The 243793-nt window shown below is 38.4% G+C and overlaps 9 protein-coding genes and 1 non-coding gene across 13 annotated transcripts in view; 4 read left to right on the top strand and 6 right to left on the bottom strand.

The window, feature by feature from the left end:
* The first annotated feature begins 3686 nt into the window (after positions 1 to 3686).
* LOC101169925 lies at positions 3687 to 27441 on the top strand. Its single transcript, XR_002873181.1, has 3 exons — positions 3687 to 4276; positions 26890 to 26980; positions 27420 to 27441. It is a non-coding gene; the product is annotated as an uncharacterized LOC101169925 (transcript).
* Positions 27442 to 28104: 663 nt separating this feature from the next.
* fam163a (family with sequence similarity 163 member A) lies at positions 28105 to 29622 on the top strand. The gene is made up of 2 exons (XM_023953858.1): positions 28105 to 28197; positions 29224 to 29622. Exons 1-2 carry the CDS (start codon positions 28105 to 28107, stop codon positions 29620 to 29622), a joined length of 492 nt encoding a protein of 163 aa, XP_023809626.1.
* Positions 29623 to 32623: 3001 nt separating this feature from the next.
* On the top strand, positions 32624 to 126635 carry rabgap1l (RAB GTPase activating protein 1 like). 2 transcript variants are annotated; one of them, XM_011474036.3, is made up of 26 exons: positions 32624 to 32755; positions 38767 to 38992; positions 39715 to 39862; positions 42557 to 42761; positions 43035 to 43209; positions 44000 to 44157; positions 44601 to 44711; positions 45978 to 46044; positions 46316 to 46418; positions 46755 to 46921; positions 51035 to 51161; positions 56381 to 56474; positions 56868 to 57018; positions 87714 to 87827; positions 94437 to 94511; positions 95942 to 96067; positions 96648 to 96791; positions 106591 to 106632; positions 111291 to 111419; positions 118453 to 118545; positions 120841 to 120951; positions 121929 to 122033; positions 122683 to 122766; positions 123395 to 123466; positions 124052 to 124252; positions 124529 to 126635. In XM_011474036.3, exons 2-26 carry the CDS (start codon positions 38855 to 38857, stop codon positions 124682 to 124684), a joined length of 3096 nt encoding a protein of 1031 aa, XP_011472338.1. In that variant the 5' UTR covers positions 32624 to 32755; positions 38767 to 38854; the 3' UTR covers positions 124685 to 126635. The 2 variants fall into 2 exon arrangements, with proteins under 2 accessions (XP_011472338.1, XP_011472337.1); XM_011474035.3 differs by having other exon boundaries at positions 51032 to 51161.
* On the top strand, positions 63362 to 72094 carry gpr52 (G protein-coupled receptor 52). The gene has a single exon (XM_011474034.3). It carries the CDS (start codon positions 67536 to 67538, stop codon positions 68652 to 68654), a length of 1119 nt encoding a protein of 372 aa, XP_011472336.1. The 5' UTR covers positions 63362 to 67535; the 3' UTR covers positions 68655 to 72094.
* An 813-nt stretch (positions 126636 to 127448) lies between the features above and the next one.
* Positions 127449 to 131546, bottom strand: LOC101165968 (interferon-induced protein 44-like). Its single transcript, XM_023954259.1, has 8 exons — positions 131099 to 131546; positions 129884 to 130404; positions 129035 to 129083; positions 128733 to 128928; positions 128494 to 128646; positions 128232 to 128403; positions 128061 to 128161; positions 127449 to 127977 (listed from the first exon to the last, which is right to left on the bottom strand). The coding sequence occupies exons 2-8, from the start codon at positions 130353 to 130355 to the stop codon at positions 127783 to 127785; spliced, it is 1338 nt and encodes a 445-aa protein (XP_023810027.1). The 5' UTR covers positions 130356 to 130404; positions 131099 to 131546; the 3' UTR covers positions 127449 to 127782.
* Positions 131547 to 158061: 26515 nt separating this feature from the next.
* Positions 158062 to 163159, bottom strand: LOC105358629 (interferon-induced protein 44-like). The gene is made up of 8 exons (XM_023954260.1): positions 163036 to 163159; positions 161547 to 162067; positions 159489 to 159537; positions 159191 to 159386; positions 158952 to 159104; positions 158690 to 158861; positions 158519 to 158619; positions 158062 to 158435 (listed from the first exon to the last, which is right to left on the bottom strand). The coding sequence occupies exons 2-8, from the start codon at positions 162016 to 162018 to the stop codon at positions 158241 to 158243; spliced, it is 1338 nt and encodes a 445-aa protein (XP_023810028.1). The 5' UTR covers positions 162019 to 162067; positions 163036 to 163159; the 3' UTR covers positions 158062 to 158240.
* Positions 163160 to 171089: 7930 nt separating this feature from the next.
* On the bottom strand, positions 171090 to 179062 carry LOC101165222 (interferon-induced protein 44-like). Its single transcript, XM_023954262.1, has 8 exons — positions 178899 to 179062; positions 177738 to 178281; positions 177396 to 177444; positions 176783 to 176978; positions 173110 to 173262; positions 172852 to 173023; positions 172633 to 172733; positions 171090 to 172542 (listed from the first exon to the last, which is right to left on the bottom strand). Exons 2-8 carry the CDS (start codon positions 178231 to 178233, stop codon positions 172375 to 172377), a joined length of 1335 nt encoding a protein of 444 aa, XP_023810030.1. The 5' UTR covers positions 178234 to 178281; positions 178899 to 179062; the 3' UTR covers positions 171090 to 172374.
* A 17922-nt stretch (positions 179063 to 196984) lies between these two features.
* On the bottom strand, positions 196985 to 206482 carry LOC101174318 (interferon-induced protein 44-like). The gene is made up of 8 exons (XM_023954261.1): positions 206371 to 206482; positions 205148 to 205668; positions 199885 to 199933; positions 199613 to 199808; positions 197991 to 198143; positions 197729 to 197900; positions 197557 to 197657; positions 196985 to 197473 (listed from the first exon to the last, which is right to left on the bottom strand). Exons 2-8 carry the CDS (start codon positions 205617 to 205619, stop codon positions 197279 to 197281), a joined length of 1338 nt encoding a protein of 445 aa, XP_023810029.1. The 5' UTR covers positions 205620 to 205668; positions 206371 to 206482; the 3' UTR covers positions 196985 to 197278.
* A 17259-nt stretch (positions 206483 to 223741) lies between these two features.
* Positions 223742 to 231119, bottom strand: LOC110014944 (interferon-induced protein 44-like). 3 transcript variants are annotated; one of them, XM_023954257.1, is made up of 9 exons: positions 230953 to 231119; positions 229828 to 229980; positions 229177 to 229720; positions 227157 to 227205; positions 226755 to 226950; positions 224561 to 224713; positions 224303 to 224474; positions 224085 to 224185; positions 223742 to 223994 (listed from the first exon to the last, which is right to left on the bottom strand). In XM_023954257.1, exons 3-9 carry the CDS (start codon positions 229670 to 229672, stop codon positions 223827 to 223829), a joined length of 1335 nt encoding a protein of 444 aa, XP_023810025.1. In that variant the 5' UTR covers positions 229673 to 229720; positions 229828 to 229980; positions 230953 to 231119; the 3' UTR covers positions 223742 to 223826. The 3 variants fall into 3 exon arrangements, with proteins under 3 accessions (XP_023810025.1, XP_020558054.1, XP_023810026.1); XM_020702395.2 differs by having other exon boundaries at positions 229861 to 229980; positions 230953 to 231118; XM_023954258.1 differs by lacking the exon at positions 229828 to 229980.
* Positions 231120 to 235721: 4602 nt separating this feature from the next.
* Positions 235722 to 243793, bottom strand: part of LOC101164715 (interferon-induced protein 44-like) — a 17961-nt gene continuing 9889 nt past the window's right edge. The window contains exons 3-10 of the mRNA XM_020702396.2: positions 239577 to 239708; positions 238748 to 238887; positions 238527 to 238587; positions 238202 to 238397; positions 237936 to 238085; positions 236502 to 236673; positions 236287 to 236387; positions 235722 to 236203 (exon numbers count right to left, since the gene is read on the bottom strand). Coding sequence (XP_020558055.2) covers positions 236015 to 236203; positions 236287 to 236387; positions 236502 to 236673; positions 237936 to 238085; positions 238202 to 238397; positions 238527 to 238587; positions 238748 to 238887; positions 239577 to 239708 — 1141 coding nt within the window. The 3' untranslated portion in view covers positions 235722 to 236014. The remainder of the gene's footprint in view (positions 236204 to 236286; positions 236388 to 236501; positions 236674 to 237935; positions 238086 to 238201; positions 238398 to 238526; positions 238588 to 238747; positions 238888 to 239576; positions 239709 to 243793) is intronic.

Genomic DNA, 243793 nt, shown 5'->3' with positions numbered 1-243793 from the left:
GTGAGACAAAGCTGGGTTCCTTATGACCAAGGAAGAACATAAGGAGGGCCCTTAAGAATAAGGTAGATGTTACTCCTTAACTCTGTACTGAATGAAAACTCATTCATCAGAATTGTGGTTCTACAAAAACTAATAGATCAATTTTGGGAGTAAACCAGAAAAAACAATTCTGCGTCAAGAACAAGAACGGATTTGCTTCCCTTTGTTCCCTTATTTTTAAAGGATTGCAGGAAACATGATGGAAAATAATAAATTACAGAGAGACAATAGATAGAAATTGTGAGCACTAAAATCTTTAATCAAGCTGCAGTAAAAGTTAAGAGACATTTAGAGAACTAAAATACCTCAAAGTCCCAACTGGGGGACCTAAAACAAAACATCAGTGGGGGACCTTCCTGTGTGGAGTTTGCATGTTCTCCTCATGCCTGCGTGGGTTTTTTCCTGGGACTCCGGCTTCCACCTACCATCCAAAAACGTGCTTTATAGGTTAATTGGTTACTCTAAATTGTTGGTGTGAATGTAAATGTGTGTGATTGTAGCCCTGCGACAGACTGGCGACCTGTCCAGGATGTCCCCTTCCTTTCACCTACAATTGTCCGGGATAGGCTCCGGCTGCCCCGTGACCCTAAAATGGACAAAAACGGGTTTAGAAAATGAATGAATGAAAATTTCTCAAACCAAAATTATAACTCATCTGATTTCTTCTCTAACAAAACCACCAGACCTTTTTTCTTACTTTTCTCCATCAGTGTTCCTGGGCATGGCCAAAGATTGGTCCTGGCTTCTTTATCATCCATAAACCTGCATAAACTGTCAGTCTCAATAAAGTTAACAAGTTAAGAAGGAGTTGGTCCTAAAGATTATTTGACTCCAATTTTTTTTCTTTTTTTTTTTAGCTTTAAGCTGCAGATTTAAACCACATGACCGAACCTGAAAATTCCAACACAACAAAAATGAAAACAGCTGCAGGCCATGCAAACATACAGGTTTTCACCTCTAAGTGCTTGTGTGTTATTTTGCACATTCATTTCCTAAACACAGTCATTTAAGTGCCCCGTGTGATTTGTAAATAAATCCCTGGAGTGCAAAAGGTCCGGAATAACTGTCAGACTCTTATAACACGCGACTGAAAACCTTTTACTTAGGAACTCAGTTCTGCTGCTTGAATGTCTTGGGGCTGAGAGGCTGCAGCGTCACACAAAAGCATCAAGAAGCAATGGCTAATAAGCAACCACCTCTGAGCACATATATGCAAACAGTGTCATTACACTTTCAGGTTGTGTGTATTGTGTTATATGGTCACTGCTGCCCTACTGTTTCCTTTTTAAACTTTCTTTCCCCAAAAAAACAGTGAACGCAAACCCAAGATGGAACTGACTGTTCCCCTTTCCTTCATTATGATAAATTGGTTCTGACAGGAGGAAAAAAAAGCATCTCTGTGCCCCTCCCCTGTTTAAAAACCATCCTCTAACCTCTGGCTTCAGCTAATTAATTAAATGGATTTCTTGTCTGGCTGACTAATCAAACAGCAGGTAATTTTGTTGTCATCTGTTAGTTATTTCATTGTGATAAATGATCCTACATAAGCATGGGTTATCCTGCGTTCTGGATTCATGTAAATTATGAGGAAAAGCCACAGAGTTTTAAAGTGGCACGCTTCTGAGGGTTTCAGTTTGTTCTACTGTAATAGTGAGAACGCTTCAGGATGTAGAGAGGGAAGGTCACTGCTGACTGTTCCAGCAATCTGAGGCTCAGGTCCAATGTCAGCATCGCCGCCAGAGTCAGGTGAGTCAAACGCATTCTCAAATGAATGCTCTGTTGCTCTTCATCTGGGTAAAAATGTTTGCCTGCCAGGCTCATGACTTCATCAAACAATATGTTTCCATTACATACATAGACTGGATGGGGAAACTTGGATTATTTTTTCTTGAAATTGGGGGTTGAAGGTTCAAAACGGAGAGTTCCCTGCCGTATGTTTTAGTGGAGATTAAATACGGTAACTTCCAGGGAATTCAATTTGATGCTTAACCCCATTACATTGGACATCCCATTTTTGGTTACATTACCACACCCTGTATGTAGAGAGTTAGCTCAAATATTAGCTCAATTCTTGAGAGGAGTACGGTAAAGGAGGTTAACCCTCTCTATTATGTACTACTGCAGTTTGCTGCTAAAGTTGCATGACTCTGGCTGCCTGGCAATTTTTTTAATCCTAGCAAACTGAATTTTACCAGCATTTTAGAACATTTTTAATGGACATAACTCTTTTTGCTCTTTGACTGGCTGCTAAATGGTTTGTTAAAACCTGTGAGATTAGTTTGCTTTTTACAGGGATCTTTCTTGGTTTTCAGTCATGTTCTACTTTGATTTGGCACTCCCCTTACAAAAGTACATTGCTCTACTTATGCTCAAGTACAACTTAATAAAATAAACTTCAATTATGCAACTTTTTATTAAGAAATCTGTCAGTCACAGCAGGTTCCTAATCATCCACAGCTGTCTAAGTGTCAGTTTTTCATCTATTTCTTAGTCAGGTTGTCTGTTTTGTCACTTTTTGTTGCTTCCTTTGTTCATGGGTTTTGTCATGTCAAGTTTAGTTATTAAGTGTTAACGTTTGTCCAGCCAAACTTAGTCTTCTGCATTTTGAGTCCTTCATCTACCTAATTTTCAACATTACATAATACAAAAATAATCAGATTCATCCCTGCTGGAAAAGACTAAGTAATAAAAACCTTATACTGAAAGCAACTTTTGCAAAGCAAACTATTAGATCATTCAGTTGAAGCTTAATAATGCAAAGCTGTTGCTCATTTGTTTTTATTCCCCCAGAAAGGATTTCATGATTTAATGTTTGCAACAGTTTCATTTCATCCAGCCAATCTCAGTCTGTTTGGGCAGCTATGGGTGACATTGCTCTGTGGAAGTGATAGCGGCTCTCTGAGATACAGATTGAGTGCAGGATTATGCAGCCTTAACCTCACGCTTATCTTCTGTTTTTGTTTTTCATTGTATCCTGGCTCAGTAACTGCTGACGAACATGACTAATGTTTCACAGAACATTTCAGCGGTTGCAACAATAATCTTGCTGCCAGAGATGGCATTACGGGCCCCTTTGCCAGCATCAGTCTTGGGGCTTTTTGAGTGCTTTTGTTGAAGGTAGGGAGTGTTTGAAGGTTAAACCCAGATGAGACAGAACATAGATGCTAAACAGAATCTTCTGCCCCAAGTCCTCCTATGTCCTCAGCTAGTTCTGAGTTTCATTAATTCACGAGCATCCGGCATAATAAGGCAGCAGAGCCCTGTTTAGTGTGCCAGGCCTTCCCTCTCTATTGATATTTACTAGACTTGCTTGCCACAGTGAGTAGATTAAGGGAGCAGTGATTGAGGGCAAATCAATTACTAGCTTCCAGCTCTGTGAGTGGTAGCTTTATGTTGCATTATTTTACTTTGTGTCAGGCAGGCAACAACATTGGCCAGCCTGCTTGAACATGCTGAACCAACCCTCTGAATAATGTTTTCCCAAAATTCAGCATTGGAGTCGGATCCTATTAATTTGACATTTTCTGTGTATTAATCCCATTTATTACTTCAGTTTTAAATATTTTGAGTTTAAAGATTAAAAAAAAAGATAAATTCCATGTAATCCAGTATAGGTTAAACAATTTGGGACTTTTCCTTCCCTTGTTTGCGCTGTTGTCCTCTGTTCCGTGTCCATTCTCCTCCTGCGGGGACGTTGATGCTGATGCGGGGCGGCTCTTCTCCTCCTCCCACCGCCTCCTCCCATCAGTGACTCTGTCATTTCGCCTCACCCTCACTTGTTGGATGTGTCCTCTTGAAGTGATTTCAAATCCACCTGCTCGTCGTTTTGTCCTGTTGGATTCCTGGGGAGATTAGCGCTGTGCGTGAAGGTGAAACATGTTTCTTTGTGCGTAAAAAGACGCTCGCCGCTCGTGCAGCGCAGCGTTCTCCTGGTCCCGCAGCTCGTTTGCGTGCTGCACAGTGACCGTGTTTCCTTCTGGCCCCGCTTCTTTTCGCTGCTGCTTGTCTGACCTCGTGTACGGGGATCCTACAAGCTTCGGGGCGTTTTTTTTTTTATTTTGGTTGTTTTTCTTAAGTCGCTCCGTGCGCACCAGCTCCGGATCATCCTTGAGAGAGCTCAGTCGCAGTCCCATGTGCAGCGTTTCTCTGCTGTCCTCTCTCTGCTATAAAGATGCTGGTGGCTTTGCATGGTCTACAAGAAAACAGGCTGAACTACCCGACTATGTAAGGAAATCAGGTACGTGTGGTGTTATAACATTTTAAAAATGAATGTTTTATAATCTTATTCAACAACAGTATACAAGATTAGTCTGCTGTTGTATTTTTGACATCTTTAAACGTTACCATCGATGTTTACAAATAATAAGATGTTAAGTTAATTTGAAAGATTTTTTTAGTTTATTTTTGCCGCGACTCCCCCCCCCCCCCCAATAGATTTGTTGCATGTACGGTTTAAAAGACAGCAACAGACCTAAGAAGACAGCATCAGAGTTATTTAATGTCTGACGCAACAACAGTCTGCTTTAGAAGTGATCCATTCTGCATTTTATGTGGGATTTTATTTGTTTTTGGTATAAAGATCTGACTGATGCAAAGGCAGTTTTATTATTTTAGGGTATATGTAAATAAATGTAATTTTTAAAAAGGGATTTTAGCCCAACTTAAAAAGTAGAAGAGGCCAGGAAGTAGTAGATTATTGGAGGTTTTTTTTGAATAGGACATTGTTTTCCTTTGGGAGCTGCCTACAACTGTATTGTTTATGGTGTGACTGACTAAACATCTGATTCTGAGCAGAAAACAATGACTTTAGTGCCTGTTTTAGGAGAAACAGCAACACAGATTTAGTTTTGACCATTTTTTAACCCACTCAAATGGAAATTGTGGTTTTGATGTTTTTAACAAGTTCTTGTAGCAGTTTTCTCATGATGGATGACATATATAAGCAAATTAACCCATGAGAACCCAGACCAATTTTTTTCTGAAAAATTAAATAATAAAGAATACACCACAAACCAAGTGGACCACTAAACACATTTCTGATATTTTCTGTCACACTAAGGCCACCATGGGTTCTTACGGGTTAAGATTAAAATTGTGTTTTTAAGTGTTTTTTATTCAAATTGTTGTGAATCAGGAGCAGACGGAAAAAATAGTAGCTTTTGCTGACCTCCACTTCTGCTGTAACAAGAACCAATGTTTTGTTTTTTTCTGTCCCCGTGGACAAAGATGTTAAGCAACTTACTTGTGTGATTGTCCTTTTTTGTGTATGTTGTTTCTAGCGGGACACAGAAATGCGATCGCCCACATTAACACGCAGCAGCAGGTGCTGTGATGATGTGACCCATTTCATACACAGAGACAGAATACAAAGCCATACTAAATAACCATGGATGGAGCAGCCTCTGTCTGATTTCCTGTCCATTCTCTCTCTGACCCACTCCCCTCCCTTCTTGACCAAGATACAACAGGAAGTGAGTTGATTTCCCAAAGGAGTCTGCAGTCAGGGCCACCACAGCTAACACAGCAGCAACAGATATGATCTATCTCACTGGCAGCTTCATTGGGTTAGTATGTCCTTCAGTGATTCTCTGACTGATCCTCCAGACAGAAGAGAATATAGTTTCAGTCTCAGTTAACTGACAAAAAAGATTTTTGCTCCGCCTTTTGACTTTTAACACATCTCCACAGCCTGGAGCCTGATAAAAACTTTGTTTTTGGTGTTTTTTAACATGTTCTTTAGAGATTTTTCTCATGAGGGGAGACATATATAGAGAGAACCCAAATTTCCATTTCTATGTATTTTTTTATTCAAATTGCTGTGAATCAGGAGTAGATGAAAAATGCAGAGGTCTTTTAATTGTAATTAAAAGATCTGTGGGGACACCATTAAAAATAGATCAAAAGATGATCGGATTGGGACTTTAAGCAACTTTGATAACTGCCAATGTCTAACATTTTTTTTGTTCTCATCAGAAACATTTTCTTTGACATTTTTAGGAATTCATGTCAAACGTGGAATACTTTATTAAATGAAATGGAAAAATAGAGCTGTTTCTATGAAAAAGTCCAAGAATCACCATCTTCCATCATCTCCACACAAAACGAACCTCTGAGTGTTCGGCTGTGAGTGCAGTTTTTGAAGAGTTGGACTGAGTCGTAGATTTGAGCTCTAATGCTTGCAGGAGGCAGAGTGCTGTGCCTAACCTGCCTTTGCATGCAGCCTTACCTCTGCTGGAACTCGTCTCAATGTAACCTCTGGAACAACATGTAGAGAAGAGTGTTTTTTCAGCCGAGCACTGGCGTGTGTGCTTCTGGTTCATGTGCATGTGTGTGTGGGTGTGTGTGTGTGTGTGGTGTCTCAAACTAACCAGGAGGAGAAAGTGTTTCAGTGTTTCAGGGTTGATGGGTAAATTATTCATGACGTTTTTTGTGTGGCAGTGGGATTGGTAATTCTTGCCATAGAGTTGCGAGTTAAGTGCACTGTAGTGACACACTGGCAGTGAGCTGTATTCAGAGGGCAGTGAAGCAGCAGCAGGTCAGGATATTAGCTTCACCCTGTCTTTGGAGGACTAAAAACTCAAAGAAAGACTTGAATCTCCTCTGATAGCAGCTTTCTGGCATTAGCATCCAGTAGTGAAAGCTTCTTTTGACTGCTGGACCAATAAGAGGAAACCCCTTTCTTCTCTAAGTCATCTTCATAATGTTTAGACTCCCAGCTTACAGGCAAATAATAATGTACTGCAGTGTTTCTCTGCCTGAGGATCCAGGATTATTATCTTGGAAAAGATTTACAGTAATTGTAATGTCCTTTTCATGCTTCTTGGTTAGACTTGAGAGAGGGAAATTTTTTTTGTGGCTGTTTCATCTCTTGGAATGGGATTGATTCTAATTAGGCATATTATTTCATTTTTAATTAAAGTCAACATAGGGCTGATTGTCACTGTGAAACCGCTACATTCACATTCATGAGCTCACAAGTTGAATCAACTCTCGATTCAACCTAACAAATAATGGAAAATATGTTTATCTAACATTTTTATTGTAAACGTTAATATATTTATTGTGGAAAAGGGTTTTTTTTCCACAATTTTTTTATTTTAACTGGAAAAAGGTGGGCATTTGGTCAAAATGATTTGGTAAAATGATTTGTTACATTAAAATAAAATAAAAATAAAAAGTTTTGTTTGGCCTGATTTGACTTTAGTAAATGAATTGTTTAAACCCATTTGAAGAAATTATATATTTCTACAAAAAACAGAGTTATCATTAAAAAAAACACTTTAAAGCAGGCGAGAAAGCTGGATTTTATTAAAATTTTCCAAAGTTTTTTGTTTTATATTTTTATTTGATACATGTCAGTGGTGATTTGTTAAAGTCCCTAGTGAGGGTGGGTAGATGGAAAAACCCAAGTTGTTTATAAAATATTATCGGTTTGAGGCACAGTGGGCTTATTTATGCCAATATATAAACGTTAAACCAGGAGTGTCAAAATCCAGACCTCGAGGACTGGTGTCTTACAAGTTTTCCTACTTATGCCAATGAAGCTCCTTATTGGCCAAACACACCTGATCCATGTATTCAGCAGCAGCAGCAGATCAGGTGGAATTTCTGGGAAAGCAGCAGGAGGCCGGCCCTCGAGGCCTGGAGTTTGACACCCCCTGTGGTAAATGAAACTTGATGTCCTCTGCCTAAATGTGATGACAGGGCCAAGCACCAGCACAATAGACAACCCACATGTGATGGTGGATGGTCGAAAAGAAAATGCTGAGCTAAAATTATTCAGCCGTCATTACAGTCCAACGTGTGGTAATACTTCAGTTTTTGGAAAATCAGAGAAGTTTGAAATAAATCACTTGTTTAAATCCTTCAGTAAAATATGGCAGGAGCAGGACTTGTCTTTCAAATCTCTTAAATTGTCTTTCCTGCTAAAGACTCAGACCACGCTGACATGTTTAGAATTTTTAGCTAAAGACGTCCTGGATAAGTTTTAAGTCAGTGACAGTGAATATCGACGATGAATTGTATCGTCAACTACAAATTATGGTATGAATTGAATTGTTGTTCAAACGAATTGTCAGACCCCCAGTATTTGTGCATTAGCGTCTGCCACTTCACCACCAATGGGTTCCTAAAGACTGCATATAAATGTGAAGGTGTTTTGCTACCTTAATATTAATGGCTGAAGATAGAAAAACTGGCAGACATGTCGGGACGCTAACACCATTTGTGGGATGCTAAAGAATACCCTAAAAGAAAAGAATTAAACCTAAATATGACAGACGTAAAAGGGAGAAAATGACTCATTATTCATGGAATTATGTGACAGAACTGCAAAAACTAACCTGCCCCGTAGTGGGCCTGTCAGTTCATCCATCTATGCAAAAAATGACAAGAAGATCTGGCAAGAGAGACTGAAACCATGGCCTTCTGTCAATACTGATAACCAGCTAATGGGAAACAGCTGTGTTGATTGCAAACAGAAACCAGATGTGAGAAGAAAAACACATTGATCAGTGGGACAACATTATGTACTCAAAGAAATAAATATAAAAATAGCAAAACAACAAAAAGAACTAAAACCATGGTTCATTGCCTCCTATATCTCCATTTCTCTGTACCTGTTTAACAATAAATGGAGTCATTTCTAACCTTTATCACTGTGAATCTGTTTTAATTTACATGCACAAGTTCTGGGTACAATAATGTACGTTTTCTATGTTTTTATAACTGATAGTCAAGCAAATGTGCCAGAGCATTTGGTATACTTTGCTTGCCTGCTAGTTAAATATTAAAGTGTTGCTGGAATTTTAAAATCACGTTTTCATCTTTTCTAAAATTTGATCAAATACAAATAATAGATGGGCAAACATATTTGAACTATTTACCTCATTTTGAGAAAACAAATCAATAATTAAATACAAATATTGCAAAATTCTGTAGGAAAATGTTTAGGGCAAATGTTTCATAATAATGTTTTGAAAATACTTTCAGCCAAATGTCTGGCATTACAGGGGACTCTGTGTTCAGATACAACATCGCTTAAAGACCCACTATTTAAGCTGTGTGTTTTTGTGGCATTTTGCTTATAGAGCAGATATTTAAAGAAAATTAAGCTTAAAATTGTATTTCTGAGTATTTCTTTATTCAACTCTTGGTAAATCAGGAGCAGATGAATAAATCGAGTTGGAAAAAACTTGTAGAAGTGACGTACGAGCTGCAATCCCCCTGCTCTCTTCCATTCTAATGCATCCACTTGTACACAAATGGATCCATGTAGGTCTTTGTTTTCATCATCTGAACTGGGAACCGCCTCAAAGCTGTACAGCTAAATAGCTCTGATGTTGGTCGCCTTTTTTTTTGCACTGCCAATGTTAGGCTGGGGTTCTGAGGGGCTGCAAGCTAATTCTCTCCATTTCCCATCATCCATCATGTAAACAGATAGATGGATGGGAAGTAAGGGTAGGCATACTTCACCCCAAAAGTCCTTTCCCCATCTCAAGGGTGAGTTTTGAATAAATTTTTGTTGCTTTGCAGAAACTCTATCCTAATTTAGTGTTTTTTTAACCTTTTTTGAGCCGAGGTGCACTTTTTCCTTGACAAAAATCACACCAACAATCAAAAATGGAAAAAAAGGAGAAACTCTGTAGTCTGTTTTGATAAACAGTCTCTGTAATCTCACATGCATTTGATTTTACACTGAGGCACAAAATGCTTGAAGTTCCAGCTTGTTTTCCTAAAAGTTGTGATAGTTGTCAATAACATTTTTCAACTAAATTAGTTAAATGTTTACCCAGGTTTGTGTTTTCTCCAGTTTATTATAATGCCATTTCATGCAACCTCATACTAAAAAAGCAAAAACAAAACAAATAAAAACAATAATATATTTTTTCTAAATAGCGATTTATTTTTTTGAAATGTTTTTTTTGTTAATGCCAATTTGAACAATTATATAATGAGAACATACTTGATAAATTTTACACAAAAACGACCAACATTATATTCCTGTTCATTCATTCAAGTTTTTCTTTGGTCTAAATAAAAAGTTTAACTTTAAAAAATAAGGTTTTTTGACTGAATACATTCTTTTCAATTTTGAGAAACCTTGAGCCATGTCTGCACCAGGGAGTAAGGGCTTTAACCTTGTCTGATTGGTCAGACTGATAATTTAATGCTCTAAGAATGAGTGGTAGAGAGAGTTTAAGGGGTGGGACGGTTCCAAAACATCTATCGGCTATATCGCGGTTCCATCATCAAAAATCAACTAAATATGTGTTGTTGAGTATTTTATGATTTTTCACATCCTAACTACTCTGTTTTATCAAGTTTTTTTGGGGGGGGAGGGCTAAAAACAGAATAATGATAATTGCAAGACCGGTGGGAACGCTTTAACCGTTGTGCTATCCTAGGCACTTTGACATTGGGAGTTGGGTCATCTAGACCCCACAAGACAGTGCGCTGAACCTTTTTTCTTCAATGATTTGTGATCTTCACTGGTGTCCATGGATTACATGAAATCTTTCCACCTTTATCCACCTTTGTCATGGTAGGGAGAACACATCAATGCAAGGGTGGGGTCATCTAAGATAGCACAAGGGTTAAAAAATCGATCAAAAGATGATTGGAGTGGGAGTCTAAGTTAAAAACATCTCCATCAGCCTCAATTAGGCAGGTTGTAATTGATGTTTCTTCTAAAATGTAAAATTTAGGTCCATTATTTATGTTCAAACTACTCCACTGAGGCAATAAGTGAATTTTTACTAACATATTTAATCTCAGTATTTCAATGATGATCCCACTAACCCAAACTTGTGTTTCCATGTTACAGACAGGTTAGCTATCTGTTGTTTTAGTACAAGTTTCTATTGGTGCTTGAGAAGCTGTCATTTCTTATTATTCTTCACTGAACAACCTCTTGAAATCTAAACTGACAGCTATAGCTATTGAGAAGATCAGGTACCATGTACTTTTAGAGGCCTGGGAGTACGTTTCGTGAGGATCACTCATGCGTGCCCTGCGGCATGTGGATGTGAATGCAGCTCTGAAGTTCAGTCACGCTGAGTGAAGATGAGGCCACAGTGAGGAAGTTCTGTTGGCACAGCCAGAGGCCTCTGGAAGAGAAAAGCTGTTATCTGCCAACGTGGCTCTGCCGCTCGCTGCTCGATCTGCGGTGACTCGACAAAAACACACAAGCGCCTGCGGACAGAATCAGAACGACAAACTCATGCCTTCAAAAACACAGGCTGGAGAAGACATGGTATTCTGTGACTTACATGTACTTCCATGTGTGTGTCCAAACTTTTGGTCTGTACTGTACATTTGTGGGGAAATACTGTGAAGATCAAAAAGTACAAACATCTATCAAATACATTTTTTTCTGTGACTGACATTTCCTTTAAATAGATTGTGGCATCAAGAGTGAAATAAGAATTCTTTCAAATTTTATGACAATGGCTCTGAATCCCCCCCTAATCCCTAACTACTAAAAAAACAATATATTGTGGGACTATCCAGTGCCTATAAGCAAATCGAACACCATTCCATACTGTTTTTTTATAACGGCGAATATGACATCATCGATTTGACTGAAAATATACTTGATAAAAGTATTTTGCGACGACTATTTATGAATCTACTGAATTCTGAACAGGAAAACTTTGATGGTTTATTAAAAAAATACATTTAAATGCATTTTGTTTTTGCATTAATTGTTTAAAATGCAATGCATTGTGGTCTGTATTTACCAATCTAGTGAGCTTCGATACACACTGGTTTTTCTCAGAGACATCCGGGAAATTTCAAGGATACTCAATTTGGAATTGTAGATTCACTACAAAATAGACACTTACAAAACGTGTAAAAAGGAATTCTCCTCCACCCACAAAAGGGACGTGGATAACCCTACCGGCGGAGGGAAAGTCAGCCCTACATCGCCACTGCTTGTACCTAAAAAAACACTTTCAGACATCACTACAGCTTCAAATACCCTTATAGGTGGAGCAGTAAGGAGGAGCCAGAGGGGTGCGGAAACAATTAGGATTCGGCCTCTGTATGGTGACTTTCTGCATTTACAGTAAATTTAAAATAAATAGTATTTGTTATCCACGACAAAAAATAGATGACAAAATGTTATATTTAAGGCATCATTGATGTTCTAAAACTTAAAATAGGCTCTCAAAATCAAAAGAAACATAGAAATGTCATGAAAATAGAAGTGGAAAATGAGATTAATAAAAAACAGATTATTAAATTGTTACTATTTTTAATCCTCACGATGTCTTTTTGATTTTTGGGTATCCATACAAAAAAATAAAATAAATAAACAACTGTCACACACAAATAGTCTACTTCCAAACCAACTTTCTATTGCAATTTGTTTCTTAAAAGTTTTATAATTAAAAAGTGAGCAACATTGTTAAATGTGTTTTCACCTTTTTATGGCTTTGCAAATCTTTGTTTTTTTTTTCTTCCTTGTGCCATCTTAGATGACCCCACCCTTACATTGATCCCTACCATGACAAAGGTGGATAAAGGTGGAAAGATTTCATGTAATCCATGGACACCAGTGAAGATCACAAATCATTGAAGAAAAAAGGTTCAGCGCACTGTCTTGTAGGGTCTAGATGACCCAACTCCCAATGTTAAAGTGCCTAGGATAGCACAAGGGTTAAATCAACCACCCCAATGTCCTCTTTCATTACATCCGTGAAACTTCTTTAGCATCTTTTTACCAACACAATCCCTATCCCTCCTCTCAATGTGTCCAAACCATCTCGATCTGCTTCTATATTCATCTGTTCCTTCTCCCCCCCCCCCCCCCCCCCCCCCTTTGGCTGTTGACGCTAATGTAGAAACCCTCCTCTTAAAGTCCACTTAAAGTCCTCCACCTTCATTAATCTCAATTCAAACACCCCTGCCTCGTCTAGCCTCATCTGTCAGTCATCACCACAGCAAACAGGAAGCTGTAAGCTGATCCTTGGTGTGCGGCCCCTCTTCCACCTTAAACTTCTCTGTCGCACCTACAGCACATCTCATCACTGTCTTATAGCTCTCGTGCATGTCATGATCAATTCCAACATACACCTCTGTCACTCCAAACTTCCTCATACAAACCACAGCTCCTCTCTACCCTGTCATAGACTTTCTCTAAATCTACATTGACATGATGCAGTTCCTTCTGAGCTTCTCTGTTCTTCTCCAGATGCATCCTCAAAGGAAATATAGCATCAGGGGTTCTCTTTTCTTTTTCATTGAAACCATGCTGTTGCTCACAAGTGCTCACTTCTGACCTCAGCCTGGCTTCCACTGCTCTTTCCCATAACTTCATTGTGTGACTCATGAGCTTTATTCCTCTGTGGTTTCCACAGCCCTGCACATCTGCCTTCTCCTTAAAAATCGGCAACAAAACACTTCTCCATTTCTCAGGCATCCTCCTACTCCAAGATTTTGTTCAACAGTCTATTCAAAAACGTTCACTTCTATACCTCCATTGGATTGTTTAAATACTTTACAAATGAAACTCAAGCTCTATGAATTTCAATACCGTTTTAAAAACCAGAATGACTCACTTTTTAATGAAGCACTTTATTCTATATATATCTATATTATCTATATATCTATATTTCCTATAATGAAAAGTTAACTTTACTGCATCAACCACTTTATTTTATATGTTTACAGAAGAGAATGGAACTGAAATGCATCCACATGAGTTAAATGAGAAATTACTATAAAAATAATAATTTCTTCTTACACATTTGTATGTATGCATACAAATATGCATACATTTGTATGTGTAGATTGACAAACTATGTAGAGCTTCATATACCAGGTCCCTCTTTTATTTGTTTTTCATGCCGCAAATCCATGCAGACGTTTTTAATTCAATCTGAAAAATTAAATGTTTTAAATATGTTAAATCAATAGAACTATATTTTGCATGAACATACATGCAAAGATAATTTAACTTATTTAAAGTGTTCTCAGAGGCGTTTCACTCTGGATGTTGAGTTCTGCTGGTTTTTCAGAATCCCTGCATTACCTGCTGTTTCATACCTGCATGCGATGTGTTGTGCTTACAAGAAGCTAGAAAGGCAGGTTGGTTGGAAAACGGCCTGGAGTTTGACACCTGTGTGCTAGCTTGACCATCTCATGTCCTTTAATGAAATCAGCTTGCTGACCAGCAAAATGGGAGTACAGTAATTATGGCATTTCTGCTGTGCTGCCCTGTGCTGTGTGTGTGCTCAGCGACGATACGCTGCTGCCAAATGTGAAGACGAGTTGGCATTTCAAAGGATAGCAGGGGAGGAGCAAAGCAGGGATGATAAAATCTCTGCAAATCTGCTACAGCATTGTGGTGCTCAGCTTGTGGAGAGGTTAAAGTGTGACAGTGAAAGGTTGTGGACCGGTGCCATTAATACAGGTAACAAATGAATGGCAGAAAGGCTTAAAGAACAAGTCTTGCTTGTTTTTAGGAGCTTTTTACTTATTTTCTGCACAGTTGGACATGTAAATTTTTAAAAAATTATATGATATGATTTACTAAATTCTTTCTTCATATTCTGTCTCTCACAGTTGAAGTATGTGCAACATTATGGACCTCTCTCATCTCTTTAAGTAGATTAACTTGCAGAATCAGTGACTTCCAATTATTTATTTATTTTTGCACCACTGTATGCACAAAGCAGCAACTCTTCCACCGAGTGTGACCTGAACCATTTCAAAATGGCTTTTTTGTCAACTTTTATTCAAAATAAAAATAAGACTTTTGGAAATAGACTTTATAACAGGGCAGCTATACTGAACTGCATTAAAGTGATGAAGTAGCCGATCAGTGTAAGTGTTGTTACTTCTAATTAAATTACTACAACAGAGAAAAAGGAGAAGATTAGTGTCAGGATGGTCAATAAACTGATTTTGTAAAGTGAGTCTTTAATTAGATAATTAGGAAAAGAAATGCAGAGATTTTACACAGACTTTATATTCCTGTCACTACAAAATCTCATCATACATCTTGAAAAATATATAAATAAAAGCATTAGCTGTTATGAAAAGTCTATTAATCACAAAGATGGCTGTTTTCACCAGAACAGTTTTGCTGTACAGCAAAGAGTGTGTGTAGAGGATGATAGACAGAAGCAGTGAAGCACTAATACAGACTTTGATAATGAGGATTTTATGAGAGTGTAAAAATGCATAGTTATGTTGTTGAAACTTTATTATGAAACAGGTGAACTGAAATGTTCCACTACTTTTCACATTTCCTCTCTGCTCCACAGTGTAGAAAGGCTGAATCAGGAGCTGGCACAGTGGGCTGGTTCATAGTACAGCTGCCTTGAGAGGAGCAGCATATAATGTACACCGGTTATAAATCTGTTGTAGAAGCTACAGCTTCAGAACATGGTTCACTGTGTGGTGGAGGGAGTTGGAGGGGGGGTCTAGAGCTTTGTTCCAACTTTTGCTGTCCCTCCATCTTCCCAGTAACCATACTAACTCACTGACTTTATTGATCTTGTGCTTAATTCGATTAATCAGGTACTCTGACAAAAGGTCTTGTCAGCATAAAAAGTTTTTTTTTGGTTTAGATTTAAAAGTTGCCTTGTCTTTTACTGGAAAATAATGCATAGAGAATGTGTTAAAAATATGTATATATAAATATGTATTTATTTGTTTAATCTTTTGATAAGAAAAGACAGGATTAGCCCCTTGAGATGCCACATCTCATTTTCAATGGGTTCTTTCTGTTAGATGTATGACAAAAGAAAAGCTGACAAAGTAGAGTTGGGTAGCAAATACACTTAGAGAAACAGACAAAGGGAAATACAAAAAATAGAGTTACCAACACAAGACATACACACAAAAAAAGTCTTGATCTTTTACCCCTCATGCCAATGCTTTTTAACAAAGTATATTCAATCATAACACAACTTAATTGATGTTTAAATATACTAAATATGAAACAAAAACAAACATTTTCAGATGATCTTAGTTATCAAGAGTTGAGGACATGTTTATGAATCGCCGTTGCTGTATATGGAAATCCTAAAGAGAAAATATTAATAAGGATTGTTTTCAGATTTCCTAAGCTTGATTTATGCATGGGGCTCTTTGATCTTCTAAAAGTCTCTTTGTAAAAGACCTATCAGGATGTGGGGCTGAGATTGGAGTATTCAAGTAGTTTATCCCAAAGCTAGACTGTTCAAACTCTATATACTTGTTAGGGTGAATGAGGCTGGACCCAGAAGCAGGACAGAAACAGATGGTCAATGAGTTAAAGTCTTTATTTTGTCCCACTGGTGGTGGAGAGTTCTGGCTTGGAAGCCTTGTGGCTTGGATGTCTGATGGAATGAAGAGCTGCTGGTCTGGTGGGGGTTGCAACGAATGTGAAATCTTGTGGAGCCTTGCTTGGAGTCTTGATCATGGCTGGCAGTCGTAAACAATGGTGAAGATGAAGCTGGTGTCAATTCACACACTGCCTTCATCAGCCAAGGACCAGGCTAACCACTATGGGAGACAGAGCCTTTCAGGAAGCTGCCCCTCGACTCTGGAACAATCTTCCACAATCCCTCAGAGCCCCACAAAGCCTTGGCACATTCAAAAAAGGCTTAAAAACTTTTCTTTTTAATAATGCTTTTTAGTACTTTCATTGTTGTTTTATTTTTGTCTAACCTTGTTCTTATTGTAAATCATTTTTATTTCTGCCTCCATTGTAGCGCTTTGGGATTTTATCTAAAATGTAAAGCGCATTCTAAATAAAATTTATTATTATTATTATTATTATTAATTCCTGAAGAGGCAGAAAAACAGTGGATTAGTTTGCAGAAGGGATGGCATAGGCAGAGAGCTTGGCTTAGCCGTGGCCTAGAGCTTTGCATTAGTCAATACTCTGAGAGCAGTTTGACTGATGTGGGCTGGAGGGTGAGGAGTCCATTATAAGCTGAAGACTGATGAGGAGATGGGTAACAGGTGAGGAGTGGGAGGAGACCATAATCCCAACAATACTGTGGTGACATTGGGTGAACATTTGTCTTAAGTTTTTTTTTTTTTTAATCTGTACACTGGTGTATGTGTTTTAGGGGAGAGCCTTTCAATTTTTTAAGAGTTTTTGCACGGATTTTCATTTTATGACTTTTGTTTTTTAATGTTCTTGGGATGAATTGTTGTTTTTATCAGCCCAACTGTTTTTTTTAAAAACCATGTCGATTAAAAGACCATAAAGTTTAGTAGTTGTATTTATTCTTTTATCAATCATCCCTGCCTTGTTACATATGAATACATGTTTTCACATGTAATTAGGGCATTTTTCTTAAAATCATCTGAACCCTTCCCCCCATTGACTTAGAGAACCAGTCTGAGCGAGTGTACCCTCACCCCTAGATGACCCAGGTAAACTCACCCAAAGTTTACTTCCGGCTCCAACAAAATGAAGTCAATTCAGTTGGCATTTTTTTGCAATAGAAGTCTATGGGATTTCGGCTTTTTGGAGCCACTGGGTACTTCCCGTTTGGAAGGTGAGGGCAGAGAGATGATTTATCATTTAGAGCAGCAGGGATGACTTAAATAGAAAGTAGAAAATGTTTTATTCTAACATTTTACCAATGATTCTGCTTCAACGGAAAATTATCAGCATAACAAAAGACAGTCTGCAATTTACACAGCCCTGTCAGTAGCAGATCCACACAACCAAACAGCCATGCAGCGGTCTTAAGTTCTCACACAGACACGCTGTATTCATGCACACACAGACACCTACGCTGGGCTGCAACATGACAGAAAGAAGAAGCAGCAGAGCTTTTGGAATTCCAGATAACAGGATTAAACTAATTACATTTCGACTGTGACCATGAATCCTGTTTGCATGTGTGACTTGCTTTCCACAGCAGCCATAGAACTAAAAGACGATGTGGAGAATTTCCTAGAGATCGACCCTAAATGCAAGAACATATTCAGGTTGGAGATTCTGTTCAATTTTGTGTTTATTCAAGCAAACTTTGTAGTATTGGACTGCAAATAAATGTTTTTAAGATTTAGTACTTCCTTGTTTAAAAATTGTGTTTTTTAAAAAAGAAAATGTGTTTTTTTTCCCCTCCCATTTTTAATAGGAAAAGCATCAACAGAAATGAGGTTGCTAATGTCTTTGACACCACAATGAACCCAGTCCTTTTTTTCCCTTAACATTAAGTCTTTGCTTTCTTTTTATATATTAGGCTTCATGAAAAAAATATAATTTGTATTTTTGGTGTCATTTCGTGAAAAGCATTGAAAAAAACAAACGTTAAAGAAGTTTAATATTTTTCCACACAATAAAGAAAATCCAGCAACACTGTTGATCAGATTAAAGACCCCTTCAGATATTAATGGTCTTTTTGGTGCTTTATATATAAAAAAATATATACTTTATATATATAAAGACAATTTATATATGTCCAAAAAGGGCTGATGGGAAATGAACCCAGCCAGGCTTACTCCTCGTAAACAGTCCCGCCCACAATTCAGACAAATTTCTGATGAACCCTGCTGCAGAAACTATGTTTTAGAATTTGACCGTTTAAAAAAAAAATAATTAGATTTAAAATATTTAGCCTAAAAACAGAATAATCATAATTAAAAGACCACTGGGAACAGTTTACAGTAGATCAAAAGATGATTGGAGTGGGACTCAAACACAAAATACGGTAATTTCTTTTTTTCTGCTTACACTTCAATGAAAAGTTCTATGAAATTTGTATTTTTGGTGCAATTCATAAAATTCATAAAACCCTGAAAAAAAAATCCAAAACAAAATTCTGCAAAATTTATAATCACATTAAATAAATAGGAAGGAGCAATGATTTAATGGTGAAAACTTGTTATAAAGCTACATTTTTAAGGCTCAAACTACAGAGGTTTTACACTTTAGCAATCATTGTTTAAGCTGTTTTTACACATTTGTTTTTACAAAATTAAAGTTTCTTTAATGTCAGTGTAAAAGAAAAGAAAGATCATCAGGGCGTTAGTGCTGATCAGAGTTTCCGCTTCCATTTCCAGAAGTCTTTGTGATGCTTTTTCAGCACTGAGAGGCATGTGGTTTTGACTTAAATGTAAAAACATAATCAAAAAACAGTCTTCCCAAACAAACCACGCAGGACACACAGATTTCCACAGCCCTCTTGTTGCGTCATGCCCTTGTTGCTTACCCCACACCCAGCCTCTCATTTCGAGCTGCAAGAGTGCATGCTGTGAAGTGCATCTGTTAAGAGCTACTGTGGAAAAAAGTCGTCTTCACACTGTTTGCACATTGTCGTGAAACTTTTATGAAAAAGACCACAGATCCAGCTCCAACAGGGGATGTATTAAATCTGGGACAAATTTTTGTCTGCTTCTAATGTTTGCTGTTGCTTTTTGATTTTAGTATTGAATGGTGAAGAAACATTAGAAATGTTTAAAATGTGTGAAAAAATTGGGGTTTTCATTTGAGCGTTTTTTATAAATTAGCATTTCATGCCGACAATCTAGCCACAGGGGTTGCAAGCCAGTTACTTCTGTGCCGGTCCCAAGCCCGGATAAATAGAGAGGGTTGCGTCAGGAAGGGCATCCGGCGTAAAAATTGCCAAAATAACCATGCGAATCATCCACAACACTTTAGACATACCGGATCGGTCGAGGCCCGGGTTAACAACGACCGCCACCGATACTGTTAACCTACAGGGTGTCGGTGGAAATTTGACTACTGTTGGTCGAAGAAAGAGGGGAGGCAGAAGGGTCCGTGGCCAGAGAGAGAAGGGAAAAGGCAGGAACATAGGTTTGAGAATAGGGACTCTTAACGTTGGCACAATGACAGGGAAAGGCAGAGAGCTGGCAGACATGATGGAGAGAAGGAAGGTAGATGTACTGTGTGTGCAGGAGACAAGGTGGAAGGGCAGCAAGGCACGTAGTATTGGAGGAGGATACAAACTGTTCTATCATGGTGTTGATAGGAAGAGAAATGGGGTAGGAGTGATTCTGAAGGGGGAGTTTGTAAACAGTGTTCTAGAGGTGAAAAGAGTCTCAGACAGGATGATGAGCCTAAAGTTAGAAATTGAAGGGGTGATGGTGAATGTAGTCAGTGGGTATGCGCCACAGGTTGGCTGTGAGTTAGAAGTGAAGGAGAGATTCTGGAGTGAGTTGGATGAGGTCATCGAGAGTATCCCCAGAGGAGAGAGAGTTGTTATTGGAGCCGACTTTAATGGGCATGTTGGTGAGGGCAACAGAGGTGATGAGGAGGTGATGGGCAGGTTTGGTGTGAAGGAAAGGAATCTGGAGGACAGATGGTGGTGGACTTTGCAAAGAGGATGGAAATGGCTGTAGTCAACACTTTCTTCCAGAAGAGAGAGGAACATAGAGTGACATACAGAAGTGGAGGTAGGAGTACTCAGGTGGACTACATCCTATGTAGACGAGGTCATTTGAGAGAGGTTAATGACTGCAAAGTGGTGGTAGGAGAGAGTGTAGCCAGACAGCACCGCATGGTGGTGTGTAAGATGACTCTGGAGGTCAGGAAGAAGAAGAGAGGGAAAACAGAAAAGAAGACCAAGTGGTGGAAGCTACAGAATGAAGAAACTTGTGAGGAATTTAGGCAGAAGTTGAGACAGGTCCTGGGTGGTCAGGATGAGCTTCCAGAGGACTGGGAAACTACAGCAGAGATTATCAGGGAAACAGGTAGGAAGGTGCTAGGTGTGTCATCTGGAAAGAGGAAAGACGGTAAAGAGACTTGGTGGTGGAATGAGGAAGTACAGGAATGCGTCCAGAGGAAGAGGTTAGCTAAAAGGAAGTGGGATGTAGAAAGGACTGAGGAAGGTAGACAGGAGTACAAGGAAGCGCAGCGTAGAGTGAAGAGAGAGGTGGCAAAGGCCAAACAGAAAGCTTACGATGAGCTATATGACAGGCTAGACACAAAGGAAGGAGAGAAGGACTTGTTCAGGCTAGCCAAACAGAGATACAGAGATGGGAAGGACGTGCAACAGATAAGGGTGATTAAGGACAGAGATGGAAAGGTGCTAACAACCCAGGAGAGTGTACAGAAAAGATGGAAGGAGTATTTTGAGGAGCTGATGAACGAGGAAAATGACAGGGAAAGAAGGGAGGAAGATGTGGTTGTTGTGGAGCAGGAAGTAGCAGAGATTGGAAAGGATGAGGTTAGGAAGGCTCTGAAAAGGATGAAGAGCGGAAAGGCCGTTGGTCCTGATGACGTACCTGTGGAGGTATGGAAGTGCTTAGGAGAGACAGCAGTGGAATTTCTAACGAGCTTGTTCAATAGGATTCTAGAGAGTGAGAAGATGCCTGAGGAATGGAGGAGAAGCGTTCTGGTCCCGATCTTTAAGAACAAGGGTGACACGCAGAACTGCAGCAACTATAGAGGAATAAAGTTGATGAGCCACACAATGAAGCTGTGGGAAAGAGTAATGGAAGCCAGGCTTAGGAAGAAGGTGGAGATTTGTGAGCAGCAGTATGGTTTCATGCCCCGTAAGAGCACCACTGATGCCATTTTTGCTTTGAGAATGTTGATGGAAAAGTACAGAGATGGTCAGAAGGAGCTGCATTGTGTGTTCGTAGATTTAGAGAAGGCGTATGACAGGGTGCCGAGGGAGGAGCTGTGGTACTGTATGAGGTCGTCTGGAGTGGCAGAGAAGTATGTCAGAGTAGTTCAGGACATGTATGAGAGAAGTATGACGGTGGTGAGATGTGCTGTAGGTCAGACAGAGGAGTTCAAGGTGGAGGTGGGACTACACCAAGGATCAGCTTTGAGTCCTTTTTTGTTTGCTATGCTGATGGACAGGCTGACAGACGAGGTAAGACAGGAATCTCCCTGGACAATGATGTTTGCGGATGACATCGTAATTTGCAGTAAGTGTAGAGAGCAGGTGGAGGAACAGCTAGAGAGGTGGAGGTTTGCTCTGGAAAGAAGAGGCATGAAGGTCAGTCGTAGTAAGACAGAATACATGTGTCTGAATGAGAGGGATCAAGGTAGAAGCGTTAGGTTACAGGGGGCTGAGGTGAAGAAGGTGCAGGAGTTTAAGTACTTGGGGTCAACAGTTCAGTGTGATGGGGATTGTGGAAAAGAGGTGAAGAGGCGAGTGCAGGCAGGTTGGAGCGGTTGGAGGAAAGTGTCAGGAGTGTTGTGTGACAGAACAGTGTCAGCAAGACTCAAAGGAAAGGTGTACAAGACAGTGGTGAGACCAGCTCTGCTCTATGGGTTAGAGACGGTAGCAGTGAGACAGAGACAAGAGGCTGAGATGGAGGTAGCAGAGATGAAGATGTTGAGGTTCTCCTTAGGAGTGACCAGGTTAGACAGGATAAGGAACGAGTACATCAGAGGCACAGCTCATGTTGCCTGTGTTAGCGACAAAGTCAGAGAAGCCAGACTGAGATGGTTTGGACATGTTCAGAGGAGGGATAGTGGATATATTGGTAGAAGGATGTTGGAGATGGAGCTGCCTGGCAGGAGGACAAGAGGACGGCCAAAGAGAAGATGTATGGATGTCTTAACAGAGGACATGAAGTTGGCTAATGTTAGGGTAGAAGATGTCCATGACAGAGTGAGGTGGAAAACGAGGATTCGCTGTGGCGACCCCTGATGGGAAAAGCCGAAAGAGAAAGAAGAAGAGCATTTCATGCCGACATGCCAATTCCTGTGTTGTTGTATTGTTTGTCCAAAAGCTTTGAAGGGCCACATTCAACATCAGATAGTTGTGCAAAACAGCATTTTAATCTATTTAAAGAATTTTAAAATGTTTTAAAGAAAGACTCAAAATGAGTTGAAACTGCTGCAAAAGACTGGAAGAAGTGATAAATATGAAGGGAAGTGATCAATAATACAGCATAATTTTAAAAAAATAATACAAGTTAATAATAATTCAACTTTACAGTTGTTGTATTTATGCAACCAGCTTTAAGCAGATGAGATGTTTGCAGTCAGTTGGAGTAAATCAAGTCATTTCTGTTGATCGAAAACTGTTCCGTCAGTTCTATTGGATGTGTGTGTTCTGTGATGTAGTGTTTGTGCCTGAATTGTTTTAGTGTGCTAACTGGCAAATATCGGTGCACACAGCTCTTCAGTGAGGGTTTGTAGGGTTTGAGGGTCACTCTTATCTGGACTCGGTAGTAACTGAAGCAGCTTTTTTCTGCCTGGCTGACTTGTGTACATTTGTAGTGTGTGCTGACGACAACAGTTTGTCAATTGCAGCAAATGTAGATTAATCTAACCAACTAGTTTGTCTCAAAGTGCCTGCACAGCAGTATGTAAACAGGAGACTGTTTGTTAAGCCATGCTTTGTGCGTAAATAATGATGGTGTGACTCCAGTTCCTTCAATATGTGTTGGCATGCTGGTGTTGATGAGAAAAAAAAATAGATCACTTCCATGAGATTTTACAGTGGCAGCAGTTTTTTGTGAGATCTCTCAGCTGCCATGCAGTGAGGCATTTCCAAGGAAGCAAAGTTGTGTACGTTGTAATGAAGACATGGTTCATCATTTTCCTGCCAATACCGGTAGTTTGCTTTTGACCCTGAAAAGCCAAACAGCACCAATTTTGTCAGAATGCTTTTTTAGTTAGAACAAGTACATTTTAAGTGAAGACTTTAACCCTCTGTAGGCCTTGAACTTATTAAAAACTGAATGTGAAGGTTTTAAAACGTTTTTAGCTTTGAATTTTTTGGTTTAAAACAAACATAACAATATGACACATAATTGTGGTACCCTTCAGAATAAATTCTTGGAACAGTTCAATGGAGCTTTGCCTATTTTTTAGACATTTTTCTAAATGTTTTGACATTGTATTTGCTTTGTTTATGGATTAATACATTTTTTTGGCTCTACATGTTTGATCTTTTGTAAATCATAAAAACTGATCTTAATTTTTGTGGATTTTGCAGTAAAAAATGACAAAACTCCAACTGAATTTTTTGGACAGTTTCAGATTCACAGTGAAATTATGTTATATTTTAAGAATAATATAAAAATATATCTGTAAAATGAAGAAACTGGGAATAGGGATTGTGGTAAAAATATATATATGTATCCCAGTTTATAAAGTCAAAAATGGAAAACACCTCTAAAGGTGATAGAGAATGAGAGAGCAAAGATCCTGTGGGACTTCCAGATCCAGACTGATAGGATGGTGATGGCGAACCAACCAGACATTGTAGTGGTGGATAAAGAACAGAAGAAAGCCGTTGTGGTGGATGTGGCAGTACTAAGTGGCGGAAACAATAGGAAGAAGAAACATGAAAAACTGGAGAAATGCCAGTGTCATGTTTCAGCTACGAGACAGATCCAGACGCTGGGACCCAGAAGGAAACACACAGGTAAGTGAATTGGTAAGTAGTGTTTATTTCTCAGTTGAGGGCTTCTGGTGAAGGATGAGTTTTTGGGCGTGACAAGGCTGGAGCTCTTGATGTGGCGTGGCTTGAGGTCTTGACGTGGCGTGGCTTGAGATCTTGACGAGGCGTGGCAACCTCAGGGAGCTTCAGGAAGGCTGGAGCTGCTTGTGGTGAGAGGATCCTGAGACAGGGAAACAAGGTTAGCGGGGTTCGAGACACAAGAGAGCAACGCATGAGCTGAGACTAGACCAGGTTTAGTCACCATGGGGCAACGAACTGGCGTTGAATGCTGGAGCTGGGTCTCCTTAAGTAGAGCATAGCTTGATTGAAGTGAGTGATCACAGCTGGTGGAGTCAGGAGCAGAGCAGAGGGGGAGGGGGAGGAGAACTGACAGAGGCACCATGACAACCAGGGACTCAGAGAAGAACTGGAGAAAGCATGGAAAGTGAAGGCAACAGTGGTGCCTGTGGTAATTGGAGCACTCGGGGCAGTAACCCCCAAGCTGGAGGAGTGGCTACAACAGATCCCTGAAAAGATCTCAGTATACTGTGTATACTTCAGGATCAATCTGTTTTTAAAAAAAAAAAAAAAACTTTATTGTTGTTCTTGATAAAATTATGCAGGTTCTAACCACTTACTGTACTTAGAGAGCTGGACTGAGCTAGTGAAACCTAACTTACTTCCAGTTCCAACCAAACGAAGTCGCCATTTTTCGGGGATATGTCCATCGCCATGTTGGAACCAGAAATCCTCATTAAGCCGTCATTGGTCCATGTCGAGCTCAGGAGAATCTGTCAATCAAGCGATTTTGAACTTTCGATGCAAGCTCACCTACTTTTATTGATGCATCTAATTTTTCAGTTTGTAACCTAAATAACTTGCGCTATAGCAGAAATATCATGAAGAAAAATTAGAATAGCAAGAAGGTGTAATAAAAAATGTACCAGAGCAAGAATGGTTATTCTGACAAATAGAATGACTAAGTAATACCTGTTTATTCCTCAATAAAAGTCGATGGGATTTCGGCTCTTTGGTGACAGCGTGTGCTTCCTGTTTGGAACACGAGGAGTCCTTCAGTCCGGGTCTCATATATGGTCAATTGTTCTAAATCATTATCAACAATTAGAAAATTTTTATATAATTTTATATAATTTATATAATTCAAAAATGAACATGAATGGTACCATAACTTTGAAAAAATTAATTAATTAATTTATTTATTTCTATGACTGATTTTATTTGAAGTCTTGATTTTGCCAAAGTAAAACAGTCTTTTAAAAAACAAAACAATACAGACTGAAATCGGGATGTTTTGCAAAACTTCACCATGCAGTCCTGGACTGCAAGGACTACATTGTTTTCACAATTCTTCTTTCTTCCTGCACCTTTAAACCATAATGAGACCCTCACCACATGCTCAAAAAATCATTATAATTTGCCCACACAGTGACCGGTGAAGATGAATTTTGGACATTGCAATCTCCCAACATTCCCTCTACCTCCGCACCACACCGCCTTGCCCCGCCCCGCGGTGAGGACGAATTGTGTCTACAGGCATAAAACAACAACACTGTGTTACGTATTTTTAAATGTGTCTACATAACATCTAATGAACTGATCAAGAGCCTTTAAGTGAGTCAGTCAAAATTGATCTCTGGTTGCGATTTTCCCAGTGTTGGCTCACTGAGCCAGCCAACAGTTGATCTGAGAGACACTTCTAGTCATGTGTTTATGTGTACATTTAGCGTTTTTTGCAGCAATCACTCACATTCACTGTTTGTCAGCAGGCGACTCTCCTATGTCTGCGGTTAGTTGTTCCGCTCTTGCCATCATAGGGTTGTGACAGATGCCATCTATCACAATACATTACTGCTCACATGAAAACACAACCCTCACACACATCTGTCTTTGCAGACTTTACCCGAGAGAAATCACACGTGACAGTCTGAGAAATAAGCTGCACTGGCTGACACAGAAACTTGCCAATTCATGCCATCGTCTGCAGATTTTTGCACCCAAGGCTCTACGTAATTTATTCCCCTTTCCATTCATTCTTCCTGCAGTCTTCTTTACATCATGAAGCTTCTGGCCTCCTGTGCAGTTCCTGGCTGCACATGTTTTTTTCTCAGAAGTAATAGACTTAACCTGCACAAGCACCAGACTACTGTGAACCTCCAATTGCTCTTAAATCACTTTTACTGCTGCTGTCCTGTGATGCTGCAAGTGTGACTTTGTGTATTTCAGGATGAAAAGGGGAAGTTGTCAACAGAAGAGGATTTTTTGTCATTTTGAGACTTTTATGCATTCAGTCAATTTAAATGTTATGATGTAATAATAAAAATCAATTTTGTTTTTTCAACACTTGGCTTTGTTTATCATCATTCTTCAAAAATCTTAAGCATTAAACATAATCAGTGACTTTCTTCTGTTGTTAGGATGCCACCTTGTGGAGGTTGAGAGGTATTTCTGCTGAGCTTCAGTCTTCTAAAGTGCATCTAAAGTTTCTTTTCCTCCTCAGAGATGTTCATCTGCATCGGTTATCAGGCAACATGACCTTTCTCCATTGGAGCTTGAATTGATTACTGTTCATACAACAACACTCCTCTGATGTAAGTCCATCATTTTGAATTCAAACTGCATTTTTATCTTTTGCCTACTCAACTGTTCTGCTTTAAGGAAAAGAAAATCAGAGAAACAAATAAAAAGGATTTTTCTGAACTGCTACACATGCCACCTTTGAGTTGCTGGTCATTTTTTCAGTAATTGAAATAATTGTTTTTGAAATGTGACTGCAATTTTTTAAAGACACTCAAACTACAGTTCTATTTTTTTTTTAAATTAGATCAAAATAAAAAATAAAAAAAATGAGAAAAATAAACATTTGTGTCTTTATTTATAAAATTCACAAGTGTTAGCTGTTAAAGGAAATCCTAAACTAAAATTTCAAAAATAATAGATTTCTAATTTTACATTTTTTATGAAGTTGTAATGACTTTTAGATTACATTTGTCATTCATTATAGCTAATTCCCTTCTTTTTTGCTTTTAGGTGTTAAGCAACTTTACTGAACGTAAGTATTTTAGCATCTATACACATAATCACAAACAGGTTTGTTCTATGAGTCAAAACAACCTTTCTTCAGTTTAATAGTTTTAATTTAAAGGTTTTAAGCTTTTAAATTAAAACCTTATTATTTAGTTATTTTATTTATTTGTTCCAAAAAGACTGACTTTAAATTGATAGTTTTTTTTAAACATTTGCATTCATTAGCACAAATTTCCTTTAATTTTCAGGAAACTAAAGTATTCCTAATAATTCATCTTCCACTGTTAGAGTTTTGCATGTGGTTGTAAATAAGAAAAGGTGCATTTTGTAAATTTTAGAAAGTACGTCAAGCAGTTTTGTTTAGTAATCAACTAAATTGCAGACTTTTTCTGAATGAGCACACAATATACATAAAAAGAGACATCAAAATCTTAATGTGCTGAAATTACACATTTCTTCAATGACCAGGAACTGCATTCTATGTAGCAAAGGGGGGGTTTATCTCTAATTTTTCACACCTGCATTACAAAGTTGACTGCATCTGTGTTTGCATCACTCTAAATTTTTGGGCGCTTCCACAAACTTCTTACTGCATGATTACTTTTGGATGTTTTCCATTTTCAAGAGGCTCTTTACTGATGATGTCACTTCCTGTGCCCATGACAGAGGTTGATGGAGAGCTGGTCGGATGACAGCTGGAACTGTTGTCATAACCGGAGGAATACTGGCCACAGTGATACTTCTCTGTATCATAGCTGTGCTCTGTTACTGTAGACTCCAGGTATGTCTTCCCCGTGAGTTCTTGATAAGGCAGATCATTCCAGTCACCATTTACGTGTCAAGTGTCTGTTAGTATGTCGGTTTAACTCTACAAGAGGAAGTTTTCTTATAAATACACTCAAAAGGAAAAAAGTAGAAAAAAAATGTACCGATTTCAAATGGGTGATCAGCATTTTATCATTATTGTGGACCTGAAAACTATTTGTACTTTGCTGCACTTACATTTTCTGCAAAGTGTTTCAATGCACAATCAACTCCAAAGGCTACAGCATTAAGCATTAATGCATATACCGGTACACACAAATGCACTGGCTTCTGACAGTACAGATTTTTTATCTGGACACATGGGAGTTTAGCATAGTTATTGACTTTGGAAAGAGGCTGTTTTGTTCTGTTTGTTTGAATCTGTTTGTTTTCTAACCTAACCGTGGTTAAACAGGAAGATTAAAAATTTAAAAAACATGGATCATGAGATAGGATGAAGCTATACTGGTTCCGAAAACCAGCAAAGGAAAAAAGACAAAATGTGTGAAACTGTCAATAAAGCTTAAAAAGACATTGCAAAAAGTGTTTACTCTGACTTTTAAAAAGCGATACTTGCAAAGAGCAAAACTAATTGGGGCCTGTGTTTAAAAAAAAAAAAGAAAAAGCACATAAATTCATAAATCCATTCAGAAAAATGGAAAGGAAGCTTTTTTGTTTGTTTGATTTTCAGCCAAATAAAAATGATTGATCATTTTACTGTTTTCAGAGTAACTTAAGTACACTATGATTTTTTCCCCGTTTTCTGCAGTTAATTAATGAAAAGTACTAAAAGTGAGCACTTTGGAAGCAATGTACACTTTTTCTTACAAACTCCAAGATCCAAGTGTTTCTCCACTTCACTCCTCCACCCTGAACTATTTCAGGAAGAAAGTTAAGAACATGTGTGCTTGAACAACAGGCTTCAATGCAGAGAAAGGTTTTAAAGACAGGACATTTGTTCTTAATTCACCAGGTCTGCTGTTTTTACTCTTTTGCCCTCTAGTACTACTGCTGCAAGAAGAATGGGTCCGAAAACGACTCCATCTCACAGCAACATTTTGCCTGCAACTCCTGCAGTGTCACCGGCTTGGACGGGCCGGCCATCACCCCACTGTCTCCGTCCCCGCCTGAGCCGCCCAAATCCTCCAATTCCACTAAACCCAAAGATGGCCGCCGCAGCTACTGTCCCACCTGCTCCCCTCATGACTCCCCCTTCTACATACACACCACGGATGAGATGCGCAACGGTGGCGAACGCATCGCCTACATGCCCACGCACTATGACAACCGGGCGCTGGCGATGCCGCTGCCCGTTGTCCGAGGCTCCCTGCTGAGGGACACTCGGAGAGGTCGGCCACCCGACTTCTACACTAACACACAAGCCATCAGCACAGAAGTGTGACCCCAACCTCCCACAAACCTTTTGTTTCCTCCCACATAGACTAAACTCTCTTTTTCACTTACACCAGCACTGGCACTAAGATGACCACAGACGTCTTTCTGATTCTCAGTTGTGCTGCCAGAGACTTTTTGGAGGTAACGGGTGGTTCAACTGTCCTAACTGGCTGGTACTGATCAATGTGATAAAGAAATAATTCTCTTTTTAAACGGGTTCCCCACATAACCCGTAGTTTTTAAACTAAAATGCTCAAAAAGGGATCGTAATCCAAAGAAGGAAGTGTAGATAATCTGTACAAAAATGTAAGACTCTTAAAACAAACACGCCAACTGTTAAGGTCCTTACCAGCTGAGACATTTTTGTGAGTTTTCTGTGCCACATAAATAACAGCTTTCTGCTCTTTGGAAGAAGCAAAAAAAGAAACAAGAAGTGTTTTTTATGGAGTTACGGAACAACAGGCTTCAATGAAAGTAATCACCTGGAGAGTTTTCTATGACTGCAGCTCAAACAACTTATGTGAGGACTTCTGAGGGAACACAGAGCACCTAAAGACACACAATGATTCAGAAAGTCAATGTTCTTCCTTTCTATGGAGACATATTAACAAGCAGCATTGCCTGAGCCAATGAATGCAGAGATGGCCACTTAGTATGAACACACTGATATTCTCTTTGCTGACACAGATGCAAAAACGTGTAAATAATGAAATGAAAGCAATCTATCAAACGCAAATTGATGTGTTCTGTCTTTAGACTCATTCTATTGTTTTACACTACTCTCTTTTTGTAACTTTCAAAGAAAACAATTGTTTTGTTTTATTGACTATACCTGTAGACATTTTTAAAAATTAAAAAGAAAAACAGTTCACTTAGTTTCTTGCTACATTGGTCGCTGTGTTTCTGTGTTTTAAGGCTGAATACAACTATGTTTTGAGGCTGACATAATAATATAACATCAAAGAAGTATCATTATTATTCAAGCTTCATAAATTAGAAAATTCAACTTTTCATTTATTCTTTTCAGACCTTTTTTACCCTCATTTGTTGTCATTTTTTAAGTTAAAGGAGAGTTAATATGACCAGTCTTTAAAATGACAGAAGCAGATATTTTATTCCCAGGTGGAAAAAAACCCCCATTAATTTTAACTAAAAATATTATAATTATCTGTACAAAATGAGCTGATTTCAAGTGTGAGGATTTCTAGAGGTTTTAGAATAGTTGGGATGGAGGCATTTTTGTTTAGCAAGATTTTCATTGTATTTCAAAGATAGTCATCAATTGAAAATGAGTAAAATCCTACTTTTTTAGAAGTAAGAGTTTCTTCAAAAACAAGCAAGCTACTCTTATTTTTGTGCTAAAGCCCCCCAAATGACCAGAGATGGCAAACACATCCTCCACCTCTTTTTGGTTTGATCAAGGTTTAGTATTGACAAAAATGCTAAATTTGGACTTGTTTAACCACAGAATACTTTGAAACAGTGTATTTTAACTGGGATTTGGCCTTCAAGATATGACTACTCAAGATCAAATATTTGTTTTTCTTCTGTATGACAGAGCTGCAGGTATTTTCTGCAGATAAATATTGTGTTTAGTGAAAAATTATGGAAGTCATTCCAGGCCCAACTCCTAATGTCATTGACACAATCATGTGGATTAGTGATGCGTTGTTCAGCGAACAACAGCGATTCTGTAGAGGTCTTCTGCTTTCCCCCTTTGCACACACAGAGATTACTCTAGTTTGGCTAAATCTTCAAATGATATGCATTGTAAATACAGAAAATTGCAAGACTTTTGCCACTTGACCTTGAGTATCATTGTTTTTAAAGTGTCAGGACATTCTTATCACAGATTGTCAAATATCTGGAAAGATTGTGAAGTTGCTTACAATCTTTAACTTTAATGCACTATGCCTCATTGTCATTTTCTCCCCAATAGCTAACTATGTTGCATACCTAATGTGAAAAAAAATGGTTGATGATAGATTTTTTCCCCCTTATTTCCCCAATTCAACCATGTATTTTCAGTCTTTTTTTTATTTTCATTGTACATATGTGTTCCATTTTTGGTATTTAGCATTTTTATTATTATTTATATTTTGTCTGTGTTTTGTTGTTGATCAATTTTTGGCTCTAATTGTTTGCTTTGATTCAAAAAGAAAAATTGTCCCAACCGTAACAAATTGCATGTTGTATCATGGCCCTCTTCATTCATAATTTTTTATCATTTATGTACATAAGTGTAAGAGTCCATGCTAGTCTCTTTTGGTCTGTGTGTGACCCTGTAAAGGCTGAATACATATCCGTTTGATGAACTACTTGATTATAAAAAAGCATATACAGTACAGACACACCTTCCCATTCATTTGATTGAGAAGGTGTGTCCAAACATTTGATCTGTGCTGTACATGACACTGATCAATGAAAATTTTCAGAAAAGCTGTCAAAAAAGTAGTCTTTCTGAAATATTTCTGCTGTCACAATTTTTGTTTCTAAGTAAAACTGGTATTTTCCAACAAGCTTTACCATTTGTTTATTTAAACATTGTACTAACTATTTTAATATTTATCAAACAAAATATCTTAGAAATTGTTAAACATTTATAAAATATGTGTTTAAGACAGATCTGTAAGATTTGATGGGGGTTACTTTTGAAAATTAAAGATTTGTAACTGCTTGAACGTAAAGTTTTGTGGTTGCTATCTAACACACGCGCACACGCACACCCCCCCCCCCCCCCCCCCCCCACACACACACACATACACACACCCACACGTACACACACACATATACGTACACACACACACGCGCGCGCGCGCACACACGCACACACACAGTGGGCACGTCCTGTGGGGTTTCCCGGATAACAAGACTTAAACAAAATGCGCAATTTCTTCACTTCACTTCACTTTAAAAACATTCAAACACTTACAGACATTATTTTAGAAAAAATATCTACAACAAACAACAAACTCCAGTGCGAGAACTCGGCTTCAGTAATACCACGCATGCGTGAGACATTTCACGCATTCCATACCGGAAGGGGCATAATTAAGCTGCAGAGTGATTCATCTTTCAAACCGAGGCGATCTTTGTTGCAACTCTTCAGACACAGTGAAGCCCCACAGCGCTCAAAACAAGTAAGTTGACAGCTCTGGTATTTACATCTTTGTTCATTTCAAAGTCACGTCTTGAAGCAGGAAGATGGAGTATCTTGTTCTGTTTTTTCGCTCCGGGCCGTTTTTTCCTCCAGAGCCGTCAGGGTGTTGTTCAAACAGCCCATTCCGCAAGAAAGTGGTCCAACTGTTTGGACTTCGGGCTGGTTAGCGTTAGCCAAGCTTAGCTTTAGCTCGCAAGTCCAGCCTGGCAGACGCAGGTACTTCCTGTTAGCCGCATTCACCTGGTCTGACAGCTATGCCCAGGTCTGCGGGTTGTTATGACAAGGCTATGTGTATATTAAGGTGGAGAGAAACCGGACGAAAAAACAGAACAATCGCTCTTAGAAGTTAGCTTGCTGTTAGCTAGCCTACAGTCATTTCAGTTGGGAGATAACTGTCAGTGTGTGCCGCTATGTGACCACTAACTACTGCGGGGAGACATTCCCTGCAGAATATGGTTGGTGTCAGTGAGCTAAAGTCCAATAAAAAGCGTTTAGAAAAAGCTGTTTGGTGAAGTTTGGAGCCTGATGATGTTGGACTTTCCTTTGATGATCCAGGCCTGCAGACATCAGTTAGGCTAAAACAGAAGCTTATTTATGGTATTTGTGGGAATTATAACTATACTCCACAACAAACAACAGTAGAATGAGTTCAGATCAAAAGATAAATGGTTTGATGGCTTCAAGTGACAGTTTTCGGGGCTAAACACAATTATATTGTGCTGAAGGTTTACTTAAAACAGGCTTTGGAAATACTTGATTTGACTTCACTACTACCAAATTGGACTACTGGAAATATGAAGATAAACAGGCTTATTTTTTTCAAAATACAGAATAGGTTAGACAGTGGTTCACATGACTTCCTTTCAAAATACACTCTTCTCTAAGTGTTCCCCTCTCCATCCTGGGGACACACCCCTAAGGTCTCTTCTTTTTTTTTCCAGAATCCTTTTTTTTCTCTTTTGGAGTTTTTCCTCACTGTGAATGAGGGTCTAAGGGCAGGGATGCCCAGCTTAGTTCAGTTAGTTCAGTTTAGAAGTTTCCTATTGAATTCTGTATTCATGATCCTTTTGATTTTATGTTTACTTCACAGTTACTGGTACGAAGCCCATTGAGACGACTGTTGTTGTGATTTTGGGCTATACAAATGAAATTGAATTGAACAAAAGACACTTTGTCACATCTCAATGCAGCAAATGTAGCAGTAGATATAATTATGTCAGCAGTAATGATGCAAAAAGTTTATTTTACAATTTTTGGTGCATCTCCGCCAGAAATTCTTAAATCTAACAAATTAAATTAAATCAGATCTATTTAAGCGACCCCTACTGTTGTTTTTTTTTCAATCCATAAGGCACACTTAATATCTGTGATTTTGATCAAAAAATGTAAAAACAAATTGCCTCACTATCTGGTGTGCTTAATGACTTCAAATTAATTTCACAGCTCTCAAAAAAGTGCAGAAGTGTTTTGGTACGACATTGGTACGCTCCAAAATATTGATAGATTGTTCAAAAATTCTAGCTATTGTAGTCAGGAACCTCATATATTCCTTCAGCTGTTTGTGAACATGCTGAATAAGGTTTAAGTTAATTTACCTGACTTTATTGTTTACTTTTTACATTAGTTACATTTTTAAATTAAAAATGTGTTCTTTTTCTTTGACCAAAGAGCCACATCAGAAAGGTCAAAGAGCCACATGTGGCCCCAGAGCCTCTGGTTGCAAATGATCTTTCTGTTACATATCCAGTGATTTTAAGGAATAAATAGTGGTTCACAAGCCACAACTAAAAATTCAAAATGTAATTTTAATGGCTCTCTGATTATAATGCATAATAAAACTAGTAATAAAGATGTTTTCTTTCATACAAGGATATTGGTGTTGAATTGTTAGGCATGAGTGTGTTGTCATATTTGGGCCGTGCCTAGGAATTTGCAGAAAAGACAGTTGCACAAAGGCCTCGTTGCTATCGAGTGTTGGTTTACCTGGGCAGGTCACCTTAATTGGTAAACTTTGTTGGCTGAAATAGTAAATACATTTGTCATATGCGTTACCCGTTCTGCAGGTAACTTGATGTGAAACAAAGTTGTGTCAAGGTGTAGGTCTGTAAGCAGATCTGTGCAAGTGTATCACTGTTTTCCATGAACAAGCTCTTTAGTCTCGTATGATTCATTTTCCTTTTTTAAACAGGTTTGCAGTGAAAACTTTTTATGTTTTAAAGTTAGTTGTAAAATCAATTATTGAATGACATTGTTAGTCGACAAGACTTAGAAACAGTTCTAATTTAAAGCTGGAATAAGGAGAACTAGACAAAAAGTGTCTAACCAAATATTTAGATTTAGTTGAACACAATTAAATGTATAAAGTATTAACTTTTAAATAATAATTCTGAATTGTGTGTTTCATATTTTACCCATCTATTTAGGGATCACTAGACATGGATTGTGAACGTTTTTTGAAATAACTGAAGTAATAAACATGAATTTAATACTCTGAAAGCTATATATTCATTTATAATATAATATAACCATTCCTTGTACTGATGGAGTTGTCTGCTTGACAAAAAATAGACTTTTATTTTCCTATTTTCTTAAGATTTTGCATTTAAGAAAAGTACAAGTTCTATTTGACTTTAACAAGAACTTATTTGTGACTGCAGACTTTTGAGGATGTGCCTCAGTAGCAGGTGTTCAGTTTCTGTAAACCGTAGATTCATGAAAATATTCAAAGCTGTTTTTAGTTCAGAGTTTTCCTGTTTCTCTGTGTAGCATCACTTCTTTTAGCCTCATGCAGGAAGAGCTGTTCACCCTTGGATGTTTTATCGTTTTGAATGCATCATAGAGTTTTAAGAAATATTAACTGCACGAGTACAGAGACAAATAAACTCATTGTCTCCTTTGTGCTCATGTCACACCCTAATATTTGAAAGAAGCTGCCCATTCACACGCGTGGCTCAGCCAGAGGTTTAAGGAAAAGCCTGTAGCTTTGCGTGTAAATACAGACGTGAAGCAGAAATGAATAATGAAAACAGCAAAGCAGAATGCCTCTTAATGTACTGATGAATCTTTTAAAAGATACAAATTTACCGTAAAGGTCTTTATTAAATTCAGAAATGGACTCACCCTACATGTTTGATGTTTTGAGTGACTGAACAGGTTTGCTTTACCGCCATGACTGGTTTGTTTAGTGAGGCATCTATTCCATCCACTAAATGAGAAATGGAGGGTTTTACCTGCTGCACATTTCAGGCTGGTCAGCAAGCATCAAGCAGAAATGAACCCTGTCATCAGTATAAGAGAGCAGCTGTCAGAATAATACAAATATGTGGGAAACGGCATGCCACACACCTTTTCCCAAATGTAAAGAAAAAAAAATACATTTAAGGCATTGTTTTATACGTCAAAGTTCATATGAGAAGAAAAAAGTTTACAAAGTAGGTTTGACTTTTGCCACATCTGTATTTGTAAAAGCAAAGTTCAGCAAACCAACGTGGAGATGATGACGGATTGTTCTTCAGGTCTGTGTCCCACACATCGACTTATCATCTTTCCTGAATAAGTTGAGCTTAGATAGGATTCAAACATGTGAAAACAGCCAGGGAAAAAGGATTATAAATACATTTATTGTTATTATTTTTAAAATAACATCAGATAATTGTATTTTTCTTATTCTTTTACATTTTTTCCCTACTAGAAAATGTTGGGATCCTTTACTTTTCACATTCTTTGTTTTTGGATTTGACTAAAACAAAACACGTTTTTGTTGTGTGCACACTAGGGAAGTAGTGAGACACTTTCTTCCCATTTTGGTGCAAGCCTGGATTTTCAGGTCAATTTAATTTATTATTTGTGTTTCTAAACATTAAAAAGATTTGGCACCAATACACTTTCCCTGCGATTCAGTTCAATGGTGTAAGATGCGGTTTGGTTTTACACCAAGAATTGTGACATTCCTAGTCCTCACTTATTGTCAAATTGTACTGTACTATAATACTTTTAATTTAGGTAGGTACATGCAAAGTGCGTCTGCTCCACTTTTATTATATAGTCTGAAAAGATCAAAACAGAACCACAGTATTCATACCCATTCATACCTGAGGAGACTGACGTTTTTTTTGGTTATATTTCATTATGTCTTTGCTGGAGTGTTTGCTTGTTGAACAAATTGCAAACACCAGCTCACAAAAAGTGTTTTCTTTATAATTATTTTTTTTCACAAAACAGCATTTAGAAAGGTTTGTTGAATGGTATAAGCTATGGTTACATGGATCTAGGCTTGCAAGTTGTTTCCTGTTTTGTCAACGTACTAATCACAGAAAGGACTTTTATGCTTATTTCCCATCAAACAACTCTGCTGAACAATCTGCAAAATGGAGCAATTTCCCACCGCTAACAGCTAATATGAGTTGGAGTTGGATTTAAAAGCTACACCAGAGGAGCCAAAAGCCTGACACAAAGTCTGTGACATCAGACGATGTAATGTGCGCCTTGACTGCTTTGAGTCCAAGCTGCACCTTTGAAAACTGGAATGACTGGAGCTCTGATGCAAACCCACTTTTCTGCCAGAGCTTGAAACTGCTAATGGTTAGTCAATATTAAGGAGAATGCAACAAAAAAGCAAGAGTTTTTTTCCAAGCTTCACAATTTGTCAGTGGTGTTTTCTCTTTGTCCAGGTTGCTTGAAAGCTGCCGTTTATTTCAAATGAGTAGCGTTTCCTTGTGTCTTGGTAGATATGATTCAGCAACTGAAAGAAGCTGTGACTTTTTAACCACAAAAAAGAAAACTGCACAGCATTCAAATGAGTTGGAAAAATAAATCAAAAAGAAAAATAGCACAAGAACTGACACAAAGTATACAAGACAAATAAAATTCCATGTCATAAAGGAAATACCTCTGCTGTCAACCACAAAGGATTCAAACAGTTTAGTCACAATTTGCCACTTTTAAAAAAGTAAATTCTACCTATTGTGGTCAGCTGTAAAGAGGAGGAAATCTACCGGTAAGTTAAAGTACCGGTATACGTTCAGGAAACTGTTGGAAATCTTTTCTGTTTAAGTTAGCAAAACTCCATTCTGTTGCAATATGAGTAATAATTCAGCTGTAGTTGCTTTTATTAAAGTGCCAGTTCGATCATCCCTTGATTTTTTTTTTTTAAAGACGTTCCCAGATTTAATTATGATTATTTTTTTTAGGCAAAGTCAAAAAATCTGTGTTGTTTTCTGGGACTTATTTTCTGCAGAATGGCAGAAATTTATCCAAAATTTGCCTCTGCGTTGTGGGCGGGACCGTTGCCAAGGAGTAAGCCTGCCCTGACTTCCCCTCATCACCATGTTTACACGTTCTCCTGCAAGCAGAGCAGGGATCTTGTGGCCTACCGACTGTAGCACGGACGTCACAGCTACAGGCATTTTTGTCGTCTGCTCCTCATTCACAGCAATTTGAATAAAGAAATACACGTTTAATCTTATTTTTTTTTAAATATATATCTTCCATCATGAGAAGAATGCTACAAGAACATGTTAAAAACACGATTCTCAGTGGAGTGGGTCTTTAAAGAAGTTTAGGACAGCCGTATGAGTTTAGTAGCATCTATCTGTGTTAAAAGGCTTCACACCAGCTTTGTGGTTTTGTTCCACCAGGTTTATTTAAATTGAACCAAGACTACAAAGATATCCTGACCAGATATCAGTCATAGACACTGCTAAACATCTGGAGGATATTGAAAGCTCTGCACCAGAACAATCTTAAAATTAGAGGCATCTAAATGTGATCACTGGACCACTGACTTCATTCATCTACATTATGGGCTGTCAGTCACAGTGAAAGAAATGAACGATGTGACAACCTAAGAAAAGAATTTTAGGATTTGAGACGCTTTACTTTTTGTAACTTAAAAGTAGTTTTTGTGGACCTCTGTTTGTACACATTTACTGATTTTATTCTTCAGTGTTTACAAAGTTTTCTTTATTGACCCAATGCTTTGTTGTCATGCAGAAAGGCAGTTCAGCGCTGGTCTGACTGGAGGGAAGGGGAGAATCTCCACCCTGGTCTCCACTCCCGACCTTCAGCAAACCTGTGAGCCATGGATGAGGGTTCCTCACTGGGTAAAGTCAGCAGTTCGACAGAGTCTGTGGCCACCGTCACCAGTGAGGAGTTTGTTCTGGTGCAGCCCAGCTTAGCTGGGTCTCCGCAGGCTTCTGAGGGCAAACCGAGACTCAAGGTCAGAACTGAGCAACACCGCTGTTTTGGGTTTTATTCAGTGGGTTTATGAAAGCCATGTTCCTCACATCAACGGTCAATAATCTAGCGTTGCTAAGTTGTGTTGGTCAACTGTTGATTCAGGAAGGTTTCTCCTAATATATTAAGCTGCACAAAATGCTTTTTAAGCCAATGAAACGCAAAACCAGATATAGCTACAGACAGAATCTTTTTCTTTGTGACTAAAAGGATGTGTTTTAAGGCTCATGTTCAGCGATTTTTGGTGACAGAAAGCAGCATTTTAATTGTGTGGATTTTAACTGAAACTGCATGTTATGATGAAAAATGTACATGTTAAAAATATCATAAGGTTTAGGTTAAAGCTTTTTAGTAATGCATGCATTTTTAACCCATTGCCCTACTAAAAGTCCGCCTATTTGTCGTCCAAATGTTTTATGAAAACATATTGTTGTTTTTACTGTAACAGGGATGTTTAAATGAAGAACCAGCAGAATTTCCAGAAGTAAATACTAGTCTTTTATACGAAATGTTTAATGGAGACCTTAGCATTAAGTAATTCTGATATTTTATGTGATTTTACAAAATGACTATCTATCTCACTTCATAATAATAGTGGGAGAAAGTTGTTCACACTTTCCTTTTTTGTCTGTCTTTCTTCCTCATTCTAACTTCTCTTTTTGTCTTCTTCCCCTTCTATTATCTTTGTCTTTCAAAAACCCTCAGATGTCTTGGAATGGCAGTGATCAACTGGAAAAAGCTATGGAGGAAATTTTGGATGATGATGACGAGGTGAAAATAGAGAAAAGCTGTGTGGAGAAGATGGAGAAGAACAAGGAACCAGAAAACCTAGTCTTTGAGGACCATCCTGCAGGTTTTACTCGTTCTCTTGTTTTTACACCGTTTATATTGAGTGAATCCATAAAACTATTTGGCAGTCACAAATTCTAAAAGTTGTTCCTCTTAAAGATAAGATAAAGATAAAGATACTTTATTGATCCCAGCTTGGGAAATTCAGTTGTTGCAGCGTCGGCGTTAGGCTCAAGATACAAAGTTACACACAATAGATGACAGAGAACCAGAACAATCAATCGGAAAGAAACATCAGTGAATTAGAACAGTCAGATTGCATGCCACATCAGGAGAGAGAAAATAGACGGACCATAAATGACTTTATCTATTGCACATGGATGACAAAAAGATAAGAGAGGTCTGTAATATTCATCATAGACACACTTCAACTGTGAGAAACAGTTTTAAAAGTAGAATCCATGAAGTCACATTGTATGATTTTTTTTTTTTAAATAATCTATTTGTATAACAATGCAGAATATATGTTTTTGTCAAAAAGAAAAGGTTTCCTTTAGGTCTTCACTGTGATTACACACTGTAGCTGCTATTCTGGTCCATTCTTCCATACAGATCTTCTCAAGAGCAGTGATAATTTGGGTCTGTCTCTAGGCAACAAGGGCTTTCAACTCCCTCACAGATTCTCTGTTGGAATCGGGGCCAAGATTTTGAAATGCTTTTTACGTAGGCTCTTCTTTGTTGCTTGGGCGATGTGTTTGGATCATTGTCATCCTAGAAGATCCAGCCACGTTTCATCTTCTGAGTCCTCACTGATGGCAGAAGGTTTTTGCCCAAAATCTCATCATGCATGGAACTATTTCTCCTTTCCCTAATATGGATAAGTCGTCCTGTCCCCTTTGCAGAAAAGCAACCCCGAAGCATGATGTTTCCACCGCCATGCTTCACAGTTTGTATGTTTTTCTTGGGACGCAACTCAGCATTTTTTCTCCTCCAAACATGCCGGATGAGGTTTGTATTTCAGAGTTCCATTTTTGGCTCATCTGACCACATGACGTTCTCAAAATTGGAAGTGTGGACAGACGTCGTTTATGCAGATAACTGCTTCAAACAGGTGCCATTTATACAGGCAATGAGTGGAGGATGACACGCGTAATGTGATTTCCTGGATTCTTTTTCCTCAAGTGTCTTTTTGATTATCCTTACAGACCTCTCATCTTTTTTAAGTGAGCCAGCTTTCAGAATTGATGACTGGTGCAGGCTCCCCCGCCACTGTGTGTGTGCGTGTTTGTACATTCGTGTGTGCATGTTGATAATAGGCATGTCAGAGGGTTCATCACACCTAAAAGTTGCAGCAGTGTCACTTCAATCACTTATATTAAAATATTTGTTTTTGCCACCAAATGAATACATTACTACATGCATTTTTCATACATATTTTTTTTAGTACAGAATAAAATGTATATAAAAAAGACTTTTTCAAATTTTTGATCCATCATGAATTCATAAATGTACACACAGATATTTTTGGCTTCATAAATTTTGCTTGAGGCAAAAACATGTCAACGATTTGATAACTATTACCTTGAAAATCACATTTTTCTGATATAAAGTAATTTGTTTTTGCCTTATCAGGTCACCAAGCCACTTATTTCAGCTTTATGACATTTTTTTTTGTATTTTTGCAAGGAGAGGTCACTAAAAGATGATATTGCCGACAACGCTTGAAGAAACAGTTCTTCAGCACAAATTCTTGTTAGATCATGTCAGGTCTTTCTTCAAAGAAGAGACATTAGTACTTCTATGCTGTAGATTCCAGAAGCATCTATGTTAAACCGCATTTCAATTTGTTGCTCAATCAATAAAAATATGACATATAATTTATTTATTTATTTGTTTTTTAATTAATTATGGTGTTTTTTCTAATGTAAAATATTCAGCTTTCAGGTTTATCATCTATAAAGTAGTTGTTGGCCCGTATAGCGACAACATGCAAACCAGCATGATGAAACCTGTTTTCCTATCAGACCATCATTTTGTTCAGAAATTACACTGAAACTGGAAGGCTCCAAATCTTGCAATTCCACCAAAGACCACTGGAGACAGCTTGCAGAAGGGAGAAGTTTACCATTTCTTTTCTAAATTTCCTACATTTTCTGTTTTGCTTGTCTCAAATGAGGTAAAACAGTTTTATGAACTACCAATATATGTATTTTCTGAATGATTTCTTTAAAGTCCAATTCACTGGAAAGGTACATTAAATCCTTTTCTTATTTTAGAAAACTAGCTGAATTATCAGTTCTGTTCATACTGAAAGGTTACTCTAAAATGTTTATATGTTAGAAAATGCATATAGTAACAATTGGATTTACCTTTTTGTCAAGCTTTTTGAGAATGTCATAAGTGGCTTAATAAAAACCTATTTTGCTTTCGTGGTTTGCTGCTGCACCGATGTAGAATGCACTAAAAAGGAAATGGTTTGCATGTAGTCAAATAAGAGTCAGCAGTGGAAGTCCTGCTGCTGCTTTCTCATTGTTCTGCTTCCTGTTTAGATTGTGAAAGTCTGAGGTCAATGAGAAGAAGATCCTCTGTACCTTTTTGTTTTAAAGTTTTCTAATCTTTTTGTCTGTGCAGTTCTGTTATTTTTTTCTTGGATGTACTTTTACTTGCAGTTAACATTATTTTAAAATGTAAACCTGATATGTGTAAAGGTTTTTTTTCTTTTTTGGATCTTCAAAAACCTCTTCCTGGTTATCCACAGAAGCACCTCCAGTTCCATGCAGTCCATCCATCCTGGAGGAGGACAGCGTCCAGTTTAACAAACTGTCATACCTTGGTTGTACGTGGGTCAAAGCTCCTCGGAATGAGGCAGAGGCACAGAGAGCCATGGCAACCCTACGAGCAGAGAGTGCCATCCCCATTCCCATCACCTTGCATGTTCCGTGTGGCCCAAATGGCTCTGTCAGGTCAGTCAAAATACTGACCCATGTAGACTTTGTTTTCTTTTGCTCTTTAGGGTTTATTCAGTCACCCCAGTCACAAGGTTTTCAAACCTGAAAGGGCCTAAAGACACTGATCCCATCACAAAGCTTCAGCATAAATCTGCTCTTATGCTGCTTTTGATGCTGTTTAAAAGAGAGGAAATAAGATGCATGCACATGACAAAATGTAACAAAAGTATTAACCCAAGCCATTCAGCCATGATATCAAAAATACATTTAATTTTCCGTCCTCCGCAGAATTATGGACCAGGCCTCCGGCACAGAGATTGCCTCCTTCCCCATCTACAAAGTGTTGTTCTGCGCTCGTGGAAGAGAGGACTCTGTGGAAAGTGATTGTTTCTCCTTCACCGAGAGTTATCGAAGTTCTGAGGACTTCCAGATCCATGTTTTCTCCTGCCACATCAAAGAAGCTGTGAGTTTTACCAACAACACAGAAAAATGCAACTTCTTTATGGAGTTAAAGAAGATGTCTGGCTTCAGAAGTCTCCATTAAAAACAGTCAGTAGGATCTGCACTGGCAGATAAGTCTCAAAACAGCAATATATAAAAAAAAAAGATGCAGCTCACCTCTCCTCTTCAGTTCCCAGATAAACATAAAAACATCTCATTTGACTTGCCATTTAAATGTAAACTGTTCATATACTGAACAGCTCCAGTAAACTTTAGTTTAAATGGCCTATATAATGTTTTTCTTAGACCTTTCAGAGTAAACTAATATATGATAATATATTATCTTTGGCACACTGAAGAACAAATTATCTATGAAATATGAGTTCATTTTGCTACCCGGAAGTAAGACGACTCTCTTTGACATCTTATACAAAGATAGTTGTGCATATTGTGGATATAAAAGGAAACTGTTTTTGCCAAACACAGCTAGCTTCAGGGAGAAAGTTGGTTCGTGTATATAAGCATACATCAACTTAAATAATATAAGCAGCACCTTACATGTGCTCATCTGATTGATGAAAACAGGAGTTTCTTCCTACTCTTACACAGATTAAATAAAACCAGTAGGGGGAGCTGTTGTATATAAATAACCTTCTTTCCTCTTGCTTATTTGCAGTTGGTAGCATTTAAATTTGCTGTATTATGAAACGGTTGCAAACCATTTTAAAAATAATTTATAATCTCTCTCATCAGTGGGGGGACAGTTGGTCCCATTTTCCAACAACTTTTTTTTCTTTTCCTTTTTGCTCCAGGTCAGTCGTATCCTGTACAGCTTCTCTACAGCTTTTCGCCGTTCCTCGCGGCCAGCAGATGTCAGAGATTCACCAGCGTCCAGTCCACCTGACAGCGATCTGTACACTTTCACTGTCTCATTGGAGATCAAAGAAGACGATGGCAAAGGCAACTACAAGTACAGTTGCACATTTAGTCTTATCCCTGATTATTTTATTCAATTTATACAGTTTTATTTATTAAGCCCAATTAAACGGGCTTTAGAAGTATAAAGTCAGAGAACAGGTCAGATTCTTGGCCATCTTTAAATGAGGACATCGTCAAATATTGCCTTTCAAACCTTGCTTATGCGTTGGTAGCGGGAAAAGGTTCAAAAGCTCCTGTAATTCTTATCTTATCTGGCTGTAGTTATCAACCTGTAAACAGCATAACGTCTTGAAGTTTATATAAAGTTTATTTAAGATCCTTCAAGAATATCCTTCAGTATAAATAACTATTGATTTTCCTGGATGATCTGCTCTCCTGCTACAGCCCAACCAGAATTTGCTATTAGAGGAAAACTTGAGAATATTAAGAACATGAAGTCCATGGGATTCTGTTTGTTTTTCTTTCTGACTCTAGCCCAGTGCCGAAAGACAGAGACAAGTTTTACTTCAAACTGCGGCAGAGCGTCCAGAAAAAAGTGGTGGTTTCAGTTCAACAAATGTGCAACAAGGAGCTGGGAATAGAGAGGTGAGCATCCCTTGGATTGCTAAGTAAATCTGTTTTAATGAGAAATACATGACTAAATTGTGTTATACAACACTACAGCTTTATACTGTAGCTTTGAGAAGTGCATTTTTTAATAAAGCTTGTCAATATGTTTTTTTTTCTTATTTAATGACCATGATCATTTGTTTTTAACATCAAAATATGATCATTTTTCTGAAGGGCCTCAGATTCCCCATAGTTTCATTGTACAGAGAACTAATTGTGTACACAAAATAATATTTTCTTTGTTGTGACATAAATCAGTTTCTTTTCTTTCCTTGGAAAAAAAGGCTACCTCTTTTCCACAGTTTGTTATTGTCATTTAATAGTCATTTATTGTAACAACAGCAATAAAAGCAAAAACCTTTGGTTAAAAAATAAAAGTGAGCAATAAAATTTGAATTATGTTTCTTTTTACATTTATTGTATCTTTTTGCTGCTCACGCTGTTTATATAGTCAAGCTGTACTGGAAAACTAGGTCATTCTCCTTTTTCATTCTGACACCTCTATTGCTATCAGTGGTAGACAGACACCTGCCCTCCCCTTTATTTCCAGTCAGTAGAAACTCCTTCCTGTGCTCTGAAAAGATCCTTTTTAATTGTAGAACCACTGTTTCATAGCAGTTAATCTGTTTTTTATTGCTTGGGTGTTATTTGTTTTAATTATCTTAATGTGCCTTTCATCAAGTATCAAGAGGAGGAATGTTCGTCCTCATATTTGCTTTAAAATAAAATGCTGGGTTGACTGTAGTATTTGGAAGTTATAGCAGTTGCTGTCTGCATTGTTTTTCTTTTTTCACTATAGTTAGCTGTCACTAAACAAATTATTGAAACATCATGATTCATTGTGCGATTGAGTGTAAGTACAGTCCTTTTGTAGTGTAGTGTAAATCCAAAGCTGGGAATGCTTCATCCTGAAAATCAAAGGAGCTTTTATAGTGGCTTCATTTAGGACTTGAATGAAACTTGTTCAATTTTTATCTGACAGATGGAGCGTATCAACAACCTACAGACATGTCTTTTTATTTATTTATTTTATTTTATTGGTTGAACAGGTTAACGAGACACAAAATTCTAATTATATTTGTAGCAAATTCAAAATAAAGTAAGTTTAGCCACAAATACCAGAGGAGTTTATACATTACAACTCCTTGTATGTCCAAAGACTCATAACCTGCTATTCTAACGGTAACATCTGAGCTGCGATGGAATTTAACTGTTACTGATTGGTGCATTTTTCTCTTCAAGGTGTTTTGGCATGCTTCTAAGTCCAGGACAGAAAGTCTGCAACAGTGACATGCATCTACTTGACATGGTGGGAAAAATTCAATTCTACTTTTCTTTGTACAAATAATGATTTATTTGTGGCTGGTGTGAAACGTCCAAGAAGATCACTGATAAATTAGAATAACATTTTTTTTCTTCTCACGTGGATTTGAAAAGGATGTCAAGTGTAAAAAAAGGAGATAATGAATCTTCTAATGTATTTATATTGCATTTCTCTTTGAGTAATACCAGTCAGTGCCTTTGTGAATTCAAATCTGAATTTAACAAAAGGGAATAAAAGTTGTTGATGGGATTCCCAGGAGTCGATGGGGAAGAGCTCTGATGGAAAGGCCTATGTGATCACAGGGACATGGAACCCTAATTTGACCGCTTTCCAGGCGCTGAACGAAGACGCAGCCAAAGGTGACAAGCTCTCAATAAAAATGTCATGAGTGATACAAAATAAGAAAACATAGTAGCAGGATTTGAATAAGCGTTACTGAGGGCTGAAGTAAATTTGTTGGTTTTATATATAACAGTTTGAAGTCATTTTTTCATCTGTATAACTGGGAAAATGTTCACAGTTTGGTTGCCTTGTAATGCACCATTTACCAATCACGTGTTAGACACTTGTAACTGATTTAAAATTTAATTTTGACAGATATTGACTCTGTTAGAAATTTTTATATAGAGCTATCAAATCAAGCTGACAGAAAAATCTTTTGCCTCGTTTTGTATTTCTCTGTGGGTTTGTTGCAGATAAGCAGGTCTACATGACGGTGGCTGTAGACCTGGTTGTGACTGAGGTTTTGGAGCCGGTGCGTTTTCTGTTGGAAACTCTTGTCAGGGTCTACCCATCGAATGAACGCTTCTGGTACTTCAGCCGCAAAACCTTCAGCGAAACTTTCTTCCTCAGACTCAAACAGGTATTTGTATTGAATAATTAAGGCCACCCTCAGCCCACACAAATTCAATGTACTTTATGTTTTTGATTCAGATTTAAAATACTTTGAATTTTGTTTCTGTTTTAGCAGGAACAAACAGTATTTCAACTTAATTATTTCAAAAATAAAGTGCATTCTTTTTTCCTTTTTATTTCAAGCAATTTTTAGCGATTAAAAACAAATGAAAGAGACAAGAAGGATGAAAAATACATAGCAATATTGAATGTATTAAAGTTATAAAATCATAAATGTACATTTAACCTTTTAAATACATGCTCAACCAAACGGTGTAGGGCACATTTAGAACAATATTAGAAAAACTGTGTATTACTACACCAAGATGAAAAGCAACAGGAAAACTTTTTTTGATTTTGTCTTGGTTTGGTAGTTAAATAGTTAACACTTAACAGAATGTTAACATGAGTTATAGAGTTCTAATAAAACATGATTTGTGTTGCTTGCATTTGTTTATCAATCATTTTAAGAATGACTCCCCTTTGCATCAATAAATTGATTTACTATATGACTTCACATTAAAGATTTAATCAGCATGCACTTCTATTTGTCTTTTTAGGGGCCAAATTCACATATTGAGCTCTGCTGCTCATCCCACAAATACATGTTCCTTTTTTCTTTCTTTCTTTTTTTTTTTTACAAAAGTGGCATCAATCAAAAGGGAAATAGAAAGGTTTTCAAATGTTTCAATAGTCATTGTCAATAAGTGTTCTTAGAATAATTAAATGATCAAAAGCTGTACATTTTTTTGTCCTGGGTTTATTTTGCCGTCTTGATTGACTTTGTGAGTTATAAAAGCTTTTTTTCTGCGTCTTGCTTTCAGTTGTATATAGTTGCAAACACCAAGCACTTTCAGTTCTTACCTTATTGAGTTAAGTCACAACTTGTTTGATTAAAAAGCGCTGTGAGAGTGCGAGTCAAAAATCCCCTGGCCTGAGCAATAGCTGCATGTGCTTAAAAAATGCAGCTAAGCCGTAAGCTTAATCTCCACTGTTTAAAAAGAGGAGATCTTTTCGTCGGCCAGAGGGACCTAAAGACGCAGTGAAGTGTGGGGAAGCTTTGGATTGTAGAAACTAATAAGAGCCACTGTCTCATTATTTGCATGTGGGTAATTAACAGCAGTGCTTTGACTGGTCTGCATGATTGCCTCTCTAGTTATCTCCTCAGTAAATGGGAGAGAGTTGGACTGGTGCTGTGGTTTTGAGCTAATTAAAAGATAATATTGTGTGAAGGTTTATGCAGAAGATGGCAATCATAGGTTATACACCCTTCCTCACACACAATGCAGCCCTCTTTTCTTGTTTTGACCAAAACAGTCACTAGCTGAAGAACCAAGCACTTATCATCTGGGATTTATTTATTTTTTTGCTCATCTAAAATGTACTGTGACACCTTTTTTTTAATTTATTCTAAATAATTGACACCAGGTGAGACATTCTTCTGACCTGCTACTTTTTGTTTTTTCCAGAAGTTTTAACTTGAGAAGAAAAGAATAGCTTTGATGTTAGTAATATCAGATGCTCTTAGCTATAAATGTTAACTTAATAGTGTAAAGAAAACTTATTTCAGATTTTAAGTCCTGTAGGCAAATTTTTCATTCAGTGAAATGCTTATTGCTGTTTAAGGAAAGAGGCAGGTATTAAGTCAGTTACAAGTGTAACAACAAAGCACTTCCCACTTTCCAAGCACTTCTAATACAAAAAATGCAGCTACACATTTTTTTGCAAATTAACATTAATCTTGTGCAGTAACATTTACATGAAGTCTTTTTAGTGCTTTCTATATAAAATATTTGCCATTTTATTAATTGATGATGCAATATTTGTCTACCAGCTGTCTCTGATTCATTTTATTTTGTCTCTCTTACTAATTAACAGTGCAGGAAAGCTGTTATCTGGCAGAACTCTTACCGAAGCGCATCAGATTTTCTGATGAACTAAGGCTTTTCTTCATAGTCTTTGCCAAGCTCCATTCAGCGCTTGCTGGAGTTGGACGGACATCGTAAAAGTGGGCAGATCAATTTGGCTTATTGTTCCATTTCTTTCAGGAAAGAAAGAGTGATGATGGTGATGAAGTAAATAAAGAGACCAGAAATAAACAGTTACTGCTTCACAAAGCACTCTTTTTGTGGCGCAGCAACTGAAATGGTTGGGCCAGCGTCTTCCTGCTCCACTCCATTCTGATGCATCCCCTTGCAGACAAATAGATCCATGTCCATCTTTGTTTTCCTCGTCTCAGCTGCCATCCTGGTCAAAACTGTACGACTGAACACCTCCGATATTGCTCACCATTTTTGTTGCACTGCTAATGTTATTTTGGGGTTGTTCGTGGCTGTAAGCTGGTGAGAGAGAGTGTAAACAAAGGGATTATGGGACATCAGCAGAGCCTTTCTTCCACCTCAACTGTCCTGCTCACATCTCGGAGATGAATTTCTGAAGAACTCCTGTCGCTCTGCAGAAACCATGTCCTAGAAAACGACAGTTTCTTTGATTCCAGGGGCCTCATTTATAAAACTTTGCGTAGGATTTGCGTCAGAAGTGGCGTACGGAAGAAGCATAGGACGTGCGTATGCACAGAAATATTCGGATTTATAAAACCGTGCGCACGCACATCCTACGCATCTTTCCCTTAATAAATCACAACCAATTCTAAATGTAGCGCAGCTTTTGCGGCTTCATGACACGCCCATAGTTGCCCATAAATAGTCCGTGAAACGCCCACAAATTAATATTCATGGCTTGCGAAATCATGGCAAACACAGAGAGGAAATCAAAAAAACGGAACTTCACTTAATTTGAAGTATAAGTTATCGTTAGCGAGGTGGAAAAGAGGAGAAAAATGTTGTTTGGAGGGCACAGTGTGGGCATTACTAATGCCAAAAAGGCACGTGAGTGGCAGACGCCGTAAATGCTGTAGCCTCACAACCTCGGACCGTGGCCGAAATGAAAAAGAAATTGTCGGACATCAAAGACAAGGCAAAAAAACGTCTAGCACTCCATCGGGGGGGCACTTTCACGTGTTTCTTCCATCTGCCGACAGTGTCGCCGTTTCTCATTTCACCCGTTTTTGTGCGTACGCCTGAGTCAGAGCTTGCGTGAAGGACCGCACATTTTCCCGTCAAGTTTGCTTTTTATAAATATCAACTATTGCGTAGAGAGTGGCGTACGCCTTCTTTTGTGCGTACGCAACATTTATAAATGAGGCCCCAGGTCTCAGAGTTGGCAGCCACAGTGTTGGTAGACATTGGCTTTATCAAAATACCTGCAGTACTCTTAAGTTTTTGCTCGCACACCTGACTTGGTGAACCCAAACTACAGAAGACTGCCTTGTTTTCTGAATCAGGTCCTCTTGAGCCATTTCATTACTGATCGTATGGTTCCCCAGTGATCATCGCCCTGCTCATAAATCAACAGTCCTGCACCCTTTAATTGATGTGGTAATCTATACACCTCAAGTCAGGATAGATTATTTTAAAAATTAAGGTCAAGTATGGAATATGAAATATTTCTCTAACATAGATGTTGATTTTATTACAAATTGTTAACACTCAAGGGTTCAAGTATTCTTTTCTTAAGCATTTAAATGACCTTCCCACTTCTCATCATGGCTGACATTTTTATGGTTCGGTCAGTTTTCCTCATTTATGAACTCTCTTAACATCAAATCATTTCATTGCACTCATGGCTCTGTTCACTCTGACCCCTCCACCCACCCATTGTAACTCTTTGAAGACTCTTAGCCTTGTCTGAATGTTAAATGGTGAAATAAAAGAAGTTGTGATACATGCCTTTCACCACCTAAACCTGCTTCCTTCACAAATCTCAACTTTGATGATTGTTAGTTCAACATTCCAGTTGATTTATTGTCAATTAAGTTTTTTTGTGACCATTTATTTCCTTTAAAACCAACTTTACTCATCATAAATTCTAAAATTGTTCCTACAAATTTATATTCTATGTGGAGTTTATTTTCAAGAGGTAAAATTTATGCAGTAAACATTTACAAAACCTTTTTTTTTTTAATCTATTTTGTCTTGGTTGGAAAACTTTATAATTGTGTGCATGCATTTGTATTCAGCAGGCCCCAGACAGAGGCAGTCAAAGTGATGCTGTGTATGAGGTGATAAGCCTTCAGAGGGAAGCAGACAGAAAAAATGAAGGAAAGGAACTGCCCGCTTCGCCCAATGAAGAAGATGAGGCTGAAGAAGGTACCCTATTGTCACTCACAATTTTTTTTTTTGCGACTTCATCCACCTCTCTGTTTCTTTCCCTGTCACTTCAAATTTTACATTATTTCAAAATAATGTACCTTTTTTGCATTTTAAACACTAGAAATATTCATTCTGAAATAAAAATGGGAACAGTTGAGAAATGCAATTTAAGGATGAGCCTTCATAGTGATTAGATGATTAAACCATAAAGGGGAGTCCTGGAGGAATTTCAAATCTCAGATCTGAAAGATTTGCACTACATGAACAACTATTGACAGCTAATCAGGTGCAATAGTTTGGATGACTATTTGAAACAGTAGAACAGCTCTTTAATGATCAGTAATACATTTGTAAATTAAATACAAAGATTCAAAAATATATTTTTTAAATTCAACTGTAATATTCAAATATATATAAACACATTACAAAGTGGTTTGTAATTCCATATTGTAAATCGGACTTTTAAAGCAAAAAAGTGTTATTCTTCATTAATTTCTTAATAATTATTGTGATTTGAAATTTCTTTTTGGAAAAAACAGATTTACAAACCGGATCTGCAAAATAAATTTTATTAAAGAACTACATCATAAATTTCTAAATTTGATTAGAAAACCTTTTTTCTTTCTTAGATTAAAAATGACCTTTTCTTTTTCATCCTATTTTCCTCACTGCAGTTTTAAATCCGCTTTGGAATTCATTTTGATAAATTGTTGAGCCTCTTAATTTAGCTTTTGTCTGACACTCTGGAACCTTAAAGCAGAGGGAAAAAGCAAACCTGTACTAGAATGTATCCAGCTCTGTGATTGGTTCTCTGACAAACGTGACCCTTTTACCCCAAATTTATGCAAGAGTGCATGATTGTTCAGTAAATGTATACATTTTTTATAAAGATTTTCTTATGCTAGTTGTGTATAAAAAAATAACAAAATAAAGACTGTTCCATTTAATAGGAGACAGATCATGAACAAAAAAGGGATGTAAGATATCTTTCTGAGACTTTGATTATAGATGTTGGATATTTCTGACAGCACGGCGATCCCTCAAATCATTCTCAAAGACAGCAATGTCAGTGCACTTGTGTGGGCTGTTGGTTATGAGAAGATCAATTGGTATTAATCTTGAATGGCCTTTAGTGTTTGGCCTAGTGGGACTGTCAGTTAGATAGTTGGGTGAGAATGAACAAATCCCAGACAGACTTTAGGGCATGTTAAGATGCAGACAACCAGTCAATGTTTAAAATCCCCCATCAGTTTAGTTTATTTCAACAACCTGATTAAACAGTGATATGAGGGCATCCCTACAAGCTCTGAGGGGGAGGTCTGTAAAAACTCATAATTGTGTTGGGCTGACCCTTGGAGAATTCAAGGTTTTGAGCTAGAAATTCAAATTGTTTTGGAATTAATAATGAGGCTAACATGCCATTCGTTTTCTATTTCAATTGACACTTTCTCCTTTTTCATACAGTCACAGTGAAAGACATTGCTTCCAGAAATTAAGATATATTTGTCTTAAATTGAGTTACTTCACCATCAGATCACTTAATCCAGTTTAGGAAATCCAACTTGGGTAAAATTCTGTGAACATTTATATAAATGATACCAAGACAAGAGGACCAGAGTTGTTCAATAAAAATACCTGATATTAAAAGTAAAAGAAAGATTGGGATTTTTTGCCCAACAATAAGCTTTAATGCACACATGTCATCTTTAGAATGTGTGTATCTGGTCATAGAGGAATCTCTGAAACTAAAAATGTTTAACCTCTCGAGACTTCAGCTAATATTTGAATAATATGTAGTCACAGGACCACAGTTGAGCAGAATTAACAATGTAACCCACAATGTGATGTCCACACAAAGTGTTAAACAGAGAAGCTCCAAAACATTTAGCAAGATACACATGTACTGTTTTCAGTGAAGCACATTTGTCTAATGAAACATGTTCCTGTTGGGTACACAAGCAGTGGCAGAGAGGTTGTGTGTACAGTACCCTTCAATCAGCGATGACTTGCAGGCACACTCCCAAGGGTTTTTGTTATTTGTTTGGGGTTTTATGGCTGCTTGTGTGTGAGCTAATGTCAAGCAGAGCGTGGCTCATTCCTGTAAATTCTTGCTGGCTTAAAGCAGTGCAGCACTGCAGTGTCAGACCTCATTAAACATCTCTCCCACACTCTTTAGTCTATTTTTTTTTTTTTTAGATGAAGTTAACAGCTCTGCTCTGTCAAGGACACCAGACCATCAGTGTTAAAAGTTGTTCTTGCTTCAAAAAATGTATTCCCAAAAGAAAAAAATGAAATCCTATGTTTCTTTTCTTTTGTCATTTGTTACTTCAGCTTACTTCAGTGGGACAAAAATATTTCAGAAGTTGTGTTCTCTTTTGCCCCTGATGGTGCTCCAAGCTTGACTCTTTGACAAGAGCCAAAGCATTAGAGATCACTTTAAGAAGAAGCATATTTCCAACAAATAAAAAGAAAGAAATGTAGGCAAACAGAAGTAATATTAAGAGCCTCTGCTAGACTGTTGCGATTCCCAAACATTACCCAGATTCAGGGCTTTTCACTTTACTGCTGGCTAAGTTCTGTATTGCAGCTGCATCCCGGTCAAAGTTCATACTGCTCGTTTCTCCACTGAACTGTTTTTGATGAAAGTTTTTTTATTTATTTTTTTAAACATGGGTGTTTACATGTAGTTTGTCGAAAGATGTTTTCCATCAAACTTTCACACAGTTTAGAATTCTAAAACTAAATTCATCAAACTGGAGCTGATCTCATTCATTTAAAGACCCACTCCAATGAAAATGATGTTTTTAATGTTTTTTACATGTTTTTGTGACATTTTTTTTCTGATGATGTGGGGCATATTTAAAGAAAATTAAACTTAAATATGTATTCAAATGGATTCATCCACTTGCAGACAAATAGATCTACGAACATCAAAACTGAATGGTTGCATACCTTCCACCTTGTTTGCCATTTTTATTGCACCTCTATTGTTAGCTTCTGGTTGTGAGGGGCTGAAAGCTAGTGGGACAGAGTATAAACAAAGGGACAAGGGGAAGTGAGGGTCTTTACTCTGCACCAACATTCTTGCCCACAACTCAGGCACATTTTTAATGAACTACAGTACTACTGCTCTGCAGAAACTATGTCCTAGAAAACAGCATGTTTTTTGGCTAAAAACGATCACAATTAAAAGACAAAATAATCCACTCAAATTGTTTGTGTATCTTATGGTTTTGACTCTTCTTCCTCCTTTTCCATAACTAATTGTTTTTTTTTTGTTTTTTTTTTACCTTTAAGCTGAGAGAATGAAATACACAAACTGCATCTGTGAGACTCTTCTTACAGGCGGTGGCTGTCAGCTGGCACTGCGGCAGCCCTCCAAAGCTCCTTTTTATGTAACAACCCTCTCCTCCTCCAGAGCTGAAAATGAAAGGCTCTAGGTCAGCCTCATTGTCTACAGAAAGGAAGATGCTCCAAGAGGAGAGGCCACCGCTGGCCTTACAGTCAATTCATGTTTGTTTGTTTTTTTTTTCCCCAGCAGAAGCAGCAATAAGGGAATAGGCCTGAAGCTGACATTTCTTTCACATCACACAAATGGGATTTGTTGTTCTGCCCAGCTCATGCATATATGTTTTCAATATATTTGCATAATACAATAATTAAAAATGCAAAATAATGAGCACTTTTGAAATTGCACCCTGTGTCTTCTGTTAAACTTACAATAACAGAAATGTATGGATTAATTTATAATGATTCTATTCACATTGTATCTAAAACTCAAGCTTTGTACCATTCTTATTCAACGTGTTTTTTTCCTTCCCACTTGCTGTAACCCCACCTATTCTAAACGGCATAAAATACTAACATCAGGGGACGGATGGAGCCTGATTAAAAAAAACAAAGTCAAAAATTGAGATAAAGGCGAAATAAAAGGGAAATGTCCCTTTGAGAGCAAGAGGAAATTACTTCCCTCTCTAACACAACCCATTGACCAGAAAGGTCTACATCAGAGGTCCATTTTGAAAGTAATCCTTCTGTGAATGTGAAGTCTCTCTTCAGATTAAGGTAATAGAAATGGCCTTCATCTTTCCAGTTTCTTTTTATCACCTGGTAAGTTGGCAGTGGCTTTGGACTTGTACTACTTTGCCAAACAGCCTTAACAAATCGGAAAGTGGAGGCTGCAGCTTTTTGCTCAGTTTGAAAGATTTGAAAGGCCTCATCAAGTATTTATAAAATACTGAAAAGCTCATGCGGATGCTGCGAGGATGTGCAGGAGTCGGAGCATTGTGCACGGATCCATGTCTTAATTCATTCCAAAATGTCAAAGCCCTTAGGAAACTCTTTAGTTGGATAATCATTGCTTTTAACTCCAATACAAGCCTGAGCTGTTGTGGCTTCTTAATATTTCATCAAAGGAAAGCTGTGCTGTCCTTTTTTTTCCTTCAAAGTTCTTATCTACTAGTTAAAATGGACAGACATTAAACTGGAATCAATGACAGTCAACTTTATCTACCGGTAGTTTCTTTAAAGACAGACAACTCAAAAATGTTTTTCAGAATTTGTTTTTTTTCGATTATTATTTTGAGATTAAAGTGATGATGTCTTAACACCAGTAGAAGTGTATGATTTATTCCTGTTATATAGTTTGATGTAATTTTTTCAGTACTTGGTGATGTTGATAGTATGTTTTCAAACCAAAGCTTTATTTAAAAAATTGTGTAGTGGTTTTTTTTTTCTGGCGTTAGGGTACTCATGTCCCTGTTTGTCTACCACTTTTTATCTGGGCGGCAACATATTTTTAACACCATTTCCTGTGTAGCACGTTGAAACGAGTCTGCAGCAGAGCAGAACAGACGGGCAGTCCTTGTGCTTCTTAATGCAAGTGGTTCGCTGTGCTGATTGCCTCTTGTCTGCCTCATGAACCTGTAAAGAGAAGAACAGCAATAATGGAAGGCGTGGGCCGCGCTCAGGCACTCCTGCCTCCGTTAACTGTGTGGGTCCAACACTGACAGGTGTTTAAATGCACAGTATGATTCAGAATGCCTTCAGATTGGTTGATTTAGTCAAGGATTATATATGATTTGGTTCATCAAAATAGCTTTCATTGCAGGTAACTAATGGATCTTGTGCAGCTGCCACTGTGGCCCTACTTCTTTACACGTACTTTGTAGCCTCTGTGTATTTATTAATATTTGGCCTTGTATTGTGTCTTTCAGATAGTGACAATGAAATCTCCAGCGGGACAGGGGACGTGTCAAAAGACTGTCCTGAAAAAATACTTGAGTCTTGGGGAGGAATACTCACCAGATGGTAGGCCTGTTTGAGATAAGTCTGAACACTCAGAATAGGAAATAAGGAAAAAAAGCTAATAGATTGAACAATATGAAGACCGATTGCTGAGATCTGGGCAGGTGGACAACAGATAATGCAAGTTGGCTTTGAAGTTTTCCCACTTGACATATTCAAAAAGCATTTGAATAGTTTTGGCACAAAGAGGTAAAGTTTATGAGAAAAAATCTTTAGTGAGAATCTTTTTTTAGTTTAATTATCAAGACTAATGACTATGTTTTCAGAAAAAAAGTATCAAAATGAAAGCTATTCAAATAAAAAAAAAAAAAAAAAACCTTTCAGTAAATTCTGTCTTTTGTCAGTGACGACACTGACAATTGTTACATAAGTTGCTTATGTGTTTGTGTTTTTCAGGCATGGGAACCTGTCAACTCGTCCAAAAGGTTTGCACTCATTGGTCCGCAGTGGTATCCCAGAGCCACTCAGAGCTGAAGTCTGGCAGCTGCTGGCTGGTTGCCACGACAACCACGACCTGCTAGAGCAATATCGGATCCTCATCAACAAGGTAAATTCACACGGACAAACTAAGAGAGAGAGCTACTTATCAGAAGTTGAAGGTATTGTTCAAATGCTACACAAAGCTGGCCTTGGACAGGTAATGACAGCTGTGATGCAGCGTTAAGTCTAGAAAACCAGCAATCAGTGCCTCCAGGAAAGAAATCTTTTTTTAATTTTCACCTCGAAAATGTGGGCATGTTCATTTGTCATCAAACTTTGAGCACAGCTTTGATGTACAGTACTTCTGTAAATTGTGTTGCACCAAAAGCAGTATTGCTGTGAAGCAAAAACAACTATACTGTTGACTTGATATGGTCTGAAAGTGAGTGAAATGGGAAGACTACAAACATAAGTCATGGAAGCCGCTATATTGTATTTATTGCTTTTCCAAAGGACAAAACTGATTAAAAGACTTGTTTATAAATACAGTAAAAAAAATCATAAATTTGAAATTTATGGAAAATTTTCTGACACATTCATTACAAAAAGGTTGCCTTAGTGCTTTCGAGAGCATTTGCCTGTGACTGTTGGAAAGATCAATAACTGTCTTGCGGATGCAGGCTTTTCTATACAAAGGATTCATTTTTAACTCCAGTACTACCGTTTTTTACGGTAAAAATCTCATTTTACCGTTCTAAATATTATTTGTGCAACTGCATTAATAACCTCACTGTCGTTGCCGTTCATTATAGCTGCTCCTCTGAGCTATGTTTTATGTCAGGGATCAGTTTAACTTAACATTGACATTTAGTTGCATTGCACTGCTGTCTCTGGAGTGTTGCACTCTGTGCTGGCCTTCTGCCCCCCTGAGGGCTAGCAATATTTCAAAGTAAGCTGTAGATCTTTTAGTATTTAACTGTTTGTTGTCCTTGAGGGTGTGTTCACAAACTCTACCTATTTTGTTAGGTAAATAAATGTAGCATTAAAGATGATATTTATGTGAAATAGGAAAATATTGCAGTATGTTGTCATTTGAATCTTTGAAACAACAGCATTGATCTTTATTTTAGACAAGAAAACCAAGTTGGTATAACATATGTTTCTGCTCCTCCATCACTACACAATGAAAATTGTGTTTTTGGTGTTTTTGACATGTTCTTGTGGCATTTTTCTCATGATGGAGGACACACACACACACACACACACACACACACCCACGCACACACATATATATAAAAAAAATTAGGCATAGAATTGCATTTTTGAGTATGTCTTTATTCAAATTGTGGGGAATCCGGAAAAGACTAAAGAATGCAGTTGGAATAAGCTTGAAGCTGTGACTTGGGTGCTGCAATTGGTCACAAGCTGATGGATCCATGAGCAGACAAATAGATACATGAATGTCTTTGTTTTTCTGGTCCAAACTGGTATCTGGCTTAAAACTGTGCGGCTGGATAGCTCCAATATTGCTTACCAGTTTTGTTGCACTGTTATATTGGGGTTTAAGGGGCTGTAAGCTAGACTGTAAACAGATAGATGATGGAAAATGGGGGTGCCAACAGTTCTGCCTACAACTCTGAGGCAAATTTTGGATGACCTACCTCCCACTAATTTCAGTTTTTTTTAAATTTTGGCTAAAAATGGTTTAAGTAAGGGTTAATGACAGATGAAGTGTGCATTATCACTTTTTAACGCACGCCCTGGAAGCCCGAAGTGTGTTAAAAAGTAATAATGCATACTTCGAAGGCAATTAACTGGCTTATACCTTGGTCACTTACAAAGGAGAAATAAATACAAACCAGTTTTTAGGCCTTAATTCTTGTTTTTCCCCCCCGATGTGGATAGCTTTTTTTTCACAAAAAGCGGACTATTTGTTATGTGGTGCGGGGCCTTGTCATGTTATATAAATATATATATATATTAGGGCTGCACGATATGAGAAAAACTTGCGATATGCGATATTGGTGATTAATATTGCGATAACGATATAATTTGCGGTATATAAAAAATTGCAAAACAACCAAAAACATAATTTCCATTTCACTGCAACAGTTTAAAAATTATACTCCAACTGACCCTCGTCGACGTAGGAGGCAAACATCAAACATAAAAGGGCTCCTCTGATTGATCAACAACGTAAACGGGTCCTTCCGATTGGTTAAATGCATAAAAGGGATTTATTTCATTTGTTCAATATTTCAAGCTGCCATGAGATTGTTTTAGCACATTTAAGGTAAACATTTATTGCGATTTTCGCCGTCTTTTGCAGTATGCATATCGCACAGCTTAATGTCGCGATAACGATAAATTTGCGGTATATTGTGCAGGCCTAATATATATATATGCATGCTGATTGTCCTAATGGGTTATATAAAGCATGAGTTCAGAGAGAAAGTTCACCTCTTACCGCTTGTTTTTGTCCAGATGATGTAGCTAAAGGTTGTTTTAAAGAAACCAACGCAGTGATACACAAGATTTAAGATGGGTGACCGGAACCTCTTTTTGGGGCGTGTGGTTACCACTTTTTAATGCACACCCAGAAGCCAATCAGAATCAAGTATTCACCTGGACCTTGGTATAATAATAATTAAAAGATCTCTGGGAATGCTTTTAAAATAGATCAAATGATGATTTGAGTGAGACACACATATGAAAAACAACGGAAACGGAAGTTCGCGTCTTGTCCCCCCCCTTCCTATTTCGATCGGAAAACGCTTCGTCCCCCCTCCCCATTGATCGCGTTAAGGGTTGAAAAGTTACGGTTGTGAAGGAATGTAAACACTGTAGCTAAAGCTCTAATGTAATAGTTTTACATATCTGAACACTTTTGTTAATATCCCTTTTTGTTTTTGCCCCGTTTGACGCTCATGTTGCACACTGAACCTTTTTTCACTTTACAAAGTTTTGACAAAAGGTGCTATAATTCTGAAATCTTGTTGAATTTTGATGATGTCTAGGCGCCATCTTTTTTTGCAACCAGGTTCCCCTCGAGGTGAGGGAACCAGCAGGACGCCACTTTTTGGTTGGGTTGCAAGTTCAACATTTTGGATGCAGTTTTCTCCAATCTACTGTTGAATGATATATTCTGATTTTGAGCTAGAACCCAATTTTACTGGGTTTTGATATTAAAACATCTTAAATTCTAAGCAATTATGACAGTAAAGATTACAACTATGTTTGTAAATATATATAATGTACACACACAAACACAAGCTTTCCCTTGACTGTGGTGGATGCAGCTTTGAATTCCCTTTAATGTATCATTTCTTCTTAGGTTATCGTGTTTGTCATGCTTGACTGATTCTGTGATATTACATTCACCATTACCCTCTGCCATAATGTTTATTGCTTGGCTGCTGTTACTCTCTTGGGATTAATAAAGTAGATTCTATTCTGTTCAATTCTATTTTTATTCTATTCAATTCCAACAATTAAATTTCAATTTAATTCAATCCAATTTATTTTATATAGCCCAATATATCACAGTTGTCTCAACAGGCTACACACAGGTACAAAACAAAAAATCTGTTATAAAATACAATAGCCGATTGCTTAACCAAGCTAAATAAAACTAAATGGACTAAACTAAACTGGGCAACCCTGCCCTTAAACCCCCCTTCTCCATAAGGAAAAACTAAAACAAAATAAATAAATAAACGGCAAGGAGGGGTTTATATGAACACAAGAACAGTCAGAAATCTTTGCATTGAAACAATTACAATAACAGTGGGTTCAACTATTTATTTTACTCAGTGAAAAAACAGGCATAGAAAGAGATGCAGAGTGAACAAAGAAGAAAAAGAAAATGGAAAAATTATAAAAAACATTTGTCTTTTATCCTCTAGACGTTTCACTATTATTCTTATATTGTCAGCCTCGGTTTTATCATTTTTGCCTGTGATAAAAAATTTTTTTTTCCTGTTGCAGAGCTCATTCTCTGAGCCCACTTTGAGGCCCCTTCTCTGCTTCTCATGTGTGACAAAATAGTGAATATGTGGGTGTGTCTTCACCACACCTACATCTTTTGTCTTCCTGGAGTAGTAATGGTATTGATTGGCTGCTAGGCTGAGATATTTATAGCTACATCAAATGAATAGAGCTGAGAGAAAATGGAGTGAGGAGCGTAAATGGGAAATGGCAAATGTAAGGCACTGTACAGCTGAATAATGTCTATTGTCTGTTTGTGGCAGCATCAATTCAATTCTGAGTATCGAGATTGCCATTGTTATGGTATGGGTATCTGTACTTTATTTCAGTGTCATGTATCACTAGAAATTCAGTACTAGGGTAGAGTGATCTTTGTCTTCCTCAGAAGAATAGCAGGAATGGAAAATACCTGAATTATTCCTACAGTTTCAGTTATACTACTCTCATCTTTAATTGCTCTATGTAGAATAACAAATATGCACTCTTTCCCACACTATGTAGCCTTAGGACAGCTGAGACATTTAATCTTCAAGCACTTTCTAAGCTTTTTTACAGATGTTTTTGAGTTACGTAGTTTCTACTGACATTTGAACAACCTTTACATATCCCTCAAGCTGAACAAGCTCAAGGTGTGCTGCCACGCTCCATTCAGGGACTTAAATGAAAAACTTTAACAGCTTTTTCCAGTCTTTCCTTTCCAAAACTCAACCTTTCTTAGAAACCAAGGCAGAATGGGCACAGAGGTAAGGATCTGTCTCTATGCATTATTTGTTGACATGATTTTCAAATGATAATGGGGTCACTGCAAGAATCTAAAAAGTAATGCTAACTGAACCTACATGCATTAGTGTGTTTTGTTGACTACACTGACATTAATTACCAGAAAGGACTCACCCTAAATGACTGCCTGATAGACATGATCTTTTATCAGCTCAGCCAGAATAAGGGCATATTTATTATAGGATATGATTACTCTATTTCAGATTTTCTAGTGCTTAAACTTTATTTGCATCAAACATGCAAATTGGAAGTTGTGGGGAAATTTGGTATTCCGATGATTTTTATAATTGTGAACATTGTCTTCTAAATCTGCACTGCTGAACTCTTCTCTAAACTCTCCTTGGCAATGTGGGCTTAACTGGCATGCTAACAAGCCTCATAGTAACACTTGCTATTTCTAGTGATTAAAGCTTGCCAATTAAAACAAAAATAACTACCGTGGAGTGTGGTTTACTCGGTTAAAAACCAGGTAGCTTGGTACTCTTTCCTCCACAATGTGAGATGACCCCACTTCATGATGGAAGTTATTACGCTTACAGTCTAAATCCAAAACCTTGTTTTTGCCTCTGAGATTACATTTAATATTCAAGACAGTTGCAATGAGGGGGCTGTCTTTGAGGGATTTTTATGTTCAGTTAGTCAGTAAAGTTGCCAGATTTCACTTTTTATGAAACATGCTACTTCCACTGATCGTTAACAGTCAAATTATTGAATCTAGATAGTAGATGTTTTCCTGCAACACATAGGCACGTTTCTCATATTTTACCCAATTTCTGGAAGGAATCATGTTTAACGATGTCATATCCACCCCAGTCATCAAAAACAGAGCTGTGAAACAGACTTTAAATGGGCCCAGTACCAACCAGTGTATTATGTGACCCACAGAATTCTACATTGTTTTTTTTTTTTTTTTTCTAATAAACGCTCCTACTATGTATGTGACACAACATGAAAAAGACATTGGTTTGGAAAGACTAATGCTACTAAAAAGATTGCTACTCATAATGTCATCTGCTACCTTAAGTGTGTTATTCAAACATAAAAATGTGCCTTGCCACACAACGGCTACCATTCTTTTCTCCTAACAAAATGGCTCTATTCACTGCACACCTGTCACTCATACTTCTGTGAGTATCCTTTATAATGCTAAAACCATTTCCAGTTTCCATTTACCAACAGCATCTACGTCAGAAATGTGTAGGCTCCATAAAAACTCAAAACTACACAAAATTTGTATCGCTTGTGGTATCCAGAGAAAATGGTTAGAGGGGCCACTGTGAGTCAATAGAAGTAGGATGGAGGGGCTTTCTGGGGCAGTCTATACACCGGGTGCTCAGGTTTCTTGGTATCAAGGAGTTTCTATAAAGAAGGGACCAACAAAATCATTTGTGAAGGTGTCTGTGAATCAAGAAAGAAGAGCCATGGTCTAGCACAAAGTTTAGACGCCAACCACCTCTGGTTTGGTTGCACAAATAACCCAAAAGACCCTATAACCCTTGGTGTTTCTTGGAAGTTGTGTCCTTTTAGCACTCTTAAGATTTTTTTGAAAATGGAAAACCTCTGAACTCCAATGTAGCAGTTTTTTAATTTGTACTAGAGATTAGTTTGGGTTATGAGTTCTTTTGGTCTTCCACACCAGCATGTACACAATTGTTTTCATATATTTGCCTTTTAATTGTAAAATTTAAATCTTGGTTTAGGAGGATATTTTCCTTCTTAGCAAATATCCCACTTAAAGATACAGTGTTACTATTGTAACTAACATGCAAATGTAGTGCTTTGTTTTAAAAGATGGTAACATGGGTGGAAAGCTGTGTTAGCCATTTTCAGGATTTTTCAGTTCAGAGCTAAATATAAAAGATGGACATAACAAACAGGATTTGTCAATGGGATTGAACTGAATTGTTTTTTTGTGGAAATAAAATATGAGGAACTTTAAAATGGTCCTGTGGACATTTTACTTTGGCAGTGCAGTAAGTGGATTCTACTTTGATCAGTCACTCTACCAGCTTCAGTCTCACAGCTAAAGCACTGGCACCCGATCCTCTCAACATGTCTTCCATTGAGGAGACAGAACCTATGGCCTTGGTGCTGGGATGTTATTGTTGGTTGGTTGGCGCTGCAGGGATGGAGATGACCTATGGTACCCAGAGTTTTTTAAGATATACTCCTGCAACACTGAAAAAACATAGGTGGTGGTAGCGATATGACTAATGTCATACAACTACAGTATAACCTTACCGCTCATCCTCTGCAATTACATCTGCACTTGATTAGTGAGAGAGTCTTGTCAGTTACATTTCCTATTCATATGGAGAAATGTGATTTTTTTTTTTTTTTTTTTTTTTTTTTTTTTTGCTTGCCATTTGATCAGTTTGTTTACTCCCTTTTAGAGCTTTGGTGTGACAATTGGCGTTTGGACAACTTTGGATCATTGGCCTACTGTTAGTTTCTAGACAAATGGTGCAAAAGTTGGTTTGCATTGAGGATGGATTGATAACCTTTTTTAGCCATAAGGTGAACTTTTAAGTAGCTTTTTCTTACTTCATAAAATTTCTTCGAGTCCAATGTTTATTGTTTTTTTTTTCCTACTGATTAACTGAGCACTTTCTTCCTTTAAAGAGATAGTATTGACCAATCAATCACCTTTTTATCTTAAAGTTACTTTACCAAGAGGGATAATACTCTGACCATTTGTTGTACTTTCAGTCCGCTTTAAACCCACCATTTAATACAAAAGTAAACAGTGTTTAAGCTGACACATTACTTGCGAACCTGAAATCAACAGGAGCCCAGGGGCAGAAGGGGGTGGGACACTGTGAAGCTGTGAAAGGTGAATCAGCCTCCACCTTTGTTTCCAAGAGGCCCCGCTGGCTTTGTTTTGAACCAGAATGAATTATTAACGGTGGCCTTCTGGTCATGTTTTTCATCAGTGGGCCTAACACTAAAGGTGAAAAACTCTGCTGAGTGATCTCCATTGACTAGCTCTTTGATGACGACAGCTGAACTGTCCACTTAAAGTGTACTTTCTTTTGTCACTTGGTATTTTTAATTTTCTTATATCATTAAAAAAAAGTTCTCGAAGGTTCATAGTAACAACATGTAAAACCTAAGCAAAGAGGAAAATGTAAATGGGAGGACACCCATCTGTTTAATTTCAACAGTCTTTTTGGCTAATGCATTTCTAAATGGTTTCTGTACAAAAAAAACCCAGGAAAAATGGATCTAAAAGAAGATCCAACTATTATGACATCTGTCCAATATTATAAACCTTTTGAATAACATTATGATCTCAATTATTTCAAACTCAAGCTACATTACTGTAACTTTTTCCTTTCATTTTTGGTGAGAATTTTTATGCATTAGCATATACTGTGGTAATAAGTTGTAATATTAGACAAATATGCAGGTAAAATGGTTTAGTGAAATGTAGTTTTGTAATATTTTTTGGAATTTAATAAGATCCTCAGACCTTAACATTGGTTAAATGTTTTCCACCCATCTTTGTTGCCAATTATCTGTCACAATATCCCTTTTATCATTTGCTGGTCAGAGGGTGCTCCCAACTGGCTAAAAAGCCTGGCAACTGTAACCAAGGTGACATAACTGTGCCAAGCTGTTGAATAAAGAATACATTAAGTAAAGCTACTTGATGGTAGATTTATAGAAGGATAATTCTTTCTCTCCTTTGCCAAAAGAGTGACTAATTTTGTATTCACTAAATTAATTATTTTTTGCTGATATGGTTGTGCGTTTGTGCAATAGATGGAAATATATGGAGATGAGAGTAAAGCAAAGAAAGAAAAAGCTGGGAGGAATCTGTTTTTAAAGTAACAAAATTTACAAAATGATGTGATATTGAGAGAGACAAGTGATATATGAGAAGTATGGTACGTTTCCAAATTTGCTTCTGGTGGGAAAAAAAAGGTTTAAGAGACAGGATAAAGTGCCAGGGTGCCTCAGGTGCAGCTGGGAGGAGAAGAGGCAGGACAATCAATGAAAAAAAGAAGGAGGGTTTATGTGTCGGTGTGTGTATGTGCAAAAAAAGAGAGAGAAAGACTTGAGTGTGCAAGCTAAAGAGACAGTGTGGCGAGGAAGGGAGGGTGGGAGGGAAGTGCAAGCCAGGCACAGCATCGCTTCTCTCTGCACCAGGGCTGAGGGACTCTTCGTCCCGTCCTTCCCTCGCTGCAGATTTTTCTCACTTCCATCAGTGAAGTCATTACTATATGTTTATATATTTTTACCCTCACACGCTGCTTCGGACATATTGCATTGTCCTGCATGAGCCACCCATGCCAGGATCTAAGGATTTATTTACTGAGAACATGGACTGCCATTTTTGTCTATGGTAAAATGGGCTCTGTTCAAAGGATGCTGCTTGTAAGTGGGACCTGATCTCTTCTTTATGATGCTCCAGTGGATTCCAGTGTTTTTAAGTTGCTAGTGTTATGTCGGAGTAAGACATTGAAGTGGGGAAGAATGTATGATTCCACCTGCTTAAAACTTGAAAAACATGAAAAGAACAAGTTATAAAATGTAAGACGGCATCAAAACACCTGAGAAAAAAATATTGAACCACACAAACCTTTGCTAGATCTTCAGAATGTCACAAGAGACAACAAAACTAAAAATGATTGGATTGATTGCTTTTTTGTTGTTATTTTCAAGCTCCTAAATTGTTTGCCGGAATTGCCAGGATTGCCGGAAAGTTGGAGTGAGTGGAGCACTGAGTTTATCAGCTGGCCTCACATTTCTCCTGGAGATTCTTTTCACCTGCTTGGATGCAACCCTGATTTTTCATCCTTTCATCTACAGCTGATTATTAAAACTTCCTTTTCTTTTTTGCAAAATCTTCTCCCTAAGGCTGAGACCAATTTAGAGATCTTCGCCGGAATACAAGACCACTTCATCCAAAGGATTTACCAAGACATTTTTTAATTGTCAAACTAAAGGATCCTACATTTTTATTTTCTCTCGTTGCCATGAGTGTTGAGAGGACTGTGACATTATCTCTTGTGGAGATCTTCTTGTTGTTCTAGTCAGTGTCTGTGTTTTGATTCAGACAATAGCTGGGAATACATGGGATCCCGACACTGACCAGAGGACTACAAAAATCATAAACCCCGACTACACAAAAAACAAATTGGCAACCCAAAAAGGTGAATTGATGGATTTAATAAAAAAAATGTAAACTGTATTTAATAGCATATCTACAGACACTTTTTGGGTGGTCTAAAATGCTTTTCGAGCATTAGCTCTCTCTCAAAATGCATCTCTTCATGTCTACAACTTCAGAAATATACTGCTTCATCCATCGTGTTTATTTGTCAAGAAAGAAGAGCACTGGTTTTTGCTTAAAGCTTTAACCTTTTGTGGCCTCCTTTCTCACATCTTCTAAGCTTATATCCTCTACCTCCTGGTGGCAACTCTCATTAAAATCATGCGATGAGGCCTCACACAGGGAGGCAAAGCAGCAGGGATACTCACCTTTGGGATAGATACTGGCAACAGCACTAAAGCTTTACCACTTTTGGTTCACTGAAGGAATAACACTTTTTTCCCCACAACCCCAGACGCTATCCATCCACTTTTTCCTCTAAGCATGTTTGATTGGAAAATAGAGCTGAAATGGTTGTCCTACCCTCCCTGAGGTTTTATCAATTTCCTCCAGTCAATGATCATTTGATTGGGAGCCAGCGATGTAAGAGTAAAGCAAGAACAGGCTTGAGTGTGTTTGGGAGAATGCTCAGCTTTGAGAACTGAGGCTGGCTGCAAACCTTGGGGGAAAAAAAACCAAGAGGAGACTTGCAGTTGTTCAGTTTCTCTACTGCTTCTTTAAGGATTATACACAACAACACTATCAGGTTTGCAGCCACAATGAACCAGTCTGAACTGACATCCGAGCAGATTCTGACAGCAAACAGCAGCCGCGGAGACCTCTTTTCCGGCAGGACATCCAACCACTCATGCCCCTTAGGCTGGGGGCTGAGGGAAGGCCTGGACGCTTGCATTCTGGAGACTGTTGTCATTGTACTCCTGACTGTTCTCATCATTGCAGGAAATCTGACAGTGATTTTTGTTTTTCACTGTGCCCCTCTCCTGCACCACTATACCACTAGCTATTTCATCCAGACCATGGCCTATGCTGACCTGCTGGTGGGACTCAGTTGCCTTGTTCCCACCTTGTCTTTACTTCACTACCCAGCAGGTGTACAAGAACCAATTACATGCCAGGTTTTTAGCTATGTTATCTCTGTCCTAAAGAGTGTATCAATGGCATGTCTAGCCTGCATTAGTGTGGACCGTTATTTGGCCATAACCAAACCACTATCCTACAACCAGCTGGTGACACCATGCAGGTTAAGAGGCTGCATTGCCCTTATCTGGGTCTACTCAAGCATGGTTTTCCTGCCCTCCTTCTTTGGTTGGGGTAAGCCAGGATATCATGGGGACATTTTTGAGTGGTGTGCTCACTTTTGGCCAACCTCTGCCCTATTTACAGGGTTTGTGGTGTGCTTGCTTTATGCACCTGCTGCACTTGTAGTCTGTTTCACTTATTATCACATCTTTCGTATTTGCCAACAACACAACAGAGAGATTAGTGAACGACGAGCACGCTTCCCAAGCCAAGAAATGGAGGCTGAAGAAGGAAATGGAGGTGGGCATCAAGGAGGGCATGGACCCGATCGGCGCTATGCCATGGTGCTTTTTCGAATCACTAGTGTTTTCTACATCCTTTGGCTACCATACATAATCTACTTTCTTTTGGAAAGCTCACATGTCTTAAATATACCTGCGCTTTCCTTTATTACCACCTGGCTGGCTATTAGCAACAGTTTTTGCAATTGCGTCATCTACAGCCTGTCAAATAGCGTTTTTCGACTGGGAATGCGCAGGCTGTCACAGACTATGTGCTCTTTCAGCCATTGTGCTGCTGATGACAGAGACTTTGGGGAGCATAAACCTAGGAAGAGGGCAAAGTCATGCTCCATTTAAAGGAATTACTCATGAGGATTGAACTGGAATTCTAAAAATTAAAAAGATGTCCTGCTTAAGTAGCAGCTAAACTGGGATTGCCGAAAATGTTTTTTCTTACAAAAGGAAAGCTGGACACATCTGTGTTTTTCCCTGTATTCCAAATATTATAGACTAATGTTCAAGTTTTTTTTCATTTTATGCTGAAATCCAGGTCAAGAAAAGTGGTGAAAGTAAAAATAACAGATCTTAAAAGATTTACAAAGCACTTGTTTAACTTCAACCGTTTTAACAAAAATGTGACAATGCTGCTTCACTCTTCTTATTTTTTACTGTGATTTTGATCAACCTTTAACTGGATGTCTTCCTTGCTTCTTAAGTGTGTTTTATAATCCAAGGTTATGTGGTCTTAATTGTACACTCTCTTTTAAAGTTTAACATGAGTATTAAACTTCAAAACTTCAAAATGATCATGCCTACTAATGTTGCTAATAGATGGTAGGCCGTGTACAGCCAAAGTTGCTTTGAAGGGAAATTGAGAAAGTTTTTTCTTCTCTAAATGTATTGCATAGAAATTACATCAGGGGCCATACTACTTAATTTCTACAGATCGTGAAGTTGCCAATGTTAATAGTTGAAATCGGAAAGAAACCTATAACATCTATAAGAAAACTCTATAAAAGGCAGTATTGATGGTTATGAATACTGTCTTGACAAAACATTTGACAAAGGATAATAGTTTATTCTTCATGAGGGATAGTTTATTCTTTAGGGAGTGTTAACTTTTCAAGAAAATATAGTATAAAAGAATTGTAAATTTAAACTGTAATGGACAAAATTTTACGTATTTTAAAGTGTAAGATATTTGGCCACCAAACTGATGTTGTTCCTTTAAATTTATTTTAAGGATTCTGATTTGAAGTTTGAACTTCTCACTTTTGAATCTTGTAAACCGACATCTTTGAGACACAAACATTAGGCATAATATTATCTACAGCATTACTGGAAAAAATAGAAAGATTTATTGATGTTTATTTAATTTTTATTTAATATTTATTTATTGAGGGTGCTGTTTTTTGTGAAATTTTTTTTTTTTTTTTAGTGCTGCTTTTGTACCCACTTACCAATTTAGCCACTGAAAATAGTAACCCCAATTTATTAAGTTCTGCTAGCTTGGGGTGGGTTTTACTTCTCAGAGGATCAGAAAAGTCTTAGAAACTTAATCTGTAGTTTTTTTTATTTTTATTTATCTCTGTACGGTTGATATGAACAACAATAAAAACAAAAATGCATTTATGAAAACTGCTTTGGGAAAAATATAGGGTAAAATTAGAATTTGCTAGTAGGAATAGACGGAACAAACTCTATGGTAAAAAGAAAAAATGTATAGTTGATTGTAAAGATCATACATGAGATGTGCTGCTAAAGATGTATTGTTTTTCTTTTATTTACGTAAATAATTTTCAGAAAAGTCATGGTTTTGTGACGATATTGAGATTTTCCTTTATACCATATTTTCTGGAGTATAAGTCGCAGGAGCCAAAAAACGCAAAATAAAGAAAAAAAACACATATGTAAGTCACTACGCAGTTAAGTTGCACTTTTATAAGAGAAAAGTCCAACATTTATAAACAAATTGGCCAAGCCCAGCATAACGCTGCGATTTGTTTGGTGTGAACACGTCTGCTGCCTCTTGACACGAATCATTTTTAATGTTCAATGCTCGTCCAAAAATGTGTTCATAAACTAGACGCTACCATTGAGAAGCTACTGTCTAACGTTTTTAGCTTAATCACTACAAGGAGGCTTTGACTGCATATCTCGTTTATAATGCACGGAACGGAAGATCAGGATGAGGTTGAGAGATGAAGTTTATTTATTCTGAAGAACTCTACAAAAGGCACGGATAATCAGTTCTCTATCTGTAGGTCTTTTCTTTTTTTTTCTTAAGACGATCATTACGTTCTATATTGCAGGAGCTACCTCTGAATAATGGTGTATTTAGCTGTTCTTCTGTCTGTGACCCGCTTTGATGACTTGCTGTCCCACGTTAGTCGAAAGAGAGAAAAAATAAAAGCAATAATAATAATATTTAGATGTAAAATAGAAAATCATAACATTCAGGAGGAGAATGATCAAATTCTCCTCCATGTTTGTTTTGGACAGCACTTCTTCTGCTTTGCTGTCAGCAGCAAGTACAGATACATGCTCCTACAGTGCCATCAAGCGGTTTTTTGTAGGGAAACAACTGCTAAGGAGGTTGTTAGTGGAAAAATAACATATATATAATTTGTGATTATTATTTTTATAATGTTTTAAAAAATTACAAATATGTCGCTACTGAGTACAAGTCACACTCCTGGTGAATCTATGAAAACAAAATGTGACTTATACTCCAGAAAATATGGTACATTCAGAAGATTAACATTTTTACAGCCACTTACAGAACACTTTTGATTTGTTTTTCCCCCTTTATTTGATTAGAATAAAACAATATAACAATTATTTTTGGCTAATAAATGTCCCAGGTTGATTTATAATCGATTGAACCAAATATTTTCGCACGTCCCAATAAAGTTTTTATCATGCAGCTCTCATTACGTTACTCTGTATTTGTGCCTAAGGACAGATCAGATTTCTCAAAGTCGTGTGTGTTCCCGCTGTTTCTATACAGGTACCTGCCATATATTGTATGAGAAGTGATAGAGGGCATGCACAGCAAACCTTGTTTTATGCCCTCTTTTTGCCTTTTGGAATGTAGTATTGTGTAACTGTTGGTGGAATTCATATAATCTGTTCTTTAAAGTCACCTCAACAGGGGAACAAAATATGCCAAGTAAAACTAATATAAAATGTGAAATTGTTACAACTTCTGTTCTGTTATTTCAGATGGCCTTTATTGGTTTGAAGGTGCACAAATATAAAAGGAAAAAAATCGAATGCAATTTATTTGTTTCAAGGTTTCCATACAGCATATATCTATATAGCTCAGAAAATCTAATATACATTCTATAAATATTTTAGAAATTAAATTGTTGATTAGTCTGTATTGCGTTGAACCAAGCTGAAGTGGTAGTAAAATGGAAAATGTATATTTATTTAAAAAAAGTAAAATTGCTTAAAGTGCAGTGATAGGAACTTTTACGTACAGATAAAATTAGAGAACAGGGAATATTTGCCAATGAAGTTGTGTATAAACATTTACACAGTGTACTGTATATGGTAAAGCTGTATGTAAAGTATATGTAGCTGTTCTACATAAAACAATTTTTCCCCTTTGAAAAAGAGAAAAAATACTGCACTGAATGTGCACTCAATGACTCCACCCCTGTTGAATGGTAACGTATTAGCTAGATACAAAGTGTATTAAATTAGACTATCTATTTTTTTATTTCAAAGTTTTGTTAAATACTGGTTTTGCTGTTGATGCTGACCTAATAAAGGTGAAACTTGTTAATTTATTTTGTTACTATTGTGGATTTTGTATTAAAAGTAAACAGTGAACACTAAAACTATGCATGTTCCGTATACACCGCCATGGTCAAAAAATCTTTAAGGAAAATTAGAAGGGAGAAAGTGCTTATTGTATATAGTAAAAAGAATTGAATAATTATATTGGGGACTTGAGGTCTAAATAACAAGACTATAAAAACAGAAATTGATACATAAAAGGTGTGCAGTAACTATACATATAAAATGCTAAAACAAATAACATAAAATACAAATAAAAATACAGGTTAGAATCTTAAAAAATAGCATTACATTAAGCTTTTTAAGCTTAGGTTATAAGGGGTTATTCATGTGTTAATAGTCTAGTTTTGATTACCAAACAGTCTAAAATGTTTTCTCAGGACTATTTATCCGCAATGGTGGTCACGAGATTTTTTTAAATGTTTTTTTGTTGTTTAAAAGTTATTCTTAGAACCTTTTTTCTAGCAAAAGTGTAACCCCCTGTAGGATGGTGAGTCAAACGTTTCTTCCATTCGGTCCAAACTTTAAAAATGATAAGGTTTCATTAATTTTTGATCTGAAGTTTAGTACTTTTCTGGCATTTTCCCATTTTTATTTGCAATCTGTTATTAAGTGAATATGAAATGACCTCTGTCATTACGTTACGTTTGGGCATTTGGAGATAAAAGCTGGTTTGGTGTATTACAGTCCAGATGGTTGTTTTTCTTTGGGGACCTCTCCGTGCACTAACTTTTGATCTCATTCGTAATGACCTATGGGTCATTGGTTACCAGTCTTGCACTGGTCCATGGCCCCTTACCACTCAGTTTGGGTAGGCAGCATGATTTAAGACCCCTATCACACACTCCAGACGCCTTCAATGAATGAAAAATGGAAGCTGCTGGTCTTCTGGACTGTTGAATTTTATTCAATATCTGCTCTTTGAAGCTGTGCTGATTGCAGATCTTCTGTTCTTCTGCTTTAATAGGTACTTAGACTTTCGAGAGTGTGCTGTGCCTTATTACATATGTTTAGGTATATTGGATGTAAAGCCTATACTTGTGACTAAAAAAAGATGCACAACAGCTCTGAATTAATTACAAAGTCACATCAAAGCCTACATGTGCTCATAAAGAGTAAATGGGAACATATAAAATGCTTTAAAAGTGACAATTTATAATGTTTTTTGTTCCATTGTTTTTAGTATTTAAATGACCATTTATAACAAAGTTTTGCAGAGAGAGCTGAGCCAACAAGCAAAGCTCTCATTTTACCAGTTGATCTTGAGCTCTGGGTGATAACCGAAAGAACGAGGTCCTGAATACAAGTGTCTGAACTGAGCTTCCTCCGTAGGGTGGCTGGCGCTCCCTTAGAGAGAGGGTGAAGCTTGGTCACCCACGGAGAGCTCGTAGTAGATCCACTCTCTTCCACATCGAAAGGAGCCAGTTGAGGTGGCTCGGGCATCTAGTCTAGATGCCTCCTGGATGCCTCCCTGGAGAGGTGTTCTGGGCATGTCCCAGTGGATGGAGGCCCCGGGTAAGACTCAGGACACACTGAAGAGACTACGTCTCTATTCTGGCCTGGGAACGCCTCAGGGTCCTCCCAGAGGAGCTGGAGGAAGTGGCGGGGGAGAGGGAAGTCTGGGCATCTTTGCTTAGACTGCTTAGTTTAGCTCAGGCGGTAGAGCAGGTCGTCCAACAACCGAAGGGCGCTTTCCCCAGCCAGCTGTTGCCCCCCCGAGCGCGGCTAGTCTGCAGCTCACCGCTCTCCCCAAGGAATGGGTCAAAATGTGGAGAAGAATTTCCCCATTGTGGGATAAATAACGTATTAATTAATTCCCCCACGGCCCGGTCCTGGATATGCGGAGGAAGATGGATGGATGGATTTTAGACAGTTTTGCTAAAAAATTTTCATTGGAACAAAAAGCTAAGATAAAATGTGATTCTAAAAATGGTGTATACCATTTCCTCAATATAATGCGGTTCACCTTCTGAGGCCTTTCTGTTTTGCTGATTGATTTTGGTAAAATTTTGCATGCCTTTTAAATTTACCTATCTTTTTTTTTTTGGGGGGGGGGGGGGGGGGGGTCATTGTATTTTGCATTCTAAAGGACTGTAGACCATTGTCAGTCAATCTCCTTTGTGTCATGTCACCTATACGGAATGTACTAAACTTGCCAAATTTACAAATTTACACCAAAAGTTTGGACACACCTTCTCATTCAAAGAATTTTCTTTATTTTCATGACCATGGGAATTGTAGAGTCACACTGAAGGCATCAAATATATGAATTAAGACATGTGGAATTATATACTTGACAAAAAAGTGTGAAGCAACTGAGAATATGTCACATTGTAGGTTCTTCATAGTAGCCACCTTTTGATTTGATTACTGCTTTACACACTCTTGGCATTCTCTTGATGAGCTTCACTTCACTGTGAAGTGAAATGTTTTTAACTTCACAGGTGTGCCCTGTCAGGTTTAATAAGTGTGATTTCTTGCATTTTAAATGGGGTTGGGACCATCACTTGTGTTGTGCAGAAATCAGGTGGATACACAGCTGATAGTCCTACTGAATAGACTCAGAATTTGTATGATGGCAACAAAAAAGCAGCTAAGTACAGTAAAACGAGTGGCCATCATTACTTTAAGAAATGAAGGTCAGTCAGTCTGATAAATTGGGAAAACTTTGAAAGTGTCCCCAAGTGCAGTCACAAAAACCATCAAGCGCTACAAAGAAACTGGCTTACAGGCGGACCGCCCCAAGAAAGGAAGACCAAGTCACCTCTGCTGCGGAGGATAAGTTCATCCGAGCCACCAGCCTCAGAAATGGCAGGTTAACAGCAGCTCAGATTGGAGACCTGTCAATGGCACATGGAGTTCTAGCAGCAGACACATCTCTACAACAAGTGTTAAAATGAGACTGTGTGAATCAGGCCTTCATGGTAGAATATCTGCTAGGAAACCACTGCTAAAGAAATGCAACAAGCAGAAGAGACTTGTTTGGGCTAAAGAACACAAGGAATGGACATTAGACCAGTGGAAATCTGTGCTTTGGTCTGATGAGTCCAAATTGGAGATTTTTGGTTCCAACCACCGTGTCTTTTTGCGACGCAGAAAAGGTGAACGGATGGACTCTACATGCCTGGTTCCCACTGTGAAGCATGGAGGAGGAGGTGTGATGGTGTGGGGGGGCTTTGCTGGTGATATTTTTGGGCAGGTGTGTCCAAACTTTAGGTCTGTACTGTATATAGTAGTTTTCTACCTTTATTAGGTAGAAACTTTTTCATTCTAATAAATAGCATTGTTTCCTTCAGATAGATGTGGTTTTAAAAATAAATGCATTTTTGAGTCAACAAAAGGAACCACTATCTGTCTGCACCTTTTTTTCTTGTTCTTGACCAAGCCTTCATTAGAAATTTCTTTACTTCTCTTTCCTTGCTTACCTTCTTGCAATCTTGATTGAGAAAGAACCAGCAGACCCTCTTTCAGCCAGGGAAATATTAATTGGAGTGGAAGCCCGTCTGTGAGTGCTGATGTTGCAGCCTTGCGGCAGTCACCAAAATCTTTTGATGGCATAACGAGGACAGACTCGTGCATCCACTCACCAACTCTCTCATACATCTTGCATGACTCTCTGAAAGTGGGCTGCAGACTGTGGTCTGATAGCTGGTAGGTAAGCCTGTTTGAAAAACCTGGTTTTGAATAATTTTGTGTAGTTTTTCTTATTTTCGTAGTTCTGGTTCTTCAAATCTACCTATTAAATATCCAAAAATCATGTAGATGAGAGACTGTTGTCTAACAAAATTAACAACTGCAAGATTACTTCGTTGCTTTACCTACTATGATACAAGATGTGTACTCTAACCTTATATAAATTTTATACATTTAGAGGGTTTTTTCTTAGTGACAAACATAAGGTGATAGGACCACAATATTTCATATTTTTTTAGACACTGAGAAAGTAAAGGCTTTGGTGAAAACATTTGAAAATAAGATATCCCTTAAAGATGTAGTGCTAAATGGAAAAAAAAATGTTGTGTGCCTCACACATCTTACCTTTAGCTAAATAAATAAATAAATAAAACAGTATTAACAATGAGATAAGTTTGGTCCTTTAGAAACGGAGTTTATAAAAACACTTGACATGTCAGTTGACATGTTTGCTTTGAATCTCTCAGAACTTAAAATACAAAAAAATGCAACATCGCAGGTTCAGAGAGGAACCAGTTACATGACATTTTTAACCTCTACATTGAAACTTCTGTTTCTCTTTATTCACCTCTTTAATAGCTTTTCATCTTTGGCAGCAACATTGAAATGAACTGCCCAACAGCTGCTTTGTCTACAATAACTGTTTATTTTGAATCTTGTGCACCTGAAAATGCTTTGTGTGTGATCAGAAAACTAAAATGTTAAGATATCTTAAAACCAGCCAAAAGTGCACCCACTTCTGTCAGTGATTTGCCATATGTAATGCTCTGAAAGCCTCAACTTAGGCTTTCATGAATTAGTTGCTATTGTTGCCATGATGAAATGATTAGCAGCTGTTGCTTTTCTATGCGACAGCTACGCTTTTCCTGCTGTAGTCAAGTGGGCAGTCACAATACTTTAGCACTGGTTCTCCAATCGCACATCCTCCCTTTAGAGATAACATGTCAGCTCTCTGGATACAGGTATTTTATCTCAAGGGGACTTCTCGGTAAAATAAAAATGAATAAATAGTATGTAATCTTTTTTTCAACAGGTTGTCAGATTTTTATCTAAATTTGTCTTAATTTTAAACATTTTTTTATTTGTCAAAATGTAATATAGCCTAATTCATATTATTTCTTTTGTTTGTCTTCTTAAAAACTGTAAGGTTTCCAGGTCACTTAGTAGAAAAATATTTTAATTTACCATCTCATTAAAATATTGAAGCTCTGCCCAATAGATTCTCAGAGATCTCATCTGTTTCTCTCTTAGGGAATTTTGGTTGAATTAAATATCAAAGGGGTCCGATTCCCCCCATGGGTCCTCAGTATATCAAATTTTTCCCTTCTTTCTGCTCTGCGTCCATCCCTCCAGCCAGATAGTGTTACCCAAGTAAATACTCCAGGCCTGGCTGTGTTAGGCTGTAATTTTGATAGCAGCTCACCTCAAGCATTGCCTCTTGGTCAATGGTCTGTTTATCCTCCCAGGCGCTTTAGCCTTGTCACTAAAAAATAATTAATTACTTGTAAACAAAACAAGTTGTAGAAAAAAACAGGAATTTACTGTTTGTAAAGATCTAGCTTCAGGTAAAAATCCTCCAGCCCTCCTCTAGGGTTTTATCACCTCAGCATTTATCATTAAGCGCAACTCGCCAATAGAAACTGTTTATTTATTAATATCTTAATTTGACCTGAAAGACCCTCTTGAGATTTCACACTGGACTTAACAAGTGTCATGCATGAAAAGACAACGAAATTTAACAAAATAATCAACTCCACAGGTCAAGGGCCATTATAAATTAAAATATTAAAACATATTTACAAATATCACAAAAATGACATGAATACATGTAACAACCATGTTTGCTGCACTGATGAGATTGAAAAATAAACAACCTGCAGTAAAAACTAAAATCTGCCTAAAGTGGATGAAGTTTCAACCACTTTAAAACACTTTGTCTGTGCTAAAGGACCGATGCACAGACAGAAAATATGAACTATATTAATTATTCGGGAGCCGGAGAGACAATATCCACTGATATGTGGGTGATTGTTTTGAAGCCTCAAGTCCTTACTGTAACGCTAATTAACTCTGACATTTTTATATCCTGAGAGTCAATTTTCTCTGCTGTTAGCAACAGGAGGCAATGAAGCCGCTGTGGGCTTGTATTATATACATTTCTTTAAGGGCAAATATTATGGGGAAAGAAATCAAGAGAAGCACATATTTTTCAACTCAAGTGAATACAGAAATGTTACTCTGTCACCTTTCTTCTTTGTATATTGACCAACAATGATAGGTTGCAGATGTGTGTGACCAACCATCTGGCTACTTTCAACAGTTCAAATACTGTCCAGCACAGGCACACTCCTCTACAGAAATTACGTGGATCAGTTCTGGCATGTTACTTTTACAGCATGTTAGCATCCCATTCACTTGCTGTTCTGCAAACTTAAATCGCCTGCAGTTTAAACAAAGTTGTTGGTCGTTGAATAGATTTTATTTGATCCAGGGATAAAAAATAAACAGGTTTTATTTACTCAGGTTATATTTATTTCTAGTTTCCATCACTTTATATTTACACTCTCTGCATGTAAAATGCATTTGTGTCTGTAGATTTTCTGATGTCTCCCACCAGCCAATCAAAACAGAAGAACATGTAACTTGAAGAAGCGGGCATTTTCTCAGAGTTTGCACTGAACTGGAAGTTCATTATTAGTTAATGACTAAACCAGATGTTGGAATTAATAAAATCAAACAAACTTTTTCCCAAGAATCTTAAGATTTAGTCTTTTTTTGCACTTTGATTTTGAAAATGCAAAGGACACCAGCAGCCATGTTTATATATGCTTCCATTTTCCCAATCTGAAATGCAGAAAAACTCCTGCCGCACATGCATTTGACATGGATTTGTGTTTTTTTCAAGTCTCAGACTCTTTGTTTCTTCTGCCTTTGGTGTTCTTTGCTCCCCTTTAACAGATTCAGCTCATATCCTCGAGTACCAACCACAATACCGTGTAAATGTCAGACTCCCGAGGGAATGGACTTTATCCACTGACCCTTCAATGTTTGTGTGCGTTTGCTAGTTGGCTTCTGTGTTACATGAAAACAAGCACATTTTTGTACATTAGTGTTATTTTCGTACATGCCTGAAGCAAGCAGCTGATTTGCAATAGCCTAAAACTTCTGATAGTTATCTGCAATTGACACTTTTATCTGAAAGTCCTGTATCTAGCTTACATTTGAATGTAAATCATTTCTGCCGTATTTGTCTAAAGTAAATATGAATCCTATGTCTAACCATATAGACTGCTAATTTTTAATCCTGTCTACTTTCTTTTATGTAATTTATAGGTTTTGCAAAGGTTTCTGTAATTCTAATACAGCCCATTTGTCATTTTCACTCCTAATCTCTCTTTTAAAGAGTTGCCATTAATCTTAAAGATAGATGTTAGCCTATGTCAGTTATTCAGTTGCTGTTATTCTCTTTGTTGCTCCTGTTCTCTCTTTTTCTGTTTTAAGACTTTTCTCCTTCCCCAATTCCTTTATATTTCTATTTAACCCAAAATATGTGTTCATTATTTTGTGTTTCAATTCTAGTCAATTTTAGAAGTTTTGTAGTTTATCTTTATTTAATAATGGAAGAAGAAAGTGCATATAATATATTAGTTAGTTAGATAGATAGATATTTATGCTTCACAATAACACAGATGAATAATATAGATGACTACAGTCCATGTCACATGTCAGTACTCACTGAGACATCTATCTGCTATGCTTGAAGTTCAATTCTGCTTCTGCGTAGCATGGCTCATAGTTTGTTGTGTTCCATTGTTGCCATTGATTGTCCTGCATGGTTGCACTTATTTTTATTTTGTTTCCCTATCGTGTATTAAGATTACAATATATTTAGAGATTGATCCCCCACTGATGGAAATGTCCATTAAGGGAAGAAACAGGCTTTTAACTGACACAACAATTATTTTCATCTGACAGTACATACAGTATATTGCTGTGTTTCCCCCTGTAGCACAGATGTTGGCAAACTGAATATTTATTTTATATATATATTTTATTTTATTTTATGGCTGCACGGTGGCGAAGTGGTTAGCGCTCTTGCCTCACAGCAAAAAGGCCCCCGGTTCAAGTCCTGGCTGGGGGACCTGAAACAGAACATCAATGGGGGACCTTTCTGTGTGGAGTTTGCATGTTCTCCCTGTGCATGCGTGGGTTCTCTCCGGGGTCTCCGGTTTCCTCACACCATCCAAAAACATGCTTCATAGGTTAATTGGCAACTCTAAATTGTCCATATGTGTGAATGTGAGTATGCATGGGTGTGTGATATGTGTGACCCTGCGATAGACTGGCGACCTGTTCAGGGCGTCCCTTGCCTTCTCCCATAAGTGGATAGGCTCCGGCAACCCCGTGACCCCGAAAGGGAACAAATGGAAAAAGATGAGTGAATGAAAAAGGAAGATGAATGAATTTTATTTTATTTTTTTGCAAATGTTTGGGTAGAAAATCAGAATAAAAGAATTCTAATTGAATAAAAAAAGAAAAGGTTGACTGTCTGATGTTGACACTATACTTCATACAGTGGGTTATGAGGTGCAAAGCTGGCTTAACCAAAACCATATACCTTTTATTCCTCAACAGTGGCTTTTCAAAGGTCTATACGGTTATCCTCATTGACTTCCTCTACTTGATCTTTTATTTTACACCTCATGACTTTTAATAATGCAATAAGTCTTCAATTTACTTGTGTTTTTAACACCACTGGTATCACTTCTAATTGGCTGACCTATCACTTCACAGCTCCCTTAGCCGAGACACTTCATTTATCTACAAAGGCTTGGTGTATTTGATCCTGCAAAGCAGACATTTCATTCCCTGGCTGGCAGACCTTTCACGTTCTTTTCATTACAGGTTAATATCAGAAAGAAAAGGCTTTTTGAGAGGTACAGTAAGAAGAAGTAAAAGTTCCAGTATTTTCACTTTTGTTCCTAACTCAGCCAACTATTACTTTAGAATGTGCTAGGGTGTTTAATCATTCAGCTCAAGGACTGCTTGACAAGTTTCAGAGCAGCTGACAGACAGCCTGACAAATTCTCTCATTGCTAAATGCTAATAAATCGACCTTGTGTTTTGAAGCAGCCAAAATACTGACTGTAACTAGTTAGGCTTTCCTTCCTTTTCTGTTTCCATTTTGCCTCTGTAAGAGCAGAGACTCCCCATAAAGACGGTTGTCTTACGGGGTTTTTTGTTAGTTTTTCATCAGATACCACAGTATTAAATGTTTTAGAGCTTTATGCTTTTCTACATACCGGTATTCACTTATTTCTTATATATTTCAGATAAAACATTTTACCTCTTTGTTTAAGTGAAAACCAGTCTTTTTGTTGAACCACTTAAGAGCGACCTTTTAAAATTATTCATAAATAATTCAAATATACAAAATACACCTAACACATAACATGAATTAGTGATGTCTGCCTGCATTGTTTGTCGTAAGGACGGCCTTCGAGAAGAAGTCTTTGTAAATCTGTTGGTTGAAAACTTTTTTTTTTAATTTTAATCTAAAGCAAGCAAAACATTTCTAAGAAAGCAAAAAACTGTAGTGGTGTCCTGTAAAAACAGGAAAGTTATTTTTGTATTATTGTTATTATTATTATTTAAAATGATATATTTTTTTTACAATCATTCGTTTATGTAAATAAAAGAAAATGCTAATTTAATTGAAAAACAAGAGACAATAGTCCAAAAAAGTCATTTGTGAACATAAATAAACAAGAAACCGGTACAAAACCACATCAATGAATTATGAGTGTAAGATACGGTTTTGTTTTTCTCTAATCCAAACATAATATACGTATTTTGACTTAAAAAACGTCTCTAGTGGAAAATCTTCATCCATCTTCCCTCCATCCATCTACCTCCGCTTATCCAGGACCGGGTCGCGGGGGCAGCAGTCTAAGCAGAGATGCCCAGACTTCCCTCACCCCGGCCACTCCCTCCAGCTCCTCTGGGGGAACCCTGAGGCGTTCCCAGGCCAGCCGAGAGACATGGTCTCTCTAACATGTCCTGGGTCTTCCCCGGGTCCCCGGGTCCAGGGCGGGGAGACGCACAAAAAACATTTATTAAGTGGTTATGCTGGCTTTTTGTTTTCTTCGTTTTTCAAAATGATATTGTTGAACTTCAATAAAAAGAAAAGTCAGATTTTTGGTCAGTATTTTTCTGTCAGTAGTCAATTAGTTCAGTAACTATCATGGATTTTTTTATTTGGATCCCATGGATAATGAATGATTTGAAATGTAGTAGTTATAAAAGGCTGTAAAAAATCTAAATATCTGCTGTTTTCTTTGAGTGTTGATACTGAAGACTGTTGTTGTAAATCCAGTAGAGGCAGATCGTGACACTGGAAAAGTTGTCCCCTTTACCTGATACAGGGTATACTCTATCATGACCGCATGACTAGACTTCATCGAGGTCATTAGCCACACATATCAGCTAGCTTCACATGAAGGACCTGCATTTCTGCTTTCATCCGTCTTTCCATAGCAACACTGACAGCTAACGCCAAAAGAAAAAGGCAGAGCGGAGCCTTTAGTCATTTGCTCGGTCTTTTGTGTTGTAGAAAATGTGTTCATCCCACCTCAACTTTAAGGAAAAATTCCCGTTCTAATTAAATTTTTTCTTTTTACTTCAATTTATTTAATACAGCAAGAATTTTCTAGTAACAGCTGCTTTTCCTTTTCTATTTATGCAGAAAATAAGATTGGTACAAGGGTAAACATATTGTCATTTTTTGTTACATATTGTAAGTATTAGATTGCAATGTCATGTTAAAGTGCTGTTTTCCCATTAAAGATCCACTCCAATCAAATTTATGTTTTTGTTTTTTTTAATATTTTTTTTTTCTTGTAGCATCTTTCTCATGACGGAGGACATATATAAAGGAAATTAAGTTAAAAAAGTATTCTTTTATTCAAATTGTTGTGAATCAGGAGCAGATGAAAATGCAATTTGAAAAAGCTTGTAGTTGTTTTTATAAGCTCGATAATCGGCAGGCCACCAGCTCCCTGCTCTGCTCCATTCTGATGCATCCACTTGCACTCGTCTTTGTTTTCCTCGTCTGAGCTGGTATCTGGCTCAAAACTGATCAGCTTTATAGCTCCATTATTGCACGCCATTTTTGTTGCACCGCTTGTGTTAGTTTAAGGTTGTGAGGGGCTGTAAGTTGGCGGGAGGAAGTGTAAACAAAGGGATGATGGGAAATGAGGGCAGGCTTACTTTGTGCCAGATGGATCAAAAGATGATCAGAGTGGGACTTAAAGGTTTGTTCCTTTGACTTGCTACAACAGTAGTTTTCTAAGCACGCTAATTAGATACAGTACTTTTTGTTATGGCAATTTCTTTCAGTTGGTTTAAATTCTTATTAAACGATAAGAGGCACACAGACCAATCAGCTGACTGCCTCCATCAATCAGGGTCATGAGTGTCGAGGCGCTCTGAGTTTTTTCCTTTTTTTTTCTATTAAGCTGCATGTGTAACCAGGTAACTGGTCTGAGGTCTGAGTTTGGGCCAAAAAAGCTTCTAGAATTACGAGACGCCTCTTGTTTCCATCTCCACATTTCCAGTCTCTCTTTCACAAAAGCTCCTTCAAAGTGTTTTTCAAGCAGTTTTTTCCCCAGCCTCCCTCTGTTTTTCTATCCCCTCTCACTTCTACCTCTAGTCGGTTAAAAGCCATCGGGAATAAATCCGACAGGTTCACACAATGCAGTAAAATGCCCACACGCGCTCACAAACTGGTACACGTTTGATTCAGACAGACGGTAGACAGTAATCTCTCCGTTTGTTAATGCCACTTTAATCTTTTCAGATTTATAATGCCATGTTGATGGGTCGTCGTCCTGTTTCTCTTCATACTTGCAGAAAGCTACAGTGTGCATCACCCTGAATTCCCTTTTTTTTCCCTTCAGAGTGAGAATTATTTAGAAATTCTGACACTATTCTGGCATTGGCAGGCATTTGTGCTTTTATATAAGGAATTTGTGCATCTTTGTTATATTATAATTATTTATTTATTTGTTTGCTATTCTTCTGGAGCTCCTAAAATAGTTTACACTTGGCTCTTTATTAGAAAGGCATCAGCAGGCCTTGTTTAACAAAACTGCTGCCACCCCAAGACACTTTTCAGACCTTGGAGTATCAGAAGACTAACTACATTTAAAAATAGCCCGGTCTTTTCTACAGATGCGCGGCTGCCTCTCCTGTCCTGGTTTTATCACAGCCACAGATCCTCCCTCCTGCTGTCACGCCTGTCTGGATGGAAACTAACAAACACCAATGGCCTTCTGGATCTCTCTGTCTTTTTGTTCATTTCAGCGGAAGCAGACATGGAAAGATATTGGCGCTGTGACAACATTTTGTTTCACTTACAAAAAAAAAAAAGTGTTTTGGTCCTTAACTTTAGTGGTCTGTCATCTCTTTATGCCTCTAATGCTTTATTTTATTTGAAAATATATTTCTTGCATCTAATGAAGTCCAAATAACTTCTTTAAAGAAAACAGATATAACTCCCTCCGCTGCAGATATCATTGAAGCCAGGGCTCATAGCAAATGAGTAGGTTAGCCTCGTTGGCTAAACGAATTTGTTCAATTTTGACAAAACCATGACCATAAAACCTGTTTTAGCCTTTATTTGGGAGATAAATTGTAAGATGCCAAACTGGGCTAATTTGGCCTGTTTAGGTTTTTATGTGCAATAATGAGCAGGAGAATCAAACAATAGTAAGGAGATTCAGTTGATGAGTCTGAATCTCCGATATTTTACCTCCAGTAATGGAAGCTTAATAACACTTAACATCCTACTAATCGACTTGGGAAGGATTTTCAGAAATCTTCTTATTGCAAGTTAACATCAGGAGAAATAGTCAGGCTGAATTGAAGCGTTCTTGTTAAATAGAAAGTACTCTTTTTCAGATTTTAGTGTTATTTTAGCAATGGTACATTTGTATATGAAACATGTTGAAAAAACACAGGCTGGTTCTGAAAGCCCGCGCCAGGTGATTGATGTTTGTTTGCTCTCTGCGTTGAAAATAAAAACATATTATACAGACAATTAGGAGAGCGATATATGTAATGTACACATTTGGGATGTAAGGAAATAAAGACGATAATAGAAAACAACATAAACAAAATGAATGTGTGAAAGGATGCTCCAGAAAAACATGCAGTTGAAAATATAAGAAAAGATTGGTTGAAATGAAATGCATGCAAGAGAAATGAACAAATGAGCTGGGATGAAAGGATTAAAGGCCCCCCAAAATGGCTAGAGGAAATTGAAAAGGAAGAAGGGATAAGGGATGAGGAAGAGAGGGATTAGGTGGCATGGAGGACGTCCTCTCATTTTCTAGTGTTTTGAATAATGAGGCTGTTAATTAGCAGAGGCATGCATGGCTTATTAAATCAAGGTGTTTACAAGTTTCACTGTCCGTGAGACTCTGGCTGGGCCAAGCCAATGTTGCTATGGTTACTAAAGTGCCAAAAATGGGTTTTTGTGGTAATTATTGGATAACTTGGGAAAAGTTAGTTCTCTATCTATGAATGCTGATAGGTAATGGAATGAATCCCAGTCACATGATATACAGATATTCTAATAAGCTATGTCCAAATTCCTTCCCCCCTAAAAGACGACATGGTGCCAGACTATAGTCGCCCTGGATTTTAACATAATTCCACACATACTCACTACTTTTTTTTTCCAACACTAAATATGATGTTGCCTATTTGCTGAAGTAAAAACCTAATAAAATGAACATTTTACAAGGGTTATTTACAACCACTTTCTTCTGATGGTGGAAACATGAATAATTTATAAAGAATAAATGTAAATAAACTTTTTTTTGTCAAACGACAAATTGCTCAAATGCACTGCATCTAGGTTTATATTGGCGAATCTAGTGAGTATCGATGCAGACTAGTCTTTTTCAGAGACTTCTGGGAAGTTTCCAGGGCACTGGATTTTAGAATAGTAGATTCTTACACCCCAATAAAACAGCGAAGCCTTATATTGTGCACTAAGTAGTGAATTGAGACACAGCCATCGTCTTTTTTTTGTGGATGTGTAGTTGCAGTAAATCAATGAGACAGATTAGGCATTTCATGCTAGTTTTATTCATATCTCTTACAAACATTCAGCAACTATCAAAGTTCTCAGTTTATTTGAGCATAAGGAGGCTTGTGCTAGGATTGCATTGCATACATTTTTGGTTTTGTTCTCAAAGGATTTGACATCTTCAGAACTGACCAACATATTGTCTCACCGACATGATCCTACTTGCTGCTGATCAGCGGGAACAAGTGATTCTGATTTTAAACTAAAGTTTATTGTGAGAACATCTAACCCCTGGAGCCAGTTTGGTAGAAGTAGATCTGGAGGGCCAGGGTTGGGAGTGCCCTGCTGTAGAGGGTTAATAAAATATAGATGCCAGACTAACAGTTTTAGCTCCTGATGTCTTTTCCTGATGTTCCCTATCTTTTTCTTCTTCTGGGTGAGCTCTTTGATGGTGAAGATTCATCCTTGCAATAGTTCAAACGTTTCAGCAATTTTATCATCTGGCTTTGATCTTTGTTTGTTAGACCCTTTTCTATAACTTTTTTTTATGTCTTGCTCTTTAGGAAACAGTATATTGGGCTGTAGATTTGTGTCCTGGTTCAAATCCCAGCTGAATCACTCTGCGTTGGAGGTTGTGTGTTTGGTCTTACTTTTGGTATCCACTCAAAGATTTGAAATGTAGTGTGGTCAACAGATTTCAATGAATTATGTGGTTCTTCATCTTTATGCATCAAATTGAAAAAAACTGTCTTCCTTCCCTGCTTTTGAGTGCAGCTTGGCTGAGATCCAGCAGACGCCTGAGATCCATCTCTGCATCCATTGATCAGTTTAGTATTATTTAATTTTACTTAATTCGATTCAATACAGGGTGGCACATTAACTGAGAGCTGTATCGTTTTTTTAAACAAACATTTATTTAGTTTGTGCAGCAGAGCAAGCATAGAACTATTAAATATGCAAAGATTTTAGTACCAGAATAAAAACCTAATGAAATTATTTTACAGAGTCAAGCCCTTTGTTTTTGGTGGAACCATGTTTAGCTTAAGATATTCATTAAATCATTTCAAAACATTCTAGAGTGGATTTTACTCATGTTTAGACCTGTCAAAGTTTTAGCAACTGGCTTATGTGATGTGATGGAATCTCAGTCAGGCAGTATTAAAGATTATGACACTATCGGCTTAACTAAACTTTTTTGGTTGAAAAACTATGGTGAAATACTAGTTTGTCTGAATTAGTAAAATTTCCAAGAAGTAATCGGTTTCAGTGTTTAAATTTTAAGTATTTTTCATTGTACTATTGTATTAAATCTTTTAAAAATACAAAAGTTGAAATAAAATTACAAGAAAAAATTTACGTGGCAATCTGTAGCCTTCGTAATGAGGTTCTAGCATGCACTTAGGTGTTTAAGGAAACCTCTAACTGAAACATTTTTATTGTTTTTTGTGGGATTTTGTTCTTTGAACTTTGTCAAATGTCCTTATGTGTAACAGATAAACTTCCTGAGCTGCTTGTCCCAGAATCCCTTACAGCACTTTTCTTTGCTGTCCGACAATTGATGGAAAACACAGGCAGATTTTTCCCCCCTATTCTTTTTTTCTTCTCTGTTTTTACTCAATTACAGTCTTTCAGCTTTATTGTCTGGTTAAAAAACGGAACTAGCAACTAACCTAATTGAGCTCAGTTCTAGATTTTCTGCAGGTGAAAGGGAGTTGCTGCAGCAAAGACTTGTTGTCTTTCCAATCCTAGTTGCAGTTTTCATAATCAAATAACTAATTTGGTCACATCTTCAAACTGTGTTTTTCTCTTGAAAATTGCAGGATTCTGCGCAGGACGGTGTCATCACGCGTGACATCCACCGCACTTTTCCCGCACACGACTACTTTAAAGATTCTGATGGAGATGGACAGGATTCATTGTACAAGATCTGCAAGGTGAGACTAGAATGCTACTAAGGTCATGTACAAACATTTATATTAAAAAAACTGTCAAATGTATTGAGGTGATCATCACCTTCATGTCAAAATGAGAAATACATTGTTGTTTTTTTATGATTAATTTAAATAATTTTGACTCAACAGCTGGGAGTCGGGTGGTAAAATGACTAACGTTGTTCTTTTGGTAAATGTTGCCTTTCCTCACAAAGCCAACTGTCATCCATCTGTCCAAATCCCTAAAAAAGAATTCTCATTACAATGCTACAATTGCACTTGACAAAATCTTAAATACACAGAATACTTTGAAGGATTTCAAAAGTAATTCCTTTTTACCTTCTTGAAAGATTTGTAGCTCACAATTTAAAGCATGGGAGCACTGGACCACTTGACAAGGTTCCTAAAGTTACATCGACGGTGATGCTGGAAAAAAAATATATTGACAAAAAAAGCTTATTTAACCAAACCAAATCATAAAAAACAACAATATATTTCTTTAGTTCCATAAATCAGTTTACTGACTTCTATAGTGACCCTCTGGTTGATGTCTCTGGAAAAGTGGAGCCTCATCACTCACTGATGTAGTTCAAACAGCTGGATAAGCAGAGGGTCACTATAGAAGTCAGTAAACTGATTTTACTGATTTTAGTGATTTCCATTTGTGAATTTGCCTATTTGATGGGTTTCAGCCTGTTGGCAAACATGTACAGATAAATACGATCAATTAATTATTTCTCCTGTGAAGATGATCTCTCTGACCAGGTTCCTTATTGGTTTCTTTGAGCCTGCCTTTCAGTCCAGTCTAGTCTTTGGAATCTCAGGGTTATGGTTGACTCAGCAATATCACCCAACGCTGAAGCTTTGTCTCTATGCTCCATTGATTCAGGCTTTTGAGACGCACCTTTTAATTCAGTAAGGTTTCTGCTGTGAATGGGTTTTTTATGTTGACAAGAGTTAACAATTTGATATTTCTTTCATCTTTAAAATTATTTTTTTTCATCCTGTTTTATATAGTTGTGACCTTGGAACTCCAACTTTTCTTGCTCTTATTTAAAATGTTCTAACTGATGAAGTTTTCAGCACAACAAAACAAAAACATACGTTTACCACAATGAGATTTTGTTCATTCTTTAAAATAAAGGCTAACTTTAAACATAGCCTGTAAGTGTTTCTGTTTCCCCACATATGTTTGGTCAGTGTTCTTGGAAAACCCATCAGGAATGTAAACCAACCTTTCTGGACCAAGTAGGTCAGTGATGATTCAGCTTTCATTTATATGCAAATTCATGCAGATTTGAAGCTGATAAGGTTGTTTGGGTCTTGAGGCCTTGGAGAAATGTAAGATCTAGGACTCAAAATTGGGCCCGAAGCCTTTCATTTCTAACCTTTTTATTCTCTCAGAAAGGTCATCTGCTTTAACTCTTGTCTTTCAGTGAAAATCAGTTTCAGTCTCTGGGTGGTCCATTCAATCTTCAGGTTAAAGTACAAAACCCTTAAAAATCTGCTGGTGATCACCTGAAAAACCCCTTTGAGGAGTTTAAATTGGAATGTATTGGTTATTTGCTGACAGGTAAAAAAAGCTTTAAAGACCCACGCCAATGAAAATCTTTGTGTGTGTGTGTGTTTTTAACATGTTATTCTGAATTTTTTTAGGTGATGGAGAACATATATAAAGAAAATTAAGTTTAAAACTAAATTTCTTAGTATTTCTTTATTGAAATTGTTGTAAATCAGGAGCAGACAAAAAAATGCAGTTTATGGATAAAATTATCTATGACATGAAAAATTTCCTGGGAGAGCCACAAGCTCCATCCATCCTCCAAGCTCTCAGCATAGGGGAAGGAAAGGGGGGCTGGAGTTGCTCCACGGCAACGGTTTGCCGTAACTTGGAGACAAATTATTAATGAACTACTGCTGCTCTGCGGAAACTATGTCCTAGAAAACAAGTTTCAAGTTTGGTTAAAAACAACTAATCATAATTAACCCATTTATGCTTCATTTAATTTCTAATTATATAAAAAATATATTTTTCAATGATTGTATTCCATTCAAGATGATGTTAAATTGAGTCTTCGATTTAATGTTATGTTGCGAATTAGTGACACTTGGCATGAAAAGATTATAAGACCACTGGGAATGCTTTTAGAATAATTCAAAAGCTAATCTGAGTGTTTCTTTAACGACTAAATAGAACAGAAAATATGGAGAGAAATTAGACTCAGTCGGATTTGTGCGTGCGTAATTCTTGATTTGTGCGTAAATTAGAATTTGTGTATGCATATTCTTGCTTTGTGCTTGCGTAAATTAGGATTTGTGCATAAATTTGGATTTGTGCGTGATTTGTTACTCACATAATACGTTTTGTGTATAAGTTAAAAAAATATAAAATGAAAAAAATACAAAATGCAACTTACGTATGCACAAATTAAGATTACAACATCTTGAAACTACTTACACACACACATCTTTAAAAAACACGCACGAATCCCTTGTTACGCACACACGAAGCCAAAGTTACGCACGGATCTACCGTGAGACTGTTTTCATGTCTCACAAATTCGTCCGTAAGTGCTGCGTTTAAATACCAGTGGAATGCTGTGTCATTAGAATTTTCCTATCAGCCTTCCCTTCTAAACGTATCCAGACAATGACTCAATCAATACATGAAGACAGTAGATGTTAGTGTTGAACATAGAGGCTACTTTCTTCGGGGCGCTGACCACCGAGATGGGCCGCCATTCTTCCCGTGACTGTCTCAGTCTGACTGCCTTTGTTTTTTCGGAAGAAAAAAAACAGTGCCCCCTACTGGTCGTTCCTGTTACGCATTTTGTATCAATTCGGTGTCTCGGAGAATAATATACTTTTAATATATATATCAGCGTTTAAAAGTGAACGTCACATTCTCAGATAATAATTTTTATTTTCCTTTAAAGTTTTTTTAAGCCCTGCTACACCCACTGGAGGAAATACGTTCAGAAAGGAAGGCTGATAGGAAAAGTCTAATAACCGAGCATTCCACTGGTATTTAAACGCAGCACTTACGGACGAATTTGTGAGACGTGAAAACAGTAGTAGTTTCAAGCTGTTGTAATCTTAATTTGTGTATACGTAAATTACATTTTGTATTTTTTTCATTTTATGTTTTTTTAACTTATACACAAAACGTATTATGTGAGTAACAAATCACGCACAAATCCAAATTTATGCACAAATCCTAATTTACGCACGCACAAAGCAAGAATATGCATACACAAATTCTAATTTACGCAGAAATCAAGAATTACGCACGCACAAATCCGACTGAGTCTAATTTCTCTCCATAAGAAAATGGTCGTTGCGTTGATGGCTTCTAAATTGCAGTGTTCAGGGTTATTAAGAATTGTCTTAGCTACAACAATCAGATCAGATTACAATATTGTATTCAGACCTCCTATTGTATGTTTTGCGTCCTTTCGTACTCTTTTCTGGTATTGCATGATGAACTTTTATTTTTTTTTAAGTTTTACAAACTCATATGCTACTATTTCTGTGCTGCATCATGCAATATTTTTAGGCTATAATTTTAATTTACACACTAAACACTAAATTTACACACTAAATCAAATAAGATTATTTGTAGTTTAGTAATAGTATATTATTCTTTTTTATACCCACATTATGTACTGTTCGTAAACAGGCAGATCTGTCCGTAAAGGTTGAGAAGCTATGCATGTCTAGCATGAAGCCCCCCTCTGAACCTATTATCTGTCTAGGTAAACAAATTTAGATTTCACCCACCAGGACCTCCTCTCATCCATCTGTTAGCATGTTCGTCTCCCAGTTGAGGTACAAAAGTGTGATGGCCACGCTTCATCAAGCATGTCAGCTGGAGGGGGGGCAACATCATTTTGGAGACATGAAAAATGGGAAATACACTTTTTTTGTGTGGTGTATTTAACACACTTAAAATACACAAGTTTTGATAGCAAATGCTGTGAGTTGAATCATTCTGGCTTAAATCAGAATCAAAATCGAAAATACTTTATTGATCCCACACGTGGGAAATTTGTTTGTTACCATAACAACAGACAGGGGAAAAAAGACTAAGAATAATATAAAATAAAATAAAAATAAACACTGTACATGTGTCCCCTTCGAGTTGATTTAGTAATAATAATAATAACAATAATAATAATGGATTGGATTTTTCTGTGCTTTTCCAGATGCTCAAAGCGCTTACAATGTGTCCATTATTCATTCGCTCCTCATTCAGACTTGGTGATGATAAGCTACTGATGTAGCCGCAGACTGACAAAGGCGTGGCCGCCTACGGCCCCTCTGACCATCACCGGCGGGACTTTCATACGCATGCACACACCAGTGGAGCCACACTGGAGGCAGGGAGGGTGAAGTGCCTTGCCCAAGGACACAACAGTTGACCGGGGGAGCTGGAATTGAACCTCCTGAGCCACTTAGTTGATAATTGTGCAGGGGGTTCCCAACGATGGAGTTTTTGGAAACCAACATTCTGCTTACTGCAGCCTTTATTTTTGACATTATTTCAGGGGCAAATACAAAATTTCAAAAAGTTTGTATGCTCTATTTATTATACACAACACTTTAGAAACCCTCCAACCTGGAGGGATTGGACAGGTTTATGTTTACGGCTGATTTGATCAGACCCAGCCTGCCAGCGGAGCTGAAAACATTTGACCTGAACCATCACAGAGCTTTATGTAGTTGACAGCGGTATTAGGCTTTCAGGTTGTGGCTGCTGATGTTATCTTTATTTCTCAAGTTGAGGCAATTTCAGGTGATGTTTGGGGTCAATTTTACCAAGCTTAGAGGAATTTACCTCAGATTGTAATACTTTGCAATACAAGCAAAATAAGTGTCTTTTTTGAAGTTCTTTTTTTTTTTGAACAGAAGCTGCTTAAAGAATGGCTTTGACACTTAATTCTGTCCTTGGAACTTGTTTACAGCGCAAAAAGATCCGTCTGCTTCATCATTAGCATGATTTGTGGCATAATTCAACTTTGCACAGCAGAACCTCTTCTGTGGGGTCAACTGAAGGTTGTCCTCCTACATCAGTCTTCTGTCTAAATTACCCAACCACCCAGGCCTCTTGTGCTCGACAGGCCATCTCTCCTCTCTAAATCTGCAGTGCAGAAAAGTCTTGTATTGTGGAATCCTGTGCTGTGAGATTTTCCAAAACTACAGTTTTCACATCAGTTTGGGATTTATAAAACCGGCACCTAAACTTGCCCTTAGTCTTAATTAATGACAATAGTGTTTGTTTGCCTACGGTTAATATTAATAGCTTGTTGATCCCAATATTCATATATGATGTATTGATGAAAAAAAGCATATTCGCTTGGTTTACCAAACAGTAGTAGAAACTTAAATACTACTAATTAAAAAATGAGTAACGGTAGTATTCATTAGTAATAGTTTTGATATTTAGCTTTAATATGGGTGATCCAATAAATTGCATTAAGATGCTGATACATTTTGTCCAAGCTATCTTGGTCGCATCATTAAGTCTCCTCATTTGACAACTTTCAAACACCACTAACAAACGTATTGTGCTTACATATTGATTTCTGCAGCTGTTTTAATTCAGTATAATGCAGGATACTTGTGATTCTTTTTTGATTATCTCAAACTCCAAAAGGCCTCTACAACTTTTTTGCAGTATGTAAATGTAATTAAATAAAAAGTCAAAGGTCTATCCGAATATTTCCTGCCCACACATTCATTACATACAGTATGTTTTACAAATATAATGAATGGTTGCAATATTCACGTTTACATGTAATTGTTTAGCAGTTTATATTACGGTAGATTCAACTGAGTAGTTGATTTTACCCAAGATCAAAATAACTGTCAACTCTGGGAGTTGAACCCCTGACCAGTGAAAGGTCAGATTGTATGAGTGGGTTTAGATGACTGACCTAGTAACTGTTCTGTCACTGGAACATTAAAATATAAAGTGGAAAAGTGACTTGTTCAAAAACAGAATCTTAAAAAAGTGAAAATACCCTTGTTTCTAGAAAAATGTCTTACTTTCTGTCTTGCAAGAAAAATAACCTTATCAAGAAAGCTTTTCATAGTAAAACAATCTTAAGTTAATAAAATATGTTTTAGTGATCTCAAAATAAAAATTCTCAGTAAGACCATTTTTTTATCCAATTAGCAGATTTCTTTCCTTATTTAAAGACGATTTGCCAAGTGGGTACGAATTTTTGACTTATTTCTAACTGTCATGTTTTTCAGTATGTTTTATCAAACTGAAGATTTGTGAAAAGCAATTTGAACAAAAGAAAGGGGAGGAAAAAAATCATAAACCTTAAAGAATTTAATATTTAAGTAATGCTATACTCTGGAAAGGATTTTGTTGATATGCATCGCCTGTCAGTTCAATGAAAAGTTAAATGTTGAAACTCATTTTTCTTGAACATCTTAAGCAGCAAACCCACGAAACGTCCATGTCTACAAAAACATCTTTAAGAAAAAATGTGCAAAAATTAACAATAGAGAGCAATACATTTTCAGTTACCAAAATGTATGGTAATTTCCTCTGCTAGTAAAGTAATAAAATAAAATCTTTTTTTCCTTTCTTTGTTTTAGGCATACTCTGTCTATGACGAAGAAATTGGTTACTGTCAGGGTCAGTCGTTTCTTGCTGCTGTTCTCCTTCTGCACGTGAGTACACATGGGGTCAATGACCATCATTATTATTATGGTCAACACTAAACGCATGATTTATCCTAAAACAACCTCAACCACAAATTTGTGTTCTTTACGTGGTTTTACTTGTATCTGCATGTATTTTAACAAATGTTTCAACCAAATGTGCTGTTTATTTTAGCCCCTATATTAGAAAAATGAATGTCAAACTGCAGATTTTTGTTCGCTGCTGCGATGCGATTAATGAGCGCCGTTGCCATCTGCTGCTTATCTCAGTCAACCATTTCCCCAGACCGGCCTGAGGAGGACCAGCGCACACAGAAATGATGCAAAAAGCAATCAAATCTTAGATTCAAAACAAAAAACACACTTATATGATGGGAAATATGGCTGCAGAGAACACAATGGAAACAGAACAGCTGAACTTCCTGTAACTTCATGTTTTAAGAGGAGACGAGATCGAATGAGATATGAGATAATGTGATCTTTGCCTAGTACATTTTTTATGTCCTTAATATTAACTGGAATAATGATTCCAGTATATGAAATCTGTGATCACTTATTAATGATTTAATCTGTTTCTCTTACACCATAAGGCTTTTACTCCATTACTTCATTACTTCATATTTGGCAAAACATTTAGTGTTATTTGGAACGATAACTAGTTTTTAGTTTTCCAACTTAACTTATTTTATGTCTAAATAGAAAATGACCACAAAACAACAAATTGTTCTTTGAAAACCAATTCTAAAGAGACAACTTTCCACTCCATTTTAAATCACAATTTAAATGGATAACAGCAGAAAAAAAGCAACAGTTTATATAATTTTCAAAAATGTTAACATCATATATCACACCTTTTCGTCAGATGTACACAGTGGTAAAAAAAAGTGGTGGACGTTTGGTCAAAGCCCAACTCGTGAGTTGAAAAAGGCGAGAGGTGGGGAGAGGTCAGCAGGAGGTTGTGGGCAAGAGCCAAGACTTTGATGAAGGGAAACAAAATGTATTACTGATGAGAAAGCAGTAAAAAGAAAAGGGATGGGAGATAAAAGGGACAGCAACAATAAAAGCAGAGGTTACACAGAATCAGGAGGTGGCAGATGGGTTATGGAGGGAAAAAAAGAGGGAGATGCTTTAGAGTAGATGTCAAGAATATTAATTGGGGCTCAGATTTACCTGTGAAATACCACTTAGCAAACACTCTGTCACTATAATATTTTCTCCCCCTTTTATGTGCAACAGGAGAAACCTTTCTCTAATGCTTTTACCTTCATCCATTTAAACAGCTTTTACATTGAAATCCACTGAGGCAGTGGATTGCACAAAAGCACAAATATTATCTGTTGGTGGAGAGATCTCTTAAAGTCTGTCCCATTCAAAGACTGATTGGAGGTTCTTTTCTCAAAGTACGTGAATGCATTTAAGGTGTGTCGATGTGATTTCAGATGCCCGAGGAGCAGGCCTTCTGTGTTTTGGTCAAAATCATGTATGAATACGGTCTCAGGTTGCTTTACAAGAACAACTTTGAGGATCTTCACTGCAAGTTCTACCAGTTGGAAAGGCTAATGCAGGTTAGTTATAAAAATTAAAACTATTTCAATTTACAGACGCTAATTCAATGTACACATAGGATGTTATTTCTCAACATCAGAATATGATGAATTAGTTATTCTATAACAAAGATTTACCTTTATTGAAGATGTACTCTGGGAATCAGCCCCTGAGCATCAGAGATTTATGCTGGAAACATGCGTGTGTTTGCCTGTCTTATCCCACAGGTGTCATTTGGCAAAAACTGCTGAGGTTTTGTAAAAACTGCCAAAGTTTTACATATTTCCCCTTCATATTGGGTTCTACAGGCTCTGTCTGTAAAAAACCTGATTATGGAAATCTTTTTGAGTGTTAAAAGAATTATTTTCAGTGTTTTTTAGGCTTATTGATTATAATCTAACAAACTACATTTTTTAGGCTTTTTACGAACCAAAACCTTTTTTTCATATATTTTAGCTTCAATATTTTAATTACTAGTTATTAGTTCAAGCCATTGCAGCTGAATTTCCATTTCTGAACGGCTGTCATAAAAGTGTAAGAATCTTAGTTTTGTCCCCCAGTCTTCTCATCCTTCCTCTGTTTTACGTTCTGTTCTCCCAGGAACAACTTCCTGACCTGTGGGCCCACTTCCAGGAGCTGAACCTGGAGGCTCACATGTATGCCTCCCAATGGTTCCTCACCCTCTTCACCGCCAAGTTCCCCCTCTGTATGGTTTTCCACATCACTGATCTTCTGCTCTGCGAGGTAAAGTCGATGTTCTGTATTATTGAGGGGGAACTGTGAGAGGGATTTGATTCACATTGTAAAGAGTCCAATTATGGGAAGGTCAACCATCTGGAATAAAAAAGAAAAAAAAAATACAAGGTCAGAGGAAAGAAAAGGGGTAGCAGGAAAAAGTGTATGAGTAGGCAGGAGGCTGCTTGTGTGAAATGACTGGAGAGTTTGAAGTAAATTTCTGACTCGCTGGTAGTAACCACAAGTTAAAAAATGCTTAGTGCTACTAACTCGTGCTGCTTTCTGTAATCACTTATTGATGCACATAGGGACACTAATCATAAGTAATGTGTGTTACTGTGGCTCTGATATTAGACATTTTTTACTCTATAAATGAGCTTTCCTTACTTACTTTTACTCTTCCCATTGCAAAATAAGAGCTAAATGTATGGAATATCTGTCAGAGCTAGGATTATAAAGTCTGGTCTATAAGAAAAGCTGAACACAAAGTTCATCTTTTTAAAGAGGGTCATCCTCAGGCTGAGCAGATGAGAGATTAATTCCTAATACATAAAGAAAATATTCACTTTTTTTGCTCATGGTGATCCGAAATTAAGTGGAGTCCTTGGTTAAATGCTACAGTACGAATTAGCGACATACATGAAGGGGTTACATTTGTTTATATAGTTATTGTCAATTTTAAGTTACTTTCACACTGGAGTAGTGAGTCAAATTAAGAGGGGAAAGTGGAAAAATGTCACACTTTTGAAGTCAACAGGCTCATTCTCTGAGGATCAAGTTCTAAGAAACTTATCGTCTTCCCTGTACTGCAATCTGTTGTTGTTTTCAAGTTGAAATCCATAGTGTTTGTGTCAGCTTTAGCGCTTCCATGCAAAGCAGATTTAAGGTGGAAAATGAACTCAAAGCTCCCTTTTATAGCATTTGCTGCATTAAAAAAAGTCATATTTTAGCACCACTTTGTATTATTTTGAAAACAATGTTATTTCTGGTTACATATTTCTATCTTTCACAGAATGGGTCTAAAATTTCCTTATAGAAACTTTGAACAAAACAGGGGTTTTGTCACTGTTGGCAGAGAGCAGTTTATTGAATGACCAACATTTCCCTCAAGTCATAAATATTAGGAACATTATTTTAAGAAAAACTAAGCAGCCACTATTTGTTAATATCATTTTACTTATTCTCTTATGTTATGTGGATGTGACCAAACTTTAAAATACTTGGCTCCAACAGGGTTTATCACAGAAGGTCATTTGTTATTTTGAACTGATGAAATACAAATGACATTTTAGAGATCAGGAAATCAGCTATGAATGCAGCGCCTACATGTTGGGTGTTCTTTCAAAAATATCAGCACACTCCACATGCACATATTTGTTGACAAATATTCAAACTTTGTGAAGAGACCGAAACCCCTTATGGCCATAACATACTGGACATTATGCAGAATGTTTTTAGATAGATAGATAGATAGATAGATAGATAGATAGATAGATAGATAGATAGATAGATAGATAGATAGATAGATAGATAGATAGATAGATAGATAGATAGATAGATAGATAGATGACTTTATTATTCCCACAATGGGGAAATTTCATTTCTGTGGCAGCAACACGACATTTAGAAATAATCTATATAATGTAACATCAATAAAGGACATCACAAATGACATTTATATTAGATAATTAAAATATTACTAAAATTATTATGAAAAATTATTATCAAAAATGAGATTCTTATTAAATAAAGAAATAAATATTAAATAAATACAGCTGCAAAAGTGTAAAAAACATGCGGTTTGCAAAACATGTAAACTGTAAAAAAACATTACAAATTTTTTCAAAATACAGAAATAACTAATGAAGTTCACACCAAAAACAAAAACAAACAACTGTTCAGGAACAAAAAACTATTTAAAATTGAAAAACAACAACTACAACAAAAGTAAATGAATCAATGACTAAACAAAAAAACACCCCTGGGACCGTGGAGTGTCACTTTGACATGGTGTTGTACAGTTTGATGGCTGTGGGGAGGAATGACCTGCGGTAGCGCTCCTTCTTACACTGAGGGTGCAACAGTCTTGTGCTGAAGGAGCTGGTCAGCGCCTCTACAGTTTGGTGCAGGGGGTGGGAGGGGTTATCCATGATGGATGTCAGCTTAGCTAACATCCTCCTGTCCGCCACCTCCTCGATGGACTCAAGTGTACAGCCCAGGACAGAGCCGGCCTTCCTAACCAGTTTGTTAAGCCTCTTCAAGTCTCTGCCTGCACTGCCCCCCGCCCAGCACACAACTCCATAAAGTACCACTGAGGCCACCACAGTGTCGTAAAAGGTCCTCAGCAGCTGTCTGCACACGCCAAAGGACCTCAGTCTCCTCAGCAGGTGAAGGCGACTCTGGCCCCTCCTGTACAGAGCATCCGTGTTGTTGGACCAGTCCAGTCTGTTGCTCAGGTGAACACCCAGATATTTAAATGTGTCCACGACCTCAATGTCTGAACCCTGGATGTTCACCGGTGACTGTGATGGTGAGGACCTCTTAAAGTCCAGTATCAGCTCCTTTGTCTTGCTGGTGTTAAGCAGCAGGTGGTTAACTTCACACCAGCTAACAAAGTCAGTGATGACCCCCCTGTACTCCTGCTCACCCCCCCACCCCCCCCTGATACACAGCCCACAATGGCACTGTCGTCTGAGCACTTCTGCAGATGACAGTGGTGGGAGTCGTAGGTGAAGTCTGATGTGTACAGGGTAAACAGGAATGGGGAGAGCACAGTCCCTTGAGGTGCCCCCGTGCTGCAGACCACCACATCAGACACACAGTCACACAGCCTCACAAACTGTGGCCTGTCTGTGAGGTAGTTGATGGTCCAAGCAACCAGATGTTGGTCCACACCTGCAACCTCCAGCTTCCTCCTCAGCAGTGATGGCTGAATTCTGTTGAAAGCACTGGAGAAATCAAAAAACATGACTCTCACAGTGCTCCCAGGGGCCTCCAGGTGAGACAGGGCCCGATGCTGCAGGTAGATGATAGATGATAGATTTTGCATTGAGTATTAAGGTAAAAACATAAATTCTGTTGCCATTGAAGTAGCATTTTTTTTAAATTCAAAAATTAGTCAGAAACTTAAAGAAATACTTATTTGAATCAATAAATATGAAGTCAAATAAATAATTTAAGTGTCGCAGTACTGCAACAGCATTTTTGAACTGGTTTTAAAGTATGTATTGTTTAAGTAAAGTCAGCCTCATTACCAAAGGGCATTCGTGATACAGAGGTCAAGCGGTTGACCTCTAATCAGAAGGTTGCAGATTGGGCAAGACACTGAACCCCAAGTTGCCCCGGGTAGTTATAGGTTTTAGGCGCCAGTGTTCGGCAGTGGAGCAGCCATCAGTGTGTGAATGTGTGTGTGCATGAGAGAATGGGACTTCTAACAAGGTACTAAAGCAATATACAAGCATACGTCATTTACCAATTTACCATTTTAAAGTACTGGGGGTATATGTACCAATGCATAATTGATCCTTGTGTTGTAGTAAATGCCATTTTTAGTTATTGAAAATGCAAAACATAGTTTATAAAGGCATTTACAGTATAGATGAAAGAGGTGCTGATTAAAAGTATTCCTCTTTTTATAGCTACACTACATCAAAGCTACATATGTTTTTGTTTGGGCATTATAATTAAAATTAAAGTAGTTTTTGTAGCTCTGTGTTAAGCTGACTAAGCTTTGGTTTCCATGGAGACACAATAAATGGGATATATCTTAGTGAGTCACATTAGTCACATTGAACAGGAGCTGATGTCCGGGGATATTTTTAAATCGCTCGAGGTCCCTGTGTCAACTAATCTGCAATGAAAAATGCATTATTTTTTAAATTACAGTCGTACTGGTTGTTTTCCTTATGTCTTAGTAAAATGCTTTTGACCTCTTCTAACGGGGTAAGGAACAGCCAAACTCTGCTACGAAGGTGAGGTTGTGAAAAATAGTTTCATGTTATGTTGAGATTGAGCACAGCAACAAGATAGAAGGTTGTTCTTCTGCATTAGCAAGGTTAATTCCAGACCACGGTTTCAAAGCAGACTGATGTTTATAGATGTGGTGTTCAAGCACAAGCAAGATCAGCCAATGTTGAGGATTGTAGAGTGATCTGTCAAGCTGATGAAAGACACATCGAGCTTGTTGCCCTTGAAAATGAAAAGATGTGCAGCTGTACTTTCAGATCAGAACTGACAGGAACCAGTAGGATCCTGGTATACCCATCTACTGACCAGGTTCTGGTCAGAAGTGGCCTTCATCGAAAAGTTGCATCAAAGAAGCCATATCTCTGAAGTGGAAACAAAGCAAAGTAACTAATGTTTGCAGAAAAACCTAGGAACTGGGCGACAGAAAAAATGGCAGTAGGTGCTCTGAACTGAGGAGTCAATATCTGAAATATTTGGCTGAAGCAGAAGGCAGCTTGTATGTCAAGTAGTTAGCAGCGGTGAATATTGGTGGAGGTTCCTTAACTGTTTGGAGCTGCATTTCTGCAAATAGAGATTTGTTCAGGATTAATGGTGCTCTCAGTGCTTCGAAATACAGATAGAAACCATCTTGCAATACTCCCATGGAGGCGTACGAGTGGCTCCTCATTTATTCTCCAGTCGTACAATGACCCCAAACATGCAGCCAAAATCTTTATGAAAATGACATGCTTTCCACAGAGCTCTGATCTCAACATCATCAAGGGTATCTGAGATTAAATGAAGAGACAGAACGGTGTGAGAAAACCTTAATCTACAGAAGATCTGAAATTAGTTCTTCAAGATGTTTGGAACAACCTACTAGCTGAGTTCCTTCAAAAGAAAAAAAAACAGCTTAGAAGAATTTATTCTGCTTGGAAGGCAAAGGGTGGTCACACCAGATCTTGCTTTACTTTAAATTACTTTTTTGTCCATTCACTGCAATTTGTCGATGTTGACAGTGGCGCCACCAGGGGGTGGCCAGGGGTGGCCATGGCCACCCCTCTCCGACACCTGGCCACCCCAGTGGCCACCCCAGTAGCCACTATAAGCTGTGGTAGCATCAGTTGTGCGTTTCATCCCAAATGCACAGCCAGCAAGCGGCAAGTCGCTCTGATCACCTAAACCGGCCCTCACCCCCTCCCCTCCCTGCTGCCTTTGAGTGCGCAGACATCTACAGAGGAGCCGCTGGACGCAGAATGAATAAGACGCGTGGTTCACTTCCGCGTTCGAACCCTCAGATCCTCCGGGCCGGTCAGATAAAAGAACCAGTCTCAGTCACTAAAGATGAACTTTCTTTATTACTTTTTCCTTAAGTCCAAAACGGCGACTGACCGCGCGTGTATGCGCTCCACACACTCACACGCGCTATCCCCCCTCTCTTCCTGCATCGCGCGAGCAACGGTTTCAGCACGCAAACACACGCGTGCGCGCGAGAACGCACGCACGCACACACAATCACACATCCCAAAATGCTAAGTTTCTTTTCCTGTTAAATATTTTCCGTGGGTCTTTAACAATCTGTTTACTGTACTTTAGATCTGTATAGATAGATAGATAGATGGATGGATGGATGGATGGATGGATGGATGGATGGATGGATGGATAGATGGATAGATGGATAGATGGATAGATAGATAGATAGATGACTTTATTAATCCCACAATGGGGAAATTTCATTTATCTGTGGCAGCAACACGACATTCAGAAATAATCTGTATACTATAACATCAATAAAGGATATCACAAATGACATTTATATTAAATAGTTAAAAATATCACTGAAAATTATTATGAAAAATTATTATCAAAAATTAGATTCTTATTAAATAAAGAAATAAATATTAAATTTTAAATAAATACAGCTGCAAAGGTGTAAAAAACATGCGGTCTGCAAAACATGTAAACCCAGTGTGCAAATACTTGGTGCAAATACGCCACATCATCAGCGGCGGTGGATGTGTCATTACTTCTTATTAATAAGTAAAAAAAAGGACGTCCCTGTCACAAGCCACTCATTTTCATGGCACTATTTAAGCACTGGTTGTTGTGTTACCGCAACATTTTGATGTGTTTTTGTTTCCACAGAGTTACCTATAGTCATTAGTTGATGCTTGTGTCTGTCCATTTTCAGAGAATGAAGAGAAATTCAACATATATTCTTATTTTAAGAATAAAAGTGCAGCAGAAGGAGTGAAAGAGATGGTAGGGGAGCAACAGAGGAGTAGTGAGGAGGAGGAGGAAGATGAGACAGAGCAGCATGAATGACAGAAGAGAATAAGGAAGACAAAGATGAGACGGCATCAGAGGAGGGACAGTCAGCATCATTGGTCAGAGAAACAAGGCAGAACTCAGCATAAGCAGGGGCTCCACCTGTTCCTGGACCAACTGGTGAAGTTAGAATTATGTTACCCTAATAATAAAAATGTTTCATGATTATTAGTCTGAATAGAAATGTCAACAGATATAATTAATAATTAGAAGGATATTTTTATTATTATTTCAGAACGACAGATTTCATTTTTTGTTTATTATAGATATCTCTCAGTCAAGAGCCGAACACCCCAAGCAGACACACCAAAGCATTAAATATAAACAAAAAAAAAATATATATAAATCAGTAGTAGTATCTACTAATGGTATCTACTAGTATCTATTAGTTATTATACTAGTAGTATCTACTATAAGTTCATGTTCTACAAAATATCAGTAGGCATTTATCTTTCTGTTGGTTTTCTAAAGGTTGTTTTACTACGTTTGGTAGAATGAATTTTAAAAATATAGCTCATGGTTTTTGTGTGCCACCCCAAGATTTAATGTGGCCCCCCACTGGCCACCCCCATGAAAAATTTCTGGAGGCGCCACTGGATGTTGATGATCGATGACCAGCTCCATTTTTGAAAGAATTCTACCTTTTCAGCCTTTTTTGTTTAAAACTTTCGCACAGTCCTGTATATTCGCCATCAAGGTGTACATTTTGAAAGATTGAAATATTCTTTTCAAACTTTATTTGTTCAGTTTGCTTAAAAAATAAAATAAAATGAGTCTAAAGTTTTTTTTAATGTCTTTGCCGGTACATATTTCCAAGTAGTCTAAAGGTGCATTCACAGCGGGCGCGTCAGATCCGTCAAATGTCATTTTAAAGTCGATGTACAGACGTGATCTGTGGGTGGCGCAATTTGAGCATCGGGTGCGGCAAGTCAATCAATCAGGGACTCTGCTTTGAGCCCGCAGTATTTTCAGTGACTCATCAAAGGGTTAAAAAAAATCCAATATAGCCGCTTGATGCAAGGGTATTTGTCCTAAACTTCCATCCATTTTCTTAACCTCCAGGCTGGGACGGCGGGGTTGCTGGTGGCTGTCCCGGATAATGTTGGGGGAAGGCGGGATGCACCCTGGACAGGTCGCCAGCGATCGAGCCTGCCATGATGGCACCCGTGGTCCAGCCGGACCCTGGGCGGCAGCGTTCACTAGCTCCAGTTCCCTGGACTCTTTGACAGGCTTGCGATCTGTCCAGGGTGTACCCCACCTTCGCCCAACAGTAACCAGGACAGTCTCTGCAACTCAGCTTAGTGTGGCCCGCGGGCAGTTGGCTGCCCGGCAGACGGAGAGCGGATGCTCCATGGGCTTATGATGTTAATCTTATTTTCATCCAGACAATAATAAAAAAGACCCCCCAGTTTTATTTTTAGTTTCCCTCCAGCGGGTTTAAGCTCAAACTGGGCCACAGACGGAAGGAGGTGACGTTTAAAATGGCCATAACCCAGGCGCAGCTCGTGGTGCAGGAGTGAAGAACACCGGGAGAGACTGGTGAACCCAGACACGGCGACGTGCTTGCAGGCACCTCTGTATAGCTTTCCAAAAGATATAAAGCCAAGCTACTCGCTCAGCATCGTCCATGTTTCCATAATGTGGCAACGAATGAGGTCCAAAGGCGAGGCAGCGAGCAGTAAATTTGACGAGCCTAACACGTCCGGTAGACAAAGCATTTTTTTTTGTTTTTGGAAAGAGCTGCTTTGGTAGATTGTGCATGCTTTGACCCACTTTTATGCAGAATCTTTTTACCCACTTTCTCAGCGCACACACATTTATTCTGAATTCTCCTCACCATGGATGTTTGTTATGTTTCAATGATTTTGAATGCCATGGCACACATGCACCTCATTCTTTGTCCCTGTCGTGTCTCGGTACGGCAGCACCATCTTCAGGTCTGCGAGGTTAGGTGTGTGGAGGCTGAGAACACCCACGCACACACACACCCACCTCCTCTTTTCAATTTCTCCCGGTATTTTTAGAGCTGTCCCGATATTTTTAGCTCTGTGTTGCCATGTGAACTGGTTGTCCCAGAGACCAAGGGAAGGGGGTATTCCCTTGCAGAACTGCATCAGCTTTCCATTTTCCGTCTTTGCTTTTTGAAATTCGAAGAATCTTGTTCTTGAAAAACAATGAAAGCCACAATTTCCAAGGATGTACATCATTTATTTTAGACGACATTTAGCCCATTAAAATACTCCATATAGTCAAATGAGCAGTTAAGTTGATTTTACCATGGTAGTAGTAATCATACATAAAAACAAGCCAAAAAAACAAATTTTTGTAAGCATTTTTCTAACTTTTAGGGAAAAGAAAGGTAAAGTTAAAACATTAGATGTTTATTTTAGTCTTCATTATAAAAAGCTGTATTTTGGACAGAAAAGTTTTCATCTATTTCAGTAAAGTAGTTTTGCAGTGAATTTGGTAAACTAGTTTATTTATTTTTCTTTTATTGTTTTTTTTTTTTTTTTTTATAGGTTTTTGTCTGTATCTGTGTTTTTAGGTTACTTACACTTTCTGCTATAAGATGAGTTTAGTTGTGGGTCAGTTGTGTAATAAAACAGCCTCAGAGGAGATTCCTTCATTATAACTGAGGTTAGATTTACTTGAATGTTCTGAGATCTTTTTAACCAGTTGACCTGAGTTTGCTATTCTCATTTTGAGTCTCTTAATAAGTTCATCAAGTTAACACCTATTTAATAACAAGTAAGATTTCATAATTAATGTGTATAATAGTATGGCAAACTTTATAAATAAAGCACTAATTCACAGCCAAGACATTTCAAGTATTTTTACAAAATAATGTAGAAACAAAACAAATAGTTTCTACAAAACTATTATAATTATTTAGTTCAAATGAAGAATAAATTGTTTGAAATGCATTTTGTGAATATTCTTTCTAAGTGATCAGTAGATTGCATAACCATTTTTTATGCTTGATGTTTGGCTGTATCTAGAAAGGACTCAGAACCACTCTACAGTAAGACTGACCATCTGCTTGAAGCAGTTCAGGTCAGAGAGGACGAGAAAAAGATGAAAATACAAAAACACAGCAGCATCTGTTATAAAACATAGAGAGGGACAAATAAATGGCTGCTCCAGTGACATAAATATTCATAAAGAGTAACAGAGGCAGATTTTGGAGAAGCACAGGCTGTGAGGTAGACGGCTTTCCTCAAATCCCTTTGCTTGGGGTTGTATGCGTTGTGGTTTGACAGAAGCCAGTTTGTTTTAGATGTATAAATGTATCAGGAAATTTCTTAAATGGACCTTGTTGAGACTGAAACTGAATGTAGAGGCACACATTTAAAAAAAACAAAACTGAAATGACTGACTCATCCTGAGCCATGTATTTAAAATAACTGAACCAAGTATGTCAAGGTTGTTCCCATTAAGAATAATAAAAAAGTAGTGTTTTAGTACATAATTGGAATATAATATACTAGTATATTTTTTTAACAAGGAATTTATTCTTTTTGTTGTTCTTCTTTAGGGACTGAACATCATTTTCAATGTTGCCCTGGCTCTGCTCAAGGTAAGAACCACATGTATTCTTTGACTGTAACCATTTTGTTATATTATATATAAATATTTCACATTTCCCAAATGTTTTTGAAAACATGTAAAAAAAATAATGAAAAAAAAAATGTTATGAGAACAGTCATCCAGGGTGCATACAGAGAATTATGTTTACTGAGGTGTTCAATCCAAATCCCATTCCAATTATCTTTTGATCTACCGCATAGTTAAAGTGTCGCCAGTCGTCTTTAAATTTTGATTATGCCGCTTTTAGCCAAAAACAGGACATCATTTATGCGGCGGTGCAGGAGTCTGAGAAATTTGCCTCAGACTTGTGGGCGGGACTGTTGGTGTGGAACTAAGCTTCCACATATTTCCCGTCATTCCTTTGTTTACACTCTCTCCCGGTAGCTCACTGCCCCTTAGTGGTGCAACAAAAATAGCGAGCAACTTCTGAGCTATCAAGCTGTACAGTTATGAGCCAGATGCCAGCTCAGAGGAATAAAATGAAGACGTTAATGTATCTATTTGTCCGCAAGTGGATAAATCAGAATGGAGCTGAGCAGTGTTTTTTTTAAACTGCATTTTTTTCATCTGCTTCTGATTTATCCCATATTGAATAAAAAAAATAGCCGGAAATTCAGTTTCAATCTTAAATTCTTCTGTATATGTCCTCCATTATGAGATAAATGCTACAAGAAGATTTTAAAAATACCAACAACACAATTTTCATTGTAGTGGGTCCTTAAACAGCTTCTGTTTATTTGATATTTGGCACCTCCTAGTGGTCAGATCACTAACCACTTCTGGAAAAGAGAAAAATGATTCACTAGGTTTATGTAGGCTGTTGTCGAATTTGTCCCTTAAGTATCCAACTGTGTCCACTGAAAGAATATGGATTTCAGTGAATTGAAATGCTGTGTTTGTAAAGATGCTTTAGGGAAATTCTACACCAAAAAAGTACAGTCTTATTTTTTTTATGAATGTCTGTAATATATTTTGGGTTTATGGAAACATTTTAAATATAACTCGTACAGCACTTTTCACACCTAAATCAGTACTCTATCCATCCATGTCAATTGTGAGGTAATCAGGGAAAGCATTCATTAAAAAAACACAATTGTTTAAGAAAAAATGTATTATCAGACAGGCATGTCATGGAAAGGACAACATTGGAAACAGAAATACCTTAATGCATGACTGTTTTGGTGATTTTCTGTGAATGCTGTTTAGATAAAACATCTGGTTGTGAAATTTCTCTACTTTTGATCGTTTCAGTTAACTTGTCATCATTGTACTAAACAGCAGGACCGGGCCTTCCTTTTGTTTGGAATGTAGGAAAAAGAGCTGTTTTATGATCATAAAGTCCAAAAATAGTGGATCAGACATTATTTTAATCTCATAATTACAACAACAATCAATGAGAAAAGAGGAGTTTTACTTTAATTTAAGCAAAAATTCCATGTTGAAGTTAAGTAGGTAGAGCTGGGTTTCAAACAAACAATAATTCAAACATATCTTAGATAATTGACATTCAACTGATCCATGAACACATTTTACTTTTAAAGTAAACTTTTATTTGGGGAAAACTTTTTGCTTTTTTGATTATATTAATTATAATTAGTAGTGAATAGAAATGTAAATATAAACAGTTTACATTGACCTTGTTGTTACCTACAGAAATCCTTCTTGAAAATTAGGCATTGCTAACATTAGAGAGCACCTCCTTATAAATCTGATGATGCAGCCACCAAAGGATTTCAACTGTAAGATCCTCAGTAATTCTACAAACGTACACATGCAATTGTTGCAGTAAAATGTATATTTAATCAAAACTCTAAATTACATAAATACTCAAATCTAAACAGTCTTGGTCTAAATTTTTGCCATTTACTAATATATCTTAGATAGGAATTTGAGGACACAGTGGTTAGAAACGAGAGCAAATGTGGAAGATGGAGAGGGGAGGGGGTTCATTGTCTGCTTGCTATTGGCCAGCAATGACGGCATTCTCCCGTGAGGCTCCCCCCTCCTCCTCCATCTTTTTCGCACTCCTCTCTGTTTAACATCACCCCTCCCTCCATCTGTGCTCGCTTTCCTTCCTCTGTGGCTCAGCACCTGACTTCTAGATCACAACTGGAGCTAAAGCTTCACCGTTAGCAGTCTGAACCTGGAGGAGCAGAACTGTCTCTTTTTTTTCCTCTCCTTTTTTCCTTTTAAGGATTCCTGCATGGAACATCTTCCTTTCTTCACTACCTAATTTTATGTCTTTTTTGTTGTTATTCTTTCCTCCTCTTTATTGGCTGGATATTTATTTCTCTTACTTGCTACTTCTGTTTACCACCCAGACCTCTGCAATGGAGCCGCCCCTGCTCACTGTTAGCTATTAGCTTTTAGCACATATGCAATAGAGGTATAGAAAAGTATTTAAAGGGAAGCATTTTGGTTTGTTTGCTTTGCCTCGCCGCAGTTTCTGTCCAGTAATAATTTTCTTTACTGTGTTTGCCAAAATGTGCTGCATGCAAACGGTCATCTGTTTAGTCTGAGTGACTCTGAAGCAGAAATGACTTCCTGTCTGATGGAACTGGCCGGTCATCTGAAAACCAGAGCTGATGCTTAGCTGCTCCTGCTGACAGAGATCCACTGGAGGAGGAGACGCTGAAGTCCATGCTGGATTGGAGTGGACTTTTTCTGCTTCGAGTTCTGTGGATGTGTGTGGGGTTCACATGACAGGACTGCATTGGCCAAGTCTGGGAAACAAATGCAGAGGCATCCCAGTTTCCATCTTTAGTGACTCAAAGACTTCCGGATCCATCAAAGTAACGGAGCCCATCTTCTGCTTCAGGCTCAGAAGCGTCATACACCAAGTGTCATTACAGCACATCCACTCTGCTGGAGGACGGCTCACCCAGGATTTTTCCAGCGTATAAAAAGAGCTACATTTACATTTAAGGCATTTTTACATTTCAAAGACGGCTAATTTCCTCTCAGCTATACATCAAGGGCCACGGTCCCTTTTTAAAAGAGGCTACAAAAACTCCTGGCAGCTTTGATGTGCTACCTGAGGCACTGAACCCGACCAAATAGGTCACTCTGAGATTTTTTTCCCTTCTCGGTGTCTTTCTGGACTAATGGAAATGGAGGAATAAAAAGGTGGAGTGTTTATACATTGCTGCAGTTTGCCAGAACAGCAGCCCACGTGTTGCGCAGCCTTGTTGCTAGGCAACAACATCCTGGATTCGAATTGGTTTGGGTATGGCAAAGGAAGATGAGAGCTGGTGTGACAGGATTCCAAAGTGAGTCTGGCAGGTAGCCGAAGGACTCAGCACTATAATATAGAGCGAGATGTTGGCTCTTGATTTTCTGAGTGTGATCTCGTCACACCAGGGCGTTGTTTCGGCCCTCTGACAGTGGTACAAGCTGAGCTGCCTTCCAAAATATCCCCTTCACTTGCTGAAACTGTGTGCAGCCCATATTTCCTGGACCAGATTCCCGCTTGGGGCTTTGTCTGCAAAGGTGCTGTGTACATCTACTTAATTTTTGGCCAGCTGGCATCTTGAAGGAGCTGCTATAGAAGGACAGCCAATCATTCAGCAGAACTCGACTCGTTTGGCCGCATTGATGTCAAACATTACAGCCTGGCTGAGCTGACTGCAGGCCACAGTGTAGTCTGCTACGACTCTTCGGCCGACACCCGCTCAACAACAGACACAAAACTGCCACGTTCAGACGACACGCTGGAGTCATCTGCCACCCTGGCCCCTGAACGGGACCAGCCCTCTTCCTTGCCCTGTCCCACCCCACCTCCATCTCCCCCACATACCCCTCCATCCCCGCCTCCCAGCATTCCGGCCCTGAGCCCACAGCTGCCTCTCCCAGCAGCACAGAGAGCACTGGAGGATGGAGATGGAACAGCTGAAGAGAGCACCAATGGCAGCCAAGCCTCAGCAGACTCTTTCGGCAGAGTAATGGACCTCCTTGGGATGGGACACCGGCTGTTTGTCCCCAAGCTGCTGGCGGTGAGAGGAAGGGGCATAGTTTAAGTTCCTGGATGAAGCAACTGAGCTTTCAGAAGTAGTTTCGTGTTTTGTAGACTGCTACATTTATTTTTGTTACCAAAGACCGATAATTTGAAAGTCTGGACGTTCGTCTTTCAAATCATCTGATTGTTGATTGCATGTGTTGAAATGAGAATGAACATGATATGTGATGCTTCCCTTCATCTAAAATTTTCCTCCCCTGTTTAAGTTGTCGCTTCAAGAGAGGGAAGAAATTCTGAAGAAAATTGGGTGTCATGTCTTGTGTGACTGACCTTTGAAACCACAAGGTGGCGGTATTTTTCTCTCCTTCAAGCTTGGTTCTTGGATTGTAAACTTTCTTTAAAACGAGGATGTGTCTCAACTTTGACACTAAGAGTATTTTACAATATTTTTAGCAACTGCATTCATGAAAAGGTTAGAGCATTTCACAGAGAAACCCATTTTTTGGGTGATGTTTTTTTATTTTTTTTATTTATTTAGTAAAAAAAGTGTGCTGTGAAAGTGATAGCACTTTTTTTTAATTAAAAAGAATGTATATATAGGTTGATTCTCATGCATTTCTAAAACATGCAAAGTTCCTGCTAAATCCTCTTTTCTGGCTCTTCTCCGTCTCTCCTCCTGTCTCTCCCTCCAGACCTCCAAAGAGGACCTCCTGCAGGCCGACTTTGAGGGGGCTCTCAAGTTCTTTCGGGTCCAGCTGCCCAAACGATACAGAGCTGCAGAAAATGCTCGAAGACTTATGGAACAAGCGTGCAACATTAAGGTAAGAGAGAACTTCCTTGCATAAACCAGTGACTCGAGGTTGTGTAATAAATTGCATGTTTTTCTCATATCGAAAGTTGGTTACAACTGTACAATAATTATGAGAACATTTCATACACACGGAAAAATAACAAGTGTACAAACTCAAATGAGATGGAACAAACTAACGAGAAATTCCTTTCCTGCTATCTACTCTGAGATAGGACGGGTTTAGCTTCACTGAGTGGGATTGTCGTATAAGCAATTTTTTTCTACTGCAGTGTACTTCATAGAGAGAAGCAGATAAAAAAATCCTCTTCTTTCATGATTTTCAAGCATCCCTGAACTAATATTTACATTCTGGAATAAGAAAGCTCAACAGAGAGGGCTGGAAAAAAAAAAGTATTTAACTTATATTGTTTGTAGTAACATTTATGATTTTACCAAATCGTTTTTTTACCTATTTTACTTGCATATCAGCAATCTTTATAGAAACATTTGTAAGAAAAATCCAAGTAAGACATGGATCAGCTTAAGGTAAGCCTGCCACACCTCTATTCTAACAACTGTATTTTTATTTCAATTCCCTGGCATTATCATCTCCTGCTGACCTCAAAGTCTGCTGGTATTTAGGGAATTTGCTGATGCACATTGTATCAGAATGTACGCGCGTGTGTGTGCGCACGGATATGTCAGCATGCTGTGGTGTGATACAGGAAGGAAACGGCTGACCAAGAAAGATGGAAGCGATAATGATTCTCCCTCCACCCTGTCAGGGTTTCTCTGCAGTTTGTGCTTTCTGTATGAACCACATTTCGCTGTATCTGCATTTAGTTCAAATTTTAGAACAATCTGGGATTTCTGTCTTTACGAAATGAAAAAGTGAGGCTTTTGTTAAGAACCACGTGGGAAGGTCACTGGTCTTGTAACGCTGTCAGAGGGCAGAAAGTATTCCCTGGTGTGATGGCGGCTTGTTCCACCCATATTTGATGTGTTTTAGTCCATAAAACGGAGCTCCGTACAGGATGTCCTGCATCCTGACTCACTCCTATCTTTGGTTATTTGAACACACTCTGGTTCTGTTGCAAAACCTTGCAGCACTTCAGTCTGCTAACACAAATGCAGACATTTGCAAGCATAACCATGCAAATCCAACACTGATCACAACTGCTGCAGCAGCAGCACTCCCCTTTTCTCATAAAGTTTAAAGAACTTTACAGGAGACGGGTCTGTACATCTTACCATTCTGGCAACAGTAAAAACTGAAGTCTTTTGGATATATTTTCAGTTTTGTTGAGGATTTCTTTTTCATAAATCATCAACTTGCAGGATTCTTCAGTGTCACAGGTGGCAGAAGCTCTAAGCTGATTCAGTGTAGCTTTACCCAGACTGTGTAGGAGGAAAATGTGTGCAGACAGGTGGCGTCAGCTAAATGATTTTGCTTGATGGTATTAAATCAATTTAACGTTCCCTACAGATTATAGTCTTTTCGAAGTTTCTTTAGACTGTAGCATTGTAATTGTAATCATTTTGTATTAAATTGTTTTTTAGTCAACTTTTGGTTAAAAAGAAACTTACTAACCTGCTGACATGAACAAAGACTGTTCCTGTGTTTTTGCAATTTAAACAAATAGGTTATTCATTTGATGATTTACAGAGGTGTTGCTAATAGTTTTTAGTTTTTGTCTTTGGTCATTTTGAAAGCATCATTACATTTTATTTAAAAAAAAAAAACTGTTTCCTTTTTGCTTATATTATTTTTTTATTATTGTTTTTTTTTTGTTTTCTTGAAGAAAGACGTTTGCCCTTTTTTCCCTCAAAGGTGAAACTGGCAAACAAAAAAATAGAAAACCTATTTTTAGATTTTGATTTGCACATCAAAGCTACAAGTGACTAACAAACTTTCCAATGGTTTCTCTTTGAAGACTTAAAATAGAATATCTTTTGTGGATGAAAGTATTAAATATAAAAAGTCACAGAAAATAGTATAAAAGTGATTAAAGTTGTGAAGAAAATCTTTAAAGAAAGCACCTAGGTTGTTTTTTTCTTCTATTTTTAGTGCTGCCAGCTCACCCACGTTTGTGTGTTTGCTTCAGAACTCCACACAAAACAGTGAATCCAACCTTGACATGCCACATCTTAGTTCACATGATTCTACAAAGCATCATGACTTGCATGATCTTGACTGTCTCAACATCTCGTCATCCCCATCATCTTCTTTAAACATTTCCCTGCAACATTTCTGTAGCAAACCCATCAATTCTGCAAATATTAACTTTGGTCATTTTCTTCAGCTAATTAAAAATAGGTTTATGTGTAGACACCACTGATAGATAATGAAAAAGGAGCTTTTTCAGAGCATATTTTTGTCTTCATTCCCCGACTTTTGCACATTTCTCTGTCTATGTTTTTAATCGGATCAGCTGCACTCTATAAGCTGCTTAAAACAGCCAAGGAATTCACTGCCACCCTGGCTTGATGAACACAACGGAAAGTTGCTCAGGCTTTCTGAGGATTATGGTGAGGAGTATTTGAATATTTTTAGTCCTTAAACATCCACTGGACCAAAGTGAAGGCAAAGTAGTTCAGAAGAAGAAGTAGAAGGGTTACATGTTTTTGTGGTGCTTAAAGTCCCACTACCATCATGGGAGTTTGTGGCCTGGCGATTGTAGATTTTACACAACAAACAGCTTTTTTTTTTCATCTGCTCTTGATTCACAATGATTTGAATGAAGAGATACTTAGAATATGCTATTTTAGGCCTACCGTAATTTCCTTTATATATGTAATCCGTCATCAGAAAAATACCACAAGAACATGTTTAAAACACTTAAGACACAATTTTAATTGGAGTGGGTCTTTAGAAAATGACAATTTGATGCAGTTCCTGTCTAAGTCCTCCATTAGAGAAGCTCAAAGATCACAAACGTTTGCAAAAATATATTTTCTTAATGTTCGAGGAAATTGTACTGAATAAGAGAGATGCATCAAAGTGGTTGCATAAAATCAACCCGTTCACTGCATTAACTGCCTAATGTTGCTCTCACTTCCTGGGTTTGACCATTTTCACGATGCGTAACTGTCAATTCAGTGTGGTTGTTTCAACAACTTCCTTCCTTTCTCTCTCCTCTAATATGCTCACTAATGCGCGCTCTCTTAGAGCATCGCTACAAAAACAAGCTTTGTTCTTAATTTTTAACAGCAGCAGGAAACAGAAACACTGAAAGTATGATTCACACGGTGTGAGAGCCTCAAAGACCTGGAGGGAAACAAATGAAAGCAAGCCGTGAGCAGACAGTCCGCGCTTTGCTGGAAAGGAAGAAACGGCTCACTCATCCTCCTTTGTCACACACTTCTAGCATTACAGAGAGGAACAAACAGGTGTGTTGTTCAGCCCTCTCACTCCCCACTCTGCTGCTACTCCTCCTCCTCAGTGGGAGGGGCTCGGCTCCTGCGGGACTCTTGAAGGCGCTCAGCCGCCTCATCCACTTTCAGAGAGAAACACAGCCAAGCAGCCCTTCTTTCCTTTGCGTTTGCATCACGGTGCCTCCATCTTTTCACCGCCTTCTTGCTGCCTGGAGGAGACAAGAGTCAAAATGATGCAAGAGGTGTCCATCGTGGTGGCATATGACGCTCATGTAATCGACCGTCCGGGGGAGGAGGACACCTTGGCTTGTCTGGTTGCTCATTCCAGACCACTCCGAAATCTCAGACCAGTGGTAGGTCTGCTCCGTTCTCTCTCGGTGCTCCTTTTAACCTCGTTTCTCCTGTAGTTTCTTTCTTATCTGATTTAGCTGCTTTTCTGCGTTTTTTCCCTCGCTTTAATCTTTTGATGACTCTGTCTCTCCTTCTTTTAGTTTTAATCACAAGCAGTGGTGGAAAACACTCCTTCATCAGAAAGAAAGTGTCTTTCCGTTTGATTTCCTGTGTTCACGCATAGATTTGTGGGTAGGTTTGACATTCGAGGTTTCAGAGCTTTTCGAGTCAGTCACGCAGAGCTCGTTTGTGGCTTTGTGTCAAAGACTGATAAATGTATCATTGGGGAATAACTGTGTGTGTGCACGTACATTCTTCACTTAAATGGTTAATTTAATTCTGTGGCTCCGTTTTTCCCGAAGGTCCAGCTGGTGTCCTTATTCCAATATTCAAAGTATTTGAAGGCTGTTTTTTTAACAGCAGAGCGCCATCCTCTTCTCTCACTCATTCACTTCAGTTTATTTGTAAAAAAAAAAAAAAAAATCAAAACTAAAAAGAACTAGACAAAGCAAACAAAGTCTTAGTTTTAAACTTTTAAAAATGCTTTAGAGTCTGACTTGACTGTTTAGTCATGACATGTTCGCTGAGCATAATACAGAAAGTCATAATGCAGTTACAAAAGTAAGCACAGCTACTCACACAGAGGTACTTCCTTAGTAGTACCTCCACTGTTATCTTAGCTTGGAGGTTTGGGACCAATTCAATTTTCTGCTTCAGGAACTCAGGTCAGTTGTATTAATTTGGACCTCATACCATTTCCAGCAGTACCACACAGCTTTAATTGGCTTTTCCACAAAAAGCACAACCTTTCATCCTCACACATGTAACAATAAGTAGAAAGGTACTCAAGGCTTTTTTCAGAACAATGAGATTAGGATGGAAGGTTTAGAAAAAATGAAGATGAACATTTTTTTTAAAAGTCCTAACAATAAGAATGTTTTTAATGAATTTCTTATAACTAGTCACATTAGTGGTGTGAACTAGTGTTCATATGTGCAGGGAAGATGTGTGGAGTTACTGAGTTCGGCCACTTTGATGCTATTTTAATGTTTAAGTGTTAAATATAGATAAATGTGTGGTCTGCTATTATCCTGTCACTGGAGAATATGCACCCTAGTACCATGACCATTAGAAAATACAAAATTATACTAGACATGTTGATAATTTTGCTGTCAGTTATCTAAAAACCTTACACAATTGCACTGATTCGCTGTATTTGGGTATTATATTCTGGGAAAGGACACTAACTGTATAAAGCTGTACTTTCTCTGGGGGAAAAGCATCCTGAAGATTTAAATGATGTTTGAACAAAATCGTGGGAATGTTGGAATTTAGTACCTGGGTGATTATAAAAATACATTTATGTGGAAATCCTAAATCAGAACTGAAAGCTTAGGAAATGCAATATCATGTGGGGATTTTTTTTAGGGATTTTAGTCGAGACAGGTCACTCCAATACGATAAAAACGCGCTCAGAAAAATTATTTTCCATTTGAAATTAACCTTTTACACTTTAAGCCATTAGAGAAGTAACACAGAGGTCCAAAACAAACACAGCAGTGTAACTAGTTTCATTGCTCAAAAACCAAAAAAATGGAGAAGTAGCTTAAAAGTGAAAATCATCAGTGGGTTTTGAAGAGCGGGATATGATGTTTAAAAAATGGCCTCTTTCTCATCTTACAGGTAAACTGGCTTTGTTTTGGTTTCCATTCCATTCTGCAATGTTTGTGTGCTGTAGGGACATGAGGGAGCAGCAGGTCGTAGAGCAGCAGCCGCTCCTCCCGTCATTATTCAACTCAAAGCCATCAGTCCATTTATTTATCATAATTTGGTTCTGGCAAAAAAAGATATATATTTTATTTTCATAACCCTTAACAGCCCAATTTTTGGATGTTACATGCTAACAATTTTATAATATATATATTTATCTTAAAAAGATGTACATGAGAGATATGAAAAAAGTATGATGTAGGCATTTATGCAAATGTTTGCTCATCATTTTTACAAACCCAAGTGGAGGAAGGTTATTTTACATAGAGATATAGTGGTATGTCAAAAAAGAAAACTTCCTTCCTGCAGCAGCACTATTCCGTTTAGCAGAACACTTTATCTTCAGTGTTGTTTAACAGCTTCAGTATTAACCAGAGTGGAGACCAAACAGCTGCTTCTTCCCACACTGATAACAGGAAAGATCTGAATTCAGCTCATTTGGGTTGCAAAAATGACTTTAGGCTCATTCCTTCAATAGCTCTGGGTTAATTAAGTTTAGGGTTACCTCAAAGGTCAATCCTGGTCGATCTTTTGAATAAGTCCTAATTTTTAATCAGATTTTTTAAATGTTATATTCTCTTTCTTAGATAGTTTATTTCTAAATTATTTGCATTCCGGTTTTTAGCTATATTTTTTTCAGTCATTCTAACCTTGTTAGACCAACATCTTTAAAAAGCTTTCTAAAAAAATGTAAATATGTTTAAAAAAAAACAACTCTTTACATTTATTAGTATGTTCTCAATTATTTGGCATTTTACGAGAACTGTTAAGTCATGAAATGTAAAGCCATGTGTAAACGTGTGTTTTTTATTGCTTCTGTTGTGTTGGAAAGAAAAAAAATGACTAAATTTTTCAGCTTTTAGAGAAACTTAAGAAAAAACCATGAAAAAACCTTCACATGCTGATCTCAGTGACTGAGGTTCACCTGGGATTCCCAACCCTGCTGGTGGACACCATAGCAACGTTGTTTCCACACAAAGGAGATTACGTTACCACCCACTTAAAATTAGAACGCACAGTTGTTGATTGTGGAAATGCTTCCTGGTTCATGACACTTTGGCTCAAATGCAAATTACAGGGATGTTTCTTGTCTTAAAGAGAATTAAGGAAATGTTCTACAGCCTCACAAAGTTGAAGGACTTGGTTCCTCTTGTTTGCAACTGTTTTTTTCCCCATTGGACAGGTTTATTACTACAAGATGTCATGTTGTCTAAAGTAGCCCTGATAGGTCATTTAAGGCTTCAAAATGTTTGTGATCCTCACTGCCTGCACTTGTCTTTTCTCTTTTTAGAAGATTTCATGAAAAACGTTGTTGTCTGACGGGTTTTTCTTTTTCCACATTTTTTTTCCAAGGCTTTGGTTCAACATTTCTCCGTTTATTCCTTTTTTTTTTTAACCCACCTAGGAGAAATCAGCAAATATCTCTCTGGTTGAATTAACTTCATTTCAGTGACGGAGAAGACTGCACTGTAAACGTTACTAAGAACACCTGAGTGAACACAAATCCATGTCGTCTGTAACTGTTCCAGGTTCCAACCAAAAAACTGAAGAAGTTTGAGAAGGAATATCTGTCACTGAGAGAGAGCCAGCTGCAACAGGAAGACCCCATCGATCGATACCAGGTACAGCAGACACTCTCACATTCATTTCCCTGGTTTCATTAAAGAATTACTTATAGAATTCTGAGATGAAATTAGGTTTTATGTGATATGATAGTCTCACAGGCTAAGACAGTTTCTGTCTTTTTTTAGCACAGCTGAAAAAGCTGACTCTATTTCTGTCGTTTATATTGCTTCTGTATCAAAAAGTAGAAACCTAATGCTTTTGTCAAACATCATCTGAATATTTTATCTTGAAATGTGACTAATATCGCTGCGTAGACTTTTGATATCTTTTATAAAAACCTATTTCTGGCTGGGTGTGTTTGGCAGGTTCAGCTGTAGTTTCTTTGTATCTTGTTTGGGTTTAAAAGCCATGGAGTTATTTTAGGATCGAGACACCAGAATGTACACCCCATTTATTCAATTACTCATTTTAATTGACTGTTTTTTGTTTTGTTGTTTAAGATATAACTTCTTACAACTCCCCAAGATTCTCAGTTTTGTTTCTTTTTTAAAATAAAATGTATTTTCCACTCATTTAAATGTGACCCTTTGCAGTTAATTCATCACATTTCATAGAAATTTTTCTTCCAAGTTTTCACCAGTGCTTTTTAAACCCAAAACCCCCAAATTTTTAAAAACGAATCGTGCAGGTGAATTTCCTCTGAATTACTTTCACACACTCAAACTGCAGTGTATGATCAGCTGATCTCTAGTCTGCAGGGTATGAAATGTTAGAACTCCTCTGCTTCTTTTCTTTTTTTTTTTTCCTTCCACACAATAAAGCTCCTATGCTCTCTAATCAGACTGAACTTCTGCGTCACTAAAGGGATTCAGTTGTTGCATTCACCTATATTAAAGTAATTCAAAAGTTGGACTCTCACATAAAGACCACAAATCTCCAAAGGGGGATTGTCTTTAGTGAGTCTTCAGAAAACATGTTGTGTAACGATGACCTTTACTTTTGTCATGCTGGAGGTTGTTGGCACATTGCTGGATATTTACTGAATTAAGTTTATGCCTGTCTAGTGGAGCTGAGCCATGGATAAACATTTGTAATAGTGCAGCTTAACTTGAAGGAAGAAGGAAGGAAGTAAGACGTTTACTGTTGATAATTTAGTAGATAATGTTTGACTTGACGCAGCTGCCCTACCAACACTGAGGAGTGTCCGCTAGAGTTTTCGGCTTCTTGTTAGAATCAAGTCTCTTCGGTTTCAGCTTCATTCTCTTGGTTCTGTTGTTCGACAAATCCTCCCATTTTTCACGCATGATTAGGAGGATAAAGTGACGCTTTAAAAAACTTGAACGAAGCTGTGAGGGAAGAGAGACAGGAAAGTGTCAGCAGAAAAGTGAAACCGTGACGCTGAATCATGTGTTGAAGTTCAGGCGCTGCTGTGGATCACTTCGTATGAGGGTCTTGTTGTTTCTGCAGGCAGATGCTCGGTAAGCTGCGCTTACTTATTTTGACGCCATTAGTGGACTAAGATTGTCAAATAAATAAGCTGGATAGAATTAAACAAATGATAAGAAGTCTCTGATTTAATGTCAAGAAATAAGTTGCCATGGTGCCAAAAGACGGTTACAACTTAAACTATTGCGACAATTATTTCGAAAATCTATTTCCAAACTTGGTCGTGAAGAAAAGCCCAGCGAATGATGAAGTTGAAGACATCAAGAGATCACTAAATTTCCTGGCGGAGGAAGTGAGAGCCATTAAGATCCAGCAGAAACACAGACTGGTTGCAATGGAAGTGCTGAAGGAAGTGAAACAGAACGAACAAAAAGACAACAAAATCACCCAACTCAAGACATAAGATGTATTTGAACTGAAATACCGAAGCAAAGGAAGCCTGATCACCACCAAAGTGGTTGTACTTGATTTGATTTCATTTATTGTTTTTTTTCTAGCTTTAAATAAAAGTTATCATTTCATTAAATAATGGTTGCAAGAGGAAATACTTGTTTGGACTACTCTGGATACTTGTTTGGATACTTAAACGGGTTTGCATGTACTATGAAGTAGGTGGTGGTGTACGTCAAGGTCAGATGACCACAGACGACCACAATAGCCATGAATGCATGGTCATCATGTGAGTCTACTTACCGGTAAATTAGCAGTCATATGACTCCACTAGTAGATTTCAACGGGGACTTTAACATCCGCTTCATGTGTTGAGGAAGTCCGCTTTCGGATCTTCAGCTGCGTGAGAGCTGAAGTCTGATAGGATTGATGGTGTTTCGTGGTGTGCGATGACATGTGTTGTTGTGCAGTTGTTGTATGAACATATCTAAAGACACAAGCCGCTGTGTGTGCAGAGGGAGAACCGCCGGCTTCAGGAGGCCAGCATGCGGTTGGAGCAAGAGAATGACGATTTGGCCCACGAGCTGGTCACCAGTAAGATCGCCCTCCGGAATGACCTCGATCAGGTAATGCCACGCCCCTATGATCTTTATGCCAAACCTCTATTTTAATGTTGTTGACAATTCAACTGTTTGCTATGACACTTTTTTATTTTTACAAAATAATGTAGAACAAAGTAGGAAAATGTTACTTTTTTCTTTTCTAAATTAACATGAATTGTTATTTATTTGTCTTTTGGGCACAGCACTGCCAAAAGTAATGATGCTGCTATGGCCATAACAAAACTGTGTCTCAACATTACAAGCAGTAGAAGGACATAGCCAAGTCAAAACTGCTGAATAAGGCAAATACAGTTTAAATAAAAAACAATACATACAGTGTGTACAGAGATTTTGTGCAAAAAGGCAAGTGCAAGGCAAAAGCAGAGGAAGACATAGCTGAAGAAACAGTCATTTACATTTGGTGCTGACTGTTGCAGTTTTTATTGTCTATGTGACGCTCATTCAAGAACGTGGCACACACTGGACTGTCGTTACCTCGATACTAGTGCATGTACTGACAGTCGGAAGAGGCTTAGTGCAAAAATGTCGTAGCGGTGTAAATTTAGCAAATCTTGCTCCATGCTTTTTTTCACAGCTCTATTCCGATATATGAAAGACTTGATGTCATAATTCTTGCGATTATTCATTTCTGAATAATGATCAATTTTAAAAACGATTGACACTTCCTTGAATGCAAAGGGACGTCACCATCAAAACCAAGTCTCTGACGGATCAAAGTTCAACACACGTTCAATGGACTCAAGTTTAGAATTTAGAGCCCAAAAACCGTCTTAAAACCGTTTGTAGCGATGCGTGAACGCGATAGTTTTGAAAGTAAATATACAGTTTGAGTTTTTCTATGTTAATATTATTTCATTTCAGCAAACATTAATGTACATGTTAGGTTTTAACAAGGTCTTTTCTTCAGTGGAAGACTTAGAAAGTATTTCTGTCCCATAGCTGTGTTGGTTTTTGAACTGAAGATCTATTGTCAACCTCAGGTGGAAGACAAGGCCGATGCTTTGAATAAGGAGCTGCTGGCCACCAAACAGCGCCTGGTGGAGACGGAGGAGGAGAAGAGACGGCAGGAGGAGGAGACGGCTCAGGTTTTCATCTCTTTGCTCTCAGATGGTTATGCCGTGGCCTACCAGCTGCAACAAACTAAAACACACATCACTGCTTTCACACAACTGTCCAAACATCACTCCATACATTTGTACATGAAGGACTGACAAAACATATATAATTCTCTTAACTACTGATCAAATAAATAAATAACTTTATGGTTTTGTTTTAAATCAGATGTTATATTTGTGCTTTTCTGTATTTAAAAATAGATTCACAGCCGAAAACATTTTTTAATGAAAAAATGTAACAGAATAAACATTTTTTAAATATTTAACTGTAAAATGCTAAATCTTTAGCTTAATTTAAAATCTATAGTTTCTGGTAAAATTTCCACTGACGAACTGTCCAGGACATCAGTGTATTTCCTTTTTCTATAACAATTTATTAAACAAACATATTCTAATTAAACCTGTGAGATTAGGGTTATACTTTAAAGGAAAAATAGTAAAACCCCTAAAATTGTGTTAATATCTGAGCAGCTTTTTTTCTTTTTATTAAAAATCAGCTCACGGCATAAAGGCATGGATAGTGAATATTTTTGATATCAGATTTATTTAGAGAGGCGGATGTGTTCTGCACCTCGACTGTCCTGTTTTAGCATTTCTCTGCCTCCTCTGTCTCCTGCAGCTTAAAGAGGTGTTCAGAAGGGAACTGGAGAAAGCGGAGCAAGAAATCAAGAAGACGACCGCGATCATAGCAGAGTACAAACAGGTAGTGACACACTTTCCAGGTTTCTGACACCAGTTGTTAGACGGCGCATTTATTTCTCTTTTGTGTCTGTGTGAACACAGTGAATTCAAGGATCTGAATAAGATATCTAAAGTCAGCCTGAATGCTTATTCATCCTCTAAGCTGTTGTGGTTGCTAAATGCTCAAGCATCAACTTTCATCCCTATTCTGCTGCTTTCATAGTGTTTACATGAGTTCATCAGAAAGACACTTGTGTTTTACACACATTGACTATATCTTTTTGTGTTTTAAAAAAATTCTGTATCCGTCAACTAAGTAGTCAACCAATTTATTACGTGTGTCTCTTTAAGCAGAACAATAAAGTAATTGGTGTTGTCTGCAATTTGTTAAAAAAATCACTTTTTCCCTCAAATTCTGTAAAATTGTATTCATTTCTCTTGCAAAGTGTGTGGATTTGCTGGTTAATTTTTTGCTGCTGTCTACATATTTTTATAAATGTAAATTATTGTAGAAGGATTATTATGTCCCTCTTAAGTTAGACATGGTTAAATAAAGAAAACAGTTGTTTTTCCTGCATATTTGATGTTTTGAGGAGGATTCAGAGTCTTGATGTCACTGTTTGGGAACCATAACCTCCTCTGTGTTGCAGATCTGCTCCCAGCTGAGCACCAGGCTTGAAAAACAACAGGCGACGACAAAAGAAGAGCTAGACATAGTCAGGGTAAGGTTATACGCTCCTAATGCGGCGGTAATTAGATAACATTTACATGCTGACATGTTGCATCAGAGAGATCTTTTTGAGGCTCTGAGGACTTAGAAGTCTGGTTTGGTAATCTGACAGTTCATCGTCACACCCATTCAGATCCTAATTGCATAAATAATTCTCTTCAGTGATGTGCATGTTGTCAGATTTCCTCTTTGTGGGCGGGAAAGAGGATCTTTCTGATTTTCCTCTCATTTCAATAACACAACAGTGATGCTCTAGAGATTGTTTTGGAGGAGAAATATTCAGAAGACTTTGAAGAGTATTGATCAGAAAAAGTCATGTAATAAATGAAGTGTTTATTCTAACGTGTCTAAAACACCTTTTGATTTTCGCAACAAATGTTGCTGCACAAGCTTAAGTAGGGCTGTTCATGTCCTGTGTTCAAATGGATTACATGTAATCCTGTAAATAATCTCAGAGAAAACTGTTTTCAAAGGGAGTTTGTCGGCAGAATCCCCATTTACCAGAAAACCCTCTTTTGTTCTTTCAGCTGACCCACTTGCCTGGGCTGAACGCCTGTGTGTTTGTATCTCTGTGCAGAATAAAGTCATGGGCTGCGAACACTGCAAGGATCTGTTCAGCACCGTCGGCTCACTCCAGGTTTCCTCGCCTGGCAGAGACAGGACATCCAACGAGCCGCACGACGAGGAGAAGGACGGGCTGCAGGAGCAGCTGAGGCACCTGGAGCTGGAACTGGCACAGACCAAGCTGCAGCTGGTGGAGGCCAAGTGCCGCATTCAGGTCAGCAGAACCACGAAAAGACTCTCACTAAAAACCAGAAGGGTTACTGGCGCCGCTGCCACACTCACTTTTTAGTGAGTTCATGGCATCCACACATGTGCTTCATTTCTAAAGACAAGTCAGAAAATATTACCGGTATTTTATAAAAAAATAAACATCTATGAATGCACTAAACGCCAATACTTAATAAAATTAAGTGATTTTATTATTTTAGATTCCAGAGGCTTATCGTCAGTTTTATTATGACTGTTACTATAAGCTGGCTGCTTTCTGCAGGAGCTGGAGCATCAGCGGGGAGTCCTGATGACTGAAGTCCAAGCTGCCAAGAACTCGTGGTTCAGCAAGACTCTGGGGTCCCTGAAGAGTTCCACCTCTTCCTCCTCCAGCTCTGCATCACAGACCCCATCCTCCCCAAAGGAAGGACCTGCCTAGCTGCGCCTCCCTCCTCCCTCGTGCTCCCCTGCAGGATGCACAAAAAGACAACAACAGCACAAGCTGAAGAAAGTAGCCAGAGAAAAATGCAGTATTCCTTTTTCATCTGGGGGGGGCAGGGACTTCTGCAAGCCCCTCCCAGCGGAGGGGAACAGGTGGGGACACTGGAACAGCCGCCTTATAGGAAGGGTCCGGCCTGAGTATCATCAGAGTCTGACAAGGATTTAAACATCACTGCACCTATCTGTCTTTAATATCACCACCTACTGGGCACTCATTGTTACTGCAGCAGCTTTGTACTCAAACTTTTACCAGGTAAATAAGCAGCATTTCATCTTAAAATGATGATGCAGCTCATCACAGAATTGTTTACGGAAAAAAATAACCATTATAACCAAAACTATCTTCATCACAGAAATGCCCCAGCACTCAAAAAAGGAATACTGCATGCATATTTGCCATTAGAGCTACTCAAAAGTTGTAATTCTTGATAGTAATATAACAATGTTGTCATATAAATATGTATAACTAATTATTGATTTTTTTTGAATAATTTTGTACAGTCCTTTAAGAGAGGAGAAAAAGAACACAGAAGGAAAAGCCCTTAAACGTATTTTCTACTGTCTGAATGTTATTTGTCATCTGTAAATGGAACAACGTAAGCATGGAGTGTGATCAGGATGGTCGAGTCCGAATCCTGAAGAATTTAAGTGACTGCCTGCACATAGCCTTGGTTCAGCGTCCACACTTTAGTTCATTTGATGTCATAGTCCCTGTGCACTAATCCAACCTGAATTTAACTTTTTTTTACCCATTTCAGATTAGATTTAGACTTGCTCTTTTTTCTGTTTGACGAATTTGAAGATTTTTATGACAAATTTTTATTCAAAACTTTTGGGTTTAAAAGTTCTTTTTGTTTTATTATTTTTATTAAGGCGGGAGCTTGTTGTCATGCTAGTTTATTTATCAGTTTTTCTGTCTTCCATGTCAAAACATTGACAAATATTTGACATTTCTTTGCTTTTCAATAATTGCCAAACAAGTACATGACTGTGCCAACTAACCTTCAGCTTTGGGTTCTTCAGAAAGCTCAGATTTGCATAATTAATGCAAGTTTACCTTTAGAAAAAGAAAGAAATGCCAGATTACTAAAATAATAGATCAGCAGAACAATTTCACCTGTGTTCATTAGGTTGGGATTCATTACTTAATAATTTGCCAAAACATGCCAGCTGCCTCGACTTTTTAATCCACTCTGGCTGACACCATATTCAGATTCTGGACTCACACGTGTACTTAGTGTGTATGTGGGTGTGTGTGTGTGTGTGTGTGTGTGTGTGTGTGTGTGTGTGTGTGTGTGTGTGTGAATGTGACTCCAGTGGATGACGTGTCTTCACGTTGCTGCCTTTTCTTTTCATGACTGAATCCGTTGGTCCAAAAGATAAAATCCGACTGTTGAGGCTGTTCTTCTGTCCGTACCAACATCACAGTTGACAGGTCGTGTGATCTGATGGAACGGGAAAACCACGCCACTGATTTCTGTGTGTTCTGCGTTTTCAAGGCCTCTCCTTTTCCTCACTGTTGCTCTGCATTGTTGTTGGTCAGGTCATGAAGGTTGTAACAGTTCACTGGAAACTGTGACCAAGTTGGAGAGAGTTCCCTTCCTGTTATGTGCACTAACAATGTTGACATTTTAAACACTATTTTAAGACGTTGGTTCCTGTGTCTTTTCTTTTTTTTTTTTTTTTTTTTTACTTGTGCGTGTGCCTGAGAGATTGACTGCCAATTTCTAAATCCCAGCTTCTTGAAACCATCAGAACAGGTGTGTGTTGTGTAGTGCAGGGGTTGTAGAGTAGATGTGTTACTGCTCCTCAGCTGGTCTGACTCCATCACCGTTTCCCTGTACTGTAACTGCCTGAGTTGCAATAAAAAACGATAGTTGTTCCTGTTATTTTGGGGTTTTGACAGTTGAAATGCCAGCCTTTACATATAAAATGATGAAGAAGAGGTTTATTACTTTTACATATTTTAGGTGTTAAGTAAATTTATAAAGGAAAAATACTTATTTAATCCTTGCGCTATCCTATCGAGTCAAGATGACCATTAACGTTTTATTCCTACCATGACAAAGGTGGATAAAGATGGAGAAAATTTCATGTAATCCATGGAAACCAGTGAAGATCACAATCATTGAAGAAAAAAGGTTCAGTGCACTGTCTAGTGGGTCAAGACTCCCAACGGTAAAGTGCCTAGGATAGCACAAGGATTAACATGCTTGATCTTCATTCCATACAAGACATAATTTCGACAAATCTTTTTTATCCTGTTTCTTAGATGCAGCAAAGTAAGCTGAAGCATTGGTAGAATAAAGATTTAAATGTATGACTATTTTATTTTTAACTTCCCCATCCTACACCACGTATGTCAGTGTGTATATGTAAATGTTCAAGTACCAATCTTTGGTAGCTCTGAAGTCCACTTCTCCTGCATCAGCTCCTCATCCCACAATGTTACCTAAGGCTTTCTCTTCGTCAGGACCCGTTTGTTGTTTTCCAGGTTCTGGTTGGAATTGAGCTGAAGCGCTTGTGTTTGAACTTTGCCTTCATTACAGTAAAGCAGAGTGGTGGCAAATATGACTCTCCTCCAGTACTTGCACGGGATCTTTGACCCTGTACGTGAGATTCTGAGCGGTGAAAATGAAGCTGGAAACGGTTAAGCGCAACGTCTAATACTGCTTTAAATTCAGGAACAGAAGGTGAACTCATTTCCTGCCACATACCGCTTTATTTATTTATATATGTATTGGTTTTTAATAACAAGCAGAAGATTCTGATTCATTTTTTTCAAACTTTTTACACTTTCAAAGAGTAAGAGCTCAGAATGACAATCAGCTTTGTGTACATTATAGCAACTACACAACCACCAGGTTTTCTACTATTGTAATTTTCTAAGCTTTAGTCATTTTGACAAATTTGAAGCAACATAGTAGTTTGTAATCTCAGTATTGAGAATTGTAGTTTTTGCGGTCCAGCAAGCAGTTTTCATTCTGAAAGCATAAATACTGATGAGCTGTCTTGCACTTTTTGGGTTTGTGATGTTTATTTCACGTTTGTGACACTGCTCAGCTGATCACTGAGGTCATCAAAGAAGTTATCCACAAAGCGAAGCATCTGAACGGCTGCACTGAGCAGCAGGATGTCGATGTTCGTGTCTAATTCCAGCTCCTGACTGTAGTTCTTCACTGGAATGATGCAGGACAAAGGTACACCGACCCGAGTGCCGGCCTCCTGCACCTGGATCACATGATGACAGGACTATCAGTGACTCTTAGAACTGTGAGTACATTTTAGTATTGATAATTGTGAAAAATCCTTACCACATCTCTAATGTAGCTGCTTCTGTAGACATTTCTGATGTCTTCTTTCACCAAAGAGCAGGCTTCATCTACTTTAGTGAGCAACACCAGCTGAGGGATCCCTGAAAACCAGCAGAAATGTCACCAAAAGAAAATTGTTCTACATGAGAAACAGAGCCAAACCCTTCTTACCCATCAAGTTGACCTTCCTACGGATAGTTTTCAGCTTTTCCTCCATCTTTGTGGACATGATGGAGATCTTGCTGGCGTCCAGGACATAAGTCACACAGTGGATCTTGTCTTTTAGACCTGGACTCTTGCAGAAACCGTGAGCCTCTGATTGCAGAGGAACAGAGGGGTTGAACTGCATTTGTCAAGAGAATTACAGAGTAACTTGGTTATTGCTAAACAAACACTTCAGGTGGCTTTCCCAACAGAATTAGATCATGTGTACCTGGTAACGGTCAGGCAGATGACCGTTAAGAATATTGCTGATGTCGTCTATATCAATTCCTGCTCCCACGTTTTCCTCCAGTCCCATGGTGTCACACAGGATGAGTGGCAGAGGTTTGCCTTCTCTTCCAGCCTTCACGGTGTATGTTCGAAACTGTTGAGCACGCAATAAGCAAGGTAAAAATAAAACATAAATGGATGGAACAAAAGTAACTTCTTTTTATACCTTTAGTCTCTCACCTGTGTCGTCAGACTGGTGGAGCAGCTTCCAGATATGGCCTGACTGGTGACATGACCTCTAAAAATGGAGTTGATGGAATTGAAAAAGCTGGACTTTCCAGCTCCAACTGGTCCAATGAGTAAAACCCGAGCCTGGGTCACTGAGCTGTTCAAAGGTCTGTAGGTTCGAATGCTCTCCATCAGCTCAGACTTTCTCCTGTACACACATGCAAGAAACTTTTTTAAAAAGGTAGGTTTTTGTTGTTGTTATTACCAAATGTGTAGTAACTCAGCTACAGCTGTTTGAATTGATATTTTCTTACTTAGACTCCCAGATTACAACTCTCCAGGGTTTCTCCAATTCAACAGTCTCTATTAAAGAACAGAAAAAATTCTGATTAATGAAAATTTAAAATATTATAACATTTCAAAAACACAACATTAGATCACATAACAGCATTTCAATCAATTTAAGGTCACTGGTGAGAGCTGTGCCTGGACTATTGACTCACTACATCTCCCAGCAGCCTCAGTGCATAGTCCCTGGTTGCCACTCGCCTGATTCCCATTGACAATCATCCACTTGAGCCTTAAGCAGTGCATCGAGCCTCGCTCAGTTCCAGGTTTGTTCCTTAATGCCTACATTACTAAACTTTATTATTCTGATCTGACATTCTGTTTCCTGACTCTGTTCGTCTGCCCTGACTCAAGCCTGAACTACGTTATTCAAACTCTGCATAATGAAAGCAGAATAAGATGAGTACACTTAACCCACAACAACAGCACAGACAGATGTTGGTTCTGGGGAAGAACAGAGCACTTCAATGTAAAGTCTTTCTATTTTCATTTAAATGCACAAGTGACTTACGTATTGAGTAAAGTGTTACTAAAACTGTATTAGGATTGCTTTGCGCTACGTTACATCAAAGACTAATGTGCTATACTAATACATTACTATGGTAATGAAATACTCCCTAACACTGGTTCTGTTGTTTTTATTACTATTGGAATCTACCCTGAAGAAGTTAACCCAGTTTGAATATCAAGCTCCTCCTCTGGTTGTCATAAAAACAAGATGGTTAAAATATGTCTGTCAGCAGGGAGGTCTACATTTGCTGCAGAAAATCACTTTTTTTTAGCTTTTGATCAAAAACCAGGTGTGTTGGACTTACCTTCCACTTGGTAAACTTCACACTCGGTCATGGTGAGGTCGTTGCCGTGCAGCTCTGCAGTATTGAAGTTATAATACTTTCCAGGATTGCTGTACACCTTTGGTTGGTTTCCATGGACAAGAATTAATGCTTCTCCAAAATAAGGACCACAGGTGCTGTGCATTCTCAACGCATATTGAGCATCGTTGACTGGATATTTGTTGAGCTTTTCTCCACTGAAGGAGAACAGAAAGGCTTGGCCATCATTTACAAACTGTCCAGACTGACTGAACGGTTGACTGGTGTAGCCTCCAAACACATGTCCAGAGGTGTTGTAGCCCACAGACACAGTGGGTGACTTGTTGTCACAGTGTTGGTGGAAATCTGCTCCAGTGAAACCATGGATGCTGGCTTTGTAGAGCAAATTCAGTTTGACTTTTCCCAGCTGAGAGCAGATCGCTTTCTGCTGCGTCTTGGTGAGCTTGGAGTTCATCTGGACTGAGGATGCTGCTAATCCTTAGATTCTTAATGACGACCGGATGCTTAATTTTGGGGGGGAAACGGATACAAGAAAGAAGTATTAGCCTTGTTATTAAATAAATCACAGCACTTTGTCTTTGTTATTTGACCAAAATAATAAAAAAAATAAACATCTTGATTAGTGGAAAACTGAAACCATTGACCAAAAATAGTTCTTATTAGTTTTCCTGTAACACTTCAATCACATTGCAAGTTTTTTCTAGAACAAGTTTATCAACAAATAAATCTATATTCGCCGTGGTTCGCAGAAATCCACCCATACTGAAATTAAAAACTACATCATGGTTTTGATGAAGTTCGACAACTGGTATATATTTTTTTTATTTTCTATCTTCTGAGTTTCTTATTTCTTATAAAATAATAATAATAATATTAATAATAATAGAAATAATAATAATAATAAAATGTTAAGTATGATAGGTGGAGATTTCTCTTCTCTGTTGAAAGATAAGTATCGATTCCCTCATCCTTTAAAAAGCCACACCTACAGTGCTGTCTCTACTGCACTACATCACATCAGAACACAGAAATGTATTAATAATCACTAAAATTCTAATTCTTTCAAAGCAACTGATTCACATACGGGTTTATGTCTCCACTTTTAGGGGGGAAAACATAAAAGATAAGATAAAAAGAAAAATGAGAATTTAAAAAATGATATTTAAACATATCATTACTTAATAAATCGAGTCTTACCGTCTTCCTTTAGTAAATATGCGCGGAGATGGAAACCTGACAGAGGACTCCTCTCGTGATAACGAATCACGTGATGTCTCCAGTGGCGCCACCAGGGGGTGGCCAGGGGTGGCCACTGCCACCCCTCTCCGACACCTGGCCACCCCAGTGGCCACCCCACGGACACCCCAGTAGCCACTATAAACTGTGGTAGCATCAGTTGTGCGTTTCATCCCAAATGCACAGCCAGCAAGCGGGCAAGTCGCTCTGATCACCTAAACCGGCCCTCACCCCCTCCCCTCCCTGCTGCCTTTGAGTGCGCAGACATCTACAGAGGAGCCGCTGGACGCAGAATGAATAAGACGCGTGGTTCACTTCCGCGTTCGAACCCTCAGATCCTCCGGGCCGGTCAGATAAAAGAACCAGTCTCAGTCACTAAAGATGAACTTTCTTTATTACTTTTTCCTTAAGTCCAAAACGGCGACTGACCGCGCGTGTATGCGCTCCACACACTCACACGCGCTATCCCCCCTCTCTTCCTGCATCGCGCGAGCAACGGTTTCAGCACGCAAACACACGCACGCACGCACACACAATCACACATCCCAAAATGCTACGTTTCTTTTCCTGTTAAATATTTTCCGTGGGTCTTTAACAATCTGTTTACTGTACTTTAGATCTGTATAGATAGATAGATAGATAGATAGATAGATAGATAGATAGATAGATAGATAGATAGATAGATAGATAGATAGATAGATAGATAGATAGATAGATAGATAGATAGATAGATGACTTTATTAATCCCACAATGGGGAAATTTCATTTATCTGTGGCAGCAACACGACATTCAGAAATAATCGGTATAATATAACATCAATAAAGGACATCACAAATGACATTTATATTAAATAATTAAAAATATCACTGAAAATTATTATGAAAAATTATTATCAAAAATTAGATTCTTATTAAATAAAGAAATATATATTAAATATTAAATAAACACAGCTGCAAAGGTGTAAAAAACATGCAGTCTGCAAAACATGTAAACCCGGTGTGCAAATACTTGGTGCAAATACGCCACATCATCAGCGGCGGTGGATGTGTCATTACTTCTTATTAATAAGTAAAAAAAAGGACGTCCCTGTCACAAGCCACTCATTTTCATGGCACTATTTAAGCACTGGTTGTTGTGTTACCGCAACATTTTGATGTGTTTTTGTTTGCACAGAGTTACCTATAGTCATTAGTTGATGCTTGTGTCTGTCCATTTTCAGAGAATGAAGAGAAATTCAACATATATTCTTATTTTAAGAATAAAAGTGCAGCAGAAGGAGTGAAAGAGATGGTAGGGGAGCAACAGAGGAGTAGTGAGGAGGAGGAGGAAGATGAGACAGAGCAGCATGAATGACAGAAGAGAATAAGGAAGACAAAGATGAGACGGCATCAGAGGAGGGACAGTCAGCATCATTGGTCAGAGAAACAAGGCAGAACTCAGCATAAGGGGCTCCACCTGTTCCTGGACCAACTGGTGAAGTTAGAATTATGTTACCCTAATAATAAAAACATTTCATGATTATAAGTCTGAATAGAAATGTCTACAGATATAATTAATAATTAGAATGATATTTTTATTATTATTTCAGAACAACAGATTTCATTTTTTGTTTATTATAGATATCTCTCAGTCAAGAGCCGAACACCCCAAGCAGACACACCAAAGCATTAAATATAAACAATATATATATATATATATATATATATATATATATATATATATATATATATATATATATATATATATATATATATATATATATATCAGTAGTAGTATCTACTAATGGTATCTACTAGTATCTATTAGTTATTATACTAGTAGTATCTACTATAAGTTCATGTTCTACAAAATATCAGTAGGCATTTATCAATATACTGATTGTATATTGGTGACTGAAGCTTCAGTATCTTTAGAGCTATTGAGGATTTTTGACCGAATATGATCCATATTTCTATATGACTAATAGAAAAACATAAACAAAGTTCATTTCTGGCCAAGTCTTTGTTTTAGTCGGACAATAAGGTCATGAATACTTAGTACAGAAAGTTTGGTGACTGAAACTTCAGTATTTTTAAAAGCTATTGATCACTTTAATTATGATTCTTGTCTCTAATAAATGTGAAAAATATGTGCAATAAAATATAATAAAGAAAGACACACAAAATATTTATTTTAGCATGAATATGCTGACAGATATTCATTACCAGTTCATATAAATGTAGAGATGTATTCACTTTTCAAAAGAGTATTGATTTTTATAGCATGGTGTTTCACAGAGGTTGCACTTTGTTGACGGTCCCTTGGCTGCCGGCTCGCTGCGTGTCTGCATTTACACCTCGAAGAGAACAATTTTGATCAAAAGGTGAAAAAACGATCTTTTTTCTTTTGAAGTGAAATTGTAGTTCACTCTCTGGGTTAATACAAAAGGAATTAGATACTTGCTGGCACATTTGAACGTTTATCGGAAGAGTTATTGAGGCCGGAAGTCCGAATCTGTGAATATCTTTCTAACTTTACCGAACTAATGAAAAGGAGAATAAAGGCTGCAGCGATCCTCTACACCCAAACGTGTCTCTGAGCTCCTTATTTTACAGATGAAACTCCGCTTTACTGACACCGAACCCCTGAAAGACTGCTACACGGAAAATAATCTCATTTTGAGTCGCCAAAAGGCTCAAAATCTCTTTGTTTTAAACCTATAATCCGGAAATAAAGCTTCACAAAAGGCTCCACATATTTCATCTTCAAGCTAGGCTCCGATAAACAGACAACTTCGGTGTTTTCTCCTTGTTAATCTATGAACTTTTTCCCGTAAATTTACGAGTTTTTATCTCCTAATAAATTTACTTTTTTTTGGTGGCCATTAAACTCTGTTGTAAACTCTTAACTACAAAGCCACTAGCTCTCTAACATTAGCCATAACACTGAATGCTCCTGAAAGACTCAGCTTCACTGCTCTCGCGCAATATTGCGACTTTAATCTCGAAACTTTATTTCGACTTTTATCTCGACACGACAAGTTTTTTCTCGAAACTTTGTGTCGAGTTTTTTCTCGTCATGACGAGATTAAAGTCGACATGACGACTTTAATCTCGTCATGTTGGCCAGAATTTTTTTTCCTCACCGTGGCCCTAAAACTCCGTCGTACTCGCGCAACATTGCGACTTTAATCTCGAAACTTTATTTCGACTTTTATCTCGACACGACGAGTTTTTTCTCGAAACTTTTTGCCTTGTTTTTTCTCGTCATGACGAGATTAAAGTCGACATGACGACTTTAATCTCGTCACGTTGGCCAGAGTCGGTTTACACTTGTCCTCCCCCTGCTGGGTTCTGCTCATGTGTTAATTAGCCAGGACTGACAAACAAGGATGAGGAGTTAGAAAAGCCATTTCAACAATGAAAGACTGCTTTTTCATTTGTTTTGTATGTCTTTTATATATCTTTATTTCTAATTATTGCTTTTTTTATTCATCCAAAATGCAATTAACTCAATATTTTATCTTTTTTTTTTTTTACAAACAAAACATATGAAAATGCTCCAAAACAAAACCCAACCTCAGTATACTCCTACAGATGTAACATAGGATAAGAAATATCTCTTAAATCCTTTTCTATCAATGTTGCAACTTCTTTTCCTTTCTATACATCCAATGAAATTAAACTTGAACACCAACAAAAACAACTGATAACAATGTCTCTAAATAAATATGTGTATATATGTAGCACCTTTAAACACTAAACAAATAACAAACTCTTCCCAACAAAAGCACAAAAAATGTAACACAAAATGTAAAACCCAAAGTAGAAAGTGAAATTTTGAAAAGATCATTTTTCCAGCAGCTTTTTAAAATAAATCACCAATTCAACTCTTCTGTGGATGAAACAAAGAACTCCAGAACAATGAAGCCACTTCTCCAAAGTCTCTGTCTCCTTCAGTTTTAAACAAGTTCTCTGAAAATCCACCATATATTGGTCATATGTACTCAGGGACCTGCTAAAAGTGCACTATTGTAAAAAGGTCTTTTGTATAGACAACTGCTTGGTTGCTTAGAGCTCTAAATATAAAAACAATGCTTTTATAACACTTAGACACAGATGAAGAACCATATCAACTGGATTAGTAACAGGGTGGCATGTTTAGGTTTACTTAGGTTAAGAACTTACATCACAAGACAACATGAAGCTGTTCATCACATTATTGACCTAAACATGACCAACATATGCTTGGCTCTGCGGTTAGAAAGCGTTTTTGGGAATCTCTTCATACCAGGAGCTAGCCTGGCCATTGGAACATCGCCACAGCACCCACCCAGACTGGGAGAGCAACGGGGTCCACTTCACAGCCGTGAGGATGCAAAGTTAAACTCCAGCTGCCCCAGCAAGGGAGACAACTGCAGCACCGACCAAGCCGGCAAGCCTTGGCAGAAAAGATCCTCACAAGAAACACTGGCTCAGGCAGGCTGTTCCATAAAAAATATAGTTTTGCCATTGACTTGCAGCTCGCAGTTCAAGTGGTTTAGTTTTCCAGTAATATCAGTCAAAAATGCAAGTTCAGATTCACCATATTCATATTCACCATATTCAGCAGACATCTCCTCCAATAGCACCTTGAAAATCCTGCACTGTTTTGCTTTGCAGCTGAGGTTGTTTATGATTTTCACAATAGGAGTCAGTATGTGTCCAGAGCCAATCACTTTTGCACATCAAACATGTTTGATTTACATAGAGGGTGATGGTGGGTCTCCCTGCATTGCACATCACATCCAAAACGAAATTGAAAATATTTACATTTGTTTATATGAAAATCCTTTTGAGATTGTTAAAAATGGCTCAGATTTAAATAATAGATCATGTAAATAATTCATTTTAGTTCATACATTTATTAAACAAATTGCAAAAACAACAACAACGTTACATTTTTCTAACAATATTTTTAACTCAAGTAAGCTTAACAGACTCTCCTGTCTCTCTTCCTCCTTTCTTGCTCTTTCCTCCTCTCTTCTAACTCTTTCAACAAAAACCTTTATCCCAATATGACAATGATTGATAGTTTAATGATAAATGAATACAAATCTGAGCAAGTGTGATCACTCCCATCCGGCACCAGCTTGCCTGAAAAAAAACAGGCTCTTTTTTCCATCTGCTGACAGATCAGATTTTACTCATTTTCGTCTGTCCCAATACATATAATAACATTCAAAAAATGTGTTAGCTCATGACAGCAGTTAGAACTTTAGGGCGACAGTGGCTCAGGCGGTTGAGCGGGTTGTCCAATGATCAAAGGGTCAGCAGTTCGATCCCCGCTCCCACCAGCCAAATGTCGTTGTGTCCTTAAGCAAGACACTTCACCCTCCTCCTTGCCTCCAGTGTGGCCTCCACTGGTGTGTGAATGTGCATAAATGATCCCGGTGATGGTCAGAGGGGCCGTAGGCGTGAAATGGCAGCCACGCCTCTGTCAGTCTGCCCCAGGGCAGCTGTGGCTACACCAGTAGCTTACCATCACCAAGTATGAATGAGGAGTGAATGAATAATGGACACAATGTAAGCACTTTAAGTGTTTGGAAAAGCACATAAAAATCCAATCCATTATTATTATTATTTAGAACACACTCCTTTTTGATGTACTACCTACTGCGTTTGTTTTTTAGCCTTCGACACAAATTAGCGTTAGCTTTGGAATTACAAAAATTGATGAGCTTCAAAATAATGTAGGATGTCGATTGAGGAACATAACATACTAAACATGTCATATTTAGGTCGTCTTCTTCGCGCAACCGTCCACCATTTTCGAATAGTTCAAACGCAATGCATTGTGGTCCATACACAATGCATTGTGGTCTATGTTCGCCAATCTAATGAGCATCGATCCACACTGGTTTTTCGCAGAGACTTCTGGGAAATTTCTAGGGCACTGGATTTTGGAACTGTAGATTCCGACAGCACTACACTATAAGGGGGTTTTGTAGTTGTAGTGTATTGGAGTTGTTATACACTTTGTGTCCACAGGTGTCGCTGTGAGATTTGAGTTGTACTGTTGTGGTGCAGTAAAAGACAGTTAAATAAACAGACGTAAACTGAAAACTTGACTCCGTACACGTCGTATATTACATGGTGTCAGAAGTGGGATAAACCTAGCAGGAAAGAGGAAGAAAATGGAGCAGATGAAACCACCGACTTCACTAAGTCTAGAAGAAAATTTAGCGGAAAATTGGAGGGTCTGGATCCAGAGATTTGAACTTTTACTTGTCGCCAGCGGAATCGATGAAAAGTCCGACGCGGTGAAAAGAGCCACATTTCTGCACGTGACTGTAACAAAACCTAACAAAGTTCATATCTGCATTGACCCACAAGACCCGAATGCTGCCAATAAAAGAGAACATTATCCACTGAGAACAATTGAGGAAGTCGTAGCTGAAATGCCAAATATTTTTCAGTTTTGGATGCAAACCATGGATTTTGGCAAATTCAACTGGATGAAGAAAGCTCTCACCTTTATACATTCAACACACCATTTGGCAGATACCGATTTGAAAGATTTCCTTTTGGGATTTTTTCAGCACCGGAAGTGTTCCAGAGATGCATAGCCAGACATCTAGAAGGGTTAGAGGGTGTGGTCAATGTAATAGATGACATCCTAGTTTGGGGAGAGAACATTGAGCAGCATGACTGTTGACTTCGGAAAATAAATCGGAAACTGAAACAGAAATCACCTACATTGGACATGTGCTCAGTGAGCAGGGACTCAAGCCAGACCCAGAAAAGGTCCAAGCCATTCAAAACATGCCTGCACCAGAGGATAAAGCTGCGCTCCAGAGGTTCACAAGGTTAATGCAATACCTCTCTAAATTCATCCCTAACCTTTCGGACATAAGTGCCCCTCTGAGGAAGTTGGAAGGAAACATGGAATGGCTTTGGGGAACAGAGCAACAACAGAGTTTTGACAAACTAAAAGCACCAGTCAGCCAAGCACCAGTACTGAAGTACTATGATGTAAACAAACCAGTTAGGTTGTCTGTGGATGCAAGTTCAGCGGGTTTGTGAGCAAGAAAGGACAGCCGGTAGCATTTGGCTCCAGGGCACTTACTGACTCTCAAAAACGTTATGCCCAAATTGAGAAAGAGTTGCTGGTTATAGTTTTTGGCTGCGAGAAGTTCCATCAATACCTATATGGAAGACATGTCCATGTAGAAAGTGATCATAAGCCACTGGAAGTGATATTCAAAAAGTCACTCCTCAGTGCTCCAGCTAGAGGCTGCAAAAGTACAGTCTGGAGGTTAAATACAAACCATGAAAGGAGATGCATGTTGCGGATGCACTAAGCAGAGCATGTCTAAAAGAACACTAAGAAACACTCATAGATGAAGAAATGGAAGTTAACTGCATCAGTCATCAACTCCCAGTGTCAGAGGAAAAGTTGCGGGAGTTTAGAAATGCAACGGCAGATGATCCTAAGTTGAGACTGGTTGCAAAGTCAATTCAGAGTGGGTGGCCAGAAAACCAGAGACAACTTCCAGACAAGATCAAGCAATACTGGACCTTTAGAGAAGAACTAGTTTATGAGGATGGTCTCATATTCAAGAACTCAGGTTGGTAGGACCACACACAATGAGAAGTGAAATGCTCAGGAAAGTCCATGAATCACACTTGGGAATAGTTAAATGTAAGGAGAGAGCCCAAGATGTACTGTTCTGGCCAGGTATGGCTAAACACATAGAGGAAGTTGTGGCTGATTGTGCTGTATGTAACACACACAATAATCCCAAAGAGCCACTTATGCCACAGCCAGTACCTGAAAGAGCATGGGAAAAAGTAGGTGTGGATTTGTTTCAGTTCAATGAAACTGAGTTCTTACTGTGTGTGTATTATTTTCCAAAATTCCCAGAGATCGTCAAACTGAGTGAAACCACAAGCAAACATATCATCATTGCACTCAAGTCCATTTTTGCAAGACTTGGGGTGCCTGATGAGTTATTCTCAGACAATGGCAGACAGCTGGTAAGTCAGGAGATGGAGGATTTTAGCACTGCATGGGATTTCAAACACACCACCTCCAGTCCCACTTTCCCACAATCAAATGGACAGGCTGAGAGGGCGGTCCAGACAGTAAAAAACCTGTTGAAGAAAGCACAGGACAGTGGTGGTGATCCGTACTTAGCCTTGCTGGAATACCGGAATACGCCACTAGATGGGGTTGGCCTTTCACCTGCACAATTACTCCTTGGGAGAATACTCAAGTCAAAACTACCTGTGACAAAGGCATTGTTACAACCTGCTCTTCAAGAAAATGCCAGGAGTGACCTTGTGAGGAGACAGGAAAGACAGAAACTATCCTTTGATCAAAGAACCAGGACACTGTGTGAACTCCAAGATAGGGAAAATGTGAGGATTAGGCAAGGCAGCAAGTGGGAACCAGCCACTGTGATAAATAAACACAATCTGCCAAGATCCTACATAGTCAAAACACCAAGTGGACAAGTGGACAAGAGGAACCGCAGACACTTGCTTCAAACCAAAGAGACTTCCTTTCCAAGGACATCACAAGATACTTTGTTGGAGAACACCTGTGAGGTGGAATCAGAGACAGTTCCAAGTGTTGATTCACCCTGCTCAACTCAAGATGGGTTCACTGGACCACAGAGGCAAGAAATAATGACTGACAACACTGAATGTGTCAACAGCCCTGTGAAAACAACACGCTGTGGTCGGCCTGTAAGAATGCCGCAGCGTTATCGGGACTAAAAAGCATATGTTGAGAGGTTGTGTACCAAGTTATCTTATATTTCAGTGATGTTGTAAGGTTACAGGTTTTTGATTTTGTTTAAAGTGAGATTAGTCTATTGAGTTTGATTAGTAATACTAGTTAGCATGTGATTGGTTAGTTGAGTCTATTCAGGACTATGGTAACTTTCTGTGTCTGTTTGATAGACATAAATAAAGACACTCCGTCACTTGTGTTTTTTTGTGAATGTTGACCACAATTTCTAGTGAAGAAAAAGAAAAAAAAGGAAGATGTAGTGTATTGGAGTTGATATACACTTTGTGTCCACAGGTGTCGCTGTGAGATTTGAGTTGTACTGTTGTGGTGCAGTAAAAGATAGCTAAATAAACAGACGTAAACTGAAAACTTGACTCCATACACGTCTTATATTACAGTAGTGATGATCAAAGACACATTGGGCAGCGCACATGGCAGTCTGCAGGTATTCTAAAGCAGTACGTGAATGATCTGTGACACTTGGCGCTCATGTCACCCAAACACTATAGCAAGGGTTCTCAAAGTTCGGCCCGGGGGTCAATGGCGACTCACGAGAAGATTTTTTGTGGCCCTCAATAAATCCTAATTGGTGGTTATTAAATCAACTGTTAATTGCTTGTAAAATGTTGTTTCATGGTTTCTGGCGACATCTGCAGGAAAAAAAGGTAATTACAATTGGGTGTCAACGGTACAGTGCATTAGTTTCACCACAAGAGAGCAGACAATATTTTCTATGCCACTGCCTCTCCAAAAGGAAGGACCGTGACAACGGAAGTAGAATTGGAATCAGAGCGGGATTCGGAGAGAGAGCCAAAGCATGTTTCTTTGAGGAAAAACGTGTTGGCCAGGAGAAAATGTGCTTCCAAGCTAAGTGCACAAATGCTTAAATTGTCATAGCTCATGGGCTGGATAAAGTCATGTGCCTGATTTGCAAACAAGTATATGCAATGCTCAAAGAATTCAATATAAATCGTCACTGTGTTACAAATCATACAATCTATAACCAATCAACCGGCAAGGAGCGCAACAATAAGCTCCAACAACTACAACAAGGCAATGCCGCACAGCAGATATTTACAAAAATGGCAAAATCCTGTAAAGCTATGACAGAAGCTAGCTACATTGTGGCTTTGGGAAAGGCCCGGTGTAGGAAGCCCTTCAGTGACGCGGAGTTTGTAAAAAGAATGTATGCTGAAAGTAGCTGACATTGTTTGTGCAGAGCAAAAGAAAAAGTTTGACAAATAAGTCTACAATTGCTTGACGAGAAGAAGATCTGGGCAGAAACCTCTGACTGCAACTAGGAAAAGATCTGGAGGCCCTGGTTAATTGTCATGGTCATTAAAGTTATTTAAAACAACTTTTTCTGTTATCCAATTTTTTTTCCAACAAAACTGGCCCCCAGTCTAATGTGGAGTTCCTGATTTGGCCCTCTGCTACAAAACTTTGAGAACCCTTGCACTAAAGGGTTCACCTTCTTCTCTCCAGTTCACCACTCACACTCTTGTTTACACTATTTATTAGTCAATAAATCTCTTTCAAAAGATATCCAAAGTTTCAGCTTTCATCCAATTATTATCAGTGATCATGCACCAGTTGCTGCAAATATTTCTAGAGAAATATCCACACCCTCAGGTACAACCTGGAGGTTTAATACATCTCTTTTAAAAGACCAACATTTTTTTTTTTAAATAAGTGTGGGCAATCTTCTTAGAACTCAACAATACTACTGATATCTCACCAGTTCTTCTTTGGGAAACAGCAAAAGCAGTGATGAGAGGGAAAATCATTCCTTACTCAACTCATAAAAAACACAAGGAGAAAGCAGATTTATTAGAACTAGGAAATAAAATCAAACCCTGGAGGCTGCTTTTTTAAGCTTTAATTAAATGACATTATCAGTAAACAAAGACAATTTCAAATGCAAAGACTTCAACTTGAAAGATTTGAAAACTCAAATAACTCTGGCAAATTTCTAGCTAATCACCTTAAAATTAATAAAGAAAAATCAACAGTCACCTCCATCATTGACCAAACAGGACGATGACGCTTCGAACTGCCCCTTTTGAGTTAGGCTTGGTCTTGACTATTTTTTCTATCAACCAGGATTTCCGTGGTGCAGAGGAGTCTACAATGAGGACAAAATCTCCCACGCTGTAGCTTCTTCTTGATAGGCTCCATTTTTGCCTTTCCTGTAAAAGAGGCAGATATTCCTGTGTCCATCTGCGCCAGAACAAATCTGCCATGTACTGAATCTGTTTCGATCATCGGCGTGCATAGATGTCATCCTTAGAGAAGATGCCTGGGGGGTTATTTGGTTGCATTCTCATTGTCAGCAGATGATTCGGTGTCAAAGCTTCCAGTTCTTTGGGGTCGTTAGAGCTTGTCGTTATGGGTCTGCTGTTGATGATGCTTTCTACTTCACACAAAAGTGTCTGCAGTTCTTCATCATTTATAATCTTCTGTTTTAACAGGGAATTCAAAACCTTCCTGACTGACCGTATTTGGCGTTCCCATACACCTCCATGATGGGATGCGGCAAGGGTGTTAAATATCGACTGTACTCCTCGTTGAAGCATAGATCCTTGGATCTTTAACTGGTTCAGGTCTTGTATTGCTTCTCTTATTTCTCTATCTGCGCCAACGAAATTATTGCCATTGTCTGAGCGGAGGACAGAGACTTGACCTCTTCTGCTTAGAAAGCGGCGTAATGCATTAATGCATTAACTGGTGTCGAGTGAGTATGCTACCTCTATATGGACTGCTCTACTGCTTAAGCATGTAAAAAGCACACCATACCTTTTCACTCTGCAATGACCTCTGCTGACCTCAAATGGTCCAAAGAAGTCTACACCAGTATTTGTGAAGGGGGGCTAATTGGGCAATATCGATCCTCCTGCAAGTCTGCCATTTTTTGTTCACCTGCCTTAGCATGTAGTCTTCTGCAAATAAAGCACTCAGAAATTAGCTTCTGTATTGCTGAGCAGGCTTTGGGTATCCAAAATTTCTGTCTCAGTCTCGCGAGAATGTAATTTCTTCCTGAGTGTCCTGTCTCTTCGTGTATGTGACAAAGTGTGAGCTTGGAAATCAAATTGTACTTATACAGGATAGCTGAATGTTTGGCATCCAGTGGCATTGCGGCTCGACCCACTCTTATCATGCCATCTTTCAAATAGGAATCTAACTTGAAGATATGACTATCTTTTCTCACATGACCTCTTCCATCTTGCAAAGCTTTAAGGTCCTCTGCATATTTCTCTTTTTGACTAAGACAAATTAACTCCAACTCTGTCTTGGCAAGGTCTTCTGTTGTAAGCGCTTGGTTTTTGTATCTTTGCTTGTACTCAAGCTTTCTCTGTTGGAGATATGATTCTGTTTTAGATGTCCCAGCTTCATGACCATGGAACGATTTTTGAAGTTCCTTCCTTTTTTGTCTCAAGTTTAGCAATGTCTCCTTAAAGCGCATTAGCCATGCAACTGACTTCTTGAGCTGGTACCAACTTGAGAAGTGGGTCACAAACTGGGTCACTACATCCAGTTTCTCATCAGCTTGTATAACTGACACTTGGGCTAATCTTTTGACCTCTGGATTTTCTGTGTCAGAAATCAACTGATCTGGTCATCCTGGCCATTCGCCATTTGGTTTCAACAAGAAGTGAGGTCCCTGAATCCAGTTTTTGCTCTGAAGCAGGCCTTCTGCGCTTAAATCTCTGGAAGCTGGATCAGCAGGGTTGTCTGCTGTATTCACGTACTTCCATTGGGGAAGGTTTGTAGCCTCTTTGATGAATGAGATGCGATTTGCGACAAATTTTTTGTATCGCGCAGCATCTTTTCATATACTTGAGAACGGTGATACTGTCTGTCCAGAAGATGGATTCGGTCAGCTTAAACTGCTATTCATTTTTTTTTCTTTTTTTTTAAACTTTATTTTCAGAGATTTTATGATACAAACTTAAACACACGAACCTGCACAGTAACCCTCCCACCCCACCCCAAAACATAATAATAATAATAATAATAATAATGAATAACTTTAGAAGAACATAAAAAAAACCATTAAAAAAAAACCATTAAAAAAGGAAAGAAAAGTGTACATCCATGACAGAAATTTTCAAATGTTTTTCTCTATTCTATCTGTAGAAACACAAGTACCCATGCATATTTAAACACTTATAGACCCATACGGATACACACACTTATGTACGCATACCTCTACATCTTCACGTTTAGGTTATTAGGCTAAAACATGCAAAGAGGCTTCAGCTTAGACTCACATTTTTAACATAATTTGTAAAGGGTGTCCAAATTTCCATAAACCTTTCACAGCTGTTCTCCCTGCTGTATCTAAATTTTTCCAGTTGCAACACAGAGAACATTTCTCTAATCCAGCCATTAAACGAAGGAGGTTTATCTGATTTCCACTTGAAGAGGATAGTCCTACGGGCTATTGTTGTTGCAAAGGCAACTGCCCTCCCTTTGAATTTAGAGATTTTGACCTCAGGGGGCAAAACCCCAAAAACAGCAGTGAGTGGAGAGGATGGAACCTTTGTCTCACAAATCAGTGAAAGGACCTCAAAAATATTTGTCCAGAAACTCCTCAGTGAGATACAGTTCCAGAACATATGTCCTAGAGAGGCTGGACTTTGTTAACATCTTAGACATGAAGGACTGACATCGGGGTAGATCCTAGAAAGTCTTTCATTTGAATAATGAAGACGGTGTAACACTCTAAATTGAATAAGACGGTGTCTAATACAAATAGAACAGGTGTGGATCCGTTCCAAGCAGAGTTGCCATGATGTTTCTGAAAATGTAACCTCAAGATCTTTTTCCCATGCCAGCCTGGTCTTGTTCAATGAAAGTGGTTTAATACCCTGGATCTTGTTGTAAATTTTAGATATGTTGCCCTTTGTATGAGGGTTTAAAGCAAGGAAGTCGTCTATGGTGTCAATGTGGTAGGCTTCTGAGGGATCAAAGTATTTATTAACAAAACTTCTGAGTTGGAGGAATCTGAAAAAGTGGGATCTGGGAATATTGTATTTTTCATGTAGTGATTCAAAGGACATTAGATTTCTTTTGGAAAAAAGGTCCTTCCACATCTGGAATGCACCATCGATATGGGACGGTGGGAAAAGGGGAATATTAACTATGGGAGAAAAAGAGGAAAGACGAGTAAAGCTAAAGTGTTTTCTAAACTGAAACCAGATTTTTAGGGAATGTTTTAAAACTGGATTAAGAATCTGGGGATGTGAAATTATAGGGATTGGAGAACTCACAATTGAAACCAGACCAGCTGTTGACATGCTATTTACCTCCATTTTAGCCCAGGCTGGACCCTGGCTACTACCCCATGTGGAAATCCAATGTGGTATCTTACTAATGTTTGCCGCCCAGTAGTAAGATATTAAATTAGGTAAGCCCAGACCTCCGGCAGATGTTGGTATTTCCAGAAACATCTTTTTCATTCTTGGAACTTTTCTGCACCATATGAAAGATGAGATCATATTATCTATTTCTCTAAACATTGTCTTTGGTAAAAAGAAAGGGATCATTTGGAAAAAATATAAAAAACGGGGGAGGACAGACATTTTAATTATATTTACTCTCCCGGCTAAAGACATAGGTAATGAAGACCATCTTGTCAGATCTTCCTTGATTTGTTCTGACAAAATCTTTAAGTTGAGGAGGTAGAGGTCTTTGTAATTGTGTGTAATTTTAACACCAAGATAAGTAAATTCTTTAACTCTTTTAAAAGGAAAGGGGGTATAATCTATTGCTGCTGCCAATTCATTGATTGGAAAGAGATTACTTTTGGAGAAATTTATAGTGTAACCAGATATTTTACTATATGAGTTTAGTATGTTAAAAAATGCTGGGATTGATTGCTTGGGGTTAGATAAATATACTAAAAGATCATCTGCATACAAGGAGACTTTATGAATTTCATTATGTCTGAGGACTCCACTGATCCTGTCATCCATTCGTAGGGCAATGGCCAGAGGTTCTATGACCAAATTAAAAAGAAATGGTGATAAACAGCAGCCCTGCCTTGTTCCACGATACAGCTGGAAATAGTCAGACGATGTAGAATTAGTATATACTGAAGCCATGGGTGTAGAATAAATTGTTTTTATCCAGGAAATTACATTATGACCAAATCCAAACTTCTCTAGAGTGGTGAATAAAAATTCCCACTCTACCCGATCAAATGCTTTATCTGCATCTAGAGAGATGACAACTTCTGGCTGGTGCACGGAATGGGAAGTGTGCAGCATATTCAGCAGCCGACGCATATTATAGAATGATTGTCTACCGGGTATAAAGCCTGATTGATCTGGATTTATTATTTTAGGGATTACCGATTCAAAGCGACGAGCTAATACTTTAGTAAAAATTTTATAATCGCAGCACAGTAGACTGATGGGGCGGTACGAGCTACCAGTAGCGGTTTTAGGCACGGGCCATACGGGCGATCGCCCGGGGCGGAAAAATGACGGAGGGGCGGCGCCAGCGGCTCAGCCCTTGTAAAATACTTTATGCACCACTATTGGTTTTTTTATATCACAGAGTTTGTAACAGCCTGAAACCTGGCGGCGCCCCCGCCCCGCCCTGCGCTGCCTCCTGTCTTTGAGAAGTAGACGCAAATGTGTGTGAGAAGGAGAAGGGAGGGGGCGCGGGGTGAAGGGTGCAGGTTGAGAGGCGAGCACGGAGCGCAAAACGCATGCGCAAAACCTGGCTGGATCTTCTTCCAGGGGGGCGACGGTCACAGGCCAGGGCTCAGTGCTTGATGAAAAAATAAAAACTGCGGCCGCCATGTAGCGAATTGGCGCCCCTGGATGCAGCTGCACGCGCTCCTGCTGTAAATGTGTGTCGAGGGGGGGGGGGGGGGGGGCTTCGGGTATAAAAAAGGTATAAAAAATCATGCTTTTTTGGTTATTTTTGTGTGAAATGGGAAAATGGGAAAACAAAACAATGTTTTCACTAAGGTGACAGTTGGTTTAGTCGACAGACTTGATGCCTTTGTGAGGACATTTATGCTAAATGCAAAAACATCTGAAATATGAAGAAAAAAGGTCAAAGCTGGTGCCCAATTTAGAAAGAAAAGAAAAGAAGAAGAGGAAAAAAGAGACAAAGAAAAGGGTATTATCGCATAGCTAGATGCACGTTTTCTAAATTCGAATGCTATCTGCCCTCCAACAACAACAACGTTGCAGAGGAAAAATCTCTTGTTTGGTCTATCATGACCAAAACTGAAGTAGGCCCAAATATTGTAAATAACGTCATTTTTAAGATTTTCTTCTTAAATGTTTGCTCTGCCTTAACTTGTAACATTAGTTATGATTCGTGTGTCTGTCTGCTCTGCTTATCACAAAGTTTTTGTTGTGTTTTACTGTTGTATATTAGTTCATAATGTTAAATAAGCTGTGATGGTAGCATGCTGCTGCTGCTGCTGCTGCAACTGCTGCAGCTGCAGTTAGCTTTTCAAAACTCCAGTTGATCAAGTCATACCTGAGGTCACCAAAGTCTCAGGAGCAACTCACTAACCTGCTGTTGTTAATATCAATCATGCAGGGGGGGAGCAGATTTCATATGATGACGTTATTGACAAGCTTGCATAAAGGAAGGCCACAAAGGTTAGGTTTTAGTTAGTGTTTTCTGTTCTTAGTGCTGCAGTTACATTTATTCTAGTGTGTTATTAGTGTGACTTGTAGTTTATAATATTTATTTTAGATTATTTATTTGTGTTTGATTAAATATTTCCTAACTGTATTTTTGCCATGCTGATAGTCTTTTAATTTTTATGTTCCGATAACTGTTATAATGCAGTGCAGAATTCTGATAAACATCTTTTTTTTATATCAATTTCTTAGTTTCAGTTACAATAAATGGACAAAGTGACTCTATTGGGGGGCGCCAGAGGAGGGTCTCGCCCGGGGAGTAATTCAGGGTAGAACCGCCACTGCGAGCTACACTCACATGGATCCTTTCCTTTTTTGGGAAGAACAGTGATAATTGCCTGGTTCATAGTTTGTGGCAATTTTTAAACTGTTATTCATTTTGCAGCATCTTGTCCATTTTTACAGCAACTACAGCTGCTGTCAACTCCATCCTGGGAATGGTAACCATCTTGAGCTGTGCCACTCTTGACTTTCCCATCATGAATGCAGCAAACTTCTGATCATTTTCATTTGTCAGCAGCAGGTAAGATACTGCACCATAGCCGTTATTGCTGGCATCTGAAAAGTGGTGTAGCTGTGCTGTCTTGATCACACCAAAGCCTGTGGGTTTGATACACCTTTTGATGCAAAAAGATGACACCTTCTGCAATCCAGCCAACCACCTTTTCCATTTTTTTGCTTGTTCTTCTGACACTTCCTCATCCCAGGACCTTTTTTCTTTGCAGAGCTCTCTTAGAAGAATCTTGGCAGTTAGGATGAAAGGTGCCAAGAATCCCAAAGGATCATAAGCTGAACTTACAACTGACAGGACTCCTCTTCTAGTACATGGTTTCTGCTGTACATTGATCCTGAACTTAAACATGTCAGATTCTGTGCACCACTGTACGCCCAGCGCCCTTTATGTTGGTAACTCATTGTAGTCTAGAACGAGATCTTTAATTCCTGAAGCCCTTTCTTCTTCTGGGATTGACATTATGAGTGCTCTGGAGTTGCTTGCTCAAGTTAAATCCTCCACTGACGCACAATGCTCTCAAGTCCTTTGACAGTTTGATGGCCAGCTCATCGGATTACATTGAGCTCAGGCAGTCATCAACATAAAAGTTGTTCAAGATCGTTTCTACTGCCTCAGGTGTAGCCCGGTCTCTGCCATCTTCAGCTGTCTTTCTCAGCGCAAATGAGGCACAACTTGGAGAGGTAGTTGCTCCGAACAGATGCACATGCATTCTGTAGTCTGCTGGTTCTAAACTCAGGTCACCATCTAGCCACCACAGAAATCGCAACAGATCTTAATCTTTTTCCGGCACTTTCACTTGATAGCCCATGGAATTTATGTCTGCCATCATGCCCGTTGTATCCTTCCTGAATCTTGTCAGATCTCCTACAAGAGTATTTGGAAGGTTTGGGCCTTGAAGAAGTTGATTGTTTAACAATACTCCTTGATATAAGGCAGCACAGTCAAAGACAACTCTTTGTTTATTCTTTTTGGGGTGACAAACTCCATGATGGGGAATAAAACATACATCTCCTTGGCCTAGCTCTTCATCAGGTACTTTGGTGGCATATTTTTTGTACCACAAGTCTTTCATGAAGTTGTTATACTCACTGTGGAAGTCATGATCTCTTTGAAACTTCCTTTTAAGCCTTGTAAGTCGCTGTTCTGCTAAAGATCTGTTGACGGGCATTTCTTTGGCTTTGTCTTTCAACGGTAGTCCAATTTGGTATTGACCATTGACTAGTTGTACTGAACCTTTCACTGAATCCAGGAACTGATGGTCCTCTTGAGACATCTCAGACTTTTCATAATATCTCATTCAGGGAATTCTGCATTGTACAATTGAGTCAACAAATTTTCAATGCTGGCCACGGAAATGTGACCAACTGAATGGGTTGCCATACCATGGTGAGCTGCAGTAGTGGTTCTGAGTGGGCCATTGACAACCCATCCAAGGGCAGTTCTTGCTGCATACGGTCCATCACCTCTGCTGTTATCTGCTGAGGCTCCAAGGCTTTGTGGACATTCGTGCCAATAAGCAAACCAATATCTGCTTCGATGTGTGTGATACGAACTTCCTGGAGGTAGAGCCACTGATCCACGTCTGCCTGAAGAGGTATGTTACCCTTTTTGACTGGTATGCTTGGCTGGATAAACATTGGTGGGAGGTCCAAGTAGTTCTCCTCATCCAGGCCACACACTTCTAGATCTGTCAATACATGAGTGCTAACTTTCTCTTCAGCTACCATTGTAGTGAGTAGGAGCTCTGTCTTCCTTCTTAGCAGGTTAAGCTGGTGCATAACCTTGTTGGTACAAAAAGTAGCTGTGCTTCCTGGATCCAACAATGCGTAGAGATGTATTAATTTGTTACTTCTTTTGGATTTTAACTCGGTTCTATAGGTAGAATAGGTAGAATAGTTTCAATATTACCTCCCCCAGTTTCTCTACTGATTTTATTCTTGGCCTCAATAAGGGCGCTCGTCGCCTCTCTGTTCATGTCTGTGTTCGTAGCTGCATCTTGTTCTGTTAGGACTGAGAGATCCTTTGTTACATGCAAAATACTTGGGTGTTTTCCTGAACATTCTGTGCATTGGATCCTCCTGCGACAGTCCTTACTCCGATGACCTTGTGTAAGACAGCCAAAGCAGAGTCCTTTACTTATTAAAAATTTGATTCTGTCCTTTGCCGTTCGTTCTTTTATCTCCTCACAGACCTTTAAGGCATGGGTGCCTTTACAGAAAATGCAGGGGGCTTGAAAGGCATTGAGTGTTATAACTGCACCATGCTGCACCTGTTGAGTTTTTGGAGCTCCTGCTGAAGACACATGTGTAGCAAAGCTACTTTTAGGGCTACTTCTCTTGATGTTTATCTTTGGCTTCCGTCTTCCATCCATGCTAACATCCAAGATATCTCCAAAGAGCGGGTCGTTGATAATTGCTGGCATCTATGACATGAGCCACACAGTGGATCTTGTCTTTGAGTTCTGGATTCTTGTGGAAATCTTGAGCCTCTGATTGCAGTGGATCAGAGGGGTTGAACTGCATGTGTAAAAAGAAAGAATGAGTGGATAGTTCCAATCTGTTACAAGCAAAAGTTTTCAACAAATTCTAATCAAGTCCTTTACCTGATAACGGTCAGGTATGTGACTATTATCATACTATTATCATAAAGGACAAGGGGCAGAGATTTGCCTTCACGTCCAGGTGTCACGGAGTAGCTGCGAAACTGTCAGGTAGTTAGAATTAATATATGGATACATATGTTCTTGTAGCATTCTTCTCGTGATGGAGGACATACATAAAAAATTTAAGATCAAAACGGCATTTCTGAGTATTTCTTTATTCAATTCTTGTTAAATCAAGAACAGCTGAAAAGCCCAGAGAACTAACTCAAACAAGCCCACAACATTACAGTTATTACCTCTCTATGTAAGTGTAGCACTTTTGTCACAGGAAGCTACTTAAATGGTATAAATAAATAGATAAATGGCTAGGGATCATAAGATTCTAGTTCTCGACTCAAGGAGGGAGAGGCAGGAGACTTAAATTGGTTTATGGATTAGCACCATTTATTACACGTGCAGGAAATTTACAGTGACAGATAATGAGACAAAGAATGGCCATTCACACCTATATACACAGAAGCACTTCGGGAAAATCAACAATACTCAATGCTCTTATTGAGATAGGTTTTCAGAGAAAAGAGTCCAGCATCTCTTAACTGCACCACAGAAGAAAATATTAGACAAGACTCGCTCACAGTTCAGAGGATGCATTGGATTGTGCAACTCTGATGTCCATAGTGGCTCACGTAGACCGATGCTGTGAGGATAAGTCAAATCAGAGTTTACAGTGTAAATTTACGAGTTTACCCCTTGTAAATTTACAACTTTATATTTTGTAAATTTACTAGATTATAGTAGAAGTGAGCACACACAGTACAGCAGCAAGTGAACGCTGTGCAGCAGCAGAGCAGACCAACTAAACATAATTGAACAGGTAAGCTGAATGTTTATTGATAACCTTTTAAGTGTTTGGAAGCTCATTTGTTTTATTTACAATTTATTATATTATTATATTATATTATATTATTTATAGATTAGCGGCTTGGAGGATCTCTGCAGCCTGTTGATGAAGTGATCTGTTTCCCTGCAGCTTTCTACTTCAATCCTTTCTTCCTCCACCAAAGACAAGATCTCTAAGTTTGTGTGACGCTTCCGTCTGAGGAGGAGCACTTTTAAAGCATTTTCAGTGTTTTTATGCTAATATAACAGACTATTTTCATTCATCTAACCCCGGAAGGCTGGCTACATTAGCAACAATTTAAATTCAAGTTGCCAAAAAGTTCAGAATTTCTTTGCTTTTGAAAGCTATCCGCAAATAAAGCTTTACAAAATGCTCCACATCTTTCATCTTCAAGCTAGACTCTGATAAACAGAAAACTTTGGTGTTTTTTCTCCTTAATTTAGTAAATTTTTTCTTGTAAATTAAAAGTTATGACTTTTTTTTTCATAAATTAACGACTTTATAGTTGTAATTTTAAAAAAAAGTTATTTTTCGGAGCTATCATCCAGTCTGGGAAAGCTCTTTGTTTTGAAGAAAAACTGAGGAAATATGTATGATCGCTGTTTAAATGGCTCAAGAAGTCCTAAAGGAGGCAGAGCTGTCGGAAAATGTTACCATGCAGGAGTTCATCTTTTTAAAAACATTTTATTAATAAATATTTTATGTATTTGTTGTCGTGAAATGCCGCATTCTTTGACCAGTAAATGTTACTTTAATATTTATGACAATTAAGATGCCTTATGTAAAGATTTGACCATTTATTACTGCAGTTTAGATTAGATGTAAAGGATGAAGGTGTCTATTGTGGCCACTTTGTTTACATTGACCACTTGAATAGTAATTGTTTTAATTATTCTGCTAGTAATTATGTAACGTTTTAAACAATGATTAGTTGAGACAATTGTGTTGTGATATTGGGCTATATTAATAAAATTGAAATTGAAATATCCAAGTTTACACTGTCAGTGAAAGCACCGGGCCTGAAGCTCCCATCCTAGTCATTCTAATGGGTCCCTCATCTAAAATCCACAAGGAAAGGGTTAAAAGCCGAAGCGGAAGGTTTTTTTTACCTAAAACTGAAAGAAAAAGGAATTGAAGGTGAAAAAAAGATTTGAAAGGGAAAATTAAAAACAGACCATTTGAAAAAGGACAGTATCAAGGTTATATTCAACTTGCAGCAATTATCATTCACGTTTTCAAAGTCTGTTTTTGGTATGGTGTCATGCGATTATTTTTTTGGTGCTATTAATTAATCCTGACTTCTAATTAATGAATCTGATTTATCCATTTTTAATTGCAAACATTTTTAACTATATTGCTGTTGGAAAAATACCTCATATTGAGATATTTGTATCTAAATTGGTGACATTGTGGCGCAGTAAAAGATCATAACATAACTAAACAGTGGCTTTATAAAAGTTTTTTTTTATTATAAAAGACTTCCAATTTTACTTTTACACCACCAAGGGGTATTTTGTTTTCAATCTCAAACAACTAAAAATTAAAATACGTTAGGTTGTACTTCAGTTTTCAAACTTTTGGCCCCCATTTACCGCCATATTTAAGTTGGTTTGTTTTTCAAGCATGTGAGTGTGCACAAGTGTGCTTGTGAGTGTGCGATTGGGCAGTGCATTCACTTCCTTCCATAAAGTGTATCCAGAGGAACTGTTTTGAAGTTCATAGATGGTCACTCAAAATATTGATCTGATTAAGATTTCTCTGTTGTTCATTTACTGCAATTTGTTAATTGATCTAAAAAACATGGTTAGACAAAGCATGATTTCATTTTTGAAAGCATTCTTTGTTTGCAAATGTTTTCACACTTGCCTGAAATTTTTGGCATAGTGGTGTAAATATAAATTATTTTTAAGAACAATTATAATTATGTGTTTTACTGTTTTGGGGCAATAACTCACCAGTGTTGTCACGCTGGAAGATGAGGTTCCAGGTGTGGCCTGGCTGGTGATGTGACCTTTGAATATAGATTTGAAAGAATTGAAGAAACTGGATTTTCCAGCTCCGACTGGTCCAACAAGTAAAACCCAGGCTTCAGACATGGAACTGATCGAGGGTTTGTAGGATTCAATTCTCTCCATCAGCTTCTTCTTTTGCCTGCATAAAATAAAGAGCATGTACAGAATCTCGTTTAAAACTATTTTTATTCTTAAAGATTGGTTTGAAAATGAGTTTTTACATGCAACAGCTGTTTTATTATAGTTTGTTTACAATATTTCACAGATTTGAAACTGTCTGACAAGTGTTTAAACCACAAAAATGTTAAGCAGTTTTTTTAAGCTTTGGAATTTGAACAGTTTTTTACTCAGACTTCCAATTCACTGTCCTTCATGGGTTTTCAAATTGAAAGGATTCTATTAACCCTTCTGTTGTCTAAGATGACCCCACCCTTGCATGTAATTTCTACCATGACAAAGGTGGATAAGGTAGAAAGATTTCATGTAATCCATGGACACCAGTGAGGTTCAAAAATCATTGAAGAAAAAAGGTTCAGCGCACTGTCTAGTGGATCTAGATGACACAACTCCCAATGTTAAAGTGCCTAGGATACCACAAGGGTTACAAAGCCTGTCCTGGCTACTTACGATAAACCAAATTTTAAACTTGTGGGTTTTTTTTTTGTCAGAAGCTTGCTAATTGCGGTAGCCCTGAAGTGCAAATGACACCAACAAATCCCTTGACGCAAAAACTTTTAAAGACAATGAATATTAAAAAAGCAAAATAAATATGAAAAAAGGAACATTACAATTTAGAAATCAAAACGAATTTCCAGAAAATAAACAGTAACAACAACAAAAAAATGGAATATAAAAGTCATTTCCACAAAACAAAATGAAATGTTACTAATTTAAACCGGTGAAGGTAGGTACTATGAGACAATGCAGACTGGACAATGATATCCTGTACTACTTCATGCCAAACAACTTTGACCATTGTATTTCACTTCTTAACATTCTATTATGTGTTTTGGAATGTTTTTTTAACGTTCTGTTAAAAAAAGGCAAAGGGAGACAGCACTCACTTTTTTTCTTCTAATTTCAGTTTGTATGCATGCTTTAAGGTGATATGTTTGGAAACAAATTGTGGCTTATTGTGCACAGCTGGACATCAATTATAACTTCCAAACACTACTTAAGAGGAGCCACAAGAGGGAATTTTGTCTGACAGCCATTGTGTAACGTTGAAAACTGGAGTTAGTTGACATAACAGGCAGACAAGTGAGAGCCAAATAGGACTGGTTCAACAGAGGAGTCAACTAGTGAGCAGTGCGAAGAGACTGAAAGCCTACTAAATGACGAGCAAAAAAAGCTTGGGTGTGTCTGGGTGTTGGCGGGTGTGTGTGCGGCTTAGACCTTAACCCTCTCAGCCAAATAATCAACAAGACTGGCTATGGATACTGACTCAGAAATGGCGCCACCATCAGTCACCTCCTCTACATGGATGATATCAAGCTATATGCTAAGAGCGAGCGTGACATTGACTCCCTGATCCACACCACCAGGATCTACAGTACTGACATTGGGATGTCATTTGGGCTCGAGAAATGCAGCCGGATGGTGACAAAGAGAGGCAAGGTAGTCCACACAGGAGGGATCTCCCTCCCAGAAGGAACAATAGCAGACATTGAGGACATTTACAAATACCTTGGAATCCTGCAGGCAAATGGCAACCTGAAGCAGGCAACAAGAAAAGCTACAACAGCAAAAAATACCCCCAATGAGTATGGCAAGTCCTGAGAAGCCAGCTCAATATCAAGAACAAGACCCGGACAATAAACAGCTACGCACTGCCAGTTATCAGGTACCCTGCAGGAATAATAAGATCGCCAAAGGAAGAGATACAGACCACAGATGTCAAAAGACGAAAGCTCCTCACCATACATTGAGGGCTCCATCCCAAATCCAGCACCATACAGACTGTATGCCAGCCGCAAGGAAGGAGGCTGAGGACTAGTGAGCGTAGAAGCCACTATCCAGGATGAAACATCCAAGATCCATGAGTACATCAAGCTCAACGCCCCAACTGACAGTGTGCTCAGTGAATGTCTCAGGCAATGGGAGCAGAGGATACAGTGCTGGAGGACAGATCCTCATGGGAGGATAAACCCCTGCATGGGATGTACCACCGGACCATAACTGAAGTGGCTGATATCAAGAAGTCCTACCAATGGTTGGAAAGGTCTGGCCTAAAGGACAGCACTGAAGCACTCATCCTGGCAGCTGATCTGAATGTAAATACCCTAGAATTATATGAGGTTCCATTTGTGCCAAAAATATCAAAATGTGTTTTTGCGTCTACTGTTATGTCTTTGGTCCATTGTCTATGTCTACTGATCGTGTTTTTGCGTCCACTGTCTATGCTTTGGGCTCATTGTCTATGTCTATTGAACGAGTTCATTTTACATTGGTTCATGTCTATGTATTACTAAGCAATATCTTCTGCATGCCCATGATTCTTTGATTATTACTTTGTATTAACTTTGTGATGTATATGCTTGCTTTATCCTTAAACTTTATCTTTGTCATTGTCCTTATCCCATGTCGTCTAACTACGGCGTCAGGAAGATCCTTAGCAACCGTTGCTAGTGTCGTTTGCTACGTCATTTCACGTGTCGTCAGGAAGATCCTTAGCAACCGTTGCTAGTGTCGTTTGCTACGTCGTCTCGCCATGTCGTCAGGAAGATCCTTAGCAACCGTTGCTAGTGTCGTCTGCTACGTCGTTTCACGTGTCGTCAGGAAGATCCTTAGCAACCGTTGCTAGTGTCCTTTGCTACGTTCTTTCACCATGTCGTGTCCTTAGATCTTGCTGTATTTCAAATTTTGCAAAGGTCGTCAGAGAAGTCTTTTGTACGGTCGATAAATTGTTTCCCGTATTATCACGGAACAAAACACTTTAAAAAAAAAAAAACCTTTATTGACAATCCTGCAAACGCGCACTGCCAGAAAGGGGGGGGGGGGGGGGGTGCAGCGTACAACGGTTTCACGTTCCCGTTTAAAGTTATTTAGAGTATGGCTTTAATTTAATCTTGTGATGAAACTATTATTTCAAATTATTTTGAAAAATGACTGATCTTTATAAAATATGTTGTTACAAATCTGATGGATAAACGAGGATCAGACAGGCTAATAAGAGCCTTATGTGGTCCCGAGTGCGCCATCTCATGGTCACATAAATAGATTAAAAAGAAAAGCTCAAAAACCAGTCAGTTTTCGACTGTTATATTCATAATTAGTGACTCGACCCACTAAAATTTGAGAAGGTAACTCATCAAAGATATTTTAAAGGCCTCCTTGCAAGGCCCCCGTAAATCGTTCAGCGGCAAAAAAAATAAATATTGCCATGGACTAATGACTTGAGGGTTTATTTCTGAACAAATACATTAAATCAACACCAATGTGTTTGTAATTTTATTATTAATAAATCAACCACGTTTTTCATGATCAGAACAGAGCACATTCATAAATAGTCTTCGTAAAATGTTCATATTTATTATGTGTCATTCTCCGCGTTAAATAGAAGTAGTTCGCCTCCAGATCAGGTGGTGGCGGTAATGCGCCACTTTGTTTTCGTTTCAAGCGTTGTATGCATGCCCCCCCCCCCCCCCTTTCTGGCGATACGCGTTTGAGGGAATATCAAAATCTTTTTCGTTCCGTGGTAGTACAGGAAAAAATTTACCGGCCTTACAAAGGACTTTTCTGACGACTTTGGCAAAATTTGAAAAACGAGAACATCTAACGACAAAACACGGGGAAACGTCGTAGCTAACGACAGTAGCAAACACCCTAGCTAACGACAGTAGCTAACGACAATAGCTATCGACAGTAGCTATCGACAGTAGCAACGGTTGCTAAGTCCTGACGACAAAGTGAGACGACCAAAGACATAGACAGTGGACACAAAAACAGATTTTTGGCACAAATGGAACCTCATAGAATTAAAGCTGCAGGTCTGCAAGTAAAGCATATGTTGTCCGTTTCATTTCAAATCCATTGTGGTGGTGTATAGAGCCAAATATGTTGGAAATGTGTCCCTGTCCCATTATTTATGGATCTGACTGTATAAATGTCTCTCTTCCATTATTTATACTGGATCTTTGACGGGAGATTCTGAGCGGTGAAACTGAAGACGGAAACGGCTTAGTGCAACATTTGATGCTGCTTTAAATTCAGTTCCAATCATGAAAATGTTTAATATGAAAGAGAAATATGTAAACATTTGAACATCAAATTTCATGAAAGGAACAAATAAATAAATGAAAATGAAGTAACAGAATGCAAGCTCTCATTTCCAGAAACATAGCGCTTTATTTTTGATTTTAATAACAGGCAGAAGATTCTGATTTATTTTTGTCAAACTTTAAAAGAAAAGGAGCACAGAATGACAATCAGCTTTGTGTACATAGTAACAATCAGACAACCACCAGGTTTTCTACTATTGTAATTTTCTAAGCTTTAGTCATTTTGACAAATTTGAAGCAACATAGTAGTTTGTAATTTAAATTTTCCAACAAACAGTTTTCATCCTGAAAGCATGAATACTGCTAATTTGTCTTGCACTTTGTGGGTTCTTCTACAACAAGGAATGATGTGAGTGATGTTTATTTCACGTTTGTGACACTGCTCAGCTGATCACCGAGTTCATCAAAGAAGTTATCCACAAAGCGAAGCATCTGAACGGCTGCACTGAGCAGCAGGATGTCGATGCCCGTTTCTAATTCCAGCTCCTGACTGTAGTTCTTCACTGGAATGATGCAGGACAAAGGTACACCGACCCGAGTGCCGGCCTCCTGCACCTGGATCACATGATGACAGGACTATCAGTGACTCTTAGAACTGGGAGTACATTTTAATATTGATAATTTCGAAAAATCCTTACCACATCTCTAATGTAGCTGCTTCTGTAGACATTTCTGATATCTTCTCTCACCAAAGAGCAAACTTCATCTACTTTAGTGAGCAACACCAGCTGAGGGATCTCTGAAAACCAGCAGAAATGTCACCAAAAGAAAATTGTTCTACATGAGAAACAGAGCCAAACCCTTCTTACCCATCAAGTTGACCTTCCTACGGATAGTTTTCAGCTTTTCCTCCATCTTTGTGGACATGATGGAGATCTTGCTGGCGTCCAGGACATAAGTCACACAGTGGATCTTGTCTTTTAGACCTGGACTCTTGCAGAAACCATGAGCCTCTGATTGCAGAGGAACAGAGGGGTTGAACTGCATGTGTCAAGAGAATTACAGAGTAACTTGGTTATTGCTAAACAAACACTTCAGTTGGCTTTCTCAACAGAAGTAGATCGTGTGTACCTGGTAACGGTCAGGCAGATGACCTTTAAGAATATTGCTGATGTCGTCTATGTCAAGTCCTGCTCCCACGTTTTCCTCCAGTCCCATGGTGTCACACAGGATGAGTGGCAGAGGTTTGCCTTCTCTTCCAGCCTTCACGGTGTATGTTCGAAACTGTTGAGCACGCAAAAAGTAAGGTAAAAATAAAACATAAATGGATGGAACAAAAGTAACTTCTTTTTATACCTTTAGTCTCTCACCTGTGTCGTCAGACTGGTGGAGCAGCTTCCAGATATGGCCTGACTGGTGACATGACCTCTAAAAATGGAGTTGATGGAATTGAAAAAGCTGGACTTTCCAGCTCCAACTGGTCCAATGAGTAAAACCCGAGCCTGGGTCACTGAGCTGTTCAAAGGTCTGTAGGTTCGAATGCTCTCCATCAGCTCAGACTTTCTCCTGTACACACATGCAAGAAGCTTTTTTAAAAAGGTAGGTTTTTGTTGTTATTACCAAATGTGTAGCACTCAGCTACAGCTGTTTGTATTGATTTTTTCTTACTCAGACTCCCAGATTGCAACTCTCCAAGGTTTCTCCAATTCAACGGTCTCTAGTAAAGCACAGTAATATTTATGATTAATGAAAATGTCAAATATTAACACGTTTCAAAAACACAACATTGGATCACATAACAGCATTTCAATCCATTTGAGCTAAGGACCATAAATTGATTCTTATAATCTTCTGCTCTTTTGTTTTCTCATCAGTGTTAAACCACTCAGTCTGTCAGGAGTCAGAGCTCTGTCTCCCCCTCTTGTCACCGGTGAGAGCCATGCCCGGACTATTGACTCACTACATCTCCCAGTAGCCTCAGTGCATAGTCCCTGGATGCCACTCGCCTGATTCCCATTGACAATCATCCACTTGAGCCTTAAGCAGTGCAGCGAGCCTCGCTCAGTGCCAGGTTTGTGCCGTAATGCCTGCATTACTAAACTTTATTATTCTGATCTGACATTCTATTTCCTGACCCTGTTTCTGCCCCGACCCAAGCCTGAACTACGTTATCCAAAGTCTGCATAATGAAAGCAGAATAAGATGAGTACACTTAACCCACAACAACAGCACAGACAGATGTTGGTTCTGGGGAAGAACAGAGCACTTCAATGTAAAGTCTTACTATTTTCATTTAAATGCACAAATGACTTACGTATTGAGTATAGTATTACTAAAACTGTATTAGGATTGCTTTGCGCTACGTTACAACAAAAACTCATATGCTATAGCAGGGGTCGGGAACCTATGGCTCGCGAGCCATATATGGCTCTTTTGATGGTCACATGTGGCTCGCAGACAAATCTTTAATTATACTTTTTTTTCATTAGACCAGTCCTTCTCGGGCGCGATGGGATGCCAGAAGCGCGCAGTCGTAGCGGTGCTTAGAGAGAAAAATCTGCGCCAGCGCTATCAGTTTACTATTATCTATTATTTCACAGAGTTTGTACCACCTGGAAACCTGTGAATTGCCGTGCCTAAAACTGCGCCCTCCCGTCTCTGAGAAAGAGTGCGCAGATGCGGGGACGGGATGTTAGAGGGAGAAAGCAGAGGGTGGGGGTGAGGTGTTGTGGGGACAGGCAGCAGGTGAATCGCGCAGGGATTGTAAAAACGTAAAACCTGCTGCCCGTCACTCACTGTAGCGTGTGAGTGTGTGTTTGGCTCCATGTCTGCATGTGAGCAGTCTGTCTCACATCTACAGAACATTCAGACCTAAGATCACGTTTAAAGTCTCAACGCCTGCATGAAGCAGAAACTCACCACGTATCAACCAGACTAAACCATCAGCAGAACCACCACGAGAAATAATACTCATCATTTATTAGCAACAGCATAACAATGTTATTAAAAAGAATCCACAGACTTATTGTCCTTTAAAAATGTTGAAATTAAATAAAATGCACACATTCATTTGTATTTTTAGTTTTAAACATATTGTCGCGGACTGAGCGGCTGTTGGGCCGCGTTGAAAGTTCTGAAGTTCATTGAACGCATCTGATTGGCTCTCAGTTCTGTCGCTCAGCCTGTTATTAGGTAGTTTGGACCAATGGTGTTCAGCCATGGGCCAAATAAGGGAAATGGGAGGGCTGGAGCAGGAGGGGGGGAATATAAAGTTGTCGTCTCAGCGGGAGACATTCAGAAGTTGCTGAACTAATTGTACGGCGTTTGTCGCGGTCTGCAGTAACCAGAATAAAGAACCTTAAAAGAGGTTAAGTCTCCGTGCCTCCGTGTGGGAAAGGGACGCTACATTATTGTATGGCTCTTTCGAAATTACATTTCAAAATATGTGGCGTTTATGGCTCTCTTGGCCAAAAAGGTTCCCGACCCCTGTGCTATAGTAACACATTACTATAGTAATGAAATACTCCCTAACACTGGTTCTGTTGTCTTTATTACTATTGGAATCTACTCCGAAGAAGTTAACCCAGTTTGAATATCAAGCTCCTCCTCTGGTTGTCACAAAAACAAGATGGTTAAAATGTGTCTGTCAGCAGGGAGGTCTGCATTTGCTGCAGAAAAGCACTTTTTTTTTAGCTTTTGATCAAAAACCAGGTGTGTTGGACTTACCTTCCACTTGGTAAACTTCACACTCGGTCATGGTGAGGTCGTTGCCGTGCAGCTCTGCAGCATTAAAGTTATAATAGTTTCCAGGACTGCTGTACAATGTTGGTTGGTTTCCATAGGCAAGAACTAATGCTTCTCCAAAATAAGGACCACAGGTGCTGACCATTTTCACTGCATATGGAGCATTGCTGACTGGATATTTGTTGAGCTTTTCTCCACTGAAGGAGAACAGAAAGGCCTGGTTATCATTCACATACTGTCCAGACTGACTGAACGGTTGACTGGTGTAGCCTCCAAACACAAATCCAGAGTTGTTGTAGCCCACAGACACAGTGGGTGACTTGTTGTCACAGTATTGGTGGAAAGCTGCTCCAGGGAAACCATGGATGCTGGCTTTGTAGAGCAAATTCAGTTTGACTTTTCCCAGCTGAGAGCAGATCGCTTTCTGCTGCGTCTTGGTGAGCTTGGAGTTCATCTGGACTGAGGATGCTGCTAATCCTTAGAATCTTGATAATGACCGGATGCTTAATTTGGGGGGGGGGGGGGGATACAGGAAAGAAGGATTAGCCTCCTTATTAAATAAATCACACCATTTTGTAAAACACCTTTAAATATACTCAAATCACACTGTCTTTGTTATTTGACAAAAACAAAAAAAATAACATTTTGATTTGTGGAAAAACTGAAACCAACTAGTTTTTACTAGTTTTCCTGTAACACTTCAACTGTATTGTAAGTTTTTTCTAGCACAAGTTTATCAACAAACAAAATCTCACTATTTGCCGTGGTTCGCACACGTCCATCCATTCTGAAGTTCAATACTACATCATGGTTTTGATGAAGTTCAAATATACATTTTTATTTTTCTATTCCTCTGAGTTTATTATTTTTTGTAAATAATAATAATAATAATAATAATAATAATAATAACATTTAGTTGTAAAGTATGGAAGCGATTCTGTAGCATAAATAAAAAGTCCATTCTAATCCATTTTAAATGTCAAATTAGACATTTCTAAATGAATTATGCAACACATTTACCAGAGAACGTCTTGAAAATGAAATGTCAAATACCATTTTCATTTTAATTTTAACTAAGTGACAGAATAAGCTGTGTTGAGGAAGGAAATGAAAAAGCATTTGGGTGGATTGCTTTTCCATTTTATTTTTGAGTCAAAAAATGCAGCTTCATTTTGAAAATGAAAAAGCATTTCTGGTTTTGACGTTGCTTTTTATTTATGCTACAGAATCGCTTCCACAGTAAAGGCTGAGAGGTGGAGATTTCTGTTCTCTGTTGGAAGATAAGTTTCGATTCCCTCATACTTTGAAAAGCCACACCTATAGTGCTCTCTTTACTCTGCTGCCGATTGACAAACAGGTTTATGTCTCCACTTAGGGGGGAAAAGCATAAAAGAAAAGTTAAAGAAGACAAATGAGAATTAAAAAAACAATGTTTAAACATATATCATTTACTGAATAAGTCGAGTCTTACCGTCTTCCTTTACTAAATCTGCGCGGAGATGGAAAGCTGACAGACAGCTAGAAGATTGAAGTAAAAGTGAACTGGAAGACTGGAGAAACCTCTGGCTGCGGTCTGCAGACTTTAGGCACGTCTCAACGTGGGTGACGTTGAACGCCTTTAACTCCGCCCGCTGTATGTGATTCTTCTTCATCGCCGTGATTGCCTTATTTCACTTACTACTATTTATACTTACATAAGTTTCCACTTGCAATATTGCCACTTACCGGATTCGGGAGTGTATGTTGGAATGATTATATTATGGCTCGCCATTTACATTTCAGGAAAAGATTTGTTATTTTGATTTTAAGATATGTATGTTGGACGCAAACTTTTAAGTGTTAAATTTACTCTTTTTTCTATGAGTCAGTGCTGGGTCTGTATGCAGTAGCGGTTTTAGGTTTTGTTGTGTTCTGCAGCATGTTCATATTTGTATAATTTTGACAGAATATATTTTTATGGAGAACAAAATATTATATGTTTTTTTAGGTTTAACTTGATTTATTAATATTCCTGTCTGTTTTTTTTCATATTTATCTTATAAAAGTTCAGTTTTAAAGGTTTAAAAGTTTAGCTTTAGTGTGTTCAATAACTGTTTATCTTGTTCTTATCTTGTCCTAAAGCGTGTTTTTTTTTTAACTTTATGTTTTAGATATTTTCTTAACACAGAATACAGCTTTTCCTGTAAGAACAAAAGCAAAGGAAACAAAAAAAGAGAGGAGGAAAAAAAAGGGAAACAAAAGCAGACGTAAGTAGCGGGGAGCAACTAAAACATTGTTTCAAGACCGGACCGAGGGAGTTGAGTATTGTGTCCATTTCTTCCATCGATCTTCGAGTTTTTGTGCCTCTAGCCTTAAGTAATATGTTATCTTCTCCATGGAGAAAATTTCCTCCATAATGTCTCTCCATTGCTGCAGTGTCGGCGTTTCACTTCTCAACCAGTTTCTTGTTATTGCCTTTTTACAGGCTAGTATCATCACCTTGAACAGGTATTTGTCTTCTAGTCGAATGACGTCCATCAATAGGCCAAAGTACAATATCTGTGGGTCCATGACTATCTCACATCCAAGGATATCCCGAAAGGTTTTGACCATATTTTTCCAGAAAGGAGAAATATTTCCACATGACCAGAAGATGTGTGAATGGTTAACGTTAAAAGCATAGCCTCCAGCATAGCCTCCAGCATTGTTGTGAGGTTCCCAGCTGTTTACTCTTTATGTGAGGACTAATAAAAAAACCTTGTCAAGTTTTTCCATCCAAATTCTCTCCATTTTCTAGAACATGTGTATGGAAGCGATTCTGTAGCATTAATAAAAAGCAAAGTCAAAACCAGAAATGCTTTTTCATTTTCAAAATGAAAAAGCATTTTTTGACTCAAAAATAAAATGAAAAAGCAATCCACCAAAATGCTTTTTCATTTCCTTCCTCAACACAGCTTATTCTGTCACTTAGTTAAAATTAAAATGAAAATGGTATTTGACATTTCATTTTCAAGACATTCCATGGTAAATGTGTAGCATAATTCATTTAGAAATGTCTAATTTGACATTTAAAATGGATTAATAGAAATGCTTTTTAATTTTCAAAATGAAGCTGCATTTTTTGACTCAAAATTAAAAAGAAAAAGCAATACTTGAAAATGCTTTATCATTTCCTTCCTTAACACTGCTTATTCTGTCACTTAATTAAAATGATAAAGAAAATGGTATTTGACATTTCATTTTAAAAAAAGGTCCACGGTAAATGTGTAGCAAAATTCATTTAGAAATGTGTAATTTGACAATTAAAATGGATTAACAGAAATGCTTTTTAATTTTCAAAATGAAGCTGCATCAAATGCCTCAAAATTCACATGAAAAAGCAATATTTCGAAATGCTTTTTCATTTTATACTTAAAACCGCTTATTCTGTGTCATAATTAAAACAAAAATGCAAAGAGGGGATTGCATTTGCATTTTAACATCCACCCTGCGCACCTTGTCTCAATATTCATTTAGAAAAAGCATTAGCAGAGGGGAGGCGGGGCGATGACATCACTGCTTTCTCCGTGTGTCCGGCCGCTGAGAGAGACACACGCACCAGGAGCAGACTGTGTTAGCGCCAGAGAAGACGGCTTTGTGTTGGTTGTGAACTTCTGATGAGTTTCCACAGCTTCTCAGGACTACATAGCAGCATGTCCGCCTTCTGCGGTCCTCCTCCTGACGCACCGCGGACAAGCTTTTTTCTTCGGACCGCCAGCTGCCTTCGCACAGCGGAGCACGAAGCTCCCGATGATCGCTGAAGGCGGAAATGCTCCTGCGATCTGAGAAACCATCATAAGAATTTGTGTTTCCAGTGGTGTCCAGAACAAAATAAAGACTGATGTAATTCCCACATATTTACACATTTATTTGGAGCTTCGCGCTGAATTTGCTGTTTGATGACAGCTGGAGCCCCATCAACAGATAGCAGATTTCTCCGTGGTAAACGTTGCTGCTTGGACCAAAAACACTCACTCAGCGCGAAGCTGCAGGAGACTATGGCAAGGCAAGGCAAGGCAAGGCAAGTTTATTTGTATAGCACAATTCGTACACAAAGTAATTCAAGGTGCTTCACAAAACAGAAAAATGCATTAAAATCACAATACATCATAGAAATAATCAACATAAAATTTACTTTAAAAGAAAAGGAAGAAAAAAAAAGATTTAAAAAGAAAGGAAGGAAAGAAAGGTGCAGATAGGACCTTTCAGTCATATACACGGCTAAACAGAAATGTTTTAAGTCTAGATTTGAACATGAACACAGAAGAGGCCTGTCTTACGCCTTCAGGGAGGCTGTTCCAGATTTTAGCTGCAGAATATTGAAACGCTGATTCCCCTTGTTTAGTTCTGACTCTGGGAATCAACAGGAGGCCGGTCCCTGAGGTCCTCAGAGTACGAGATGGTTCATATGGCACTAACATGTCAGAGATGTACTTTGGTGCGTGGCCATGGAGAGACTTGTACACAACTATCTTCATAATGTGCTTTTATTACTGTCATGATTATTATTAAGGGCCTGCTCTGCTCGATCATATGTTTTTAAATCCGTGCGGTCAGACGACGCTGAAGTTTGGTTGCGTTTCACAGCTTCTGATTCACGAGGGAGCTAAAGGAACATTCCGCTGCATTTCCCGCATTAAGATCCAGGAATCCAGGTTTGAGCGGGCCAGGTCCAGCGGTTTGTTAACAGGACCCGGTTTTAGGTGATCTTTATGCGAACACAGACACACCAGGTCTCTCAGCGACAGCGGCCGTACACACGGAGAAAGCAGTGATGTCATCGCCCCGCCTCCCCTCTGCTAATGCTTTTAAGAAATGAATATTGTGACATGTTTCCCAGGGTGGATGTTAAAATGCAAATGCAATCCCCTCTTTGCATTTTCGTTTTAATTATGACACAGAATAAGCGGTTTTAAGTATAAAATGAAAAAGCATTTTGAAATATTGCTTTTTCATGTGAATTTTGAGGGCATTTGATGCAGCTTCATTTTGAAAATTAAAAAGCATTTCTGTTAATCCATTTTAATTGTCAAATTACACATTTCTAAATGAATTTTGCTACACATTTACCGTGGACCTTTTTTAAAATGAAATGTCAAATACCATTTTCTTTATCATTTTAATTAAGTGACAGAATAAGCTGTGTTGAGGAAGGAAATGAAAAAGCATTTTGAAGTATTGCTTTTTCATGTGAATTTTGAGGCATTTGATGCAGCTTCATTTTGAAAATTAAAAAGCATTTCTATTAATCCATTTTAAATGTCAAATTAGAAATTTCTAAATTAATTATGCTACACATTTACCATGGAACATCTTGAAAATGAAATGTCAAATACCATTTTCATTTTAATTTTAATTAAGTGACAGAATAAGCTGTGTTGAGGAAGGAAATGAAAAAGCATTTTGGTGGATTGCTTTTTCATTTTATTTTTGAAAAATGAGATAGAGGCTCAATGAACTGAGAAAAAAGAGCAGGGCTCAGACGGCATCCTTGTCGTGTTCCTCTGAACAGCTCAAAGTTCTCTGTCAAGTTTCCATTTATTTTAATTCTGGCTGTCGACTTAAGATATAATGCTTTTATACATTTAATGAAGGGGGGGCTAAAGCCCATTCTCCTCAGAACCATGACTAGGAAGCACCAGCTGACACTATCAAAGGCCTTCTCAGCATCTAAACTTATTAAGACTGCAGGAGTGTTGACTTCGTTTATGACATGCAATGAGCGTCTTATGTTGTCCTGTGTCTGTCGTCCTTTTATAAAACCTGTCAGGTCCTCATCTATCAGATCAGGGAGAAAAGATTCCAGTCGTCTTGTTATTATTGATGTGATCAATTTCTAATCAACTTTTAAAATTGAGATTGGTCGATAGGACTCACAATATTCTTTATTTTTCCCTTCTTTTAGTAGTACAGAGATAACTCCATGATGAACTCCATCCATGATGGATCCATCTATGATCCATCCATGATGGTGGAGTCCTGGCATTTTTAAGTGTCCAGTTGAACAAATCTAGTAAAAGAGGAGCTAGATCTTCTTTAAAGACTTTATACCACTCATTTGGGTAGCCGTCGCTTCCTGGGCTTTTGTTATTTTTCAGTCTCCTAATGGCTTTATCCAGTTCAGTTTTTGTAATTGGTGAGGTTAAAGTCTTATTTTGAGTGGTTCCAATAGAAGGCAGATCTAAATTAGCCAAAAAATCTGTAACTTCTCCTTCATTGACTGGCTCACAGGCATATAGAGTCTTATAATAATTTAGGAATATTTGTTGAATTATTCCTGGTTCATAATTTATATTGTTGGTGGCAGGATCTCTATCAAAATGAATCAAGTTCCTCTTTTGCAGTGACCTTAAGCGCCTTGCCAAAATTTTTGTTGCTTTGGGGCCTGATTCATAAAACATTTTTTTTTGTGAATCTTAATTTTTTCTGGGTTTCTTGTTCTAATATAATGGACAGCTGTTCTTTAACCTCTTTTATACTTTTCATCAGATCATTACTTCTATTTGTTGTTGTTGTTTCTTTAACCTTCTTAACTGTTGTTCAAGCTTAGTCTGTGTAATCATTTTCTTTTTATTAAGGTACAACATCCTTGATATCAGATTCCCTCGCATTACTACTTTGACAGTGTACCATAATATTATTGGTTCTATATGACCATCATTATAGATGGCAATGCAATCTGCAATTTCTTTTTTAATTTTTTGCACTTCAGATTCATTATTGAGGATGCTAGTGTTCATTTTCCAAATAGTTCTTCTTTGTTGGTTATCTAGATGCATTGTTAAATATATAGAGTTATGATCAGATATGTCTGCTGTCCCTATATTACAGTTTAATACCCTGTGTCTGTCTCGGTTATCAATCAGAAAAAAAAATCAATTCTTGAGTGGACCTTGTGAGCTCCAGAATAGTGCGTATAATCTCTCTCTGAGGGGTGTAGTTCTCTCCACACATCGCATAGACCTGCATCAGGTCTATCCGACAGCCATTGTGGCCTTAAACGCTGCTAAATATAGTTAATTTATTAGGGAAGCGTGCAATAACGGTAGAAGGTATAACCTCCTTTTTTGTCTTTTTCTTTTTTTTTTGTATATTTTTAACATATCTATTGCGCAGTTTTAGTTTTTGTTATTCTTACTTGACTTTTTATTCCACCGGAAAATAATTGCACTGTAATTTTGTTGTACATGTACAATGACAAATAAAGATATTTCTATTCTATCATTGAGAAGAGAGATGAGATTTTTTGATTTATATTCTTATAATTTTTAAAGCTTGTTGTGTATTTAGATGTGTTTCAGATTGTATTCCAGTCCCCTCCTCAAATCAAGATTCCTTCACTTATAGAAGTAATTTTATTGAATAATGATTTAAAGAAATTTGGGCCCTCTTCTGGTGGGGCGTACACTTTAACTAATGTGACAGAGGTGTTATTTATTCTTCCTTTAACGATAACATATCTCCGATCTTTATCAAAAATTAACATTATTTGATATTAATGTTAGTACACCCCTCCTTCTACTGTTTTTATAAGAGCTAAAAAAACAATTTGAATACCCTAATTTAACAAATGTCCCATGTTCTTCTTTGGACAGGTGAGTTTCTTGCATAAATATCACTTGCGCTTTATCTTTCTTAAGTTTTGTTAATACTTTGCTTCTTTTAATGGGATTACCAAGGCCATTCACATTCATTGAGAGTATTTTATAATTTCCTTGCTCACTCATTTCCGTTAAACATAACAAACATCCCAGTAGAAGAGGGCCATATGGAGGATTTGGGGCAACAAAAAGTCCCTTCCATCCTTATTGTCCAGCGTTGAAGTCCTCACCTGTGCTTCTGGAGCCGCCCCATTTAATCCAGTGAATTTGAGGAGGCGTGCTTATTGACATCTTCCAATTATATCACTTATCTTCGTTTCTGGCGAACTCTCTTAGCTTTTCCTTTACTCTTTGCCTGGTGGAGGGTCTGCTCGTTGCCATCCTAGGATCTCCTGCAGACGGGACTCCCCCGCCTTTTCTTCTGATGTCGAGACCGGCACTTCCACATCAAATCCTTGTCTGTGCAGCTCGAGGCTGGCTGCGTGAGCGCTGCTAAAGCGTGTTTTAAATTTAGGCCTCCTGTGCGACTTGGGTTCGACACCCCTGTAGTACGAGTTATAAAATTCATGAATTTGGTGTAAAATGATAAATAAAGATAGAGATAAAAGGATGTCATCAAATTTGTGTGTGTGTGTGTGTTTGTGGGGGGGGGGGGGGGGGGGGTGTTACAGAGAGTTAGGTTATAGGAAGTCAGTGTGGAACCGCCACTGTCTGTATGTGTTTCACGGTTGATGACATCACACTGAATGAATGTGCTCTGATGTACGAGGGAGACGTACCTGATCCATGTTGAATAGTTGATAAATATGCCAAGAGGAGGCTAAAGTTCATCCTGTTCTGATATCTTCTTCATCTATCCACTACGCGGAAGAAAGACCATACCTGCCCCACAGATACTTACATTAACATGAACAAAACGGCTCTTATCTCATATAAATACGTCATATTTTACACAGACTAGAAAATGCAATTCCCTCCTTTTTTCTTCTACCTGTGTATTCGCTGCTTCTCTTCAGTGGGCGAACAGACCACCCTCCTCTTCCTCAGCGTGTTCACAGACGCAGCAGGTGTTTGTAGGATGTCCTAGAAGGCCTCATGTTATAAATCTCTACAACGTTAAAGTGCCTAGGATAGCACAAGGGTTACATAAGAGTGGCAATAACATCATTTTAGGATAAATTAAAGCTTCAGTTAAATTACATTTTCAATAAAGAAACAATTTTGAATAGAGACTTCAACTTGAAAGATTTGAAAACTCAAATAAATCTGGCAAATTTCCTGCTAACCAGTTTAAGGGGCAGCCGTGGTGCAGCGGTAGGGCGGTTGACTCATGATCGTAAGATTGTAGGTTCGATTTCCACCTTGTACGCCCATGTGTCGAAGTGTCCTTGGGCAAGACACTGAACCCCACCTTGACTCTGGTGGGAGGTTGGCGCCAGTGTTCGGCAGCGGAGCTGCCATCAGTGTGTGAATGTGTGTGTGTATGGGTGAATGGGACTGTGACTATAAAGCGCTTTGGGCCTTCGAAAGAAGGTAGAAAGTGCTATATAAGTATACGCCATTTACCATTTACTAAAATGAATGAAGAAAAATCAACAATCAAATCTATTATGGGTTAAACAGGAAATTTCACTTACGACTCGGTCAACATTAATAATGAGTTTAAAGACTTTAATAAAAATGTATACACGTCACAGATCAATCCATCAGAGCAAAGCATAACTCATTTCTTAAAAATGTAAACCTACCCAGATTAAATATGGATCAAATCACAAACTTAAACTCACCGCTCTCGTTGTCTGAACTTCTTGAAGCTCTGTTACTTTTGCCTAATAGCGAAGCTTCAGGCCCTGACGGCTTTCCTGTTGAGTTTTATAAAGGATTCTGGGAACAGCTGGCACCAACGTTTTATAAAATAGTCCCATTTATTAATGAAAGGCAATCACTACCACCTAACATGAACTCAGCCAAGATAATTGTTCTTCTAAAACCAGAAAAAATCCCACAAGCCCCATTTCTTTAATCAATGCAGACGTAAAAATTATTTGAAAAGCACCAGCACAGAGAACATAAGAAAAAAAAAAATCACTCCTCACATAATCCATCTTGATCAAACTTGCTTCATCAAAGGCTGACACTCGAGTGACAATGTCCGCAGACTTGTTAACATAATAGCCAAAGCCACTATTAAAAACCAGGAAATGACCATACTATCGTTGGATGATGACAAAGCTTTTGATAGAGTAAACTGGAAATTCCTCAATGCTGACCTCCATAAGTCTGGGGAATCATTCATTGACTGGATTAAAATATTATGCTTGATGATCCCCACACAGCAGCCACTAAAGTGGTTCAAAACATTAGACTCATCCATATCAGGTTTCTTATGGAACAATAAACCTGCAAGAATTAGTCAAAAAACTTTAAAATCTGCAAAAAGCTATGGAGGCTTAATATTAACTAACTTCCACAACTATTTTCTTACCAATATATTACAATACATCTAAAAATGGTTAAAAAAACAATCCAGAATCCAACTCATGGTTAAACTTAAAACAGGCGTAATGTGGAAAGATCAACCTGTCATATCTACCATTGTTTAGCCTGTTAAAAACTGTTTTTAAAAAAATAGGACTGCTCCCAAAGTATTTATATAAACGCCACTTTAACAGTCTTGTAGGAATTTCTTAAAGTGTCAAACTCCTCACTTTTACTGTGCAAATTGACACCCATCTGAGACATCCCAGACATCCTCATAAACAAAAAAATGTTACACTTCCCAGTTTCTCTAGCAGAGGGCGTAACACTACTAGAGCACCTAAATATTGATAGAAGATTCATAACACTCCAGAAACTATACAGAAATTATACATATATTTTAGATATGTTAAAATGTTGAATTTTCTCATGGTTAACATGCTTTTCTGAAAGAGGGAAGTTTAAGGTACATCCATGCCAAATTTGGTGATTGTACAAAATGCATAATTATTTTAATAACTAGCTCCACTAACAAGGTGTCTGCATTAATCAAGCAGAAGAGAAGAAGTAATCACCCCTAAAAATGAAGGTCTAAAATTCCCCTTTACTTTTAACCCTAACTTCATGAAAGAGAGAGGAAGCCCAAAAAAGAGGTACATGAATGTATAAGAAGGACATAAGGATTGAGGATCCTAAAGAGGATCACTGCTCATTCATTCTCTGTGCTCATCAAAGAAGTCATCCACAAGGTTAAGCATCTGATCGACCGCACTGAGCAGCAGGATGTCGATGGTCGTGTCCAGTCTCAGCACCTCACTGTAGTTCTTCACTGGAACAACGCAGAACAAAGGTACACCGACACGAATGGAAGCCTCCTGCATCTGGATCACATGACACAACATTTAAGAGATTTTAGAGAGTGGAAGACCTGAGTTAAATACATTCTTTCTTTTAAGTTAGAAAATCCGTACTAATTCCTTGATATATATGCTCTTGTAGACATTTGTGATGTCTTCTTTCACCAAAGGGCAGACTTCATCTATTTTAGTGAGCAACACCAGCTGAGTGATCCCTGAAAGAATTACAAGAAAATGTTGTCAAAGTAACAGGTAAAATTACAAACAATGTGAAATAAAAATATTAAAAAAAATGTCTTTGTCCAGCCAATAATTAAGGACTCTAATACTTACCTGACGAGTTGACTGTTTTGCGGATAGCTTTCAGTTTATCTTCCATATTTTGGGACATGATGGAGATCTTGCTGGCATCTATGACATAAGCCACACAGTGGATCTTGTCTTTGAGTTCTGGATTCTTGCGGAAAGCTTGAGCCTCTGATTGCAGAGGAACAGAGGAGTTGAACTGCATGTTTAAAAAGAAAGAATGAGTGGATAGTTCCAAACTGTTAAAAGCGCAACTTTTCAACAAATTCTAATCAAGTCTTTTACCTGATAACGGTCAGGTATGTGACCATTAATGATGTTACTGATCTCAGCAATATTAAGCCCCGCCTTCTCTTCTGCCTCGAGTCCCATGGTGTCACAAAAGACAAGGGGCAGAGATTTGCCTTCACGTCCAGGTGTCACGGAGTAGCTGCGAAACTGCCAGGTGGTTAGAATTAATTTATATATATGTATACAGCGGGGAAAATAAGTATCGAACACGTGAACATTTCTCTCAAAAAACATATTTCTAATCGAGCAATTGACACGAAATTTTCACCAGATGTCGGCATCAACCCAAGTAATGCACACATAGAAAGAAATCCAAACATTTATGTCCATAAATGAAGTTATGTGTAATAAAGTGAAATGGCACAGGGAATAAGTAATGAACACATGAAGAAAGGGAGCGGTAAAAAGTTCTGGCAAGCAAAGAAAGCAGCAGGAATTTGTCAGTATTCAGAAGGTTAACCTGCCCCCTATTAGTGCAAAGTAATATCAGCTGGTATAGTCCTGATTGATGCCTTTTTAAAAAGGTTTCTCACTAGCAAGGTGTTAAACAAGAAGCATTGCATGATGGGTAAAAGCAAAGAGCTGTCCAAAGACCTATGCAACCTTATTGTGGCAGAAATGAGGCCAACATCAGTCACCTCCTCTACATGGATGACATCAAGCTATATGCTAAGAGCGAGCGTGGTATTGACTCCCTGATCCACACCACCAGGATCTACAGTACTGACATTGGGATGTCATTCAGGCTCGAGAAATGCAGCCGGATGGTGACAAAGAGAGGCAAGGTAGTCCACACAGGAGGGGTCTCACTCCCAGACGGAACAATAGCAGACATCAAGGAGAGTTACAAGTACCTTGGAATTCTGCAGGCAACAAGGAAAGCTGCAACAGCTAAATACCTCCAACGAGTAAGCCAAGTCCTGAGAAGCCAGCTCAATGGCAAAAATAAGACCCGGGCAATTAACAGCTACGCACTGCCAGTTATCAGATACCCTGCAGGAATAATTAGATGGCCAAAGGAAGAGATACAGACCACAGATGTTAAAACACCAAAGATTCTCACCATGCATGGAGGGTTCCATCCCAAATCCAGCACCATGAGACTGTATGGAGGAGGAGGCAGAGGACTAGTGAGCGTAGAAGCCACTATCCAGGATGAAACATCCAAGATCCATGAGTACATCAAGCTCAACGCCCCAACTGACAGTGTGCTCAGTGAATGTCTCAGGCAATGGAGAGCAGAGGATACAGTGCTGGAGGACAGATCCTCATGGGAGGACAAACCCCTGCATGGGATGTACCACCGGACCATAACTGAAGTGGCTGATATCAAGACGTCATACCAATGGCTAGAAAGGGCTGGCCTACAGGACAGCACTGAAGCACTCATCCTGGCAGCCCAGGAACAAGCCCTGAGCACCAGAGCAATAGAGGCTCAGATCTACCACACCAGACAAGACCCAAGGTGTAGGCTGTGCAAAGAGGCCCCTGAAACAATCCAGCACATAACTGCAGGGTGTAAGATGCTGGCAGGGAAAGCATACATGGAGCGCCACAATCAAGTGGCTGGAATAATATACAGGAACATGTGTGCAGAATATGAACTGGAAACCCCTCGGTCAAAATGGGAAACACCTCCGAAGGTGGTAGAGAATGAGAGGGCAAAGATCCTGTGGGACTTCCAGATCCAGACAGACAGGATGGTAATGGCGAACCAACCAGACATTGTAGTGGTGGATAAAGAACAGAGGAAAGCCGTTGTGGTGGATGTGGCAGTGCCAAGCGATGGGAACATCAGGAAGAAGGAACATGAGAAACTGGAGAAATACCAGGGACTCAGAGAAGAACTGGAGAAAGCATGGAAAGTGAAGGTGACAGTGGTGCCTGTGGTAATTGGAGCACTCGGGGCAGTAACCCCCAAGCTGGAGGAGTGGCTACAACAGATACCTGGAAAGACCTCAGACCTCTCAGTCCAGAAAAGCGCAGTGCTAGGAACAGCTAGATACTGCGCAGGACCCTCAAGCTCCCAGGCCTCTGGTAGAGGACCCGAGCTTGGAGGAGAAACCACCCGCGGAGGGTGAGAGGGGCGTTTTTATATATATATATATATATATATATATATATATATATATATATATTACCTCTCTATAAAAGATTTAGCCAACGAGGTGTTCATGATCATAAACTAATGGTGTACACAAAAGGTTGATCGCATGGGACAGTAAACTGTGTAATAAAGTATGTCAACATGTATTATGGTTTTAATAAAAAGTCTATGGTCAATATTTGGATTGCTCAGAAAAGTGTTCATTTGGCTTCTATGTGATAAATTTTAACACTTTTAGATAAAAATGCTTACTGTGCCCTCTCAACCATCTGCGGGAGGGACATAGCGGTGCAGCATTAAAACCGCTCGTCCTATGTTTTTGGCCAGCAGGTTGGGCATATTTTGAATCATTGTAAGTACAGGCATGAATGACAAGTTTGTTGAGAAACAGTTTAGAGATAGAGCAAAATCTAGCTTTTATTTTGATAGTTCACTTATTGGCAAGTGATATATATATTAGCTAAATATTTAGTTTGGAGTTAAATATTTATTTAGCAAATAAATATCAATACACGGTAAATTGTGTTGTGATATTGGGCTATATTAATAAAATTGAAACTGAAATATCAAAGGTTACACTGTCAGTAAGAGCACTGAGCATGAAGCTCCCACCCTAGTCCATCTAAAACCCACAAGAAAAGGGTTAAAAGCCGAAACTGAAGGTTTTCAAGCTAAAACTGAAAGAAAAAAGAATTGAAGGTGAAAAAAAGATTTAAAAGTGAAAATTTTTGTTTTGATACTTAAAAAACAGACCATTTGAAAAAGGAAAGTATAAAGGTTATATTCAACTTGCAGCAATTATCATTCACTTTTTCAAAGTCTGTTTTTGGTAGTGGTGTCATGCGATCAATTTTTTGGTGCTATTAATTAATCGCGACCTGTAATTAATATATCAAATAAATCCATTTTAATCGCAAACATTTTTAACTAAATTGCCGTTGGAAAAATACCTCATTTTAAAGTATTTGTATCTAAATTGGTGACATTGTGGCACAGTAAAAGTTCAGAATATAGCTAAGCAGAGGCTTTATAAAAAATGTTTTAATTATAACAGACTTCCAACTTTACTTTTACACCACCAAGGGGTGTTTTGTTTTCAGTCTCAAACAACTAAAAAATTATATACATTAGGTTGTACTTCAGTTTTCAAACTTTTGGCCCCCAGTTGCCGCCATATTTAAGTTGTTTTTTTTTCCTAGCATGTGAGTGTGCACAAGTGTACTTGTGAGTGTGCGTTTGGAGAGTGCATTCACTTCCTTCCATAAAGTGTATCCACAGGAACTGTTTAGAAGTCCAAAGATGGTCACTCAAAATATCGATCTGATTTAGATTTCTCTGTTGCTCATTTTCTGCAAATTGGTTAATTGATCTAAAAAACATGGTTAGAAAAATCAAGATTTCATTTTTGAGAGCATTCTTTGTTTGCAAATGTTTTCACACTTGCCTGAAATTTTTGGCATAGTGTTGTAAATAAATAAATATAAATTAAATATATAAATATAAATTATTTTTAAGAACAATTATAATTATGTGTTTTACTGTTTTGGGGCAATAACTCACCAGTGTTGTCACGCTGGTAGATGAGGTTCCAGGTGTGGCCTGGCTGGTGATATGACCTTTAAATATAGATTTGAAAGAATTGAAGAAGCTGGATTTTCCAGCTCCAACTGGTCCAACAAGTAAAACCCGTGCTTCAGACACGGAACTGATCGAGGGTTTGTAGGATTCAATTCTCTCCATCAACGTCTTCTTTTGCCTGCATAAAATAAAGAGCATGTACAGAATCTCGTTTAAAACTATTGTTATTCTGAAAATTATTTTTTTATTATTTTTACAAGCAACAGCTGTTTTATTCTAGATTGTTTACAATATTTCACAGATTTGAAACTTTCTGACAAGTGTTTAAACTGCAATGATGTTTTGCCGGTTTTTTTTTAACCCTTGTGCTATCCTAGGCACTTTAACATTGGGAGTTGGGTCATCTAGACCCACTAGACAGTACTCTGAACCTTTTTTTCTTCAATGATTTCTGATCCTCACTGGTGTCCATGTATACATGAAATCTTTCCACCTTTATCCACCTTTGTCATGGTAGGGAGAACACGTCAATGTAAGGGTGGGGTCATCTAAGATAGCACAAGGGTTAAGTTTTGGAATTTGAATAGTTTCTTACTCAGAGTTCCAATTCAATGTCCTCCATGGGTTTTCAAACTGGAAGGATTCTGTTAAAGAGAAAAACAAAGGATCAAAATAAATAAATAAATACTTAATACAAAACTACAAAATAGCTGCCTTTGTTGGTGTTTTTTTCTCCAGTCAGGTTTTATTTTTAGTTAAATTATTTTTTAAGTTCTAGTTTAACTCATGTTGAACTAATATTGTGATGTTCACATTGAGTTTTTTGTGTTTTAAATTTGAACTTTGCTGATTTTTTTTTCCAGAAGTCTGCCTTCTGCATATTTTACTCCAAGTAGATGAAAATTGTGTGTGGATTTTTTTAAACAGTAAATCTTACCTTCCACCTGGTAAACTTCACATTCAGTCAGGTCCAAGTCATTGCCATGCATCTTTTCAGCTGTGAAGTTGTAATATTTACTGTGAAGATGACCTCCAAAACTTCCAGGATTGCTGTACACTTTTTTTTGGTTCTTATAGACAAGAATCAATGTGTTCCCAAAGTTAGGACCGCTATTCATGTCCATTTTCACTGCATATGGAGCATTAGTGACTGGATATGTGTTGAGCTTTTCTTCACTGAAGGAGAACAGAAAGGCCTGGTTATCATTTACAAACTGTCTAGACTGACTGAACGGTTGACTGGTGTAGCCTCCAAACACATGTCCAGATTTGTTGTAGCCCACAGACACCGTGGATGACTTGTTGTCACAGTGTTGGTGGAAAGCTGCTCCAGTGAAACCATGGATGCTGGCTTTGTAGAGCAAAATCAGTTTGAAATTTCCCAGCTGAGAGCAGATTGCTTTCTGCTGCGTCTCAGTAAGCTTGGAGTTCATCTCTGAGTTAATGTTGATTAAGCTTTTGAGTCTCTGTCAACAACAAACCTTAAAAAGAGAAGAAAGAAAATATATACTGTTACTCAAAGTCTTGTGTGGTATTTAGAAAAGAATATGCATACAACTTTGAATTTAGTAATAAAATAATAACACACCCAGCTTTTTAACTTGAATAAATGAATCGCTACCCTTAATTTCACTGAGGTTTCTAATTTTTGCTCACACTGCCATATAAATCATGGCTGTGAAACGTTCCCGTCTTTAGGGAGGGAGATATAGGAACTATAAATAGTACAGCGGTGGACACAAATTCACATTTAAGACATTTTTTACCTAATCCAAACCACCTTCCCCCTTATTTTTCTTTTCTTCTTTTACACACAGACAGGATTTCATAAATGTTAAAGGCGAGGTTTGTCAAAACTGGAGTAATGTTACTAAAATGACAACAGAAAAAAATTTCCTTTCCTCATAGCCTGCTTCAATAATAATTCAGAATGTGCACAACTGGGCAAACCATTACAAATCCAAGTATTTGCTCTAAACCTTACCAAAGTTAAATAACCTTACCAAGGTAAAGTAAGAACAGTCACAACGAACAAGATCAAAAATCATTTAGACAATTCAAGAAATACTGACTTTCAGGTAGAAATGTAATGACTCACCTTTTTTCTTTGTTGAAAGCTGAGAGCAAATAAATGTAAAAGCTTTCAGTGACCTTGGTCCACCTCGTTCGACAGAAGCGAAAGCAAAAGTTCAGCTTAAAGTTAAAGCCTTAAACTGAAAGTATAAAAGACAAAAACAAAGACAGACACATGAAGAGATGTTGAAGATTACTTCATTACTTTTACGTATTTTAGGTGCGAAGTAAATTTATAAAGTAAAAAGAATTGATGTTCATTCAGCAAGCTAATGCATTGGTAGAATAATGTGAAAAAGCACTTTACATAAAAGCAGTCATAAAAGATGAAAAGTCATAAAAGATGAAAATTAATTAAACAGAAAACACAGAACAATCGTGCACACCTCCTCCCACCCAGTTCCACAATATAACTTTGAACAAAAACTTAAGAACTGCTGCTTAAAGAAACAGTCTGGCTTGGTACTGTCGTGCACAAACGGAATAAGGCGGATCCATTTATTCCAAAGCCCAGCCCGACCACAAGGGTCATTGCCTCAGTGCCCACCCAACACAGCAGGGCTCACTCTACGGCTAATAGACCATGGAACAGGACCCCAGCTATGAGAATGAGCACCACAGCAACAGCACCACCTACAGGTGAAGCCTGTATTACCCCGGAGCAATGGATCCCTAAAAGGAAACACTGGAGTAAGAAAAGACATCAGAATATAAGCAACGAGGAAATAAGAAAACAATAATAATAAAATAAAATAATATATAAGAATAATCTTAAAAAATTAAAAATCATTAGAAATGATTACAACATAACCTTAAATAATGTGGATATAATAATAATAAAAAGAAAGAAAGTGAAAGTGCTACTTTCTGTGACACACCTAGGTGTGCGAAATCTGTTCTCTGCATTTGACCCAACCCCTGGGGGAGCGGGGAGCTGCAGACGAGCCACGCCCGGGAGGCAGTAGCGTTAAGGAAGGACCCCCACCAACTGATGTGAAGTGCTCGACATTGATATGGTAATTGCCCCCAGTACCATTGTTTATTCCCCTCCGGGAATTGAACCCTGGATTCCTGCGTGGCAGCCCTTTACCTTACCAACCAAAACAAAAGGGTAGTATATAAAATAATAATAGTCTTTATGCAAGTAAAAAATGTATTAAATAGGGAAAATAAATGGAAAAAAAGAATAAAAGACTAAAAGAAAAAAATGTTTGGGGGAAGGTGGGGGTGGGGGGGGTGGGGGGGGGGGAATTAGTTAAGTTTAGGATTGTGGTTTGGGTCAGGGTTCGGTGACCTGGAGGGATAAAAACTAAAAATGGAGATTAAGTTAGGTGTAGGGATGGGGGGGGGGGGGATTGGTTAGGATTAGGATTAGGGTTTGGGTCAGGGTTAGGTGTTCTGGAGGGATAAAAAGTAAATTGAGATCAATTTAGGTTTAGGGTTTGGAGGGGGGGGGGGGGGGGGACGAGAATGGACATTGTGTGAAAAGTCATGTAAAATATTAAAAAGGTGGATCTTGAGTCTCTTCTTAAAAACCTCCACAGTCTCTGCAGCACCGAAGTTCTACCGCAGGCTGTTCCACAGGCGAGGACCTTAATGGACCGTAGTGGAATAAGGCCTCATCGTGTGTTTTGGTCCTCACCTTCGGAGCAGCTAAGAGGCCAGTGCGGGAGGACCTGCAGGGTCCATCAGGGTTTACATCTTAAAAAGCAGATCAGTTTAATAAGAAGCCCCAAGACCGTAAAAACATTTATAAACTATTAAGAGAACTTTAAAATTAATCCTAAAAAGTGCAGGGAGCCAATGTTAGGATTTTAAAACTGGTGTAATACGTTCCTGTGATTGCATTAATAAAGCCATCATCCACATACAGCCTGACCTTAAAAGGAAAATGCTAATCAAACACAAGAAACACTTGAACAGAGGGAACACTTCATGCAGTTCAATAATATGAACATTTTACTATGCAAAAATTGCTAGGATAATTGGGGGGGGGAAACTAAAGTTCCAAGTGCTATTTAACCTTATAGTGACACACTGGCATACATTTTGCAGTTAATGGCAGCATTACATTTTTTAAAACCCTTTTACTCTTGGTTCATCTCAAATCTAATGCTAAAACTGGAAATGAGCAAGTGGTACACAGAGGGCTAATGCTTGCTAGCTCTCAAAGTGTGCATTCAAGTTGTACAGACAAAACACCAGTAAAATTACAACTACTTATGAGAAACAGTGAAAATGTTGGAAAGAGGTTAAATACTTTTGCACCGTTTTTATCACCACAAAAGAGAACTTACCTTTAAATTCTCAAAGACCATCCAGTCCTTATGGCCACTTCCAAATCTTTTACATTGAAACTTTCAGACACTGCATTGTGCAGAAGCTGACTGTTTTAAGTTATTCTGCCCTTAATAAATCCCATAAAGAGTGCAAATAAATATAACTTGCATTTTAATCTGGTTTAACAGATCTTGAACAGTGTTCTGAAATGTTTGAACGGTTTGAGTTTTTGTTAGTTTTTTTTTTTTTTAATAAAACGCATCTTTTTCACCAGGTAAACTTCACATTCAGTCAGGTTCAAGTCCTTGCCATTCATGTCTTCAGCATTGAAATTGTAATGTTGTGGGACCAGAAAATTTGCTACTTTTCCAGCATAGGTGTACACTTTTGGTTTGTTCCCATAGACAAAAATCAATGTGTTCCCAAGATTAAGACCACTATTCCTGACCATTTTCACTGCATGTGAAGCCTAATTGACTGGATATGTGTTGAGCCTTTCTCCGCTGAACAGAAAGGCCTGGTCATCTTTCACCCACTGTCCAGTCTGACTGGTTGACTGGTGTAGCCTCCAAACACAAATCCAGAGGAGTTGTAGCCCACAGACAGAGTGGGTGACTTGTCACAGTGTTTATGGAAAGCAGCTCCAGTGAAACCATAGAGCTGCTTTGTAGAGCAATTTCGGTTTAACATTTCCCAGCTGAAAGCAGATTGTTATCAGCTGCTTCTTGGTGAGCTTGGAGTTCATCTCAGCTGATATAGCAATCAAGTGGAAAATGCTTCAATCAACTTGAATCAGTCTCGATACCAAACTTTAAATAAATAAAAAAGAAAACGTACATAATTTTACTTAAAAGGCACTAAGAAGAAGAAAAAATATGCATAGAAATGTGACAATAGAATGAACAAACAAATTGTTTTTTTAATTCAATTGTACTTTCAATAATTCAAACTTATCCAGCATCTGTAATTTGGATTAAATGAATTACTACAAAAAATTGTTCTGAAGTTTTGTCTTAATTGGTATTTAAACCATAGCTTCGACATTTTCTCATCTCTAATCTGACACTAATCTAACCATAGGCAGATCAGCAGCAGACACAAATGCACAAGTACCAAAAAAGTTATGAATACAAGTATTTGACATAACACCATTTTCATCAGTAAGGGGATTTCTGGGAATCCTACTGGTAAAATTTCCACCAGATGTTGGCATGAACCAAAATTACTTTGTATTGCTTTTCTTTGAAACAGTACTTGATGATGCAAGGTCTTCATCACGTTCTCTCCGAGTGGTTGTTTGCTTTCCTGATTATTCTTTGGACTCCTTGTACAGGGATCTTATGTGGAGCATTTATTATGACTCAACTTTCAATTTATTAACATATTGCTCAGACAACTTTTTTTGTTACTCTATTAGATTCCCACCAATATTGTTCTGAAAGACATCTGCATATAGAGGTCTGCTACACATCTACTTGAAGCCATCCAATATTGGGATATTTTTAGATGTCTATTAGAATACTTTTTAAAACATTTACTAGATATAAAAATAAATTCTACAATTTTACATCCATCCATTTATCTTCAGAACACACTGAATCCATTTTGGGGTCTCAGGATTGCTGGTTCCAACCCAGCTACTGTTGGGCAAAGGCCATGTACACCCAGAAGAAGTTGTCAGCCTATTGCACCCTTTTTCTGTTCTTCTTCTTCTTTTGGTTTTATTGGCGGGCGGCACCATCGTAAAGGTGCATTACCGCGACCTACTGCATTGGACTATAGGTCAGAGTGGGGACTACCTAACCAACCATACAGAGAAACAAATAAAATAAAATAAAAATAAAATAAAAAAATCCCTCACCCATCCCTAGATTGTCCCCCATAACCTAGTTCTCTTCAAAAAACCTATAATCACACCATGTAACTTTTCCTCCCCTCCCAAAAGCTTCTTTAAACTAAGGTGTTCACCCTCTTTCAACCGTACCCTTCTTTCCAGTTGTCGTCTTTCCTCCCCATACAGTTCACAGTGACATAAAACGTGCTCAACTGACTCTTCCCCTTTCCCACACTCACACAAACCAGTTGGGTGTTTCCCTATGAGATGCAATGTATTATTTAAACCAGTGTGACCCATCCTCAACCGTAATATTATGCCACGATCTCTGGTGTCTACTCTGATATTCAGACCTTTCCCTACTTTGTCCTGAATTCTAAATAAATGTCGACCCTTCCCCTCCCTTTCCCATTGTGTCTGCCATTCGTCCATAATATGCCTCCTAATAATCGCCCTTATTTCTGTTCTAGCTAATGGAATTTCCATCTCCATACCTCGTTTCAACGCCCTTTTAGCCAGAAAATCAGCCATTTCATTTCCCTCCACCCCCCTATGTGCTGGTACCCACATAAATCTAATGTTTATTTTCAATTTTTCCAACCTGAACAAACTCTCATAAATTTCATACAATATATCTGATCTGCTATCAGAATAGTAAGACTTCAGAGACATCAAAGCTGACAATGAGTCTGAACAAATAATACCATCTCCAACTCTATTCTGTTCTAACCAGCTTAAACTATATGATATTGCCAACATTTCAACTGTAAAAACTGAAAGATCCTTTTGCGTCTTAATTCCAATATATTTCCCCAATGTAGGGATACAGAAAGAAAAACCAGTTCTCATTGTGTCTGGATCTTTAGATCCATCTGTATATATAGGGATAAATGAAGCATGGACCGTGTCTAACCTATCTGCTGTTATCTCATCCCAGTTTCCCTTCCATTTGCTACCCTCCATTGTTCTATGGAGATACAAATCCACTTGTATGGTTGGAAAAACCCAGAAAGGAGTGGTCGGGTACAAAAATGTCTTAACTAGGGTTTTACCATGAATGTTTGCTTTTCTCGCAAAACTAGCTAATTTCCAAGCAATACTTTCTTTTGACCCATTACCACTTTCCCAACAAGGAGCAATAGCTCTCCTAACCATGTGTTCTACATCTACACAACCCTGTATTTTCACCCAATAATTAAGCATCAGTTGTTTGATTCTGAGAGTCAATGGTAGTTCCCCCATTTCAACTTGTAATGACACAGCAGGAGTTGACCTCATAGCCCCAGTACATATTCTCAATGCCTGATTTTGGATTACCTCAATCTTATGTAACAGCGTTTTGCAAGCTGTATTATAAACAATGATTCCATAATCTGTGACTGACCTAATCATAGTAATATATATTTGCTTTAAAGCCTGCGCACTAGCTCCCCACCCAGTACCTTTCAAGCATCTCATTATATTTATGACTTTCTTACATCTCCCTACTATACTATCAATATTCTCTCTCCATTTCAACTTTGTATCAAATATGACTCCCAGATATCTAAAACTATGCACTTGCTCCATTGCTTCTCCATGTAATTTTAAGTTCAAAACAGTATCACGTTTCCTAGTAAAAACCATGCATTTTGTTTTAGTCACTGAAAACTTGAACCCCCAATCATATGACCAGTTTTCCACCTCTGTAATAGCGTCTTGTATCTTTCTCTCTACATAACGAATATTCCTTTCCCTTTTCCACAAGGCTCCATCATCTGCAAATAATGCTTTCCCAAATTCGCATCCAAGTGAATTAAAGATATCATTAATCATAATTAAAAACAGCACAGGGCTAATCACACTTCCTTGTGGGGTTCCATTATCCACTATTCACTCAGGTTCCTCAGGTTCCCCCTCTGATGCGATTCCACCCCGATTATTTAAAGAGGTTATCACTACTCTGGGACCTGCAGTTCTTGCTGTTGTAAACGGCAGCCTTTCCTCTGGTGTGTTTCCTAGAAACTGTAAACATGCTACAGTACAGCCATTGATAAAGAAGCCTAACCTGGATCCCTCTGTGCTGTCCAATTTTAGACCCATTTCTAAACTTCCTTTCCTCTCAAAGATTCTGGAAAAAATTGTGTATGTTCAATTGAAGGATTTTTTAGATGAAAATGGCAACCTTGAGGTTTTCCAGTCTGGCTTCAAATCTCTTCACAGCACCGAGTCAGCTCTGCTTAGGGTGTTTAACGACATCCTCTTAGCTACAGATGCTGGGGACCATGTGGTTCTGGTACTACTGGATCTTACGGCTGCCTTCGACACACTGGATCACAACATCTTGATCTCCCGGTTACAGCAACTTGTAGGCATCCGTGGCACTGCTCTGCAGTGGTTCAGGTCATATCTAGAAGATAGAACATTTTGTGTAAACCTCAATAATGTTCAATCTTCCTCTGCTCCTCTACTGTATGGGGTCCCGCAGGGTTCAGTCCTTGGGCCTCTGCTTTTCTCCCTTTACTTACTCCCCCTGGGTTCCATTCTTAGAAAGCATAACTGTGCTTTTCATTGCTATGCGGATGATACCCAGATATACGTCCCAATAACAAAGAAGGATGCCCACTCCATCAGCCCTTTAATTAAGTGCTTGGAGGAATTGAAAATCTGGATGGCTCTGAATTTTCTCCACCTCAATGAGGAAAAGACAGAGGTGATTGTCTTTGGTCCCAGTGGCAACAGTGAGTCACACCCAATAGCTCTGGGCTCTCTCACTCAATCGGTGAAATCCACAGTCACAAATTTAGGAGTGAAGATGGACACTGGTTTTAATTTGGACAGGCAGATCAGTTTAGTGGTGAGATCCAGCTTCTTTCAGTTAAGGCAGCTTGCCAAAGTCAAATCATTTTTATCAAGAAAGCACTTTGAGACAGTAATCCACGCCTTTGTTACAACTCGGCTGGATTACTGTAACTCCCTTTACTTTGGTACCCCTCACTCATCCTTGTCCCGTCTCCAGCTGGTGCAGAACGCTGCTGCACGCTTGTTAACTGGAACGTGGAAGAGAGAGCATATTACACCAGTTCTGGCTTCTCTCCACTGGCTGCCTGTCCATTTTAGAGTTCGTTTTAAAATTCTTTTATTTGTTTTTAAGTCTTTAAATGGTCTGGCTCCGCCCTACCTCTCTGAGCTGCTACACCTGCATTTCCCTTCCCGCTCACTTAGATCAGCTGACCAGCTGCTCCTAGATGTGCCAAGGACACGGCGGAAACTCAGAGGGGATAGAGCATTTGCTGTTGCTGGCCCCAGCTTGTGGAATGCACTCCCTATGCAGGTTAGGCAGGCCCGTTCACTGAATGATTTTAAATCCAAGTTAAAAACTCACCTTTTCTCCCTGGCTTTTAACTCAGTATGAGTTGATGTTTTTATTGGTTTTATAAATTTATTTTTATTGGTTTTATTGGTTTTATGTATTTTTATTTAATGTATCGATTTCTTATTGATTTTATTCTGTTTTAGTTTGTTGTTTTGTTTTATTCTGCATTGTTAAGCACTTTGGTCAGCTTCTGCTGTTTTAAAAGCGCTTTATAAATAAAGTTGACTTGACTTGACTTGACTTGACTATATACCTATTAGAAAAGGACTGTCCTAGTCTAACTTGTATATATCTATCAAATAAAAATCCCTTAATCCAATTATAAATTCTTTCACGAAGTCCTAACCTACCTAATTTTATCAATAAACCCTCTTTCCAGACCATATCATAAGCCTTTTCAATGTCAAAAAATACTGCCACTAAATATTCTTTATTTACTTGGGCTTTCCTAATGTCTGCTTCAAGGCAGACTACAGGGTCCATTGTCCCTCGACCTTTCCTAAAACCATTCTGGTATTGGGACAGTAAATTTTTTCTTTCCAGGTGGTAAGACAATCTCTCATTTATCATTCTTTCCATTACTTTCCCAACATGTGATGTGAGTGCTATGGGCCTGTAATTTTCTGGGCTGCTCGGATCTTTCCCAGGTTTTAATATGGGAATAACCACCGCCTCTTTCCAATTAGTCGGCAATTTACCTTCACTCCAGACCCTATTATACATGTCCAATAATTTCAACTTCATTTTTCTACCTAAATGTTTTAACATAACATAACTTATACCATCCCTACCTGGTGATGTGATTTTAGATTTTTGTAGTGCAAACTCCAAAGTATGTAAACGGAGCATCCATAGCTGTCAAATAAGTGTCACCATCAAATTCCTGATAGTGCTGTTCCCTAATTTCATCTCTCCTCCCTTTCCTATATCCTGACAAATTCCCATTACTTTGACTTCTCACAAAGGTCTTAGCCAACATTTCAGCTTTATCCGTATCTGTTATCGCCAGGTCATCACCCATATTTAATACTGGATATTGTAATTCTCTCCTTATACCCTTCATTTTCCTAATCATACCCCAAACCGTACTAACCGGAGTTGTTCGACCAATTGTATCACAAAAACCCCTCCAGTACTCCCTTTTCTCCTTTTTAATAATCCTCCTCGCCTGTGCACAAAGCCTCTTATAGTTCAATAGGTTTTCATATGTGTGAGTCTGTTTTAAGAGTCTCAAACCCTTATTCCTATTTTTAACTGCTATCTTGCAGTCTTCAGTCCACCATGGAATATTTCTCCTCATCATAGTCGCTTTACTTCTTGGAATTGTCTTTTCTGCTGCTAAAATTATTACATTTCTAATTTTCTTTTCCATTTCTTCAGCAGTGCTCTCCATACTAATGTTTGAATATTCCTCACACATACAAGTAAAGTCATCCCATTTAGCTTTTTGAAAAAGCCATCTTCCTTCCTTGTCATTACTTGATGGTTCTCTATCTCCACTAACCCTAGAGAAAACAGGAAAATGGTCACTCCCCATAGTGCTGTTGTGTACAGTCCACTCACAACACCCTGCCAGGACACTTGAAACAAAAGTGAGATCTAGTGCTGACATGTTCCCTGTACAAACATCTATTCTTGTTCCTCTCCCATCATTGAGACACACCAAGTGTAATTCATCCATCAAATCCTCCAACACCTCACCATTAGCATCTGTCACCTTCCCACCCCATAATGTGCTATGTGCATTAAAATCCCCACAAACAATGACATGCCCATTGTCTAGATGAATAAGTGATTTAAGAAGACTGAGATCTAACTTTTTGCATGGATTATAGTAATTAATAACATACACTCTCCCCAGAACAATATAAATTTCAATGCCAATACATTCTTCTTGTGTTCCTGTTTTAATCACCCTGTAATTGAAATTGTTTTTAATAAAGGTGGCACAACCACCTCCCCCTCCTCCTGCTCTATCACACCGGATTCCCGTATATTGGGAAATTCTAAAATCTAAATTTGGCCTTAACCACGTCTCCTGAATACATATAACATCTGGTTTTTGATCCAAGTCATCTATACACTTTTTAAATTCCTGTCCATTCGCCAACAAGCTCCTTGCATTCCATTGTAGTACAAGAACCATTTACTATCCCACACTTCCCACCTCCTGACTAGACTGGGCACTGAGGTTGTTCCGAACCTCTTCCCATGTTAACTCATTGATGTCCAAATGATTCGCCGCTGCTTTCACAATGATTTGTATTCTTTCTGTTTTCGACTTAGTTTCCATCGTTGCATTTATAACTCCAGCAACAAACGTGACTAGTTTCTTCAAATCTAACCAAACTTTCCCCCCAACATTCCTGTCCTGTATACTATTAGACACCTCGTGTATGACTCCTGCCTGTCTATCAGAACCTTTACCAACCATTTTGACTGCATCTGCATATGAGATTCTATGTAGTACTTTGGTTTTTTGAATATGGACTTCTCTTTTCATGACCTGACAGCCTGCATACGCAGCACTATGATTCCCCCCACAGTTACAACACTTTGGTTTCGACTTGTTTCCACAGGACTCATAGCCATGATCTTCTCCACACCTGGGGCACCTCTGCTTGCCTTTACACACAGCAGCAGTGTGTCCAAACCTCTGGCAGTGAAAACATCTAACAGGTTTAGGAATGTATTCCCTCACAGTATAAGACATGTATCCCAGGGATACTCTGTCCGGCAGGCTCCTTCCTATAAACTCCAACAGTATTCCCTCAGAATCCCTCCTCACACCATCCCGAAAAACACTTAATATCCTTACTTGTCTTATTTCTGCCCCTCGTAGGTTAGCTTTAAGTTCTGTAATGGACATCTCCACAGGTATGCTCCAAATAACTCCTCTCGGCCCCTGACCTCCCAGTCCTACCTTGCTCATACTAACAACTTTATGTTTCCCTACTTCTCTCATTTTACAGGCCCTGTCCCTCTGCTCCTCACTCTTACAAACAATCAACAGGTTCCCATCTCTCAGGACTCTAGCAAGTTTAATATCCCCCACTTGATTCTTCAAGATAGTCGTCAGTTTTATCGGGCTCAAAGAACCTAACCCTTGTCCTTCAGAAAATCTCAAAATTACTTTATAGCCATCCCCTCCTTCTTCGTCACTGTCAGTCGACATCACCCTTCTTTGTTTTCTAGCATCAGCTCCATCAAAACTATTTCCCCTCTTTTCCCTCCCTGTTTCAATCCCAAAGCTCATCTCCATGCTATCCTCACTTTCACATCCCCCGTCTTCTCCCCACTCCTTCCCAGTCACAACGCAGCTGTGCCTACCCGCCGCTGCTTTAGCGTCCAACCTTGATTTAGCCATGTTCCCCGGCTATTTCGAAAAAACACCACCGGAAGGAAAACGCATCCGAGTAGCGATGTTTGCGTCCCGTCTTCAACTTTGAATTTCCGCGTTCGAAATCGACCATTCGAACTACGCGCCGCCACTCTGTCCTTTCCTCCCGCATTCAGGATCTCCACCATCACATCCTTTGTTTTTTCAAATCTGCCCCCTTTTTCTGTTACCATCTGAAAGAGCCTTTTTGGTTAGTTTCTAACTAACCAAGATCAAGTGAGAGTCACTGTTGTGTCTTGCTGCTTCTGCTTTGCTGCATCCCCTTTCATTCTGCTCACCTGGCAGGTGCAGCCAATGATCTTGATCAGCACCTGCCAGGTATTTAAGTCAGAGGAGGCCACAACCAAGGAGAGGCATGCAGAGAGAGCAGAACAGGAGGCTGAGGAGCAGTTGTGTTGAGTTGGAGCTATGCTGGCTGGTTTGTTTCCCTTTTGATTCCCTCTTGGTCCTCAGCAGTCGTATACTGCTGGGTTTTGTTATTTTTAGGGATGGGAATAGAAGCCCCATGAGGCCTCATTGGGGTTCTTGTAATTGTGCCGGAAAAATGAACCACTCATTCAGGGCTTTGAAAACACACAGAACAGCGGCATCTGGTGGCGGACTGATTGTATTTCAACATATGTTTCAACAAAGCTCCTTGTAACACTTCAATCTGGAAATGATGATGAAAAAATGTAAAACAGAACAATTTTGTAAATGATTAAAAAAAAAATGTAAAACAACACGTGACGTTTTCCGTGAGAGGTGCTTGACACAGCAAAATAGACATCACATGAAGAAAAAAATAAATGCAAAAAAAAGATGTATAAAGTTGAACTCGAACCTACATCTTCTAAATGTTAGTACTTCTGACTATTCCACTGAGCTATCTGTATTCATAAAAAAACCTCATGCCACTATAGATTTATTGTAGTGTTTTACTTTATACACAATGTTCGTAGTGTATTGTTTTATTATAAAAAACAGAGTTGAAATGATCCTCAGCCACAGAACGTTTTTAATAGGAGCCATGGTAAAGTGCAATGAACTGACGCTGATTCCAATACAGGAGATACAATGGAACTGGTCGGGAAACGTTCAGGATTCATTTCGCATTTCTAGAGAATAGCGCGCCCAACTGTTCGAAACGCAAGTGACATCTGAAGCGTGGTTCGACCAAACGAAGCATTTGGCGCATCATACGTCATCCACCACGTGATCTGAGCTAGTTGACACACGCCCCGAAACATTGTGCCGAAACACTCTGTTTCATGAAGCGCCGTGTCAAACTGGCCATCCCTAGTTATTTTAGTTTGGGGTTGGACCTTGGTAGTCCTTATTTGCGGGCTTTGTTTATTTACTTTCAATAGTTAGATTTTGTTAGGCAGCCTTAGCAGGGAGCTGCTGACTCCAACTGTCAACGGGGCAGGGTCAGTTGTCTCCCTGAATTATTTTCTGTTTGGCCAAGGCTCCAATCCCTCTGTTTTGTATTTTGTTGGGACCAGTACAGTAATTTATTTATTCATTTTTGTTTTATAGGACACAGGTTATTTTCCCCACTTAGTAAACTGTGTTCCTAAACTTATTTGGTGTCCATCGTTCATATGTTTCGGCCCCTTTGTGAATTCCCCTAGACCGAAAAAGTCTTACTTTACTGTTTAGAAAAACACATTTTATTTGTTTCTATTGGTTTGATGGCTCAAACAAGGATTCTAAACCTGTGAGTTGTCATTACTTTGGAATGTATTTAAGTACACTTCCATTTCAAAGTAAAGCATTTTTAGCAGATTTAAAGTTAAAAATTGTTCATATAAAGTGTTAGTAAACATTTTTCATGATTAAATTCATAAGCGATATTAATCAAAAAGAAGAAACATTAAAGCTCCCCGTTTTCTAATTAGACTGAAATGAAGCTACAGTATAATTAGCTATATTTCTTCATGTCTTTCTTTAGACTGTCAATTCTAAGAGCATTTGCTTCTTTTTGGGTTTATTGTCCTGAAAAAATAATTCTGCATACTGCAAGATGTTTATTTAAGAAATCTGACCGAAGTGTTTGTGCACACACATACACACATTACTTTTTGGATGGGATTTTTAATTAATGTCAGCTACTCTGATACAGATTTTTGCTTACCCAGATTGCTGACCAGATTGCTGTTCTCTGAGCATCCCAAAGGTGGCGCTTAGGATTTTGGGGTAAGTTGCAATTTTGGAAGCGTCCACCATAAAAACCGTGTGAATATTTTCTGCAAGACTTGGAGTCTTCACATAGCCAACAGTTTCTGATGTCACTGGCTGCTCCAGGCTAAACTGAGAACAGGAAAAACTACACATTATTGCAAAAAAAATAAAAATAAAAAATAAATACAGAAATAACACATCTGTAGATTTTCACTAAATCCATTAAGATGTTCAATATTAGGCCAGTTATGACCTCATAGTTCAAAGTCATTGGAAAAGTCAGGAATTTTGTGATTCTTCTTAACTGCAGATCAAGTTTAGCTGAAACGACGGATAATTTCAATTTTCTTATTTTCCTTTTAGATGCTACTTTCAGAATTCACCACAGCAAATCATCTGCCACTCAACTTTATCTTATATATTTATTTCTCACTCCTGACCACCTTATTGTCCTCATGAATACCCCTGCCTCTCTGCTGCCATCTACTGTTTTGTTTTATCACTGATACATGCAGTACTTAAATCTTGTTCATCCCTTTAAATCCCACCTGTCCATCAACTGTAACTAGGTGATATTGAGCAAACACTAATTTTGGAGTACTTTCTGACCACTCCTTTTTTTGATCCTGTCTTTTACTCTTTTCCAGTCTGCTTTCTAGCCTGATTCCTGGATGTCACCCCATTAAGCCACCTGCTCACCCATCCTCCATCCATCATGCACTTAGGGATTAATAAACTCATCAGTCTCTCCTCTGATCATAACACACATGTTCTCCATCACTACATCTACAAACCTCCTCTTTGGTCTTCATTATCAATCCATCTTTGTCACTCCCAAAATTTCTGCACTTTCACCTCTGTCTCTTCATCTTTTTCTCAGTGCCACCGTCTCTAATGAAGGTCTGGCTTGGTACTGCTGTGAGGAAACGATATCATGGGGATCCATTTATTCCAAGGCCCAGCCGGACCTGCTCCTACACCTGGCTGTGGTTCCTGTCTCCGGCTCGACTCGCGCCCCTGACTTTCCCCCCAACCACGGCTGGATGAAGCTCGTCTGCTATACTTTTTCCGGAATCCGTTTTTTTAGGAGTTTTTCTTTACCGCGAAGGGGGGTCTAAGGGCAGGGATGCCAGTATAGCTTAGTCAGTTGTTAGTTCATTTTAGTATTTTCCTATTGAACTCTTTGTATTCATGATCCTTTTGAGTTCATGTTTCACTTTGAAGCCCATCGAGACGACTGTTGTTGTGATTTTGGACTATACAAATAAAATTGAATTGAATTGACCACAGGGGTCATTACCGCAGTGCCCGCCCAACACAGAGCAGCCTAATAGCCTCCATGGCTATTAGACCACAGAGCGGGACCCCAGCATGCCAAATGAGAACGGGCATCGCAGCAACAGCACCCCCTACAGGTTAAGATGGTGGTGCCCCACAGCAATGGATCCCCAAGAGGAAACACTGGAGTAAAAAACATCAGAATAAAAATTTTAATAAAATAACAATAAAAATGCAAAAAGATAAAAAGTAAAATAAGATATAACAATGTTAGTTATTAAAAAATAAAATACTTAAACTGATTAAAACATAACCTAAGTATCATTGGTAAAATAACAATAAAAAGAATAGCATATTAAAAACAGAGATAATAATAGTTCTTACAAATTAATTAATTGATAAATAATAAAAGACATCACAAAATTATCAAAGTCATGTAAAAGCCAGACTAAAAAGGTGGGTCATGAGCCTCTTCTTAAAAACCTCTACAGTCTCTGCAGCCCTGAGGTTCTCTGGCAGGCAGTTCCATAGGCGAGGTTCGTAAAGGCAGAACGAAGCCTCACTGTGTGTCTTGGTCCTCACCTTAGGGACAACTAAGAGGCCAGTGCCAGAGGACCTCAGGGTCCACGAGGGTTCGTATTTTGAAATATCATTTAAATAAGAAGGCCCAAGACCATAAAAACATTTATAAACCATTAAAATAACTTTAAAATCAATCCTGAAATGCACAGGGAGCCAATGCAGCGATTTTAAAACCGGTGTAATGTGTTCCCGCCCTCTGGTCCTTGTCAGATCTCGTGCCGCAGAGTTCTGCAATAGTTGCAGATTTGAGATTGACTTTTTCAGTAAACCAGAGAGCAGGGCATTACAATAAACTAAACAACTAAAAATAAAAGCATGCATTAGCACCTCTGTGCTGGCAAGAGAGGAATGGGTGGACTCTGGCAATGTTCTTAAGATGGTAAAATCCTGTTTTCACAACGTTTCTGATGTGAGGAATAAAACACAGCTCAGAGTCAAAAAGAACGCCCAGGTTTCTCACACATCAAGATTTAAAATTCCTAAGTTTGTTTAAAGAAGTGTCGATCTGTGAGATAGGAGTGAAACCAGTTAAGAGCAGTTCCTGAGAGGCTGATCCGATTACTAAATCTAATAAAATCTGGTGATCTACCGTGTCAAAGGTGGCACTAAGATCGAGCAGCACTAGAACAGAAAGTTTCTGCGAGTCATAAGTATTTCTGAGATCATTTAAAATTTTTAAAAGGGCCGTCTCAGTGCTGTGATTTGTCCTTAAACCAGACTGACATTTTTCAAGAACATTATGTTCATTTAAAAAGTCATGTAATTGACTATAAACAAGTTTTTCAATAATTTTTCCAAAAATTGGTAAGTTGGATACATGTCTGTAATTGTCCATATTATTTGGGTCCAAGTTACTCTTCTTCAGAAGGGGCCTCACCACCGCCGTCTTTCAGGCAGAGGGGAAGACCCCCGTCTAAAGAGAGCAGTTAGCTGTTTAAAATCTCTGACTCGAAGAATTTATAAAATGTTTTAAAAAGAGAAGTGGGAATAGGGTCTAAAAGGCAGGTTGTAGTGTTTGCTTGGGAAAAAACTCGACCAAGCATCTCTGCATCAACCAGGACAAAACTCTCCATCGTTTCCTCAGGTAAAGACAATGCCACTGACCTGCTAGGATTAGTGCTATGTACTGGTTTAAGGTTAGATCTAATAGCATTGGCTTTACTCCTGAAGTGGTCAGCAAAGTCCTCACATGCAGTTTGTGAGTGAGGCATGATAGATTTATTAAAATCTTTGTTTAATAAAAAATCAAAAGTCTCAAAATGTTACGGTAACTCAGGATGACCCAAATGCAGGACCAGACTCCAAAGTTGAGAAAAGATCCAGAGGTCTTTAATAACAAAAAAAACACCACACTAGGTGGTGAAAAAAACTCCACAACATAACGGGACTAGGAACCAACATGATACAGACCAAACAAAGAACACGCTCTGATACAGAAAGCAGAAACAGACAGACTTAAATAGTGTAAAACAAATTAGCCTAACTGCAGACAGCTGAGTGCCACTCAGGGAGAGCCACAGGAGAGGGGGCGGGGCCCGAAGACTGTGACATAAAAAGAAACCGGGGGTTGTGTGTATTGTCTGTGATGAGAGTTGCAAAATAAAGTGTTCTTGCCTGTTTGACAGCGTGATTGTAGGTTTTTAGTTGATCCTTTAAAAAGTCATAGTCGACTGTTAAATTAGTTTTTCTAAATTTTCTCTCCACTCTCCTACAAATTCTCTTCAGATTTAAGATAGCACCGTTTCTCCAAGGCGTCTTCGGATTCTGTTTCAAGATTTTTGTTTTCATTGGAGCTGCTGAATCAATGGCAAACTTAAGTCTGTCATTGAAATCATCAGTCAGAGAATCGCAGGACAAAGCTAAAATCTGAGCAGGAGTTTGTTTTAAAATGTCAATAAAATTTTCTGCCACTTCAGAAGTTGTATATCGTTTCGTCACAGTTCTCACTGAGGCCTCTTGCTGGATAAAACCAGTCACCTTAAAAAACACAAAATAATGGTCTGAAACAGCCAAGTCAACAACAGAGGACACACCAGCAGACAGGCCGTAGGTGATGACCAAGTCCAGAGTGTGTCCTCTGTTGTGAGTCTGTTTATTACCGGTAAATGAATTGCTTAGTTTACAAACTAATCATTTTTTCACAACTACAAACATGACAGCTATGAATGAATGTATCTATGTATTGAATTTAGCTGTGGTTATTCAATTTTTCGGAGTTGCAGTCAGGTCTGTAACTAATGGGACAGAGACACAATTCCAACATTTTTGGCTTTATACCAGTTCCATTACTTCACCAGAGTGCATACAGAGGGTTTACCTCAAGATGTAAACCCTAAGTGAGCCTCAAAAACAGGAAAGCCAGATTAGAGTTTTCCAAATGATGGAAAGAATAAAGTATGGAGAAGGAAAGGAACTGCTCATGATCCTAAGCACACCACCTCATCAGTGATGATGGTTGATGATGATGAATTGGTTCTCTTGTATTTATTGATGATGTGACTGCTGACAAAAGCAGTAGGATGATGAATTCTGAAGTGTTTGGGGCAATATTATCTGCTCATATTCAGCCAAATGCTTCAGCACTCATTGGACGGCGCTTCACAGATGGACAATGACCCAAAGCATACTGCAATAGCAACCAAAGAGTTTCTTAAGGAAAAGAAGTGAAATGTTATGCAATGGCCAAGTCAATCACCTGACCTGAATCCGATTGAGCAGGCGTTTCACTTACTGAAGACAAAATTGAAAGGAAATGCCCAAAGAAGCAGAAACTGAAGACATTTGCATTGGAGGCCTGGCAGAGCATCACCAGGGATGAAATCCAGCGTCTGCTGATGTATGTTCCAGACTTCAGGCTGTAATTGACTGCAAAGAATTTGAAACCAAGTATTAAAAAGTGAATGTTTGATTTATGATTATTGTTCTGTCCCATTACTTTTGGTTCCTTAACAAGTGGGAGGCACATATGCAAACCTTGTAAGTCTGCAGCTAAAACATTTCTTGTCTGTTTCATTTCAAATCCATTGTGGTGGTGTATAGAGCCAAAAATGTTGGAAATGTGTCGCTGTCCCATTATTTATGGACCTGACTGTATAAATGTCTCTCCTCCATTACTTATACTGGATCTTTGACTGGAGACTCTGAGCGGTGAAAATGAAGACAGAAACGGCTTAGTGCAATATTTAATACTGCTTTAAATTCAGTAACAGAAAGCAAGCTCTCATTTCCAGAAACATAGCGCTTTATTTTTGTTTTTAGTAACAGGCAGAAGATTTGGATTTATTTTTGTCAAACTTTAAAAGAAAGGGAGCACAGAATGACAATCAGCTTTGTGTACATAGAAACAATTAGACAACCACCAGGTTTTCTACTATTGCAATTTTTTAAGCTTTAGTCATTTTGACAAATTTGAAGCAACATAGTAATTTGTAATTTAAATTTTCCAACAAACAGTTTTCATTCTGAAAGCATAAATACTGATGAGCTGTCTTGCACTTTTGGGGTTTGTGATGTTTATTTCACGTTTGTGACACTGCTTAGCTGATCACTGAGGTCATCAAAGAGGTTATCCACAAAGCGAAGCATCTGAACAGCTGCACTGAGCAGCAGAATATCGATGTCCGTTTCTAATTCCAGCTCCTGACTGTAATTCTTCACTGGAATGATGCAGGACAAAGGTACACCGACCCGAGTGCCGGCCTCCTGCACCTGGATCACATGATCACAGGACTATCAGTGACTCTTAGAACTGGGAGTACATTTTAATATTGATAATTGTGAAAAATCCTTACCACATCTCTAATGTAGCTGCTTCTGTAGACATTTCTGATATCTTCTCTCACCAAAGAGCAAACTTCATCTACTTTAGTGAGCAACACCAGCTGAGGGATCCCTGAAAACCAGCAGAAATGTCACCAAAAGAAAATTGTTCTTCATGAGAAATAGAGCCAAACCCTACTTTACCCATCAAGTTGACCTTCCTGCGGATATCTATCAGCTTCTCCTCCATCTTTGTGGACATGATGGAGATCTTGCTGGCGTCCAGGACATAAGTCACACAGTGGATCTTGTCTTTGAGACCTGGACTCTTGCAGAAACCGTGAGCCTCTGATTGCAGAGGAACAGAGGGGTTGAACTGCATTTGTCAAGAGAATTACAGAGTAACTTGGTTATTGCTAAACAAACACTTCAGTTGGCTTTCTCAACAGAATTAGATCATGTGTACCTGGTAACGGTCAGGCAGATGACCGTTAAGAATATTGCTGATGTCGTCTATGTCAAGTCCTGCTCCCACGTTTTCCTCCAGTCCCATGGTGTCACACAGGATGAGTGGCAGAGGTTTGCCTTCTCTTCCAGCCTTCACGGAGTATGTTCGAAACTGTTGAGCACACAATAAGCAAGGTAAAAATAAAACATAAACCAGGGGTTGGCAACCCAAAATGTTGAAAGAGCCAAATTGGACGGAAAAAAAACAAAAACAAATATGTCTGGAGCCACAAAATATTAAAAGCCCTATTTAAGCCTTATAATGAAGGCAACACATGCAATATGTATCTATATTAGCTATATTAGCCTCCTATCAAAATGACTAAATTATACTACAAATAAATAATGAGCATTAATGATTAAATGTTTATTTGCCCTGCGGTGCATTCTGTGGAGAACGACGCGTCACGTGACTGCTCTGTTGTGCAAGTTTAACTTCAATACAAAATTAATGAATTATGTTTCATTGCTTCATTCGAACAAAAAACAATAAAATTCAACGTGTGTGATGACCAGCCCCTCTCTGGGAATTAAAGAGTGCAATAAAACGCAGCCTGCGTTTATAAAAAAGAAAAAAGCAGCCTTTTGAAAAGGTAAAGTATATAAAATCAAATTAATACAGTTAAGTTTGATTTCTGTGCAAATGCCAAGCAAGTCAGTGCAAGGGTAAAACGCAGCAGCTTCCTCTTCTTTCACTGTACATCTCTGGTAAAGACAGTCAGCTTGCGCTCGAATGACAGAACAGCTTCAAGCATTTGCGGCGCCTGGAGACTTTCATTCAGCTCTTTTAGGTGGCCTGTCAGTTATATCCACCAAAAAGTGCAGTAGTACAGGTCTTTGCTTTTCAGGAACATTTTCACGTGTTCGAAACAGATGACAAAGTGACGCAAAACGTCACCCCTGGATAGCCATCGGACTGTTGTGTAGCAGGAGATCAGAATATTCGCTTTCAACTTTATCAAGCTGTAATGGTTGCCACTAAAGATGAGTTTCAGCACATGACGTAAAGATTGAAAGCTTGGTTATTTATTTAAAAAAATTTATTTCAATGAAACTTTGTCGACATCTGTTGTATTTGTCGTCACCCGATTGGTTCAACGGTACCAGCTGACAGGTGACAGCCAGGTGACAGGGCGACACACCTTTTTTGTTTGTAAAGAGACACGGAAGTGGAGCGAATTGTTACAAAGCAATGCACAGAACTGACAGTGGTTCGATTTACATCAGCCACCTGCCTAGCGGTCCGCTACCCTGCTGGTAGAAACGTGTGTCGCAGGCTATGACGCAAATCTTCGTTGACAGAAATGTTGAAATTTAATATTTATTCTACACATTCTTACAGCATTGGAAAACGTTAAGAATGTTTGTATCTTGTGTTTCCTCCTACATAAACCATATTAAATATATATATATATTACTCTCCCGCATCTTTTTACATTTTCAAACATTTTTTAAAATGCTTCAGGGAGCCACTAGGGCAGCGATAAAGAGCCGCATGCGGCTCCTGAGCCGCGGGTTGCCGACCCCCGACATAAACGGATGGAACAAAAGTAACTTCTTTTTATACCTTTAGTCTCTCACCTGTGTCGTCAGACTGGTGGAGCAGCTTCCAGATATGGCCTGACTGGTGACATGACCTCTAAAAATGGAGTTGAGGGAATTGAAAAAGCTGGACTTTCCAGCTCCAACTGCTCCAATGAGTAAAACCCGAGCCTGGGTCACTGAGCTGTTCAAAGGTCTGTAGGTTCGAATGGTCTCCATCAGCTCAGACCTTCTCCTGTACACACATGCAAGAAACCTTTTTTAACAATTCGATTTTTCAGCTACAGCTGTTTGTATTAATTCTGTCTTACTCAGACTCCCAGGTTACAACTCTCCAAGGTTTCTCCAATTCAACAATCTCTATTAAAGCACAGAAATATTTATGATTAATGAAAATGTCAAATATTAACACATTTCAAAAACACAACATTGCAGCATTTGCAGCATTTGAATCCATTTGAGCTAAGGACCATAAATTGATTCTTATAATCTTCTGCTCTTTTGTTTTCTCATCAGTGTTAAACCACTCAGTCTGTCAGGAGTCAGAGCTCTGTCTCCCCCTCTGATCACCGGTGAGAGCCGTGCCCGGACTATTGACTCATCTCCCAGCAGCCTCAGGGCATAGTCCCTGGATGCCACTCGCCTGAATCCCATTGACAATCATCCAAAGGGGGTTTTCTAGGAAGCACATTTAAACTAGCCTGACTTTAACCCTAAACTCTGGCTGAAATCCACCTGAACTTGCTCACTCTGGGTTTGTGGGTTCCAAAAGTCCGGATATGAGTTGGTGTAACTACGCTTGACTTGGTATCTCTGATTTCCGGAGTCACCATGGAAACGCGTGGAGAGAAAAAAAGAGTGCTATACTTCAGTGACACGGAGTCGGAGATATCAATGAAGTCGTATGAAGATTATACGTCCATCAAAAAAGTAATATGGCTGCATCAGTAAAACAAAGAGTTTCTACTTGGAGAAAAAGAACAGACAAAGTAAACACACGAGTTTCTGATCTTATTTCCATTTTCCTTGTGCCGTATATATATAATTTATAAAACTTAATTAGTGTTTATACAACTCAAATTTACATATTTATCCAACTAAATGTCATATTACTCCAATTCAATTAATATTTTTTCCATCTTAATTAATTATAATTCTTGAACTTTCATATGTGTAAGTTTGAGCCGGCAGATATACTCATTTTTAAAACAATAAAACAAAAGAAACAACATACACAGAATGCATAAATTCTTGATCTAATTTTCCGACACTGTCGTTACATCACAACGCACTAGGGGCGCTTTATAAACACATCATCCTCTCCCTCCCTCTCACTTACTAGGCTTAAGCATAGTAGGAGAAAATAACTTGGCAAAACATAGTAAAACAGCTAAACACCTAAACACATTTGGTCAAAAACCCACACTTAAACCCAAATCCATCCAGACAGGCAAAGGGAATGGTATCCCACAATCCCTTGCGGTGCCGATCTAACAGCAGCATCAAAGTTACACCTACTTAATTAAATTAGTTTGAATGAAAGTAAAATAACTGTCTGATAACTACATGTTATTTTTAAGCTGACTTAACAAAAAAAATATTTATCTTAACTAAAGCAGATAATTAAGTAAAAAGGTTTATCTTTCTAACATCCATATGTGGTCTTATCACCCTCTCACTGTGGAAAAAGTATTATCTGAGCTTCTTCATCCACTGAATCATCTTCAAATGGACACGCCATGCTGCTTCACCTCTCTGAAGACAAACTAACCTTCAACTAAACCTGCTCCAGACCAGGTTATGTTCAGAGCATGAATAGCTATGGCAACTTGACATACCCCGAAACATACCTCCATTTCTGGAACCGAAAGCTGAGGTTATCAACTTCCTTAGCCTCAAACTAACTGTGGGAGCTAGCATAACCTGCTTTCTGGAATACCCCCCTGAGCCTTAAGCAGTGCACCGAGCCTCGCTCAGTGCCAAGTTGGTGCCGTAATGCCTACTGAACATTATTATTTTGACCTGGTATTCTATTTCCTGACCCTGTTTCTGCCCTGACTCAAGCCTGAACTACGTTATCCAAAGTCTGCATAATGAAAGCAGAATAAGATGAGTACACTTAACCCACAACAACAGCACAGACAGATGTTGGTTCTGGGGAAGAACACTGAAAAAACGGGAAAAGTGGGGTTGTTCAATTTACAAATAGTAAACATGTTTGTTTAATATGAACAAATTATGTTTACCTTCGAAACATAATATAATCTTGAAAATCACACATAATTTCTTGCTGTGTTACTTTTATATATTTAAATCATGTTGACAAAACATGAAATAGTTATGCTTGATCCTTTGCCCCTTAATTTTGGATAAGTAAACCTCATCGGTGAAGAAGAATTCCAGGAGGGGAAACTTTGCAGTCAGCCATTTTAGAGAAGCTACAAGCACCTGCTCTGGCTGGAGGAACTTAAAAAAGGTAAGTTAATTTACTCTAACAAATTAATTTAAGAAAGTGGAAGGCGTAAATGTATCATTAGTGTTATTTTTTTCCACGGGGAAGAGCTTTGTAATCCACTTTTGTCGTAGTTATCAAAGTTAAGGCTCTGCGCGCCACTTTTGTCCCTGCCGGCCGCAGCCCTCGGACGGCAGGTAGGGGGAGGTGTGTGTGCGCGGTAAATTGTACTTTCACGTCGCAGGCAGATTCAGCTGTAAACGCGGTGATTTCAAATGATGTACGGGGAAGAGTGGTGAGTAGTTATACCGTAGGAATTCGCTTTTGACAGAGGGCAGTGGGCGCTTGCGGGCACAACGTTTTCTTTTTCCACAGGCAGAAACTCTGCCAGGGGAATTTTCATCGTCACTAAGTGGATTTCTTTTTGCTAAATGCTGCGTTGTGGAGACTGAAATTGAAGGAAAATGTGAGAAGCTATCATTACTATTGTCATTTAGTTTTTCCATACCGTTCCACCATGAGCTAGTTTAAGGACAGCATTATTTGACCAGCAAACAGCACCGCACTTCTGTCTCAGTCAGCTGTCAATCATTCTCCGTGCGCGTCTCGTGCACAGAATGCGTTTGGTGTGTCCAGTTTACATAAATCTTTGGTTTCAATCAGAGCTTTGTTTTCATTCTATGATGCTGAACATATTTTTTATTTTAGCTTTGAGAGTTTAATTGAGTGAAAATATTCATGTCCTTTTGGAACAAGTGTATAATGTGTAGTAAAAAGTTTACTGCCTTATAATAATGTCTGTAATCCTACTTCACATATTCCTCCCATTTGTGATAAATTAATATGGGAATCCTTTATGGGTGGGGGGGATTATCCACTCCCGATCTGCTAGTTTAGTTTTGCAGTTTCCATTTCAAAATTCGCGGGTTCTCATAAGCCTGGTTTGAATCCTGTGGGGGGAGGAGGTGTCTAATGTTCTTTCTGGTCTAATTTCTTCAGAATATTTTTGCAGCTATTGATTTCAAACCAATGCATGTTTAGTTATTAAAATGATACAACAAAGCTGTGGAAGTGTCACTTTCTCTATATATTTGAAATTTAACTAATAAACCTCCGTCCTGATTACAGAGCTCATCACACAACACTTCCAACTGCTCCTCCCTGATCATGCTGGGGTCCATGCTCCAGTCTTCACTGAGTCAGGTGGGTCACCATGCATTTACTATATATTATTGGAATTATTGTCTCCTGGATTGTCATCGAATCGGGAGGTAACCAAGATTGCCAGCCCTACTCTTTACACGCACCTTTTATGCAGAGAGATACATACATAATAAATAATGAAATTGATGGTTGATCAGTTATCCCACTACCTCTGTTAACATGACACTAAGGATATAATGATTTTGTTAACACAGTAACTATAACATTTATTGATGAGCCAAAGGTAAGAATTGTATTTTTCCAAAGTTTTCATGTGAATTTAAAATTTTTTGACTCTTTGTATTTCAGACTGCTGAACTTCTCGCCAATATAAGCAAGTTCAGGGGTTTGTTCAAAGTACAGTTGTGTAATCTAGACGCTTTAACTAAACTTCAAATGTGAACTGTGCACACAAATATCTTCTGTGTTCTTCAGAATGAAGACCATGCAGCAATCCAGGAGGCAATCGAGGACACCACGGTGGGAATTTCCCTCCTAATGGAAACTGGCAGTGGTGAGGAAGAGGACATTCTCGTGGTCCACATCTCCCAGGCTGTGGTGGTCGACCCACCAAGTGTCTGAGTGGCAGTTGCCAAGGCTTTTTTGGCCTTATTTACAGCACAAATCTGATAACCATCCTCATCTCAGAAACACCTTGTCATGGGGCCGTGACTTTGCTCCTGCTATGATCTCCTGGAGGCCCTTCCCTTCTTGAGCTCTCCCGCTGGTCACAGGTGTTGTGTATTATGTTGATTGGTTTGTCTATTTATGCAGTGTCTGATCTTGTTTCTGTGTCGGAGCGTCTTCGTTCTACGCTCTGGTGTTATGGTTCTCTGGCATTAAAGCCCCTTCGAGTGAACTATTGGATTTGGGTCGTTCTTCCTGCTCTTGGGTTCTCTCCCTTGGACATTCCGTCACACACCTTTGAGGTAATCCAAAAAAAACTGTATTAGAGTTGTAAGGCAAAGTGGTGTCTAAGGTTTCAGGCTTAAAGATCCGACTCTTTGAATAAAATGACCTTTGAATAGTTTAACTTTTTCCTAAGAAGGGATTCCAGCTGTTTGCTTTGGCTCTGTTATCTTCTGTTTAATAAAATAGCAAGCCCAATTTATTTTGATTTGTCATTTTTTGCAACACTGTAAACATATTTTTCAAGTTTAGATAATAAAAAAGTTAAATCTGAAATTTGTGTTCAGTGTCATATGTTCATTGGATTTTCATAATGCACAAGAAAGTATTTGCTTTAAATAATAATCTGCAATTGCAATTTTATTTTTCAATTTAAATTTTATTAAAATAATTTATAAATTAAATGAACTATGTAGGTAATTTCAAACAAATAATAGTGTTTTTAATGTTTGAAAAAATTATGGTAAATGACATAATAAAATCTTGTTTGTTAATGTAAAATTATTAGGTGCAGAAACAAAGAAGCATTCATTACAGTAGAACATGATTTTATTATGTGCAATAATTATATTGGTTCAACATGATTTTTTTGCGCGCAACCGATGTCCATGATTTTTTTATGTCAATCCAACAGGTCTTTTTTTTCAGTGAACAGAGCACTTCAATGTAAAGTCTTTTTATTTACATTTAAATGCACAAATGACTTACACATTGAGTAAAGTATTACTAAAACTGTATTAGGATTTCCTTGGCTACGTTACAACAAAAACTCATATGCTATAGTAACACATTACTATAGTAATGAAATACTCCCTAACACTGGTTCTGTTGTTTTTATTACTATTGGAATCTACCCCGAAGAAGTTAACCCAGTTTGAATATCAAGCTCCTCCTCCGGTTGTCATAAAAACAAGATGGTTAAAATATGTCTGTCAGCAGGGAGGTCTACATTTGCTGCAGAAAAGCACTTCTTTTAGCTTTTGATCAAAAACCAGGTGTGTTGGACTCACCTTCCACCTGATAAACTTCACACTCGGTCATGTTGAGGTCGTTGCCATGCAGGTCTGCAGCATTAAAGTTATAATAGTTTCCAGGATTGCTGTACACTATTGGTTGGTTTCCATTGGCAAGAACTAATGCTTCTCCAAAATAAGGACCACAGGTGCTGACCATTTTCACTGCATATAAAGCATTAGTGACTGGATATTTGTTGAGCTTTTCTCCACTGAAGGAGAACAGAAAGGCCTGGTTATCATTTACAAACTGTCCAGACTGACTGAACGGTTGACTGGTGTAGCCTCCAAACACATGTCCAGAGGTGTTGTAGCCCACAGACACAGTGGGTGACTTGTTGTCACAGTGTTGGTGGAAATCTGCTCCAGTGAAACCATGGATGCTGGCTTTGTAGAGCAAATTCAGTTTGACTTTTCCCAGCTGAGAGCAGATCACTTTCTGCTGCGTCTTGGTGAGCTTGGAGTTCATCTGGACTGAGAATGCTGCTAATCCTTAGAATCTTGATAATGACTGGATGCTTAATTTTTTTTTTTTTGGGGGGGGGGGGGGGGGGGGGGGTGGATACAGGAAAGAAGGATTTGCCTTTTGTTAAATAAATCACAGGACTTTTTCTTTGTTATTTGACCAAAAAAACAAAAAAGAAACATCTTGAATAGTTATAAGTTTTGCTGTAACACTTCAATCACATTGTAAGTTTTTTCTAGCACAACACAAGTTTATCAACAAATATACCTATGTTCGCCGTGGTTCGCACAAATCCATACTGAAATTCAATACTACATGATGGTTTTGATGAAGTTCGACTACCGGTATATCTTGTTATTTTTTTAACCTCTGAGTTTCTTATTTCTTGTAAAATAATAATAATAATAATAATAATAATAATAATAATCATAATAAAAATAATAATAATAATAATAAAATGTTAAGGCTGATAGGTGGAGATTTCTCTTCTCTGTTGAAAGATAAGTATCGATTCCCTCATCCTTTGAAAAGCCACACCTACAGTTCTGTCTCTACTGCACTACATCACATCAGAACACATAAATGTATTAATTAATAATCACTAAAATTCTAATTCTCTCTGAGCAACTGATTGAAATACGGGTTTATGTCTCCACTTAGGGGGAAAAACATAAACGAGAAGTTAAAGAAGAAAAATGAGACTCAAAAAATGCTATTTAAACATATATCTTTTACTGAATAAGTCGAGTCTTACCGTCTTCCTTTTGTTTAGTAAATGTGCGCGGAGATGGAAAGCTAACAGACAGCTAGAAGACTGAAGTGAAAGTGAACCGGAAGACTGGAGAAACCTCTGGCTGCAGACAGTAGATGTGCCCAATGAGTTATATCACTAGAGGAGACACGCCCGCTTTAGGAGCCTGGCCGACGGTGGCGGAGCGCGACGATATCTTGGTGAGGTTGACGACGCCCACATGGCAATGATTTCTATTGCTTTTAGTGGTGTCTAAGTAGCTCTTATATACTAAATATATTGTTATATTTATATATGTTTATACATATGTAAATATATTATATTTATATATAATATATATATATATATAGATACATCATTTGTTGTTGTTAAAGAAGAGAAACAGTCAGCCTTAAAAGCTCAAACTTTAATGAAAATGCATTGTTGCAGGACTTTTAAAAATTCTTATTACAAAGAATTTTTAAAAATAATTCCTAAACATTTAGAAGTTTAAGACCTCTGACATGTAAATTTAATTATTTAGAAAAACCCAACAATAAGTCAATAATAATAATAATAATAATAATAATAATAATAATAATAAATCAATAGTAAGTCAATACAAACAATAAATAATAACAATAAATAGATAAATAAGTCTATTAATATTATTATTTATAATAATGCTAATAATAAAAAATCTATATATATTCAAAAGAAGTCCAAAAATTAACAATAGATTTACCCTAAAAACAACAACAACAACAAAGAAAACCAATAGATTTACTGATTCATGTGAGTGATCAATTTGTGTAACACAGATGTTATGGTGTCGGCTTTCAAGCAAACAGTCTGGACTCTTATCTAAATGTGTTTCCACAAATGTTCTGAACATAGTCAGACTGTATTTCTAGTTGGTACCACAGTGATCCATCTGGGTTAACTCTTTTGATAGCCAAGATCCACTTTTTCCTGAAGTCTGAGTCCATTGCAAACCTGACTCAGTCACTGAGAAATGTATAAATCTGTATAAATAGCCTAGTTTGCTGTATACAGGTTTAGCAAAATAAAATGTCATCCAGCATGTTGATAATAGCCCTGCAGCATCATGCATGTCAACATGTGTTCTATTAATGAAGCCCCTGCACAATGAACTGGCATTATGCAAAAAATGTGTTCACATGCATTCACTGCAGCAGTAACTTGACCTCACCAAGATGGCGGTGCTCTCCTCCCATGAGTAACCACGTGATGTCTCCTCTAGTGATATAACTCATTGGATATGCCTTAACGTGGGTGACGTTAAACGCCTTTAACTCCGCCCTCTGTATGTGATTCTTCTTCTTCATCGCTGTATTTCACTTACGACTATTTTTATTTACGTACCTATAGGTTTCCTCGTCCAGTATTACTACTTAGCGGATTCGGGAGTGTATGCTGATATGAATAAATTAACGCTCGCCATTTACATTTTTCTTATTCAGGAAAAGATCATTTATTTTGATTTTAAGAAATGTATGTCGGTCGAGAACTGTTATTAAGTGTTGAATGTACTCTTTTTCCCGTGAGTCATTGCTGTTTCCATTAGTTTTTTTTTTTTTTTTTTTTTGTCATTCCAACCTTTTTCAATTACAATAAGTAATAGAAATAGCAGAAACAATTTCAAAAATAGAGGTTGCTGATACGAAATGAAATATCTTAAAATATATAAAGAGAAAACAAATAATAATAATTTCAAACAAAGTTTTCTCAGAGGAGGGGATTAATTATCAAACAAAAAAGCAAATTATATATATACATACATACTAATTTTTGCCTCAATAAATAACATACAGTTTCTAACAATCACCTTAACAGCAGCATGTCCACCCTAAGGTTAGTTACTTGGAATGTGTTCGGAAATGGAAGAGACTGAAAATATTGACCAAATTAAAAGATCTAAAAACTGATTCTGCATTTCTTCAAGAAACTCATGTGTCTAGTTCAGTGTTTTTCAACCTTTTTTGAGCCACGGCACACTTTAATCTTGACAAAAATCCCGTGCCACACCAGCATCCAAAAAAATAGATAAATAAAAGAAAAAGCTCATAGTCTGTATTGATCTACAGCTCCTCTGCAATCTGACATGCATTTTTGTGATAATTGTTGCAGAAAAAGCTGGAAGCTGCAGCTGTTTTTTCTAAAAGATGTATTAAAAATTAAGTCAAAAGATTCAAAAACTGTTTGATGTGTGTTCGTTGTTTTAAGACGTTAAGAGGAGAGACTCATTGTGCACTAAGACAGTCACTTTAATGCATCATGGGAGATGTAGTGCCGATAATCCGCCGACCGCAGAAAGACCAGTGTTTTTGAGCTTCATTGTTTTGTTCACTTGTTCCACGGTCTGATACCAGATTCTGTGGAAAGCTACACCGCTAAAGACGAGCTTTAGCTGGTATTTTTCTAAGAACAGAGAGACTTTTTTGCGCTAAATCGAAACAAGGAAGTGAATACTTTAACCACTTCTGATTGGTCAGACTGATGACATGTGATTAAGCCTTCAAGAATGATTGGTGGAGACAGTTAAAGGGGCGGGACCTTTCCTTACTTTCCTTAAATCGCGGTACCGTCATTCTATCAAAGTGTCTTTAATAGAATCATATAAACACAAAGAAAAAATAATTTTATGATATTTCATATTCTTAACTTCTCTGTGTTTTATCAGGGCCTGTTTGGATGAACTAAGAGCTGATATCCTGGAGATGGTGATTGTTTTTAGATCAGTTAATGAGTGCAATTTCCCACGGCACACTTGACCATCTCCCACGGCACACTGGTTGAAAAACACTGGTCTAGTTCATCAGTGAATATTCTCGCCACAGCAGATTTTCGGAACGTATATTCAGCTTGTTATAATTCTAGACAGAGAGGAGTATCAATTCCGATAAATACGGAAGTTAAATTCACAGAAGCCAACAAAGTCATAGATCCAGATGGAAGATTTATAAGTCACTCTTTCCACTCAATATATGCAGCTATGTTTAGCTAATGTGTACGCCCCAATGTAGATGACTCTAAATTCTTTCATTCCTTCTTCTCTGCGCTATCTGAGCATACAGACAATTCGCTAACTATTGCAGGTGACCTCATGTGTTTAGATCCAGAAATGGATAGGCTAAATAACACTGGAAATCTTAAAACCTGGCAGTCCACAAACACTGTTAAACAGTACATGGAGGATTTTGGTCTTTGTGATATTTGGCGTTTATTCCACACCACAAAAACAGCTTATACCTGTTTTTCCACAGTTCATCAATCATACTCCAGGCTAGATTATTTCTTGGTTAACAGCTCCTTGTTGAGCATAGCTATGGAAGCACAGATCCACCCCATTACTATCAGTGACCACACACCGGTTTTCCTGACTCTAAAAAACAAAACATCACCATCTTCATTAAGGAGCTGGAGGTTCAATACATCGTTGCTCAGAGACCCAACTTTATCGATTTTTTTGCTAAAGAATGGTCTTCATATTTACAAAATAATGACCACCCAGTTATTTCCTCATGCCTTTTATGGGAAGCCGGGAAAGCAGTCATGAGAAGCAAAATAATCGCCTTCTCTTCCCACAAAAAAAGAAAAGAAAACTCTAAACTAGTGGATTTAGAGCAAAAAATCAGACTGTTAGAGGAAACCTACAGCAACTCTCCGGATGAACAAACTCTACAACAAATAAGGAAAGTAAGAATCGAATTAAATGAAATAAATAATCAAAGAACACAGTTTTTATTACAGAGATTACGCTTGGAGAGGTTTGATCACAGTAATAAATCTGGGAAATTTTTGGCAAATCAACTCAAAATAAACAAAGAGAAGACAACTATTTCATCAGTCATTGACCTAACAGGAAACGCAACACGTGATCCAGCCGCAGTAAACTGTTTTTAAAAACTTTTATCAATCCCTCTACTCATCCCAAATTGATCCTACTGACGATGACATTAATAGATTTCTCAATAGCATAGTTTTGCCTAGACCAAAGGAGGAACAAATTACGGCCCTGGAGTCCCCTCTTACTGAAGAAGAGCTACATAAAGCATTAACCAACATGCCTAGTAAAAAAGCCGCAGGACCAGGCGGCTTCCCAGCAGAACTTTATATAAAGTTTTGGCAAATTTTAGCTCCCATTTTTCTCAGAATGACAATAGAAATTAAGGAAAACAATTATCTACCTCCAAATATGAACACTGCCGATATTATCTTACTTCTGAAACCTAGGAAAGATCCCACATCACCATCCAGCTATCAACCCATATCGCTGATTAATGCAGATAATAATCTGCTTTGGCAGGAAGGCTGGAGAAGGTAGTTCCTTCTCTCATACATCCTGACCAACAGCCTTTATAAAGGGTAGACATTCATCTACTAACATGCGCAGATTAATCAACCTCATAGATTATACAACTATCAATAACAACTATCAAGCAACCATTGTGACACTGGATGCAGAAAAGGAATTTGATCGGGTCAACTAGAAATTTTTAATAGCTACCCTTAATAAATTTGGCTTTGGAAAATCGTTTATTAATTGGATTAAAATATTATATGCCTCTCCTAATGCTCGTGTCAGAACAAATGATCAAACGTCTCCAAGCTTCAATTTACAAAGAGGAACCAGACAAGGCTGTCCACCATCTCCGTCTTTATTTGCACTATTTATTGAACCTCTAGCTGTTGCAATTAGGCAAAGTCGAGACATTGAAGGCATTCAAACCAATAATCTAGAACACAAAATAAGTCTTTAGGAAGATGATGTTTTACTATTTACTCCAAATACACAATCTTCCATCTGCCAAATCATCTCCCTAATTAATACATTTTCCTCAGTTTCATAATACTCCATAAACTGGTCTAAAAGCAGAATTCTTCCAATTAACTGCAATTATCTAAATCTGTTATTTATTAAACTACAAACAGGCAACATAAAGTACTTAGGTATAAATATTTCCTCTTGGCTTTCTGATCTGTTCAAGTTAAACCACACCCAACTCCTTAAAACAATTGAGGCTGATCTCACTAGATGGAAAACTCTACCCATTTCCCTAATAGGGAGAGTTGCAACCATAAAAATGACGATTCTCCCCAAAATTAACTACCTGTTTTCAATGATACCTTCCAAACCTCCAACTACTTGGTTCAAATCATTAGACTCATTCATTTCCCAATTCCTTTGGGAAGGTAAACCACCAAGGATCAGTTAGGTTGAGGAGGAGGACTAGGCCTATCAGACTTCCAGGACTACTACTACTGATGCTTTATCCATCGGGGTGATCAGCATGTAGATATCGCCGAATCTTGACTGCAGCGGTGGTGCTGCGTGACGCGGACTATATGTTACGTGATGCGGTGCGTTACATATAGTCAGCTTTTTGTGAGAAAAGCGATCCAAATCGGGAAAAAAAAACAAAAATTAAGGACTAAAACCTGGTTGATATGTATTGCTTTTGTAACTGACCATGGTATAAAACATGCTTATACATTGTTTGAAATTGCCTTTATGTCAAGTCTGTGTATAGTTTGTATGTACCGTTTGTAGTAGTTTGTTAAATCTGGTCTGGGACCTCCTTATTCTTCTTTATTTCTTTGATCAGTGCGTGCCCCATTGACCAGGAGGAACCCCCCCCCTGTAGATTTTCTTGATCTGACTGCAGAATAACCAACCACATTGATCAAAACTGAAACATTTGAATACATTTCTGTTTTTAATTTATTTGTATTTCCTAATTACCATGATTTAGTTCGGTTTTGCTCAAAAACATCATTGACATTAATTATAATTATAAGTATTTGGTGGTTTGGACCCACACTCCCTTAAAAGAGAATGTTTACAATGTTTAATTTTGTTTGTATGTTTGTTTTGATATTTCCCAGATAACTAAGTTTTGGTGTTAAAGAATTGATGTATTATGTTATAGAAAGATAGTTTAAAGCAGATCCCATATTTTGATGTAATTATAGTTTGAGAAAACAGTATTTCTAAAGCAGAAATCGTTGAAATAAATGAGGTACTTTCATAGAATATCATAGTTACTGGTGTTCTTTTTGCTATTTGGGGCTTTGATGTTACTATATTTTAGCAATTGTATGTTTTACAGCTTTAAGGAAAAGCTTAGATTGTAGGATTGTGTTACTTTTAGCAATTATCCAAATTCTTTTTTAGGACCAGCGAGGACCAGCAAGTCCTTAATGGCAGTTCCTGAACGTTTTGAGGTGGGGTTAGCTGGTTAATCGCCTCCACTTTCTCAGGGTCTGGCCTTACTCCTGGCTTACCGATCAGGTGACCCAGAAATCTTAACTGGCTCTTCTTCCAGGAGCATTTTTCTTTGTTGAGTTTAACGCACACTGACTCGATTCGACGTAGGACCTTTTCCAAATGTGCGTCATGTTCGTCCATGGTGGCTCCATGCACGAAGATATTGTCCATTAAGACTCCCCCCCCTCCAAACCTTCCAGAGTTTCCAGCATTTTACGTTGGAAAATTTCTGGTGCACCAAATGGCAAATGCCAAATGGCAGTCTTTTGAAACAGTACCTGCCAAATGGTGTTATAAATGTTGTCAACTCGCAGCTATCTGGGGGCAGGGGAATCTGCCAGAACCCACTTGCAGCATCCAGAGATGTAAACATAGTGGCACCACTCAACTTACACGTTATCTCATCTGACGTTGGAAGGATGTACCGCTCTCTTTTCACGACTTGTTGAGTTTAGTTAGTTAGGTCAACACAGATCCTGGCTTTGCCTGTAGGTTTCTATAAGACCGGCACCATTTGAGCAGACCATTCTGTCGGTTTTATTACGCGTTTAATGATGTTGTTTTGCTCCATCCTTAACACCTCCTCTTTTATTTTCTGTAGCATGGAGAATGGTACATGCCTTGGTGTGTGAACTGCGTGTGGCACGGCACCTTCTTTTAGTTCAATTTTAACTGGAGCCGTTTTTAAAATGCCTTGTTCCCCAAAGGGCTGACTGCCGGCCATTTATTTATTTGTATAGTTTGCAATCTCATCAACTCTTCTCACCAGGTTCATTTCTACAGACAGAGAGCGGCTGAGCAGATTGTTGACTTTATGCCCATGCACTACGTATATTTTTGATGTGTAGCTCTGTCTAGTGGGAGGTCAGGTGGCTGTAACACCTTTCCTGTGTCGAGGGCTCCTCATTTATAATATTGACATTAGCCCCTGTGTCAATCTTAAATTGGACAGGAACAGATTCAACTTGGAGCAACACAGTCCATGCTTCAGACTTGTTTCTTTTCGCATTGCATATGGAGCCGAGAAAGTATGAGGTCTGCTCCCCTTCCTTGGCTCCAGTGACCTCATTCACTGACCTGCTGCTGCGACATGCTCTGGCTCAATGCTCCATCTTGTGGCAGTTACGGCAATTAGCTTTTAAAACTAGACATTTCTCATCCCCTCTGAGTGGCAACCTTCCACATCTTCTGCATTTCTTATTGTGTGCGTTTGACTTGCCAGGTTATGCTTTTGTCTCCAGTTTGTGTTTTTATTTCTGTGTCACACCTCTTGAACCGTGTCCCCTTGCAGACACACTTGAGCTGCGACCTCTTCCGATTGCCTTACAGTCTGAACTGTGAGCGCCAAAGTTAGATCCGACATCTTCTGTAGCCTGCGTGAGAGCTCTTTATCCTGGATCCCCACCACGATTCGGTCACGAACGTGCTCCTCTCTGGCCGCTCCAAAGTCGCAGTGCTCAGACAGTTCATAGAGTGCTTGAATAATACTCTCTGCTTTCTCCCCTTTCCGCTGCACGCACTGGTAAAAACACGTTCTTTCGTGAATCACATTCCTCCGCGAGGAAAAAATGGTCGTCGAAATTATCTAGGACTACCTTCTCTGTCGCCCTCTTCGTTTAATGTAAATGACTTAAAAATAATCTCTGCCTCAGCGCCCATTGCGTAGATAAAGCAGCCCACCTTTACCGGCCCCTCATCCTTATTACTTCGTGGCAATTCTGTATCGCCCAAAGCACTGTCTCCAGTCCGGCCATTCAGTCGGCTAATCAGGGAAAGTTGGTGGGCGGATTAAACTTAGCCATTTCGCTCAGTTCTTTGTGTCCTTACTCTGTACTTGACGTTGGTTCTGTCCGGGTCACTTCTGACACCATGTGGAATGACGAGTGGCAATAGTTCGGTGGTTGACAGCAGAACAATTAACGCTCTCCAAACACGCACATCATACCTGACTGCCGTAAATCGCACTGTCGCACTGTGTCGTAAAAAAACAATTCTGTTTAATCAATTACATGACGGGAACCACTTCACTTTAATTGATCGTGCAAAAGCATGCATCCAAGACCGGCTCCACAACCAACCTGGCTGCACCTGAGAGAATCTTCTCCTACAGAGGAGATCTGACTGAACCAGATCAACTTCACAAAGATGAGACGCTTGGTATTTTTGAATGTCAACCTTTGACGAAAAATTACATACAGGCTGTGTCCGAATTCCTACCCTAGCCCCTAACTACTAAAACCCTATATTGTGGCACTATATAGTTCTCTGCAATTCGGACACCATGCTCACTACTTCTCTTTCGGGTGTTGTTCATGTCATATGGCGCTTGACAAGAAAACATTAAGTGGTGGCGCATTACCGCCACCACCTGGTCTGGAGGCGAACTACTTCTATTTACCGCAGAGAATGACACCCATTTTCCAAAGTAAAAACTTAATAAATATGAACATTTTACGAAGACTGTTTATGAATCTGCTGTGTTCTGATGATAAAAAAGTGACTGATTTATAAATGATAAAAAACAACACATTGGTGTAGATTAAATGTATTTGTTTAGAAATAAACCGCCAAGTAACAAGTTCATGGCGATGTTTAATTTTTCTTTTCATTGGGCTAAATGATTTACGGGCTGGGACGAGGTGGCATTTTTTCTGGATTGTTTTCTTCTACCTTACTGAAAATGGCTTTGAATATTAATCTGTCAGTGGACCTGTTTGCAATAATTCAACAGCTTTTCGTAAGATTAAACCGAAAACGAGCAGATATGCATCACAGGGCGGCAAGGAGGAGAAGCAGACGACTCAGAATATTTCCCCTGGCTGGCCTGACCAGACATGAAAAACATGTAAGTTGAAATTAGTTTTTTTTAAGTTAAACTTAAGCATTTGTTGCTAATTGTGCTCAGGGTTACACCATCTACTGGGCAAGAGTTTAACATTTGTTTTCAACACTTAAGCATGAGTTGTATAGTCTAAATATATATCAGCCTTCAACACAAAGGGTTTTATATCAGTTTATTTAGAAAAACGATTTACAGAACACTTGTTTTAAACAAAAATACTTTCATTTTTAAAAATATCTGAAAATCCTAAAACCCAGCCAAAAAAACACAAGATTTTCCAACATTCATAAATACTTTATAAACTAAAATGTAAGACATCAAATAAGAGATTAAATTTCCTCAATTTTACAGGGTCTTCCACGTCTCTGCTGCTTTGCCAACATAAAGGTGTAGTTCCCCACACTCTGAAGTGGGCACAGGAGACTGAGGTCCTGGTGTTTCTTTTCCGGCTGCCGTCTGGCACATCTTACGGTGTGGTAGCCAGAGCATTTGACATGCCACGGTCCACTGTGAGGGACATTGTCCACAGAACAGGACAGGGTCATCCAGCTACCCAGTGTGAATGAACTGCCATTAGTCGCCTCTGGTTTTGAGCAGCTTGCTGGGTCTGCTGCCTTTCAGAAGGTCGTGGGGAGCATCGATGGCTGCCAAATAAGAATAAAGGCCCCAAAAGAAAATGCAGCTTGTTATTCTAACAGGAAGCTTTTTTATTCCATTCAAATGCAGGCTGTATGTTAGAACTCACTCCTTTTTGATGTACTAATTACTGCTTTCGTTTTTAGCCTCCATCGCCAGTTAGCGTTAGCATTACCGAAATTGATGAGATTCAAAATGTAGGTTGTTGATTGAGGAGTATAACATATAAACATGTCATATTTAAGTCTTCTACTTTGCGTAACCATCCACCATTTTTGAATAATTCAAACACAATGCATTGGGTCTATAGTTGCCAATCTAGTGAGCAACGATCCACACTGGTTTTTCGCAGAGACTTCTGGGAAATTTCTAGGGCACTGGATTTTGGAACTGTGGATTCAGACAGCACTACACTATGAGGGGTTTTTGTATTGAAGATCCAAGACACATTGGGCAGCACACATGGCAGTCTGCAGGTATTCTAAAGCAGCACATGAATGATCTGCGACTCTTGGCGCTCATGTCACCCAAACACTAAAGCAAGGGTTCTCAAAGTGCGGCCCGGGGGTCAATGGCGGCCCACGGGAAGATTTTTTGTGGCCCTCAGTACATCCTAATTGGTGGTTATTAAACCAGCTGTTGATTGCTTGTAAAATATTGTTTCATGGTTTCTGGCGACATCTACAGGAAAAAGGGCAATTACAATTGGGTGTCAACGATACAGTGCATTAATTTCACCACAAGAGGGCAGACAACATTTCTATGCCACTGCCTCTGACTGCAAAAGGAAGGACCGTGACAGCAGCAGTAGAAATGGAAACTTGTTGCTTTATGCTGCTTCATGGTCTTATCCCCCTTCCCCTCCTATTATCACCCTCCTACCCCCCCTCTCTCTAACGTCCCTCTCTCTTCTTCCCCTCTTTCCTTTTCCGTCCGGTCCAACACCAAAGATTTTCAAACATGTTTGAAATTAATAAAGTTTGGCCTCAATTACAAAAGGGGTTTATTCAGACATACCTTTGGTTTGTCTGAAGATTAATAACCCCTCTTGTTAAAGTAAAATATGTCCAACACAAGAGGCCCTCAGCTCTCATCTGTCTGCCCAGCTGTTGGACAGGACAAGTTGAGAAAGAAAAAAAAAAAAAAAGCAGTAGAAATGGAATCAGAGCGGAATTCAGAGAGAGCCAGGGCAGGCTTCTTTGAGGAAAAACGTTGTGTTGGCGAGGAGAAAAGGCACTTTCAATTTCAAATGAACAAATGCTTACTTGTTGTTCTACACGAGCTGAATAAAGTCATGTGCCTGATTTTGCAAACAGGTAAATGCAATGCTCAAAGTATTTGATATAAAAGTCACTGTGTTACAAAGCAAATACAAATCAATCGGCAAGGAGCGCAACAATAAGCTCCAACAACTACAACGAGGCTATGCTGCACATAAGATAAGGTTTACAAAAATGGCTAAATCCAGTGAAGCTGTGACAGAAGCTAGTGTGGCAGCACGAAGGGTCAACAACGCCAACTGGGGCTGCTCAGCCCCAGGAAAAGATTAAAGAAAGGCGGGTATAGGTCCTGCTCTAAACCAAGGCAGATGCTGTGGTTTGTTTTAAAATAATTTATTAGATTTCAGTTTTAAACATTGTTAAGAAACCCCTACATAAAAACAACAATCCTTGATAAAAGTCAGTTAAAACATTCTGGAGGAGGAGCTTACCGAGGTGGTTAAAATAGCGTAAAAACAAAGCAAACACCCTTTTTGTGAAGCACTGCACACGTGATGGGAAACCACACAGCACATAACATCAACAGCTATAGCAGATTTTGACATGCTAAACATTTGCTGGTTGCACCAACACGTATCTTTTGGAGCAACACAGCCACGGATCTGTCCTTTTATTACTTTACTATCTTGGATGTAAATATGTAGGAAGCCTTTATCAGCCTTTTTTTTTTGTCTGGACACCACTGGAAACACAAATTCATATTATGGTTTAGTTTCTCAGGTCTGCGTAGGACTAGCAGCACTTCCGCCTTAAGCGGTCCGGGGGAAAGTTTCGACGAACCGCGGTGCATCCGAAGGAGGACCACATAAGGCAGAAATGCTGATACGTAGTCCAGAGAAGCTGTGTACAATCATCTGGGGAGCACAACCGTCACAAAGGTTACATTCACACTGCAGGGCTTAATGCTCAATTCGGATTTTTTGAAAAAAATCAGAATTGTTTGCTAGACCGTTCACATTTCCAGGTAAATCCGAACTTTTGTGATCTCCAGTGTGACCGTGACATGACCCAAACGAGACCCGCATGCGCAGAAGCCAGAAGAATACTCAACGGTGAACGACGTCACTTGTTGTTCGGAGCCAACGTTAACAATGGATGTCAACAACAGTGTTGTCAAAAGCGGAGCTCTTTTTGTAATATTAAATTTATTTTCACGAAGGAGCAGCACAATTACAATCTTCTCATTTTAAGAAGGCAATGGAGTCTGGATCGTCTGTACCCACTGTAGTGGAATAGGAATGTGTATGTGTTGGGGCCGCGCCCCGCGTGTGTGTGTGTGCAAGCGCGTGCCGCGATAGAGAATGGGGGGGGGGCAGTGTGGGCGCGCATTCATGTTGTGTGTTACGGAGGAAGGAGGAAAGTTTCCCCCAGAATAAATTCTATGGACTCTTTATTAACCCGTTCTGGAGAATCTAAGGATCAGAACAGGGAGGACGAGGATGATCGCCTCGGGTCCCCTGCGCTTGAGCACGGACGGAAAGGGGAGAAAGAAAAAGTTATCGCGGGAAAGGTTCAACACCACGCTCTGCCATTTAGCTGGAATTTTTTTCAAAAACCGTCCAGTTGCGATAAGAGCCCTGGAGTTTGGCCTGAAAAGTGCGATCACCCCAAATATTAATCCAATCAGTGACCTCCCTTCCCTTCCACTGACTGGTCTCAGCAGCATCGTCCACCATGGTTGATGTTTACGTTCTCGTTCCCGCCTACTTCAACGCAAAATGATGACGTTTGTTGCGTGTCGATGACGTACGGTTCGGAATCAAGTCGCCTGGCCGGTCAGACGGCGGTCGCAATTGAAAAGAACGGCTACAATTCGGAATCAGGACAGCAAACCTGGTGGTCGCAATTGAAAAGATCGGATCTGTGTCATTCAGACTGTCATGAAAAGATCGGAATTGGGCCGCTTAGGGGCAAAAAATTCGGAATTGGGTCGTTTCAGCCTGCAGTGTGAACGTAGCCAAAGCCATCTCCCTTGCATCTAACACAAAGCTGATCCTGGACATGTCTGTGTCTCTTAGCAGCCAGACACACGGAGATAGCACTGACGTCATCGCCCCACCTCCCCTCTGGAAATGCTAAGTCGAATTGAATTATGAGACACTTTCGCAGGGTGGATGTGACAACACAAATGCAATCCCCTCTTTGCATTTTCATTTGAATTAGCGGTTTTTAAGCATAAAATGAAAAAGCATTTTGAAGTATTGAGTTTCCCCTTAATTTTGAGTCATTTGATGCAGTTACACTATAAAAATTTAAAAGCATTTCTGTGAATTCATAATTGTCAAATTAGACATTTCTAAATTAATTTTGCTACACATTTACCAGATAACTTTTTGAAATATAAATGTCAAATACCATTTTTTCAAATCATTTTAATTAAGTGACAAAATAAGCAGTGTTGAAAAAGAAAAGGAAAAATCATTTTGAAGGAATGCTTTTTCATTTTAATGTTGAGTCAATTGATGCAGCTTCATTTTGAAAATGAAAAAGCATTTCTGGTTTGGGCTTTTATTTTTATCTATGCTACAGAATCGCTTCCATACCCCAAAGCCTGGCCGATTGCTTGTGTAAAGGGAACTGTGAACGAGTCTGCGCGTAAGTTACCAATCCCTGTTCAGTTCGGAGAACTCAAAACCTGGTTTACCTTCCTGCCAACTCCAGTTCCACTTCTGGTGCCTTGATGTATGGCAACAGCAAGAGTTCATGTCCAAACGGGGAGGAGGAGGGCTTTTGAAGTACCGCCACCAAATTAACACAAGTTTGTTGCCTGCCGCCTCATAATTAGTAGGCGTGTCCTACTTGCCACACTAGCTACATCGTGGCTTTGGGAATTTCCCGGTGTAGCAAGCCCTTCAGTGACGGGGAGTTTGTAAAAAGAATGTATGCTGAAAGTAGCTGTTATTGTTTGTGCAGAGCAAAAGAAAAAGCTTGACAAATAAGTCTATCAAATTATACAATTGCTTGATGAAAAGAAGATCTGGGCAGAAACCTCTGACTGCAACTGGGAAAAGATCTGGAGGCCTGCTTGATTGTCATGGTCATTAAAGTTATTTAAAACAACTTTTTCTGTTATCCAATTTTTTTTCAACAAAACTGGCCCCCTAATGTCGAGTTCCTAATTTGGCTCTCTGCTACAAAAACTTTGAGAACCCCTTGCACTAAAGGGTTTAACTTCTTCTCTCCAGTTCACCACTCTCACTCTTCTTTAGACTATTTATTAGTTAATAAATCTCTTTTAAAAGATATCAAAAGTTCCAGCTTTCATTCGATTATTATCAGTGATCATGCAGCACCAGTTTCTGTAAATATTTCTTGGGAAATATCCACACCCTCAGGTACAACTTGGAGGTTTAATACATCCCAATATTTAATACAGACCAATATTTTTTTTATTTTTTTTAAATAAGAGTGGGCAATCTTCTTAGAACTCAACAATACTGCCGATATCTCACCACGTCTTCTTTGGGAAACAGTAAAAGCAGTGATGAGAGGGAAAATCATTCCTTACTCAACTCATAAAAAACACAAGGAAAAAGCAGATTTATTAGAACTAGGAAATAACATCAAAACCCTGGAGGCTGTTTATGGTGCTTCTGAACAGGAAAACATTTTGGGAGATCTGAAAAAATTAAAGCTTCAGTTAAATTACATTTTCAATAAACAAAGACAATTTCAAATACAAAGACTTCAACTTAAAAGATTTGAAAACTCAAATAAATCTGGCAAATTTCTAGCTAATCAGTTTAAAATTAATAAAGAAAAATCAACAATCACATCTATTATGGACCAAACAGGAAATGTCATTAATGACCCGGTCAAAATTAATAATGCGTTTAAATACTTTTATCAAAACTTAAACAATCACAGATCATTGCATCAGAGCAAAGCATCAATTCATTTCTTAATAATGTAAACCTACCCAGATTAAATCAGGATCAAATCACAAACTTAAACTCACCGCTCTTGTTGTCTGAACTTCATGAAGCTCTGTTACTTTTGTCTAATAGCAAAGCTTCAGGCCCTGACGGCTTTCCTGTTGAGTTTTATAAAGGATTCTGGGAACAGCTGGCACCAACGTTTTATAAAATAGTCCCATTAATTAAGGAAAGGCAATCACTTCCACCTAACATGAACTTAGCCAAGATAATTGTTCTTCTACAACCAGAAAAAATCCCACAAGCCCCATTTCTTTAATCAATGCAGACGTAAAAAATATTTGCAAAGCACCAGCACAGAGAATAGAAAAAAAATCACTCCTCACATAATCCATCTTTATCAAACTGGATTCATCAAAGGCAGACACTTGAGTTACAATGTCCGCAGACTTGTTAACATAATAGACATCGCCACTATTAAAAACCAGGAAATGACCATACTATCGTTGGATGCTGAAAAAGCTTTTAACAGAGTAAAATGGAAGTTCCTCATTGCTGCCCTCCATAAGTCTGGGGAATCATTCATTGACTGGATTAAAATATTATATATCTTCTCGATGATCCCAACACAACCGCCACTAAAGTGGTTCAAAACATTAGACTCATCCATATCAGGCTTCTTATGGAACAATAAACCTGCAAGAATTAGTCTAAAAACTTTAAAATCTGCAAAAAGCTATGGAGGCTTAATATTAACTAACTTCCACAACTATTTTCTTACCAATAGATTACAATATATCTTAAAATGGTTAAAAAATAATCCAGAATCCAACTCATGGTTAGACTTAGAACAGGCGTTATGTGGAAAGATCAACCTGTCAGATATTATCCAAAGAGTTTCAAAACAGGACTGCTTCCAAAGTATTAATATAAACGCCACTTTAACAGCCTTGTGGGAGTCTCTTAAAGTGTCAAACTCCTCACTTTAACCGTGCAAAATGACACCCTCTAAAAGAACCCAGACATCCTCATAAACAAAGAAATGTTACAATTCCCAGCTTGGCAAGCAGAGAGCGTAACACTACTAGAGCACCTAATTCTTGATAAAAGATTCATAACACTCCAGAAACTATACAGAAATTATACATATATTTTAGATATGTTGAAATGTTGAAATTTCTCATGGCTAATCACCCCTGAAGATGAAGGTCTAAAATTCCCCTTTACTTTTAACACCTAACTGCATGAAAGAGAGAGGAAGCCCAAAAAGGAGGTACATGGATGTATAACGACATAAGGATAGAGGATCCTGTAGAGCAGGGGTCGGGAACCTTTTTGGCCAAGAGAGCCATAAACGCAACATATTTTTAAATGTAATTTCGAAAGAGCCATACAATAATGTAGCGTCCCTTTCCCACACTGAGGCACGGAGACTTAACCTCTTTTTAGGGTTCTTTATTCTGGTTACTGCAGACCGCAACAAACGCCGTACAATTAATTCAGCAACTCCTTATTCTCTCCCGCCGAGACGAGAGGAGTAAGCCCTGGCTGCAGCCTGCAGAATGGGTCAACATAGTGGAATGCTTTGAACGCAGAGGAATGTGAACACGCTGTGGAATGTTAGCGTTCCAGCATTCCACTATGTTGTGCAGTTCTGCAGGCTGCAGCCAGGGGTAGTTGGACAAGAGCGCTTCTCCCAACTTTATATCCCCCCCCTCCCGCTCCAGCCCTCCCATTTCCTTATTCGGCCCATGGCTGAACCCCATTGGTCCAAACTCCCTAACAACAGGCTGAGCGACAGAACTCAGGGCCAATCAGATCTCTGCTTGATTGATGCGTTCCATGAACTCCAGAACTTTTAACGCGGCCCAACAGCCAAGTTAAACTCAGTCCGCGACAATATGTTTAAAACTAAATATACAAGTGAATGTGTGCATTTGATGTAATTTCAACACTTTTAAAGTACAATAAGTCTGTGGATTCTTTTTAATAACATTGTTATGCTGTTGCTAATAAATGATGAGTATTTCTCGTGGTAGTTTTGCTGATTGTCTAGTCTGGTTGATACTTGGTGAGTTTCTGATTCATGCAGGCGTTGAGACTTTAAACGGGATCTTAGGTCTGAATGTTCTTTAGATGTGTGACAGACGGGCAGCGGGTTTTACGTTTTTACCATAAATACCATACGTTTTTACCTGCGCGATTCACCTGCTGCCTGTCACCCCCCCCGGCTTTCTTCCTCGCACATCCCGTCCCTGAAACTGCGCGCTCTTCCTCAGAAACGGGAGCGCGCAGTTTTAGGCACGGCAATTCAAAGGTTTCCGGGTGGTACAAACTCTGTGAAATAATAGATAACAGTAAACTGATAGTTTTCTCTCCAAGCAGCGCTACTACTGCGCGCCTCTGGCATTGCATCGCGCCCGAGAAGGACTGGTCTAATGGAAAAAAAAAAAAGTATAATTAAGGATTTGTCTGCACATGTGACCATCAAAAGAGCCATATATGGCTCGCGAGCCATAGGTTCCCGACCCCTGCTGTAGAGGATCACTGCTCATTCATTTTCTTTGCTCATCATAGAAGTCATCCACAAGGTGAAGCATCTGATCGACCGCACTGAGCAGCAGGATGTCGATGTTTGTGTCCAGTCTCAGCACCTCACTGTAGTTCTTCACTGGAACAACGCAGAACAAAGGTACACCAATACGAATGGAAGCCTCCTGCATCTGGATCACATGACACAACATTTAAGAAATTTTAGAGAGTGGAAGACCTGAGTTAAATACATTCTTTCTTTTAAGTTAGAAAATCCGTACTAATTCCTTGATATATATGCTCTTGTAGACATTTGTGATGTCTTCTTTCACCAAAGGGCAGACTTCATCTATTTTAGTGAGCAACACCAGCTGAGGGATCCCTGAAAGAATTACAAGAAAATGTTGTCAAAGTAGCAGGTAAAATTACAAACAATGTGAAATAAAAATATTTAAAAAAAATCTTTGTCCAGCCAATAATTAAGGACTCTAATACTTACCTGACGAGTTGACTGTTTTGCGGATAGCTTTGAGCTTATCTTCCATCTTTTGGGACATGATGGAGATCTTGCTGGCATCTATGACATAAGCCACACAGTGGATCTTGTCTTTAAGTTCTGGATTCTTGCGGAAAGTTTGAGCCTCTGATTGCAGAGGAACAGAGGAGTTGAACTGCATGTGTAAAATGAAAGAATGAGTGGATAGTTCCAATCTGTTACAAGCACAACTTTTCAACAAATTCTAATCAAGTCTTTTACCTGATAACGGTCAGGTATGTGACCATTAATGATGTTACTGATCTCAGCAATATTAAGCCCCGCCCCCACTTCTGCCTCCAGTCCCATGGTGTCACAAAAGACAAGGGGCAGAGATTTGCCTTCACGTCCAGGTGTCACGGTGTAGCTGCGAAACTTTCAGGTATTTAGAATTAATATATAGATATATATGTTCTTGTAGAATTTTTCTTGTGATGTCGAACATACATGAATAAATTAAGATTAAAACGGCATTTCTGAGTATTTATTTATTTAATTCTTGTTGGATCAAGAACAGATGAAAGCCCAAAGAACTAAAACAAGCCCACAACATTACAGTTATTAACTCTCTATGTAAGGGATACACCCAACGAGGTGTTCGTGATCATAAATTAATGGTGTACACAAAGGGCTGATCGCATGGGACGGTAAACTGTGAAATGAGGTATGTCAACATGTATTATGGTTTTATCAAGAAGTCTGTGGTCAATATTTGGATTGCTCAGAAAAGTGTTCCTATTGTCTTCTATATGTTAAATTTGAGCACTTTTTGACTAAAATGCTTACTGCGCCCTTTCACCCATCTACGGGAGGGACATAGCTATGTAGCGGTACCCTAATAGGAAGCCTATTTACAAATAAAAAAGACAGTTAAAAAGGCTCTTCCTTGTTTTTGACCAGCAGGTTGGCCATATCTTGAATCATTATAAGTACATGAATGAACTACAAGTTTGGTGAGAAACAGTTGAGAGATAGAGCAAAATCCAGCTTTTATTTTGATAGTTCACTAATCGGCAAGTTATTTATATATTAGCTAAATATTTAGATAGAAGTTAAATATTTAAAAAAAATATATATATAAATTGTGTTGTGATATTGGGCTATATTAATAAAATTGAAATATGCTATTTACACTGTCAGTGAAAGCACCGGGCCTGAAGCTCCCACCCTAGTCCTTCGACTAAAACCCCCAAGAAAAGGGTTAAAAGCCGAAACTGAAGGTTTTTGACCTAAAACTGAAAGAAAAAAGATTTGACAGTGAAAATGTGAGTTTGGATACTTAAAAACAGACCATTTGAAAAGGGACAGCATCAAAGTAATATTTAACTTGCAGCAATTATCATTCACTTTTTCAGTGTCTGCTTTTGGTAGTGGTGTCATACGATTAATTTTTTGGTGTAATTAATATATCAAATTGATCCATTTTAATCGCAAACATGTTTAACTTTATTGCTGTTAGAAAAATGCATAATTGTAAGATATTTGTATCTAAATTAGTGACATTGTGGCGCAGTAAAAGATCAGAATATAACTAAACAGTGGCTTTATAAAAATGTATTTTATTGTAACAGACTTCCAACTTGACTTTTACACCAGTCTCAAACAACTAAAAAATAAAATACGTTAGGTTGTACTTCAGTTTTTAAACTTTTGGCCCCCATTTGATGCCATATTTAAGTTGGGGTTTTTTTCCAAGCATGTGATTGTGCAGAAGTGTGCTTGTCAGTGTGCGATTGGGGAGTGCATTCACTTCCTTCCATAAAGTGTATCTAGAGGAACTGTTTTGAAGTTCATAGATGCTCACTCAACATATTGATCTGATTTAGATTTCTCTGTTGTTCATTTACTGCAATTTGTTAATTGATCTAAAAAACATGGTTAGACAAAGCATGATTTCATTTTTGAAAGCATTCTTTATTTGCAAATGTTTTCATACTTGCCTGAAATTTTTGGCATAGTGGTATTAATATCTTCTTTCTCTTTCGGCTTTTCCCATCAGGGGTCGCCACAGCGAATCATCCTTTTCCACCTCACTCTATCATGAACATCTTCTACCCTAACATTAGCCAACTTCATGTCCTCTGTTAAGACATCCATACATCTCCTCTTTGGCCGTCCTCTTGTCCTCCTGCCAGGCAGCTCCATCTCCAACATCCTTCTACCAATATATCCACTATCCCTCCTCTGAACATGTCCAAACCATCTCAGTCTGGCTTCTCTGACTTTGTCGCTGACACAGGCAACATGAGCCATCCCTCTGATGTACTCGTTCCTTATCCTGTCTAACCTGGTCACTCCTAAGGAGAACCTCAACATCTTCATCTCCGCTACCTCCATCTCAATAGTGGTGTTAATATAAATTATTTTTAATAACATTTATAGTCATGTGATTTACTGTTTTGGGGCAATGACTCACCAGTGTTGTCACGCTGGTAGATGAGGTTCCAGGTGTGGCCTGGCTGGTGATATGACCTTTAAATATAGATTTGAAAGAATTGAAGAAGCTGGATTTTCCAGCTCCGACTGGTCCAACAAGTAAAACCCGTGCTTCAGACACGGAACTGATCGAGGGTTTGTAGGATTCAATTCTCTCCATCAACGTCTTCTTTTGCCTGCATAAAATAAAGAACATGTACAGAATCCCGTTTAAAACTATTCTTATTCTGAAAAATTGTTTTGAAAATGGGTTTTTAAAAGCACCAGCCGTTTTATTATAGCTTGTTTACAATATTGCAAAGATTCAAAACTGTCTGACAAGTTTATTGAAAAAAAATGTTTTGCTGCTTTTTTTAACTTTTGAATTTGAATAGTTTCTTACTCAGAATTCCAATTCACTGTCCTCCATGGGTTTTCAAATTGGGAGGATTCTGTTAAAGAGAAAAACAAAGGATCAAAATAAATAAATACTTAATACAAAACTATAAAAATAGCTGCCTTTCTGGGGTGTTTTTTCTCCCATTAGGTTTTATTTTTTTTTGTTTATAATTTACTATACTAACTCTGCTTTGTTTATTTCAGAAGATGACACTTGTTTTTTAATGCATGTCCTGGCAACTTCAGATAAACCAAATCTTTAAACCTGAGTTTTCTATTTTGTCAAAAGCATGCTAATCACGGTAACTCTGAAAGTGCAAATCACACCAACAAATCCCTTGATGCACAAACATTTAAAGATAATGAATATTAAAAAAGCAAAACAAATGTTAAAAAGCAACATTACATTTTAGAAATCAAAACAAAATGCAAGATAATAAACAGTAACAACAACAACAAAAAAGTAATTTCCAGAAAACCAAAAGAAATTTTACTAAATTAAACCGGTATTGGTAGGTCCTATGGGACTTAGCAGACAGGACGATGATATCCTGTACCACTTCATGCCAAACAACTTTGTGCGTTGTGTTTTGCTTCTGAAAACATACTTTTTAGTTTTTTGGAATATATATATATTTTATTAGGCTGCACGGTGGCGCAGTGGTTAGCGCTCTTGCCTCACAGCAGGAAAGCCCCTGGTTCAAGCCCAGCTGGGAGACCTGAAACACAACATCAATGGGGAACCTTTCTGTTTGGAGTGTGCCTTCACCCGCAATTGGCCGGGATGTGCTCCGGCAGCCCCTCTACCCCGAAAAGGACAAGACTGGTTAGAAGATAAATGAATGGAGAAAGCATGGAAAGTGAAGGTGACAGTGGTGCCCGTGGTCATTGGAGCACTCGGGAAAGTAACCCCAAAGCTGGAAATACCTCAGACCTCTCAGTCCAGAAAAGCGCAATGCTAGGAACAGCTAAGATACTGCGCAGGACCCTCAAGCTTGGATGAGAAACCACCAAAGGAAGGGTGAGAGGGGCGTTAAGTTTTTATGATATTTTAGCGTCCTGGGGGTTTGCCCTACTTTCAGCCCCTAAGACTCATAGGAAGTGGGGAATCATGGGTGAAGGTCTCTACTATATGGTAAGAATGGCGTATATTTGCATAGCGCTCGGTAACCTCGGGCAGGAACCACGGGCCTGGCTGCGGGGGATGTAGTAGGACAACTGGGTCATTTAGGGCAACTCGGTCTCACTTCCGATCGAAGCGGCACGGGCTAAATAAACGCCGCTCCTGTGGGCAGGAGTGGCCCTCTGTCTGGTACCCGGAAGCGCAGCCGGCCTGTAGAGCTGCCGTGGGCTGAAGAATGTGCACTCACTGTAGTTAAACACGCTTGTGTAGTGACGTATGTATCAGAGGATTTAACAGTGAGGATGGTAATTCGCTGAAGCCGAATTATTCTTTTCGTTTTTTTATTTGTTTTTGGTGGCCTACTATCGACGTAATGAGCACCCCTGAATTATACCAAAAAGGATCATTTTTAAAGATTTGCTGCCCTCTTGTGGTGACTTGCAAAAAGAAAGATCTTCGAATAATTCAAGCGCAGTGTATTGTGGGTCACACGCAATGCATTCTGGTATGAATGCAGTGCATTCTGGGCAATATTCGCCGATCGAGTGAGCATCGATCCACACTGGTTTTTCGTAGAGAATTCTGGGAAATTTCTAGTGCACATGATTTTTGAACTGTAGATTCGGACAGCACTACAAAATGGCGACCGCACTATATAGTGCACTATATAGGGGTTAGGGCGGTAATTCGGACACAGCCACAGAATATTAAACTACTGGCTAATGTTAATCTAGTTTAACTAATGTTGAACTAATATTGTGATGTTCACATTGAGTTTTTTGTATTTTAAATTTGAACTTTTGCTGATTTATTTTTTAATCTAGAACCAGTCTGCCTTGTGCCTTTCTTTATACCAAGTAGATGAAAATTGTGTGTGCACTTTTTAAAGAGTAAAACTTACCTTCCACCTGGTAAACTTCACATTCAGTCAGATCCAAGTTATTGCCATGCATCTTTTCAGCAGTGAAGTTGTACAATTTTTTGTGAAAAGAACTTCCCAAACTACCTGGATTGCTGTACATTTCTTTTCTGTTCTTATAGACAAGAATCAATGTGTCCCCAAAGTTAGGACCGCTATTCATGTCCATTTTCACTGCATATGGAGCATTAGTGACTGGATATGTGTTGAGCTTTTCTCTACTGAAGGAGAACAGAAAGGCCTGGTCGTCATTTACAAACTGTCTAGACTGACTGAACGGTTGACTGGTGTAGCCTCCAAACACATGTCCAGATTTGTTGTAGCCCACAGACACCGTGGCTGACTTGTTGTCACAGTGTTGGTGGAAATCTGCTCCAGTGAAACCATGGATGCTGGCTTTGTAGAGCAATTTTAGTTTGACATTTCCCAGCTTAGAGCAGATTGCTTTCTGCTGCGTCTCAGTAAGCTTGGAGTTCATCTTGGAGTTAATTTCAAAATGTTGATTAAGTCTGTGTCAACACCAAACCTTAAAAAAAGAAAAAGGAAAATATAAATTGTTACTCAAAGTTTTGTTTGGTATTTAGAAAAGAATATGCATACAACTTTGAATTTAATAATAAAATAATAACACACCCAGCTTTTTAACGTGAATAAATTAATCCATACCCTTAATTTCCCTGAGGTTTCTAATTTTTGCTCACACTGCTCACACTGCCAAAAAGAAGCTGGACAAGCTGGTGAAGAGAGCTAACTCTGTCTTGGGCTGTCCCCTGGACTCAGTGGACTCTGTAGGTGAGAGGAGGATGTTGACCAAGCTGTCCAGCATCCGGAACAACCCCTCCCAACCCCTGTATGCGACGGTGAGGACCATGAGGAGCTCATTCAGCCAGAGACTGCTGCACGCCCAGTGCAAAAAAGAGCGTTACCGGAGGTCCCTCATCCCAACAGCAGTCAGACTATTCAACAACACGGTCTAGGACTGTTGAAAAACGCTGCTGCTGCTATTTATTGCCTTATTTAATCCGTTATTAATGCCTTGTACTTTTACTTCCGCCTTGTATTATTTTTATTCTTACCCATTGCCATTTTGTTTTTCGTACTTTTCCAACTGCTATTTTTTTCCTGTTTTTGGCTGCTGTGACAACCCAATTTCCCCCCGGGGATCAATAAAGTCCTATCCTATCTTATATAAATCATGGCTGTGAAAGTTTCTCGTCTTATGGGAAGGACATATAAGGACTATAAGCAGTAGAGCGAAGAACACAAATGCACATTTTTACCTCATCCAAACCACCTTGTTCCTATTTCTCTTTTCTTCTTTTCTGAGCCGCCATCAGTGTTTGAATGTGTGTGTGAATGTGTGTGTGCATGGGTGAATGGGACTGTGACTGTAAAGCACTTTGGGCCTTCGAAAGAAGGTAGAAAGCGCTATATAAGTATATGCCATTTACCATTTACCACTTTCACAGGCAGGATTTCATAAATGTTAAAGGCGAGGTTTGTCAAAACTGGAGTAATGTTACTACACTGACAACAGAAAAAGTTTTCCCTTCCTCCTGGCCTGCCTTAATGTGCACAATTGGGCAAACCATTACAAATCCAAATATTTGCTCTAAACCTTACCAAAGTTAAATACCTTACCACGGTTAAGTAACAACAGTCACAACGAACAAAGTCAAAAATCATTTAGACAATTCAAGAAATACTGACTTCCTGGCAATGAAGCAACACAACTCTCCTTTTAATGTTATGACTCACCTTTTGTCTTTGTTGAAAGCTGTTAAGTAAATGAATGTAAAAGCTTTTGGTAATCTTGGTCCACTTCGATCGACAGAAGCGAAAGCAAAAGTTCAGCAAATCCTTAAACTGAAAGTATAAAAGACAAAACGTTTGTAACGTTTGAGTGTGTGTGTGTGTGTGTGTGTGTGTGTGTGTGTGTGGGTGTGTGTGTGTGTGTGTGTGTGTGTGTGTGTGTGTGTGTGTGTGTGTGTGTGTGTGTGTGTGGACAGGCCCCGCCCAATTTAGATTTTTCATGTGTCTTAACCTGTCAGCTGTAATAATAAAGCTCCAGCAACTTCTTGCTTTCTGATGCTTCATGATCTTACCCTCGCTACTATAATCACCCTTCTACCCCCCCTTATCTGTCATCTCTCTCTCTTCTTTCCTCATTGTTTTCCCTCCAGTCCAAAAAAATATATTTACAAATATAATTAATATGAATATAGTTTAGCTGGAATTACAAAAGGGGTTTATTTAAATATACATCTGGTTTATCATAAGATTCATAACCCCTGTTGTAAAAGTAAAATACGTCCAACACAAAAGGCTTTCAGCTCTCATCTGTTTGCTTAGCTGAAGGACAGGACAAGTTAAAAAGAAAAAACAGAATAGTCAGAAATGTTGAAGTTTTGTTGGAATTTTCAATTTAGAATTGTGCACATTTTTCATATTTAACAGATGTATTACTTTTAAACACAGGAAAAATAACTTTGAGATTTGCCAGCTTTTACATATAAAGAGATGTTGAAGATTACTTGATTGATTATTTTTACATATTTTAGGTGTGAAGTAAATTTAGAAAGTAAAAAGACATTTTTATTTGCTTGATGTTCATTCAGCAAGCTGAAGCACTGGTAGAATAAATATTTATATATGTTTTTTAAACTTCCCCACCCTACATCAAGAACGGCAGTGTATGTATGCTCTCCTTGTCAGGTACTGGGGTCAGGGCGTTTTTTTTTTTTTTTTTTTTTTTTTGTTAGGCTTTTGTTTTCCTTCTCCAGGGTTTGTTATGCTTTTATTTTGTTGTTTCCGGTTCTCGTGCCGTTTTACCTTTTCGCTGTCTTTACGTTCTCCAATCTTCCTCATTGGTTTCACCTGCCCTCCCTGATATCACCGGATGTTAAGAGTGATGAAAGTCAGGCAAGGAAAAAATCTGATATATAAAAAGTGCTTCATAAAGAATTTTGATTTGATTTGATAAGCATCGAGGAAATAAGAAAACAATAATAATAAAATAAAAATAATTTCTAAGAATAATTCTAAAAAATAATAAAAAAATTAAAATCATTAGAAATGATAAAAAATATTAAAAAGGTGGATCTTGAGTCTCTTCTTAAAAACCTCCACAGTCCCTGCAGCCCTGAGGTTCTCCGGCAGACTGTTCCACAGGCGAGGAGCGTAACGGTGGAACGGGGCCTCACCGTGTGTTTTGGTCCTCACCTTCGGAGCAGCTAAGAGGCCAGGGCGGAAGGACCTGCAGGGTCCGTTAGGGTTTATATCTTAAAAGCAGATCAGTTTAATAAGACAGCCCAAGACCGTAAAAACATTTATAAACCATTAAGATAACTTTAAAATTAATCCTGAAAAGTGCAGGGAGCCAATGTAACGATTTTAAAACTGGTGTAATACGTTCCTGTGATTGCATTAATAAAGCCATCATCCACATACAGCCTGACCTTAAAAGGAAAATGCTAATCAAATACTAGAAACACTTGAACAGAGGAAACACTTCATGCAGTTCTATAATATGAACATTTTACTATGCAAAAATTGCTACGATAATTATGGGGGGGAAAAACGAAAGTACCAAGTGCTATTTAACCTTATAGTGACACACTGGCATACATTTTGCAGTTAATGGCAACATTACATTTTTTAAAACCCTTTTACTCTTGTTTCATCTCAAATCTAATGCTAAAACTGGAAATGAGCAAGTGGTACACAGAGGGCTAATGCTTGCTAACTCTCCAAGTGTGCATTCAAGTTGTACAGACAAAACACCAGTAAAATTACAACTACTTATGAGAAACAGTGAAAATGTTGGAAAGAGGGTAAAATACTTTAGCAGCATTTTTATCACCACAAAAGAGAACTTACCTTTAAATTCTCAAAAACCATCCAGTCCTTATGGCCACTTCCAAATCTTTTACATTTCAGACAAACTTTCAGACACTGCATTGTGCAGAAGCTGACTGTTTTAAGATATTCCGCCCTTAATAACTCCCATAAAGAGTAAAAATAAATATAACTTGCATTCTAATCTGGTTTAACAGATCTTGAACAATTACTGTGATGTTGATATTCAGTGTTTTGAAATGTTTGAACGGTTTGAGGTTTTTTTTTTTTTTTTTTTTTAAACTTGTCCTGTCCAACAGCTGGGCAGACAGATGAGAGCTGAGGGCCTCTTGTGTTGGACATATTTTACTTTAACAAGAGGGGTTATGAATCTTATGATACACCAGATGTATATTTATATATATATATTTTTTTTTTAAGAATAAAACTGATCTTTCACCAGGTAAACTTCCCATTCAGTCAGGTTCAAGTCCTTGCCATTCATGTCTTCAGCATTGAAATTGTAATGTTGTGGAAACATAAAACTTGCAACATTTCCAGCATAGGTGTACACTTTTGGTTTGTTCCCATAGACAAAAATCAATGTGTTCCCAAGGTTAGGACCACTATTCCTGACCATTTTCACTGCATGTGAAGCCTAATTGACTGGATATGTGTTGAGCCTTTCTCCACTGAACAGAAAGGCCTGGTCATCTTTCACCCACTGTCCAGTCTGACTGAATGGTTGACTGGTGTAGCCTCCAAACACAAATCCAGAGGAGTTGTAGCTCACAAACACAGTGAGTGACTCTGCTCAGTGTTTATGGAAAGCAGCTCCAGTGAAACCATAGATGGTGCTTTGTAGAGCAATTTCAGTTTAACATTTCCCAGCTGAAAGCAGATTGTTATCAGCTGCTTCTTGGTGAGCTTGGAGTTCATCTCAGCTGATATAGCAATCAAGTGGAAAATGCTTCAGTCAACTTGAATCACTCTCGATACCAAATCTTAAATAAATAAAAAAGAAAACTTACATAATTTTACTTAAAGGCACTAAGAAGATAAAATAAGCATAGAAATGTGGCAATAGAATGAACAAACAAATTTTTAATTAAATTGTACTTTCACTAATTCAAACTTATACAGCATCTGTAATTTGGATTAAATGAATTACCGGTACTACAAAAAAAAAAAAAAAAAAAAAAAAAAAATTGTTCACAAATTTTGTCTTAATTGGTATTTAAGCCATAGCTTCGACATTTTCTCATCTCTAATCTGACACTAATCTAACCATAGGCAGATCAGCAGCAGACACAAATGCACAAGTACCAAAAAAAAAGGTTATGAATACAAGTATTTGACACAACAGCATTTTCATCAGTAAGAGGATTTCTGGGAATCCTACTGGCAAAATTTCCACCAGATGTTGGCATGAATCAAAATTGTATTGCTTTTCTTTGAAACAGTACTTGATGATGCAAGGTCTTCATCACGTTCTCTCCGAGTGGTTGTTTGCTTTACTGATTATTCTTTGGACTCCTTGTACAGGGATCTTATGTGGAGCATTTATTATGACTCAACTTTCAATTTATTAACATATTATTCAGACAACTTTTTTTGTTACTCTATTAGATGCCAACCAATATTGTTCTGAAAGACATCTGCATATAGAGGTCTGCTACACATCTACTTGAAGCCATCCAAAATTGGGATATTTTTAGATGTCTATTAGAATATTTTTTAAAACATTTACTAGATATAAAAATAAATTCTACAATTTTACATCCAACCATTTATCTTCAGAATCCACTGAATCCATTTTGGGGTCTCAGGATTGCTGGTTCCAACCCAGCTACTGTTGGGCAAAGGCTATGAACACCCAGAAGAAGTTGTCAGTCTATTGCACCCTTTTTCTGTTGCCATCTGAAAGAGCCTTTTGGGTTAGTTTCTAACTAACCAAGATCAAGTGAGAGTCACAAAGTAGAGCACTGCGCGGGACTATTTTCTTCATCCCGCTCCCGCCCGCGCCCGCTGAATTTTTGACCAATCCCGCCCGCTCCCGCAACGTATGCGTTACACTCCCGCCCGCTCCCGCAATATGTATGTCCACTCCCGCCCGCACCCGCAAAACTCATAGAATTTAGTCCCGCACAGTAATAGAGATGCATTGATTTTGTATCGTCTCCCGTCCCGCAGGAAAAAAAAACAAGTATTTGTATTGATATTATTACTAAAGAGATTCATGTCCCTCCTCCAGCCTCATCTTTTCATGCATTCCTCTTTTGTGTAATTTGCAACTTAATTATTAAATATATTTTTACAAATCCTGTTCTGTTAAAAGTGTGCGTGTGTGCGCGCGCAGACAGACGGCCTGAAGCGCGCTCTTAGTAAGAGGCGGGGCGGGGCGTTGCACACCCCCAACAACAGGTTAGATGACAGAGGCCATTAGGCGTCTCTACCTGGTGCCTTCACGGAGCTTCAGTACATAAGAATCCAACAGCCGCACAGCCTAACGTAGTCCGCTAATATATATTCATGAGATATTCATGCCAGCACTGATCCCGCGGGGTTTTTTTTTTGCCGCCCGCTCACGCCCGCAGCACAATTCAAACCTCCCAATCCCGCGAGATTTGGGTTGGGTCCCGCGGGACCCGGCGGGACCCGATCCCAATGCAGCCCTCTATCACAAAGTCTTAGTTTGCTGTTTAGAAAAACACATTTCATTTGTTTCTATTGGTTTGATGGCTCAAACAAGGATTCTAAACCTGTGAGTTGTCATTACTTTGGAATGTATTTAAGTACACTTCCATTACAAAGTAGAGCATTTTTAGCAGATTTAAAGTTAAAATTGTTCATTGTTAGTTAACCTTTTTCATTAAATTCATAATCGATATTAATCAAAAAGAAGAAACATTAAAGCTCCCCGTTTTCTAATTAGACTGAAATGAAGCTACAGTATAATTAGCTATATTTCTTTGTCTTTCAATTATAAGATCATTTGCTTCTTTTTGGGTTTATTGTCCTGAAAAAATAATTCTGCATACTGCAAGATGTGGTCAACAGCACTGAGCAGAAGTATGTCTTTCTTCAAATCCAGGTCCAGCTCTGATGAATAGTTCTTCACTGGAACAATGTACGAGGTGGACATGCCCAGGAGAGCTCCAGCCTTGTTCATCTGCAAACACAACCACAGTTTAAACTTCAAAACAGAATGACAACTTTTGTTGACATATAGATAAAATATTGAAATGTAATCACCGCGTCACGAATGGCTGAGCTTGTGTAAACTTGAGAGACATCTGCAGCAGTTGCTGCACAGATCTGGTCAATATGAGTCAGCAAGGCCACTTGATGAACTCCTACAAAGCACAAGTTTATTTAAGAAATCTGACAAAAGTGTTTGTGCACACGCACATTACATTTTGGATGGGATTTTTAATTAATGTCAGCTTCTGATACACATTTTTGCTTACCCAGATTGCTGATTTGTTCTCTGAGCATCCTAAAGGTGGCGCTGAGGCTTTTGGGGTAAGTTGCAATTTTGGAAGCGTCCACCATAAAAACCACACAGTGAATCTTTTCTGCAAGGCTTGGAGTCTTCACATAGCCAACAGTTTCTGATGTCACTGGCTGCTCCAGGCTAAACTGAGAGCAGGAAAAACTACACATTATTGCAAAAAAATAAATAAATAAATAAAGAATAAATACAGAAATAGCACATCTGTAGATTTTCACTAAATCCATTAAGATGTTCAATATTAGGCCAGTTATGACCTCATAGTTCAAAGTCATTGGAAAAGTCAGGAATTTTGTGATTCTTCTTAACTGCAGATCAAGTTTAGCTGAAACGACGGATTACTTCAATTTTCTTATTTTCCTTTTAGATGCTGGTCAGACCTCCTGGTGCATCTGGAACTTGTTATCGCTGATACATGCAGTCCTTAAATCCTGTTCATCCCTTTAAATCCCACCTGTCCATCAACTGTAACTAGGTGATATTGAGCAAACACTAATTTTGGAGTACTTTCTGACCACTCCTTTTTTTGATCCTGTCTTTTCTCTTTTTCAGTCTGCTTTCTGGTCTGATTCCTGGATGTCACCTCATTAAGCCACCTGCTCACCCATCCTCCAACAATCATGCACTTAGGGATTAATAAACTCATCAGTCTCTCCCCGATCATAACACACATGTTCTCCATCACTACATCTACAAACCTCCTCTTTGGTCTTCATTATCACTCCATCTTTGTCACTCCCCAAATTTCTGCACTTTCACCTCTGTCTCTTCATCTTTTTCTCAGTGCCACCGTCTCTAAACCAGACCACGACATTATCATACCTGACACTTTGCTCCCCCCTGTTTCAAACTACTGACATTTGTTTCTTCATCTCCTTATTGAACTTTGTTGATCTTGGCTGTTTGCATTTAAAATCCTCCACCTTTTTACCTCATCTCTCCAATTCTCTCCTGCTCTTACGATAGAAGACATTGTTTGCAAACACCATGGTCTATGCAACTTTCTGTCTGACCTCATCACAGCAAGCAAGAAGGGGCTTGAAGAAACTCCTTAAGAGACTAGAGCGGACTTTAGGTTTTGGCTCAATTTCATTCCTGCTACTTTCCATCAACATGAAATGCTTGGATTTCTTATGGAAATCTTAAACTTTCCTTGTGGCTTCTCTTTTTCTGATTAAAATTGAGATTTGCTGGAGCCTATCCCAATTGCGTTCCCAAACACACATTTCCCATGCTCCTCTAAAGTCTTTGCTTCCCACGAGACACACAAACCTGCTTTTTGTTGCTGCAAATTAGAAAGAACTGCAGGAAATGTGTTCAGTACTCCTGCAGTTTGTGTTCCTCCATGTTTCTTTTGTGTGCAGCAACATTAGCAGATGGTTGTGCTCACCTTGTGTCCATTCGGTATGTGCCCTTTGATCACTGACACAATGTCATGAAGGGTCAGCCCGGTGATATCTCCATCCCCAAAGCCATTTATGTCACACATCACCAGCCCACTGTCTTCTCCCTTCTTAACCTGGATGTTGAAGGTCTGTAGCTACCACAACAGGAAAATGAACGAGTGCAAAAAGATGTTCCGTCATGTTCAAGTCAAGCTTCAAAGCACCTGAAGGTGACTGCTTCAGTTCTGTGTTTCTGCCGATTCACTTTTACCTTCTTGGTGAAGCTGGTTGAGATGGAGCCCACCATGGCACGGTTCACAACTCTTCCATGAAACACAGACTGAACGGAGCTGATGAAGCTGGACTTTCCAGAACCTACTGGGCCCAAAACGAGAACCTGAGCTCCGGTAATCATCTCACAGCTGGGTCTGTAGGAGCTCACAGTCTTCATCAAGTTTTTCTTATGCCTAATAAAGAAGGAGAATTATTGTAAAATGTACATACTGAGAGGGTTAGGGTTAGGGTTTCAATAAAAGAAGAGAAAACTGTTTTATTTTAACTGAGAATAGAGGAAATAGCAGTGGAAGGTTACTCACTCTTCTGTCCACTCCATGTTTCTCCAGGGAAGACCAAACGTTGGTTGAACTGCACGAACCGCTTACAACAAAACGTCAATAGAGTTAATATCATAGATCATAAATGATTTATGACATATAATCTTAAAGGAAGAGGTATGATCTAGTAAAAGACATCCAAATTGTTTTGATTTGCACAAATGCATAATTTTAACATTAAAATCAGCAAGTCGACAGCGCACCTGGAAGTTTCAATGCGTTGCTTTTTTTTTCTGGTATAATATCTGATAAAAAGCTGGAAACAGTTGCAGGTTTGGCATTCAGTGTGAAAGCTGGTGGTTCACAGGTGTTTGGTGTGGCAAACGCTCCAAAATTAAACAAGCTGATGAGGACAAAAGGATAATCGACATCAGGAAAGGAAGGATGAAACATTAAAATGCATTTTTAATGCAATTCATGTCAACAGAAGATCTGATTACATTCGAGTTTGGGACTAAAACATACACACACACACACAGAGGCTATTAATGTCTTAGTCTTGTTTATTTTGCTCCTGTCACTCAACGTAAACTGAGACACCTGAGAAAGGGTGAAGATCCATCAGAGCGGATGCTTCATATCAATGACAAAACAGACTGCTGGTTTATTTTAATAGTAGTAAGTATGTTGTATTATTAGAGTGGACACAAAAGTGATCCCACTTCCTTTTACTGAAAGCTGTTATTCAGAACATCCAAGAGTTACAGCACTGGCTTCTACTTACCGGTAGTTATTTCCTCTTCAGCAGGAATGCTTCTTATAAAACAAAAACACCACCCAACTTCATACAAAGCAATATGGAAATTCCATAATATAATCTTAAAGTCTAGGGAAAAAAATAGTTAAAATGTATCCAAAACTCTGCCAAAATGCAAAGAAAAATCTCCACATTGACTTCCTTGATCAATTATGTTTTCAATTTATAACAAGAGTCAAACATAGATGCACACACAAAAGTTAAGAGTTGGAAAAAAACTATAGAAATCAAAACATCAGCTCTGCATGCACCACAATCAAAAAATAGAGACTTACCTGGGCTTTTCTTTGGGTTTATCAGCCATTTTCTCTCTAACTTGTGGCGTATACATGCAGCGCTCCTGCACAGACTGGGTGTTGTTCTTTGAGGGGAAGAACCACACAGAGAAAATAAAGCAGACTTTTACTCTGAAAAGGAAAGTGAAACCTAACTTAATGTAGGGCGTTAAAAACCATGTAGAATGGACTAAATTAAAACATTGAAACAAACATCAAAATTTGAAAAAACAAAAGCCTAAGTTAAGTTTTCTAAAGTTATGTACAATAAAGAAATTTAAACTGATCTGATTCAGTGGCAAAAATGCTATATTACTTCACCAAATACATGGACTAGTTTTCAACAGTAAAAAAAGTTAACTTTTCCTCGGAAAAGGAAAGTTAAACCAAACCAAACTGAAGATTGAAACCTAATTATAGCATTTGAATAAGGGAAAGAAGAAAACATAATCACAGCCATAGTATTATTCTGCCCCCACATTATCAATAACTTTGCATGTTAAAAAAAATAAAAAGCGTTAGTTTCTGGGCTGTTTGCATGATTCAATCGTTTGGTTTTGTGATGTCTTCTGCCAGAAAGCTGCACATTCATGTGGGGTGAATAAGAGTTCCCGCTTCTAACTAAAACAACATTTCCATGTTGTGTCAACATTTAAAGGGCAAAATTTCAGGAAAAAAAAAAGTTGTTCTAATAAATCTGGAGTTGTTTAATGAAAAAGGTCACATTGGTGGAAAAACTGGGTCAGTGCTACAAACACTCAGAAGACCTAAAGCCTGAAGGGAAAAAAAATTAGACATGGTTTATATCTGTTCAGTGAGGCTGTCATCTAGGGATTTGTTACATCCACAAACATGCAGGCATGGGGCTTTTAGATCAGTGAATGAGGGCAATTTCTCCACAGCGCACTTGACCATCTCCCACGGCACACTAGTGTGCCGCGGCACACTGGTTGAAAAACACTGATCTAGACCTAATAGACAGTGCGCTGAACCGTTTTTCTTCAATGATTTGTGAACCTCACTGGTGTCCATGGATTACATGAAATCTCTCCACTTTTATCCACCTTTGTCATGGTAGGAATAACAGGTCAAAGTAAGGGTGGGGTCATCTAAGATAGCACAAGGGTTAAGGTGTATTCCTGCCACCTGCAATGCTGCATTTTAAAAGTAAATAAAGAAGTCATGCAACATGTTGCTTCATTTGATTTTCTTGTTTTGTTTCTTTAAAATACATAAATGAATGTTATCAAACAGCTCCTCTACTTAAGAAATAAACATCACAAATCCTGACAATGTCATTATAGTTTCTTTTTTAGAACTTCTTTTATGTGCATTTATTTCTGTTAGACATGAAGATGTTTGTCCCATTTTTTCTGTGTTTACTTACATTTAAGTCAATACATTTTTTTAAACTATTGTTTAAATTGTTGTTTTTAGTAGTAAATCATTTTTTCCCTTTGACTCAGCTACAAATGCAACTCCAACGTTTAAACTTGGTCTTAAATAAGTTTAAAGCGTTGTTTCCCCTTTTTTCCATTACTTTTTTAGATCAAAATGTCAAAATGACCATTGTTGGAGTTCTTAATGTTAAAAAGCTTTGACACTTCAGTTTGTTGTTTTCCTGTTAACCGCTAGAGGGAGCGCCAGTCTCACATTTAAATCTTCACGCGTTGACCTTGCTGGCCTGCAGGGGTCCTCTGCAGCCTCACTTATCTCCATCTCTTTCCTTCACTGGAGCTGGGTCTGAGAATCCACAGTTTTTCTGAAAGCACAAAGAAAAGATTTCTATGTCACTCAGTAGCTTTTAATAAAAGGTGGATATTTGGTTAGCATGTAACTGTGTAAATGATGGTGGTGATTGTTGAGCTTCAGAAAAGGAGTTTGCTTTTGTGAGTTGTTTACATTTTTTACGCAGGAGCAATGCTATATGTTAAGTTTACATTTAATGTTATATTCATTTTTTTGTCAAAACACTGCGCCTTAAAGTTTGTGCAACGGCTGGGGAGCGGTGAGCTTTGTGTACTGATTTCAGCTCCTTATTACCTGAATTGCAGCATATTTTTTTTATCCCATAAAAAACAAACCAAAAAAAGTTAAATGTAAATTTTGCCGGTTTGCTGGTTTCAGTCCAAATTCCAGCAAAGCCACATAGTTGGACTGAAGGCACTTTGTTTAATCATTATGCTGTTTGGAGGACACTCTTGTTTAATATTAATTTTTTAATAATAACTGTTCTGGAGTCAACACAGATAAATTAAAGTCACAGGAACATTTGCTTGACCTTCAAACCTAAAGACAGCTTAAAATATGAATTTTTAAACTTTCTTTATCAATCAAGTATAATTTTTTACCATTAAAAAGACTTTTATGGATTTATTCTTAAAGGATTTTATGAAAAATGTGTTTCTTACAATCAACAATTAGTAAAAAAAAAAACATCATCAGCAGTGTCCTGTTATTTTTCAGGTCAGCTCACAGTTTGTTTGTTTTGTTTAGTCTCTTACTGTGCTTGTCCATTCTCTACTTATCTAATGTCACAACTTCAGATCTACAGAGGAGCTGAATAACTAAAACCTGTGTCACAATTCTTACTCTTTTCTTAGGTGAAGGCAGATTAGAAAAGAGTAACGAAACTGTGAGTTATAACAAAAACAAAACATTTGGAGGAAACTTCAGAACAGCCATGTCCTTTCAGGGTCACAGGGTTGCCAGAGTCTGTCCTGGTAGAGCAAAGGCAGGATACACCCTGGACAGGTTGCGAGTATGTTGTGGGGCCATCACACAATCACTTTCACAACTAGGGACACTTAGAGGAACCAGTTAACCTGTGAAGGCAGAGTGCCTGGAGAATCCCCCTGCATTCACAAGGAAAACATGCAAACTCCACACAGAAAGATCCCAGCCGGGATTACAACCAGGGCCTTCTCACTGTGAGGCAGGAGCGCTAACCACTGCGCCACCGTGCGGCCCTTCATGGAATATTTAACATTAAAGTAAACAGAAAACTAGTTCCATTTATTTAGATAATATTTCAAAAATGTAGACTTATTCAATACTATATGGGCTGCCTCTATATTTCAAAAGGGCTTCTGTAAATGCACAGCATGAGGGTCTTTATTTTGATAAAGAATGTTTTGTGCAACATAAGGTCAAAAGCTGGAGATCAATTTTCAACCTCCAGTTTATTTCTTGATCTTCACTTTGCAAAAAGCTAGAAAGCAGAACTGGCTCAAGAACTTCATCCCTCATCTCTGTCGGGGGGTCCAAACTTCTCACTCTGAGGAAAGTGACGCTCGTTCCCCAAAATTATTTTGGAGGTATTACAATTAAGGGATTATATGCATGAGATGTGTTTGGTACACACATTACTATCTGTTATTAAAAAGATCAAGTCCTATTTTTAGCTCCCTCACAGCTTTATGTTTTGTGAGAAAAGTCTACATGAAGGTAGATGTTGCCTAACCTGAAAGAGACAAGCCAGCAGGTTTCCCGCCCTTTCTATCAGTCATGTAACTACAGGTCAAAACAGGAGGATCTCCGACTTGTTCTTTTCTCTCTTAAGTAAGTGGCTGAGGTTTAATGTGAAATATCAGTGATTCACTTATGTTCAAAAGTCCTCTTCATCTCTGTGAGTTCAGCCAGTTTGAACTGCTCTGACTCAGCAGAGCCACATGATATCTGTGAAGTGAGGAGCCCAGGGTGGAATGAGGAGTGAAAGACGTCTAAACATGGAGCCATCTCAACTATGCAGCCTTGTGACACAGCAGTCTGTTTTAAAAGCAGAGCGAGAGCCCCCTGTACCCTCAGTGCTCACAGATGACACACTCTTACTGAAGATCTCAGTCTGTCTGCCTGAAAGCCTGCCAGTTGTCTTGATAAGCCGAAGTGCAGAGAGGCTGCAAAAGCTGGGGCACCAGTGGTCAGATTGAACAAGCTAGAGTCAAAATGAGTTTCTGCAAAACGTCAGCCAAAAGACTCAGCTGGGCTTTTTATAGTCGCCTTAAATTTAGGATGTGTTTAAAATGAAATACAACAGGTTAACAACTACTGTTGTGTACCAGAGTACAGAATTTGTCTGTATGTATTTATTGTGTTTCTTTTTGCAGTTTTAATGAGATAAAAACAAATTCAGTGTGTTTTATGGGGCTAAAAAAAGGATGTTTTAGACTAAAAACAGACATGAAGTTTTTATTTTGACTATTTAAAAAAAATGAATC

This window comes from Oryzias latipes, chromosome 4 (genome assembly GCF_002234675.1).
Source record: "Oryzias latipes chromosome 4, ASM223467v1".
Taxonomy (NCBI): Eukaryota; Metazoa; Chordata; class Actinopteri; order Beloniformes; family Adrianichthyidae; genus Oryzias; species Oryzias latipes.
The sequence above is the reverse complement of the archived record's forward strand: the minus strand, read 5'-3'. Positions and strand labels throughout refer to the sequence as shown.

Bases quoted from the DNA above. Each gene is read 5' to 3' on its own strand.
- fam163a (XM_023953858.1), top strand. From the start codon at position 28,105: ATGACAGCTGGAACTGTTGTCATAACCGGAGGAATACTGGCCACAGTG. The intron at 28,198-29,223 runs GTATGTCTTCCC...TTTGCCCTCTAG, and splicing joins TCTGTTACTGTAGACTCCAG to TACTACTGCTGCAAGAAGAA.
- rabgap1l (XM_011474035.3), top strand. From the start codon at position 38,855: ATGGATGAGGGTTCCTCACTGGGTAAAGTCAGCAGTTCGACAGAGTCT. The intron at 46,419-46,754 runs GTGACAAGCTCT...GGTTTGTTGCAG, and splicing joins GAACGAAGACGCAGCCAAAG to ATAAGCAGGTCTACATGACG. The intron at 106,633-111,290 runs GTAAGAACCACA...CTCTCCCTCCAG, and splicing joins TTGCCCTGGCTCTGCTCAAG to ACCTCCAAAGAGGACCTCCT.
- gpr52 (XM_011474034.3), top strand. From the start codon at position 67,536: ATGAACCAGTCTGAACTGACATCCGAGCAGATTCTGACAGCAAACAGC.
- LOC101165968 (XM_023954259.1), bottom strand. From the start codon at position 130,355: ATGAACTCCAAGCTCACCAAGACGCAGCAGAAAGCGATCTGCTCTCAG. The intron at 128,404-128,493 runs GTACACATGATC...TGACAAATGCAG, and splicing joins ATCTGCCTGACCGTTACCAG to TTCAACCCCTCTGTTCCTCT. The intron at 128,162-128,231 runs GTAAGAAGGGTT...GCTGGTTTTCAG, and splicing joins TAGGAAGGTCAACTTGATGG to GGATCCCTCAGCTGGTGTTG.
- LOC105358629 (XM_023954260.1), bottom strand. From the start codon at position 162,018: ATGAACTCCAAGCTCACCAAGACGCAGCAGAAAGCGATCTGCTCTCAG. The intron at 159,105-159,190 runs GTGAGAGACTAA...CGTGCTCAACAG, and splicing joins CCACCAGTCTGACGACACAG to TTTCGAACATACACCGTGAA. The intron at 158,620-158,689 runs GTAAGAAGGGTT...GCTGGTTTTCAG, and splicing joins TAGGAAGGTCAACTTGATGG to AGATCCCTCAGCTGGTGTTG.
- LOC101165222 (XM_023954262.1), bottom strand. From the start codon at position 178,233: ATGAACTCCAAGCTTACTGAGACGCAGCAGAAAGCAATCTGCTCTCAG. The intron at 176,979-177,395 runs GTAAGAAACTAT...TATTTTATGCAG, and splicing joins ACATTGAATTGGAACTCTGA to GCAAAAGAAGACGTTGATGG. The intron at 172,543-172,632 runs GTACGGATTTTC...CATGTGATCCAG, and splicing joins GCATATATATCAAGGAATTA to ATGCAGGAGGCTTCCATTCG.
- LOC101174318 (XM_023954261.1), bottom strand. From the start codon at position 205,619: ATGAACTCCAAGCTCACCAAGACGCAGCAGAAAGTGATCTGCTCTCAG. The intron at 199,934-205,147 runs GTGAGTCCAACA...GTGCTTTAATAG, and splicing joins TGAAGTTTATCAGGTGGAAG to AGATTGTTGAATTGGAGAAA. The intron at 199,809-199,884 runs GTAAGACAGAAT...ATGTGTGTACAG, and splicing joins GTTGTAACCTGGGAGTCTGA to GAGAAGGTCTGAGCTGATGG.
- LOC110014944 (XM_023954257.1), bottom strand. From the start codon at position 229,672: ATGAACTCCAAGCTTACTGAGACGCAGCAGAAAGCAATCTGCTCTAAG. The intron at 227,206-229,176 runs GTAAGTTTTACT...TCTCTTTAACAG, and splicing joins TGAAGTTTACCAGGTGGAAG to AATCCTCCCAATTTGAAAAC. The intron at 223,995-224,084 runs GTACGGATTTTC...CATGTGATCCAG, and splicing joins GCATATATATCAAGGAATTA to ATGCAGGAGGCTTCCATTCG.